General features: G+C 41.2%; 1 protein-coding gene and 1 long non-coding RNA gene across 6 annotated transcripts; both read left to right on the top strand.

Moving 5' to 3' along the window:
• The first annotated feature begins 92,936 nt into the window (after positions 1-92,936).
• MCTP2 (multiple C2 and transmembrane domain containing 2) lies at positions 92,937-216,737 on the top strand. Of its 5 annotated transcripts, none has more exons than XM_030498007.1 (24): positions 92,937-93,012; positions 110,196-110,299; positions 111,085-111,621; positions 117,554-117,616; positions 118,754-118,862; positions 129,945-130,087; positions 130,888-130,964; positions 132,126-132,237; positions 134,265-134,300; positions 142,658-142,822; positions 144,650-144,780; positions 151,447-151,633; positions 152,464-152,557; positions 156,450-156,552; positions 158,585-158,687; positions 167,805-167,906; positions 168,646-168,720; positions 169,525-169,644; positions 193,082-193,204; positions 195,984-196,025; positions 206,580-206,689; positions 209,329-209,438; positions 211,711-211,808; positions 214,007-216,737. In XM_030498007.1, exons 3-24 carry the CDS (start codon positions 111,148-111,150, stop codon positions 214,073-214,075), a joined length of 2,646 nt encoding a protein of 881 aa, XP_030353867.1. In that variant the 5' UTR covers positions 92,937-93,012; positions 110,196-110,299; positions 111,085-111,147; the 3' UTR covers positions 214,076-216,737. The 5 variants fall into 5 exon arrangements, with proteins under 5 accessions (XP_030353867.1, XP_030353866.1, XP_030353863.1 ...); XM_030498006.1 differs by lacking the exon at positions 92,937-93,012 and adding an exon at positions 93,595-93,657; XM_030498003.1 differs by lacking the exons at positions 92,937-93,012; positions 110,196-110,299 and adding an exon at positions 93,600-93,657.
• Positions 216,738-239,208: 22,471 nt separating this feature from the next.
• LOC115612767 lies at positions 239,209-248,694 on the top strand. The gene is made up of 4 exons (XR_003993147.1): positions 239,209-240,357; positions 240,467-240,548; positions 241,353-241,536; positions 248,357-248,694. It is a non-coding gene; the product is annotated as an uncharacterized LOC115612767 (long non-coding RNA).
• Positions 248,695-288,358: the final 39,664 nt, after the last annotated feature.

Genomic DNA, 288,358 nt, shown 5'->3' with positions numbered 1-288,358 from the left:
TGAAGGCAAATAGATGCTCTTTTTCTTTCTTTCTTTTTTGATTTCCCTTTTGAAGCCAAAGACCATGAATTGATCTGACTTCTGGGTTCTGTCATTAACCCACCATGATACAGTCACATGGTTAGATGCAGCTGGTTGCACACTGATTCTGTCCAAGCTTTGGGTTTGCTTAGTCAAGTAAATCATTATCTGTAACCCATCCTCATGCTAATTTGAATTAGCAAAATAATCTGGTCTCTGGGGCTGGATACCTGCTTTATTCCTGCCCCTAGGCTGGAGTCCTATGGCAGGAAGTACAGTTGTGCTGTGGCACCACAGTTACAAATGCTCTTTCACTTCCCACCTTTAATTTTCTGTGACCTTATCCTTACTGTGGCCCAGCTGCTCGTTATTTAATTGCATGCCCAGGTCTGTGCCTTTGGGTGGTTGGTTGGTGAACCACAGTGGTATGCAGCTCCCCTTTTCCATATTAAGAAGATCATGCCCTCTCCCTCTTTTTGGCTTAATGAATTTGCAAACCAGAGAAAACCAGCATTGCTGAAGTGCATAACAGTGCAAAGGTCAAAGCACTTCAATGCAATGCAGGAAACTGCTGCCTTCTTCTGGCAGCCATAGAAGTAGGAATGGGAAAAACACACCCTGTGCCCGATGGGGAAGAGGGCATCAGGAATTGTGACATGGAGCACATAGCAGTTGCTTGTCCCTTGCAGCCTCTGGATACCAGCTTCTGCTGGGGCAGGGATTGGATTCCTCTTCCACCATGCAGCAGCAAACGGTGCCAGAGACATGAGCATGGCCTGACCGATGAGCTGCTTGCTGGTTTGTGCAAACAGGGGCATGGAGACAATGGGCTGTGTTTGCTATGAAAGCTGGACATCCAGCATGGCAGAAAGCTTTGTCACAGAGAAAGACAGCTTGCAAATTCATCTAGAGTGCTGGAGGAACCTGGCTGCTTAAAGGAAACACAAGCTCAATATATTTCTTAAGGCACCTTGTAAGCACAGTGAGTTATAGCTAAGAGTAGTCACTCCTGAGGCAGCCAGAAGGATGAATGGTGTTGGGAGATTCTCACACTAAACATGCCCTGCACAGACCTCATTGGAAAGGGAGGCCGTGTGGCTGTCACCTCCTGCAGCGGACAGAGTGGAGCCCAAACTCCTTTCCCTTGCAAATTCACAGCTGGAACTGGGGGCTGGATGATGCCACTTACTGGGATTTTCCTGGTGAGATAGAAGCAAACAGTATTAGTGGGAGTTTTTGCTCAACAGGAGCTTCATGACCATGCAAGGGGTGGATTTGGACCTCTGTATCTTGGGGGGAAGGCGGTAGGATGGCTGTGGCATAAAATTTCTGTTCTTTACAGATCCTCTCCTGGGAATCCCTTGACCTTTTAGATGCCTGATTTATATAATCCTCTCAGAGGACAGACTAAAGGGGGGATATTATCAGCCAATTAAAAGGTTCCCTCCTGAGGAGGGTGGAAAATAGCATACAGATGATCTATTTTTTATACAACATCAATTACCACTCTGTTGCCAGATGTTGTACTGAGGAAGATCTGTGCTGTAAAGTGCTCTGCAGAGCTGCCTCTCCCAGACTGAAACTCTGGGAAGAGAAAACCTGTGGTGGATTCCTAAAGCTGGGTATTAATTAAATAAACACTTGATGGTTGTGAAATGTACCTTTTTGACAAAAAGCAACCATCAAATCTGCATTGGCTGTATCCTTATTCACCCTTAGTAGTTCTCTGCCAATTGATCTTTGGGTTTAGAACAAGTAAATAATTTTTAAAGCCAAGGGGCCATTAGTTTAGTGCTGTTTTCTAGGAATCTCTCAGCTAACACCCACACTACACCATCACTATGGTATTTACTCACAGTTTCATCTGATCTGCCTCTTGCTTCCCTACTTCCAGCTGTTCTTTGCATGCAGTATGCTGCCAGTTATCTTCAAAAGAGAATGCGACAGTGTGTACTCATGAAGATATGCAATGCCACAGTATTTACATCAGGGTTTTGGTCACGTGTCGTATGGAAAAGATGATGCTACAAATGAGAAACAGTTGTTGCAGGCTCCAGGGTGTTAAGTAAAATACTCTGGTAAGCATGTTGTGAAGAGGGAAAACTTTTGCCTTTCACAGATAAAACTTTCAGCTTCTGAGGTTTCTGGGTAATTCTAATTCAGAGACATTTTTAAACAGGGTCATTTCTGCCATAGCATATGGAGGTTGTTGATCCATGAATTTAGACCTGGGAGAGAGGACAAGAAGATGAAACAGAGAAGGAGGACTGAGGTAGGGTGAGAGCAAGCCTGAAAATGGTAACTGGGAGCTCAGTCCTATGGCATAGCTGCAGGGAAATGGCTGCCTTAGGCTATGGGAAGGACTTGCCCTTTCAGGCAGACACTAATATGTTAGACGTCTGCTCTTAGTCTTGAGAGGCTATTGGGTTTCCTATGAGTCTCATTTTCCCCTGTGATCCTGGGAATTGTCTCTATCCACTTGTCTCTTCATCTTCCAGAAGAGGATCTAACTATCACAGCTTCCACTCAGCCGTGGTCCTGGTGTCAACATCAACAGATATTTTACTACCATTTGTGGCATGCCCTGATCCTATCCCAGCACGTGTGGTGGGTTTGGGCACCTCCACAGAGGCTGCTGTGCTAGTTTGGCTCCATGGGCAAGGACATTACCTACACTTAGTGGCTTTCGCAAGCCACTGTACAATGTTCTGCATCCCAAACAGACTAGAGGCTTGTGGGTTTGCAAAGTGTGGCCAGACAAGGTCTCCAGTGCAGATGCATCCTGTGGAATGAAAGCTCCCATTATGCTGCCCTTTTAGTATGTGTCTGCCTTAGCCGAATGGTGCTCATTAGTTCATGTCCAGTCATTCCTTGGCTAATCTATCAATGCCAGTCATGATGGATGTGCTTGTGAGGAAGGGCGTTGGTGTCTGGGATTTGCTGAGTGTTCAAAATCCAGGTGGGACAAAAATTCAACCCATCATTCAATGACCTCACTGGTGCCAATTCAGCAGCAATGGTGTCAGGTAGCTTTAGAAAGCAGCACAACTTCAGTCCTGAGTTTATTTCCCAAGCTCAGCACAGTCCAATCCAGATCAATCAGATAGATGAACGCTTCTAAAGGTCCTTCTCTAGTCTGTGATTCTTACTGGACACTGCTCTGGTTTCATTTTAGTTGTTTATGAGGCTATAGGCTATAGTGGTCTTAGGTCAAAGATCATCCTCTGACTGCTGACCCAGGACTTTTTCATTAAGGGCTGTCTGCAATGATGTGCTACAGGTGCTAAATCTAATTTCAAGCAAGTCAGCACACTTGCCACATAGAGATCCCACCTCAGACCCTAAAAGATGTGTAGCTGCGCTAGTACAGTTTTTTGTCTGCATTATCTGTCACTGGTGGCTCTGAGCAGGGTCAGCTTTATGGACCACAGTGTAAAGACTTTTGTGTCATAGTGTGTGAGATAACGTAGCAGTCCCAGACCCTGCACATCACTCACACATTTCCCTCTCAGTTGTGCTTAGACAGGTGGATTCCAAACACCCAGTTTCTCAGCAGACCAATAACTCATCACTCTCTCACACATGGAACAAGACCCAGTGCTGAGGCTGCTGTGTAGCTTGTGCACAGGGGTTGTGCATCCCTCTACTCCTTCACATTGCAGGGATCAAACCAGGCCACAAAATCCATCACTATTTATTCACAGGGACAAAGACTGACTTGCAAGATAAGGTCCCTCTAAGCCTTGGTGATATCATGAGAATGAGATGTTGTGACAGCAGGACAGGCTGCAAGCATCTGTGCGTTAGCAGTTAGCGGCAAACTGCTACATCAAAGCAGCATGGTGCTGACAGTTGTAACCTTTACAAAGAGTAAGCAATCACCACAAATGACCTGAAGGCAGACAAATAAAACTCATTTCGAGTCCCTGGTGTATTCCATCGAGGAATCCATATAGGAAAACCAAATGAGAAATCACAAGTCTTGTCTTATTGCTGCACTGCAGAGGAGAACACAGCGCTGACCCCTGATGAATCGGTTTAGGTTGGTGCAAGAGGAGCAGAGGTGTGTTTGATGATTGGGAAGTGCAATTATAGTGAGGGATACCTGATTTAGGATGCACATTGAGTAAAGTGGGCAGCAGGTGGCAAATTAGAGAATATGCAATATCTTGTTACAAAACTAGAAAAATACATTTAATGCATTTAAACTCTTGAGATGCCATGTTGTCATAAATCTGTAGAATGCATCGTGCTGTGAAGTGGGACATCATGTCTCATTTCTTTAATGTATGCAGCCGTTCTTTCCTTCAACTCCTTCAGAGCCACACTCACACTGCCCATCCTGCTCTTTGATGTTAACTTTCAGGTCATACACTTTTTGGTTAATGTTCCACCACTGAGCTCTTCAGGCCTGTGGTCTGCATCTTAGACACTGACTCACCTTTGGAATACGCTTTGGGTTAGGCAGCAAAGCCGTGGGTTTGACCATTGTGATTGAGATCTACTGGATGGAAGGGGAAGGAGAGCAATTTCATCATCTCAGCCGGCTGAGCACTAGTCATGTAGTTTGTGTTCCCTAAAGACTTGAGGAATGATCGTGCAACAGCAGCCATTTTACGATCAACTCAGATGGTCTTTTCCTTTGGAATTATTACTACAAAGACAAGATTGTAATAGTCAGAATTAATGAAGAATAATTAATACCTTTTTCTCTGCATGCATGCCTATAGCCCATGAACTGAGAACCTGCCAGATCTCTAAGTTCAAGAACGTCAGCATGTTAGGGGAAAATTAATTTTGAGACCAAAGAGAGGAAGGCAGGATGTAAAGGAGGTGGAAGGGAAACCTAAAGTGATGGGAGTTTTCAAGAATTCCAGATGCTCTCAAGCTGAAATCATAAGAAATAATCACTTAATATCTGGGTAATTTGAAAAACAGATGACAAGGATGGTAGAAAACAGCTGTTCCAAGGAGTCTAACCAGGTTATTTCTCAGAGCAGGAGAAAAAAATAGTCCTGTCAATGGAAAGGAAGATTTAACTCCTCGTGTTCTGTGAACCTCTGTTGCACTGCGGTGATACTTGCAGATTCAGAGGCCTCTGTTTTCCAACACAAGGCTCTGTACACTCACTGTAAAGGTTTGGCTTTTTCCAGCCGAACCACATTTTCACACATTTTCAACCCTTTCACTCCATGTTTAAGTAACATCTCACTGTTTTCCCACTTTACTTTCCAAGCCCGGGCTTTAAAGATTCTCACTATGTTGTTGGTAATTTAAGCTTAACTTTGGAACTTGAAGTCTTAATTTTTTTTAATGAACAACAGTTTCTGAAATCAGGAATTATTGTCTCTAGAGCTATTTATATATTTTTAAGTTACAACAATCCTTTATTAAAGGCCCAATTTATTCTTTCTGGCTAGTTTAAAAAAGCTTTTCAGGGCACAAACCTGAATTTACTCAAAAATGGGTTCAACCAGAAGCTAATTCCATAACATTCTTGCTTGTTGACTTCAGTGCCAATAGCGTCTGTGCTCCTAAACTCCTTTACTTTCGTCATATTAGACATGGGGCTGATATTGCAGAAGCTGCAATCACATTGCTCTTGGACTATTAAGATGTGGTTAAAATTGTGTCCACATCAGCATCTGCCCTTCAAGATATGCCTAGTGAATAGATTTTAAAAAGCAATTGCTCTGTTTTGCCTTACATGGACTTTTTCAGACGTGAGGCAGTACATTTGGAGCAGCAGATGTGGCCGAATTCCTGCAAGATTCCCCTCACCCTTTTCCCTTTCCCACCCAAAAAATTTGGATAGTGAATCCCCCTTGGGAGCTAAATACCTTTGGGATGGTTTTGAAGACAAAGGCAGCTGATAAAGCTATTGTCATGAGCAGTCTCCTGACAAGTTTTAGTCCCTCTATTATTCTTCTTGCAAAGGAGAAAGGTGGCAGTATCATCAGGGAAAGCTCTATCTCTGTAGCTTAGCTCAGCTGGCAAAGGCTGGCAGACCAAATATAAGGATATTTCAACATAGTTCTGCAGACAGAACTTCTTTCTTACACTTAGAGAAATTGTTAAAGATTCAATGAAACAATAATAATCCTAAAAGAAATGGTTATAACTGTATTTTAGAACTGTGCTAGGAAGCGAGTGGATTAATTACTGGCTTAACTTTGGTTATTTTCCTGTTTCTCAGGACAAGGTGAATCCTACTTGTTTCCAGTCATCTCCCACCACAGCCAGACACCATTGCCCCTTTTTAATTATCACTGGAGCTCAAGGTAAGTGCAGGTTTCACACTGACAACCCTATCTCTCCATCTCCTTTTCCTTCCTTTTCTCTTAACTGTGCAAGTTCACTTTACTGTATGTGGCTTCTCTTGACAGCAGGTCTGTGCTTCTAAACTTGCTTCATACTGTTCAATCATCAGCTTTCACCCCATAAAACTTTCTGGAGCTGAAGAAATTTGAGGATGCTCTCCCCATTGCTGAACTTTAACATCCTTACTCCTCAGATCTGGAGTTTCGATTCTCTTTTGCTTCATTTGCACTACTACAAATGATAAGCAATCCCAATAAATTCATTGGGAATAACGAGTGAAAATTTGGTACAGGAGAGAACAGAATCACATACTTTTATTGTTTAAAGTATAGCATTCCCTGTGGGTAAATATCCTGTAGTACCTCTGTGGCAGAGCAAACGTATGAAAAAACACTTAGTACCAATAAGGATACTAATGTAGTTAAAACATTAATCTTGCTGCAGCTGTTGTCAAACTTGTCATAGGGCTTAAGGTGGTTCCCTACAGCTCCTCGGGAGAAAACGGCATGTGTGTTTTGTACGATCTTAAGAGGAGGAAACTGGATCCGGGGCATTTTTCATTCAGATATACAGAAAGACATGTGCTTCCTCCCCGGGATTCTTGTAGCCTGCTCTCATCTGCACAGTATCTGTGGGAGCTTGGACAAACCCAGGGCTGGAGGCTAGAAAGAGCAGGTGGTGGGAGCTGCTGGGGATGCTAAGCTGCAGGATTTTGTCAGGATGTTTGCAGAAAATGGGGAAAAAAGTCCCATGAGAAGCAACCACTAGTTCCTTACAGGATGCTTGAATGTTGCTGGGAGCAGCAACAGATGTGTCCCATTGAACTACCTTCAGGCATTTGTGTTTTCCCCAAGATCCAACTTTTGGACTGATCCCCAGCAATCAAAACCTTCCCTACATATACATTTTGCAGCTTTCCCTGCCTGGTTGTTTAGCATCAGTCTAATTCCCATCCCAGCTCCAATTAAGAATAGTTTATAAGGGGAAAAAGAGGGAGGAAAGGCCATTTTCTTGATTTCACAGCATCCAGAAAGAACAAAAATACGCTCCTAAGCAATGCCAGTAATTGAAAGCTCTCAGGATTTTTAGGGAAACCTCAAAATCTTGGGCCTGGCAGTAAGGAGAGGGCAACCCAGCAGGGTGAAGATGGTCGAAATCCCAATCTCTGCATGCTGAGGAGGGAGAGGGACCTGTTATGGTCAAGGGTTTCTCCCGACAGAGGATGCTGTGTGTCTCAAGCAGGGTGTGTGTAGTGCATGGGTACCATAATTGCCTTTATGGAGTGAAATGGAAACCCAAGCTTACCAGCTGCCTGACTACTGGGTGTGCTGGGCTGGTGGTAGGGCTGGGCTATGTCTCCCAGCCATGGTCTGAATATCCCCTGTGCTGCAAGTCGAGCTCGGCACAGGCTAGAGCCCGCTAAGACAGAGTCATGCCATCCCTTGACAGAAGGTCAGATGGCTGGAGGTGGGTGGGGAGCTGAACATGGTGAGGGATCACCAGAAACTCTGCTGGAAGGAGCACAGGGATTTGCAGTGTATTTTATGAAAGTTTCTGCTGTTTGCAGCTGTGCAGAGGTAAACCTTGGTGCGATGTCCTAGCAGCAGTGAGACCCTGCTAGCTGTGGGCACAGTGAGGCAGTGGGATGCCTGGCAGACATCCACATTCTGTTACGTCCGTGCCATCCTCCCAGGTCTCCTGTGAGCTGAGCTAACAGTCTTTAGGGGAACTTCTTCCAGGTTCCCTCTTCTCCAGCTCCAGAACCCCAAATCCCGCCATGGAGGTGCCCAATTACTGACCATGGGGAGCATCTGCAGTGGCTGACAGATGCAAATTACCTGATGTCTCTTTGCAGATGTGGCTTTTCACCAAAGGTATACATGTCTTTTAGCTGGGAACACAAAGCCAGCATTTCAGCATGGGAAAACTAACCAGTATGTTTTCCCTCTGGAGAGAAAACTATTTCACTGGGGATGAAGAGTGAGGCTGTGACATTGCAAGTATTCAGGTCAGTGTGCCCTTAATGGAGACCTTCTTTCAGCTGGAGGTCACTGCTGCGAGCAGGGACATTGCAAAAGAGCGTCATCTGGAATTAAACAGCTGAAGCTTCCAGTTTTACCCAAGAAATGTCAGCTCCTTTGAGGCAGCTGAAATCAGATGTTCAGAGCAATCCCTGTCATCATCTTAATTACAGTCTGAGCCCAGTGTTGGTCACTGATGTAGGGTCGGATGGGCACACCAGACTTCTGCAAGCATGAGCTGAAACACTGCAGTTGATTGTCATCTTGTGGCTGTGCTGGGAGCCCTCACTGTAGCATACTGTATCTTTATTTGCACAAAGTCTTGGCCAGATGCCTGGCACCATGCCGGCAGACTGGTTCTATTTCTATTTGTTGATAGATCTCTCTTATATCTGATACCTTGATTAACGTACATTGATTTCTCCTGTTTCTGCTGGGTGGAAAGGGTGCTCTTAGCAGCAGCCTAGGAACTGGTTTCTCTAGGAGGGGTTACTGCATTACATTTAAAACCCTCAGTGAGTACAGCTATGAACCAGCACTAAGCACAACATATATTTTCTGGACTTGCTTTTCCCTGCCACTTAGTGGCTTTAAATGGCAAAATATTTTTGCAAAGATAAATTGCTTTGCAGGTACTGTGCTGAGCTTCTGGAAAGGCTCCAAATGCTCGGAGGGATTCAAAACAACTCCCTGAATCCCCGTCAACAAGGCAAGATGACCCCAAGTACTTATTTTTCACGTACAAAAATTAGAGGAGTGTGAAATATTGACAACAAATTGCAGCACTGTTTCAAACTCAAGGCAGTCACGGTGCTGAAAGGCTCAGAGGACTAATTCACAACACCTCAGCTCTCTTAGGAGTATGTTTTGTTTTAAATGCAGCAAAATTAAGACCATTTTTCAATATGCATAGGCTGTTTCTGAGTAGAAAACAGCTGAAGTAGGACTGTTCCCCAGCAAATGCAATCTGTGCTCATACAATGAACTTCTGAATAAATCTGCGATGCTGCGTTAACAAGCCATTAGATTATCAAACTGAAGAAGAATATCTTTATATTGCAGAGTGCTTGGAGGCACACCTTTATCTGTCCTTGGCTTCTTTTGTCCAGTTACAATCTCTAGTACCTGCAGTTTGTGAAGGTGCAGGGGGGTGTCTGTAACGGCACCATCTCCCCTTTTTTCCTGGCAGTAAGAAACCTGTACTTGTTCTCCAGTTTCTCATACTGGGACAATGTGGTGACTCTCTGGATGCTGGATATTTCCCATTGGGAAGAACAGCAGAGCTCAGCTCTTTCTGCAGTTCTTTCGTTCCTCCTCTCTTCTCCTACCAGTTACCTGTCTCTAACTTTCCTCAGCTCACAGCAGAGGAGGACTTTAGCTTTGGGGTTTTAACCCTTTTCTCCCCAGCACTGGTAGGCAATCTAATTCCACTGTTTGTGGGTTCAACATGCATGTTATTTATTAGAATCAACAGCTTTGTAAGCTTAGGAAAGAAGTTGCTTTTCAAGGCCCTGGGTGGCTCTAAACATTATTAAACGTGGTCATTAGAACATGCTTTTCCAACCATTGAATGGCTGTGAACATTAAATATTTTGTTTTAATAAGTGCTTGCTTTTTCAGCTGCCGAGTGGCCTTAATCTTTTTTTTTTCCCTCATTAAAAAATGTTGTTTTTCCAGCTCATGAGCCACTGAAAATACTGTTCTGGTTTTGCTTTTTTTCCCCCCTTTTTTCTTTCTTTTTTTTTTTTTTAAGTTCACTGATCAGTTTGTTTTTATTAAAAAAAAGGAGTGAGAATTTTGGAGCCTTTGGCTAAAATAACTTGTTTTCAGCTACTAGGACAAGTATAGGGCAAGGCTTAGGATAACATGAAACCAAACCTTGCTTGTGTGAACAAGTTCCTCTGAGATAAGAACATGCAAACCACCCAAACGTCAGCAGATTGTCTCCTCTGTGTGCTCTGAAAGGACTGATGAATCACACTGCTTCATGCCAGTTTTCCCACCTGCCAATCAAACATGTCCTATTGTGTCACCTGTATAGATTCATGGGGCAAGAGATGAAGCAATCCTAGGGTCAGAGGTGAAGCATGTGTGTTTTGGATTCAGAATGAAGATGAGAAGTTTGATTTAAGTTTCATTTCCCTTTTTTGTTCTATATGAGAGACATGCTACCTAAGAAGAAAGGGGTTTTGCCAAAACATTAGGCTGGAAAGAGCTACTTCTGTTGTGGGCTCATTGTATGGCCAAGAGAAAGTCAATTGTGCCATGACTCTGTTGCCTAACCATAGTCTTCACAAACTACTTGGGATGCTTGCTATGCCCAATCTGACCTCCAACTGTCCTTCCAGGAGGAAAGAAGTCTTCTGTTGGCCCAGCTTTGTATCTGCCGGTGTCATAAGGCCTTAAGTATTACATCTCAAGCAACATTAAGTGTCTCTGTTTATGCAAATGATTGCAATCCTAGTCTTTCTGCCTAGTTTTCCTACAATAATAAACCCCAGGAATCTGCTGGAGGCAGAGGCTGCCCCTTACAATGTGTGCTACCATTCCTGCTCTCAAAGGTCCCTGATTTTCATGATTGCTCTGATGGAGAAGGAGACATTGACAGCACAGAAGGCAGTTGACAAGAAAAGGCCAACATCTTGCTCAGCTGGAGAGCTCTCCTTAGAGAGTCCAAAAGTGGCAGCTTTTCCCTGTGGCTGGGGCATTTGGCTTTCTGTAGCTTCTAAATCACCCACTTGGAATGCGCTGTGCATCAGCCTGGAAGGGAGTCAAACCGTTTTATGAAAGCTGCAATTAGTGGCTTCCCACAAATAGCATCTAGCACTGACAAGTGGCTGCTCTGTAATGCTGTTTATGGGCTTGTTTCAGGTAATGGAATTTCATTGCCTTTCAGGTGCTCTTGTCACAGGAAGCACATATATTTTTTCAGCTCTGTGATTTTTTCCACTAAATTGCACAAATCATTATATTTGGGCAAGTGCATTGGAAACATTTTACTCTGCATTTATTTTGCAGCTCAAGTCCTTCATGAAAGGAAGAAGAAATATGTTCTTCTAGGCAAACAACTGAGATGAGAAAGCAATGAGAGAGCACAGATAGTGGGGAAGCAAATCCTGGTTCTTCACGTATAATAAATCAGTGCATCTGCACTGACGTAGTGTACCTGTGCTGGTTGGTATCGGCTGAGGAGTGGATCCAAAATTTCCCCCTTTTCCATTCCCAGCTGCGGTAGCTTCTAGCAGCCACTACTTGAACCCATGTCTGGATCTCCTGGACATGTGTGTGGCTTCCTTGGGAGACCAGACTATGAAGTGATGTAGAAGAGTTTTCTGACTCTTCTCCTGCATAGTTATAGGAAGTTATATTTGTAGGAATAGAGCAAAATCAAACTGAAAGTTCAAACTAAGTGGATAACAATGTTGTGTTGAATGTGGGAACAGAAGGCAAGAGCAAGTCACATTGATTCTGGCTGGCTCATGTAGTATGACTGGTTATAAGAAAGCTGGAGAGGGACTTTTTACAAGGGCATGTAGTGATAAGGGGGAATGGCTTTAACCTGCCAGAGGGGAGACTGAGATGAGATCTTAGGCAGAAATTCTTCCCTGTGAGGGTGCTGAGGCGCTGGCACAGGGTGACCAGAGAAGCTGTGGCTGCCCCATCCCTGGCAGTGTTCAAGGCAAGGTGGGATGGGGCTTGGAGCAACCTGGTCTAGTGGAAGGTGTCTCTGCCCGTGGCAGAGGCATTGGAACTGAATGAGCTTTAAGGTCCCTTCCATGGCATCCAGCAATCCACAGGACCTCCCCATGTAGTCCCTGCTTAGCAGAGTCCTCCTGGGCTGGTTGCACTGGCATTTGATAGGAAAAAGTGTCCCACATGAATAGCAGTGAAAAGAAAGCCTGTGAGATGTGATCACTTACACTGAGCCTGTTAGGTCACGGTTAGGCATAAAGAGCGTTTGTAAGGAAAGCTGAGCACCACACTGCATAGCATCCTCTTTTGTTCATGAGCCTTGCTGAAATCATAAGCCTCAAAGGGAAAAGAAGGCCGTGAACTCAAGAAACAGGTGAATCAAAGGCAAAGTAGTTGCTCCGAGGGAAGAAAACTTGAAATGAAGGCTGCAGAAAAACAGGGCTCTTAATAGGGTAATGTAGGTAATACTATCACAGAGCATTAAAACAATACACAACTAATTAGCTCAAATATTTGCTGACAATGTGGGTTTTTGTCGAGGGGGGCATGGAACTTCATAAAACTTAATTAACTCATAGAGTAAATCAGTTTCATTCATTGCCACAACAGAGCCAATCAAGATAGGCTTACTGTTTGCTCATTTGGAAAACGATTAGGATTCCCATTTAGACTTAATTACAGTGCAAAGGTTGACAATTATCATCTTTGTGGAAGCACTGGATGCCACAATATCTCAGTTGAACATGTGCCTATAATTATAGACATCATTTTCTTAGCAGAAAATCTAACCCACTTATTACCTGGATTTCATGCCTGTAATTAGAGATAGAAGAAATAAGAAAAATTAAGAAGAGGGCTGGTGCTGAATTACTTTGGATCTTTCCATGTACATTACTTTGTGCAACTGTTCGTCACAAATTAAAACCTTGGTTTGTACTTTATACTCCACATGGAAGGAAATTTGTAGACGTACAAAGGAATCAAACTAGCCACATGGGTCATATTTTGACACAGCTAAGAACACCAGTGCCTCAGACTGGTTTGGTTCATAAACCCTTCCTTATACCTCCCTGAAGTTTCTCGTATTACACAGTCATGTACTTATCACCCGAGTGATTGCAGAAGCAAGCTGTTGAGAGAAACTTGGTCAGTCGCTTTGGAAAATCACTTGATGTGAACCACAACTGAGTAGACTTAGCCTGCTGACCAAAATAAACCACATTCATATTAAAGCTTGCAAGAAGGGCTTGACTACAATCATGTGTAACACTGCGAAACAAATGATAAGCAAGTAGGGATTCCTGCCATTTGCCAGCATAGATTCCTCCAGGAGACTGTTTCCACTACTTGCATCCAGGGGCTGCACCATGGCTGAGATAAGAGAAAAAGAAAGTTCAAAACATTTTACACACATTAATTACAGATAAGGCAGGAGGTAAAATGAGAATGTAAGAAGCACTAGCTTGTATATCTGGATTTGTCACTGTCCCTGGGCCTCTGTTTATCCCAAGGGGCTTGTTAGGAAGCTGTGGGAGAGCGCCCTTTACAGGAAGCAGCAGCTCAGCACAAGTCCGAGCACGAAAGAGTCATCACATTTAACAACAAGTCTGAGTTAGAGCCTTCCCTTCATTTCAATGCATTTATTTCCAAACCAGGGTGTGGAAGATGGAAGAATGCAGGACCCAAACCTTCTTGTACTTGTTTCACACAGGATGTGTCTGATACAGAGTAACATCTGAACCTCCTGGGCGAAATGGTGCACGGGACTTTGGGACCAGGGCATCACATTTCCTTGAGCAGCATTTTGACTGCCTACCAACTGAATTGTTGAATTTGCCTCAGATACAGATGACTTGCAAGGGGTAGAAAGGATAGAGTTTCCACTTCTATATCCCTTTTTTTGCCCATGATCAATGAAGAAATACAGCATTCGATATTTCTTCCTATCTTTGCCTTGCTTCTTTTGAAAAACGCTGTCTGCCTCCTGAAGTGTGCACTGGCCTGTTAGGAGGGTTAAAAACCAGCTTTATCAGGTCAGATAATGCATATGCACTGCAATCAGCAAATAGTGTCATCAGGACTTCAGGGAGTGCGCTTTTGTAGCTGATTCCTGTGGAAAGGCAGCTGGGAGTCTGAAGGCAGAAAAGACTTTTCCTAGGTTCTCCAGAAGTATTAACTTGTGTTTTCATCCAGTTTGTTTCATAAGTACAGATAAAAGGGAGGAAAACCAAGTTTTGAGCATTGGCTGTGCCCTTTTGAAAGTTTACTGCTCAGGTGCTTTTAATATCGCCTGAATGCTGAGCACTTTGCAAGGAGGATAAAAACAGTGATGGAAATAATGAAACATGAAAAATAAGTCCTTACATTGTTTGAAGTGCTTATAATGCTGAAGGTCTTTGCTTTTCTTTATTTTCCTACATCTTATTCACTGCAGCTTTACGTAGTCATGGAGCTTGAATGATATTATTGTGTTGCTTTGGAAAAGCTGAGAGGTTTTTGATGCCTTGGCTCCCCGCTGCAGAGCAGCAAGAAGCCAAGCAGAGAATCCTGCTCATCTCCAGGCTGAAGCACAAGGCAAAGCTCTGCAATGCCACACACTGCTTAGTGTGACAGCAGGAGGACTTCCATGTGTCTGCTCAGATGGGAGCTCAGTGCTGGAGCATCTCGATTGCTCCAGACAAGTCAGAACAGGGCAGCCATGGCCCTGACATAGTTTTCCATGCAGGATGAATGAGCTTTCTTTTGAACTGCTGAACTACAAATTCCCCTCCTGGCCGAGCAACTATAGTGGGTGGACGAGGGGAAGAAGAAAGAGTTGCTCAGTGAATAAGATGCTGGTAGGTGTGTGGGAGCAGTTGACTTGCCAAACCCATTTGGATTCACTCCACCAGGCTGAGTGCAGTTGGGAAATCTGGCAGGGTTTGATTGCATGGTACGTGGAAAAGCTCATTTGGAACGCCTGATATCTCCAACCAACCCACAATTAAGTGATTAGTTGCAATGATCGGAGGTTCAAAGAAATACACAACATTGAGAAATATTCTAACTTGTTTTAAATAGTTAAAAAAAGAGAAAGCCCAAGGAAAGAGGAATCCTCGTAACAGTAGGAAGAAGGAGGAAATGAATGGAGTGGGGATTTGTTAGCAAACACCAGTTCAGACCTATTCACTGATTTTGTGCAGAACTAGTTGTTCCACTTCAGTGTTTATTTATCCTCTACAAGAGTCCCAGGTATGAAAACAGACACAGAAACTTATTGGCATGCAGCTCTCTGTCATCTGGCAGTAGAGACATATGAAATCCCAGGCAGGAGCTGCAGCTATCTATATGGCTCCTGCCTTTGGAGTAAAGGGAATCAAAATCCTGCAGATTGGGTTTTAAGTGTTCAAAACCCAACACTTTAATGTGTGGTTATAGGTCACTGGCCTTGGGAAGATGGGCAAAAAGATTCAGGAACAAACACACACTGAAAACAGCCTCCCGTGAGCCTCATAGAGCTACAATTATATTAAATTACTTCAGCATCAGAAACCTGGGGCCACATTTGCTTTCCTCCCTCACCCACCTTTAAATATAATCTTCAGGTTTTTTCAGAAGATAGTGATAAAATTGTGTATTTCTGTCCCAATCAGAAGCAGTCTGCACATCATTGCTGTTTTAACATTTCTGAATCAGTTTTATAAATGGAAGAAGTTACAGCTAGTCAATGTGAGTTTTGAAAAGCGCATTGATTTTCATATCCTTCTCTGAATTTACCTTCTGTATGTTAAGTGATTACTCTGTTTTTAACTCTTGGAGATGCTGCCAGCCTTATAGTCAATATCCTTGCAGAGGTAAATACCAAGAGAAGTCAAGAAAAGTCAGTTTCTTTTTACAGAGTGTTTCCGTAGTGTTACACAGATATATGAGAAAAAAATTTATTATTGCCATCACTTTGAGTATAAAACTGAGAAAAGAGGGACTTTTTTTCTGCATTTGCTCTTTACAATAAGTTTTTTATACCAGAATTATTAGCTGTGCTATTCAAGAATGAGAGTGACTTCAGTTGTTAAAAACTCTATGATGGAAGCACAGATTTGGTGGCTAATAGAGAAGGCCTTGGTTACACACGTCTTAGCTGCATCAGTTTTTGCATTAAGCAAGGATGAGAAGCAATGGCTGAGCTCTTGCTAAGCTCCTCTGCAGGGTGACTGTAAAAACGTTTTTGAAAGAGCTCCAGGTATAGCTTATGTAAAAAATTAATCCAAGCGCTCAAACCCAAGCAATCTACTTTTGATGCAGAGTGCATCATATTAGTGAGCTGGAAGGACAGAAAATTAAAGATGACGTGGCCCAGGTCACATTGGCTTTGGCGTTTGGGGCTTTTGAGTGCCTTACTTTGAAAAGAAGGCACAGAAATAAGTGCCTTCTGAATACACTATTAACTTGAGGGTATTTGAAGGGGAGAGAAACTTAGTGCATGTGAAAAATATCCTTGGGAACCAGTGCTAGAAGTTACGCAAAGTGAATTTGGCAGAAATGATGGGGAGCAGAACAGAACTGCTAAGCAGGTTTGTTGTGGCTTAACACGTGTCTCCTGCAGGACAAACCTTCAGTGCTGGGTAAATGGGAGCTTGCAGAGGACTGCAGGAAGAGGCAGAGCCAGCTTTGCATAAGAACACCTCATCCAAGGATATGAGCCAAAGAAACATGGTAAGTGGGTCTAGCTCTGCCTCTAGCACAGCTCAGTACTGTGCATTGCATGTGCCCCGAGTATTGTTTGCTGTTGGCTACAGTCAGGCTGTGACCATCAATAATTACTCCCTAAGGCTTTCATATTCTCTCTGCAGGAAACCCTGGAGGTGACCACTCCAAGTCACACCTGGTTTGCAAGCAGATTATCCTCTTGTAAGGGGAAAATGAATGTCTAATTTAGCGAGGAAGTATGTTTTGAATCAGCGTAATCTGACTCTCTGGATCAGGAGAGATAGCGCATGGTTTTTGAGACAGAAATTTATCCTGTTCTTGAAGTGGCTGTGAGAAATCAGCGATCTGTGTGGGAAAGCTGGAGAAATGGCAGGAGGGAAAGGAAAAATTACATGCGTTAGTGGTTTATGCCTTCCAGACATTTACAAACTCTGGGTAAAGCAACTCAGAGGGAATTTTAGTCATTCCAAGGAGACGGCATGATTTAAGAGGGCACAAGGGTTGCAGTTTGCTCTGTGGTTTAACCCACAAATAAAACTTCCATCACCCAGTTGAATATCTGGAAGGAATTTGGGGTTGCATTTTTAGGAGGACAGACATTAATAAAGCATCGCTTTATGGCTTCAGTGACCTGTCACCTCAGTATTGCCTTGGACTTCTGCTGCCTGTGCTAGGGAGAGGTTAATGTGTAAAACATATCACAGCTTCAACAGATTTGGGGAAAACAAAGACAGTCTCACGTCTGTTGCACTTCTGAATGTTTTTTTATGCATGACATTTCTTTTTCTTGCTGTTGCACACTTTAAAGACCACCTGACCCATTCTCCCTCGCTGGCCTACTCTGCCTTCCACAGAGTTAGAAACAAGACAGTGTGCAACTGAAGGTCCAGCGGCCCATGATCAAATTAAATCAAAACTCTGACTGGTACATGTCCCTTTAATAATCTTCTACCTGTCTCATTCAATGATATCTTCCATACCTTTTCCTAAATATCTGCTACTTTAGAATAGGGTTTAGAGCATTCCTTTATTTCACTTGCAGAGGCCACTTTATTTTAATACATAGTGCTACCCAAAGGCTGGGGCTAGTTCTCTTAGCACTTTTAATAATGTGTACTTCATCTAGCATTTTCCCTTTTCTGTTCCATTCCATTCTTTCCTTATATTTTCCATATTTTTCGCATTCCAAAGTATTTTTCTGCTTGGTTTTTTGACATGTAAAGATAAAACATATATCAGTAGCAAAAAAAACCCCTCTCAGCCTGTTTTGTGATGAACAACAGATGAGAATGACAGCAGTGGAAAAAAAACCCACCATCATTTTCCTACTTCTATCTTGCAGGACATTAAAAAATGTAGGAAAAAATATTTGGAACTGGGATGAGAACTTCAGTCTACTGAGGGTTTAATATTTATCCTTATTTTATTAGGAAGGGGAAACAGAGGCAGAAGGACTTGCCCAAATGCGTCAGTCATTCAGCCTAAACAGATGTGCTGGCATGATTCTGGCATCTTTCACAAATACCAAGACTCATTTTGATTGTGAAATACTTGCTGAAGCACATTATCAGAGAGCCTCAAAGGGGTTTCATTTCAGAGCTAGTGGTTTGAGGCTGTCTGATGTGAAAGAAAAGTAGATAATACCTCATATTTCAATCACACCATGAGCAAGGACCCAGAACAATCGAATTTGGCTCCTTTGCCATTCATGACATACCTCACATCTTCATACGGCACTGGGAGAGAGTATGAGCCAATGGAAACTGGAGCAAACTTGCACTCTTGCAGCAATGAGTAGGATTAAGAGTAACTGGACTTAGACTCATGGGCAAATTTCAACAGCTCTTTCTGATCCATCTACTGGGGGAACATAATCAGGGTAATTTCATACCTGTCACTTCAGGTGTAAAGTGATTTTAATGATGATGGAAATCTCCAAATTGATGTTCTCTTGGTTTTCTTCCTTCCTTCTGCTTCTCTCAGGACAGACAGATAGAGTAATTGGCTTGCTGTCTAGGTTATAATTTTGTTCATGATTCAAGTCCTCCCTTTCCCATGTGCTCTCATTGTCCTCAGCACTCATTCCAAAGGGAATCTAACAGAGACAACAGGAGATAATTCCTAACCCTATATTTCCAAGGCAAAACTGTGGAGTTGCAGTGTTAGGTACTGAGTGTAGTGAAGTGGCTGTTCACAGTTCCATTTGCAAGACAGGCACTTCAGAAAGCCAGAACAAAATGTGTTCTGCATGGCATCAAAAAGCAACATAAAACTTCAAAATATATCAGAAACTGCTTAGCCAAGACAGCAGAGAAATCAATATAGGCTGCTAAATTAACTTCAGAAGCAGAGCGAGTGTTGAGTTGATGCCCCATCTGCAGGTGCCTTGTAACTGCTGGAAGGAGAACTAACATCTTTGTGCTGGTTGAGGTGTGCTGCACGATGTTGCGCTCCTTCCAGGGAGCACAGCGTCAAACACACTGCCTTAGGAGTGGTCTGATAAGGCTTTCACACCCTCCTTAGATAAGAGTCAAAGTCTGAATATATTTGATATCCTAACAAGATCACACAGGAGAAAATATGTGCTGTTATGAATAAAAAATGAGGCATGCAGAGGGTAGCCTAAAAGACCCATTTTACTCAGTTGTTCTGATTTTCTTATGGATAAGGTTACCATTGTTATTTGAACAATTTGAAAACCAGCTTTTTTAATAACTTTTTTTTGTAAAAGGAGGTGGAGGAATCTAAATTGCAGGTATTTTCATTGTGACCAGTTTCAGAAAAATGCCTTGCAAATGTATTTCTATAAAGAGCACACAGGGCTTAGGCTGCTTCGACAGTAGCCAAAGCAAGCAGCAAAACATGTGAATGCCTCCAGAATGCTTCCAGGGTTTTGTTCCACTGCCAAAAGCTGAGACGTAGACTCACAGCATGAGGCAGCAAACTTCTCTAGCTTTATGTGCTCACACATGAGGTGGATTTAACATAAGAGACTGTTATGCTTCCCTCGTTTCTCCTCTTCTATTTCTCCCTCAAGATCTTGGTTTAATCACTAAGAGAGTAACATGGGGGTAATTCCTGTCCTAGTGATATTGAAGGCAGATGAAACAACTTTTCCAGTCACAGCACATATTTGTCAAAACATCTGTGCTTGTGAACCCTCTGGAAAGACCAGCTTCAGTGCGTTTCACCAGGTTGCTTCTTTCTTGTGCCTGTGGATGGCTGGGTATTGGGAGATCTCAGATAATGTCTGTGCTTCCTAAGGCTGTTCAGAATATAGGGTCAAGATGCCAGAAGGACATATAGTTTCTGCTCAGGAGTAACTGGATAGGTACAGCTACTTTCCTTCGTTTATCTTTCTGCCACTTAAAGAACTTGGAATAAACTCTGTATCTCACTAGTGGGGCATCATGCCCTAAGAAGCAGATGAATCCCATCATCACGGGGCAACCTTTCTTAACCTTCCTTTCAACTTGTCTGTTCCCTGAGATCCTCCGCAGCTAATGGGAGTTAATTATCTTCAGGATAAGGAAATCCGCTATAATTCCTGGCTGTAAGGGTTTAGTCTTTTAGATATCATCATTGGCATTGGGAGCTTGACAGCAATTAAAGGTTGTTAGCCACTGCTTGGTGAATATAAACGTCTGCAGGCAGTGGTTACAGTTTGCTTCTAGTCTATTACCCTTGGAGGAGATGAACTGCTGGGGATTGCTGCATTTGTACCTTGAGCCCTTTCGCAGCTCTCAGCATAGCTCTGACCTTCATGGACACCTTGAGGGACACTTATCTGAAGCAACTGTGAGGGCTCCTTGTACTAAATCCTGGTTCCCAATTCATGCAATGGCTGGAGAATACAGGCTTGGAGAAGTCTGCCCGATATGTGTGAGGTATGTGTGTCTATCGGCAAACATATTCCAGATCTACATGAATGGAAGTAGATCCTGTCAGAGAGAAACTTTGATCACCTATGTGTCCTTTTGTCATATGCAGAGGCCAACTTTCATAAAGCATATGGGTTCAGTTTCAGAGTAATGCAAAAGTTTTGACCCTGTTTATTTTGTATCACTTGAGAAAGGTTGACTGGATCCTTAAAATATGGTCAGCCCTGATTGAATCAACCTTTAGGAATCATCTGGTGGAACCCTGGCATGAATCTGCAGTCAGAAATCTTATTTTGACTGTCTTCTGCTCCAGTTTTGCTAATAAATTGAAACAGCAGACAGTAATGCTCTGTCATCTGCTGTCCTTCAGTTAATTGGGTCATAAGAGGTATTATTAGATGATAAAGTGATTTCTGAGGGATTATTTGGAGAATGGCTTCTGTGGGTCTTTTGCCTATACAGGAGTGGGAGCAAGTTATGAAAGCAGAGGGGCAGCAAAAGGTTTTTGCTGGCTGGGACCGGGAAGCTTGGATGGGGACATGAGGACTTTGGGAAGTAGAGGGGAAGGTGTGGGTGCTGTCATGGCACCCAGCAGCCAGCCTCGGGGTACGGGCCAGAAGGAGGGGAAAGCAGCATAGAGATGCCGCCTGCTAAAGACAAAGATGTGAGCTGCCTTGTGTGTAGCCTTGGGAGCTGGAGGAAGCTCTGCTTTCTGCTCTCCAGAGCCAGCTAGCTTTGCCAGTAAGTCAGGTGAGATTCCGGTTCTCCGTAAAAGCCAGGCTGAGAGTCCACTTTGAAAACTTTGCAAATGTAGCAACAACCAACTCCTGTAAAACCCAGGTTATCCCCTCCATGTAATTCTCTGCTGCATCAACAAAAGCATCAACAAGCAAGTTACCTGGTTTCTCAGATTTCTCTATGCCTGATATTTTAGCCAGTTCTAGCCTTTGACTGTGAAGTTCGTTGGGCAGAGATTTTCAGGGCAAATAGGCAGAGTTTAGTCACCTTTGTTTTGGAGCTACAGCGATAGGTCCTATACCTCTTACCCAGATCATCTCCAGACTCTCTCTCCTTTTTCTGCTCCTGAACAAAGGGCCACAGATAGAGATCACAATCCAGAGCTAGTAGAAGCTGTCTTCCTACATGTTCATGCACGTAGACTATTTCCCAGAAGCAAATGCATTTTTCTAATCTCAAGAGTTTGCTTTGTGCATTGAGATCAAACCTTGAGCAATAGAAATTCACTGCCAGGCTTCCCCTCTGCTACGCACAAATTCTACATATCAAAGGTATCGGGATTCATCTGTATAAAACTGATTTATTAGAACTTGTGAAACCAGGTTTTATTCACATGGCACTGCAGGTAAGCAGCATGGTTTAACTGTAGGATGGCATCACTGGAGGGCATTTCACTTGCTTAATATCTAAGCAGAGTCAGAAATGGGGAGAAACATCTTGAGTAACCAATGGCATAGTGGGGGTGCAGTGACTTCTGCCAGGTATTTTGGGCATCAAACAACTCCTTGGTTCTGTCTGATCAGTTTTTAAAATTACTATTTAAGATGAAAAATGTTCAAATACGCAAAGCTTATGTTTTTAAAAGATCTATTATAGTTAGCACTGGGAGACATTCCATTCTACCACTATGGAAACAACCCTACTGTTTTCATGTTGCATGTGTATTTCTGTGGTACCCAAAGGATAACTCAGATTCTCTGTCACTGTCTATAGCCGCTCTCACTTGTGTGGGGCTGTTAGACTGACAGCTCCGGCGTGTCTGCTTCTGCCATGAGGGTATCGCCCCACTAAGAGCTGAGCTCTTAGTGGTGCTGAGCACCAACACCCATGTTTTGAACATCCCCAAAGAGCTTTCAAACAGGAGGAAGCTCTTAGATGGGGCAAGGCTTTGCAGGTGACTGCAGCATCAGCTGGGGCAGACCTCTCTGCACTGATGTCAAACCAAGAGCCTGGCTGTCTCTGATCTGCCAAGTTGTCACTGGTAGCTTGAAAAAGCCCCTAGCTCCCCCTTAAACTGATGGAAATCACAAAATTGTACTTTCTTATAGGATGACTTCTTTAATTTCAGACTGTACTGGAACTGCCAAACTGAGGTGAATTATACACAAACATGATAGTCCATCAAATCCCAAAGACTTTTAAATTACCAATATATTTCAGTAGCAAAATCCTTACTGTTCAATCTTCTTTCCTGCTGTGCGGCATAACACTAGGTACCTAATCGCATTCTCTGTTAGTTTTGCTTTTTATTGAAATAGTGTGCTTGCTCTGCTGAGTAAGCTACTCCCAGCACTGGTTCTGATCACAGGATTTCAGGTATGTAACCTTGAAGCAGATAGCAGCCAGTGGAAGTCAACTTCTTTAGAACTGGCATGAGTCAGACCAGCATGAGTAGAGAGCTGAATCACTCTCTTTGTGTTTGCATTCATGTCTGTTAAAAGCAAAGAAAAGGAGCTTTTCAAAAAGAGATGAAGGAGAAATGTCATGTGAGGAAAATGCCGTGATAATATCTGAGCATGTTTCTTATTTGGTTTTTGAAGTGTAAAATATTAAGCTGGTAAATGAGGGAATAGGATAGGCAGAATTATGGATTCTTGGGAGTTTATATTGATCCAGAGGAAAATGAAATCTAGGATGTGGCTATATGGAATGTGGCTTGAATGCTTAAAGTAGCATTAAGAGTCTGTAGGTAACTTTGCACTCAGTCAAAGAAATAGATCAATTGAATGTTCCCCCCTGCACTCAAAAACCCCTTTTTGGTCTATGTGTGTAGATGTATAAACTCGATGTTTCTTATTCACAGAATTGCTCTGAACAACCCGAAGGTTTCAACAGCAATCGGTTATTTACGAAGGTAAGAAATAGCCATGACTCCTATTCAGTGCAGGTATGCTGGTGTCTGGATGAGATGGGGACAGTTTTTAAATCTCATTGACCTGATGGATGTGGAAGGGGAGCCACAGGAGGTGAGTACACCCCACCAGAAAGAAGCTGCTGCCTTCTTGTATCAAGGAAGTCTCTGTGGTGCAGATATGACAGCAATAGCAAAACCTATTTCATGGTCCTGTCCCATGAAGAAGCTGTGAGTATCAGCAACCATACAAAGAGGCAGTGGGGAGCCAGGGAGGTGAAAGTCTTGAGAATAACAAACATTATCTATCTGTCCTGGAGAAGTGTCGTAGTTACTTGTCCATCCCACTGCCTAAAGCCCAACAAAGTAAACGCACAGCACTGCTATATGTTGTTATTCAGGTTTGGTTTTTGTTTTTAATATGATTTCAGCATGTTGGCTTATGGTTCTGAAACCCTGCAATTCTTTAACAGAAAATGTTGGTTTACTTTGTTAATCAGTTGACAATCCAAGTATCCTTCTGACACAAAGGACTGTGTGAGTGGCAGTGATGAAGTACAAGAGGATTATTATAATCTTTGTCACTAGAGGAGCCAGTCTACCACGTGCAGAACAGCTTTCTTGTGGATAGAGGTAATCAGGATCTCTCCTGATATGTTAAAAGTCTAGGGGCTGCTCTGCTTGGGGTGGGATTTTTTTTGTGGGAGAGGTTAATTCAGTTTTTTACCTCATCTCGGGGGGGGGGAACGCACAAACCAGTGGTTAAAAGCAAGGGAATTCTTCATCAATAGAGAAGAGTTGTTCTGGAACAACCTCTGGACACCAACAGTAGTGACAAAAACTGAACTGACTTTAAGATATAGATCAATCGATGAGTGAGATACTAGTGCTAAGGATCTATAGTGACCCTAATTAGGGTTGACAGCTTTACAAGAGATATTGAGCCTGATTAGTGCTGGAGCCAATTGCACTCAATGGATTTTGGATCTTACCTGTGGTGGTGTCTTCTAGTAGAGCAGTAGTGTAACCACAGTGGTGTCACTCCTGATTTGCGCTGCTGGAAAAGGAGAATGGAGCCAGTGTAGTTTCAGGCTATTTTCTGTAATACCTTATTCATGTTTTATAGAACCCTACTGGTTTCCTCCCTCTTAAACACTTTAAGATTTTTTATGTAAAGGCTTGTTTGGAAGGCTAAGAGTATTCAGGAGGAAGGAGGTGGTGAAGCAGTCAAAGGTGTGTGATAAATTAACGTAATTACTCAGCTTTGCACTACTGCTCAGAAAGATCCCCTCTACATGTGCAGCAGATGCATTGTATGCAGCAGTAATGGTGATACAATGTCAGTATAAACAGAGATGGACACAAAACCACCATCTGTGACCCATACTATATCTAGATAAGTTACATTGCTACATCTGGCTCCATGCTAGCAGAATAGGGTTCTTTCATGCTATTTTTACTCCAGACTTTCTTTTCACAGGACTTTTGTTTTACTTCCGACTGCCTCTCGCTCCTCCTCTTTGCCTCTGACTGTACTCAGCATGCTCGTAGGCATGACAGTGAATGTGTATAATCACATCAGCAGGCCAGTCACAGAAGGAGAGAGAATGTAGTCCCTTTGTTTTACAAATCCACAGTTTCTTCTCTGGTTGTTCCTCCTGGCTGAAGGACTTGGTTTGGCCATTTCAATCTGCTGAAATTACTGCTGTTAAAATAACCTTCCAGACTTCTCGTTCTGGCCCTGTCCTGTGGAGTAAACTTCTCAGTCAAAGAAAAATTGTTTTCCTTTAAAGCCTCATATACCTTGGCGTGTTCAATCCCATTCTGTTATCCCAGTCTTACCCACTCAACTCTCATCTACTGCTTTTCTATTGAAGTTCGGTATAACAGCTGCTTGTTTCACTTTGGGCAAGTTACTCAATTGTAAGAGACAATTTAAAGTGAAATAGGCCATTCTGCAGGAGCAGAGGTGTGCTTGCCTCTGCCTTTGCACAAACACTCACTGAGCAAGGACCTCTTTGTGGAGGCAGGTGACTTGTTCACAGATTTTTCTATAATTAAGGCCCATGATTGTTGCCTTCCATCTTCCACATTGGTAATGAAAACTAAAATTGGAGAGGGGTTTTAAGAGCCAGATCTACCAGTTATTTGATCAAGCAATGCTTTGTTATGTTATGGGATTTCTCAGCTGGAAGATACACCCCATAAATAACCACCCAAGAACCCATGAGAATGAACATTTTCCTCCCATAACAGATGGTTATCAGAGAGATCCCAGTGAGATGATTTTCACTATTCTACTGTAGAGTTTTGTTCTACTTTTCAACTGTACAAGTCCTGCACAGTCTGTACTCAGGAGGGGACAAAAAGTTATTCAAAACCATTTTTCCCTTTCCTCCCCTCCTTGAAAACAGCATGAAGATGACATTGCCCTCCTAAGAGCTTCTGAAAAGAGTCTCACCCCTGCCTTAAGACATTTCTAGGGAGAAGTTTCCAGTCAGTATTTATGCAAAACTAATATAAGAAAATTAGTACCGTACTCCTGGAGTGAAAACTGTAGAAACTGTTTCTAACAGATTTTCGTCTTACTGACTGGCTTGCCCTGTGGTGCAGCAATAAGTAGTTATGAGCAATTTACCAATGAAATACTTCACTTTGAGGGAACCTGTGATTCAATACATAAGCACGAGTCCATCTGCAGTGGACTATTCTTAATATTCCTGGATCTGCTTTAATTAAAGCCAAAATGAAGTTTCTGTGCTCATTTTCAGGCCTCTCTTTCTCAAAGCAGCTCTGAGTAAATGCTCTTATGAAATATTATGAGACTGAATGATTTCAGATGAGAATACCAAGCCAAAATTGGAATTTTTTTCTGAAAAATATGCAAAACAAAATGCTGAACCAAATGTTTGATGTTTCTTGCAATTCTCAGTAATGTGAGGAATTTATATAGCAGCTTCTTCACAAATTGTTTTGAGGTAAACCTTCATGGCCAAAAGCGAAGTAATAGGTAAAAATACCAGTGAATAATGGATGTAACATGCTTACACATAGTCTCTCTTGTAACAAAAATGAACACTGCTTTGCTTCATACCTTTGAGGCTTCAATAATCATATTCAGATAGCAAATCTGTCAAAGTTCTACGACATCTGAGTAGCCCCATTTGTCCACTATAGGTGCTGTTTCCTCTCACTTGTGTTTTACGCATTCTAACTAATTGCAAACTTTTCTAACTAATTCTAAAATTACAAATATTTAAGCCTTGGAAATAAATACTTTTTCTTTGGAATTAAAATAAACACCATTCAATCACAACAGCTTTAACTTTTGTTCCCTCTTGTTTTGTCTCTTGCTTAAAACCATAATAATAATAAAAACCATTCTGTCTTGGTTAGGCATTTCCCGAGTCAGTGCTAAACTAAGCACAGAAATTCCTTTCTGTAGGCAGCCAGAGTTATTAGAAACACTGAGGTGTCCTTATAGTAGGTGCAAAATGTACTCAGTTAAATTCATATTTTCTTTAGAGCACTCCCAGACTGACTGGGAGCACATGCACTACATAAGACTATAGAGAGATGTTTATGATCGGTGACAAAACTGCAACTGCACTTCTGCATTGGATTTCCAAATCATGTCAGGTTCATTTAGTGGGGAAATTCAAAGACCATCTAGGCTTTGATGGTTGCACAGTTTACAGGAAGCAAGAGCTGTATTAATATTGTCAACGGATGCTTTTGCTTGGGCCACGTGGTACAGTAACTTCTAAAGCTTCTGCTTGGCTGAGATCTGATCTCATAGCACCCTCACCCTTTTACAAGACTGACCTTGTTCTCCAGTGGATATCTATATTGATTTTTTTACAAGAACCCCATTATTCATGTTTTTATTAATCTTTTGTTCTATTCTTCCTCATCCTGATGTCCTGGTTAGAATTTGCTGGTTGGTGACTATTTGAGATAGATTAATCTCTACTTGGCTGCAAGCATTACAACTAGACCAAATTTTCATAGCAGGCCAAATTGCTATTTTACCACTTTGAGCTAGAACTGTGATGCTGAGGTGCAGTGAGATGCTGTGATGCTCTATGGTTGTCAGAAGGACTAATGTATTCATGGGGTCATCCAAACAGACATATAAATTTTAAGTGAAGCCCAGCAACTGGAAGAGATGTGTTCTCCAACTTCACACGTTTCATCATGTCTCCCTATCGACTGAATGATTGCAAGAGATTTCTTGGTTGACATAGGGTGAGTTGATTGGCATAAATGGAATGTCCATATTAGAAAAAGAAGCAGCATCTTGATGTTATATTGACTTTTGAAGTGCCTTTTCAAAGAAACAGGTATTTCTCTAGAGCAGTTGGTGGAAATCGTATGCAGCTTGGCTGACATGCAAACAATTCTGCACAGCTGTATAGGGGTAAGCAGGAAAATAGAGCTGGAAATTTTTGGCCTTTTTGATAGAGCAGATTTACTGGGCTGCAGTAACAGTACTTTCTAAAATGTTCCATTTGAGAAACCAGTTGCCTGCTTACTGAGAGAAAGGAATCGACAATAAAATATCCACATTATTCTGTACATTTTTGAAGATAGGCAAGTCCTCAGAGAGCATCTTTGATGTTTTAGAAAACATGACCTTTCCCTTGAAGGGACTGGGAGGATTTTGGAGGCATGAGATTGGAGTGGAGAAGTTGGAGGCCAAGATTTCTGTTTGTTCAATACTTTAACTATTTTCTGTCTCTTTCTTTCTCCTTTTATTTTCCCCTCCTCTATTTAGACAACAAGCCCTCCTGAGCGGGAAGCATCTTGCATGTTCCCATGTTTGCTGGAAATTCCAAGGACCACTATAATGCAAATAATGTAAAGCAACATTTGGTCCATGTTACTGCAAGAAGACATTGAAAATGAAAGGGAAGACATCAGGCTGGGGAGAACATCAAGAACCATCAGATGAAGTTATCCAGGCTTGCTGTTAGCTAAGCTGCTGTGAGCCTCATTGGAGTCTGCCTTGTGAAATGCCACTTCCAGCAAAGTCAGAACCTGCCTGTGAACACAGTGGGGCTGGAAATGAGAAAGCCTTTAACCATCAGTGAGATGAACTTTTAAAAGAGCCTCTTACCAGGATCCAGGCTTGATTTCAGGTAAAGCTTGGGGTTTTTTTCATCCTGACTATGGTAAGATGATGTGCTATGTACCTGCAGGATAAAGGGACTGGGCACAGTGTTCAAAGAGGCCCTGTCCTGTCCATAGTTCTAACCACATTCTGCATATTTGAGTAGAAAATCAAAATATTTCTAAACAGTAAAGTTCTAGTTTTAAGTTTCAAATAAAACTTAAGTTCAGCTCCTTTATTCGAATCTATCCCAAACAGAGGGAGCTTAACCATTGCACACTGAACCCACTGGAAGTGTACTAGAGTAATTTGTTTCCTTCATGCTCTTCAGACAGATTCTTAAGCTATAACAAGTGAATAAGGTAATTTCTTTAAAATGCGCTTTCTTCCTTCTCTCTTTATATTGCCTTTGGCAATTTTAAGCCTTCAAAGACAGTTACAGTTTTCCTGACAGTTTGCACTACTGGAGTAAGCCTTTAGTTGAGCACTCTAGCATCCAAATATGATACCCTGTGCAGCTGACTGATTAATTTTTAACTACCCTGGATACCTTGGGAAAAGTATACATACTGGAAATATGCAGGTATTTTTCATTTAGGTCTTTGCATTTCTTTTCCCAATGTGACCTCTCTGTTCTACTGTGATAAATAGGAAGAGGGTAAATGGACATCCTAAATCTAGACAGTGAATTTCATGCTGTTCAAAGCAAGATTTCACTGTTTTCCACAGTTGCAAGGGTTAGAATTAACCCCCAAAAAATTATAGTTAAAAATCTTCTTACTAAAGAAGCCACTTTATCAAAAACTGGCAAAGAATAAGTTTTGCTGATCAGACTGCTTATAGCTCTAAAGGGATTTGTTTAATTTAAAGGAGGATCTTGAAGCTGAATCTTTTGTATCAAATGTGAAGACGTGGAGTCAGACCCTTTTGCAAATTCTCCCAATGTTGCTGTTCCAGTTTGCTGATCTTACCCACCCACCAAGTTCATTACTCTGGCTTGTCTCTCCTTCAAGTTTTCAGGAAGATTGTTGAAAGGTTTCATTTTTGCTCCACTGTGGAATGAAAATCAAATGTCAAAGTCATGATGCCTGAGGCTTTGGGGTTCTCTTTTCCCTTTAATGGAATGAGATTGCTGATGTTTTAGTTTGCCTTCATGTACTGAAATGACTTCTCAATTCGAATTGCCATTACTGAGAGGAAGACCACTGTAGTTTGGGTATCAGTTCTCTGAGACCTGCAACTTGCCTGGCAAGGAAACATTGTCAGGTAGGCTTTGCCTCATTTAAAGGTCATTATTCCAAGGACTTGCTCAATCTATGTACCCTGAAGTGGGAGAGACACCGCAGAGAATGGAAAGATGGATGGCAGGCTTGGATGAATGCCCTGGTTAGATTCTCTATATTAGATTGTCGTGCTTTTCCTGGCCCAGATGCTAACATCTAACACATTTTTAATACTATTGCCTGTTGAGATCCTATTAGAAAATGATTCAGAGTCTGGAAAGTTGGGGGTGGGGAGGAGTTAATTCCCTAGAAATAATACAGTCATTATGTGTACACACAATTCAATATGTAACTTGGGGGTTTTATGGCCTCTCTACCATCCTGCACACCAGCTTTTTAAAATTGCAGTCACATTCATTATAAAGTAAATGCCTAATGCAAGTGATTCTCAAAACAGTTTGTAATTTAAATTCCTATTGGAAATAAAAGTAATGACCCACAATAGCTCATTAGTGGCCTTGCAAATGTTCATTATTTCCTTTCTGTCTTTCTCCTGGTTTTCTCCCCTTGCTAAAGGACAGGGGAGTTTAAAGATTTAGACTACCTTTAGAGCTATCCATCTCTAATGACCCATGAAAATGAACATTCGATTCCTGAATGAGGAAATTATCATTCCTTGGTGTTTTTCAAGGGGATAAGTGTGTTCTTTTAACAATCCATAAGGAAGTTAGATATTCCAGATAATTTTAAAGAATTATTTTGTATTTATGCCCAGGGGATTTTTTAAAATAGTTCTAAAATATCAAATAAAATACTGAAAAGGCCAAGAAGTCCTGGAAATATTGATATGGACACTCGGGATTTTGAACCCAGGTTGTTTCTAATGATACCCTGGATGCTGCTTATTACCAAACGCTTATCTGGCTGCTCATTGCTTGGAGATGCACAAGAAGATAGTGCCTTCCCTCTTGGTGGCCTATGCCAGCTTCCCTTTGCAGCACTACTGAGTGAGCATCAAATGGTGCCTGGCAATTGGTGTTCTTCAACACAGCCCATCTCCACTGGCTTCTCTCTCAGATGAGGACTTAGCATCTGCCATGCAGATGATCCTTGGATTGCTGGGGAAAATGACACAGGAGAGAAGCAACATGGGGTTGCAGTGAGATTTCTGCATTACTTAGTCCCAGGAGCAGGACTTAACAGCGTTTGCTCTGGAATAGTGTTATCCTTAAAAACATGCTCATCCTTAAAAATATGCTGCCTTGCCCACCTGGCTCTGTTAATGCCTTGAAGTCCTCAGCCCCTCAGCACCACTCCCTGTTTCTCTCCTTTATGATGGCTCATGCGGCAGCATTTGGTTTGGAAAAGCAAGTGGTCTCTTCACCAAAGCCCTTATAGCTAAAATTCTGTGGGCTTAAACCTCCTGTATCTCACATGGCTCGAGCATGCTCTGCTGTAGGGTATTCTCAGGGGAAAAATGAGCACAAAAAATTTTATTCATGTTTAGTTTCTCTCTACCCCCGTGATTTTCCTCCTCATTAGTAATCAAGACTTGAAGATTGTCAGTATACTGGTGATTGGTTGTGGGGGAAGGCCTTAATGCAAACCCTCTTTAGAATATAAATTAAAAGATTGCTTGCTTGTAGAAGCCTCTCATAAGTGCTTACCAGAAGTTAAGTTTCACTGACTACTTTCTATATATGAAAAGGGATTATTTTGGCAACATACACATGAAACAAAACCTGGTAACATGCTTAAAAGCATTACCTATTGTTGGAATTTGGGTTATTCAGTACAGTCATTAGATCACACCCAATAATTCTGTAAAACCTGATTTTTTTTCCATCCTAAGGTCAATTCACTTTTATTGAATTGCTTCAAGCAGGTTTCTCCAAAGCACAATGCTCCTCTGTGAACCACCAGCACCACGGCTGCTACCTGGCTTGCTGATGCTTACATTAGGTCATGTAAGAATAAGGTTTGACTGAGTTTGGACAAAACTAGCTGATTTGACCTATGTTGAATTTCTTCTAAAAGAAACTGGTCAGGAATGTTCTTTCTCAGACCTCTAATCTGCTTTCAAGTCTAAACTCTGAGAGCGCTTCTCTCTGGCTAGTGAGACTATACTGGAAGCATCTTCTCTCTGTGCTGGAAGGCAGCTGCTCTCTGCCTGGTGTTATGTCTACCTCTCAATCAAGAGAAACAAAAGCTCAATCCCCAGTTTCTCATAACTTGCATGAATTGTTGTTTTCTTTTTCAACAGTTTTAGCTCCATTCTTATTCTGATCTACTTAACACGCCCATTGGCTTGCTTCCTCGTCTTTTAGTGCTCTGGTGCGTCAGTTGTTCAGCTTTGCCCATCGGGTTCATGTCAGATGTGATGCTAACCACCTATTCTGAATTCCACTTTAAAACAATGTCGTTCTCACTTTGTTCACTATAAACTGACTACACAGTACCACCTGCTGATGGACCAGCATCACAAACCTGGCTTTTATTACCCTTTTTTCAAAGGCAGAGTAGTCTGTGACAGCCATGCTTCTTGGGAAGGGGCCCTGTGTAAGAGGTAGGAATGCTCTCATGTTCGTGCAGTGCTTCAGACTCTGTCATCTGCTACCACTTAGCAGAAGGATAATGTTGTGTCAGAAGGAGATTTGTGCTTTAGGAGAAAGAGTGAATAGTCTCCATTTTTCAGAGCCTAAAAGGGCAGAAAAAAAATTAGAGCATAAGCCAGCAGGCCTAAGGCTATTCTGATTTACATCAGAATCTGTATAGGCCCTGTATGGCTTATAAAGCCTAGTAATCATTTACATCTACTTCTGTCACCCGTCCCAAAGTTCAGGAATGAAGTACCTGAATATTAAGGTCGCTATATTTCATTAGTCTTCATTAACATGAGAGCTGATCTTGGTTTGATCACTTATTTCAAAAGCTTTTATCACTGAGGAACTAAAACCTTTGTCCTCCCCAAAATTCAGAAAGTAAAGCTGTATAAACTCAAGTTAGGAAGCAGGCTTGTGGTTTTACTGTATGAGCAATACAGTGAAATATTGATTATAGTTTTTCAGTTGTTGATTCGGAATCCATCGCTCACCCCAGGAAAGTTCCAGTAACTTTTGGCCTAATAAAAGTGTGCAGAATCTGTCCCTTCCGAGGAAAAAAAAAAAAACAAACAACCCAGTGTAATCACAGCCAGATAACTGTCAAAGTGAAACAGTGCAAAGCCAAGAAAAAGAGACGATAGAGCCAGAACTTGGTATTTTGCAAATCCAGATTCTCGTCTCCTTCAATTATCTATAGGGCAATTAAGAACAGTTTATCCTATGTCCAACATTACTGCTTTCAAGAACTTCCTTTCTCCTCAATTTGCATGTTTTTCTCTCTCTCCTCTTTCTTCTTTTAGGATGTGAAAAACTCTGGTGCATGGGTTTTGGTTTAGGAAGGCCTGCTTTTTTCTTTTCATTTCATCAAGACAGAGTTCCATTTGTTCAGCATCTGCACAGGACAACATCTGGAGCCTCAGGAAATTCAGCTGCTCTGTGTATGACGCTTAAATGAAATTACTTTTTCATGCACTTCAGAAGAGTATCAAGAGCATCTCTCTGACCAAACAGGCCCTTTTGTTCTCCTCCAGCAAGTGTTTCTCATTAAAAATGTCATCTCCCTAACAAATCGCTTCATTGCCTTTGCAGCTGGGGTTATTGTTTTCATGGTTTTGTACTTGTGTGATTCTCTAAGGGAGCAGAAAGCTGGGAAAAGCGGGGATTGGCTTCTTCTCTATTTGGTCTGTGTGTGCTGTGCTTTGATTGCCCACCTTTGGGGTGCAGTTCCATACATTCACCTCTTTACCCTCTGGATTTGCACAGCACTCAGACTGCCCACGGCATGGGGCTGTCCATGCTCCCACTGAACTGCTGAGCTGTTCTCTGACCTCCTGAGCTCAGCTCTCCTGGGGCTGTTGTGCTGGCACAGGGGTGGAGGGTGAGAGCATGGAGAAAGCAAAGTGAAAAATGTCCATTTAAAGCTGGAATATGAATGATGGTTTTTAAATGAGACCAATCTGTTTCTTTTTTTTTTTTTTTTTGGTAAGAAACACAAGATTTGGTGTTTTCTCTTCCTGAGGAGAGTATGAAGGGCAGTTGGGTCTGCAAGAAAACCTAAATTATCCTTAGGGACTTAGGAAGTTTGCTGCAACTTTTCAGGAAAAGTCTGACCAGAAGTAAAACTAGAGGCTAAGAGAAGGAGCTGGCGCAGTTCAAAGGGATGCAGTGTTAGTCTGTACCTACTGCAGCAGACTTCTGTAGTCCAGAGTATGTGCGGTCCCTTAAAATAGTGAGCGACCCTGTAATGAACCTCACCTAGCAGCATAGAACTGAAGGGGCTATACCATTTTAGTGAAGAACTGCTTAGAAACTGTCAAAACCAAAAAAAATTTTTTTCAAGGAGGATATTATTTAAACCCCAAACATAAAACTCCCTTTTGTTTTTCACTTCTCACTTTTCAACTAGGATTGCTTCCTCTGTGCATTTTGAAAAGACACTGCACACACGTACACTTGAAGAGAGATAGATATATGCCAAAATCTTAAAATCACAGAAAATATCAGGTTGGAAGAGATCTCTAGTGGTCATCTACACCAACCCTTGCTCAAAGCCTGGTCAGCTTTGAAGTCTAATTTCAAATGCAAGTTGTAAATAATCTAGAGGCTACATCTCAACTGCATAAGTGAGATGTAACACACCATCTGCTTAACCCTCATATCTCTTTTTTGTAGGTGACTACAAATTACTCCTTAATAATTTCACCAACCACATAAACTTTCTGGGTAATCAATTCATACAAGCTTGTTGCCCGCTTTCACAGTTCTAGGGCTAGTTTCCAGGGCTAGTTAATGCAGATTTTCATATTTTCAGATGGCAGGAGCTAGAGAGGAATGTTGGAAGGCTCATGCCTCGAGAATCATTAATGAGAATGTAAGTAATATCCCTTCAATTTTATAATACTTCTTTGTTATTTAGACATTTTGGTGTTTAGAACTTCAGCTCCAATTTCTCCTATCTTTAAAAAGAGAATAGGAATAGTTGCAAACTGTTTTGGTGAGCGTTTTCTTCATGGGGTGGCTTTCCAGGTTTGTTTCTCTATTTCACCCAGGACACTAGCAGCCATTGAGCTCACAAAGCACAACAGTTATCTTTGGTTGTCTCAGGCACAACTGATTTTACCATGTTACCTCGCCTCATCTTCCCATCCCACTGAAAAACATTTCTCTGTGTTAAATATAGCACCAGTCAACCTTCCTGTGCAGCAGCTCTTTTTCAGGCTGCAGCAGAAACATTGGGCACCACACTGTGGAAAATAAGTACGTAGCAGTTGTAAATATACATGTATATTTATATATATAAAATGGTGCTAGAACCCACAGTCTATAATTTGTGGGTGACCTTTAACTACATGAGTATAAATGGTTACAAATGAGGACCTCTGGTCTTGGTTGTTGTAACCTATATTCTTACTCCTGTTAGTAAATCAAAAACCATGCATATCCATGGGGTTATTTTACTGTAACATTTGGCTTAGATTTAAGCTGGGATAACTGAACAAAGTGGAAAACCAAACAAATAAATATGATTATCCTGCAGTGTTTCGTTTCATGGAATCAAGTTCTGAAGTAAGTAAAGCATGTGGGACACTTAAAGGTCTGTAAGACAGACACGTGCTATTCCCATAATGAAATCTACTCCTTGAATTAGGTCTTTGTGCTATTACGAGCTTTTTCTTCTGTTTATTTTGCTACAAGATTGCATTTTTGCTGGAGTCAAGCTGCATGTTACACTTCTGATTTTCAGAGGCCGTTGTGTGATGAGGCTCTGAATGTGAAGCCCTCTTATTGAAGCACCAGCTATGATCACATGGCAAGCTCAGTCTCCAAGACCCATGTGTTCCAGGGCATTTGGTTTTGAAATGTACCAGTAAGGACTATTTGTGATGGGGATGTGCACATCAATTCAGAAATGGGATTCAGAAACAAATACAGGGTAGATTATTAAATTGCTGTTGGGTAATGGTGACTCCCTGAGGGCAATACATAAAAAAAGCCTGCAAGGAGACGTAGCGCTCACAAGCTTTAAATTGAGTTCCCAGTTCCTATAGCTATTTTTTTTCCTATCCTTTAACGTGCACGTAAGAGCCTTCTCCATTCTGTTTGCTCATAGCAACATAGAGAACAAACAGTTCTTCTAAAACCTTAAGGAGTTAATGTCCCTCTGTGCTCTTTATTTCTCCACCTTAATTTTGGTGGGTTAATTTCTCTGTGGCAGTCTCTGATTGCTACTAAGCTGTGGCCCATCTGCCTTTTGCTTTGAAGCCAAGATATTCTTGTCACAACGGAGAATAAATGGTGGGTGTCATGAATTTGTCAGCTTACTACCCATTTGTTTCAAGGTTTTCTTGAAAAGAGGGAGCAAAATGAAAAACCCCAGCCAAAAGTAAAAGCTCTGTGAGCCCATCTGTATGTGGATTTCCTTTCTTTCATCTCTCTTCCATCCTTTCTTCATCTCCATCTCCACTAAACCTCATTTAAAATCTCTGCTTCATCATCTGGGCTACACTATACACACTCGATCTCAAGGTCAGCTGTTATTTCCCATTTCCTTAGAGTATTTGCCCCAGTCAAATCCCTGCCACATTTTATCTTCCTTTTACCAGTCTGACATTTAGGTCTTTGTGGTTTGCTCACATAAGCTCGGGAATTGCATAGGTCTCCTGACCCTATGTGTATGCAGCTAACAGATTTTGTAGGCTTCTCAATTCCAGGTGCTGCTCAGCGCCTATCCATCTTTTCTGCTTTTACTCTTACAAAGTAAGTTCTTCTTCAGGGTTTCTTCACCAGAGTGATAATCCTGCCCAAAGCTCAGTGGCTGCATAGAACCCTTCAGCTAACTACAGCACCTGGAAGAAGACTGAATGTATCAGCTCGGTTTCCCTATAAAGACAGTAAGGATCAAGAAGGAAGAATAGAAATAACCACATGTCCCATGGTCAAATTAGCCTCACACAGGAGCCCTGGTTTGGTGGTGGATACCCATGAGTCTGGCATGTCTTTTAGTGCCTGAATGACTGGAAACCTTACTTGTTCCTGAGAGGTAACGTCACAGGAGAAAAGAAGAAAATCATTGCTGGCATCTTAGATGAAGAGGTACATAGGGAGGTAGACAGGATTGCTAATGGCAATAGGATTTTAATTAGGTCACAGCTATATAAACAATTGCTAACAGTGCCAAGACAGCCAGTAAAGCTTTTGGGGAAAAAAATACCCAAAAGCTGTGGTGATTTCTGCAATGCCTTGAAAAGTATGCATCTTTTGAACTGGGGAGAATGGGAAGGGAAAAAGCATGGTGAACATGAGTCAGGGTTTTTACTCAAGAAAACAAGCCTAAGGGGTGAGGTTTGACTTCCTTTGAGCTCAGAGGGGAGATATCATGATTGGTAAAAGCCTGGAGTGCAGATCTGAGATCAGGAGCAGACCTCAGACAGGAAAAGGCCATAACAAGGCCCTGTGATAGACTCCAGATCACACTGCATTAGTGCTGCCCTTCCTTAGCACCGATTACTGTTCTGCCTCCCTGTGAATCCTCATGTACTGCCTTAAGCCCATGGGCTTTTTACGTATATCTTTATGATACAGAAATTAATCTTTGCAAATAGTTCCCTTGTCTGTACACTCCCCAGTCTCACTTCATCTCATGTACAGGTTTAAGGAACTGTACAGCTCTACAACCTCCTGAAATATTTCTTGTCAGTATTTTCCATGTTCTTATGATGAGCTTCCTGATGGTTTATCCTGCTGGTTATCATAGCAATATAATATCTGAGCATTTCTCTTGAGGAAAAAGGTCAGTAAAAGCAAGGTTGGGACACCTCTGGTTCTTGTCTTCTTTATGGTTAAAGAGATCTCTTCAGATGTGGAGGGATGGTGAAGTTGTGAATGTCATCCTGCTTAATGATGGAAAAGGGGAATGGTTTTCATTGTTTCCCAAAGGTGCTCTAACTGGATTTGTCTCATTTTCTCTGCAAGTTCATTCCACAGCTGCATCTGCAGCCTGGCTTTTGCACTTTTTGATCTGGACATTGTGATCTGCACTGTCACAAAGAAGATGTAAGTACAACTGTCTATCCAGCGTACAGATGGAGAGGAGGTTTGCAGTGTACCAGGCACTGTGTTAATTAGTCTGAACACTAGCTCGGAAGACCTCAGGTAGGAAGAGAGGCAGACTAAGAACAGGTGGATATCATGAACTGGTTTGTTGTGGGTGAAGTCTGGCAAAGAGTAAGTCACAGGGGAGTCCTTGCTTTTGGTCTGTATTTGCCTTGAGATACGGTGCCTGAGTCATGAACACTGTGTACAACTCCAATACAGACACATCCGGGGATTGCAGGTGCCTTTTCTCTGTTACTGGAGTTGTGTCATTTCTATTATTTTCTTTTTAATACACCTTTCTTGTGCAAGATTCATTACCCTGGCTTCTATACCTAAATCCTGATCCCTGACGAGATTGGAAATTTCGTTTCCAAGAATTTGTGGCTGTCTCAGTAAACTCTTACAAGCTCACCAAGATAAAGGATGACTTTCTGCCCCCATCTCCTCCCTTTCATTCCCTTTTACTAAACCCTGCATTCAGGCAGACGTGGTGCTCATGTTCAGGTGCACCCCTCTGTGACTTCACTGTGGATGTAGTTTTCATCTTCCCCCTTTGTGGCTTCAGCACTCTCTCCTTCTCCCATGAACCAGTTCCTTCTGATTTACATCTGTGTGGGGCCAGCTAGACTGGTTTCAGAGTTGCTTATTAAAAACCACCTCCATTATGCTCCATTTCCTTCTGCTGCCACCCGTTTGCCCATGTTTGAATATGATCACACCTTCCCTGCCCTCCAAGCCCTGGCTCCGGCAGTCCATCCTCATCTGACCTTTTCCCATCTCCATGCTGCCTGGCCCCACCTCATAGCTGGTTGCTTTTACTTGGCAGCACACCTTGTTCTGAGAGGTGTTTAGGTTACTGATGGGTGAGTGACTTGATTCAGTTTGGTTTGGATAAGCTCCCATAAATTGTAATGTTTGACTGTAGGTTATCCAAAATATTTGAGCCTCTTGAGACTCTAAACTAGCCTGGAAGATTCAGGCAGCCTTGTGAAATTTTGGCATTTCCTGATCCCAGAGAAGCTGCAAACAGCATGGCAACAGTCTCTTACACGACAGGTCAGCATTTCTGCTGCTCGTTTCAGCTGGATCCTGCAAAATGAGTGAGCAAGCAAACAAGCCCATTAGACCCAGATACTCAGCCACATGGGAGCATGAGGAGGCTGTAAGAAGCTCTGTGGTTCCTTATGCTTGAGATGAGCATTGCCAGGACCTGTGTGTTGGCATTTGACAGAGAGTCTGGGCAGAGTCTAATGGTACAAAATTGGATTTGGTACCTCAATGCACTAGTCCAGGTGTAAGTCTGGGTCGAGGAGGGATGCTGCACCACAAAAAATGGCCAATGGAGCTGGCTTTGTTCTGAAAAAAACCCCAAATAGATCAAGCTGTGACTGTCATATGAAAATGTGTATTTTTGCTTGTGATACAACCCCTCAGAACTGCGTATGTATGAACATCTGTAGTCTCACAGATAATGCAATATCCTGTCTGTAGGGAGAGTAGGAGATTTGGACATGAGCAGACTGAGCAGTCCCTTGGCAGAGCCTCATGGGTTCCAAGGTGTAGTAGTTCAGGGACTTTCTAGCCAGAAGACTTGTCCAGATCATTGCATTTAACAGCTATCGATGAACTTAACCTCCCAGACTTTGTCTATACAATTTTTAAGCACATTAACACTGGCGATTTAAAATGATTAAGGCAGGAAGATTGATGTAGAGAGAGAGAAAATCCAGTCTTTTATAATCTCTGTAAAGATCCAGCTGCCTAAAAAAAAAAAAGCGGTCAAAGATTTGGGTAGGTTCTGTAGGATAAACCACTTATTCCTATAACTGCAGTTGTGGATGGATTCGCTTGAGAGTTTGGAGATGAGCTAGAGCTTATACCTGCACTGCCAAGTCTGTGAGACAAAGAAAGCGGTTGTCTGACCTGATGATGTCATTTATTTTCACTCACCTTTTTTCTTATCTCAGCACAAAAGTGCTGGATAAACACAATCATTTTGCCAAATGTGAATGTAAAATGGGAAGGGGCAAAGAAAACTACCCCAAAACCTACATTACCATTAAATTATAGCATGTTCTGCAGAGTAATTCTCAGTGTCCTGGTGGTGGTGTTTTACGTACTGCAACCCTCCCCTCTCCAGCTTCATTCTGGTGCACAGTCCTTCCTGCCCACATGGTGTTACGCTTCTTGTGGACGTCATGAAGCTATTGCTAAATCACAGCTGTCTTGCCAAACAACTGGCTCTTCCTCTTGCCAATTTTGTTCAGCTACAGGACTTGTGCTGGGCCTCGTTCAAACTTCAATGATGTGCTCAGTTGCAAACACAAAATAAACCACCGGCCACTAACAAAGCAGTTAGGTTTTGATTAATTCTGCGAAAGGGTTAATGGGATTCTTGGCGGTTTTTAATTTTTTTTTCACCCTCTTACCCTCTAAAGGGTAAAAAAGGACAGAATGCGAGAACCAAGTGGACACAACTAGAACAAAGCCCTGTTTATGATTAGTATGGCTGAAAATATCCATGTTAGGCCAGGTGCAGATGGCTAATTCCCCCAGACTACAAGCCAATTTAAACCATAATTCCTGAGATAGACCACTTTTCCCAACATTAATGGGAACCAGCTGCCTCCTATTAATAATATGGATGATTACAAGAAAAAAAAAAGAGTGGGGGAGGAAGTAGTGGAGTTAGAGAAGATATTATTTTCCAGACTGTTGGCTGTGTCCTGCTGAGGACAATATGGAAAGCTATGGCATATGAGTCTTGAAAAACCTGTCAAGTTAAACACGCACAGTGTGTTTGCTCAGAAGAAGGATTGAGTTATCTGTGTACTTCTGTGTTCTGTTGACAAGGTTATTTAAGGGGTAGTAGTTGTATTTATTTAGTTATTTGCTGGTTTTTGCGTTTTCCTTCCTTCCACTGACACTGGATGGTTTTGATTAGTTTCCTAGGAGGGGAGCCCATTGCCTTTGATACATGGAGCCTGGCTATTCCCACTGAAGCCTGATTTCATGTGAGCTGTTAGAGAACATCAAAGCAGGAGGACAACAAATGATGTGAACTGTTCTCCTGAGAGCCTGACTTGCTGGTTCAAGAAATTTGTTCAAGCTTCCATTATTGTTGTGCCAGTGTGAAATCACATGTGAAGACATGGCAAATCACAGCACGTTATACCAATGTGTCTCAGGAGTGGGTTTTTTCTGTGTTCTTTTTGATTGTTTTCCTTTGGTTGTTTTGGGGAATCTGAGTAGAATTTATCTTCAAAAATAAACTCCACAAAATACTTATTTTACTTTTTTAGAAGGTGAGAGGAAAAGGCCCATGATATCAGTCATCTTGGCTATACTCCTTGTTTCTCATGTAGACATGATTCTTTACACATGGATCATTTCTTTGAGATCAATGAATAAAGGAGACCCTCTACAAATGTCACTCTTGCCCCTGCAGGAAATGAGCATGAGCCAATACCCTTTTCCCAGTTATTCTGCTAGGATTTTGTGAGATTCTTGGAGACATTTAGCTCATGCAGCCTGCATTTCTTCTTAATCCTTTTGATAATGGTCTGGGGAAACATGGAAGAAGCTCATGACTTTGTAATTTCTGCTGGAGGGTTGGCAAGGGACATTTTTGTGTACTTGAAGAGATGCATAGATGGAGAAAGCTGGGATTTCCTTCTACCCAACTTGAGGGTACAAAAGTGCATGATGTCTTCCCAGACCATGTGGACCTTTACGTACCTCCTCCAAAGGGATGAACTGCAAGGGACCATCATTGCCTTTCCTGCTTCTCATTTATTTGTAAGAGGAAGTGGGGGAGAAGCACAGACTAGGATTTTAATTCTTTAATACCCTGATCACTTGCCATTATAACAGGCAACCAGGAACCATGGTTCTTGAGAACAATTTCCCTCACTTAGACTATTTTCTGTCCCTTGCTAGGTTACAGGAAAAGCCCTTTTCTAAGTCAGAAGCAAATAATTTTCTACATCACAAACTCTTAGATGGCAGTTCTGAGGAAAAATAAGTAAAATCTTTGACCTTCTTGCTAAGCCATGAAAACTAAGGATATTCCAGCAATGTATCCCAGTGGCACCACTCTGTTTTCATTCACGTCTTTGTAGCCCAGCCCTTACATGGGTCACCAGAGCACCTCTCTGGAGTATTTACTGTAAAGAAGAAAACCTTTGCTGTCCATATCCAAACTTCAGAGCAGTATTTAAAGCAGACACAGCAGGGATAATGGGAAAGAGATTATTGATTTTATGTATGTAAATAGAGCATAGTTGAGTTGACAATGTCTCTTTAAATAATTGAATAAAATCAGCCTCAGCTGACAGTAGCTTACTAGATAATGAGGCTGGTTGTGGAAGAACGTGAATAATTAGAGAGGGGGGATCCTTGCTGCATGGAATTGACCCTTGGGGGCTCAGAGAAAGCAGGATTTGTGGCTGCTCTGAAATGCCAGTGGTCTGGTCTGGCATTCCTCTTGTCAATACGAACCTTGTGTTTTTATTGGAAACACGTGTCAAAACAAAACAGCGTTTGAGGCTGCTGCTGAGAAAAGGTGGGTAAGTCCAGAGACAGCCAACCTGTTTTTCTGTTTGTTGCCAAGAATACCATGCCGCTGCTGCCCATCATGCTCAAATGGAAGGACAGATGGTAAGCACCTTCATAACGAAGAAATTGTTGCTATATGGGTATGTACAGTTAGAAAACTGTCTTACAGTGCTGATTCTGATACTATTCGCTCCTTAATGATAGAATTCCCACTCAGGAAATTAGAGATTTCAGGGTGAGTATGCCATCCCACTATAACTTGATGAGATTGAGAGTTTATATTCTGGTACTTCCCTGAGGAAAATCTGTTGCAGCACGCCAGTCCTTATCTTTCCTGGATGGGTAGAGAAGCATTCAGTGAAGACCTGCCAGTCATATGTATTATTTTACTCCCTGCCAAAACACTTTGAAAACTTCATGAATTATGAATCCTGGAACCATTACCTGCAATATAGAAAACTCAAAGTAAAGAGCTGAGAATCCCAGTACCTGGTGTTTATGTAAATAAGTCTTTGGGCTTGTTAGTTTTCTTTTTCCTGATTTAAAATTGCTTTGTTGGGCTTATGTTAAGCATGTGCCTCTTTCTTTGCCCTCCTCCCTATCCCACCTTCTAAGATGGTTTTATTTCTTAGGTGAATTAAATGGTTTGGACAGCTAAAGAACCCAATTTGTAATGTGCTTTAGGGGATTTCAGAATGAAAGGCAGGGATTGAAGTAGAGTATTTAGTTATTAGCGTCTCCATATTTCTTTTCCTTGATTTACCTGTCCCATCTTGTTGTCAGATCTTCACGGTTGAGATTTGAGGCAATAATGGTGAAAGCTGGAACATGTGAGCCCTATTTAGGCTCAGCACCATCATATTTCTGGACTGAATCTAAGCCTAATTGAAAAGGCAAGTGGATTTCTCTGGCAAAAGAAAACGTGGTTGTCATAGGCTTTACCAAGTTCAGTTTAACACAGTAGAAAGTGCTCTGGCATCTTTGCTTGGTTTCCATTTTAAATATAAAATTAAAAACATATTTCTTCTGTTGTAGGTCTTAAGAATGATTTACAAACCAAAAAAAGAACTCTACAGTACTCCATGATCTGGCCCTTGTGATGCCAGGAAATAAGTCTCCATTCATCTTAATATCATCTCAGCAGCAGTTTGCACAAGCCTCCTTACCTACCACCTTATGTAGAGTTGTAGGCAGCTTGTAGAATTGCCACTATTCCTCACTGCACCTGTGGTCTCTTCTATGTAATTCCTATTACTCTTGAATAGTCCAGGAAACTCTTTGCATTCAAGTTCCAAAGGATTAGAGCTGAGTTTTTAATTAGAAGCCCATGAAGGTGGGATGAGAGGATTTTCCTTGAGCCCCATTTCTTCACTGCTGCCACAAGCACAAGTAGCTTTGAGACATTCTCTTCAGAAGGTCAAAACGTCCCAAACTTTTGGGCAAAACTCAATCTATTTCTATCTTTTTCAGTCATCGCTGTTATTGAGATGTATTTCTTTTGGTGAATATCTATTTGCGGTTTCGAAATTGCAGAAGACTCTTTTCTATATTCGATATTCCTTTTTGGTAGTTTGAACCACCATGTTTGTGGTTCATTTGTTCAGATTGTTCAGATTGTCATGTGTACTTCAGAATGTAGCTTATGGGAAAGTTTTGCCCTCAGTAACAGTTAATTTCACAAGCTTAATTGATTCTTTAATGGAATGTCAAAATTAGATACCCATTCTAGAAATCTAAATCCACTTGTGGTCTTTGAGCCCTTTGATTTTTTTTGTGTTGGGTGCATTTTAGTGTCCCCATTGCTTACTGAGCAAAGACTCTGTTATTAATCAGGCAAGTTTTGGGAAAGGTTATTACAAAATAAGAAATTCTGGAGATCCTCAAATTGAAGAAAGAAGATCTGATAGCAGGCAGACAGCTCTGGATGGCTCCTTTTGAAGACCTTGTCTATCAACTAGGAATTGGCACAGGCAGCCCTTGGATTACAGTGGAATTATAAGCACACTTTTCTCGCAGCGGTGGCACAATTGTTTTGAAACTAGGCAGATATTCTGTGTTTACTATTTGGCAGGTTCTGTGTTTTTGGCTGGCAGCCACGCTGAAATGTGTTTACTTTTAATTGACAGCCATGGTCAACGCTGTAGATCCCAGGTAGGTACTGCTAATCCTGACAAGGCAAGGCAGAAGCAGACAGCAGGCTGTTATTCCAGCTAGTTGGAGACCGAGTGGACGGGAAAGCAAACGCACTTTGCCTCTAGACAATCCATCCTCAAGAACAAAACCTCTAGTCTCGTACTCCACCTCAGCACCTCTTTATAAGCAGCCCACAGCCGCGCAAGCTGCACGCTGTTGCAAGGAAAATGATTCTGTGATCACCTTTGACGCAACGGGAAGCCAGGAGCTAGTATCCTTGCACGAGAGATCTTAATAGAGTGGAGAGAAATCCCAAGCTGTATTTTCTTGGATTAGAGACTTGAAAGCAAGAGCAGTTATACTGAGACCTGTAGTTTAAAATATAAGAGACGTTCCAAAAGTGCATATGGTTAGATTTATGTAAGCCGCAGTTTGTAATGGTTTAGATTTAACCTCCTAGTCCTTGTGAGAGAGTTTCAGCCTTGCTCTCAAGAGAGTAAAAGAGTGGCACAGAACATTAACAAAAGTGGGGAAAAAAAAGAAAAAGGAATAGCATATGCACAGGCTTATGATGGCTTAGTCATGACATCTAATTAGGGACAGCAATGATTTCTGTGAACCACAAAAACATTAGTTTAAATTGGCATAAAATTCCACAGAATAATACTGGCAACTATCTTTCAGTCTATCTGTCTCTCTGTTTATCAGTTGCACTCGTATGCTTTATTATTAGTGATGCATTCCTTCTCATGCTAACGTCTTCCTTATAAGATAATTCCTCAAGGAATTCTTTAACTTCCACCCCTAAATGCCTTGCATTTCAAGCAGTTGCTTAACAGAGCTCTGTAGTAAAGAGACTTGTATATATGGAGAAAAGGTCGCACCTAGGTATCAGGACAACATTCCTCTTATGAGCATTTAGGTCTCATCCTTATTGACAGTTTATGCCCCTGACAGAGAAAAAGAAAGAGCATCAGGTTAGATATTACCAAAATATGACACTGAAGGTAGAGATTTACCATGCCAAAGAGACCAAATAGAATTCAGCACGTTGCCTGGGAGTAAACAGATGGTTGTTCCATCCATGTGTTGTGGGATGCCCGCAGCTAGAAACTAACCCAGGCCCTGACACAAGGACAGCTACACAACTTCAGTGAATCAAGGTATTCCCCAGGTCCAGATAAAATTACTGGTAGTATCTCTGCAGAGAGACTTCTTTGGAACAGCAGAGCATTTATGAATTTGGATTATTTCTGAGAGCTGTTTTCTTAATCTGGAAGAAGTTGAAGAATATCCCCCAGTTGCTCATTTTTAATGGAGCTGCAAGATTGAGGTGGAGATCTGGCTGTTCCAAACTTTCCAAAAGACAGTTCCAATAGTGGAGTAGCTCTATTTTCTTCTTCAACAGGTCTTTAAACTGTGCAGTACTTGTTCATCAGCCTCAGACTTTGATTTGGCACTGCTATGTTGTGCAGATGTAGCAATCACATTTGTGAGCCTGGAACTAATTAAAAATGGAATATTTTAGATCAGTCATGGTGAGTGTGGCCAGATTTACAGGGAGAATACAAGGGAGCTTTAGGAGCAGAGTGATCTAGCCTTTTAAAAATGTTCTTCCTTCAACACTGGCACATTACCTACAGGCCACTTAGGTCAGTCCTTTACAGCACTGTCTTTATGCACCCTCAGGCTGGTTAAAGTGGAGCTCTGAGGGGACACAGGTATTTCATGGTTTGCTATCTTCCAGAGGCATGCCAAATCGTCTCCAAATTCTGCCTGGCAAGATGTTGCTTTTACTATTCTCTTTTTAAGAGGGCATGGTTGCCAAGCCAACAGGAGACAATGAGTTAAAGGCAGCGAGGAATAGAAAAAACAGGGGATAAGAGCAAAAACAGGAGAGGAGATAAATGTGGGTCTAGCCCTGTAGCAACTTTATGTCTGATAGCTCCACAGAATGGGGTAGGGCTGTCAAAAGCAATACTGTTACCTAAAACTTGCAGGCTGCATTGATTTCCACAAACCTCTCCAATCCTATGAACTCGGTTCGTGAGTAACTGAAGAGAGAGCTGCAGGGTCTTCAGAGAGGAAAGATTATCCACAGAGCAACTACATGGTGGGCCACCATCATTTTCTCCTTGCTCGGCATTTTCTAAGCTTTGCTGCTTCTGGCTGCCAGCTCTGCACCTGCTCCATGCTGAGTCAAGCTTAGAAACAAAGAAAAACCCCTATGATCTCTCCCATGGTGTAGTCAGGGCTCATTACGGATCATTTCTTTTCCCCTTTGCACCTCATCAACAGCTTGCTGTAGCTGTGACTGGCAACCAGTGTGCCACAAGACCAGTTACACACAAATTGCACCACTCAACACAATCTGGTGGGGACATCGAGGTTCATGTCACCACTGCTTTGTGTTGCCTGGTTGTCTCCTGGGCAGCACCTGGCTGCAAGTGCCTTGAGTCAGGATCTCTTCATGGTGTGCAGACTCTCTAATGGGTGATTTGATTAGATCCTTGGGAGACTGCTTCTAAGGAAACAAATAAATGACCCGGATGCCCTAAATGTTGCTGCTACTGGAGAATAGAAAGCTTATGTGTAGGTTGGTCATTGAGTTTGATATTCCTTGTATGATGCTCAGATGACAAAGCCTGTTTATATACAGGAAGGTGACTTTTCAGCCCAGGTCCCTCACAAAAGTTTGTGATTTTCAAATGTCAAGCTAAACAGATAATTTTGTATCATATGGTGTGGGTTTTTTTTCTCGTAATCCCCAAAGACCTTTAAATTATTTTATAGACAAACTACTGAAGTGCTAAATGTAGGTGAAGGCATTATGGTGAGGAGGTAGTTGGAGCAGTGCCTCTAGCCATTTGCACTCAGCTTTTCACTCCAAAGGATGCACTGTCACCAAAAGGCCCCATGTGGTTCTCCTGAGGGTATCCAGCAAATGTCTCAGTTTATCATCCCACCTTAAAGAAAAATAAATAACAAATCAACTTTTCTTAAACATGGCATGGCTCACAGTCTCTGCAAGGGGCTCTTTGCAGCATGGCTTATATTACCATTAAAATGATTTAACTGGAACCTCTGCTCAGCAGCATTGTAGGTGACACGTTCCCTAGCTGCGGTGTATCCAAACAGATTGTTGCAAGGCCTTGAATAAACATTTTGTAAATCTAGCTCTGAAGCAATTTACATCAAGCAGCATTTATTTCATGGGTGCCAACAAGTTGTTGAGTATTCCTGACAGAGCAGGCAATGTTTTCTATCAAATCTGGTGGCTGTAAGCAGAATACCTATTAATAATGTGGCAGGAACCTAACTGAATGCGGTATTTATGGCTCACGCATATGAAAGTCTCATAGATAGTTTGCTTATAAAGAGCACATAAATTCTGTGGTTAATGTTTGAAATAAGTAAGAGAAAAAGCATAACTGTAAATATTTTTCTCACAGCCATGCCTACCTGTACACTTTCATTCCTCTTGTAATATGAAGGATTGATGCTTTTCTCAGAATAGGTTGAATGCAGAGCTCATCAAAGCTGGTCCATCCATTGATTTCAAGAGGTTTAGCTCTACGATCAATACAATGTAGTAAAGAATTGGACTAAAGCATTCAAAATCTAGCAAAAGGAGCAAATTTCCAGGGCTCTTAAATTTTTCTTGTATGTTACTATGGTGAAATTTCAAGTTCATCTATTGATTTCAGTGATGAGTTTAAATTGTGCTGAGCTGGAGCAGAAGCAGGTCTTGGCCAGCGCAGCAGTCGTTAGGTGGTGAGTTGTGTGTTAAGCACCTTAAAATTGAATCTTGTCCAAACCCCAAGTCTGCAGAGTGGAGATGGAAATTTTGTGAAGCGAGGCTTCAGTTTGAGTATTCTTGATCCTTTTTGCTTTCATACAAATTAGCAGAGTTCTAAAAACAGCCTCTAATGCTCATTTCTACTGGCACAGCTGCTATTGATCGTGTCCAGAAAGAGGAATGGAAAGACATGATAGAATTGGCAATGATCCCGAGCCATGGAGTTTGGATCTAAAGCCTGATCCAAACTTTGCTAAAGAACAAGAGGGATTTTTTTGTATCTGGAGGTTTGATTTAATCTCTTGTACATGCATGGAAAATCGATACTGCTGGAGTATGGCATTTTCTCAGTGGATAGGATCTATTGGATCTGATGCTCTGGGGTGACCGAGTTGGTGAGGAAACATTTAACCTGGCAGGGAGAATGGCCTAAGCAGCATCAGCAGCACCTGCAAGGCAGAAGGGTCTCCAGCCATGGGAACCAGGAAGGCAAATAATATTCCTAGAATTCCCAAACACGTCCCAGCTTGAATGTCTCATTTAGCTTTTTTCCAGAACAGTCCTTTTCTATGTTTTTGTAGTCAGCTGGAGCAGGTATAGTAGTTAAAACCTGATTCACAAATTGCCTCACGAATAGGCTGGGAAGTTTAGTCAATGTGAAGTTTTCGGTCACATTATGATTAATAATTGCCCAATTTCTGCAGTATATTTTTAAAGAGTTGCAACTTGTTAATCTCATTAAAGTCATTCTTTTCAACCAGATGTTTTCACCTGGAAGTTCATTTATTATCATTTACTGTTTCTTGGTTTTCAGTTTTAAGCTCTTCTGTCTCTCCCGTTAAGAAACAGAAATATTAGCATGAAATCAAGCCAACCAGTATAATTGTTGTTATTAAAATCAACTAACAAAATATCATACTGAACAACTTACAGAAAGACAACAGCTTGCCAATTACTTGTCCAAACTGTATGGTAAATATGTTGCATTCATGAGTGGCTTAGCAGAAAACAGGAGAGAAAAGACCACAAATAAAATCAATATTATTACAAATATTATTTGCCACAAGTAATTAGAAAGCCTTGTTTTCATCCAAAACATTTGTTTTAAATTAGATGTTGACACATTCTGGAACTAACTATGATAGACTATTTTTAAATTAGTAGTACACAAAGGAGATTCTTCTCTATGTTCTTTTTCACATCAACAGTTTCTGGTTTCTGACACACTAAAATAGATTTGGATAAGGATTTATTTACATGTGTGTGTATGTATGTATGCATGTAGCCACTGTTATTTATTTATTTTCTGGTTTGGACTATGGAATTTCGTGCTTTGGGAAGCAGGTGGTTTCCAACATTTGACGAGATCTGCATGTTAAACGAGTTATGTTTTATATTGCAGGGAAGTATTGCTACATGTATTTTCATGACATTCCTTTCAGGCATCTTTCTGGGTTGATTTCCAAAATGTTATGAAAAAGCGATTTGCTTTCAGAAAGGAATTCCTTGTCTAAAAATAATAAATACGTTATAGCTAATGTGGAAACTAAATATGTCAGAGGTGATGTGGAAAACACTGGAGCAGACTGAGCTGAAAGATAAATGATCCCAAGAAGGAATCAGATGAAGCTGTTGTAAAAAAGTCCAACTTTTAGTGGAGTCAGGTCAGGTTGGAAACCACGGATGGAAGACCCCCTGCTTCCTGTGGAGGGTTCGGGAGAACCAAGAGACTTTCCTGTTGGCTTGAGTGAACAAGTCGATTGCTGCCTGGCCAATGTATCGTTACATTGCCCCTTTCTGGGCAAAGGATCCAAATGTTGGTAGTGGCCCAAGCCCAGCGCCCCATTATGGGATGGCCAAGTGTCCCATGGAGGCTTGTGCAATCTGGGAATGCTATGTACTTATAGTTTCAGTGGCAAACACATACCCATGTCCAGGCTGAGCATTTTGTGTGATCTTCTCTACAGGCCTTAGCAGTACTGAAGATCTCTGTTGGGACTGAAGTTTCTTTATTGTCATTCCATTGATGGAAATGCAAATCAAGAGTTGCACTTTCAGCATTTCCCTGTATAACTGGCTGACAGTCCTGGGGGATGCTTGCCCTGTCCCCATCAACATACAGTATCTATACTGCAGGGGGTCCCTCATGACTAGATGCAGTCGTATGTGTATGTTCTTTTTGTGCTTTTACCACCAAATATCACATTGGCTAAACATTGAGAGACAGCTATGATGGGTGTCATCTCTGCTTTTAAGAGCATTCAACTTACCAGTTCTCTCAGCTCAATTCTCCAGTTTGGCTACTGAAATGAAAATTAAACATCCTACCCACCAGGAAAACTAATTTGAAAATACATTTTTAACCCTAGAGCAATCTTTTACCTGCAAACTTAATTGTGTTCCTTTAAGAAGATGTAATTAAGTATCCTCATGGCAGACTATTGGTTTTTACAGAGCATCTCTAGAGCAGATAGACATCATTACTAATACAATTCTTGGAGGTGCAGGCAGGAAAATAAATTGGTTGTCATTGGGCCATCATCAATATAATGAACATCTGACATGTAGACTGTTTGTTTCAGATGAAGAGGACACAGATGAGAGGGGAAAAATTGTTAATAAGAACAGCAGACAGGACATTGCAGACTGTATCTGTCTCATGAAATGTTATTTGCTGCCAACACATCACAGTAAAGAAAATCTGGTCTACCTGGGAATAGATGAGAAAAATAAAGTGAAGAGACGCTTTCAGGTATGTCCTGAAAGCTCTGCTGTATAATGCAGTTTGAATCTTTGACTTTTTTTATTGCATCTCAGTAGCTACTTTCATTTCAGGCAGGAAATTGATAGTTTGCCTGTCTTTTATTTCCATTTACCACTACAGTAAAATCGAACCTTTGATTTTTGGAAATATACTGTCTCCAAGAGAAATCAGTAGCTAACATTGTCATTCAGACAAACACAAAGCAGAGCTAGCTCAAGTTTTGCAAAGCCTATGGGGAAATTTTAACATGTAGAAATGAATACCCAAATGCCCTCAGCTGCCTCCGGGATTTCCGGCAGCATCTGCAGGATGTGGGGGAAATATTCCAGGGTTGAAAACAGCTGAAAATGTTCCATGACAGTGTCCCAGCTCAGCAGTCTTTACTCTCACTTGTCTTCTTACATGGATTTCAGCATGTGTTTATTGTCAAGGGTAGATGCTGAATCCAACAGGAATGCACTGCTTTTCCAAGCAGGACCATAGCTTCTTTTCTGACTTGTGAATTATTTGGGAAAGGAACCTTCTTTCAAGTCTTCCAATATCAATTAACAAGTTTGGACAATGCACACTCTTTGGTTCAACTGTTTCCTATTCAATTTATGTGATGGGTGGAGCTAAACCACACAATATAATTCCTTCCCCAGTGTTAGGTGACTGAAACACACTGAAGGAGAAAATTTTCACTTTGTTTACTTGGAAGAGTTTTGAATGAATGGTTGCTCATATCATGGGGATTAGCAAAGGGATTTATCAACATACTCACACAGATCCCCACTTGTCAGGGTATGTGTGAGCTAAAACCCCACATGTTGGAGCAAACTACAAGAATCAATGCCATGACAGAGTATCCTTATGCAACTAGAGCAGCTCAAAGCACCATGTACACCCTGAGCTGATCAGGGTACAAATAACCCTCCTTGTGAAACACATTTGGCTAAAGAAGGCATGATAGACAATCTCAAAGTTTACATGAAACCCGAAAGAGACAACCAAACCTCAACCAAACTTGAATCAAAAATTCAGATAAACATCCTAACTTTAGATACTAACGTGAATCCTCTCCAAACCTATCCAGGCCGTTTGGGCCCAGGTTATTAACCTAGCAGTGTCATGAGAGATGGTTTTCTCACAAGGCTTCTGATGCTTCCTGTTGTTTAACAAGCAGGAAACACCAGCAGAAGAGCCTTTCTTGCTGGAGTTCATAATTTTTGGTACAAGAAGGAATCAGGAAGTGCAGAGGCAGCGCAAAAATGAAAAGTGGTGCGTTGGGGTTGGGATGGTGGGCAGAAGAGATATCAAGAAGGAAAGTTAATCAAGTTTTTCTCGTGCCACAGAAAGAGGCTGGTTTTGAGAGGGATCAGCACACGTGGGAGTGGGCTGCTGTGGTGGGTGGTAGTGGGATGTGCTTCTGGAGGAACAACTTGCCCCACTTGTTGGTCCAGGCCAGGTAATACCATTTCCCTCTGATTGGGAAATGCAGATGAGAAACATTGTTGAAGTGAGAAGCTACAGATGCAGCTCTATAAAGGATTTTCTATCTAAGGATCCCAAATCAGTAACATCAGTCTTGATGCTGTTGTCACTTTGCATGTGTCTGTCAGCCTGAAAAGACTCATAATCCATTGGGGTTTTAATATTATCTATTTTTCATTTTGCAGGGCTCTAATTAAACACTGGGCTACCTGCTAGTTTGCCTGGCATCACCTCATGGCTCCAGGGTGACAGGACAGCACCAATCGCCCCTGATGACGGGTTCAGCAGTGTGAGGTTGTGCTGTTTTGCTGCAGCATTAGAAAATGCAGGATTCTTTGTGTGCAAGTCTGAGACTGTGTACACATGTGCGTGAACTCTCCAAAAGCAAACAACTAGCCTTTATAAAGCCAAATTCCAGGCAGGCAATGAGCTCAGCAGCTGTGAAAGGTATCTCTGTTTCATTGTTGAAAAAAGTACAACCCACAGTGACTCAAACCTCAGGATGTGGTGTGAAGACAAGAAGAAAAGAAAGATAGAGAGTGGGAGAGAAAGGGGGAAAAAAAACCCTTCTCAGGATAAGGAGTTCAGACACGCCAGATTTCGTTGCGGCAGACGTTGCTGTCATGAGCCTTGCAGACTTTTCACGTTTGCTTCTCCGCTTTCTTTTCACTTGGCACTGAGCATGAAGGCTTTGAAAACAGTATCACAAAGTGATTTAAATTGCAAAGCTGACCAGTGAGTGCCATAAGCTGCATCTCCCTCATATGCTACAGGTTGGCAGTGCAGGCAGGAACCTGACGTGTGAGGGCTGCCACCAATCTGTCATTTACCTGCATCTGCTGGTAACATAAACATTGATCATTTTCCTCCATTCCAGGCCCTTTCTTGAACTCTCCTGGGAAAGCAGAAAGCAGCAGCCTGAAGGACAGGGACTTGGCATGGAAAAAGGAAAAGGGCACATCTAGTCTGGAAGCTGAATACTAAAATCAGGCATTGATTTCCTATCAGCACTGAAGTGTTCAAATTCGCTATGCTGCTTTGGCTTGAAAGGCATTTACCCAGTTATCAGGACTAACCTGATGTTCATCATCTGTGTTCAGATGAGATAATGCTTCAGGATTCATCCTGAGGCCCCAAATTTCGCTCCACCAGCTCCAGCCATCTGGCTTAGATGCAGCTTCTTGTTGAAGCAGCAGTAGTGACTTGAAGCTTGGTGGCCTCAGTGTTTCTCCTCTGATGCTGTTGTCAGATATTTATGCTATAGAAGCACTCGCTCAGGCATGAGGAGGGAACAAAACTATCCTGTAACAGATAGTACCTAACTAGCAGAACAGGTCTTTTTTCTGCTGAACTTGTGTTTCCTTCACTTGCAGTGAGAGGAGTGCAGCTTCAGTATGAGTGGAGAGCAGAGTGATGTAAAGGATGAAGAACATAAGAAATGGAGCAAACTGTATGAAAGCTGTATGGGCTTGTCTCTAGCATTTACTGATAGGAATAATACAGGATCTCCTGTTAGGTTTAATCAGACTCGTTGAGTTGACAGATGCTGATTCAGCATGGAGACACAGTGCCTGCTCTCCAGAGGATTTACAAAGAAAGGTGAACCTGAGCCTTCGCAGCAGTGATTTGCACATTGCTGGTGCTGGGAATCCAGAAGCCGCTCAGACAAGGCACATGGAAGTTAACTAAGAAAATGTCTGTTATTTATAGATTTACATTGCTACACCTCCTCCATCAGGAAAGAAGAATTGGATGGAGAAGAAGAACTTGACTTGGGAGGGAACTCTTCAGAAAGTGCCATGAGATCTTCAAGAAGACATCAGAGTTCTCATTGCTTGTGAATTGCCTGAACTGCATGAGTGAGCTTTAAGGAGAACAGTAATGAAAGAATAAAACAGCTTACAAGGTACATCATCCCTGGAAAATAGACACATTTTAAAAATGGTTTCATCTTCATTGACTGGTGATACCCAGCAGTGATATACAATTACTTCTTCCTGTAGTTGTTTTGTTGTATCTGAAACACAAAGCCTTCACTTTAAACCTGATTAAAGAGTAAACGAAGAGAATGCAGCAATTTCTAACTCACCCATTAGCTCAGCAGCAGGGTTTTCTCAAGCTGCTTTGAGAGAAGGAGAAAGAAAAGTTTGAAAAAAAAGTGGTTGTTTAAACTTTTGCCTCAGGGGCTGGAAACCTATTTTAAGCTGTTTAACTTTTGTCATTCTCGGTGCATCTGTTCAAATTAGCTTCAGACAGTGAAACAAATAGGAATTATTGCCCAAGGGTCCTTGGTTTTGTCAGAAGGGAATTTGGAAAAAGTGGAGGAAAAGAAGGAACCCTGATTCATGAAGGCCTGCTGAGCCTGACATAAAATCAAAACTGACTGAGGTTAAGTTCATTCAATTATCACTAACACCTCAGTGTACAAGAAAACCCAGAATGTGATGGTACTGGATTAAAAGTTCAAGACAAGATGTGGCGTGAACTTCCCCAAGTTTGAATTCAAAGTTTCAGCAAAGGAAAAAGTAAATCTGGGAAACAGGATTTCCCAGTAAATCTGGGTGCAGAGAAGAGGGAAAGAAAATATTATTTGCTCACAGTACAGAATGGTAAAGCAGCCGAAGTGTTTGCTGCGACACGGGTTAACTGTGTCCTATAGGCCATACATTAAAATCTTCATGTCTCTTTATGTTACTGTTGATTTTAGAGAGCCAAATGAAGGGAGAGCTTGGGCACGCACATGTCTTAACCACAGCTCAATAAAGCGCCTCTTCTCAGAAAGCACTTTAAGCAATTCTGCCCTAACAAACCCTGTTTGTGACAAAATCCTGGATGCTTGGTTCCTCTTCTCTCAGTGTACTACCAGATCACGGAAACATCCTTGTCAACAGTCTTGCCTTTCTGGATGTAAGTCAATGACTGCCTGGTAGGGTAAGGGACCCATCTGTGGCACAGATTAACACATGCAATGAACAATTTACTAATATAATAAGGCGGTTAAGGAGAATAATTTCTGATACCAGCCCTTTACAAGCAACACATTGACATGACTCCCTACTCCCAGTCTTTTTCTATTTCTAATCATAGTAGTTTACTTCTTTCCCTCAGTCACATCCTTTCCTAAATGGTCTTTAGTACTTGATATTTAATTCACATGTTGCTCTCCTGTATCCTCTGTATGCATGAATTAGACTGCTATCAACAAGAGGAGCTTATCTCTTCTCCTTTATTGAATCTGGAGCTTGCTAATACATCCATTACCCTTATATCACAGAAAACAATTAACAGATGTGTTTGCTCATTTAAGAGTCAGTTTATCTTGGTTAAATGTTTGTATCTCACAACACAAAGCCTTGAACTGCACACCTTTGGTCCAGAGTCCTTCTGGATCACCTAGAACATCCTTTAGATCAATCAGGAAAGGCATTGCTGTAAGTAGCTTCATTTAAAAAATATTCTTATGTCAAAACCATATCTTGCTATCACTGATGATTTTTCTCTAACACTTACATTCAAAACTGGTTAAAATCAGCATGGAAATACACAGACAAAAGAATTATATTTTTGCCTAATTTGCACTTCTAGGATATTTTGTAAGAAATAAAATGCACTTCACAGCTCTCTCTGGCAGGCACTATAACTACAATCAAGATTCCTAAATCACATAATAATGACAATGATGATGATGGCCATTGCTTCCCACCTCCTTGTTGTAGGAAAAGAGCTGACTGCAATAGGATGTGCTACAAGTTAGATTTATTCCTCCCCTTTCTCACAGGTAAAAATAGGTCAATATTCTATTATAGCCCAAACCTTATTAACTTACTTTCCCCGTATATTTTTATATTCCAGCAAAAAAGCCCTGCAAAAATCAAAATCGAGCTTCAGAAAAATTACTTCTCTCAGGTGTAATTTTTAAAGTTTTCTCAATCCATATTTCCTATTTTTTTCTCCAGGGTTCCTATGTGTGTGCTTTTTGCTTTCTCAACAGAAAGAAAAGGGAAAACAAAAACTGAGAACTGAAAATGGAAGAAACCAAAGCAGATCCTGGTGCTTGTAGTTATTTTCATTGGGGGTAAAAACCTACAGTTTTTGGTTTCTTAAACCAAAATAAACATTACTGTTATTATTTATTGCAACGCCAGCCCTTTTTGACAAGTGCTGCTCTGGAAAGGTGTGTCTTTCCTGGAGTTGTGTTGGCATTCATGTAACCCAACATCTTATCCCTTTCTTTTGGACAAGAAAACATCAAGCTGCCAGCATGCCAGCATATTTTCTTGGAAAAGCAAACCTCTTCGTAGGCAGCCACATATATTAAAGCAGAACTACTATAAATGTCTTGTCCATTTATTCTGATTACTCTAACAGAGAGCATTTACTGGGTTACACTGCCTTCTCTGACAGAAGAGAAACTGCAGTAAAGGAAAGGAATTCTTCTGTCTGTGTCCAAGGTTAAGGCAATCTGTAGGAAAGAATGAAAACGACACAAAGAAATGAGTATCTCATTTCAGCAAGGTCTGAATCATTATCAGCAACATTTTGGATGAATCAGCATGTTTCCTGCCTTCTTTTTTCCTCATTACCAGGAGTGTTTCTGTGAAAATGAATGTTCAAGTTGCTGAGCTTATTTGTGCCTCTCACTTCTTTCTCTGCTATACCTGAAGCTGTAGGCCTATTTTTCCTCTTGCTGACTCTATGATAAATCAGGTATAGGTGCATTGGAGGTCGAGTACTGGAGAAACACCAGTGTGAAACTGGCCTGAGCAGAGACACATCACTTACTGGGTGTTACATATCTCCAGATCACTGCAGAGACTACAGGCTAGGAATAAGCAGCACATGCTGAAATATCTGTAAGAAACACAGCAACTTTTTAGGTGAAACAGCTGGACATCGGGGTTAATGGCCAGGGCAATGAAAAGAAGGGAAACAAATATAATCACAAACAAGAATCCCTCCAAGGAGCAGCCTTTCTTCTTTCCCCACCTTGTTTATGGAAATCTCTTGTTCTTCATTGGAAAATAAAGCTGTGAATGCATTATTAAAAACTGGATCAATCAATGTCTTCATCTTTTGATTTAAACGTGAGAACAGAGGCTTTAGGATTAAGCATATTCATTGTTCCACTGATACGTGATATTCACTATTGAGGGTCAAATGTTTGAAAGCAATCTCAATTCTTTTTACTCACAATCTACTGCAGGAATAATTAATTATAAGCACAAACTGGAGGCAAGAGGGGAGAGAGAAAAGGAACAGCTGGAGTAGGTAGCAAAGAGAGAGAAGTGGGAGGAAATTAAATGGAAAAATACACATAACCACATTTGTTGTAGAGTTAATAAGGAGAAAAATGTGAACTTGGGTTCTTTGATAATGTTCTTGTTCACAGGAACCTGGAATTTTTATTCACCATCATTTCTTTCTCCGAAATTATCACTTTTTTTTTTTTTTTAAATCTTGATATTTCATATAATTTACATCCTAGGGAACCTTCATTTCCTGCCCTTCCCCAGAAGTGTGGGATGAGAGCTAAAATATCTCGATCTTATAAAAAGGGAATGAAAACTCCAAATCCATAGCAAATATCACTGATAACATCCAAAATGAAAAAATCATGTTTTCATGCTCGTATGAGGTTGGGTTGGGTTTTTTTCATCCTGCCAATCATATCCTGTTTGAGGTACTCTGAGGGAGGGAGAACAGAGACATCAGATAAGTGGCTAGCAGTGGCTAGAAATGGCTAATGCAAAAATGATAGCTCGGACTGCCTTTTAATGCTTTGCCTGTGCTCATCCTTACAGAGTTTATTATTATACTGTGGATGTTGTTTGCTGAGAACTGTTCACAAGAGTCCTCCCAGGCAAAATCACAGTTATGGAGCTAAAATGGCAAACTCATCAAACAGCTGCTTGAAAATGAGCTATGCGGTCAAAGGTATAGGTAAAAAGGCTGAATGGGCTGATGAAAGGTATCCCCCAAATGACGGAAATCCTGTCCAGATGAAGAGGTCACTTCATCTCCAAGCTTCAGGCATTTCAGGGATAATAATCTCTGATTATTATCCCAGTTCAAGAGTTAACAGGAGAATAAAAGACAAATGGGCAAATGCAAAAATCCTTCACCCTGTCTCAACAGGCAGATACTAGAGGGTAATTTCAGGGCAGTTTTCTCTGCTGAGTGTTCACTCCAGGTTTATGGGGGTTTCTGCTTCACCTCTTCAAAATACTCCATCAGGCTGTTCAGAGACCGGCTGGTGCTTTGTACTTAATACTATTCCTTCCGGTGAACAAAACTGTAACAATTACAAGCAGGTTTCTTATGAAGAGATTTCTCTAAGTTAAAAGAAAGACCTACAGTGGTGCTTGTGGACTGCAAAGGAAGCCCATGTAAACGTGTTTCTACTGCCTTGGTACATATCTAGGGATAAAGTGAATGCAAATAGGCTAAAGCTTAATTAGCCAAAATGAAAATTATATCTATGGATTGATTAAAGCATTTTGCTGATATGCAGGAAGGGACACATGATCCTGACTGAGAATAGTTGGACCTGCCCACCTATGGGCAGCAGAGATGAGATGATGACCCTCATGCCACCAGACTGGAAAGGGTTAAAGAGAACCGGTTAATCAGCAATCAAACATCTGAGAGTCATAATTAGCCAGATTGATTAGGCCATAAGGGCTGGGAGAAGAAGTAGTTTCAGTTTGCCTGGAAGGGGGGAAGCCTGGAGGTTTTACCTGGAGGAAGGCTTGGAGGACTTCTGGATTGGGGACTATCAGCTGTCCTGCTTCATCCTATGGGTGGCTGCTCTCAGAAAGGAGCTGAGAATGGTTGTTCTTTTAAAAGTGAGTAATTATGAGGCTTAAATAAAATGTTCATCTTCTATAGCTATGCTAGATCTGCTCTCTAGCCCTTGAGCTGAGGCCTGGCCTGTGTTTATTTGGCTGTTTGAGATTTCCTAGGTTGGCTATTTTGCATGGAGGGGGAAACATCTGCTTTGGCTGGTCCCATCTTATTTTCCTTCCTTGGCAATATTGAGACAAGAGCAACATAGTGTTACCGACTTAAGGTTACAATAGCACCAGCTTTTGAGTTGCCTGGGCTCTTTGTGAGCTTCCATGTGCTGAGGTTGTGCTGTTGGGGTGCTTGGTTGAGGTATCTGAATGTGAATGTCTGAAAGCAGTGGCAGCAGTGGTGGGGGGTGGGTTTAGGGTTCTCAAACACTTTGAGGCTCAGCTGAGGAACCAGCTAGTTCAGCTCTGATCATTAACTGAGAGTTGAGGGTCTGCTTTTCTTCTGGAGCAGTGGTGGCAATGAAGGAGGGCTGGGTACTGATAGAGGCTGTATTTTCTCTTTTTTAGTGTTCACCAGAAAAGTGTTTGAGGGGCCCTACAGAGGAGGGGAATTGAAAAAAAACCCAGAAAACCCAAAACAACAAACTGGTTTCTGTAGTCTATTGCTGAAAAACAAATCAGTGCGTCTGTTCTGTGGTGATAAGGAGAATTAAGCGTACAAATACTCTTTGGTTTCCGGCTTTCCAAAGAATCTAAAGAGGAAGCAAGAAAATAACTGAAAAAAGAAACACACAAGCCCTTATAAAGGTCCAGGCTTGTGGCCTGTGTCGCTGTTTCCCTGCCTCCTGAAGCCCAGCACACCTTCAAACATTCCTGGCTGAGGTAGATATAAAAAACATGTCTAATTTGGATTCACAGAGCCCAGTCCTATCCTAAACAAACAATGCTGCCTGGAATTGCTTGCCAGACAGTTGGCATGGTCTTTCAGATTACCTAACACTAACAATAATGCGTTTCAAGAAGAGGCTGAACTTGGCCTTCAGTCTCCAGCTGGAATATCAGCATGTGCCCATCTGAGCCACACATGGCCCCTAGTATCTGACCTTAGTTGGAGTGGAAGGATTTTCAGATAGCAGATTGCTCAACCTTGACATTGAACCCTGCATGGAGGGAGGCTGCAAACTGAGCTGAGAGAATAATTCCACTACAAATTGCTGCAAGTGTTAAAGCCCCAGGGAGCAGATTTAACAGCTCCCTTCAACTCCTGCATTGGTTTGTCAGACTCAGGTTTATGGGCACAGCTGGATGATGGTGAGAGAAGGCAGGAAGGGGAGGCTAAACTGCACTTTAAATTTGTGGAAAAATTAGTTTGCACTTGTTCATGCTTCCCTTTGTGTCAATTCATTGCTGTAAGTTTAGATGCATTGGGGAGAGGTGCAGGCTAGGAGTGAGGAGCTTTAATCCAGCTTGCCCAGATCAGGAATGTGGGAACCAGCACCAGCCAGGCCTTACACGCTTTATGAACAGTGAAACAAGGTTTCAGCAGCTTGGTCTGGAATTTGGGTGGCCACATGTAAACACCAGCGAGCTAAGCTTTCTGGGCAAAAAAGAAGTTATGACTTCAAGCTTATATTTGCCTCAGATTTCAAACGGGGAAAGGGGGAGGGTGTATAAATGCCAACTCAGCATAATAAACGGTTTCCACAGAAAAACCCATGTCAGGAGTGAAACTTGACTCACTGAGAGCCTCTTGTGTATTAAGTGCATGTGCTGTAGTTACAGAAGAATATCCCTGCTGCCCCCATCGTAATACAACCAAAATGCCACTTATTCAAGTGTTTAGAGATCAAAATGCCAAGAGGAAGGGGATGAAAATACCTCTCTAAAGATGTGAAGAAGTGGAAGCTGGAGTTTTCAAATATCAATTCAGAGAGTGTGCAAGGTAAACAGTAGTGGTGCTTGCTGGAAGCACTGCCTGGCACATGTGCTGTGTACCTGCAGGGTACAGAGCAGCACTACGGAGCCAGGAGGTGCTGGCATCTCCTCTTGGGAACGGCCATCTGGGGTGTATGTTGCCATCCCAAATGGATCTGCGGGGAGAAACAGGGAAGGAAGTACCTTAAAATCGTCCGCTTATCTCACCTGGCAGGCTTTGCCAAGCCTTGCTTAGGAAATATAAACACTTTCTTGAGGTTCCCAGTATTTGTTTCCATTCTCTCACCCATTCTCATCCCCAATGGCAGGATTGCTCTCTAGATGTCAAAGCTGGTGAGCAAGGGCTGCCAGTGCTCTTGCCAGTATTCACTCCTCTTACTGCCAGCCCAGAGCTTATGTGTTTGTTCTCTTTCACTGAGTAAAAAAACCACAGTGTAGTCCTGTAATGCCCACAGGAAAAGCCTGTGATGCTGGAGAAGGCTCTGCCCCTCACTTAGCAAGGGTAAAACTTCATTCTTTGGCTTTTGAGCAATGCAGCTTCTCCAGGTCCAAATCTTTTTATTGCTCAGCTGTTGTTTACCATTAAAACTGGTCAGAAACTGGAAAACTCCAGGCAAGGGGGAAAATCAGGGACATGCTTGAAAAAAGCCACCCCAAGCAAACCACCCAAACTGTAAACAGCTGCACCAAACAGAGATAAAAGTTGGTCAGAAGGCAGAAATACTCTGTGCTTATCTAATACCTCCTCAGACCGTTTCTAGGCACCCATGGCTGTGCTCAAAAGCACAGCTCACCTCTCTTGCTTGCTCAGAAGCTTGGCCAGATTTCTCACTTGCCAGCCCTTGCTCCTGTGCTGGGGTTCAGTGCCCATTCCCAAGCCAGTGGTGCTGAGCATGTGGAAGTGGGGCAAACCCACGTAGCCAGATGTGATTGCAGGTGATTAAAGGGTGACAGAAAGTAAAGAGAGCATGTTATGTGTGACTGTCACAGACAAACTGACATCTGCAGAGTGGGAGAGCTCATGTGTCTTGTAGCTGACTTTGTCCATCCTTAAGGGTGCGGAGGGCTTGAGGCATCAGGGTTTTACTCTTGCAGGGCTGTCATGCACAGCAGTGAGCACAAAGTGCCTTTCCGTCTCCTGGCAAAGGGCTCCCTCCTGCCCAGGCTCCAGTGCTGGGAGACAGAGCCCTCCAAAAGAGGCCCTCTGCATGGGGACTGAGGTTTGGGAAGCTCTGCAAGGAGAACTTGCCTGTTACAGTCTGACATTGCTGGAAAAAACTTAAACAGCGGAAATTTAGGTTAGATACAAGGAAGAAAATCTTCGCTATGAGCGTGGTGAGGTGCTGGCACAGGTTGTCCAGAGAAGCTGTGGCTGCCCCACTCCTGGCAGTGTTCAAGGCCAGGCTGGATGGGGCTTTCAGCAACCTGTTCTAGTGTAAGGTATCCCTGCCCGTGGCAGAGTTTGGAGCTAGATGATCCTAAGATCCGTTCCATCCCAAACCATTCTATGAAATAATCTTGGGGAAATCTGGAACCTGCCTGAAAGCATTTACTAACTAAAACTGCAAAGAATTGGAGACCTTTTCCAGAGTCTTCTGTGCGCTAATATGCTTTGTCACTGCAGGTGAGGCAGTTGACCCCCAGGGGGCTGGCAATCAAAGTGGAGCGAGGTGTCATCCTGGGGAGAGATCCTGTCAAAAAGAAAGGGATCTTCTCTCTATGCAGCAGAGGAGGAGGCATCTCCATGGTCAAGTGTGCGTGGGGTCTGAGATCCTTTCTGGTGTTCAGAGCAGCTTCTGGTCCGTGGTCTTTCTCCAGGTGGCTATTCTAGGTGGGAAGACACCTGTACAAGGACTGTTCAGAGCTATGTTAGTAACGCTTACCTAAGATGCCCTTATTTTGCACAGTCTGATTTTGCAGTTTCAACTGTTTTGTTGTTGAACACCCTCCTTAGGTAAATGGAGCAAATCAAAGTGAGCATTCCTGACAAATTAATGAGCAAACACATTAGCAGCTCTGAAAATGAAATGCCTACACATCACACGAATTCATTTCACAGTGTTTATGTATTTATGGAAATGCCTTTGAATTACACTCCCAGCTCTAGCAGAGATGATTTCTTCCATTATAAACCAGGTTATGTGGTGATAACTTCTAGGCCCCTATAAGCTACTGGAGCATGTAATTATCTTGTGGCACTTATTAATGATGAAAGGTCTATGCAAGTCCCAGAGTAGCGATATGTACTATGCTCAGTAGCTTAAAGAGGCTGTATAAATTTAATTTAGTTTAAAATTTAGTTGCTGACTGTAAGTAATCTTCAAATATGGAATATAAATGTTTGGGGGCATTTAAAACTTTTCAAAATTATAAATGAATATGTGGTACTGCAAATCTAAACTAAACACTGTGATGCTAACATGAAACTGAGAAAGTGGGCTGTAAGCAAAAGAAGTTGAGCAGGCTCTACTCTGAAATGCCTCTTGCAAACAAACATCAAGCTAATACAAATTAGGACTCAGGCTTTTAATTTTGAAGTAATATTATTACTGGTAATGGAAGATATGTTAAAAAATGAGTTTCATCTTGACATCCTTGGAAGGTGGCCAATTTATACACTTCTGGGCTAGAGATCTGCAAACCTCTATTCCCCAACCTTCCTAAAATGGCATCGCTCGTTTTATGATGTATCCCAGCTATAATCCTGCTTCTCCAGTCTGCCATAATAATGCTAATTAGTTCTGTATGTAAATAAACTATTGTTGACAGGACACTTTCAGCAATTCACATATGACTCATGGAGAGAGAAAGAGATGGGTTTTAAAAATGATTTATCCATAAACAGAGATTCCATATGTCCTAGTCTGGCATGGATTTCTCTCCTTCTCTTTATAGCAAGGAATGTGTGCGCGCCTGTATAGCAGGGCTATAATATGACAATTTGTCTCAAAGTGAAACCGGGATTTATGGTACTTACTGGAGACCGCAGAGGTAAAATGAACAGCAGGCAGCATTTAATCATCTGAATTTTCAAATATTTCTTTTGCTGGGGTAAATGTGGCTATGTTCCCTTTTGGAAACATGTTCAGCCTCAGGACTGGTTCCTGTAAAGCTGTCTGAAAATAATGCAGGCATACTTTTAGTGAAGTGCATGCAAGGGATGGGAGAGGAATCATGGATGGGGGACACTTGTGCAGGAACAGGTTTGGGCCCACAAGTTTCCAGCTGAGTGTATTTCTGGCAAGGCTACCGCTATTAACGCACCCTGGAAGAAAATGCACTTTTTAGGTGCCTAGTGCACATTTCTGGAGATCAGGGCATATTGCACTAATGCCAGATAGATGCCATAGGAAATCCAGGCAGAGGAGAAGGAGGAATTATGAACATTTAAATGCTGTTCATTTGTCCCGTAGGGTCTGATCCTGTGGGCTTTAGTGATGTGATACTATTCCAGCTTTGAGAAGAGTTGAGCTGATACGAGTGCACTTGTAACGGGCAAACGTACCCTTTGCAGGACTTGGAAACTTCCCTGGGAATGAAGCTTAGGTTGAACCATAGAATGGTTTGGGCTGGAAAGGACCTTAAGAGATTATCTAGTTCCAACCCCCTTGCCATGGAAGTACCTTCTATCTGGGCTTTTTATTTTTCCTTTATAGTCTGGGCTGCAGTATATATCCTTCTGGTGATGCCACTTCTTCTTCTACCTCTTCCTTTTGCCTCTTACTTTCTCTTTAATTATTTGTTATTTTAGCACGGTGTCACTCATGTTATTACGAATAATTTCTGTGACTTGCCAATTCTACTTTTCTTTTAAATCAAACCTTGGTTTCTCATAACCACAAGATTTCAAGATATGGAGCTTCGGGTAAAACAACCAGAAATCATGGAGTTCTTGATGCCTAGAAAATGGCAGCATGGGTTACCAGAACACACAGAAAAGGCAGATTAAAACCTCACAAACCAATGGCAGGTGGTGTTTGTGCCTTCATAATTTGAACAAGACAATGCTGCATATGTAAGCCATAAAATGGAATGAAACAAAGTGCTGCTGGCAGTGAGTTGTGATGACAGAACCAAGGCAAAAAGAAAAAGCTGGGTTTTGTGTATGTGGGGGCAAAGCTGGCACTGGAGGGAAAAAAAGGCTGGCAAAGAAAAAAATCATGGAAAAGATGCCAGCTTTCCTGCCAATGGAATTGGAGCCCATTTTCCCCCTTCAGAAAAAGAAAGCTCTTGAGGGGTGACTAGTTTAGTCGGGATGGCTTGTTACAGCCTTTGGGCTGTGAGTTCTGGTGAGGCTGCCAATGAAGTGCCAGCGCAGAGGAGATTTGTCTGTGAAAGCTCATGTCTGCTGAGAATTGGACCAGGTGCTGGTACATTGGCACAGCTGTTTGTGGGAAAGGCAAAGCCAGAAATGCTTTCCCTCCTTTGTTGAATTTGCAATGACTTTCCCCCTTCAGGCTGTGTAGGGAGAAGAAACAAAGGCGCTGAGCTGGCTCACTGAAAGGAAGGGATCCCTGGTCTGGGTTTTCTTCCTTTCATCAGATTTTGGTTTTGGTTTATGGCTTGGCTCTAAATTTCTGAGCTTGACAGTTGTCATTCTCTGGTAACACTGGCCAGGGTTTATTAGTGAACCTTGCTGGAAGCGCTGCTTTTTAGCTGGTCCAAAGGAGCTCCCTTACAGCTGCTGCTCCTTCATCTGGTGTAGGAGGCTGAGAGCATCCTTTGGTATCAATGCCAACATTCAAGGCAAGTGACTACTAATGTATGCCCGCAATAATAGTTAAAAAGAAGGGATTTTCTAAAGTTGTTGTTTCTCATGTCCTGAATACAAAGGTTGTAGTTCTCATCTGGAAGACTTTTGGCCTCCTCTACTGTTGACTTCATCGCATTTGCTATGAAAAAACAAGGTGGCCAGAGCGTGTTTTATCTTATTTTGTAAGGAACTACGATAGAACCTTTAAAATGAACCTGAGTCTGAACACAAGGATAGGAAAAATGATTACCCAAAAAGGACCTGATGAATTGGATATGTGCTTTGATCAGTTTCTGATCTTGGCCAGCTTCTGGAAAAATCTTCATTCAGGCCCAGGTATGTAGGTTTCACAAATCCAGCAGTACTGGGTGCAATTCTGGATCTGAACACAGAATAGGTTCTAGTAAACTATCAAAGGCTAGCTAGAAACTGGGGATTGATTCAGGTTTGATAGTTTTGTGGCCCATTCCTATTGCTAAAATACATTACTGCCTTCAATCTTTGTATTTCACCTAGGTATTTCTAGTCAAAACGTGTTAATGGTAAAAGTGATATTAAAGCATATTTTGGGGAGGCACAGCAGAAATTTGGGTGTGAAGTAGGGGCTGTGTTTCCCAGCTCTGTTAAACTTTCGTTTTTCCCCTCATAAACGTGATGATTTATAGAAGGACCATTAGATTACGTTTTTCATGCTGCTCTCATTAATTACACTTTGAGAGTTGAAATGAAAAGCTGGGTTGCTTGATTGCTGTGAGGTGAGTAATGTGTGTTTACTGAGTGGTGATCCGCTGCCTGGCAGCACACCTTGGCTACCTGTACTTACTGGTTTTAGCCACAGAAAGAGCTTGGGGTTACGTTTCGTTTAATCCATTTAAAAACAAAAGAAAGGGAGATTCTTTCCCATCTCTTTAAACAAATTCCTTAATGAGCAATATCCCCAAACTAGGCTGAGCAAGAAGGTAGCTACCTATTTTGGTCAAACAGAGTAATTCCAACCCAGAAGCCAAGTCATTCTCATGGAGCTGGGATTGCTGGAGAGCACAATTTTGAATGTGAAAGGGGAGCTTGGAGATATGGCTAATTTTTCCAGAGAATTTTGAATATTTCTGAAAAGCCAGGTGCCCAAGAAGCCTAGTACTCCCATGAAATTGTAGCTGCTGTATGAGCTTGTACATGAACACTCATACAGAAATGTTAAGGATTCTCTATGTACTAGAAGAGCTTCAATTGAGAGAGAATTTTTAGACCCCAGCAGTTCTAACCAAGTCAAAGCAAGAAAAAAAGCACAGAAAATCTTCTACTCAAGCTTAGGCTTATATTTTTACTTGCTTTGAGGCAGTGAATGCGGACGTATTTGAAAGTGTAAATACAGGACAGGGCCACAGAGGATTCATCTCCTACTCCCAACCCTCTGACGAGTTCTTCTGTTGTTAAAAATATTGAGAGAAAGGCTGGTCATGTGAAAATCTTGTGCTATACCTCCTGGGAATCTTTTGTCCTAGGGGCCAAAATGTGAAATTGAAATCTCTTGTGTGCATAAACTCTGAGCAGAAATGTCATGATTATGGCCTGATAGATTAATTGGTTACAGAACTCTTGCAGAAACACTCTGCAAGAATCCTCCCAAAATTTCTGGGTTTTATCTCAAAATGTGGGTCACAGGGAAAATGCAAAGTTTGGTTCACAGATGCAGATGGCAGTCCAGCTCCCAGCATATTTTCTATATACATATATGTATATAGATACATTTAAGAAATACCTGTATTTCTTAGCAGATGGTTGTGGTTGCTGCTTATCTTTCCATCCATTGGAGCAAATTAATTGTTCAAGGCTAATTCTTGCAGTGATGGTTATGGATTCTCCTGGCAGAGTCAGAAGTGTGTAGGCATAGAAGTGCGGACTGATTTATGTGAACTTGAGTTACTTATTGAAAGTCCCTATTGAAAGGGACTTCCCGTTCAGGCTTTACGTTGCCGTTTCTTTATCTGATATGAAGTTGCTAGTGATATGAAGCTTTCTTTTTCCTGTGATAATGCTCCATTTTAAGTTTGATAAGTCTTTTAATGGGGCATCTACCTAAGCTTGAAAACACACAGTAGCTGTACTAGTTATCTTATTAAAGAGTGTGTGAATTGCCAGAGCCTAAAGCTGTTGCGGTGTCCTTTATGAGAAAAATCAACTTGTTGAAAAGCAGTCATGACAGTGAATGTTCACATGGGAATATTCAGGGTAGACTGCGACAGGCAGGTAGCTCAGATAGCTGAGTAATTATGTTTGAGGTGAAATAGCTGTTTGTTGATATCCTATTGCCTCCAACGGGGCAGTGAGGCTATATGGTAGCCTAGGACACCGATTTCCTGTGCATCTGTAAAGAAACATTCACAAAAATGTGGCAGTTCAAGGACTGTGTTGGTATTTCTTGGTACTACTAGCATTTTGCATTAGCATGCAGTGCAAAAGTCAGCTATCACTGCAGTTCATGTTAGGAAGTCGTCTGGGTACCTTCTAAGCAATGCATCTTGCTCTGGTTCCTATGATCCCTTCCAATGCCAGGAGGACGGAATTAGGTCTAGAGTTGCCAGAGGAATTGGGCAGGCAAAAATGAAGTGTATCCATAATGGCTTGTGTTCAACAGAAACGTAAGAATTAAATCCAAGAAAGCAGATACTGGTATTGTTTTTCCTTATATGTTCTTTCAGAGCCAAACAATCACTGCTTTTAAGAGCTATGAACTCATGATGTAAGTGTATGGGCTCTTGCCTGTCCTCTGCTACCATGATACTTCAAAACTATAGACCTGTCTTTGATATTCAGGTACTGTCTGCCTAGAGGGAACCTTGTAACTACCCTAAGGACTGTGGTCTTCTCAGTCTGTACAGACTTATAAGTGATCGCTGCCAAGCAGCTGCTGCTTTTGACTTGCATCCCTGACAGCATCCTCCCTTGGCTAAGGGAAAGGGGAATAGGGTGGAAAGTTTTCTCATGTTTCAAGGTTGCAATTTTGATGGAAGGATCACCAGGTGTTTAACAAGGAAATAGCTTGCTTGATGAGAAGGGCGCCCAGGGAAGAGGTTTTATTGATGCTCAGTATCAATAATTCAAAGATAGAGAGCAAAAGAGGTTCTCAGGATTTATATGTGAGAGTTTGAGAATATACTTGCAGCTAGGCTGCTCTTGTTTAGTGAAGTAGTGGGGCCACCTACGAGAATCTAGTTCACCATGGAACAGGCACTGTGTATTTGGCTTTGCAATACTTAGAGAAATGGAGCTGGGGGAAAATGGATACCAAATTGGTCTGCAAAATGGAATTGCATTGAAACAGGTGTGGATAGGTGAAGCAATCCAGAAACTCTCTCTTTGGGTTTATTTTGAGGCTTCTGAAGAGCTTGTCTGAATGCAAACATCAAAGTGGATCAGAAGGTGAGCCTGGCATGAGCTAAACATACAGATATTACTTGAGATCTGTGTTTTGTTCCAGGCCCTGCTACTGGCCTGGAAGGAAGAAGGTATTTGGAGAAGATATTTCATCTGTCTTTGATTTTCTGTAATATCAAAGCAGTGATATCTGCTACCATGAAAACACGTGGAGATAAGCTGATGGAAAATTATTAATTATACTAGTAAAATTACTTCCATGCTTGTCTGTGGCAAGTTTCCAAAACAAGACTCTCAAATTAACTTTTTCAGTAAATAGAATTCCCTTGTTTATGCCTCTTTCCCTCTCATGTCCAGAATACAAGAGGGACCTCAACTTTCTGTTGCTTCTACTTAATTGGATTAGTCATCTACCTCCAAAGGCATGTGCCTCAGGTCCAGTTCTTGCTGACAACCAAACCAATGGGCCATTACATGAGGTAGATGGAATCCAACATCAAAGGAGAAAGCAGTTTAGGTTGGACAGATGCCAGAAGCTTTTTGTGCTTATCCAAATACCTGTATGCACTGAGATTTTTCTCGTTGCTGCTAGTGCTCCCTTATTGCATGTTGGAAAGAGTAAAACCTTTACTCTTGAGTAAGTTTGTACTACCATTATCTGCAGTGCCCAGATAAAAATGGTGGTGTGGGGCTGCTCATGACATTGGAAATCACTCCTCGTTTTCAAATGCTGGTGGCTCTAGGGAATGAACGCAAGTGGTGCATAAAGCTATTTACACATAGGATTTTTAGCAGTGCCTCAATATGATGCTATAATGTGGCAGGAAGGGGCTGCGAGGAGATGAGAATGCAAAGTTCCTGCTGAGTTCTCCTAATGAAGCTGTTGCTGCAATATAGTTTCCAAAACATCTGTGAAGGTCCCTGGCGAGCCTGCCCAAGATGTGACCTTGCAACACTTTGTGTTGCCCTGGTATAGACCAAAACAGCATGCTCTATGCTCTTGGCTATGGTACCCCACAGCCAGTGTCCCTGAGGAAGGACCACCTGCAATCTGAGAGCAATTCCTAAATGGACAGTGGGAAAGCTGGAACTGAGCCCGCAGTCCATTGAAGTGCAGGAAGAATTCAGATAAATATCCACTGCACATGTGTGAGAAATTAATCCCCGAGACCTCTATGGAGCTGAGTGCAGCTGGTTTGCAAATTACGACTCCTTTGGTTTGTACACCAAGATAGCTCAAGAGAATTGTGTTTACTGTGTTATTTCTAATATCTTCCTGGGAAAACAACTGTGTGTTCCTTTTCTGCTGAGGAGTTTGGAAGCAGAGGCAGAAGAAAGGTAGCTGGGCTTTGCTCCTTCTGAAAGATACAGTAGGGTCAAGCAAATACTCAGCTATTATAATCTGGAGAGATCTGCTCCAGTCAAACTGTCAGCCATGCTGCTGGAAACAGCCCATCCCCTTTTCTGTGCCTTAGTTTTCATGTTAGAAAAGTGGGATGAAGCTGCTGGTCTCTGAATTACTTTGTCTGGGAGAGGAAGGTACTGTTTGAGCATTGCTTAGGTGGTGGGACTTACATGCTGTGGTTTCTCCCTCCTTATCACTAATGCACAGAACTGAAAGCTTTGCTGCAGCAGTGGGCTAACATATGAAGAGCTATGAAATCATATGAGTTTGCAAAAAAGTTCAGGGCCACCTTTACAAATGCAGCTTTTCATAGAACATCTGCTAAAGCTGTGAGGGACCTGTGCTAACTTACTGGAAACAAGGGTGTTGGGGCTGGAGCACTCTTAATGGCTCACAATACATTTACAGCTACTTCCCCACCAAGTTGAGTGCTCAGTTTTCTTTTATCAATCCCTAGCTGCTTCTAGTCCTCCTGCTTTTACTGCACTGAGAGTCAGCTTTCTCACAAGCCACGGGGTAACTTGCCCATACAGATCAGGCAGGTACAAAGACTGCTCTTGAAAGTCTTGTCCTGGGGGTCTGCATCTGTAAAATCTGGCTCTATAACACTAGCATTTGGGTATGGTTGTTCCCAGCACAGGATAATGTACGAAGTCAGGAATTCCAGCACTAGCACTGGGCGTGGATTTGCCACTCTGACTTTTATTTTCAAGGAGAAGATATTCTTGCTTTATTTCCAGAGGCAAGCCTTTCCAAAGTTGTGAACACAAGAGCTTGCCAAATATTAGCTTTCAAGGTTTTAAGTCACACAATGTTTACTCGAACTACCTCTTCTTGAAGTCTTGTATAGAGAGTCATGTTTGCTCAGGCATACTCCTAAAAGCCCCAAGACATGGCTCTGGAAGGAGGTATGCAGCAGCAAAGGTAAATATTGCTGTCCTTAAAACTGGAAGCTCTCTGGGTAATCTACAGAAGGAAATATTACTGTGGGGAAAGACTAGAAGATTTGCAGGCATTTTCATAAGATTTGGAGGAGAAGACTACAGAACAATACCTGGAATGGGTAAAATTCAGAAATTCAGTGAAATTGTAAATACAACTCCTCTTGGCCAAGGCTTAGCCCTGCAATTGCAGCTCCTCTCTTCAGTTCCCCAGTGTTTCCCTTCGCTGTCACTAAGGCAACATTTTCCCATACCCCAGCCTCTGAAGCAATTGCTGGGAACAGTTTTTAGGGACTTTGCTGGCCAAACTACGCTGGCTTCTTGCTGTGGGACAACAGTTGGAAAGAAAATATTTGTCATGCTTAGCAAAAAGTGATTCCCTCCCACCTTTTGTCAGTAACTGGTGTCATTTTCCTGAGAAGGTTGTGGAAATGTGAGCTGAATCTCAGGTGCTCTGTGAGATGATAAACGCGGGAGGAATTTTCATGAAGGAGTGCCTAAATACAGTGCAAATAAAGAAAAATAATTGGATTAAAATTCAACCACAATATTTACAAGCCTCTCCACCTGCTCATATACGCAGGTATGCTGAGGCCAAATTCACATCGTGGGTTTCCTGCAGCTGAGACAAGTGAGCAGAGTGCTGAGTTGGCTGAGGAGAATAATACCTGCCCTTGCCATGCCACATTTTCTATGTATCAACAGGCAGCCCATCAAATTTCCACTTACTTTCTTCCCTCTCTGTAGATAGCAATTATCAGCCTTCCCACAGCAGGGGCAGGATGTAAATAAATGGAGCTGAAAACCTGCACACGAGTTAATGCAGAATAATTATACTTATCAGTGTATTGCATCTAATGCTGTGCTGTCTAGCTGAGTGAAGGATTGCTGCAGAGCTGGAGGCAGCAGGACCAGCTGTGATCCTGCATCCTGCCGATGGATTTATGGTTTCCCGGTGCCATCTGCTGGCATCGGTCTTGCTTGTGCACTGAGCAGCGAAGCCCTCCAGCTTCTCCCTGTCTTTGCAGGTGGTATAACCCCAAACCACCTTTTCTTAATGATTTCTTGAGCTTTGCAAAGCAAATGCTCCCTGCAGCCAAGCACCTGTAAAACCGCTTTGCTCATGCTCCCCATCCTGGAGCTGTTCTTCAGCTGGATGCCCTGTAGGCTTTCCAAACCTCCCTTTTTGCCTACTGTGTGCTCCATGGGAGCAGCCCCAGATCCAAGGGAACCTGCAGCTGGATCTTTTGGTTGGTAACTTATCAAGCTAAACAACCAAATCTATGTGGTTTGGAGGGAGCGGCTTGTCTTTGGTGTGGTAGTGGCACCAGTAATACTGCAGGAGGGGAAGGTTGCAAAGGTACTGCTAGAAAGGTTTGGGAGCATGTTCATCTTTGTTTAAGTCCATGAAATGGCCTGAAAAAAACAAAATGAATGTTCAGGTAGTAGAGGATGGAGGGAAGTTTTTCCTTTCTCTTCTTGCAGTCTTGCAAACAGGCCCTGTGGCAAGCAGAGTTGCATTGTAATAACATTAGCTGATGACATTTTTTTTTGGTTTTGGTGTTGTTAGCACTCTGCATACCTGGTAGAGCCTTTTTAGGCTTTAAGCTAACATCAGTGTCTCCAGCACAGCATCTGCTCTGGGATGAGGTGTACTGCAGGGGAGATGATCTTTGCATCTTCCTCTGATTCCAAGCAAGCACAGCTCAGCTGCTTGTAAGTACTTTTCAGCATGTGCCAAAGACCTGGCTGCACCCATGAGCACTGCACGAGCTTAAAGGCAAGACCTGTGTCAAAGGGAAAGGCATGAAATTCACTTTTAAATCTTCCATTTTTAGAGGTAATATTTCATTTTGTGTAAACACAAAAAAATAAGAAAACTTGCTTCATGCACCTCGCTTTGACTTCAATCCAAGTTTGCCCTGGGCTTCCCTTATTTCTGCCTTTGGGGAACTTGCACTAGTTAACCACAAATAAAGTGGAGTTTCTGACACTTGAATTCTACTATGTCAGGAGTGAGTTGCAACAAGACCTAGCTGGAATCTGTATTAGCATGTTTGCAGATATGGATCAAAGGTTTGAAATCCAGATGTCATGAGGATGAATGAAGAGGAGAAATTGCTAATCAAATTCTTGGACTGCAATACAATAATCCAGGGTAACTTGATGGAAAATGTAATCAAGCCTTCTAGTCTGTTTTCCAGCTACATTTAGACTCCAATTTTTCAGTCCTTATGCCTCCATCTTCACATGGGCTGCAACAGGGAGGAGGATATCTGTGGGGATCAATGAAGTAATTTAGTTTGACCAAGCAAGTCTAGTAATTCTGCTGGACAGATTTTCCCGAGGCTTCTTTCTCTTAACTGGAGGAAATACTGTTAAGAAGTTCTCTATCTTCAGACCATTACTGGTATAGATAATGACAAAGCAGAAGCATAATGCTGGAGTAGAAATAGATTCCCCCCCCCATCCATTTATCAATAAGTAGTTAAATTTGAGATGTTTTCTCTATCTTGCACATATATAAGTCGGGTTTTCTGAGTTTCAACACCTGATTTTCTATTGGGGAAAATTGGTGCTTGTATCCATTGCCATGTTTATCAACATGATGCAATTAATTGCAGAATACTTATCAGTAATAAGTGTTCATAGATCATAAATTATAATAAACTGCATGTATTTCTTTTATTGAGATGGTTGAACACAAAAGCTATTACTCTTACATTATGCGATGGGTGGATCCTCTTGCTTACAAACTTTTACTGGATACAGGAACCTCAGATGTTCCGACATCCCTGTAGCATGAAAGGAGCTGAGCAAGTTCATGATGCTGCAAGTGCTTGCTTTCTATAAAGTAACCTAAAATGGTTTTCTCTGAATAATACAGTGTAAAAACAGCAGTAGCTGACATACTGCCTGCATTTTGAATTTGAGCCAATATTTAACCCTGAAAAAAAAGTAATGATCAAGCACTTTGGGTTCTGTAGTATTTCAGGCACATCACTTTCAAGGTTTTAACACTGGCCAGATGGCAGATGATGCACGGAATTGCTGCTTTAAGACTTATAAGGTCTCTGTAAATTAAGCTTTTCATTTTTCCTCCTTTATTCCTAATATCTGCTTGTAGGTTGCATGCAAAACATTGTTTTGACAGGAAGAGCCTGACTGTAACTGTAAGCTTTAGCTTCCAGGGAAAACTATAAACTGCCAGTTACTGCATGTGTGCATTAACGGGACAAGATTGCTTTAAGATAGAACTTTTTTGCTTCTATCTTATCGGCAATTTGTGACTTTAATACCTACAAGGATGTGTGTGTATGTATTTCAGGTCTTGCCATCAGTGATATAGGAGTGTTGTCAATTCTTCTAGGCCATGCAATAAAAAAATAACATGGAGTAAGTACTAGTAGAAGTGATCAGACCTTGCAATGGGCATCATCTTTGGAAGCTGTGTAACAGGCATGAATAAGTGAGGGAGCATCATAGGCATATGAAAGGATTTCAAGACTCAGTTTATTTCCTAAACAAACAGGAGCTGACACCACAGAAGCTAGGGTAAGGAATGGATCTGTAACATTAGCGCATGTGCTCAGATATTGTGTTTCCATAGAGGTCTGCCTCACCAGAGTGGCAATCCATGGCTCCTGGAGCTTACTCTGGGTTGGTCTGTCAGGTACAGGCAGTGTAATTTAAAGCACATTTCAGACTGCTCCAAATCATGGGAAGGAAGGGGGGAAAGTTCTGTTGACCCTAAACTTGGGGGATTTGAAATGGCGTCTTACATCCTCTTTTGTTGCACTACAGCTAATGAGCTGGGGGGGGGAGCTCGACAAAGCTGGAGAGATGTTCTGGTTGCTTACAGCCCTACAAAATGCACAGGTTTGATTTGTTATTAGAAGCAAAAGCTCAGAAGTCAAACCAAAGCAGCTGCCCTTAGAAACTCTCACATCATCCATTCTTATGGCCTCTAATTTTCCACAATTCTGTTCACCCTACATAGACCCCCAGGATCTGGGAGTTAGACAGCTTTGAGATACTGCCATTTGCTTCACGCTGTCCCTCTGTAGTCAGCAGTTATCTGTGAATTGGTGAGTGACTGCATCTCAGATGCTTCATGGAGGTTTGGTTACACTGAGCCTTTGAGTTCACAGGGGGATAAGCCTCAAAGCCAGAGCCAGCATGGGATCTGGAAGAAACTTTTATGTGTTTCCTTCCATCTATGCTAATATTCACTGGGAAGAGACATGAGAGTTTTTGCTTTTCATGTTTTCATTTTGCCTCTGCACTGATTTGTGCTCAACTGATTTGGTTTTTGGGCTTGTTCAAAATTTCCATGTGGCTTACCCGAGAGATGGGTACACTTGGTGGTGGGAGAGGGTTTACCTGTATTTGAATCACAAAAATGCTGTGCTATTTGGTAGATACAAGATAGGAAATGCTACAGGAAGACAGTGAGGATGCTTATTTAACAGATACACTGCAGAGGGAAGACATTATTTATTTGTTGGTGCTTACTTTGAGTCTTTCGGGCACCACTTTCACCTGTGGAGCTGAGGGCTGCAGAAACTGTGTTCATGGGGATGCTGAGAGCTTCCATCAATGTCAGACTTTATTCTTACTAGGATACTCATGCTCAGGCCCTATTTCTCAGTTTTCCTCTAAAAAAATGTCTATTTCTTTGATAATGTCTCTTTTTGCCTACATGAATGTAATGAAAACACAGGGTCTGGAGCCTGACCACAGCTGTGGAGTTGTGTGTTACAGTACTTTGCTTTAAGATATTTGCTCTCAATGGCCACACGGTGGCAGCAAAAACCAAATAGGCTTCCCCATTCTAAGTCAGCGAGGTGGAAGCAGGAATGAGTCTAGCAGTACTTGTGTCCTTTTGTGCTCTGCTCCTAGAGGAATCAGGCCCGCTGGGAGAGACACAAACTTTTCTAGACGCTTTTAATAAGTTTTGGTCGAATTGTGTGGGTTTTCAAGTAAATAAATATGGGCTTAGCATCTCTCTGGGGTTGAATTAAAGGCATAGTGGAAATCAGCCTGATTGGGGAGCATATGTTCTTTAGTCATATTGCCTTTTACTGCTTCAGGGTCCTGTTAGGCTATGTACTCTACAAACCCAGATGAAACTTTCCCCTAGTTAATCCTTGAAGTCTAAATAAAAAGCAATAAGGAAAGGACACTTTAATTACAGATAAGATAGCAAAGCATGGAGACGAAGGATTGCTTCCTTTTTGTGGCTAAGAATTTATCTGGAGCTGAATCTCTTTTTAAAGAGCCTAATTCCCTTGGGATGAAGTTTTCAAGCACTTGAATGCTTCTTGCCTAAAACTACGCTGGAAATACCCCAGGCAGAATTGGAAAGCAAGTTTTTATCACAGCCCTCTGGTACCACATCAGCCCTAGTCCAGACCCTGAGCCATAACCAACACATGAAGACAAGGTTGAAAGGCAACTAATAACTTCTTATAAAAGAAAAATAGTGTGACCTAAAATGGATTTTTGCCTCCTGACCCATAAATCTTCAAGTTTTCTCTCCTTGTGTAGAAGGATGGGGATTTCTTTGCAACCAGAAAAAGATGCTGGCAGTGTATGTAGTGTGCCCAGCTCAGCAGAAGGAAAAAGGCGGTGTGTTATGTGCAGAAATAACTAGTTTAGGACGCTAGTTAAAGGAGGAGCTGTTTGCTAAGCAATCACCAAGTGAGACCTGAGACTCTGGAAGCAGTGAGGAGCAGCATGGGCAGAGCACTTGCACTGAGGAATGTGGTCATACAGGAAAGCACGGCAAAACAGCACCAGGTGTGTGAACTCTGAAGCAATATTTTTTGCCTTCCTTGTAAGTGGATTAAAGGAGACAATCTGAATATCTTCCTTAATTATCACCATTTCCTATATATGGAGTAATTTACTAGTTTAAATAGGAAATAGTATAATGCAATTCATTTAAATGACTCATCAAGTAAAGTAAGAGTGATTCAGCCCACTGGTTTATGCCTGTCCTGTAGGAAGCTGTAGGTGTCTGAAGCTATCGTCATACAGATGCGCTGTGTCCCTATAGTACAGGCTATAACTTTTGGCTGTAGCTCTTGCACATTGCCACAGGCCTGTTTAATACTTTTGTTCTCTTGCCTTCACAAGTTCATCAGAAATGTTGTATTACAGGCCTGTCAGTCTGGCCTCAGTGTCATGGAAGGTTATGGAGCAGATCATCTTGAGCACCACCATGCGGTGCATAAAGGACAATCAGGTGATGAGGCCCAGTCAGAATGGGTTTGTGAAAGGCAAGTCCTACTTGATTAACCTGATCTCCTCCTATGACAATGTGACCCACTTAGTGGATGAGGAAAAGACTGTGGATGTTGTCTTTACCTAGACTTTAGTAAAGCTTTGATACCATTTCCCTCATCATTCTCCTGCAGAAACTGGCTGCTTGTGGCAGAAGTGGTGTTCCCAGGGCTCAGTATTGTGGTCAGGTCTGTTTAATATCTTTATCAATGAGCTGGGCAAGGGGATTGAGTGCACCCTGAGTCAGTTTGCAGATGGCACCAAGTTGTGCGGGAGTGTTGAGCTGCTTGAGGGTAGGACGGCTCTGTAGAGGGATCTGTACAGGCTGGAACGAAGGGCTGAGGTCAGTTGTATGAGATTCAACAAGGCAAAGTGCCCCATCCTGCACTTGGGTCACAACCCCGTGTGATACTACAGGTTTAGGGAAGAGCGGCTGGAAAGCTGCCTGGTAGAAAAGGACACGAGGGTGTTGGTGACAACCAGCTGACTGTGAGCCAGCTTGTGCCCAGGTGGCCAAGGCGGCCAGCAGCATCCTGGCTTGTATCAGATATAGTGTGGCCAGCAGGACCAGGGCAGTGATTTTGTCCCATACATGCATTTTTCAGACATCTTTGTTCTCTTTTTATCCAGCCGCTTGCATGAGATACCTTCTTTCTGGAGAAAGGAATTAGAGATAAACCTTACAACCCTATTCCTAAGCAAGCCTGATAAATGCTTTGACTAGCCTCTTGCTGTTCTTGGTTTGTACCTTTGGGAAGGTACAAATGCTTGGTCAGAGCATGAAGGGTTCGGGTGAGCTGTCAATGCACTTTGCTTTCTCCAGGGTCCTGTTCAGTCAGCTCAGTAAGTCTGCGGTTGGGCTTTTCCCCTGAATGTGCCCAGATCCTGTTATTTGGTGTCATTCCTGCTTGCACATGTTCTCTGAACTCTTGCTGGCTGTTTGCATAACCAGGAGCGTATTTCCTGGCTGGCGTACGGCCCTGGGATCTGTTTATTAACTGTAGTCTTGGATGGGGGTGAGTTGGTATTCAGAGCTGTACGCTCGTGCTTCACGTGCTCTGCAGAGTCTCCAGGGGTTTAAGTCATAGTCTCGCTTAAAGTCAGCTTCTAACTCGATCTAATGCCTGTCCCGTCCCCCACCTCAAATATCAGTGTACTTGGAGCTTAGGCAGATGTGAGGTTCCAAGATTTGATCCCAGTGATCTGAGGAAAGTGACTGGTACCACATTGCCTAGTTCAGGGCCCTCCAGAAGTGTCTAAATGTTATTCACCTCCTCACCATGCGACTATAAACTAAGAGTGTCTTGAAGGCCAAGTTTCCAGGACATTGGACCATTTACAGAATCTGAACACTAATTTACACATCTGAACACTAATAATGCCTTAGCTCTACTTTTGAGCTCAAGCTTTTGATGTTTCTGTATATCCATTTGTTAGCAGTTTTCCTCCCTATCTGATTTTCAGATTCAGTATGGATTTCTTGCAGACTACAATACTTCCTCTCAAGCCATCTATCATATTAAGTGTCAACTGATCATCTTTAGTGCCTCAGGCAAGTAAGAAGACAGTATTTCTTTGCTTTTCCCTCCTGTGCTTGCTATTTCTTTGGTTGATACTCGCTGGCTACTCAGTACCACAGCTGCACAACTATGTTTTCCTCATCTACTGTTCCTTTTGTCTCGTCTATCATTAGACCTGCTCTCCCAGGTTTTTGGACCTTCCAGCCCGTTTGAGGCTAACACCTGCAACTGAGCCACAAGGGAGGAGTGTTTGCTTGATGCTGAGACAAGAACAGCCTAAGTCCATTTGCTTGATGCACACTGCAGAAATGGCCTTTTTCCATCACGAAGAGCAAATCACTGGCACAAATCCGCCAAAAAAGTAGAGGTACCCAGAAAACTCATGCCAATAGCTTTAGAGCCTCATGCTGGAATATGCTCCAGATGTGTTCCTATTAACCCTCATGTAAGAGTGGCACTACTTCCCTGACTACCATGGGCATGAAACTTAGTGGTATAGAAGGTGAAAGTAGTCAGGTGATGCTAATCAGTATAGGCTAACAAACTTTTCTGATCTTATTTAGTCAGATATAAAGCAATCCCTATTAAAGACAAACAGGGAAGAATTTGAGCTTTCTTTTCAAGAACAACAGCTATTTTTCTGCAGAGTTCAGATGCTCTGATTATCATCTGTTAATAGTGGAGATGTGTATTTGACAACAGCCACTTGCCGCTTATACGTGCAGTAGAATCCATGGTCTTCTATAACCAGAAGGAATTAATATGCTGTAACAAGAGACTATGATGTGGTGTTTTCCTGTCAGTGAGAAGCAAAGGAAGGGAGGGAAAATATTCTTTTCAGGGGGAGGAGAAGGAGAGAATTCCATCAAGTCTGCCTTGTATTGCCAACACTGGAGGGAAATATTTCATGCTTTTTTATAACTTTACTAAATCGTATGGGAACATCAGACTTTGAATAAAGAATAGCATGGAGGAAAAGAGTGACTCAAAAGACAATCTGTCTTACTGAAAACACACTTAAACTGTGTGCGCGTACTATTCCTGAAACTGTTTTCCCTGGTCTTAAGGTTTATCCTTGAAGTCCCTGACTTACTACAGCTATAGGAGGAAATGAATGTTGTAGTCTGCACAGGATGTTTGTAGTGGTTCTAGTGGTATAAAAATAACTTTCCCAGTTTCAATTAAATTGAGTCCTCATAAAGATAATTTTGGGTTTGTGTAATGAAATTTGGCAAATTCCTAAGGATACTGTCTATTTAACTACCTGTGTTACAAACAAGATTCTCAACATACGCTGCTACTAGATGAGCTTAGAAGTGATAGACTTGTAAAGAAGCAGCATTTTCCTTTATGTCTAGTTTTGTATTTGTGAAATTAATGTAGTCAGCTTCACTTTTAGATTAGACTTTGTTCCTTGTTCATGATTTTCCCTAGTTTTTGAGGTTCCAGACTTCTAACAGAAGGTTATTTACTTTTGGAAATGTGATATTTTGATACTTAAAAAAAAAAAAAAGTATAAAAAAATACATATAGTCTGAGATTTCATTTCTCTGTAAAAACTGTAGTACTAAATTTAACACCCATGTAAATTTTTACCTTTTCTTTTAAAAGCACAAAAGGTGGTGGTGGGGAAAAAGTTGCTCTTTAGATAGGCCACAAATAAGTCAGTTTTACAAACATTAGGAATGTTTATGCTGTATCAAACTCTCTCAGCATTCCCACTCCTTCACACAACCAAGATTTAAAATACAGCGGTGTGAAATATTCATAAAGGCAAATGAAGCAATACTCCACACTTGTGTGGTTTTGTTTCCCTTGCACTATGTATCAAAAAAAGGGAAATACTTTAATCTTTTTTTTTTTTTCCAGACAGACAAATCCAAGTATTAGTAAATAATCTTTAGAAAGGACACTTGTTTCAGGAGGGAAGTGACTTGCTTTGTAAGATTCCATGTCTGATCTAGTTAATCCACTCTGTCTTTGGGAACCAGGACAAGAACAATAATTCTAGTGAGAAGGTGTGATTTGAAGAAACCATAATGAACCCTATGGTGTGATCAGTGGGGTCCTCTGCATATAGCTAAGATGCTGGAAAATATTACTCTTCCCCAGGTTATCCACATCAGGTCTCACTGCTGGAGGTGGTTACCTCATTAGAGTTTATGGCAGAGTGATCTGCTCCCCAGGTGGAGTGAGTTGGGTGAGTAGGAACATCTGCAGGGGGCTGGGGAGTAGGCAAAGTCCCCTTGTGCTGACACCAGTCTTTAAAAGGCTGTTGAAGCTCAGTTTCTCTTTCATAGCTACAGGGGAAATAGGTTCAGCCAAACCTGATTCTCAACTTGCATCAGTCAAAATAGCCGCTCAGATTTATGCAACCAGTTCAGGTTTTTCCAAGTGCAGAATAAAGAGTGGAATTCAAACACCAGTCTACTTGGAAGAGTTTTGTATGAATGATGGGAGAAGTAAAGGCCCTGGAATAGGTTTTTGGGGTGGGTTGTTTTTTATCTCCCCAGATGTAATTGTTTAGCAAAGTTACTGCCAAGTGCAGTGAAGCAAGGAGGAAGATACATGTTGGGGGCTTGAGTACAGGGTTAGAGGGGATGGGAGGATAACATGAAGGCACCCTTTAATTAAGCTTAGTTGCATCAGCATGAAAAGGAACTGGAACATCTTGCGGTAACTCACCTTGTGCTGTCCCAGAGCAGTGTGCAACAGAGCTGTCTGCTCCTGTGTGTCTCCATGGCCCTGTGCCCCGGACCAGGGCATTGGACGGTAGGAGCTGTGTTCTCTTCGGGGTGGAGCAGGTAAGTGTTGGGATCATGAATCCCCTGCTCATTTCAGTTTTGCTGCTTAGTGTATCTTTTCTTTTTCCATCAGGATTATATCAATCTTGCTTTTTTTCCTCCCCGTCTAGTTCTGGAACATCCTGGAGCAGTGGCCACAGGCAGAGCAAGGGTGTAAGATGAGCCAGGCTGGGCATGGAAAATAATTCAGGTACTGACTGGAGAATATTGCTTGTCTTGGGGGGTTACTAGGTTTAATGCCAATATTAGCATGGACCTTTAGGGTCTTTTCTTTATTCTAATGTGGCACAAGGTCTGCTTTCAGGGATTATCTGCTGGTTTTACAAAGCTACTATCTTCCCTTTAAAGGAATCTAGTAGAAGAGAAAATATTTTTGATGCTTTTATCTGATATTTTCCTGAGGAATCCCCTTTCCTACAGCTTGTGGTCTCCTATGAAATAGATCTATAGTGATCCTAAGGTACAGTGAGGTTGTTTTGTGGCATCTGGAATAGCAAATAAAAGATGTGGACATCCTCTGGCATAAACTCTGGCAGGGTTGCCTATGACTGCAAAGCTGCATCATCATGATCTACCTTCTTTCCCAAACTAAATCTTAAGGTGTTTACTGGTGGTGGGGAGAAGAACTTGTACTTTTCCTTTACCAAATCCATATCCTCTTTCTTCCCACAGTCCCCTATCTAAAATCCCAGGTTACTAGTATGTTTTCAAGGTCAGAGTCTGGAAGGATTCCCAGTTTACTTCACTTAGACACCATTGTAATTATAATTTCACAGTTGGCCTTCAGCAGAATTGAGTGCCTCATCTCTTGGAAAGGAATATGCATAGCAAAATAAATAAAAGCACTTACCAGCTGGTGCCTAGTGAATTATACTGTTTGAAGTTCAAGGATATTGAGTATAGTACTTGCTTGATTGGCATTTATGTGGATGTTTGACTGGCACCATTTGACTCTTTCTAGCACTACGTTCAGGAATATATATGCTAGTGTGGTTTCTTTCTTGCCATTTGAAAAAGATACTTCAGCTCTCATGAACTTCCTTTGTTCCTTCTAGATATTTGAGCTCTTCTCTTCTTGCCAGCAAATGGTCTACATTCACTTCCCTCTTTCTTGATTCCACAGAATTGCTTTCTTTGGTCCCCTTCTCATAAAACATAGGTGGAGACAGTCTGTAGCAGCAGCTGGTTGCCAGAAATGCCTTGATTGCAGTGCAATTCCAGCAAGGAGGAGATGTGGTGTGATGTGCCTGCCTGCTGTCAGCTCTTAACCTCTTGTGTTACTGCTGGACAACTCTCTCCCTTTCTGTTTCTCCCCTTTGTCCTTCTCCTCTCCTATCACCCTGGCAAGGCGCTTTAAAAATTGCATGTGAGGGTTAAAATGTAAGTGAGAATGCTTTGGTCTCATCCTCCTCGTGTAAGAGGTGTCATGTCTTCCCTCACAGCTGCTACATCACAGCTTGCAACCTGGAAATGCTGTCCATGTAGAAAGAACGTTTTAAAAGTTAACATGGGGAAATACTTTTCCCTTAGAACTGTGGGAGATTTGGGGTCTGATTTCTACTCCACTGGAAAAAATAATGCAATAATCTTCAGTCATCTTCAGGATTTAGTAAAAATAAGACACTTCAGTGCTAAGGCTGCACTGTGATAGTCTCCATTGCAGGGAGTTAACGTGCTTTAGAAAACAAATGGTACAACCCCATGTACAACAGTGTTGAAACTTCGGTAACTGTTCTTTAAATGGTCATAGAGTGAGTTGAGAATCTGTATTTGCCTAAGCAGCAGCTTTTGTGAAGGGATTACTGGCAAATTTATCTTACTAAATTGGAAAAAAGTTTAACTACCTATAAATGTTCAGAGTGATTAAGGAGCAAGCATTTTTCTGTGGTGGTAAACCCCTTGTTTTCTGCGAGACCAGATCTCTTCTAATTTGGCTGTCTGATCTTTCTCAGATAGTAAATTATTTGCATCAATTTGAGATTCATAAAGAACATGAACAACAAGATGCTTAAATGATGCATAATGTTGGAACATCCTGCCATGTGATTTATAGAAATGCCATAAAAGTGCATGTATTATGCTAAGCATTAAAAAGCCCTTTAAAACACCCACACTCAACAGGTTGTTTTTCTATTCTTGTTTTCTTTTGCTGTATCTTAACTCTAGATATTGAGGATGGTAAATATACAGACATAAGAACCTGTTCTGGTGGTAATTCTGTACCATAACCTTTATTGACATCCCTATGCAAAACAGAAGATGCTTTTATTCCTAACTTATTGATGCTTACATATCTCTTATTGGCAGTGCTGAAGCTGAATGTATAAAGCACCTGGCTGTCATTTCTGGCTGTCACCTGGAAACATCACTCTCAACTTTTAGTGCTCTTTCTCCCCTTTGACTGCCCTTAGCCCTTAGGTAAATTGTTTATATTAAAAACCTTAACAGTAACCTGTTGGGTTTATCGGGGGGAACAAAAAGCAAGCTTGAGATACTTCTGTGTGTACATACTCATTTTATATCAGTCTCAAACTGCTGAGACAAGGAGTAGGCATTCTTTTTAAAGGGCTGCAGTACCATAAATCTCTAGACTGGCACTTGTAGTTTATAGGGGCTGAGTGGCTGTGGTGATCCTCCATAAACAACTCAGACATGTGGAAGATGAATCTTAATGAGTACTCTCAAAGTCAAGTCTCTTTCTTCTACACCTCAAATTGACCCATTTTTTAAATCTTTATGTTATATCAGATGCTGCTTTGTCCTTTTTGCCTAATTACCTACACTCAAGCTGGATCCTGTCAAACCCAGAGGAAAGGGAATATAGCTGTGTACACAGAGGTGGGGTTTTCACCTGGCCTCACTTAAGTTTATGCTCTCAATTAAAACACCTGGGGTTTTAAAGAGGAGGGATTAAGCAACTTGTGCTCTGGGATTTTTTCATTTACTTTTGCCAGTGCAAAAGGCTTTTGTTTCATGTCCTGTCTGCAAAATGTTCAACCTTGTTCTAGGAAAGGCTCCAAAGTAAATTAGAGCAGCCTTGGGGGCTGTTTTAAATCATAGCAGCTGAGGCCTTACCCCAACAGTTCATGCTCCACCCTGTGCCTCTTCCACCAACACACTCTACAATAACCACAGATCTTCACCTTTCCACTGAGAAAACTCATTTCTTTGCATGGCTGGTAGGTTTTCCTAGGTTGGGAAACGATCAGATCTGTTTTACAATATGAGCCCACTAGCTTTGCTGGGAAACAGGCAGTTCACCAGTTGCTGTAATTCAGCGTTGCTCTTTATATTCTGAAGCACATTGACTGATGGAGTAGGAAAAACACAGCTAGAGTAATTGCTCCTGGGTATCGTGCTTTCAGATGCAAACTAAACCATTCCTGAAGCTGCTGAGGACAATTTCCCTTAACTTCCAGCATTGTGCAATCGACCATATGCCTTCTCTGGGGTTTCCACTTTTCGCAGCTCTGACAAATACCGGTCTCTGGTGAAGGCAGGGCACGGAAATTGATGGATCAGTGGAATGATCCAGTACCAACAGATCCATAGTTACAAAAATAGGCAGTTATTCTTATCATTTCCTTGTTCTGACACAATTTCCTGCCCTCCTGTTAGGCTGTTCTGAAGATCGCCTGGATGACAGATCTGCTTTGAAGACTGTCAAACCCCTCTGCAAAGTATCTCTCCTGTTAGGAATAGCTGTCTGGAAGAACAATGGCTGGGAGCAGGGTCAGAAGCCATGTGATGTTAACAGCCTTTGATCACTTTTGGCATGTATCCAGTCGGTGCCTGCTGTGGGCACTGCTTGTTTTTAACATTTCTGATCATATCGCGCTCAAGCATAAGAACCGCGCTTTGCTTGATGAGTTTTATTGTACCTCCTAGAGATTTAGTGATCATCAGCCTTCTTGGAGCAGCTCAGAACAGGAGAGGGATGTGGGGACCATGGAGGTGCTCCTATATCAGCTAGTTAGGACATGACTGGAGCAGGCAAGGGAGGAAGGTGAACTAGTTTAATTAATAGGGTTCTGCTAGTGCAGGTTTATTTTGACAGAAGAGGACTAATGAAATCTCACAGCTGCAGCTCTGCTGGCAGATCTGTGTGTAATAATGTCTGGCATAGGGTGGTAGTGAGCAGATGGAATTGGTAACCTCTTTGGCAAGTACAGCTGTCCTTGGCATAGGAAGCCTGGTAGCCTTTAACATCCCCATCAAGACCCTTAGGGGGATCTATGTACTGACGGCTCTAAGGGTCTTTGTGACAGATGGCCTGGCTTTGTGGACTGGTCACCTTTAACTTGCCATCATCAAACCTTGATAAGCTTAGTTATGGTAGTTCTCAGCTCACCTTTCGTTATTTTGGGTCTTAAAAACTAATTGAAATGAAAAAACTAAAGAGTCCATAGGCCAGGGTTTCTTTTAGAAGTCTTTCTAACTTGCCTATGAGATAACACTTGGAGAGCATCACTAACTGAGGCTCAAAGCAGATTTGCAGCCATGTCTATATATAAAGACTTGTTCTGGTCAGGACCCTTAACACTGCATAATTCATTCAACATCTAGAAGTATGTGCAAGACTAATATCCTTCAGAGTCAACAGTTCTAGTTAGTCTGATTAAACAATGTACTGGAAATATGTATTATTAACATGTATGGAGTCTGCTGTGCTCCCAGTTTTAGACTCTGGATTTTGGTTTAATGAGATTTCTCTACTGTAATAAAGTGTCCTGCAGTAGGAAAAAATACAGTAGCAGAAATGAAAGCAAGTAGCTATTTTTCCTCATTCAAGTCAATTATGAGGAATGTAAAGCTTGCTTCTTAACTATTAATTATTAATAAACACAGTTAAACTCTCTTGTGTTAAAACTTCCTGTGTAACTTTTCCTTCAGCTATCCCAGATTACAATTTACGAGCAAACCAGTCCCAACAGACATCGTTCAAGGTAGGAAAATACACTCTTGAATGTGCACTTCTCTGAAAATAAGCATAAGGGAAGAATAGCTTACTTGGTAAAGTCTGGAACAGGGTACAACTCTTATATTCAGGTCCCTATTCTCTAGAGCCAGGACTTGCCTAGAGCATGCTGTATTATTTTTCTAGTTCGTGTTTGCATGTTCTTCCCATGAGGATCAATTTGTGAGAAAGTGGGAATAATATACACCAATGATCTGTTTTTAATATATAGTTAATACTGTGTCAGTGTATGTTTTAATCTGTATTACCTTTTGGCTTAGTGCTTAAAGCTGACAAAGAGGAACGGGGAATATGTGTGAAGCAGTTTAGCTGGAGTCAAAGCACAAGTGGGTTAAATATGGGAGATGTAAACTTCTGGCTCTGGGCTCCTCCTGTGTTTGGAGCTCTGCAGGAGCTGGGGCCTCCTTCCTTTTCCCATGGCAAGATCTCAACATTGCCTGATGCACCTACCAAGCAGAAAAAAGGGACAGGGAAGCAGCAAGGATGCCAGCCTTGCCTATTTCAAGAACTTAATGCCTCTCTGCAGCTCTGGTAAGAGCGCAGGGCTGGAAGCTGAAAACTCCAAGGAATTAGTTCTCCCTTTTCAAGAAGTACAAGCAAAAACCCCAAACCAAAATAAGTCACTCATCTCTTCCTTTCCAACCAAACACTTTGGTGTTACTGGAAAGATCAAAATTTCATATTCTATTCCTGACTGTCACTGGTTTCCTATCTAACCTTGAGCCAACCATGAAACAAAACCTTAGATCATATTAGTCACTTTTATGGCAACGCTTCTGAGATGTATGAGGATTAATTGATTAATGCTGGTAAATTCCTCGCTGGTAGATTCTTGGATATAATTCCTTATTCAACTCCCTGAGAACATTTTTGTTCTAGTTGTCAGCTGCTTTCAGGGGCACACAGATCCATCGCACTACTGTTGGGATGAATCAGAAGCTGAATCTTCAAATGTTCTTAAAGTTCATTGTTTGCACATTAAACAGTCCTCTGTATTGCTGCTCAATGAATTGTGTCAGGAAAATGACTACATAAACGCTAAATTATAAGATCTGTCACAAAATGCAGCCTGATTAAATAGGTTTTTTGTTTTTTGTTTAAAGCTATTAGTAAATCTTGAGTGGTTGAAACAATTATCAACTTCATTCTCACCAGGTATAGTGGACAGAATGTAGCCAGCACTGAATGGCTTGAAATGGTTAAGCTGCACACAAGCACCAGCATGTGATTGAAAAAGAGAGAAGAGGAAACTTGAGGTTGTGATGGTTTCATTTCTTTGAAGTTTAAGCTCAGTTTTCACCATGTGGCATTTCCACTGTTCATACAAAAAGTGGTAAGTGACATTTTGGAGTAAAGAATACAGCTCTAAAAAATATGTAACAAATTTAACCTATAAGGTGAATCATTATGACATCAAGTGGGATAAAAATATATAGTTTTTCAGGGTAAACTGCACGAGTTGAAAGTGAGTAGTCAAACTATAACTAATCATTCATGTCTTAAACCCAGACTACTGACATGCTCAAGTCTCTTGAGGTCTTGAGTACATTTATTTGCAAAGAATGACTTAAATCTTACAGCTAGCTTAGTTTGCGTTCTGGGAATGGCTTAATGCTCACAGACCTGGGGAGCAAGCACACCCTTGATCCTGCTCCAAATTCTGCCTGTAAACCAGGTGCTCAGCTGCAAGGAAAATGAGCTGTCTCTTAGACTTGTAATTCTCTGTGCTGGGGTCGTCAGGACTCTTGGGACCCAATTGTCCAATTTTGGAATAAGAGAAATAAAGCACATCATTTAACTCTCACAAGATTTCACCTTAGGTTTTGGAAAAGCCTTTATCAGTTGCTTACTTGAGGGTTTTTGCCCTAGGCTAACAAACGTCAAAAGCAATCTATTAAGCAAACTTCTGTAAACAAGTCAGTAAAGTTGGTGGTGAATAGGTGGGTGCAAACAGCATTGCTTAGAGGCACAATGAAGAGATCTTCAAAGCTCCTGGTGGTGGGATAGGAGCTGTGAGGAGGAATCACTGAAATGATTTTTATTGAGCTCCAAAGGCTTGTTTCACTACATACACTGCCCACGGGGTCAGGAGAAAGGGTTTTATTAACATACATGGAAGGACTGTTTTCTTCTGTGATTTGATCTCCTTGTGCCACTGTACCCTCAAGTCTTTTCTTCATAACTCTGAAGATGAGCTGCTTGAAACAGACTGTGCAGAGAGGTGGGCTGGATATTAATGCTTCACTTGCTGCATCTCTGAAGGCTTGCAGCTGAACCTGTGATTAGCAGCGGAGCTAAAAGCAATGTCTTAAGCAACCTCACATTAATCCATGTTGGCCAGGTTTTGATAAAGCCTGATTAAGTCATTTTTTCTTTCAGCAGTCAGACTATGGGGGGAAAATGAGGGTAAAAGACAAAAGTCGCATTTTTTCTTTGCTGAGAAGAGATCTTTTCTTTCCCCTATGAGAAAACAAGACTTTCACACAAAAGCTATGTAGGATTTGATAATGCCAACTGTAGTTCTCAAGTATATATTTCTCTCTTCCCTCAAAGGAATTGATAATGCCATCCTTAATAAAATCTAGAAGAAAAATGTTTCTGTGCATGAAGGGAAGGTGTACAGTGACTCCATGTAAGTATTCCTGGAAAGGTAATAAGGAATCTTGTTAAGATATATGTGCTTGAATTTCTCCTGTTAAAATGTCTTTGCTATGATTTTAGCTGTGCATTTGGTTTTTGATGGTGTGTTTTACAGTGGGATTTAATTAGTATTTATCCTTAAGTTCTGTACTTAGTAAGTTAATGTCAGTATGATATCTTGGCTCTTGATGGCTTCAGAGTGCAGTGGATACATTCCTAAAATATCCTCACATTGGCTCCCCTCATGCTTTACATTGATATTTTGCTGCCTTCAGTAGGGTTTTGGTGATACTTTCCGAAGTGTCACGTCCCTTCCTCTCTCCCCCTCAACCTGCCACTGATGCCAAGTTATTCCCCACAGGATCTGCCCAGTATTGTCCTCCTTTTCCTTTCTTGGTAAGCAATGAAGTAGCAAACAGCTTTGATATTCAGGATGCTGTAGCCTCCAATAGCATCCCACCACTGTCCTCACAGTGGCTCTCACCAAATTTGGGCTGATTTCTCCCGTCGTTTCCCTTATATGCCTGCAGTGAGGATTTTCTTTGCAATTTGACTTTAGAAAGTGTGAGGGATGCTCACTTCTGAAAAAAGGCCAGCACACAGCAGGGAATGTTTAGTTAGCTGACAAATATCTCCAATAAGCCATTAGTTTTGAGGTCTGACCATAGTACATTCTGGAGATACATAGTACATAATGGTCTGATCATAGTACATAATTGAGATATCTCTCCATTTTATAGTATTATGGCAGCTTTTTTTCAGATGTACTATACCCATATACTGCAGTAAACTGTCCACAGAAACTGTTAAAGGCTCTTATAATAAGTAAAATAAGTACTAGCATTTGTTAAAAATATGAAGATTAAACACAAATACCAGTCAATAGTTGTATTGTTTCAAATATAAATACAGGACAAGGTCTCAATAGTTCTGTTTTCTTGTTTATTTGCTATAGTTGGGTATTCTGGGAAAAAAGTTTTAGCTTACTATGAATGTATCAAATAGAGGAAAGAGGACCTTGAATAGAGCAAACAAGGAAAGCGTCTACAGGGGCTGAATAGTACTGAGTCACCACATCCACCAGGCTTCACAGGAACGAGAACCCTGGCGTGACTTCTCTCCCTGAGTATTTCTGCGGTGGCATGTCCTCTGTGAACAAGCAGAACCAAAAGTGTTATAGAACAAGGTTTTTTCTTCTCTGTCAGCACCTTCTCAATAATATTTTTACTCTAGTCCCATCGTTCTAGTATGTTCCCACAATGAATGTGTGCTGGTCTCCCACCTTTTCTAAATGAGCTGTTGAAGGACAAATATAAGCAGTGACCTGGTCCTGATGGGACAAAGACAAGGGCCACATGTAGTCCCCATAACTGGCATGTTCCAAGGCAGCTGCAGCAGTTATCACCAAAGACACCTTCATATTTAGTCAGAATTTAATACAGTTACATGATGATTTCCAAGAGAAGAAAATTTCTCAGGCTAATCTTTTCAAGACCCCATGTTTGGGCAGTCACGTAACGGTTAACTGATTTATCTTTCTATTGCCACTAACTCACAGCAAGCTCTTCTCATTTAGCTGCATATTGGGTACAAGAATTTAATTTTTGTCTCTCTGTCTTCTTCCTGTTGCATCCAAGGAGCACTGTTACATTTCATTTTGGCAGACACACACACAAGCTGCTTTTCTTGCTACTCCAAAACCTATCAGCCTTCTTTATTAGATTGCCCTTGGGCATGTTTACAGTTTTTTTCCTCTCTTGGCGGTAGTCTTTGACAAGACATGCACAAAATTATTTTTGATACACATTTTGTGGGATCACAGAACTAACAGAAAAGTATTTTAAAGACTATGTTGTTCTCGTTTCAAACTTTACCTAATTATCTGAATCTGATACCTTTCTTGGTTTAGATGAAAGGATGGCAACAATACTAGCAGCACTAGTTTTTTCTTCTCTGCTTTCACTTTAGGTGGGTGATTAGTTTCCTGTTCTCCACCAACTTCCCCTTAATTTCTTCATTGCAAGAGCTAACTAAAACCGCTAAGTAAAACAGCATTTAGCAAAGCTTTGGGAAGTTATATGCACTTTAGGCGTTGCTGCATACTTCTTGATGTAATATGGACCACAGTAACTGATGATGTTGTTGAGGCTGTGCTGGAACATTAGGATCTGACCATTCAAATGTGATATTTAAGTCAGGAGGCAAAATAAAGCTCTGCTATTTTTTTAACTTGATCCTGTAAAATTGCTCATGTGCCCAAAGCAATAATCTTACTGCTCTGTAGCTCCTTGCTCCTGATCTTGTGGATCCTTGTGAGGATCTGCATGTATATGAATTCTCTCTCTCCAAATTTGGTTGAAAAAAAATGGAGTAATGGTTTTTATAATGCTTTCCCCACGTTCTTATTCAATGGTTGATTCTTTGCACTGTGACAAACCCTTCCCACATGTGCATGACAACTTTTGTTTTGCAATGGCATAACACTATTGCATCACCAAGTTTCAGTAGATGACAGGAGGTAATTGCCACTACGTCAGCTAGGCTCTTGGACAACATGCAATTTCTGTTGATCAGGATGATAGGTATGGAAAGAAATTCCATCACTAAGCTCTTTATTTCTTCTTCTCTCATTGCTCTGCACCTCATGCAGTGATACCACACTCAACCGAGGTTGAACATCACAGGCAGGAGCAGTGACGTGCACCAAGAAGGTGTGTGGTGGAGCATGAGAGCCAGAGTTCTCCAGAAACAAGCTGGGGTTGCAGGAGCTGCTGGCCAGCATTTGCCCTTCACGTGTGGGACCTTGTTTCAGCTGCAGATGTGCCAGGTAAGCAAATCATCTTGCCTGGTCCTGCCTCAGTTTCCCTGCCTGGGACGCACAGCTGTGATTCTTGGCCCCCTTCTTAGGCACCTGGACACGCAGCCAAGGAAAAGCCTTTACGTGGCAGACCTGCTGCTCACTTTATCTCCCTTTGCCCGCAGTCATTATGTACTTTCCAGCTCCACCCTCACCCAGGAGAGCCCTGCCAGCCCCCCTGCCCTCCGCCACCACCTTCCCTATGGCTTTGAGACAAAACTCTCGGGCTTTTGCATTTGGCCGGGGAAATACTGGAGGGAGAGGCGGGGAAGGGTGAAGGCTGGAGCGGGGATGCTTCCGGGGTCTGGTGGGGGTGCTCCGAGGGAAGTGGTCCTCGGAGGTGTCATAGGGTGGTCCAAGGGGGATGAGCGGTGTCCTAAGGGGGGAAATGCACTGGGATGCTCGTGGGGGGTGGGCGGGATGCGGTAAGTCCAGGAGGTTCCGGGGCGGGAAGCGCGCAGGGAGGTGCTGGCAGCGGGACCGCCCCGGGGGTGGCGGCGGTGACAGCGACACCAGCACGTGCCCGCCCCGGGACCGCGTTCATAGGGGCGCGTAGAGCCGAGCCGAGCGGAGATGGGCGGCTGCGGGATGCCCGCCGGTCTGCCCGGCACACAGGTAACCCCGCTGCCCCGGGGGTGGGTGAGCGACCCCATCGGGCTGGAGGAGGGGGGAGGCTGCCGCGGTGCTCGCTGCTGCCTGGCACCGGCTACGGGCGGCTCTGGTGCTTGGCGCGTCCTGCTTTGGGTACTGCGTGCATCCACACTCGGAAGAAAGACCCCACAGCTAGATGTAGGAGTGGGGGGTTATTTATTTGTTTATCTACGTTAATGTTTTCTACGGTTTTTCTTTTTTATTTATTTTTGGGGTGGTGGTGGTGAGTTTTTTCGTAGATTCATAGAATCAAGTAGGTTGAAAAAGACCTTTAAAATCATCAAGTCCAACCTAACCCCAGCACTGCCAAGTCCACGAGTAAACCATGTCACTGAGGGCCTCATCTGCACGGCTTTTGAACACTTCCAGGGATGGTGACCCCACCACTTCCCTGGGCAGCCTGTTCCAATGCCCAACCACCCTTTCAGTGAAGAAATTTTTCCTAATATCCAATCTAAACCTAATATCCCTGGCACAGCATGAGGCTGTTACCTCTTGTACTATCACTTATTACTTGGAGAAAGTTTGTGTTTGGGCTTTTTCCTATTTTTTTTTTCTTTTTTCTGGAGGCGTAGCGGATTTTGCCCATTTCGTGCCAGCTAACTTGCTGTCCTTGTTCATACTTCCCCAGCTATCCAAGAGAACTAACTTCATAGTGGGAAGCTCGCAGTTAATTTGCGCTTTGCTCCACTGTGTATCGCTTTAGTGATGCTGCATGGGATGCTTGGACCTTGTGTGAATATTTCTGTTGTTGTTTATGTGAGAAAATTATCCTCTCCTTTCCCAGCCAGCTTTCACTGAACTGATTCATCCCTGAGTGTACTTGCTTACTGAAATTGATTTGGTTGGTTGTCGGCGTTAGTTAAAGAAATAAGCTACTTAATAAAACGATTCCTAAAATGAAAACAAACAACAAAGAAGAAACATTCACACAAGCGCAACAATGCAGCAAAGTTGCTTTAAGAGGACCTTTGAGGGAAATTGAAGATGTAAAGTATAATTCCTTAAAAAAAGATCTGTTCATGTGCTTGTAATGAGAAAAAGTGTAATTTTTCAGTGATGTTCTCATAGCACAGCTATGCAACTGTCAGAAAACCGGTTGGTGCTCCCAGTTTTATGACAGACAGTTGTTCAAAGCACACTTAAAGGTGAATTACTACAACGTGGCATTAAGAAAATAGAAATTATCACCTGGATATTTTTGTATTAATTTTCCATGGTTAACCTGTAGAACTTGTCATGTATTTTGCAGTGATTTTCGATTCATTCTAAGCTGATGATACTGTTCAGTGGGTATATCTATCTGTCAGGATGAACGGATGTATTTGAGTAATAATCTTGTTTGCTATCTTGCGGCTGTTCAATACCATCACAAAATAGCATATCGTAAAGCAAATAGACTTTAATATGATGAAGTCTGAAGATGATTCAGTAGGTGTAGTTTCATTTTGCAGTCGATGTGCGAAGAACAAGAAAAAGGTGCAGAGAGGAAATGAATTAGTTTTATGTAATATGTTTGGCACTTCATTTTTTTTTTTTTTCCCCCCCGTAAGGCTGATAAATTTTGTGTTGTTAAGAAGTTTTTAACTTTGATTATATTGGAGAAGCTACAGAATAGTTTGTAGTTGTGTGTATTCAAGGTGTTGGTTAAGAAACAAGGGCAGGAAGAGTGGTACAGCTGTCATTGACAGTCAGTGCAAGGCCAGTGCACAAGACAGTAAAAGAGGACTGGAAGTGTTGCTTATCATGTCCTTGGGGTAATTCTACCATAACTGGCTCAACTTCACTGCAAGTTGGTTTTTTCCAGTGGCTTTTGCATTTAATAATATAAGCAGCAGCTTTCCAACTAACTGCACTGATGAAATTCCTCTTACTTGAACTGATAATTATTCGAAAATATACCTGCTCAGGCAAGAAATGCTCCTGAGGAGAATAGTAGTTGTGCTTTGAATGCTGAAGTTCACTGGGATTTGGGGCTGCCTGTCAGGACACTGGTATTGGGCTGCGTGTGCGGCTAGGGTAGGTTTGGCATGAAGTTCACCATTGTGCTGGTTTGCCCTTCCCATCTCTAAAACTGATTTCTTATTGATAGCTGAAGGTTGCCATGAGGCCTTCACCACTGACTGTGAACTTCATGCGGGACATCGGCAACAGCTTGTGCTGTCACTTTATTAGGAGAACCTCAGATTTTATCTGTTTTGATCACTTCTATACCATGAACTAATTTAAGGACTGGGCTTTGAACTTCAGTCCTTCAAGGTACAGAGGGATGGGGTCTCTCATCATCTCCATGATGGTTGTGGTTCCTCTGCCTGGGCAGCAGCCTGCTGGCATGGGAGAGAGGGAAGCTTTACCTTAGCAGGGGAGAGCAAAGCATGCTAAATATGCTCTGCATTTCCTCCACGCCTTTTCCATCCTTGACTGGAAAATTGCTCCCGATTTCCTCAGATTTGAAGGATTTACGTTGGCACCCATCCCACATTCCCATTTTACTTCCAGTTGTATTTATTAGATAACACACTTGCATAGAAGCTTGTTTATAAGCAAAAGGAACATTTTTCCTCAAACCGTTCCTACCAGAGTTAAGCAGTGAGATGTTCCCTCGGTCCCAGGGGGCTGTTTCTGAAGACTAAATTGGTCCTTGCAGGATTGTGAGGATGTCAGAAGCCTGAGTGCCTTGAACTTTGATTTCAAATTGAGTATTGGCATAACAGCTGTACCTGAGTGCACCTCTATTTTTAAGCTGTCGATTCTATAAAATCAAATCATAGAAGCAGAGTGAATATTCATATGTAGGTGTTTTGTGTCTCAAGGCTTTCTTTCTGTATTCCGTTGATAAGGATTAACTCCCCATTGCCTTCCGTGTGAGGGTCCTAATGAAGACTGGGAATGATAAGAGAAACTGGAATGAGTGTCCTGTGTTTGATCAAATGATTGATCACCTTATCATATGCTTGGCAATTTCTTGCTTGAAATTATTTTGGGTGCAACTACAGGTTCACCAGTATTGCCACAGAGTGGGTTGATTGCTGTGTGGGCAGGAGGTTTTGGTCCAATTTAGGGATTGGTAATAAGGAAGCCTTGTTAATGGAGACTTTCTGTTAGATGTCCTCCATCTTCCCTGGATCTTGGGTATCTTGGAAATAGTAAGGCACTATGGATGTATTCAGACAATTTAATTATCTCAGACACCCCCCCCAAAAAAAAAAAAAAAAAAAAAAAAAAAATCTTGTATGCCTGCTTTGTGTGACAGGTAAGTTGTTTGGATGGTATAACGTTAACCAGGGTCCTTGAATGATCTGTGATTCTCAATTAAGAGGGATCATTAGAGAGGATAAGGCAGAAATGGGTAAAATCTGAGTGATACAGACTAAACACAGAACCATTATTCATAATTTCAAATAACTCCAAATTTTAAAGAGGTGAGAATGAATGAGCAAAAGTAAAAGATTTTTTTATGAGGTACTTATCAGTAAAAGGAGGTACTATTTCACAGAAGCATAATTTATCTATGGAACTCACTACTGTAGTATCTTTCTGTTGCTTAAGATACAAATGAATTTTAAAAGTTGTTAGGCAAATTAATACAGAAAAGGTATGCTAGGACTGTTAATCATGAAGATGCAGGTACAGTTTCTAGTGAAGTGGTCCATAAATCACAGATTCCTGGAAACTAGGAGATTATTTTGCAAGCAGAATCATGGTAATTTCCCAACTTTATATTCTTTTCTTCTAGCATCTGCTTTTGGTCAGAGTTAGAGGCAGCTTAATGGCCTAAATCGCTATTTGGAGTGATGTAGTCCAATCACATGCTATATGTGATGAAAATTTGGATGAGTTTTTCTGAGATGACTACTACTTTGTCCAGAATGGTTCCAAGCAGGCCAATGTTAGACATAACTTCAATTTTCACACTTAAGGGAAAACCTGCAGTAAATAATGTGCTCAGTGCTGTGTTTCCTTAAGTTTTGATTAACTGCCTATTTGTAACCATCTGTTAAGAACACAGATTGAGCTGACATTTTGCAAGGCTACACAGCTGCTGCAGAGCTTTTATCACTGGTGAAATAATTGGATTATTGTGTGAAAATCTGGAGGATGTTAAGATTTTGGGTTTGATTTCTATTTTCTTAAATGTATACTGGTTTTTTTTTAAGGAGGTTTGTGGGTTTTTGTTAGCTTCACATAAGCAATCTGCGGACCTCTAGGCATTGCTTTAACCTTTGTTTTTGATGCTTACACCACCTCCTGTCAAACCTGCATGAGGTCTGATGGTGACGAATCGTGTGTATCTGTGCTTTCCCATTGACTTCAGCTGCTGCTTGTGTAAGGAAAACAGACCCTTGAGCTGGGAGTCTTCAGAGCTGCTTGTGCGATTGGAGCTGGAACGTTTCCACTTTGGTTGTGTAGGTGTCCAGCCCTCCATTCCACCAAAGAGGACCCTCATGTGGGTATGTAGGACACATGAGATGCACATGAGAGCCTCTGGGTAACATTTACTGGTGGTCCTTAGCTAAAACTAGTTAGCTTGGTTGCTTGCCTCTGGTTTCTGGTTAGTGTATGTTGAGAGTTGGAGCTAAGTGATCCACAGGGTGACTTTTCTGCCTGCCGTGGTGGATGCCTGTTTCTTACGTATTTACACAGATGCTCCTTCGCTAGCTTGTTTTCACTTTCCCACAAAAACAACTTGCTAAAATACAAGCAGTGTGGGTTTTGAGATCTTTGTTTTGTTTGCCTTTTGGGATGGGGGAAAAAAGAAAGGGATATCTTATTCATATCCTTCCTTTCTGGAAAGTACTTGTACCCTTGACACTTCTTCCTGTTGCCTACTCCTAGGAACTACATTTGCAAAAGTAAATTTTGCTTTACTGGAAACTTTAGGTTTGGTCAGACTTCATTGTTTCCAAAATTCTTGGAATTGTATGGCTTTGCTCTCTTTAAGATGAGTGATAAGAGCTAATTTGGAACTGAAAGATTTCCAGCTTCATGTGATGCCATAAATTAAAATGCAGAAGCAGCTCTGTCTTTTCAGGATTTGTGTGTGTGTGCTTTCTTTGTTACTAAATAGATAAGACCTGCTTTAGAAGTAAGTTCTAGCCAGGACAGAGTGTATATAATCTACATTTTTTGATAATCTCTTAATGTAGATGGCTGCAAATGAGATGGCCATACTAATATATTTGTCTTTGTTGCCATTGATGTGGAGGTGGCAATGATCTGGAGCTGTCAGCAAGGATGGGGTAGACTCTCTTAGATCATATTATCATGGCTGTGAATTATTTTTAAAGCATTTGGGTTTAAGTGAGAAGGGATTATGGAGCTCAGTTCTTTGAAATTTTGTTGGATACAAGTTCCCCTTAAAGTAAAATCCTATTAAACCTGATGTTTTTGACAATTTAGAACAAAAATATCCAAATGAATGCAGTAACATAACTCAGCTCCTTGTCGCTGCTTCCCTGCGTTTCAAGTGGAATGTTTTTTGCTGTCTTCCCTCATGGGAAACATCTGCAGAACCAAATGGCAAATAATTAATGCTCATTCAATAGCAGGCTTTGTTCCCAGTTTCTTGTACTTGGAAACAATTAACTGTAGAGTTTTGTTTTGTCTTGTTTTTCTGTTTGAATGCAAACATCTAATTCCAGTTACATATTCTAGTGGCTTCTGTAGAAGTTCTGATATTTGGGATTGCTTGTAGTTAATTCAGAATATGTGTTCCCCACTCAAATTCAGATAGTGGTAATGGTGATAGTAGCTTTTTTTAATGTAGAAGTGACTGAATTTTGTTCCAGTTTGTAAAACTATAATTAAGGACACAAATCTCATTACAAGCTAGGGAAAGACATTTGTGTTTTGAAATGCAGCCTGTTTCCTCCAGTTCAGGAAGTTTTCTGGTTCTAAAATCAATTACAGAACCCTGGTTACCTCATAGATTTTTTGCTAAATAATACTGTCGAACCTTTAATACTGAGCAAATAAAAGCTGAAGAAGGTCAAGCATTCATCTACTTAGGCATAAAAGTTGTTCAGATCAGAAAACCTCCAAACCTATTTAGCTGGCTGCAAGCAATTTGTATCAGGACACTTGTCAAATTAGTGACTTTTGCCCATATCTGCTAGATGCAGGTAGCTGGAATGCAGGTGTCTCTTCAATCCGTTAAAAATCATTACTAAACATTACTGCATCTTTAAAGGCTTTTAGTGACGTCTGTTGCAAAAGTTTTGGTTTGAGTTCTGTGATTTTAATCTATGAACCGAACCAAACCAGGAGATTGTGTAATTATAGAATCAAAGAATAGTTAGGGTTGGAAAGGACCTTGAGATCATCTAGTTCCAACCTCCCTGCCATTGGTAGGGACACCAAACACTAAACCATGTCACCCAAGACTCCGTCCAGTCTGGCCTTGAGCTATGCCAGGGATGGAGCATTCACAACTTCCTTGGGCAACGATGATAGCTGAATTAAAATGCCTTTTAGTTAGTATTCACCAGAACTAAACATCCATGATTAATAAACTCTGCCTTTTGTTTGTTAATTATGGGCTAAGTTGTCATAATTTAGGCATTAACATTTGAGAATATGTGAATGGGGCATGATAATGACAAGTGTAGTGGTCAGTTTGAGCTGTTCTAAACTGTCTTGCCTGGAGCTTTGTGTGCATGAAAGGAGAATTAAAAAAACCCCAACAAACCATTGTGGGGGACAGTGCACAAATGAGCAGCCACTGTGTTTGAGCAGCATGAGTAGGAAGATGTAGATATGCTTAACGGAATGTATTTAAAGTTTACCAAACTTTACCCCACCCTACCTATGGCAGATTTACCCTGGATGAACCAGGGCTACAGTGGTTTTTGAGGACTCTGTAATGTGTGTGCAGTTTTCCCCAATAAACGAGTTTGATTTAGATTTGGACAGATGTCAACATCTTGGGTCCACCACCTGGGTGTAGCATGAGACTGCCACTAGCTCTGTTTGGACCTAGGGTGTGTGTTCTTCGGTTTGATGCAACTGAGGTTGAATAAAATCCAGTAAACTCAGGCTCTAAATGGAGAGTCTCTTGAATTCTATTTTGAATACTTATCTGTTGGCATGAGATGCCCAAACCTCAACACAAAAGGTAAACACCCCATCATTTGATGGTGTACAGTGGGAACGAATAATGCTCCTAAGGATGCATGCCAGGCATCACTGGTCCATAACAGTGTTCCTCAAAGCGTGAGGTGTTTCCTTCTTCCCTCTTCTCCCAAAATGCATTAAGGGGGGTTTGAATGAGTGATGTGTTGTGCTGCAGGTGATGAAGTGAGGCAGGCATTGGGATCAAGCACTGCTGAGTGATAACTCCCCTTAGCCCTGACTCTGGGGCAACAGCTCCAGCAACTGTTTTATGCAATGTGATAATGCTCATACTGGATGAAATCAAAGGTCCATGTCTGTAGGACCTGATCACTGACAGGGCATGCAGTCAGAACAATATTATATCGAAGAAGCCCTTACTGGGGCCAAGAGAGCACAGAATATTTTGGAAAATTCTGAGTTAGAAGCAGAATACACTGGAGAAAATTTTCCATGAGATAAGTGACTAGAATACCAGTGTAATGCCAGTGAGCATGATTCCTGCATAAAAGCTGCCTGTAACTACAGTGAGGACAAAGGTGTGCAAAATGAAAGCAACAGAGCAGGTTTGTCGTATAAATAAAATATCTTAGAAGAAATGAAAGTGAATTTTAGATGACTTGATCAAGCACAAGTAAGAGGCATCGAACTAACTCAGCCGTGCCAGTAGTTCTGGTTTGGGGAGCTTTTCTGATTAGATCACTTCCAGGAATGCACCAGAATTATCAAAACCAGGCTTTAGTAGAGTTGAGGTTCTCTGAACTTCTGCAGGTAAAATCCTGAACAGGTCACTTAATATTCATCTCTGCATCAGATTATAGCAAATTCTTGTATTTTAATTTTTGAACATTTAATTCAAATTAGTTACTGGAATCATAGTTTGTGGCTTTCTTTAAATGATGTCAGTATTTAGAGGCTTCAGCTTTAGCAAACCAAACCCCCAGTGTTAAAACTTAGGAAGTGCCAAAGTGTAATTGCCAGTGAGCATGAGTTCAGTTTACCAGCTTTATCTGCTCTTCTCAATGGGAAATTAATGCTCTAACAGAACCCAGAGACAAGGTATTTCTAGTGCCAGGAGGATGAAAATTCAAATGGTGTATGAAAAGATGAACCTCAAAGCTGGTTCTTTACTGTGAGAAATGACTGGCATTTAGAGGTGTGTGCTGGCGTAAATTTCAGTCTTTCCAATTGGGGGGAAAAAAGAAGCTTAAAGGAGTCTTTAGGTTTATGCTGCCATTTTTGTGTGGAACATTTTACTGTCATGACTTCAGGGCAGCAGTGTGACTGGTTTTAGTTGCACGCATTGGCTTCTTCATATTTAAAGTTACTAAGTTACTGTCCAGGATTAAATTTATTCACCAGAATCACAGCTATGAATAAGGAGGATGAAGCTCCTTTAGTGCAGGAGAAAGGTGTATTGGTGCGTTTGGTTGCTTTTCTGTGTGGACAATCTTGCTAATGGAAGTTTTGGGATATTTTTTTTACCCAGAAGACTTAAGCAAGAGATGCTGTCTTGGTATTAGTGACTAGTTTGTATGTATCTTTTCGACGTTGTTTATTATTGAACTAGGTGTTTTGCTGCTTAACTTTATGAAGTTAGCCATATAACTTATGGCTTGGTCTTATTATCTAAACTACTGTCATCTGTAAAAGATTAGCTTATTAGTGATGGTTAAAATTTCTTCTAAAATTGCCTTCCTCCCTCCCCCACACCTCCTTTTGTAGTACATATACCATACCGTTATTGCCTTTTAGCCAGTACGAAAACATGGCTTTTAAAGATCTTTATTTTCAGGAGTTGTTCCCTAGTAACTATCTGTGCCTGCTTCAGTATTTTTCTGAGTGTCTTATCTCAGGATCCTTTGTAACTGGATTTAGAGTAGCTGAGGATCCATGAAACCCACTAAAATGTTCATGTATTTTGAAAAAGAATTACATGGGGAAGCTTTGTCCTTAAGTTATTGTGCTTGTAACATGGGTATAACATGGGTATAAGTATGCAATAGTTCTGCATATAGTCCATTTCTTGGAGATTTAAGAAATACTGTGTGTCTTCCAGCAATACATCCCTAGGCAAGGCAATATATCCCTACAGACCAGTGACAAGGAGGGGTTTTTGTCTCCCCACAAATAAACACTTGTTTACCACTTATAGCCTGGAGGTCAGACACAGATTCATTGTGGCTATGAATAAGTGTCTTCTGAGGCTGAGGATCTGATGACTGCTTTGAATGCTAAATATTTGTTTTATTCTTCAATTAAACTCCCCCGTGCTTCTCACAGGCTTTCCATTTCACTTGTGGTTGTGGTCTCTGTGCTGTTAACTGGGTGCAAGTTACTTGTGCTGATGATTGTGTGATAATGCAGGAGATGGCACTGAAACCCTCAAACATTTGGCTACACCAAGAGCTTCCAAAGGGCTTTATTCGTATGTGGATTTTCCAGTTTCCCTTTCAGCTTTCTCAGTGGCAATGCACAATCCCAGATATCCAGGTGCAGTGATTTTCTGTAAGGTAACTTGTTGTTCTTGCAGAAAATGAGGATTATTACTGGTGCAATTCCCTCATTCAGTGATAGGCTACAACACACCAAACCTCTATTTTCTTTAAGGGCAGTTATCTTCAGCCTCCTGCCTTTATGAATCAGGAGACTGTAAAAGCATCGGGTCATTTTATCTACAGATATACCCAAACTGTGTGGAGATGTGAAATGTGAAAGGACATTTAATCACACAGGTCAATACAGATTCAGAGTAATCTCAACTCTCCTGTGTATCCAACTTTAAATGTGATCTCTGGCCCTGGCACGTGCCATGTTGCTGTTGGGAAGAGGAGCACGCTGTAGTAAGGAAGGAGAGAGGGCAAACTACATCAGCCTGCTTGGCACAGGCTTTTGTCCTGTTCAAGTTAGCATCAGGCCATATCTGCGGGTCAAAAGTGTTCTGTTTAGGCCGCTTTGGTAAATTGTTGTTAAATAAAGAACCATGCAGAGCTTTTAATAGATCTTTCCTATATAGCCACTGAGTTTTGATAAGTAGTGTGATAGTAATAGTAGTTATTTAGGGAACATTGCTGTCACACACTCAAGTAATTTGCATATAAACATTAACTTCTTTTATTTAAATATGTGACTTAAGTGCTAGTAAAAGGCACTGGCTGATTTGGCCTCCAGTGGAAATGAGTCTCCAATTTCCTTCCTAGGTTTGTTTTCCCTGAGAGTTATGAAAAGGGATGGTCTATTTCTGTGCACCTCTTGTTATAAAAATATACCTTTTGTTATAAAAGAGATGAACACAGGCTAGAAGGAGAGAGTGAGGAGGAAGGAGGTTGCAGGGCTGGATTCCCACTGGAGCTTCTCCGGATGAGCACCAGCTCCTTCAACACATTGGTCCCCATTTCTCCCAATCTTGTGTTGCTTCTCATGTGAGCCCTGATAAATCTTACATTTCTCTATTTATTTTAGAGCTTTCCTTACCTCACTCTTACTCTGCTTGTACCTACAATTCTCCTTCCCCTTTCTGTTCATCAGCTTTCCCTCTTCCCTTGCTCCTGGAGGTTTCTGCTCTAGGTACCACCTTTCCCAGGGATCACCTGAAGTGACTGGGAACACTAAGGCAAGTTTTAAAACAAATATAGCCAATGGTGAAGAAATATCCCTACTGCTGGCATGATCTCAGCATGTGACACACTGCCTTCCAGGGGCATGATCTGTCGCTTCAGGATCTTTGTTAGAGTTCAGTTTGACGTGCACATCATCTCCTGTGGTACAGGGCTACAGGAAGCAGATCTTTGTGCAGATCTGGGTGTCCCCAGAGAGGTCTGTTGTTCAGCAGATGTGTGAAGATCGTATTTGATTGTACCAGCTTGGTACAATCCCATGAATTAGATTGAAAAGATTGAAGGGGCTTTCTGGCTTGCAGAGGTATGATTACAAGCTACAGTATTTTGAAAGAAGCTGAAAGAGTGGAAGAAACTTGTGAAATATTTTTGTAAATACATACCCAAACACTTCCTCCTTCATTTCCCCCATACTCATCATTTTTCTTTTGTTTTAGAATGGACAGAAACAAAACAAAAGCAACACTTTTATAAGCTGGAGGCAGGTGCAGGGTTTTTTTTCAGTAACTTTTGCTATCAAATCCTATTTTAAGATGCTTGTAGCAGCTGATCGTTCTGTTACTTCTCACAGTTACTGTCTGCTCATAAACCTTGAGATAAAAGCTCTCCAGATTGTGCAAAAGAGTCTCTAAGGAGTTCGATCATCTCTGTTCCTCTCTTGTGTAATAAATGAAGATGTGCTCATTTCGTGTGTTTGTGAAAGATGGGGCTCATCACATCTGAGTCAAAAAGCCAAGCACAGGATCTAAAAGTCTGAAGGGTAATAACCAAAGGATCTGTTAACCACCTCCCTGCCCCAAAACTACAAACCCAAAACCCAAAAAACTCCAACAAAACAACAGTCTTTCTTAAGGTGCCTGTATCATCTACATGTAAGAAGTATGCTTTTCTTAAGCTTTGTATTTATTCTAGATAGTATTAATAATCTTCTGCAAGGGCTGTAGATTTCTTTCAGCTTACATCAAGGAAGTCAGGCTAGTTTATTTTGGCCATCTTATTTCAATTGAAGCATATAAAATTGTCTGTTATGAAGCAGTTGTACTAATTTGGCTGACAGCAACAGGTCAGGTTTTTACTTTAAGTTTAGCATCCTACTACAGTTTGCAAATGAGTCTGTAACAATAGGGCAGCATAAGAGCAGGATCTGTATCAACTTACTGGCATCATTTGAAGCCCTGTAGGGAAGCTTAAGCTCACACAATGGCAAGATGTGGAAGCTGGCCAAGACATGACCCTGCTTTTGCAGCAAGTTACCAATGCAATGAAGACGTTAGCTACACTTCAGCAGTGTGCTCCCTTTGATGCTTGTTAGTACTAAAAATAATTGTAACGCTGATTTCCCCAGGGTAATTAGCTTATGCGGCATCAGATTGAAATTAGACTTTTTCTGGTGCCTTATCAAATTCAAGTTCAGGTATTTACCATATGCTGTAAGACTCTCAGCTGCAGGAAGAAAAGGCTCTCTCAGTTTCTCAATATTGTGATGTATGTATCTAATTCAGTGTCCTTGTTAGCTTCTGTGATCAGACCTAGAGAGGAGTGGCTTCAGGCCCACCTAGGTCAGCCTTTCGTTTTGAACTTTCTTCTGCAACACATGAAGGTGCTGATAATCCAAGGGACATCCTGCCCCTGGTAAAGTATTCTCTTTTCTTCTAAATGCTTTAAATATCATATATGAGTGTTGTTGTGCTGGGTTTGGAATCCTCCAGGATAAACCAGTAACTCTGAACAAAGGGTTACTTTATTTGGGTGATATTGTCTTATCTCTATGGCTGTTGATGCTTATCATAAAGGTACTGTATTTCCAGATATCATAAGCCATTGCAAATAAGGAAGTGTATGTTTCCTTTTCTAAAGTAATTATACTCATTAGTAATGTATTTGACTGTGTTCTATACACAGTGATGAGAAAAACCTGTGGAGTTTAGTTACAGAAATAACCACCCAGCACATACAGTTGTTAATCAGCTGAGAGCTATTATCCTGATATGAGGAATGATTTGATTTATGGCTCCTAGAGCCAGACGATGGAATTTATAGCCAAAAGTCGAAAGAAGGGTGCAAAAAGAGGATCCCACTCCTTTCTCCCCACTCCCTTATCTCCTTGATGTCAGTGTTCTTCAGCACACTGAATTCAGAAATTTTAAATCAAAAGGCTTATACTCTTTATTAGAATTTTCAATAACCAAATACTGTGATGCATAGCAGAAGTGTAATTAGCCTTGCTCATGGCTTGTATAATATTTCATGTGTTAGGTTTTCAGCTTAAGTGAATCTGTGCCAGGCGAGCAGAGATTGGGGTGAATATCCTATGCCAGAGCAGCCAGAATCAACAGAGGTTTTGCAATGGAGGAGTTTCATTAGTTCCTTCCAGTTTGAACCTGTGCTGATGCATGCAAGTGAGGAGCATTTTCCTAACAGCCTCTAATGCCTGTTAGTGTTTTCAGCCACAATGGGTTTAAATGTTGGCTACTCTTTAGTTGCAGCTGAAAACATACTGACTGAATCAGGCATTACAAAGATGGGTGGCATGTGAACTGACCCAATGTTTTCACCTTAATTAGATAAGCAAATTGAGTAACAACAGTTACAAGACTTATGAAAATTGTAGTAGAGGTGGTGTTATTCTCAGTTGCATTTTTATCTTCTCACTGGTTTTGAGGATGCTTCTTAAAAACAAGGAGAGTTTCAAGGTGCATCAGTGAGCATCGTGCACTGCTGGGTGTGCAGGGAATGGTTACTTAGGGAAGAAAGCATATTCCATAATTTCCAGTATGTAAATCAATTTAGTTTTGTTTGCTAGTTTAGTTACACTGGGTACTTTCATAATGTTTTCAGAGTGTCTTGTAGTATTTCTCACTTGTGGCTTTTCTGGCTTCCTGACAAGACAGTAAGTGGAGTAGCATTGCAGAATGATTTCTCTAGGCTTTCAGTGGTGTTTGAAATATCTCTCATAGCCACCTGTTATAACATCTAAAAAAAAAATCATTTAGCTCTTAATATTATAACAGCTTAAGGGAGCGCGTAGAGACTTACAGTGACAGAAACCAAAGCACATTAAAAAAATCCCAAGGGCCATAATTAGAATATCCTTAAAGGAGGATAAAATGCTAGAAATACTTGTTGTGTCAGTCAGATGTGAGCTGTGACCACCTTTTCTGTCACTAATGCTTTCCTTCTTGCCTTTATTGCCCCCAAAAGAGGAGGAAACAGCAAAAGAAAAACATATAATAAAAATGACAGGTGCAATCAGAGGTGGTCTCACTGAAAGAAGATATTAAACTATATGGATTCTTCTGAGCGTTTGAGATGTAGCAGCATATTAAAGAGAAGGCTGAAGAAGATAGGCTGGAAAGAACTTTTCCTTTCCTTACATAAGAACAAGAAGTCGTTCAATTAAATTTAAAACAACAAAGTTAAGATTAATAACAGGAAATGTTTCTCTTTGATTACTGCTTGCAGATTTTTGGTACAATGTGCCATTGATGCAGGGAAAGAATAGAGAGGCCAAACTTAGACCAAGAATTTGGCAAAGTATGCTTTCCCCTCTGGTTGCTTAGAGAATATTTGGTGATATGGTTGGCACCAAACTTCTGAGACTGTGGAAGGAAGAGGGAAAACTTGTGGCCCATGGAGGATAAGGAGTATGTGAACAACATGTGGATACAGAGAACACACTTTTCACAAGCTACGGGGAATTTCTTTAAAATTATGTGTTTCTATTGATGATGCGCAGAGTGGAAAAAGTAGAGGAAAAATTGATGTAGGAAGAAAGAACAGTTGTGTGTGTGAATACGTTATGGTTGGCACGGGCGTACCCATGAAGCCTGCAGTGGGGAGGGAGGGTAGTCCCAGCCCTGATCTTCCAGAGACCTGTCTGAGGAACACATCTCTGGTCACGGTGATGATGTTGTTTTTCTGCTTGAACTGGGGAAGTGCAAAAAGTGCCACTCTATGTATGGCTGATGTCAGAATGCACTTGCCCTGCAGACCGTGTTCACGTTTTGATTAGAACAGATTGTGTATTATTGTTGTTTGTGTACTATAACCATCATTTGAATTAATTTGTTTCTAAATACAGTATTTACTCCTGCATCAGGAGTGTGGGTATTAAGGTGGAGTGTGGCCAAACCCCTTGGCAGTTCAGGGATGAGCTTGCTTTTTCTGTGGCCTCAGTTCAGGCAACCCGCTGCTCCCTATGCAGTAAATATCACCTCTATGTTCCTCCAGCGTGGGAGCTGCTAGGTAGCTGGAGTCATCCTCTGCTATTCTGGGTTCAATGCAAGTGGTCTCAGATACACAATATCGTGCCCTGCACCATCCTTGCTGAATAGTTGTTTCTATTTAGCAGCCGAGGGAATGCAACTGGAAGAAACATTCAACTTGGGGAAAGTAACTGGAAGAACCTACAGGAATAAGTCCACTGCTAGGAAACAAAATCTCAAAGTAACCAAAATAAAAACAGCAGTGGGTTGTCAAAATGAGACAGGTAGAGAATAACAGGAAGGGAATAGGAAGCAGTAAGAGCCTTGGGAAGGGGATGCTGAGCTCTGCCCTGCCTTTATTTACAATGCGTTCACTTCAGCGTGTTTCTATGCATGTAGGCGAGCAAAGCAGAGAGCACTGGCAGGAGATGAGTTGTTTAAATGAGTCCCACCAGTGTGTTTCATAATGTTTTGTGCAAATGTGTTTAGCCTCATAATTTCAGTTATTGCCATGTGTTGCAATGCTTCCAAGGAAGCCTGCGGCTGCCTTGTCAAGTTTTTGTTTAAAGAGGAAAAAGCCTAAGTGAAAGCCATGAGAGCAAATTCAGCTATGTTTCTGCTGAACTTGTGCAGGGTATCGAGTGCTTCTCCAACACAGGCATCTCTGCATCTCCTCCAGTCAAATGTAGTAGGGATGGCATTTATCTCTTTTCTCCCTCTCTGTAAATCTGATTGTCTCTTACTTCACTCCGTAAAGCAGATTAATCTTGTACTTTCACAGCAAGAAGGCCTGACCATGCCTTTGTTTCTCTCTCTGTGAGGTTCAGAAAATTGCTTTTGCTTCTCAGTGATGCTGTGAGGGGGGAAAAAATAATTTCAGTTTGTCCATGTGCACATGTCAGCACAGATACTGGGGCTGACTTCTGGAGACAGTGTTAAGCTGACATATCTATTCTAGCACCCCTTTCTATTTGGGCAAAATTTGTCACTGCCTTGTGAATGCACGTAATGCCATTAAAGCGTAATACTTTTATATGGAATATAATGATGCTGTTATTAATCATATATCAGTATAAATGGGGGGAGGATCGTGCAGCTTTAATTATGTAGTAATACAGTTTAAGCATTTTTTTGTAGATGCCTGAACACTGTGTAAGTAAGGTGGGGTTAGTCATAAAATTATTTAAGTAAGTATCTGGCTATACAACCTCATTCAAATTAATTAATGTAAGAGATTTCTTTGAAAGCAGACAATGATTTCTCTGGATTAATCTGAGAGTTGTATTTCTGTTGCCTGTTCTGATATTTTCTCTAGTGATCAGGAAAACAGTTGAATAAGCCATTTTTGATCAACGATGCAAATTTAGAATGTAAATACACTGAGTTTTGGAAGCAGCAGTCATGTAGTTAAGGGGTACGTATTTCTAAGGACATGGGTATATTGTCGTATGCTTGTCTTTGGGGCTCTAAAGGAGTAAATCTGCAGGTTTTAAAGGAGTTAATCTGCAGGTTCCATCAGTGTTTTTTCTTAATGAATTTTGATCATGATTTGACTATCTCTGCTTCACAGAATAAGGATGGTTGTTCAGTTGTTAACTGCGAAAGACGCTGTCTCTGAGGATATTCCTGTGCACAGAGGTGTCCATTCGACTGCTCCCTTACAATGCAGATACAGTAGGTGATTTTGTTTTGGCTCCTCTTGTCTCTCCCTACTGTAAAAACGCTCAATATGAACCAACTCAAAGACGAGTCCACCAGGAGGTTTCAAAATCCGTGACCCATCCATTTTTTCTCCTAATTTTGTCTCATTTGCCTTATTTATGAGGAAAATTAATTCCGCTGTGGTGACTTTCACTGGCAGTGGGTTAACATAAGGGAGTGTTTTGGGATCTCAGCTGGGATTTCTCATGTCCTATGTGTCCTCTTCAGCCTCAGCCACCTAGTTTGTGGAGCTGTTTTTGTCATGCTAACACATCATATAAGAATCCATGTAGCCTAGGAAATAGCCCCCAAACCCCTACACAGGCTGGAAAAACATCAGCAGAAATTACAGTGCCAGCTCTGACAGCATTTTCCATGTGCTAGCATTATCGTGATTTAACTCCCACTGGTTAGTTTTGTACAGAAACAGTTTCAAACTGGATAAATCTCAACATTTTCTCAAACTGGGACTTGGCAGAAGAAGAAATATACCATCTCCTATTAGCAATCATAAAACAGTGGGCAGACGTTGCATTTTAGTGTAGGATTAAATGCTTGTTCCGGCTGTTTTCCACCTAGATAATCAAACCTACCCACCAGATTGAGATTGTATTTGGAAGCACTTGCTAATGCGGTATGCTTTGTTGTAGCTGTTTAGATAAATGACTGAAAGTTTCAAGATGAGACAACATGAATCATAATCCTTAGCGGCTGTTCACTTTTATGATTGACTTGCCTTCTTCCTACGTTCCTTTTAGCCACCCTGGGAATCGTTGAAGCTGGTCCGTGCAGGAGGCATTGCTGAGCTTCCCCTTGCAGCAATGGACTTGGATAAACTGTCTGTCTGGGGATCCTTGAAACAGAAAACTAGACCATTCCTGCAAAACCTAAGTGTAAGGAAGACGAAGAAGAGGTCTAGCAAAATGGTGGAGAGGAAAGTCCGCTCCTTGGACCGGCGCCTCAGTGTGTCAGTGCCTGATATGCTGGAGGTGGAGACTGTTACAGAAGAAGAAACGACTTATGTGAGTACTCAGGTGTTCTCGAGCTGCTCCCCCAAGAGCTTCTCCAGGTCTGTGATGTCCATGAAAAGCAGGAACGCTTCAGTGAGGCCGTTGAGAGAGGACTGGTCATGGGCATCACAGGAGGCGTCACGCACAGAGGTGACAGTCGCCCACTCGGACACACAAGTTGCAGGCAGCCCTGTGTCCGAGGGAAAGAGGAAATCCAGCACCGACCTCTTTGAGCTGCTGCAGAGTACCCACCTGAGCACTGCTCTGAAGGATGAGGGGGCAGAGGTAGGTGGCTTGGGTGTCAGCCAGGCTCTGGGGCTGCGTTGGGGTCGTGCTTCTCCTTAACTGACAGGATTTTAAAGGAATGGAGGAAGGAGCCCTATTCAAGGAATGACTGGGGGATAAAAATAGGCATAAACCATACATGATATACAGGTTATTGGAGACTAATTCAGATATCCTTTCAGTCGTAGACTCCTAGAATGGTTAGAGTTGGAAGGGAATTTAAAGCTCATCCAGTTCCAGTCCCTTGCCACGGGCAGGGACACCTTCCACTAGGCCAGGTTGCTCCAAGTTCCATCTAAACTGGCCTTGAACACTGCCAGGGATGGGGCAGCCACAGCTTCTCTGGGCACCCTGTGCCAGTGCCTCACCACCCTCATAGTAAAGAATTTCTTCCTCATGTCTAACCTAAGTTAACCCTCTTTCAGTTTGAAACCGTTCCCCCTTGTCCTGTCACTACATGCCCTTGTAAGAAGTCCTCTCCAGATTTCTTGTAGGTACCCTTTAGGGAAGACTGTTACAAGGTCTCCCCAGAACTTTCTCTTCTCCAGGCTGAACAAGCCCTACTCTCTTAGCCTGTCTCCACAGCAGAGCTGCTCCAGCCCTCCGAACATTTTTGTGGCCTGCTCTGGACTCACTCCAACAGCTCCATGTCCCTCTTGTGTTGTTGCTCCGGAGCTGGATGCAGGATTGCAGGGGGAGGGTCTCATGAGAGCAGAATAGAGGGGGAGAATCACCTCCCTCAACCTGCTGGACATGCTCCTTTTGATGCAGCCCAGGATATGGTTAGGTTTCTGGGCAGTCTGGAGCTATAAAATAACCCTGCTCCAGTTTGTTTTTTCTTTATTCTGGCGAGGTTATGATACTTCAGATTTGTTGGAATTGCTTGCTTAAGTCAAAAGTTGTTGCAGCCCTCTGGGCTCTGAAGAGTGATGCTGATACACTTGCCATATTTACCCTTTTTGGTTAATATAGCTTATTAGGATCGGTATATAGCAAAATCACTTTATCCTCTGCCCACTCAAGACCCAGCTGAAGGCAAGAGGTGAACGATGATGGGTGAGGTGAATCATCGTACTCTGCCTGTACTCTGCCTGTACCTGGAATTAACCAAGAAAAGCACATGATGGAGAATGGTGAACATGTAGCAGCGTGCTCAGGGTTGTTCTTTGGGTTTGCATTGTGATTATTCAGAGGACATGCAAAAGCAAAAGGTTTCTTCTGCATTCCCCGTCTTGTCCCCCTTTTTCCCTTTGCTCCGCCTCTGCGGTCAGTACTTCTGTGGCTGAACATAATGTCCCAGGAACAGGAGGATTAAAGACCAATGTGCTTCAAATCTGGCAAAACCCAGTAATTCCTGCCTGGCCTGGCCAAAGTGGGGAATCCTGTGGAGTTGCACAATCGCTTTATAATATAAGACAGCAGATGAATGCATGAAATATTTTAGGTAAAATTTTTTATTTATGCTTTATGGAAGTGTATCTCCTGTTGAGTTTTCACTGGGAAGATTAGACTTTGAACTTTTTGAAGCCTTTTTCCCATTCCCTAGTTGTTACAGCTATGGTAACTGCTTTCCCTAGTCATCTGAGATGCAAAAATGGGAAACACGTTTTTGTTTAAGGCCTTCCTTTGAGAGTGATGATTTCACAGGTTAATTGACATTTTTTAACTGCATGTTCACAGAGATGTTAGTGCTGCCATGGGGGAAAATGGTCCTTTCTCATATAAAACTGCTTGTTCTGCATCTCAAAGGTCTGTGTGCGCTTATCAAAGCAGTGTTAGTTCTTAGTCTGTTGTGATGCAAAGTGTCAGACTGGTAGTTACTGACCGTCACGGCCAGTTTAGTGTTGCTAAGTTGTTAGCAAATTTGCATCAGTTTACTGGGCTGTACCATAATGGCCTTGAGTTGCACCAGGAGAGGGTTAGATTGGACATAAAGAAAAACTTCTTCACTGAAAGGTTTGTCAGGCATTGGAACAGGCTGCCAAAGGAAGTGGTGGAGTCTCCATCCCTGGAGATATTTGAAAGACATGTAGACATGCCTAGGGACATGGTTTAATGGTGGACTTGGCAGTGCTGGGGTAACAGTTCGACTTGATGGTCCTAAAGGTCTTTTCCAACCTGAATGATTCTATGATTCTGTTATTATTTGGAGGTCTACATAAGAAAAATAGCTGAAATAGTATATCACTTTGTTTCTGTGCTTAAACTTTACTCAAAAGTTGTAGCAACTGAATATATGGTAGGTTGAACATCATGAGCATGTTATTATTTTAGGAGTTTTTCCAGATTATTTTAATGATAGCAACAGTTCTTTCCTCCTGTTGTAGATGAGAAAATCTCACCTAGAATTTACCGCAGCAGCACCAAAATTAATCCTAATTAGGATTTATTAGGGCAAACTAAGTCATTTAGGAGAAGGAGGTACTTGTATAGTGATGGAATAGCTTAACTTGAAGGCAAGTTTCCTCCAGATGCATAGTCTGAGTCTGACTGATTCTCTGCAGCTTTTATATCTTTCCCAAAATGCATATTTGTATATGTGCTTGTATGTGTAAATCATTTAGTATTTACTTCTATGGCAAATCATCTTGCTGTGAGAATATCCTGCCTTCCTTCCTGTAATCTGCCTCCATTTGCAACTTTTAAACGCAGAAAGATTTTTTTTTTTTTCCTAAAGAATATATAAGAGAGAGTGAAGCAAGGGAAAGTAGAAATAGATAAGGAATATTGAACAAAGTTATGTTTTAAATTGAAGTGGGTGAAAAAACTCAATATTCAGCTTTTCTATACTTCACTGACCACTACAAAATTTGTACTCTGTGTGCCTTGGATGAGAACAGTTTACTGTGGAGGTTCTTGGTCTCCTAATAGTGGATGGGGTTGATGTGAGAAGCACGACAGTAATTCACATCTTTCTTTTGGGAGCATCATTCACTGATCAGAGAGGTAAATCAGAAGGAGGAAAGCAGATCCCTGGAACAAAACAAACTATAGAAAGCAAAAATGTAGGTTGAGCTTTCTTTTCCCCTGAATTGCTTGTCATATGGCACCTACTCATTTCCTGGTTATCTTTGGTCACCCAATACCATGAGATACTTGCCAAGCATCATGCATGAGCTTAATGTGGGCTTGTGGTTTTTACACTCATCTAAACTCTCAGTACAGAGCTGCAAGTGCTCAGAGCGTGCCATCTTCCATAAAGGCTCTTGCCACAGTGTACTGTATTTCCATTTACTAAGAGATGTACTATATCTGTTCTGTATGGCAGCCCAGCTAGGCAAGCTGGAGGGTGAGGAAGCAACTGAAATTGCATTGAACCCCTCCCTAGAATCACTGCCACTTTTTGCAGCTGGGTTTTGTTTTTGGTCATGTGCCTGCTGAAATACTGTAACAGCACTTCTTCATTTTCTTACTAACACCTTGCAGTGTGTCACTGGCAACCGAAAGCCTCATCCCGTTGCTGATGCATTCAGTGCCCTTTCTGCCATTCTTCTGCAGATAATAAGAGGAGATAGAAGTTATAAGTCTTGTCAAGAGGAACATTTGATTTTTTTTATATATATATATATATACACACACACACACACATACACACACTCTTGTTTGATTTGTTTTTACACAAATATATTTAGAACTATGACCTGCTCAGTGGATGTGGCCACATTTGTTTATACTTTAAAGCTGAGAAACATCACTTGTAGTTAGATAAAAATCAAGATTTCAAGACCATATTTTCAGCGAGGCATTTGTCTATATTCAGGGAGCTCACTCAGTTGGGTACCTAGACTAATAGCAATTTACGTTACATGGAGCTAAAATGAAAAATCAAACTTTTTTAATTTAAAAATTATAATCTTTGTTCAAAACCTGATGTAATGCAAGTAAACAAAAAGCAGAATAAATACAAAATCATAACTTTTGAGAGTAATATTTTTATTATAAATGTTATCAAGCTAGCAGAGAGGATACTTATCATTATAATTCAATGCAGTTTTGTGATTCTATGTTTATGCCATGTAAAACAAGCTGTAAAGAGAAATCATTATCAGTGCCAATGATGGTGGCTGAAGGAGATCCCTGTGAAGCCAGAGACTACAAGAAATACTAGGTTTAATGCACACAAGTGAGATTTTATGCATACTAGTCAGGAAATTCACAGTTAGGGTTCCCCTAGCAGCCGTAACTCAGCTCTGTTGTGCGAGAAACTTCTGCTGCTGCTCTTTATGATGATGATTTTTCTACTTTTAATGTGTTTTTGCAAGGTGGCCACGTTACGATTGCTGTGGGAACCATAATGTTAAATTTTGTCTGCCATGCAAGTGAAATTTTCTTTGCAATGCTGGCTTACTGTACTTCCTGATATGTTATATATGTATTTGGGGGGAGGAGGAGAATTACTACACAAAAGCATATTTATATTTATTTCAGCATATCAGTATCTTTAAGATTTATGATCTTTGGTGGTTCCTTTTTTTTTGTTGTTTGTATAGTGCTTCACACAATGCAGCTCTCATCTGAGAAATTGGGATGTTACCACATTGCACATAATGACATTTTCACATGAGGATCAGATTCCACCTTGTGTGCGTTTCTGTGGACTGAGGTTATTCTTAGCATAAACCTTTGTATTAGAATGGGCTGAGATTGCCCTGCGTTAGACCAAAAGAGTTGCCCAGGCACGTAGGTCCTCTTCAGCTAAAGTGATGATCATAGACTCAAAATAGCATCAGAGGTGTATTGACTGATGAATCCCTTCTGTGTGTCCAGACAGTCTAGACGCCATGCCACCATAGCCTCAAGTTGTCAGATGAGTCAGTAACTTGGGAAGAAATGTTTGACTTCCTCTCCAGTGCTGGGCACTAGATAAAAATCCTTTGGTTCTTCCAGTTAGTGCAGAAAGTACATGTCCTGCATCTGTTTTCCTCTTTTGTCGTGGTTTAACCCAGCAAGCAGCCAAACACCACACAGCCCTTCGCTCAACTTCCCCCTGCAGTGGGAGCCATCATCTTCCGTAGCAGAGAAGCTTTCACTGCTTGGCTTGCTTGATTGTAGTGCATGTTTCTTTCAAGGATAACCTATGTGTTAGTGTCCATGGTCAAGTCCACGCCATGATCACAATGCCTTTCGCTTTCTGGTAGTCCATTATACAGTGGAGCCTCTCCAGCACGTACCACCTCCTATTATGTCGGTATTCGACTGCCTGCTGTGGCCAGTCCAGTGCCCCCTTCCCTAAAAAGTGGTCCCATCTGCTTGGCTTCCCCATCACTCTAATTCCAGGCAACTGGCCCTGTTATCCCAGCATTGGAGCAGCCAGGTGACAATGTGCTTGCCTGGATGGCAGCTAAAATATTTTTTTCATGTCTCATGGCTCACTAGGGGATAGGGATCAGGTGGTTGGCACCTCATTTATGAGTTCTGCCTCTTGTCCTCCTGTTCTTATGATGGTCCTGCTTCCGTGTAGTCTGCCTTTTGAAGGTACTGAATAGTATTGAGCAGGGCTCTGTAGGCATGGGGCAGGCCCTAGAATGTCATTTGTGTCTAGAGACACAAATCATGTTGCAGTGATTTGTGTCTCTAGAATTGCCAGAGTACAGGATACTTTTTCCAAGTATTTTACTAGTTTTTCAGGATTCTGCACTTGTTCAGAGATGAAGTTCCAAAACATTGGAGGTGCCTACTGGCCTAGGTACTTGCCTGTACTATCCCGCCGCTCATAAATATCCAGCCTCAGGATAGATCTCTGGGTAGTATTCTTAAATAGTTGCTTAAGTTTAAACAAGACCTGAAATGCATTCAGGAGTAGGAGACATATCAACAGGAACATGCCAGTTTGAACATCCCAAGGCTATTCAGAATTCTCAAGGGCTAATTTAACTAGCCTGGATCCTTAAATTATTGTTATCTAATTAATTGCATTTTTTTTGTTGTATAGTACCCATGTGGAGAAATGGATTTAGACTCTTCCACATCATCTCAAATTTTTGATGATCACATGGTAAGGCCTTTCATTTTAATGCATTTTGAAATTTCATCAGAAGCACAACTTTAGGTTTAGGTTCTTTGCTTCTTACAAATTTAAAAACCCAGCAGGTGAAGAAGCCTTCTATAGATTTCCACAGTGTGGTGTTTGTTGGGTTTTTTGTTTAATGGTGGTTTTGTGTTTTTGTTGGTGTGTTTTTGTTTTGTCTTTTTTTTTAGTATGGCAAAACAGTTGCTAATGTTTTAAATAGACCCAAATGTTCTGGATCTTCTGATGTATTCTATAATTTCTATGTTGTATTGATAACTGATAAAAACGTCAGGATAAATACTTAACTATCAGCCCAGGAACAAAATGGATTAAAATATAGACAGCAAACACCTGAACACGGCTGTAGGGTTTGACAGACAACAAGAACAGTTTTAGGGCAGTGTGAAAAGGCATTGACAGTTTTGACACACGTTACGCATGTAAAGCATATTTACCTGGTCCAGATGAACTTCTCTACCTTTGCCCTCTGATAACCTGCTGTCCAGAGGCTGTTTTCACTGGATGTTATGTCTGAATGATGAGGTGTGCAACCCTGACAGCATCTCTCATGAACAAGAAACCTCCTGAGTTTTCTACTGCAAAACTTTACAGCCAACATTGCCCACTGCTATGTTTCTCTCCTTTAAACTGTGTAAAGAAATGCTGTCCTCCCAGTAGCTCTATGAAACGTGTACTTCCTCGTGAGGTCATCAGTGAGTATGAATGAACTTGATGATCCTTATGAGTCCCTTCCAACTTGAGATAGTCTATGAATGCACAAGAAATACCTAGGAAAAAAAATAGTAGTGCAGAAATTTGGTAGGATTTGGAAGACCTGTGCATAGAATCATAGAATGGTTAGCATGCATTTATGATTGTTAATATTACTACTCACTTTCAGGTATAACCCCTGTTGGGTTACCCCTTGCTTTGTTGAACATACCTGATGCTCATAAATAGCTATTTGCTAAACAAAGTCTGGGAAAGAAATAGCTCTTTTTTCCTCCTTTCTGTAAAAATTGCCGTAACGAAAGACAAGAACTTTGTCTCTGCAAAACCTGCTTCATTCATGGTCCAATTCAGAAGGTGCACATCAGTGACCAATTTCTTTGTTCTCCTTAGGCTCTAGAGGAAGTAAATGATTGCTTGAGTGACCTGCCCAACCCCTTTGCCTACCTGTTGACCATCCACCTGAAGGAAGGCCGGAACCTGGTTATCAGAGATCGCTGTGGTGAGCCCCACCTTTCAGCTCATTTCCTCTAAAATTCACACGGCTCTCTTTTTGCTGACTTCAGCTTGGCAGCAATTGACTTCTTATGTCTGATGCAACAAGTCATTGATTTATATCCCTTGTCCAGGTCAGAGCACTCAGTAATTGGGTTTATCCACCTTGGGTACACAGGGGAGGCAGCTGCTCCTCCTGCCTGCTGTGCAGCTGCAAAGCACCTTCTTGGCTGGATTTGGTATCTGCACCTATTCAGGAACTGCAGAGTCATTAACCTTGAGAAAGTCTATCTGAGCTTAAAAAAACCCCCAAAACCAAACAAAAAAAAGCCAAAGAGTATGTTGAAATCTGTTAAATGATGGAGCTGCTCTAAGAGTGCTTTTGCGAAGAGTTATCTGCAAAGATTTTACTAAAAGGGAAAAAACAGGAGCAGGGCTGTAATACAACAATCCCCTCTAATCTGGGATGCAATTTAAGAATGACAACATGCCAAAAAACCCAACCCCAATCCCAAAACCCACCCCCAAATGACATAGCAAATAAATTGGAAAATATTTGGGGAATTCCTGGATAAACTGTGGGAAAGTGCCTGATGCTGTTTAACCTGGCTCTTCTTCAGGCTGTTGCAACAGGGAGTAAAAGTGCTTATGAGCAGCCAGTTGGTAGTTTCTCCGCTTATTGTGGAGGGAAGAGCTGTCCTGCCAGAGGCTCTGTGGCTGCTTCAGAATCTTCAATCTGAACCTGTCAGAACTCTTCCATATGTCCAGTCTCTCTGCATTTTACATTTATTCCTTATTTCATATTTTTTCTGCATGTGGAAACAGTTCTGTTGCGTTTGCATTGCAAAATGTATGAGCAGTTTGTTTCTTTTGAGATGAAGAAATAGGGTTTATTCATACAGTTTTAAAGCAAATAAGCTTGCACAGCCTAAAGGCATGTGGAGGTTTGCATCTGGAAGGATCCATCTGGATTTCGAAAACTTCTCACATGTGGTGCTTGTTGTTGGGATTTCTATTATCTGTTATCTCGGTTAACTTTTTCCATGCTGGCTCTTCATGTTTTCATGAAACAGTAACTCTTGGCCAAGCGTATGCTTGTTTTTCCTCCCAGCTTTTGGAAGGAGTGAATGAGTACTGTCCTGGTTTCTTCAGGAATAGCTGATTTTTTTCCTAGTAGCTGGTACAGTGCTGTGGTTGGATTTAGTACGAGAATACAGTTGATGACACTGATGTTTTTGTTGTCGCTCAGTACTGCTTACCCTAAATCAAGGACTTTGCAGATTTTCGTGCTCTGCCAGTGAGGAGGTACACAAAAAGATGGGAGGGAGCAGGGCCAGGGCAGCTGACCCCAACTAGCCAAAGGGGTAATCCATACCACAGAACATCATGCTCAGTGTATAAACTGGGGGGAGTTGGTCCAGAATGGCTGATTGCTGCTCAGGGAGCATCGGTCAATGAGTGGTGAGCAATTTTGTGCATCACTTGGTTTTGTTTTTTCCCTTGAGTTTTATTCCTCTGTCTTTCCCTTTTTCGTCATCACCATTATTACTATTATTATTATCAAATTATTAAGCTATTCTTATCTGTACCCATGAGTTTTACCTTTATTCCAATTTCTCCCCATCCCAATGTGGGCAGGAGAGTGAGCAAGCTGTTGCATGGTGCTGGGTTTAAACCATGACAAGTACTTAGATTAAGATCTTTACTCGTTAAACAGAAGCATATATTTCCTAACAGTGTAGCAGTTCATCAAATTTACTAGGAAGGCAGCACAAGCCAGGACATAGCTAGCTGTTTCTATGGAAAAGATGCTAGAAGTGAGCAATTCCAGCAGAGTAATATTTCTAAAGGAGACAAATCATAGTTTGCTCTGGGCTGTGTTTTGTTTTGTAAGAAAGCAATTGCTTGTCTAGGTGAAGCATTGGACAACACAGCGAAACAACGTAAGCAAGGAGAAAAAAAACATTTTGATGTTGCTCTGTGCTTTGTGGCAAATGACTACTCATTTAGCAAACAGTATGTGAGGTGATGCATCATTCAGTAAAATTCCTGCTTTTTTCCCCCCACAGGCACTGGGAGGGCGAAAATACTGATTTAATGATTATTCTTCAATTGGCATCATGTTGCAGTGGTGGCTCCTTAAAGCATGCTGCTGATGCACATCTTTATAGGTCTCTGCTGTCATACTGGTTACTTAGGATCTTTGTGTGATGCTCAGGCTTGCAACCACTGCGCATTTTGCAGTGCACTTTTAAAACTGGGAAGTTGTCAGCTTTGCTCATCTCTCCTGTGTGAGAAAACCTCAGAGTAAATTTGTGGGCTGGGAGAATGCGACTTCCCTCTTCTCCCCCCACCACAATGCTCGATACAGCCACTGCACTGGGGTGTACCAGCCTACTCTAAATAGTCTGAATATAGGAACACGTCCTGCAGGTCAGACTGTGGCTTGGGCTGAAGGCCAAGTCATCCTCATTCACATTTTGGGAACAGCAAACCCCTAGAGCTAACCAAGCAGTGCTGCCTGACGCAGCTGGGAGAGGGTTTCAGTCCCTCTTCCCATGGTTTTCTGTGTGCAAAGAGGCATGGGAGCTCTCTGGTGGGTAATGCTGCATGGCTGGTCCTGTGTTTTATGTGTGTATTGGAGTTTGAAGCCTTGTGCGTGCAAGTGCAAAAATTACCTGGTTAGGCAGGAGTGGTGGCGAAGTGTTGGAGTTCATAAGTAGGAGTAGCAATGACCTGCTTTTAGTCATATGTAGTGGTAACTGCTTGGCTGGAAACTAACTCCAGGTACCGTGTGGAGTATGCTGTATGTTAAATAACAAAATCTTCACATGAAAACTACAGACTGAGTGCAGAGTGCATGCCAGCATCCTTAGCTGGATGCTGACCTAATCCTTAGGTTAATCAGGGTTAACCTAAGTTTTGTAAATGTCCTAAACTTTAATATTCAGTTATTATGCTATCAGCAATTGCTGTGTGGGGAAAAAGTCTCAAAGCAGTCATCAATCAGCTTAGGTCTCTTTTTGGGGGAAGTTATGTATCTACTTAAATATAAAGGAAATGGCACCTAAGTGCGGTGTCGTGTCCTTTTCTACTGCGTTTAATTTCAAGGTACCGCTTCTTGCATCGCTCAAGCCCAGCACGGGTGGCTGATGCCCTCTCGTGGCGGTTCCCCGCCGAGCCCGCAGCGCGGCTCGGTGAGCTTCGGTCCCCGGTCCCCCTCCGCTGCCGGCCTCGTCCGCTGCCCTTAGCGGCACAGCTTCAGAGCTGGGCGCGAATGCAGCAGCTTTAGTTGAGTTTAGTTGCTTACCAGGTTGGACGGGGCTTGGACCAACCTGATCTAGTGGAAGGTATCCCTGCCCGTGGCAGAGGGTTGGAACTGGATGAGTTTTAAGGTCCCTTCCAACCCTAACCAGTCTATGATATGATGCTATAATATGGTAAGTACTTGAAATTCGAGCAGAGTAAAGTCTCTTGGTCTGGTGTCCAGTCTTTGTCTCTGCATCTGTTTTGTCGCAGTGTAAGAAGTGTACACCCATGTATGTAATAAGTATATAAAAATAAACCTAAGGTGTGTGACAAAGGAGAAATATTTCTGCCATTGGAAACAGCCATTTCTGGAAAACTCCTGGCTCTGCTCTGCAAATTCCCAGGGCTCTCCCTGAATTCACTCATTATATGCTTAACAGTTGTTAAGTAGGAATTAATTACACTTGGCTGAGCAAAGGTAGCCAGTAGTTCTGCTGATTACTGCAGGCTATAAGACCAACATGTGACTTTACTTTTTCCCAACTTTCCAGGTATTTTTCCAGACTTTTTGATTCACTTTGTGCTGCTCTTTCCAGCATATGTTCCCTTTGGTGTGATTTAAATTCCTCCTTCACTTTACCAGATTTTTGCTACTCTTTTTCCCCATTCATAATATTATCCCTGTTAACATCTGCTCTTTCCTATTTTTCTTTTCACTGAAGGTTATGGATCTGTGTGTTTATATACAAAATAGCGAAAGTTTGGGGTTTGTGCACTTATGGTATTACTGATACTAGATCACTTGATGTATCTGGGTGATGGTGAGGAGTTTGTGATCTGCGTACTTTTAATACCGTAAGTAGTTCTGCAGAAAAGAGAGACGATTATTTTATTTGGCTTAAAAATAATGAAGTGTTCTTAATCACCAGTGCTTTAAGTTGTAATTTTGTTGTTTAGTGGTTTTATGGCCTGATTGAGGCTTCTTTTTGGGTGAAGCTCCCATTTCCAGCTCCACATGCTTTGAACCAGGAGAGGCTGGAGCCCATTGCTACTTGCTGGTTCACTTTCACAGGGCAGGGCAATGCCTCATGTTTGTTTTGAGTCAGTCTAATGAAACCTGAAATGTCGTGCTCCCTTACGGCTCTGAGATGCTCTGACTGTGCCTGCACAAGTCACCTTTACAGAATGGTGATGCTGTGACACCAAGCAGCACATGATGCTGCAGCCGTAAGGAAGTGTTACTTTCCTTGCGCTGACAAACCGGGCTGTGAGAAAAAACAGAAACTGGGTTTTGAGTACTTGGAAGAGTGAAAAGCCACCCCGGTTTCCAAATCCTGTGCTTTCAAAGTCTGAGTATGTTTTTTCATCTGTTAAATGGTGTGGTTTCAAGAAATATGTTTCTCGGATGTGATGTCAGCTGGTGAGTGGCTGCGGTTGCTGTCTTTCCCCCCCCCCCCCAGCTGCATTACTCCAGCCTGAATTTTTCTTGTGTCTCTTTTCCACATGGTTTTGTGTTTTCTAGCGTTTTACAGGACCTTTGTGCCTCATCTCTATTTCTTTCTTTCAGGTTTCCCTTGCTATTTCCTGTTGCTGCGTTTTGGTTTTGCCCTCATTTCTTTCCTCTCGTCATACAGGCAGCAACACGTGAAGGGAGCAGGGTGGGTTGGTTGCAGTAGTATAGAACGTGTCATTGTCTCACTGTGTGCATCCCACCTCCCCATCCAGAGCACATCATCTGCTCTCACATCTAACACCCCACACTGCCAGAGGGTTCCGGTGGGCTCCTGGAGTTGGCTCTGCTGCATGGGCAGCTCCTAATATTAGCGCAAGCTGTGCCAAAACTCAATCTCTCAAGGACAAAATAACATGTACTTTCAACTTCAAGGAGTAATGAACCCGCAGTAGCCCACCACTTCTGGCTTTGGGCTATCCACTGCCCGGGTCCACGCTGATACCAGAGTGCTGGAGAATGGGATGTGTTTGTGCTGGGCTGGGTGTTTATCAGTTTAGAGCAAGCCCATTGTTTGGAAAGCAAATGCTCAGAGCAATTAGGCTGAATCACTCCCTGCAAACGGGCTGATTAATTTAGGCTTCCTCTGTTTTGAGGGTATCTGCAATTAGATCATTAGTCCTTCAAATTTATTAATTATTGAGATGTATTAGGCAACTTTTCACACTTCCTTTTGAAAGGCGTAATCATGGCTAATTTATAACCGCTAAGAATTTGAATGGTGCTGGGTACTTATTTTGATGTTTTCTGGATCTCGTGTAGCTCTGCTTGAGCTGCAAGCGTTTGTCTGTGCCAAGTCCAGTTTCTGGAATTGCAACGTGTATGGCTGAAACTTTGCCCTAATACACAGTGATCTCTGTGAGTGTCTCTCCTGGACTGGCCATGAGGAATGAATGCACAAAGACAGGAACCTCAGGAAAATAGATTGAGTCAAACAAGAGCAATTAATCCATTATATGTATAGCCACATTTGGTAAATTAATGTTAAGAGATGTAAGGATAGCAGCACGGGAAGAGGACATGTAGGGCCCAAAGAATACCCTATGCCTCTTCTTTTGTATATAATTGTAATTTAGAGAATAGATTTCTTAAACTGTCTATCTCTGCTTTAATAGCTTTCACTGCATCTTTCTGGGACCTCTCTAAGGAGATTTTCTTAGGCCAAAGACTGAGAATACAAGAAGATGCAACTATATTACACCGAATATCCTCACTGCTGCCTAGTAATAGAAATGTGCCCTGTCCTTGTGCCCTTCTGTGCCTTCATACCTGAACCCTGACTGGGAATACAGTGTTCAGTGAGACTAATTTTGCCATCATCTGTTCTTTGTGTCATTCTGTCCCTAATGTGCATCACACGGTGTTTTGGTAGCGTCTGGTGGTTTTTCTTAGCTCCTTTAGTACTTTTAAAATGCTATTTCTGACGTATCCTGCATAGAACATCCTATATCTGCTTCTTTCATTCTATTAAAGTTTGGTTCAGGATTTTTTCCCCATCTTTTTAACCCATCAACTGTGGGTTTACATACATTCCTCACACGTCTCTGGTCTTTTTGGTTTATTGGTTTTTGTTGTGGTGGGGTTTTTTCTTGGTTTGTGTTTCTTATTTTCTTGTTAGTTGGTTTATTTTCCCTTGGAACCTATTGGCGATGCTTGTTTCCAAGCAATGTTTCACTTCCATCTGGCCATGTAAAACTGGGCACAAAACTTACCAAAATTACCTGAATTTCCTGCCAGCAGAATACCTTTTTTGTCCGATTTCCCTGTTAAGCCTTGATCTCAGTTATTTCATTACAAGAATATAGTGGTTTTCCACTTAAAAAGAAAAATGCGTGTTCCATTTTAAAATGTCTTTTACTCCTTGTTGTAAATAACTCCAGTAATTCTATTTCTAGGAAGACTTGAAGAAATGTATTCTTTATGTGCATATAAAAGAAATCCTTCATTTCCTTCTTCAGATTAAAATTTAGGTTTTAACCAAAACTTAGGATGGCTTAGGTTATATTTCACACTCTTCTTTGATATTTTTTTCCCTAGGATTTTAAGGCAACTTGGTGGTATTTTTTTATTATTTATTTATGTAACGAGACTTGTTTCATATGCTACATTTCCAGTAAGTTTTCTCCTATAAAATAGTGTGTGGCTTGAAATGATATCTGGTCTTCTGGTTTTGGTTTGGTTTGGTTTTGTTCTAATTAAGTCTGTAGTAGTATTATAGTTGATGTGATACATCTCTCGGTAGCTGCTAGAGGGCAGCAGTATCCATTTAAAAACACCGTTAACAGTTTCTTAGGCTGCTGAACCCTCTCCTGCTGCTGTGTCCCAGCAACTTCTGCTCACTGAAGCTACCTCAGTTTTTAGGTGATGGTTGGTCCACCTGCACTGCTTGCTTTTTAGTGTCAGAAAATAGAAGTGAAATAGATATTACACAAATGAATTCAAGGGAGCATCCCTGTTGATATGCGTGTTCTTTAATAGGAAAACAGATGATGTGATGATGGTTTTTAGAGGTCATCCTTTCTTTTTACTCTTACTGGGCTTTTTTTTGGACTAAGGAGTAAATAATCTTCTTTGGTTTCTATATCTTGTCCATACATTTTACTGTGTAAGAACCCTCTTGTCCTTGCATAACATTTAAATTAACCTCAAAGCATCACACTTTGCCTTTCCCACTAGAGAAGTATTTTTCTCAGGCCAAATTATCAACTGACTTCAAGAATAATTGGTTTCCTTGCTTTACCCCCTTGACATTGCTACAGCTGATGCGACAGAGATGAACAGGTTCAGACCTTGCATTGCACAAGACCCTGAGTGCATGTGCTTAGAAGTTGTTGACTCGTTTGCCTTCAGTAGGAAATGGCTGCTAAAAAGCTTTTTTAATGGTCTGGTACCTTTAGAAATTTATCAACTTACGTTTAAAGGGAAATTATAAAAATTCTTCTTTAGATTGGCTCATGACTAAAATCACTAGGCTTTTCTGGCTAGGTTATAGATTGTCTCTAATAAATAGTTTCTTAATAGATCCAGGCATCTTTCTGATCTTGAATCCAGAAGTCTTCAAGCCTTGCACTCAAATGCAGTTAATTTTCAGGCTGTGCTGTTCATCGCATCACGTGAGGCTTGACACCTGCATTATTTCTCATTCCCTGTCTCCTTTTTAACCTATTTTGATTACCTGCATATTATAAAGAAAACCAGGAATGGACACAGTGACGTAGGGAGGTACAGGAGTTTCATGAACATCCCAGCAACAACTTGGGGAAACCTTTGTACCATCACCCCCACAACTTCCCTCCTGGCCATCAGGTCTACCCCAGCTGCTGCCACCGAGCCCCAGTGCATGCCAGCTCCTGCTACAGAGGTGAAGGTCCATCTGTTGGCTGGCACGGAGGTGTGAGCCCATCATTTGTATGATCTGGGAGCTGCACTCCTGCACTGCCGACCCCTTTCCCCTTGCCTGCCTAGTTGAGATGTTACCCTTGTGACAGTCCGACAGGCGAGCGCCGCCGAAGCCCGCTCCCCACCACAATTATTTTCCCTAACAATTAACACCGGTGCTAACTTGACACCTTTCCCTTGTTTGGCTTTTGTAAACCATCATCCCTTTTTCTATTAATTCCTGGCATTAATATTTTCTTTCGCCCAAGTGCTGCTGCTCACCCGTGAAACAGTTTGAACATTATGTAGCTGTCAAGATAGCGAGGGATTACCCAGTGTGCCTTGCCAGAGTAAGTGACACCACTGAGGCCCCGCTTTGAGATGTTTATTTTGAGAGTAAGCTGACAAGCATGAAGGCCTGATCCCAGAGTGGCAATCTTATTTAATTAAAGGCCTCTTTTTATTATAGCTCTTTTTTCCCCCCTGTTTTTTATATATTTTAACAGAAATATATATTTATATAAATATGTATTCCTTTTATATACTTACGTTTTTATGCAACAATATGGTTTTATAGAAATATATAAAAATATAAATATATGTAAATAGAAAGGAAGACATTCTTGTAAATACAAAGGAAGGCATTCTTTATATATATGTGTGTGTGTGTGTGTATGTAGAAAAGAATGATTGCTAAAGCCTGGCTCATGTGAGCAGTTCTGGGCAGCCCTTCCCCCTCTCTTTATTTTCCTTTACTGTATAACAACCTGGAAGGCTTTCAGAGCAATAAGGCAGTTGGGATGCTTGGAGTTTTATACTTGCAGCTATGGAACTTGCTGGCTGTTTGCTTTCTCTACGTCCTATTTTTCTCTCTCTGTTCAGGTTTTGCCCTTGTTCATGGGTTTTCTGTGCCAAAAGCAGATGAGTTATGGTCATAGACCACCTGCCTCCATCACCCTCTTTGTGCTTTCATTTCATCAGTTGTTTTCCTTGTCTTGGCCAGTTGCTATTTCATGCACAGAGTAGGTGTGGACATTATTACTATTATTCCTAATAGTGCAGCTCGCTCCTGATTATCCTGTAAATAAACCCCAAACAGTTCTTTCAGTTTCTTTTTTTTTTTTTTTTTCCTCCTCCTTTTTAAAGGAGCTGGAAGAAATTAACACCAAAGAGCCCAATTTTTTAACTTCTGCATCCTCAGAGGGCTACTGCCCACATTGTGGGGCCACAGTTTACCTGTGTGTTCCCACGCATGGAAAGTGTTCTGGTTTTAAGCTGTATACTTTATGTAAGAGTATAATCATAATTCTGAGAAGTGTTCTAGGGAAAGGTCTAGTCCTAAGCCATTGAAATGCAAGGAGAAGCTGCCCTCTGACTTTGAATCAGGCCCTTACTATTATCCTCTCCTACAGGAGAAGGAAAATAAATTCTTTTTAAGTTTGCAGCATTTTTTCCCCAAAAGGAGTTGAATTCAACAATCACTATATAGGAAAAGGATCAGCTGCAGGTAGTATTTGAAAACTCAACTGATATTTTCCTTCTGTGCCTCAAACACCCTTTATGTGCAGAATTGGCCAGGGCTCTACAACTCTTCCCTTTTGAAATGAATACACAAGAAAAACTTTCTGCAAGTCCTAAAAAATAAGTCTGTATATTGCAGGAGTACAGTTCTTTACTATGTAATTCCAGGTAGATGCAAATACATAGCTATTTTTCTTTTGATTCTAAATCTGTCTTCATATAACACCGATCAAAGCTTTGGATGTTTAAATATGAATTTTTCGCATTCTCACTGTTTCACTAAACTACTTAAAAGACTTAGTATTGGTCTTATGCTGGGTTATCCTGCACTGCCATGCGTTTGTCAGCCAGTATCTTGGTCAGAAGCAGGGAGGACAAGTTCAGGTTAATTCTGGATTGGAAGTCTGGTGTAGGAGCTGGTCTTTCCCTGCCAGCAGCCCACCCTGCAGGCTGGGGGGCAGCCAGGATCCTTGCGTTAGCTGTTATTCTTCTAATGAAATGGAGCTGTTAGGAGGGACGTTTAATACCAAGTATAAGGTAAAATACAGACAATATTGAACATGAGAGAACAACGGCACTTGGCATCATGAATTGTATATGCTGCTACACCTCAGTTTGGTTGGTGTTAGTGCAGATGCCACTGGTTTAATATCAATAATAAAAAGTTGATTCCCTCTTCTATTTTCCTTTAACACCTGCAAGTCTTTCTATTGCTGCCGAGTGGCATGAGCCTCATGCTCTGTCCATGGACATCTGCTCCATAAAAATATGGGACATTATTGTCGTGGCAAATTGTGCCACTTGGATTAAAAAATGTGTTACCTGAATATTCTTTATGGTGTCTATTCTGTGTGTGTGTTTTTATGCTGAGCTGGTGAATAACATCAGTGGTTTTTTCACTGAAACTTCAAATTTAGTTTTAAGTAAATTGGCAAGTGACAGCAGAGATGAAATCTTGTCGGGTACTTCAGCTATTGTTACTGGTTTCCTTGGAGCTCCTATCCAAGTTATGATGCTTTTGAGTTTTGGTCTTTTTATATATTCATAGTCACAGGATCACATTTTCTCTCTTCCACTGTCTGTAGTGTTAGTTGGCTTGTAAAAGTCCTTCATCCCTGCTTCTGTTTGCTCTTTTCCCGAATTAAAATGTCAACTAAGTTACTAAAGAATAATTAATGTTCTTTAAGAATAACACAGCAGACATCAAGCAAACTATGAAGAATTTTTGTTGCCCGCTTTCAAGCAACTTTCTGGTTCTGTTCTATAGATTTCCTACATGAACTAGGAATTTTTATATAGGTAATTAAGTATATGCATGTTTATATAAAACGAGTCAGTACCATTTATTATTTTTATATATTGTTCTATGAAAATATAAGGTGGTGGTGTTACGTGGGGACATGCTAATCTATTTTCTATTAATTATCACAGGTACAAGTGACCCATATGTGAAGTTTAAACTGAATGGGAAAACTCTATATAAAAGTAAGGTAGTCTACAAGAACCTCAACCCAGTTTGGGATGAAACTGTTGTGCTGCCTGTACAGAGCCTCGATCAGAAACTCTGGATCAAGGTAAGCTTTAAGTTCTGGCTTTTAGATTTTTGAGAGATCAATATTTTTTTAAGCAATGATTTTCAGCTTGAGAAACGTATCGATTTTTATTCACTGCAGCAGCGTAACATAAACCACAATCCGCTTTAAGAGTTTCAGCAATTTCAAATTAAAACGCACATATGTCTTTTCCAGATTTTACTCGCATGTTTTGCTTTCCATCTGCAAAAACCCACATTGAAATAAAACTCCTTGACTGGATACATTTTAAAGCAATGGGAGCTAAATTCTGCTCGCTGTTACCGTGCTTGTGCAAACTCAGTGAAACCAACAGCGGTTTCATAAGCACGTTGTAAGAGTGTAATTTGGCTGGGTTGAACAGAATTATTACCTGGGATGCAGCCGTGACAAGTAGCAAAGCCTTTTCTCATTATGAGTAACGTTACAGTTACCAGAACCGCAAGCTACCAGTTGTGAGCACTAATTGCTAAAACATCTGTAGCCAGAAGTACCTGATTCCTGTGCAGCGTTTCATTATGCAGTCGAGCAGAGCATAAAGGAACAGGCACCTTCCGTAGCAGCACACATGTCTCTGTTTACATAATATTAAGGAGATACTTTCAAAATGCTCTTTAAATATTTAGTTAAAAATACAAATTAAAGCAGGGAGTTGGAAAATTATCCCTGAATAATAGCTAAGCTTTGATCTTTCAAATATGAAATTGAACTGGAAGAGTTTAAAATATCTGTTCTTTTATCGACTGGGATAAAACTGGCTTATGATGTGAAAATCAGATATATTTATTTTATTTTGCTACCAGGTGTACGATCGAGATTTAACCTCTTCAGACTTCATGGGTTCGGCATTTGTAGCACTCACTGAACTTGAGCTCAATAGGTAATAAGTTTATTTAACTAAAGCTTATTAATGCAGCTTATTTGAGAAACAGAAAAATAATTCAGTGCTTTTGCTCTAGCTTGGAATTTGTCTGCTCATGAAAATTTATTTTGATGGGAGGGTGGGGAGCACATTTTAATAGAAATCGCTTGAGATAAAAAGGTGTGTGTGCAGGATTTATCCAGCGTTACGTACCAGATTCAAATCCAACTTGGATGGAGCCTGGGTCAGCAGAAGGTTCTCTTTCCTTGTGATGTCTAGGAATAAGAGTTTCTACATGCAGCATTGTTTAGGGAGGGCTACACCAGAATAATTTACGGGGGAAGAATAAAGGGGGGAGAAGGTTGAGACCCCTTCCTAGCCCCATGTAGCGTGGGGTGCCTTTTTCTGTGTGTAGCTGGGTTGGGGAGCGGTTTGCCTGTCTATGAGCGCCCCGTCTCCAGCCTCCCCTGCAGCCATCCATCCCCGTGGCAGCTGCATCTGGCCCTGATTTAGTGCAGAGGCAAGCCCTGTGCCTTTTGTCTGCTGCTGCTTGGTCTCAATGTGGAGCTGGAAGCCAGGAATTCAAGTTTTAGTTCTCTCTTTTATACTCCCTTGCTGTGCAACTGTGTTTTTAGGGGAGAAAATGAGTTCTCCCTGTGTGGGTCTATTGCAGCTCCCATGGTTATCCGAATTTCTAGAAACATTAAGGAATTTGTCTGTGAGATAAAGCCACCAGGTGAAAACCAGCATTCCCATTTTCAGAGAGGGAACTGAGTCGTGGAGGGAGATTAAGCACAAACAGAGATAAGGCAAGAATAAATATCTCCAGAGTCAAATCCCAGCTGTTAATGTTAGAAAATTCGCTTGGATAAGTTTCCCTCTCGCTCTTCTTCCTTGTGAAGTTGGGATAGTAGTAACTTAATTTGGTGTGTATCTGTGTATGGAGATTTATGAGTGTTAGCAATGCTATGTGAACACTATGCTGAGTTATTGAAAGGGGGTTGTATTTTGTCAGAACTATGAAGGAACCCTCCAGATTTCCCATTTTAACATTTAAACTCAATATTAGGAATTTCAGACAAGAAGCTGAAATTTGCACAGCTCAGCATGACCTTTAATAATCAACTTGAGTTAACTGGAGTCAATAAATGCACTTTTTCACCCCTTTTTTTCTTATAGAACTACTGAGCAGGTTTTAAAACTGGAAGATCCCAACAGTTTAGAAGATGACATGGGAGTGATTGTATTAAACTTGAGTCTAGCAGTCAAGCAAGGAGACTTCAAGAGAAATGTAAGTGGCTTAGGAAATCAAATTTATAGCTGGAATGTGGTTGGGAGGGAAGAGCTGGCATAATCTGATTTAGTGGGAAATGCCACCTTTATTTTCATGCTCCGAAAGTCAATATTGAGATCAAGATAGATCATAAGTTAAAAAAGCCTTATATTTAGCTAGGTAAAAGTTGTGTAGACATCTGTGGCTGGATGCTTCATCTTGTAGCTGCGATGTGCATCGTGGCAGTGCTCTCTGGGTACCGGGCATATGGTATCCACCACTGCAGTGTGCAGGTTGCTGAAGTGAATGTATGAACCGTACCTGCTGTGATTGCTATTCCAGAGCATACTGTTTTCTGATTTACACCTAGGAGTTTAACACTAAAAAAACCCCAAACCAACAAACAAACAAAAACCAACCCAACCAAACTAAACTTATTTGGGTTTTTTTTTCTTTTTTCTTGTTTTTATGATAATATAAATATCCATGTGAAACCTAAAAGCAGAGATTTGACATTAAGACTTAAACCAATCTTGCGGAGGAGCACGCTGGCTGAGAGGAAGATATTGCTTGTAAACTCCCTGATTTTTCCGCTGATGGTTTCTTTGCCCGAGTTCAATTGAACTTGGCTTCTGGTGCTTAAATATGGTGCATTTAGTGCTGCTAGAAACCCAGAACAGCTTGGGCAGAGATTGGGAACACCACAGCTGAAGCTCATGGTTTTTAAATTTCAGGTCCTGCACATGGGAGGTTGTTTTTGCTTTTATGTTTAGCTTTTAAGACTCCTACTAGTATCTTACACAGAGTGTAAAGCATGCCTGCGTTGGTGAACTCATCCTGTTCCTGGCCAGCAAAGATGGAGAAAAGCCGAGATCAGGATTTACTTGGACTGGCTTGAAAATCAGAGCTAACTTTAACTACGTGTAATACATATGTAAAGAGAAAATATTCCTGCAAGTCTCCTGTATAGTCTAGTATGAAAGTTGCTGTTTACAGCACATTATTGAATTATAGGTATGGAATTCCAGTCTGAGTGAGATTATTTATAGAAGCATAAATGTTTCAAGGGGTTGGAAAGCAAAATAAGAAAAGCTAATGTGGGATGTCTGTCATTCATTATTTATTTTTCAAATAGTTGCCTTTTTGAGCATTGTAAAATCTCAATATTAAAATAATTGTAGTTATTTGTAACTCAATATGTGATTATTTAAAAGCTTAATGACAACATTCAAAACGCTATTGTGGTGTTTATATATCTATATTATGAGATAGCTTTGATCTGGGACGTAAATTCTCCCTCTAACTTGTACAAGAGAGTGTTGGCACACATGTCACTGGTTTGCAGGAAGGGGTAAAAAGACATAAAGTTACTTTAGCAAAAAAAGCAGTTTAGTGGAAAGAACCTCAGGAGTTCTTCTGAGATTTTTAGGAAGGCGTGGGCTAATATGGACCTAGACAGTGAGGCAGCAAATACATTGGTTTAAAGTAGCAGCTTTTGGTACTCTTGGGTGCTTAGTTAACATTCAGAATGCAGATGATAGAAGAGTTGGTGCACACTGTAATTTTTTTAAAAGACAGTGTTTTAAGCCCTCATATTTCAAATGCAAGTTGCTCAGCCATTTCCAGCGGAATCTGAATAGTAAAATGGCTCTGTCCACATTAGCACTTAGCAGCAAGATTACTTTTTTCCCCTTTCTAAATTAGCTTACTGTAGAACCAGATGGCACCAAAAGTATAAGCTGTGTTTCTTACTAATGGCTCTAGGTCCTTTCACTTTTTATTCTTGATCACTTCTTTTAATTTCCTCTTTTTTTTTTTTGTGCAATGCAGGTATTTTGAGTTTGTCGATTGTCATATGCCATGAGGGAAGGGAGGTAGATGAATGCAGTCATAGTTCTAGCCCCCTAATCAGTAATAAGCTTTTCTAACGCATATGACAAGCTGCTGTTTGAATTATTTTACTAAACTCTTTCTCCATTTTACTCCTCCTCTGTTTCCTTTCTCTGGCTTCTCTTTGGTACAATGGTGTGGGGACTCACAAATAGAGATGGTCAAGTCGGAAGAAGCGAACTTCATCCAAGGTAATCCATATTTTTTTTTTCTCTTAAAAAAAAAGTCCTCTCTCAAAATCTGTGCCCTCTCTGAAACAGAACAGGTAAACATAGGAAAATTCTGAAGTATGGTTACAACCTGTCTTAATGTGGTGTGATAACCTTTGCTTTTTTGAGCTTTTTTTTTTTTCCCAATGTAAAGAGAAATTGCTGCTGTTTCCTTATTGTGGGTGCTATGGTAGCACCTGGCAGCAAGTGAGAGTAAGACCCCATTCGGTAAAGAGCTGTAGAAACAGAGAAAAACTGTCTGTACTGAGGAAATGGGTGTAAATTCAACCAAAAAAAAGGAGCTGTAGAGAATTTGAGTTGTTTAAGGGTACCCAAAAGGTGGCTGGTAGTTGGTACTGGGGTGGAACATGGGTCTCCTGGATCCCAGTCTAATTGTTTGGGTTGCCTCTCGCAGTGGGAGGAATTTTGTGAGGCAGTATTTCTTCTGTTGGCTTTGTGGATTTTGAAATTCCTTTTGTTCTTGGGATGGAGACCAAGCAGGGGATTTTCATTACCAGCAATGTAACAGGATTTCCAAGATTTGTGTGTTGCTACATGTCTACACAACTTGCTTCCCTCGATCTTACGTAGTATCCCTGCAGGCTTCTGTTACTTTTATATTCCTGTACTGTCCCCTTTTTGCATTACATTTTAACTTGTTTGGGAAGCAGACTAGCTTTCTATTTGTTGTGTAAAGCTTTAATTTGCTATTGAGTAAATAACAATGATCTAGAGGCTGCAGGCCCCAGTACACAGCTCAAGAGCTCTACAGTCTAACTATCTGAAAAACAGAATTTGGCTCTTACAAGAACACATGCATCTTGATATTTTCCCTATATAACTGTTGCTTTGTGCCTAAATAAATTGAATAATTAACCTCCTCCTGTTTGATTCAATACAACTGTGGTGTGCTATGTAGAGGAGCCAATCCTCTCAGGTATTGTGCCAGCAGGTATATGTTTGTCAACAGAAGAAGTGCAAAGTACAGCCCTTGGAGCTGGATAGCATCTTGGTGAGCCCTGGTCTCAGGGATGTCACAGCCCCTCCTGTGGCGCTCGGCACAGAGAGCCGCCAGGCATCCCTGAATGCTGTATGACAGAAAGTGATGGAATAATTGAGGAGCTCAGCACTTTAGTTCTTTACTAAAGCTCAGGAAATTACTGTGCCCTCACTTAAGCAGTGTAGCTTGGTCCCCCTCGTTCTCATGCATGCACACACAGCTGCTCTTGACACTGGTTGGCTTTAGGTCTCAGGAAAGGGAGCTAGGTTTTTAAACTCTGGTCTTTTTTGTTCAGAATAGCCAAACTTCTGTCTTGGCTGCTGTCATTGGAATGTTTTGTTGTTGTTGTATGTTATATCTCATTGCATTATTAATAATTTTCTTATGCATGGGTTTTTGGACCTTTACCTGTGAGCCCTACTGGCAGGTTGCTTAGTTCCCAACTGACTTGTGCCTTAACATCTTTTAGAGTAAAATTAAGAGATCGTGAAGCATGGTACTGGTTTAGGATACATGAAAGTATTGTTTCAAAGAGGAGGGGAAAAAAAGCTGCAACCCTGTGCTCTATTCTCTTCCAGTCACTAGAGGGTAGGAGAGCTTCAGTTCTTCCTAGAGAAGACACAGTTCACGCTCCAGTGTGATCTCTAAAGAAAAGCTCTGTGACCATCCAAAGGCAGTAAAAAGTGTTTCCCAGCATGCGCTGGAAAAATCTGACAAAGCAGTATTTCCTAGTTTATTGATTCTGCTACTGCACTAAAACACTAGTACTGTACATCAATAACCATCTTTAGTTAGGAAACTCTGGTCTGTGGAAGCAGTACTAGCATTTTGTGGCAGAACATAAAGGCTAGAAAGAAAAATTGTGTGTATGGGGAATATAGGTGTCTAGGGAAGGCACAAGAGGTTATGGAAGAATAGCCAGAGAGTGTGATGGGGTAGAAAACAATGTTGCTGGACAAGATAAAGATACAGGAATAAGGGGGCAGGGGAAATGGTGTGAGCTCTCTAACGGATACACAAACTCGTCTCTTTTTTGGCTACTGAGCTGAATCTGGTTGTTGCAGGAGAAAAAAGGCCATATACTTTCTGTTTGAGCTGGTGAACTGAGGCAGATCTACATTTTACCTCTGTAGGTTTAGGCAAATAAAACTATTTGAAATAGTTTTCCTGGGTGTTTTGTGCTGAACTATAGCTGACCTCTATTGTAATATTCAGCTTTTCCTCTACAAATACAGCCAAAATGAGTAATGTTAAGGATGGACAAAATGAATATAACTTCCATAGCTGTTTCTTAATCTGTATTGCCTGTATGAAAGAAATCTGCTTATACTTGAATTTGACCATTTTATGTTATCTTAGTGCAGATTTGGCACATTGGTGTCCTAAATAAGTCTTTTCACATCAATCATGGGATTCTTGCTGGCTTCCCAAATTCACCCCAGATGTTTAGTATGTTGTTGGCATTAATACTTGTTGCAACTCCATGTCACTGGTGAAGGGGTTCACATGGGCTGTTGTAGGTGCCATATACTCTTCATGTGTGTACTCTAAGCTCCCTCACTTTTTGAGGGTAAAGCTACATTTTCAGACCACACTGAAAGCAGCAGCACAAGATCTCCAGTCTAGCTCTGGTTGCCTCACAGTCATTACAGATAGTATGCAGGAAGGATTTCAGAATGTCTTTTAAATCATTTTGGCGCAAGAGCTGCTGAACTGGATGATTCAGCTATCTGTTGATTACACATTATATATTTTTTCACTGCTGCTAGAAGGGAATCATTACACATTTGTGTGGACTCCCAAGACATGGGCAGCACATCCAGATCCCTCATTTTTCATCAGAGCTGAGAACAGCATTGTCCTCGCTGGGAGCTGTCTCCAAGAGTGCAGCTTTCTTTTTCTCATGGAGGAAGAGGATACTATTAGGCAGTATTAATATTCGCAAGCATACATGTGTATTGGCAAACTCTCCCCTCTTTCCTGTTTCTCCTTCTGTGACGCAGAGGGAGTTGGTAGTTATCTCTGCAGGAGCCACGCGTGCCAATGCTCAGTAGCCTTGTTTGTCCTGGGTGGCTTGAGTTTCACCCAGAGTGCCCCACACATTATTTCCAGCATTTGTACAGCTGAATAACCTTTAAATGCTTGAACATCTATGAAGCAAATAAGCAGGTTTGCTTGGGGTGGATTGACCCGCAGCAGTTCAGTCCTGAAACAAAAGCGACGCAATTGCCACCTTGATAGCCTAAGCTGATTGAATAAATTGGCTGAAAGGCTGACCGGACTGAAGTGCTCCTCAGCATCTCATTGCAGGGGAAAATCCCTCACTCGCCTTTTTTTTCCCTGTGTGTGGGCTGTTAGGTTTCATTTTTGTCTGCCTCATTGTATTTGGCTTTCTCTCACAATACCCCATGGGCAGCGACGCTTCCATGGAGCGGAGGGACTCGGTTGCCACAGGGTCACGCATCGCGGCAGCAATCTCGTGTTGGTTCACTTGCCTTTCTCGCTGTCCTCTCCTCTTTCCCAAGGGGGGACTGCCTCTGCAAAATGGTTTCTCTGTCTAATGAGGAGAGGTCCAAAAAGTCTTCCTATTTGTGTGTTGTTGTTTTCTCAAATGGCCCAGTTTCAGTGCTGACCTCTTCACAGGGTTTGCAGCAGGCTTTCTGTTGTCCTGTCTCATCCTTTTAAATGAAAGATGTGAGAGATGGGCTCGCTTCACACTTGGCCACCTCGCCGTGTCATTTAAATGTTCAATTTTTCCACATCTCTTTATGGCTTCAAAAACAAGTTTGAACTTGGGGCATGTATGTGTGTGTCAGGAAAGGAGACAGATTTGAAAGCAGCCCTGATGCACCAGAGGGGATTCGCTGGGTGCCTAGAAAGGGAGATTATATACAAATGGTGTTATCAGTGAGACTGGAGCTCCTAAAGGTTTTTTGTAAAGCTAGGTCAATGAGCTGGTTCTTTCCCCTCCAAAGCTCCGTCATTCTCACTCATCTCCTGTATTTGGCACTTTGAAGGCAGAATATGACCCACCTGCTCATTCTTGTCCAGCTTTCTTCTTTAAACCAGAACCAGAAAGTAGTAAAACAATTGAAAATTGGTGTGAGAAGCTTTTATATTAATTTTGAAACCAGGAACTAGATTCTGAAAATGGTATTGTGAGCACTGACTTCTAATTTTCCTGTTCAGAGACGTGGGATAGTTGCCGGGCAAATGTTCTTTCTAAGCAATAGGGAGATGAACCATCATCTGTTCCTCATGTGTCAGGGTCCTGTTCTATGACCAGGCCATACTTTTGCTTCAGAGACGATTACTCATTACTTACCTAATGTTACACAGTCTGTAAGTCTGCAGCAAACATGGGCTCTTAGACTTTAAAACCATCTATTTTGGTTTTTAGAGTACAGCTTTCTGGGTATCCTTATTGTTTTCTTTCTGGCTGGCTTGTTTGAGGGATGTTTTCTTTTCAGTTTTTTATCCATTTTACAGCAGTGACCTTTATGGTATCACTGGTTATTTGCACAGAGAACCCAGCCAAAATCAGAGCTCTATCTGGAGACAACCCCTCAAATTCTGGTCTCAAGGCTATCTTGATTTCAGAAGTGATGGAGGGGGGGGGGGCAGGAAGGAATAAGCAAACTTGTCTAATGTTTTGTGCTTGGGGTATGTCCAACTTCCATCATAAAGCGTGTGTTTCCTAATTTCCAGCCCTATAGCCTGATCCTAGCTTCAGACATCTTTTCTGTACCTCTGCACGGCACCTTTACTTTGGTCTGGGATGTAGCCAGAGTGTGAGCTGGCTGACTACAAAGAGTTTATAGGAAAATATAGCAGGAGAGGCCTGAAGGACCTGGCATCCACTCTGGGAGCACAGCTGGAAAGAGCTTGGGTTCAGCAGCAGGAGGAGCTGAAGTACCCAAATTCTGAGGCATCTGTAGCCTGGGAGGTAACAGGGAAAGGGAAGAGCTGAATAGATAAAGACATGTTAAAATTGCCACTGATTAAGATTTTGTGTCCTTTTCTGGCTGATACAGACAAGGGCTTTAACTTTTCTGAGCTCATTGTGAAGGCAGGTTAGCATAGTGATGGCTGGAGGGAGGGAAAGTGTTTGGCATGTCTTTTTCAGTGCTCGTTTTGCCTCTGAGTAACTTTGTTGGCCTACTCTGCACTTCCTTGCACTCTGCTCTGTAATAGTTTTGCCAACTCAGAGGGAGGCTGTGAAGTTTAATCAATTAACTCTGTGTAAATCAGTTTGAAACGAGTATGTGCAGAGTATCAGAGAGGAGGTAAGACTTTTAAAACAAATAATGCAATATCATTTTCTTGTCACCTGGGAGGCATTTTCCATAGTGCAAACTTCCCCAGGCAACACTAAAGTTTGACTCATTGATGGTCCAGGTCCGTGGGTCTACCACACATCTGGGTTTCCCCAGACGTGCTTCCTTCCAGAAACTGTGGGTGGAATCTGAGACACTGCCTGTTTCGCTGGGATTTCCACCGGGGTGGTCAAAGGAATAGCCTGCCAAATACCTGGGGAGGCTGGAGAGGTGGCCACAGAGCATGCACAGAGCGGTTCTTTGCTGCATGTGTAGATAATACAAGGCATAGAAGACATGCCAGACCTGCTGAGCACACGCTTTGGGAATGACCTGGGCATGTCAAAGCATTCCTAATGTGATGGGCTGTCTTACAGGGGCAGGAGGCAAGCAGCCTTCCTGTGCTGCTCCATTTGGAGAGAGGCTTTTGACAGTGGCAGAGCTGGGTTAGAGGAGATAAGAAGCAAACTGCAGTCATCCAGCCTGTGTCGAGGTGCTGCAGATTAGCACTATGCCATAAACCAACTGCAAACATCTTGGCTTCTTTAACCAGTGTGATGCTCTGAAGTGATGCTAGATATTATCCAGAAGGTCCTGTTAGCTGGAGACTAACATGCCCCTCTTCCGAGATGAGGACAGAATGCTTTTGCAGCTGCAGAGCCATCCGGAAAGGGGGTGCATGAGGCTGTTTGCTAGGGGCCACCTGTTTTGGAAGGTCAGAGGTGATGCATTGCAGTATGCTTTAGCGATGTTGAGCTGCAGGTGCTGATTTTTTCCCAGGACTGTGTGGAATCTGGGCTGGTTTGGGTACCTCCTAGCAGTCCTTTGAACTGTCAGGTCAGTGGATAAAAGGATGGGGTTATTATGTGTGTTACAGAACTTGAGTAGGAAGGCCCCCAACACTGAGTGACTCCCTAAAATACTGGCCTGGTTAGAAAATGAAAAGAACCCAAATTTAATTTGAGAGCTGAGCGATAACAACTATCTTCAGTGTTCAGCCTGGAAGCTTTGAAGAGAACTGGATGCTTTGTTTTTAAAAGAAATTGTAATGTGGATAATAAACTTTGCCTGTTTTTTTTATTGTTGAACTAACATCAAATATCTCTTCCTCCTCTGAGGAAGGAGCTTAGGGGGAGGGAAAATCCTTAGTCCTAAAGCAGCAAGTACATCACATCAAACATGACTATGTTAAATACTAAAATGTTCAAAGTACAACCGAGATAGATAAAGGCTTTGATGGGAAGTGGATATTTCCCAGGGACATTACAAGCAATAATCCAGATGTTATGGTGTAATGCAATGAGTGTCCATGGATAGATGGGGAGCTCAAGCCAAGCAGTGCCTGCTGTAGGCCTTAGCCCTCCACTCCCATGCTGTTACGCCATATGGAAGCAATCTCCAGGCCCCCTTAATAGCCAGCTTTGGATTCCATTTTCACAGGGCTCATAGAGCTAAGTGGAGCTGTTTTATGGACAAGTTAGATAGAAGCCTTTCCAAGATAAACATCCAATTTGAAATTAGGACATACCAAGCTGCAAAATTATTTTAGGGCATATTTCATGGAAGCACTGCCATTTTTCTAAGGAGATTGCCAGACTGTAGAATGCCCTTTGATCCCTTGTGGACATTACTCCCTTCTTTATAAAAAGGATTTTGAAATAGTTGCAGTGTTTAGGGAGGAATATATCTGCTGGGACTTTGAAGTATGTCCATGGGAACAGTCATGCTTTAGCTTTTTGGCCTAAAAGACGAACTTTAAAAAAAAAATTATATAAAAAAGAAATTACATTGCAGCTGGATTTATGAATCAAAATCTCGTTTTCTTTTTAAAGGTAGGAATTTTTAACAAGCTTGCCAGGAAAGCCAAACGGGATGTTTAAATAGAAGTATATTAATATGCTTGTGGGATTCAGAGTTGGGTATTTTAACCAGTAAAAAGCAAGTAAAAAAATTTGTGAGTTCACCACCCATGATTTAAGAATTTTGTTGCTGGGTAATTGATCCATAAAAAGTAATCTTCAGACATCAGGTGCTTTTGCAATCGTTTTATTTAGCAACAACATTTCTTACTTGCTTTTAAAGCTAACACGTCCTGTTTTAAAGTGACTTGTGAAATCTTCTCCTCCGTCTTGCTCCCACCTGTATATGACATGATTGAAGCTCCCAAGTGTGGCGAGTTAAAAGTTGCTTCACAAGAATAAAATATGGCAGGGTTTTTACTGCGAGAAGAAAAGCGTAGCCTTGAGTTTTAATGCTTCCAGCTCACTCCCCCCAAATAAAGGCCTATTTAATCATCTTTTCTCCAATAAAATACTGCCAGTTAGCAAACTGTTAGCACAGCCATGCTATGTACGATGAAGCTGCGAAGGTAACAAATGTGGCTACCAGGTAACCATAACTCCAGATAAAGAGCCTGGTGTTTTTTTCAGCAGGCATCAGTGTGTTTGATTCGTGAGCTTTGTTTCTGGAAGCAGGCGCTGCAAAGCAGGCGAAGAGCTAATGGGGATGACAGTGGTTGAGTGATTGAGGAGGTGGAAGATGCATGTTCAGCCTTTCACCTGGCCATAGGCTTTACAACTGCGGGCTGTCTCCTCGGAAAGAACAGACTTGTGTTTTATGGATGTAGACGGAGACATTTAAGAGTTTACTTTAGTTTCTCCCCTCTTCTACCTCTCCTCCCCATCGCTCTCCTGTGTCTTTCCCTGAGCCAAGCTAACAGATTGCTCTCAACGCTTGAGGTCTGCTTTCGCCAAAGCTCAGCCGGGTTAGCTGAAGTTGACTTCTCTGGAGGTTTAAGCTAACCCTGCTGATTTTACTCTAATGCTTAGTACTGTCCCTTCAAGGGGCCAGCCATAGTGCAGTACAGGCATCTATAGCATCCTATTGCTCTCTGTTCTCCATATTCTTAGGGGTACCTAGGAGTACCTCTCTCACTTCTGGTACTTATGTATCACAGTTTGAGCATAAAAACATGGGGTTTGTTTGGGTATATGAATGTTTCATGTTGCTGACTTGCTTTTCAGTCGAGTTTCATGCGGAGCGTGCGACTCTCTGACTCTTTGTGCAAGAACCAGTTGTGGAATGGACTGGTCACCATCACGCTTTTGGAGGGGAAGAACATCCCCGGAGGGGGCTTGGCAGAGATTTTTATTCTCCTCAAACTGGGAGATCAAAGATACAAGAGTAAGGTAGGTATTAAGGATTTCCTTTTGTTTGCTGAAGGCAATAAGGTGTTGCTTTTACCAGTGTGGCTACCTCAGATGGAACTATTCTTGAATCTCTTTTATATAAGTGAGATCAAAACCAGGAGACCAGATCAGGGACATTAACATTTTTCTAATATGTTTTACATGCCAGTATTGAAATAAGAAGGTAGGAATATTTTGTGTATCTGGTTTTGTGCATTTAACACATTCAGCATATTGATGGATGCTTGCCATTAATATGAAATGAAATAAATCTGTGTGCATCACGCATGTTTTGTTCTCTGCCAATACAGAAGTTAGGTTTGCAATGTTAGGGATGCTGGAAAAGCAGACCTGAAATGATTCCCAGTGCAGGGCAATTATTACTATTATTACTATTATTATTTTCATTTTAAGGCACCTTTCTTGAACAATGTTATGTATAGCAGAACCCACACCCTTCCCTCAAACACACAGAATATTACATGGTTTTGGTTTTCATTTTTATTCTTCTAGGCTATGTTTACTTGTATCCAGTACCATTTCATAGCAATCTAAGAAATGAATGGGGTTCCCAAAGATATACATTGCATCTCCCAAGTCTAATAAAGAGAGAGGCTATAATTAAAATAATACTCTGTTGAGAAAGCATGAGCTCTGCATGTCATGAACTGGAAGCGTGGAGGGAGGAGGCGGAGGAGGAAACTAAACCCCCTCCTGTACAAAATGTACAGAACAAGTTCACAGAACATAACCTTCCGATGTAGGCTCATCTGAAACCTGCACTCTGTCCCCCACATCGGACCTCAAACCAAGGTCATGATAGAATGTTTTTATTTAGAAAAGCAGCTTTGAGAAATAGCAAATGGGTTATTTTAGAATAAATATACGTTATTCCATTTAAGATCCCTTTTTATGCTTCTCTTTAATGGTCCATAGCCTGTGCCATGAATCTGCAAGACTGCACTGTTTGCAGTCACAGAAAATTAAGAAGCCCGGTCAAGTACGATGTTGCCTTCAGTGAGTTAATTGCTTAGTATTTCTGTCTGGGGTCCAGCAAAAGTTGGGGACCGCTGCGTTTACACCCTAATAACTCTTCAGATTGGCAGTACTTCACATCCTTTCCTGGAGTTTATTCAACTTATGAATTACAATCTCTCGTGGTCCAGAAAAGCAGACAAGATGGGAGAAATCTCAGTCATGGTCCCGCTATTCCTATCTCCTGTTCTCTCAGTGGTCATGCTGATATTGATGGTGGGTAGTGTAGTGTGGTATGAATTGCAAGTGATTTAAGTCCTAATCCAGTGAATGAATACTCAGTGTAACCTGAACATATGAACAATCTCACTGAACTCAGAGGGACAATTTACAGATCTCACATTAACTGGGTGGTAATAATTTTAAGGCTGCTTCTTCTTTGCCTATATCTTAATGTTGAAGGGTAAAAATACTGGTTTAGGTTCCTTAATTCATGCAAACCTGTTTTCAGGTGATTGTCCTCAAAAGGTTTATTCTTGATTTCTTCCAGCGTGTGATGTTGAATAACCCCCACAGTCCACTGAAAGTGAAGCTGGTGGATCCACCTTGCATTTCAGCATTTCTCCAGCCATTGATTCATGTCACATTTGCATATTTATCATTACTGGGAGAAGAAAGAGAGTTTTTAAGGAAGATGAGGCTGTGCGTGATGGGCTGGGGAGCTTTGGTTGGAATGACTTTAGTACTTGATGCTCTAATATCCAGCCTTGATCTTGTGGAATTGATATGTGCTTTACTGTGGAAATAAGTACCGTTTAAGAAAAGTAAATATTATAACTGCATGTTTTCTAGACACTGTGTAAGAGTGCAAATCCTCAGTGGAGGGAACAGTTTGATTTTCACTACTTCTCTGACAGGAAGGATATGTTGGACATTGAGGTCTGGAGAAAGGATAACAAAAAGCATGAGGAGCTTTTGGGAAGGTAAGTTGTTTGGTGGGGTTTTTTTTTTTGTGTTTTTATGTTTTTGTTTTGTTTTAATTTTTTAAGGGGGAATAAGTTCAAAAGATAACATGGGTTTTATTATCATCATTAAAATAAATTGATCAATTAAAAAAAAATAGCATCATACTTTATGTTTCTCTGCTTATTTCAGTCACATCCAGATGCCTCTGCAAGGGTATGTTTATTAAAATGTATTAATGGGTAATTGATAAGCCACAACCTGAATGCAGAGACACCCAAGCTGACTCTGCACATGCTGGCTGTAAAATCCCAAATCCCATGGGAGCTCCGTGGCAGCCGTTACAAGGAGAGCCGGCAGCAGTGCGGAGACAGTATCTGTGTTGCAGGGTGATACTGCTCCAGATCCCATTGTGGTCTGCTGGGCTGATTTGAGGCTTCAGGCTCTCAGCAGCTCAGGGATCTTTGTGCTCCTTTTGAGAGTGGCACTGGTGTACCTTTCTTCTGTTTGCACTTGGGTGATGTGTTCTTGTAGCCTTGTTTACATATGGGTCCTGTTACCTGGTCTTGCTTCATTCAGTTAATCTCTTTCCTATTGCCACAGAGGACTGATCTCTGTCGTTTTGGTGCCCGACATTGTTGACAAGCTCATGTTTCAGACATTGTTTTTGGGAGCAGCCTCAGGTGATTTGCCCATCTCCTGACTGATTTAGTACTACTGTATTATTCGACTATAGCTTCAAATTGTCAAGTAATGATCTTACGCCACGTTAGCAAATGAGGCTTTTTTGTGGGATAGTAGTCAACCTTTTATTTTTAAATTTTAATTGAATACAGTATGATTCCTACACTTAAGTCCTGCTCTTTCCCTTCTACTCTAACTCCGTCTTACTTTGTACAGTATTAGTACAGTCTTGGTTTCCTAATAGTGACTATATTCTTTCCGCTTGCAGCATTGTCATCTAGAACAATCTCCCCAAACTGCATCTGCACAGTTGGCTACATGCAACAGCTCCAAGAACTATTTAATTTACTGGAGCCCCTCTTGGGTCTGCCTGTGCTTATGTGCTTGCAGGATCAGTGCTACAGCCTCTAAATTCTTAGGGGCAGGGATCCTGTTTGAAGTTGTTTGCTGTTCTCACCTGGCGAGGGTTTCACAACTTGCAGACTAAATAACAGTAACAAATAAGAACATTCTTTTACTTTGAGCATTCAAATAGTTTGAAACTATTCACTGAAAAGAACAATGCCCTTTGGCTCTACAAATGTTTGTGGTTTTGCAAAGCAGGAAATGCTTTCTGGCTGAATGCTGCTGCTCATCACATGGAGAAGAGGCTGAAGATGAATCTGTTCCTTCCATTCTCACAGTTACTTTTATTACTTCTGATATTCTTTTCAGAGTTAAGAAATATAGCAGTATTTGTGGCTTGCCTCTGTTCAGCCTCCCTGATGCTGGAACAATTCTTCCTTAGTCTTTTTTCCGTCTTTTTATTTTTCCTACTGATTTCTGGCAGGTGGTGTTCAGTGTGGCAAAAAATTATCAGCAAAGTGCTTATTCTATTATTAAAGATTTCAACACTGGGAAAGTGTGTGTTAGATTTACCTTAAAGTTATTTTTGCTGTCTCTGTGGAGAGAAAAATATTGCTGCTGTTGCATTAAGTGCAGAAAAGTGTAGCATCGAAACAGGAAAAAATTATACTACATTTTAAAGAATAGGTAAACACCAAATGCATAACAACAAGTCTTGTTTTTACAGCATAGAAGCTTTTGACTCCCCATAAATAATATTTTATGAAGGGTTCAAATCTGGAAAAGAATTCTGGAGGAAAACCTGCATTATGAGGTGCATGTTTATTGTCTCCATGACTTCCAAGTTGAGTTTTGAGATTTCTGGAATTCACAACATCATTGTAAAAAAGACTCTTCAGTAAAATATTTGTGGGTTATATTCAGTCATTACACATAGCAGTACGCCCCAACTGCCCTCAAATAATTTGCATGGTTTTAAGGACAAGGCATAGTTTGCCAGATCTTAATAATTCTGTGGTCAATTTGTGGATACAATTAGAATTCATTATGCTCCTCTGAAGGCTGTATTGGTTAAACTGCATTGGTTAGACTTTTAAATATATATTTTCAATATTTAAATGAAGTTGAGATGTGCGAGGTGGAGTTATGTCTGATAATCCAGACTGCTGAACTTCTGTGGAATAAAGATTTCTCTGAATTCCTTTAGACCCAGGGTTTCATGTAGGATGGATGCCTTAAGCCATTCAGAACATGGCTCTTTTCCCAGGCATAATTTGGTTTCAAGGTAAAATATTGTTCTTGAAATAGGACCTGAAGTGTCTGTGGAGACCAGGGAACATGTAGAATAAGAAAAGTGTTGGACCTCTGCTACTAAACACTAACACCTGGGGCATTTGCTTCTGAATTAGTGAGGAAACATTCAGTGGGATTTCATGTCACCCTTCTCCTATCACAAAATGAACTCTCGCTGTCAGTGCACATCACAAGCTGAATTATTACTTTCAGCCTACCTGCATTCTCCTTAGATTTTCCAGCTGCATCCAACTTCTTTTCCTTGCTTAAAATACTGCAGCCTTGAGTGGTTCAGCTGCCGGGGTCTGACACTGAGGGGTGGCTGGTTTGGTGCTGGGTGAAATAGTCCCTCTATTTAATCTGCGCAGAACTGTTGGTAATGTTTATTGAGTGCTTTTTGTGTCCTTTGGGATAAGAGGTATGCTATAAACAGGAGATGATCTTAATTTCTATTAAGAAACAAAGGTGTTAACTGTGCAGAATTTGTCCAGGCAGAGTTAAATCTTTTATGCCAGGTTGTTAGAGAGGGTTTCTGCATTAAGGGATATGGTTTGAAAAAGAGATGTTGCAGAATGTTAGAGGTTTTTTCTTCACATGTTTACCTCAAGAAAGAGGTTTTACAAAAATTCCTGACTTAGGACTATGAGATTGGAGTGCATCCAATATCTTTATGATGAATGCCTCCAGGAAACAGTGTCTTTGCGGCAAGAAACAATCCTTATTTTAAAGGCTGTGTTGTTGGGATGGAGCAGTAAAATCTGCTATGGCTGTGTCCAAACCTTTCCTTTAATTTTTACCAAGCCAGAGGAGGAATAAAATAACCAAAATTTATCTGTAGAATAAGTCAGAATAACACCTTATTAATTGTCTCCCTGGCACCTGTGGCATTTGAAAGTCCTTTTCAAATATTCATCTAGATGCATCTTACTGTATATTGTGATAATGATTCTGACCTCTTTTGTGAAGGGCTTTCAAGAACTCTGCAGAGAAAAAAATGGCAATGTTTTGTGCAGATGCTTTCGTAGGTCTTAGATATATTTAAGGATACTTATTGTAATTTGGTGAACTATAGATTGGGTAACAAAATAGAACTCTGTGGCTACTGGTAAGAGGCTAAGCTCTGTACCTTTGAGTGAAATTTTAACACCCTGATAAAGTTGAACAAATAATTTAACCACAAATTTACAGAGTAGTGTTCTCAAATAATATTTTTCTGCAAAATTAATACAAAAGGGGGGGGGGGAAGGTTTGGCAGCTTAAGATGAGGGCTACAAGTCCAAAGAACAGTCTTAAATGAAAACTAAAGCTGTGGTGCTATCCTCTACAGAACTAGAGGTTAACATAGAGGTGTAGACCTCAATATTGATCAGGAGGAGGGAGGAAAGCATTTAATTAATTGTGGTTAAAAATAGTGATACATTTGTGTGCACAATGCACTTTTAACTTACAGAACTGTATATCCCCTATAGGTCATGCATATACCTATGGGTGTAAAAGATTATATCTGAATATAATATGTAATGTGGCAAAAGATGAAATACCAGCCTGTATTCTGAAATGGGATTACTGTGCTGAGAATTTAACTCAGGACATCATTTGCATCATCTAAAATACAAATAATCTGAGACTTTTGCCCTTTGCATTCAGATCAGACAACTTTTGAGCAAAAAGTGGGTTGCCTCCATTAGTTTTATACTGTGCCCATCACGATACTCTCTTCCCACTTTCCTGTTTTATAATTATCTGTAATAAGGTCTTGCCAGCTAGAAAGCTGAGAAAGAGGGAAGGGAAGAGTTTCTGTTTCAGGAAGATGGGGAAGTAGTTTGAAAATCATTAGACTCGTTTTAATAGTGCAGAAGCATTTGTGTGGAAACCACTGAATTTATATAGTAAATTAAATGTCTAATTGTTTTACCAAGCTGCATTCTTTGCGGCCTGATCAATTATTTTGTATAACCTAAATGAAACAGATTGTCCTTTTTTTTTTTTTTTCTTAAGCCTTTTGCCATTTGCAAGTGCAAATGTGGATTTTTCTTTACAGTTCCTCAAAAGAAAACACAGAGGCATACCATCAGCTTGAGTGAACACAGATGTTTTAAGGAAGTCCATTTGCACGGAAATCAGACATGATTTGGGGAAGAAATGCTTATATTCCACCTCCTGCTGTTTTCCCCTCCACATGTGCATCCCTCCTACCCCCGCACCCTTACACTCAATCTTTTCTTTGACCTTTGGCTAATAAAATTCTTTTAATAACAGAAACAATTCCAATTTGCCCAAACAAGCTAGAATTATATTTAACTTTGCCTTTGAGATATGTGAGATTTCCGAGGTTATCTGTTGGTGGGAGATGCACCGTTGTCTGAACAAGTTGTCTTTTCTCTCTTACCCCATTGAAAGTTCTTAGCATAAGAAAGCAAATGCAGCTTTTCCCAGTTGTGGACTGTGTTGAGTGGGTGGTGGATGAAATGCTGATGTGGGAGATGTGGCTTCTATTGCCAGCTGAATCACAGACCAGCTGGGTGACCCTGAGTTTTCCCCTCTCCCTCCTTCAGTTTCTTCATCTGTAAAAGAAATAAAAATAAACCCGCAGATAAACCATACGTCCCGCTTTTGCACTGATACCTAAAGTATTAGTAAAACTGCTGTGGTCTGAGAAGCAACTGTGTTAATGCAGCCAAGGTGGTGATGACCTCCAGAGTGGAAGTGATAAGGTCTCTTTCTCAAATACTTGCCTTTTTTGTTGCTGCTTTGTTTTCCTTTTTGCTGTAACTTCTCTTGTCATGTCTTTCTGAAGAGTCTAGGCATAGCAGCAAGCTTTAAACGCAACCTCTTACGCTTGGAAATTGTGTTGAGAGTCAGCCTACACACCAGCCAGTGTTAGTACTCTTCCTGGTTTATTTTCTTTCTCTTTCAAAGCACTTGAAAGCAGTTAATAAGAATAAACTTGCAACCTGTTGTACGTTCAGTGCGGCGAATAGCAAAGAGCACACTTAAGGCAAAGCCATCCGCATTGATTCCAGTCAGAAGAAGCTTACACAAAGGGCTGTGTTTTAATACATGAAGCTTCTGGATGACTTAAAGACTCGTCACATCAATGACTTTTACTTCATAACATAGCTTCTTGGGTTTTCAGGCTAAAATGTTTTGGGTTTGTTGTTTTTCTTTTTTCCCACCCCCTTTAGCATTCACAGAAAATAGGCTGTTAAGAAGCGGAAAGCATGCAATTTATAGCAGATGGGTATAAACTGCTCCAGCTCTACTACTGGAATGGGATCAATCAGGAACACTACATGCACCATTTACCCAGAAGAAACCCACCTGGGGGAACCCTGTGGAATTTTAGCCTATTAAGACAACACCTTAACAAGTTTAGTTTAAATAAAAACTTGTCGGCAGGCATTAAGCGGAGCAAAAGCTCTCATTCTCCATCATCCACTCACCATCCCTTTGAGAAACATAACTCCCCTTGCACCAGGGCAGCAAAGCTTCTCCTTCCTTATTTTTGGTTTTATTCCTTTCTCATCTGTAACTTTTGTTCAGCCTGTTCTTAAAAGCCAAACCCCACGGAGGTTCAGAAAAGTTCCACTCCATTTACTGGACTTCTAAATAGAAGGCATTTAGCTGAGCCAAGTGATTAGGCTTTCTGTTGCATTTAACCGCTCCCTTCGTGTATAGCTGGCTGTCTAGTAATCTCTCTCTGCCTTAGCCCATACTCATCTTTTATTATTGTCTCTTTATGAATGTTTCTCTTTTTTTTTTCTCTCCGTATTTTTATTTTTAGGGGAAGTATCAGGTTAATGATACATATTATGTGTAGGGAGTTTGGGGGGACTTTTAAGACAGTCCTTCCCTTTGGGAAATATAACAGTACACTGAAAATGGAGCTCTAGTAAGGCTTGTAAAAGAGATTGGGGCATACAGTATAATGTAGCATAAAATGGAGTATGTGACTTTAAAGAAACTAATCCATTTTAGGCTAATGTTTTAAATTTTGCATTTGCCCCTTTTCTTTTCCCCCAGGTGAAATCAAATTGTGTTTCAAATCCATTGCAAAACGCTTGGGGATTTTAGAGGGGAAGTGAGGCAGGCCGGAGTGAAGTTTTCCTACTGTACTTGCAGCCCAAACCTTTTACCTCGGCTTACCAGTAGGTGAACCAGAAAGCAAAACTTGACAGTATGTGCAATAGAAACTGGATAATAGGTTTCTCAAGTTTAATTTTGAGATGCTTATTTTTTGCATTCTTTCCATCCTGAACAAGCAGTGAGTTTTGGTGCCTGCTTGCTTCTGAAATCAATGCAAATATTGCTTTCCCTCCCCCCCAGCAACTTTTTCTTATTAACCCTTGGTGATGTTGTTCTAGATGCCAGGTTGACATTTCTGCCCTGCCGATGAAGCAGACCAATTGTTTAGAGCTGCCTCTGGAAAAACATCCGGGGTCCCTGCTGATGTTGATTGCTGTTGCCCCGTGTACAGGAGTGTCTATCTCTGATCTGTGTGTCTGCCCTTTGGGAGACCCCAGTGAACGGCAACAGATTTCACAGCGCTATGTGAGTTTGCCTTTTTTTCTTTCCTCCTTTAGTTTTGAAAGTAGTCAAAATTGCAGGAAGAAGAAAAATTTGTCCAATCATAATAACATGTTTCCTAGCAGAGAAAACTATTACATGGAATAGTTACTCTGTTCAGAATGACAGGGAGATTGGTGGGGCAGATAGACCCAGCAATTTGGCTGCTTGTATTTGAGTTTTAAACTAATACTTTTCTTTGCAAACTTGAATTGTATTAAGAGATTATCATGGGAGTGGGACACACTGGATAATATGGAGAGATGATAGCATACTTGGCTTTCTTTCCATCTTTGGGGAGGATATGTTCTGGACTTTCAGCTCTTGGAAGACAAAGCTGTATGATGGCTTCCATGCCTCAAAGCGCGGCAAGAAAGAATAAGTGTATCTCTCTGAAATGGGGTGCAAGATTGAGGCGTGATGACTTTGAACCACGTAAGTTAAAAATTTAGAGGAAGATTCCTCATTTCTGATGGAGGGTGCTGCCTTCCTGACCCATGCTGCTTCTCTAGATCTACCTATGTCCCATTTTGTGGTTTAATTGGCCTATGATACTTGCATAAACATGCAGGACTCCTTCATATCTCCACCATAAGCTTAGCATGGAGCAGGTAGTGTGTGATGTCGTGAACCTTGGAGTCATGATGCAGTGAGACTAGAATAATGGGCATGTGTTTATGGGCATATCAGCTGCTAGACTGAAACACTACAGAAACAGCAATGGATATTAAAATGTAAGTCATCTAGTATTTTAACAATCTCTGTTTCTTACTGACTTAGAAATGAAACGTATCTTTATGCTTTCCTCCTTGCAGTGTATAAAGAATTCCTTTTGGAACATAAAGGACATTGGCTTCTTACAAGTCAAAGTTTTAAAGGCAGTGGACCTGTTGGCAGCAGATTTTGCAGGTATTTTTATTTTGCATCATATGTTGCTAAAGTATATTGTGAGTGCTACTTAGAATGTGCAGTACTGTCAATTGATCAAAGAAGAGTCTTCCCATCATTTCTTCAGTGGTGAAACCTGCCTCGGGGAACTAAGATAACAAGTGGTTTTCAATCCCAAAAGTATGTGAGAGGGTCCAGTGGATGCAAATCTGATTTCCCCTTTAGATCTGAGTGGTGTGACTGGTAACACTTAGCATGGTATGCTGTTGTATTTTCCAGCAGGAATATGTAAAATAAGAATTGATATAAAGTGATGGTGCCTGCAAAGCAGCTGCCCCATCTTTTATCGGGTTCCTTGTGAGTTTGTGAGCAAGACTGAAAGATTTTGGGGGTGTCTGACACAGCGTTAAGTGTGTGGGTTTGGGTGGTGCTGCAGGCTGTCACCTGAAAAAGAAAGCTTGCCAGTGATGGGGATGTGAGTGAGATTTCTCTTGCAGCTCGTTTGAGGCTTCAGTTTGGGATGATCTTTTGGGAGCTAGCTCTTATTCCAAGAAAAGGATAGATTTTTCAATGAACTGTACCTCAAACTGGTGTTTGGTCCTGACAGCAACTTTAAAAATACAACTTTATATTCTTTTTCCATGGAAGGCCTAGGGAATGGATACTTCTTTGTAGCAACTGCCTGGATATTCTTATTACCATCTTTTCCAGGAGTCTGGAGACCTTTTCATTCTGTATCTTGCAGCAGCTTGTATTTCACAGACAGCATCGTATGTTGTGTATTTGCTGACACAGTAATTTTTAAAGATAACTTGTTGATAAAGGCATGAAAGATCATAGAATCATAGAATGGTTTGGGTTGGAAGAGACCTTAAAGCTCACCTATTTGCAGTCCCCACGCCATGGGCAGGGACACCTGCCACTGGACCACATTGCTCAAAGTCCCGTCCAGCTTGTCCTTGAACACTTCCAGGGATGGGTTATCCACCAAGTCTGTGTTTGTGCTTGGGATTGCCCTAAGGTTATGTTTCCCCTTTTCCGGATGCTAGAGAGAAAACACTCTTGCCACATACCCCAGTCTTCCTGAAGACATAACATAAGAGAACATTACTCGTAAAACAAGGACCAAAGGAGAAAACCCAAGATGAATCATTATATTCATTTTCAATTCACTGCTTAATCCTGCATTGCAAAAAACGATTACTGCAGAAAGCAGTGCTTTAGAGAACTGAAGAACTTAATTTGAAAACAAACACAAAACCCTGCCAATAATGAAAGGTATCTTGTATAGAAATCCATTTCTAAATTGACATAAAGTGTACATTTATATGGAATTAGGAGTGAAACTGCACCTTACTAACAGATTTAATAAGGGTACCATAGCAAAGCAGAACCTTTGGCAAACGGCAAGGCTAGGGCTATCTAGAAGCACATAAGGTTTTAATACAGGCAGTGTCCAGGGAAAGAGCTGAGCCTGGAAGGTTATTTATCCTTTGGAAAACTTCACTGATGCTAGCGCAGTTGCATCAGTGATGGATTTGGCCCCCTTTCCCTCAATACTTAAACAGGAACATGTGGGTGGATAATGAACATTGGAAGAGACACGCAGGTTCTTGATTCTGCAATTCAAAGACTTTTCATACAGAATATGTGACACACATTCCTTGTGCATAGCACAGAATGAATTTCTGCTTAAGTAAAAGGTTACTCAGTCTGTCATTATATTCAAAATAACCCAGGCTTTGAGCCTGATTCATGAAGCAAATGACAAATTGTTTTTCAATGGCAGTGCTGAAAATATCCTAGTATTATGCTGTAATAGACCCACCAAATTGCAAAAGGATGCAGCCATTTTAGGTAAAAATAGCATAATTTCTGATCGTGAAATGAGAGACATAAAGATTAATTATCTGTTCTGAGCCATTCATAAATGATTAGTGCAGCAATTACGGGCTTCCATAATAGAGCCCTCCTAGAGCGGTGCCATATTTCCCGCATTGCCAGGGAGACTGCTCAGATTTATTGTTATTGATAAAAGTAAATTCAAAGTCCAGCTAAAAATCTGATAAAGGGAATATCATAGAGACACTAAGAGCTACAAAGATTTCCAGGAGTTAATAGGGGAGCAGTATGAGCAGGTAGTTTTCTTTCCCTGTCCTGTCCCATAACAGTCATGAGTCTTGTGTGGGTGAACTTCTGCAGACCAGTCATCTGACCACAGGTACAATTCCACCTTATACCTTATTCCCATAGTAAAGATTGGATTTTGGTGTGATTGGGATTTTGGTTGTCATTATAATTTTGTCGGCATTATAGATTTTAATTGCAGAATTTAATTTCAAGCTTTTACTTTAATAATAGCTATCAGAAAATAATATAGTATCTGCTTTGGTTTTGAACAGTATTTTGAAAATCCATATTTTACCATTTAACATAAATTTTAGGCTAGTTTCCACACAGCTATATCAAACACATAGAAGTTCCTCAGCCACAGCTAGCTCAGTTTGAGCCTTCCATACTTTTGTATTCCTAGATAATAGTTTTGTTGACATGAAAATGACTTTTTCTGCTTTGTTGAATGTTTTCTGTGTACGCGTGAGAGTTCTCAAACACTGCATTTGCTCACTGACCAAAAAATAGCATTCAGAGTACCAAATTATACAGTGGGATTGTTCTTGGCATATACTAGTTTGCATTTCAAGCAGTTTCTTTGAAAGGCTATGTGCATTTTCCACACTTAGGGAAAGGCACGTAAGCTGAAAAGGAGAAGACAAATAGATTCCAGTAATACACACGGTCTTTAAACTTTACCAATATTGAGTAGTTAATACCCTGCTGTTTACATACTGAAAAAATTCCTGTTTAGTTGATAAAGTTCTCATAATAACCTTAAGAGCTCTGTATTAATGATGCCAAAAATAAGGGTTAAGAAAAAGACTGTTTTTTCTTAAATATCTTGTTTGTCTGCTATCTAAATCCCTGCATTGCTGACATATTTAGTTGACTACGTAAAAGTCAGGCAGGAGTGTCTGTGACTGAGTTATACATGAACACTGAAGATGAGATTAAGCCAGATGTTGACTCAGACATGCTGATAAAGGATACTCTTCTCAAGATGGAAACTGCTGAGCTGCAACAAGTTGTGAAAACGACAAATTCATGTGATGTGAGTTATCAAAAATAAAACATTAGTAAATGTCTTTGCCATAATAGATTCCATGACAACATCTTTATTTCGAGAGGAAGTTGGATTCTTTTTTGTTTTTGGGGTTTGCTTTAAGCACAATACCTGATTCACACATGGATTCTCCAGTTGATGCTAGGTTTTGTTTGAGCTGTGGCACTATGTAGGGTCTTCATAGCTACAAGGACTTGCTCTCATGGAACTCATTGAAGAAACTTTGCTGATAGAGACGATGTTGTGCTTTTCTTCTTGTGGTGTGGGTACTTCCTGTAATCAACTGAAGATGACCACAGACTCTAGGCAGAGGATAACATAGAGAGCTGTAACTGCAGCACTGGTACTTACGTGGCTCAGGATGATGGTACTGCTTTTGTAATATCATCTGAGTAATTGTCAATGTGAGTAGATTTTTCTTACTATAAAGACTTAGAGGTGATTGACTGTAAGTCTCAGATTTCAGGTATTCAAGCGAAGCCACCTGAATGAGTTATAAGGTAAGTGTTAAGAGTTTCCAGAACTGAGGATGCATCGGCGGTACTGTTTGTTTAGCAAGTTATTCCAACAGAACAAGGCAATTTACAGTTGTCCTAATAGATCTAATTTTATTTGATCAATTACTTCCTCAGCCTTCCTGCAAAGAAAGAGTGTGAATACTAGACACAATAACTGGTCCACTTAATTTTCTTTTCCCTTTTTAGTTTTTTTTTTAATCTATCTGATCTTTCCTAGGTAAAAGTGATCCTTTCTGTGTATTAGAGCTGGGAAATGACATGCTTCAAACACACACCGTTTACAAGAACCTCAATCCAGAGTGGAACAAAGTTTTCACATTGTAAGTGGATTGCTTTTGAACACAAGCTGCAACGCCACACAGCAGCTTAACTATAAAAGCTTAACTATTGACTTAGGGAAAATACAAAGGTCAAGTTTAAGATATGTCATTATTTCATAGAGAGGATGTTGTAGAAATGTCAACTATAACTCAATTAAAGCCTTCTGCCTTTTACTAGTTCTTGCATGGAGTTTATTAATAGAAGTCATTAAAAGAAAAATTACTGTGATATTTATAGGAAGAATCATGACTAGACATAATGGAGTCATAGCTGGATCCAAGAGATAATATAACAGAAAATAGAGACCAGATACGCCTACATTTTCCATAGTTTAAAGTAAAATGTGTTTCATTGAACCATAGTAGAATCATTTCTTAGTTTGTAAGCAAGCAGAAAATTAGAGCTCATGTTGTTCATGGTGTATCTTCTGATTTTAAGCTGGTCAAACAAATTAGAAGCTTAAATTTTTATGGAAATTAAAGTATTCCCTTTTTTTCTTGTTACTCTAACAAAAAAGTGATAATTTAGGTATTGTTTTTTGGCAGCATATTTTTTTAAATCTCGTTTTATGCTGACAAAGATCTTTGTGAATAACTGAGAGAAATGTCTCTAAGGCTGTAGTAGTCTGTGGCAGTGAAGACAACTGTGGGGGCTAGCAAAGGAGCATTTATGATATTTGTACCTGTCCACTGGAAGAACAGTTTGAGAATGATGGGCTTCTTGCAAAAGCAACATTCATAAATTCTCGGCTGGATAAGAACACAATAAAAAGTATTTGATCTCTTCAATAGAAGTACCTTGCTGGATTTCTGTTGAATTCGTGGGTGCAGCTGAATGCAAGCCTCTCAGAGACCTTTCTGTTACTTTGCTGTTCTCAAGAAGCTTCCACTCATCACTATTTATTCTGAGACTGTGCCAGCAGATGAGTCTTGTTGGATGTTCAGCCAAGAAAATAAATCTAATAAGAATCCAAAATTATTTTAAAAGAACGTTTGTGTCTCTACTTCCTGTGGGTCTCAGAAATGTCAGCTCCAGGTTATTCTCTAACTTTCCTATTGCTGTTGCGTGGTTAGTCCAAGCACTGAATCTGCAGAGTCAGTCAGGCTCTCGCATCTCTACTTAGATTTTTGGCCAGTTAAACAGTTTTCAATTAAGCACCTTAAAAGCTATTGATGATGTAGATTTATTTTGGAGCAGAGTGGATTGGTTTGACTGGATGAATCCATTTCAGCTGGAGCATTCAGTACCACCAGAGAGCCCTTTGAATCATATGCAGATTTTCTGCAACACACTTGTCTAAATGTGTGTCACTGTTGGGTTTTAATATTTGATACCACTGGTAGCTATATCATATGGAAAATGATAATGTCTTGGAGAGCAATGTGGAAGTACGATGGCAGAAGTGGCAGGTTTCAATGTATTTTAAAGCCATAATGTCTTGGAAACAGTGCATCTCATGGTGGTTTGGCTGATGCCAGGTCACATCACGGAAGATGCTACAGCTGCTAGCTGGAGGGACAACCAGGTAGCTTTTAGGTTCAGACTCTGCTCTGTGAGGAGCAACTCCACCATATTGCAGCATGGGTTCTGGGAGCAGGGCTGCTCTGAAACAACCTTCTTTTGGGGCAGAACGGCTGCACTAGGTCGAATGAAGTTACATAAGTTTTGTTTTCTGTATTATTTCTTTAATATCCTAAAGCCTGGTTTTGAATTCAGCCCTTGACATCTCCCAGTCACCAGCTTTCTCTGTTGGAGAGGTGAGTTTTACACTGTTAGCATCACCAGTGCACAAAAAATGTCACCATTTGGTAGGTATTTTCTTCACCTGGTTATGGGACTGAAACATGAGGGGAAAGCTTGGGGAATACCCATCAATTGATTCATTTTGGGGGGAATTTAATTAAATGCTAGTTTTATACTCCAAGGTAATACAAAATTAATTAGTAAAACAGTCTTCTCGATCTTTGTGAGGAGATTGTGTGCATGTGTATGGAATGTTATTTTCTTATGTGTCTGCACTTTTTGTTCCAGCCCTATTAAAGATATTCATGATGTTCTGGAAGTGACAGTGTTTGATGAAGATGGAGATAAACCCCCTGATTTTCTTGGAAAAGTTGCCATCCCTTTGCTGTCTGTAAGTTACCTTTGCCGTGTGTATCATTCAAACATTGATGGTTTTGCTGGGAGCGAGTTGCATTTCTTTTCTCCGTAGCACAAAGCAACACAGATTTAGAGATAAACAGGTTTTGTGATCTATATACGCCTTAGTTGGCAGTGTTTATAGTTCTCCTTAGTGTAACGAGCGTTGCCAACCCATTTTAGTACAAATTTGGTTGATTGGAAAGAAAATTGCGGAAGTGTCTGTACTTCATCAGTACTATATGCCATGTAGGTCTGAAAACATAATTGAGTTGTTCTGTATGTTTCCACATCATCTTCTGAAGGTAACATTTTAAGCATGTCTTTGTTCTGTCTTGCTTCTTTTTACTCCAAGAAAGTAATTGCACATCACAGTAGAATTGACTAGAGATAGCTGTTGTTATTGGCACAGCTGAATAAAATTACCTAAAAGGGGTGTTTTCTACTCCACAGTGCTTTTAAAGACTGGTGGCTTTTGTTCTGTAAACAAATATGTGAAGAGTGAGCACTACCATGGGAGTATAAAATCAAAACTGGAAACAAAGCGAGCTCAGGGGAAAGTCATTGCTCTGGAGATTGAGAGTTGAAGCTTTTACAGTAATAGCCAAAAAAGGCCAAGCTAAAGAGAAGGGAGCATAAAAGGGTCATCAAAAGACATTAATAGAGAAATGGGGGAAAAATAGCTTTATGTTTGGTAAGACTGATTTAATTTTGGAATAAGGATGTTAGTAATAGAGTGAGTAAACCAGATCAAGAGGAGATAAACAACTACATGTGTATGTGCAGTATCACAGAAGATCCTTGTAACTTTTTCAGTAGTGTTTGGGAGGAACTTTCTAGGCTGTGACTTTTATTAAATCAATTAGTAGATGAGGCTTGAAACATCATGGGACTCCTGTGCTCATATCAGTCAAGCTGTGTAAACACGTTTAACTGTGAGCATGGGGTTTCCTTGAGTTTTGAGGCACTGATGCAGTAGGTTTTGCAGTAGGTTCCCTACGCAGAGGAGAGGATGTGACAGGTATTTATGCAGTGAATGCTGCCTTGAGCCCTGTACAAACATTCATGCTTGCAATATATAACATGATTCAAGTGATACATGCAGTAGTGAGATGATTTCGGTAATGCACAGTGTGATGCTCTGGGTAATAGCACACTCAAGTAGGCAGACAGTGAATCCTGATTGAAATTACAGAGTACAAAATTGCAGTATTGTTTTGAAACATCCCTGTGAAAGCATATTCACCTCTGCGGAAAGGCTGGCACACATCTTTCATGGTTAAGGCGGGAGTTTGTCTTTGAGTTGCAGAGGTGGGCTGCTGCAGGAAAGGCAGTGTTGCAATAACGGATTAGTGGGGCTGTATCCTAACAGAGATGGGAGGAACAGGATGTTTCTAGAGGGAAAGCAGAGCTCCCATCTTCTCAAAGCAGGCCATATAAGCCCCACAGAGTCACCATAATTTAGGTAAGGGACCAGTGAAGATCAGAGAGGGGAACTGCAAATATTTGATGTTTCCAGATAAATAATGAACTGCCCAGGAAAATTCTTGAACTTGAAGGTATGATCCCAACCTAAGGAACGCTTTATAGTGGTAAAGAAATAGGCCAGTATGCTCCAGTTTTGTTATTATTTTGTCTAAATAAATACATTTCTTGTGTATGCGAATTAAAAGCAATGCAGCTTCTCAATCTCTTCACAAAAGTGTTTGTTTTCATCCACCATGTACTCTTTCCAAGTTATATGGAGTTCAGAACAGGGGAACCCCTGCAATTTGGGAGTGTAAAGAGCCTAAGCTTATAGAGGCTGAGGAGTAAATACTGAGCTCTTGGTGCCTACACACGGTTGCGTGCTTTGCAGTCTGTCCGCGGCTCAGGCCACAAGTTCTTGTTGAGGCTGGGGTTATTTTAGATTGTTTGCCTTTTTTAGTAGCTTGAGCTGTCAATATCTCCAGTTTTAGAGCAATATTAGAGTCAGTTGGGCATGGAGGATGATTCGATGTTTACAGGGAAGAAAAAACCTCTTAACATCTTTTATTCCATTTTTGATCACTTGGTTAATTTTTCCCCAAGTCCTCGTATCTCTGATGTTACTGGAAGAGAGTGGCTGGAGCAGCTGCTCTCCCGCAGATCCAGCGCTTGCCAAATGGTCTGCATGATCGGCAGCAGGCTGTGTGGGCTCACAGTGAGAAGATGTTAGATTTGGATTTTCTGTTGATTTTATAGGCATTTGTCAAGTATCCCTTAGGAAGCATGTAACAAGGCAGAGGAGGGGAGTGCATGTGTGTGGTAATGTCCAAACTATTCAGGGTAGGATTTTTGTCCAAGGTTGGAGACAAAAAAATAAAATAGAAATTGTTTATGCTTTCCCTTGCCAATTGATCTTCTTCCTTCCTGCCCAAACTTCTCTGCCTCCTATTTCAGTCAAATCTAGTGTAAATATATTCATCTCTGCTTCTGATTAAATAACATTTTGCACCTATTAACTTAGTCTGCTCAGAGAACTGCAATTTTCTATGCTCTTTTTCTTGAAATGGGAATTTTGATGCATGTTGTCAATTTGACTATAAATCTGAATGTATCCTTTGAACCATTTAGATAAATATACTGGAAAAGAACAATAGTTAAAGACTCGAGGAAGCCTCGCAAATCATATAGGTTTAATTTCTCTAGGTAATCAGGCCTAATATTTGCCTCGCATTAAATTCTCTTTTGAAAATAGAAGTGCATTTGCCATTTTTTCCCCCCTGTTAAAAATGCACAAGTTTGACTTGTGAGCTGTCAGCACATGAAGTAAGTTTACTTGGAATTGTTCATGGATGACTAGATTCTTTTCTTAATGAAAAATTGCCTTGAACAAAGTGTATGTTGGAGGGATTTGAAATGTTTAATTAATTTGACAACAAACTTGGTTTAAATGTGTTCAGGGGTCTTATACTGACATTTTGTAAACATGCGTACACCTTCATTGCGTTGACATTAACACACAAATAACCTTACTGCACAAAAATTCAGAGATAGTGAAATTACTTATGCTTTCCATTCATCTTTGACTGTGAATTAGGCTTATTGCAGGCACCAAATAAGAAACATAAACAATTGGGCAGCATAAGGAAAGTTTTAAGTTGTCAAAGGATGAATAAAGCTGCAAACTTCATGTTCTTCTGATAGACGTGATGAAGCAATATTGGAAGAATACACATTTTGCTTTGTTTCTCATACAGCTTTATTAATAATACACTGTAGAGAGATTGATTTTGGTACCAGTACACCGAATTTGGGGGATAGAGGGAGAGAAGTTACTTGCTTGCATTTTACCTTTAGCTTTCCCATGGTGATCAGTCTATTGTACTTTTGTCTCATCCCACCCTTCTTTTTGTCGAAGTACTGTCCTCCTCTAAAGCACATGTAAGAGAACTCAGCTCAAATACAGCTCTGGTCAGCCACATTCACAGAAGCAGAATTTAAACTGGAAAAGACACAGATTAATGCTACTAGGATATTCAGCAAAATGGATCCCTCTCTTGCCAGAGGTGACCTATAGAGTCTGTCAGTCCCTCTCTTTGGGCTGAGAGGGAGAGCCTGGGCAATGAAAGAGAAGACCATTTCCACCACTGGACAGAGTAGGCTTTTGTGCTAGAAACTGAAGATCCTGGGGAAAGGAGAAGTAGGACAATGACTTCGTTGCTTCAAGAACTTTGATAGAAGTTTCGTAGGTCTGGGGGGACTTGAACTAGTAATCAAAGAAGTCCTTTCCATCTCTGTGCTCCTCTGTGCCCTAGATCTTAGTAAAAGCAACTGTGTTTTCTCTTTGTGAGGCTCTGCCTGTTTTGTTTTGCTTCAAGAGACTCTTATCTCCTAGAAGGCTGCAAGTTATTAGAGACATGGGAGCATATAGTGTGCGTCAATGAATTTGAAAGCAGAGTATATCAAATATCCTCATGTAGAAAGACCTTTGAGTGAAGAGTTGTATCGCAGAAAGGAATTTTTTTTATCTGCTGGATTATCAGCTTAGAGTAGTCTTCAGCTGCACTTTTTTTTTTTTTCAGCAAACAGGAACAGGTCTATGAAATATTTCCAAGTGCCAAACAAGGTCGGTAGACAACGATCCACTGAAAACAAGTAGTATGCCTTTCGCAAGCCTAATTATCTAAAACATGGCCTGGATTCAGAGAGCAGACACCTGACAATTGCAGTTGCTTAGCACTTGACTGTAAGTGCACAGCCTTTTCCAGGAGAAAGCTTTAGAGTTTGGGAAAACTGAAAATGCTGGTTTTATGTGATAGGGGCAGCTGTTAAGTGTATCGTTTGTTCTGAGTTTCATCCCTACCATGAAGCAGAAATTTTGGAATGGGGGGAGCCCCCCCCCATATCTTCCAGAAAAAAATGGCACTTTGTTTCTGAAGTTAAATTCTCTCCCAACCATGCACTACTCGCCGAAATAGTATCAACAGGAATGTTTTTCTTGAGTACTACCTAGGACCCTTGTACTCCCAAGGTTTTTATCTCCTCCTCAGACTGCCTGAAAGCACTCCTGTGGCTGCCCTGCTTTCTTTTAGTCCATCAGCTCCATTTCTGTTTGGTCTTTGGATATCAATCCTTACCAAGAACCTTAATCTCCATTCTAATTTGGATCCCACAGAAGACTGTTAAAAGTAAAAATGTTTGGGACAATAGTTTTGGGATGAATGAATGGGCATTTTGTACAAAACGGAATCAGTGTGTATTGTGAGATTAGGGAGAAACAAAACCCTCTTCATTCATGTCCAGGTGGATCAAATATGTGGCTGGCTTTCCTCTTTTCCAGGGGAAATATGTCCTTTGATAAGGGTAGGTGTGTTTCTATTACAAGACAGTTTTATGTTGTTCAGGGCAGATGGTATGACATTGTGCATTAGCAATGAGCTCAAGCAGGAATATCAGAGGTCCCAAATGCTTCAGATGAATTACCCTTGGAGAGTAGCCATTACCCTTTCCACACGTCATGGGTGTTGATGTACAGAGGTTGAACCCAGTGTTCTTCTGTCAGGTCATCAATATATGACATTGAATCTGCATCAAAGCTGGATACAGAGTGAAGTTTTCTTAAAATCAATGTAAAAAAAAAAAAGCCACTAAACCATATTTCTTTGAGACAAGAGCAATGAAAAAACACGCTTTGCTGCGTAAGGGTCCTGTCTTCTCCGTGTTTTGTGTCATATCAATCTTGGCTTTTGCTATTTCATTAAAATTCCCAAGCGGTCAGAAGGTTGTTGCTTAATAGATTTAGCATTGGCTGGCTACATCAATACTGTGTTTAGTCACATTTGTTTTACTGGGGACATCTGTGGGAAGTGTTTAGCAAATATATTCGTTCATTTGAAGGGAACCCGGTGCACTTTGGGCCTTGACTGTATGGTAGTCTCATGGTACCTGAACATTTCCTTCAGTTAGAGGCAACTTCTGGCAGCGCTTTGTCTGAAGTGTCTCTGTAGGTTGAAATACTTAATCCACAAAGAATTTTAGCTTTTCTTCTAACTGATAATTTCCTTTGTGTGGTCCTGTATGGAGAGGGACTGTGATATAGACTATACAATTTGTTCTGTGAAAATATAGATACTGATATTTTGTCGTTCTGGGTTGATTCACAACAAGGAAATGCCCCAAATGTCAGAAATTCCCATGGGATGAAAATCCTGACCTTTTTTCTGGTGGTGACCTTGTAAAATGAAGCATGTCAGTGGGGTGGGCACTACTGTCCTCATGTTAATCACATGGTTATGAGCAGTCTGGGTTGGTGATTGAGCCCTGCTATGTTGTGTTCTATTAAGAAGCTTTCAGAGAGTGCAGGCGATAGTATTCAGTGAGGATATAAAACTTCATCAATAAAGGAATAATATTGATTATGTCTCTTTAAGGACCTTACCTGCAGATATTTTCTCATTTAATTTGAATATTCCTTTCCTTCCCTTCCCTTTTCCCTATAAGTAGATGTAAATGATCATAAGAAAGATAGCCTGTTTTGGGCACAATTCTAAGGAATATTTGTTGAGCAAAATCCGTGTGAGATCATCAGGTATAGAAGAAATCTGATCTATCTGACATGGAGGTTCATCCTAGGACCTCAGCCCTGACTGCTCAGCTTTTTCACAGCCAGAGAGGGCATTTAAGCAGTCTTTGCAAACAACAGAGACCAGGGAAAAGTACCCAGAGAGGAGAAAGAATTAGATCTAAAATGAAATTAATATGACTGGCTGTCTCTCAAGATTGAGGGAGATGTTGAACAGAATCTGAACTCTGGCCCAAGAACAGCATGCAGTGAAAATATAGAGCATTAAAAGCTCTTTTGCATGTTTTCTTCTGGGCACGGTTGAGGCATGCCACCAGTCTAATCTCCATGCAGTCACGGGTGTTAGAATTACCTTATACCTTTTGTTGAACCGCGCTGGCCTAGCACGTTGCCAAAATTGTAAGAGAGGCTTTTGTTTGACCTTTTTTTCAGGGTGGTTGGTTTTTTTTTTATCCAAATGAAAACGCAATGGAGACATGCCATTTCATAGCCAGCTGTTCTCTCTTCTGGTTTTTTTCCTTCTGAAGAAGGTCAAAAGCTAGGATATCTGCATGAATGTTTAGTCTTACAGTGAGTTATAATTGCACATCTTTTACCAGTCAAGTCAAACACATGGAATTAAAGAAGCCAAATGAAGCTGACTGTAAAACTGTATTTGCCCTGCATTACTTTCTGCCCTGTTCAGTTTTAGAATAGCAGCAACAACAATAATGACACCATTTAAAAGAGTTTCCGAAGCAACAAACAGCCCCTATTTCCAAATCCAGAGAGAAATGGAAGTTATTTGTTGCTGATGTGAAACTGCCTGTGTGAACACACCTGCAAACACACCCAAAATGTTTGATTCAGCTCCAGCTCTTAAAAAGAAGAGACTTTTCCCCAAAGTCAGAAGCATGTTTTGAGTTCGGAATACCATGATGCCAGACCAGGACATCCTCAGTAGTGACAGCAGTTATTTTCCTTTTCCTACCAATTTAGCAGAATATGACATTTTTTTTTTCCTTGTTGGTTATGCTCTTGAACGGTATAAAAAAGAAGCATATTCCATACCAATCAGTAAAAAGAGAACGTCTCAGTAGTTGTTGCTCCTAGGTTAGTAGCATGAAATGTTATGAGAAATATGTGTAAGAAATACATGGAAATTCAGTCCCAAAATTAATAACTGTGGAGAATCCAGAGTTATGATATTGTGATATATATCAGTCAGCTAGATCTCTGCAGACATACTGGGAACAATGTATATTCTATCCTGTTGCAGGAGAGTTCATGAATCAAAGCTCTGTCTTAAAACTGCTACTGATGGCATCCGCTTGGACCAAGGGGTAACAACCCCAAACCAAGTCCTTCAGGCCCTGAATCTCTGCCATCAGTAAATCCATTGTTCAGTTAATTGGGGAAATTGAAGAAGATCTTTACTTTCCAGATAATATTTGTTTTGTTTTCATTCAGTAGCTTTTACAAGTATTTTTTGCCATTGCTTAAGGGGGAAAAGAAGCTGGCGAAATAGCAGCATTCTTTGTGACGGCCTGACAATAATGTATATGGCAGTTGTCCTGAGGACCTTCTGATGTTGGGCTGTTTGGCCCTAGAAGAGGGGCCACTTCAGCAACTCTTGGCTTGGGACTGCAGGTTATCTGAGCCTGCTGGTCTGCATAATGGTTTTTTGCCTGCCCCTTTCTTGGGAGCTGCAGCATCCTTTGCTGCCAGCTCCAACCCTGTGTGTACTCTCTTGCAGTGAAAGCAGAGGTGCTTTGTGATCAGTTTAGTGCAGTGCCTATTATTGTCGTTATTTATTGTTATTAAATAAATTCCATATATGCCTGCATAATTGCCAGCATTCTGTTAAGTACAGCTTTGGATAAGAACATAGTTGAAAGATGGAGTTCCTGGTTGGACGCCATCGAGGATGAGAAGTTGGTCCTCATGAGATCTCTCTTCCGATTATCAGCCAGAAAACCCATCTACCCTTTGAGCTATTTGATACAGAAAGGGTGGAGCAACATTGGGAGGGAAAGTGACCTTTCCCTTGTCTCATGAAATCACTTGGTTCCCATTATGCTGGTTTTTTTTTCCCTACTCATTTCTACCATGGTTTATATGAGTGCCTCTTCTAAATGCCAGGGCAACAATAGCCGTTTTAAATATGGTTGCAATTTCATGCTCCCAAATTTCCTCCGTTATCTTTAATCTTTGATCATTACAGTCCCTGAATGTAGCTTTTTGGTAAGCTGCAGTTTTTATGTTACTGCTGTTTGGAATTAACTGGTCTGCTTCCTAAAAAGCCAAATGTTTAATCAATACATATCCTACTGTGTATAATAAATACATTTCTGCCATCACTTTTTGAAGAGAGAATGCTTTTCATTTGAGCCAAATAGTTTAGAAAATGGTGAGGGAGGTTTTTTTTGTTGGTTATTTATTTTTTTTAAAAGATGTATAATGAGATGGATTAGAGCATAGAAATGGTATTGAAATTCAGGGGTGGGGTGGGGAGAGAAGTCTTCTACACAAAGTAGTTAATTTTGAGCATTTGTTACATTAGCATTTGCTCCACTTAAGCTGATTAATTTCTTTGGATTGCATTTGTTTCCTGGGTATTAATTTGACAACCTTGTAATAAACTAAGCATTAAGAAGAGGATTTGTGTACTGGAGTGTGCAATAGGCAGGTAAGTTGTTGTTTGTGGCTCTTTTCCTGAACTTGGGAAGGAAAAAATCCCATTTTAAACCTGTAATAACGGAGGCTGATTACTTCCCATCAACTCACTGGCTTCCAGGGCAGAATTTTCCGACTGGTTATTGCATACACTGCTCTACTATAAAGTACAAGGTCTGTAAATTAAAGTTGGACCATAAGAGATTTAATCTGCAATTTTATAGGTCTCTAATCCAACGGTTGTTTTGTACTTCAGGCTCCGAGTATATTTTCAGGGTTTGGGGAGGGGTTTTTTTGGTGTGCTTGGGAGTTTATTTGTTTATTTGCTTGTAGTGTCTTTAAATTATATTGTGAATTACAGCTGGGAAAATATTGGTGCTTTTTCCTCTCCCCCCCTTTCCCCAAATATAGATTAGAAACGGTAAACAAAGTTGTTACACACTGAAGAATAAAGACTTGGAACGTGCTTCAAAAGGAGTAATTTACTTGGAGCTGGATGTCCTATTTAATCCTGTAAGTTGAAATATTTTCCCTTTGCTTATGGCTGGTGTAAGACATGAGTCAATCAGCAAGGACGAGGGTGGGGGATGATGCTTCAAACACGGGGAGCCAAGCAGGAAAAGTCCTGACATGGTTGTATCTGGTGGTGGGGAGGGATGTTTCATGTTGTGGCTGAAGAACTTTTGGGACATCAGAGGTCTGGGATGGCCCCTCCAGGTGGATGGGACAACATGGGCTATTGTTGGGCTGAGAAGTGGTCATGAAGGAGGTGCTGATTACTGTACACCACAGCTTCATTTGCAAGAGCCAAAAAAGGTCTTAATCTTTAGCATATTATACATTACTTTTAACACCTACTTCCTCCACCAAAAAGCTGACCCATGATGCTCTCTTCCCAGGGTGTTGACAGGAAAATTAATGAGGCATGGACTCCTTGTGCTTAGTTTTTAGGTGGCTGAGTCGCTCTCAATTGTTCATGCCCTACAGCCTTTTACTGAGTTAAATCCTATTTATTAAGGCCATCGTGGGCTGCACCACAGCTCTGCTCATGCTGAAGACTCCAGCTTTGCCCAATTTAACTCATCCGTATTTTTCCTACCAGCTCCTCCGAAGTTGCATGGAGGCTGAAAAGAGTGAAAGATTCTGAAATTCCTAAACCAACACAGGTGATACAAAGCTGAAATAACGCACTTAAAACTATGTTAAATATATTTTTTAATAGTAATTATTATTTTAATAATTTATTTTTTAGATAAAAGCAAGTATTAGAACATTCAAGCCCCGAGAAAAGCGCTTTACTGAGGAGAACCGCAAATTCTCTAAAAAGGTGACAATTGTGTCTGGGCTAAGCTCTCGCATCGGTTTCGAAAACATTTGAATTGCTGTAGCAAGGTTGCAAGAACAAAACCTATTTATGCATAAAATGCCGAACATGTGTAAATTCTGCGTATTTCTGTATGTATTAAAAGGTTGGTTTGTGTTAACATGAAATTGCTTTCTGATCTAGTTTGCATCAGTCATTCTGCCTTGTGCTTCAGAGTGGGGAAAATGATCGATGTGGATGTTGCACAGTTGGCAGCACCTAAAGTTCAATGAGACCCTTATTCCCTCCTTTGGGAAGGAAGAAACCAGGTCTAAATTAGTTATTTTAAAAGTCCATGTGATTTTAGAGCAATGGCTATTATCCTTTTGTTAAATAAAGGTGCCTTATAAACAGGCTAAAATTCCCTATTTTTAATACGGACTAATTCAAAACATGTAGAGAGGAGGTTTGGTGTTTTGATTACATTCTCTCGGGCCCTTTTCCTGAGCCATTGCTATATTTTGAGAATGGAAGGAGAATGAAGGTAGGTTTGTGTTAGTGTTTTATTTAGTTTTGGCATCAAGATGTGCTTTTTCTCTTTCTTTTTTTTTTTTTTTCCTGAGGGATGAGGAAAACCTGGAAGGTTTGGGTGTAATCAAAAAGCAGACAGGAGCTGGAGTGTCTCTGAAATAGAGGCTTTTTTTGTAATATGTGCTCTGGCATGCATTTGTAGCTTAAATTACCCCTGTTTCTGAAGCAATAGTAGGATATTAGAGTGTTTGATTAAACTCTTCTCCTCCTCCCCTCCTCCCACTCAATATTTATCAGATCTTATCAAGAAATGTTGATCGCGTGAAAAAAATCACCATGGCAATATGGAATACAATACAATTCCTTTGGAGCTGCTTTCTCTGGGAGTCCACAGTAAAGAGCGTGATAGCATTTGTGGTAAGTGGATTTCTTCTTTTATTGCATGAGGTGAAGTGGTGTAAGATCTCCGAGTGTTGCCATGCCTTCCTCTCCACCAGCGTAAAGCCCTTGATCGTTTGCTGTTATTGGTATTTTGTAGCTATGTGGCTTACAGGGCTGAGGGTTTCAAGGCAGCCTGGGCCACACTGGGCCTGATGGACATGGAAATTAGATTTTCAGGAACAGCCTTTCTTGGCGCAGAGGTGTTCACCAAGATTTACACCAAGGATGCCCAGGTGATGCCACCTTCTAAAGGTTGTGACCATGTGGTGACTCTGGAATTGGTTTATTTTTAAACATAGGAACTGGGTGGTAAGAAAGGAGGGAGGTGGTGGCCAAGAGGGTGATGCAGGGAGATGCCTTTGATTTGGATGATGCAGTGAGCTGATGGGTCTTGTCCCTTCCATCTTCCACTGCAATGAAGCAGCACTTTGCTAAAGGTTATCAATGCCTGCTATGCCTGTGTCCCTGTGGCAAATCTGTTCATTTGATGGTAATAATACATTGCTTCAAAACAAAAAAAGGAAAAAGCTGGTCCGCGAGTTCTGCTGTGCTCTGCAAACAAAAAGCCAAGTTCTCCACCTGCCTGTCCCACTTTTCAGTTCTCTCCTTTTTCCTCTCAGTAGTAAACACCCCATTCGCAGTTTTCTCATAATCCACTCAAGCACAAAAAGGTTTTGCCTGCTTTTTATTCTGCAGTGTGACATTTTCTTCATGCTTGAAATGTTTGGCATGCCATTAAAGGTTGTGAAATCGTTTTGTGGCGGTACAGCATGCAGAAAGAAAGTTTTTTTAGTTGAGTGTTTATTAAGCAATATAACAGTCACATCTCCAAGATTTTCTCCCCCTTTTACTGTCTGTGAATTATAAGTTGCTTAAAGGTTTTGAGGAAAACACTTCAGTGCATTTGCTGCAGATGAGTAAAGCAGACCATCCCTGACTGAAAGATGGTCCAGAGCAAAGGCAGAGGAGCTGTCTTTCACCTTGTAGGTTAGAGGGATGACTGGCACATGAGAGTAGTTAGGATGAGAGGGTCTTTTCATTGAATTTTTTTTTTTTGTTCCTGTTGCTCAAAACTGATTTAGATCATATCTAAAGTTAATTTTCAAGAGCTGATGGAGAGCAGAGTAGCTGGTACCTTGCTGAAGCAGGTATGACTGTGCAAGGGAGCTCTACGGTTGTGCGCAAGGGAATGGGATGGTCATCCACACCGGGGCTGGAAAGGATGTGTGTAAAATCCCAGTGTCGATCTCCTACCATCACTGTACAGCAAGAATCTCAGCACATGTTTAAGAGATCTCCTTTTAAGAGATTTTGCACCTAAATACTTGTGAAGTTACAGCTGTGAAGTTCAGTTTTCTAGACAGGAAAAATTTGGAAGTGGTGGAAAGGCAATAAAATAAGAAGGTGGGAAAGTGGGTCTACAGAAAAAGGAATCGATTCCTGGTGGAAAGAGGATGAGCAGGTTACATGTTCCAGATTATTAACATCTTTACTGGATACCATAATACTCCTGGTTTCCTGAAAGAAAGTGGGTAATGGGAAAGAGATAAAAATACATGACTCTAAGAATAATTGCCGCAGGTTTCTTTTACAAACCAAAATGTCTGTCTGATTTTTTCCACATGGAAATAATTCAGCTCTGGCACTTAAAATGAAGTGCTAATTATGTATCTCTCTCTCACTATTTCCAGCATGCGTGTTTGTAGTACTGAAAATACGCACTCAGCGTGGTAGGTGCAGCATCCCTCCCTGCCCCAGTCTGTATGTAACACCCACACTTAGCAGGTTAAATAGAAGGTGTACCAAATATTGCATTTTTAAAATCATCATTCCTCAGCAAGTAACATCTATATACCTTCAGTACCTGGCTTTGTATCATTTTAGCCTGTACCAAATTTGTCCTTATTGGTGATCCACTTGTGGCTGATACTGAACACTAGAGGCAAGGAGGATGCATAAAGCTTCTCACCAGTTTTTCAGCTGGATTCGTGAAACCATGGCTGGTAGATTAAGTGGCAGCCCTAAAAACCATAAAATGCCCATTTTTTTTTTCCTTCTTACATTGTCCCTTGGGCCATAACCCAATAACCGTTGTGACCATATTCTACATATTCCACATATCTTCACTATGATAATCCCAGAGTTTGGGTGGTTCTTAGGACCTCCCTTGCCTGTTGTATTGCCCTTGGTTTCCCTATAGAGGTAGCCCATGACCGTTCCTCCAAGGGGGAATAAAGAGAGGGAGAAGGAGGAAGACAAGCAGACAGTATAATCATGTGAACCTTGTTTTCTTAAGCAATCAGACAAAACCCACTGCTGGACAGAAGAAAATGTTTGTGAGCTCATCAGAGCATGACAATAGGCAAGGACGCTGTATCTTACACCTTCCTATTTTAGTCTTCATTACAGTGCACCTCCCTCCCCATTAATGCTGACAGCTGTGTGTGTGACAAGGACATTAGCTGCTACTTCTGGGTGCACAAGAGAGAAAGAGGGACAGATAAAGAGGGAGGAAACAGAGGACAGCACAGGCAGGACACAAGTGAATGAGAAAAACACTATCACCATGTTTTCTCATTTATAAGATACCTCATCTCAAACTAAATTTCTTTATTAGTTTGTAATTGTGAAAGGAGACAATCCAAGAACATGTGAGTAGGTACAGGGTTTTTTGTGCTATAAAAATGGAATAATATTTTTCATCAGCTTTCTGCGATTTTAATCTGATGATTTTTAAATCTGAGTTAATTGTATAGGCACAGAGGAAGGTGATTGGGCCTGCTCAGGCACAAATAAGATCAGCAATTTTTCAGGTTTAGAGGTTTTAGAAAGAGGGGTAAAAGGGAGGTGAAGTGAAAAACGAAGTTTCACTTTTGGTGATGTTTGCACTGTGCACACGGTGCTTGGGGCAAATTGGTACACAAATTCTAGGTAAAACATCCTGGGGTGGAAGAAAGAGTCATACTTAAGTTTTTGGGATTCTCTCTAGTCTACATTTCATCATTGGTCTGGTGTGGGAGATTGGCACACGTTTTTGTGCATGCATGGGAACATCAAGAATAATCTGACGTGTGGAAAGTGTTGCCTGTAGAGTTAGTGTTCATATCCCAGGAAAGATCGTAAAAAACTGTGTTCATGTGTTCTCCTCCATCAGTTCAGGATTTGGTGGGATTTGTAGATTTTTAAGACCAAAAAGATCTTCAAGCATCCTACTTTGTTTTATTTTGAGACAATTATCTATGTATTCAACCTGATATGTTGTGTTTTGACTGCAGAATGTCTCTCAAAGATCTTTATTTTGAAGACACCCAGAGACATGGTCTAATACATCCCTGTATGTTTCTGCTCGTGTGCCTTATACTCTTCATATCATACCCTGGACGATTTGGTTCCAGTTTCCAGGGTGAAATGTTGTGTTTTTAGCCTCATCCTCACCACTCCTTCCTCTTGTCACACCTTTCTCCATTGAAACATCACTTTCACGCTGTGTTACTAGTGTCCAGAAAGCTGGAGCTGCATGGTGAAATGTGCCTAGAGGAATGTCTGCTCCAAGTCATCTTGTACATCTATGTGATTATAAGCTGTTTGTTTTTTTCCACTTGTGCATGTGAAAACTCATGTTCTTACCTTTCTCATGCATTTTTAAACCAAATTTTTGATCCTTCTTTCCACGTGCAAACACTCCCTTCCTGCTCCGCTTTCCCTCCTTTGCTGGTCATGGAAGTTAAGTTCATAATAACCAAAACATTCTTGCTGCACAATATGTATTTAAAAAATATTATAAAAGTTAATTTTAGTCACAGAATGATTTTCCTGAGGAATTATGCATCATTGCACATTGTGCTTGTGATTTTATACAACATAATTACACCTTCTATTGACAGTTTTCTCTGCATTAATGGTAATTATGCCATTTAATGAAATTACAGTAATTGCATTAAAAAAAATATAATCTGGTGCAAATTAAAAGGATATATTGACTGCAATTTTTACTATTATATATATATTTTTTTTAAAGTTTGCATTATAGTTGCAAGAGACATTGACAGGAGCAGGGGAATGACAGGAAACCAGCCACCTCAGCACCTCCGGTGTGAGTGGCAGTGCTCGCTGCTGATATGCTTCAGGGTCCCTGCACGCTCACCCATGCCAGCATACTTCATTTTTACTGGCAGCATTTCCCACTATATCAGGTTTAGGTTTCTTGCTAATCGAGGCTGCTGCCAGGGTTGGGTACAGGTGGGAGCTGTTTTTCAGGCTCATTCCTAGCTGGCAGCTCAGGCCAGCCAGACAAGGAACGCAGCACGCACAGGCAGTGCTTACTTATTTTGCAGTGCCATTGCAGTGTGTCTGATAATTGGTTTTTGATGGATTAGTACTGGGAGGAAAGGAAGGGATATGCGGTGATGCAACATAATGTGTTGGAAATACGGAGTATCTGGTCAAACCAACTGCAGTTGTTTAATGGTGGGCAGCTGGGAAAATTAAAGGCATAGGATCACTTTGGAGCAGTTTGGGTTTCCCAAAAAGCCAGCTAAAGCAAGAGTAGGGAAGCCCTGTGGGTTGTGGGTGCTCAGCAGAGCTGGTGGGGGTTCTGGATGCAGCAGGAAACTCAAACTTAAGCTTTTGAGCTCCTTGCTGCAGAAGTGAGATTTTGGCACCTTCTCCATTAAGATCTCCAGAACTTTTAAAATCCAGACAAATGTAGAAGATGCTCCATTTTTGGGGTCTGGCCTGTGGGAACTGGAAGCCTGACGAGTCACGGGCCAAGCTGGGTGAGGCTGCGTGTGTGTGCATTACTATGCCAGTTTGCTTCAGTCCTAATCCAGGATATCAGCAGAGAGATGGGTTAGAATCTGTAGCCCATGAACTTCTGGGCATCTCTGAGTGTGCCATTTAACACGCTGCCGCTTAAGCTTGCAGTGTGGGAGCTGGGTCCTGTTCAACTCAACTTGCAGAGGAGACACCAACCATCTTATTAGACATGAACAATTTTTAATCCCTGTTGAGCTGGGCTGTATTTATACTGATGATTTAAAGGCAAAAAGCCATTAGCTTGTTGCCAGTGTCCTCTAGAATTTTTAATAGTGTATATCAGCAAGAGGATAATGTGCTTTTTCCTCAGGAAATATGTTTGTTAACTCAAAATCTAAGCCTTCTGGGTTTATTTGGGGTAAACCTTTCATTCTGCATGTGACAGTTAGACTTTTCCAAGAAAGACACACAATGTTCTAGTCCTGTTTGTACTAAGCATAATTCAACCTTGGACATAACAACAATGTATGGGTAAAGTACCCAGTTTAACTCCTGTATTGTTTTGCAAAACAGTGATTTTTATTTGTTTGTTTGTTTGTTTCCTTGAGGGGAGGGGAATTACAGATCAATAAATGGAAATTCTTGGGACAAAAGTTGAAGAGGGCATATGAGGAAATCAATGGGGAAGAAGGGAGACCAGTAACAGCTATGAAATCCAAACAACTTAGTATAGAGGCCAAATCACCAAGCATCTCTTGGAACTCTGGCCAACCAAGCAGAGGATAGACGTTAATTTTAACTGAGACTTTGCTTGTGATTTACCAGTAGATGCTAATAATTCACTTTTCTATAGTGTGGGGATGGAAGATGCACTCTCACACAAGTTTCCCTAAAATCTTTCTTATTTTCCCCATGAATTGTCTGCTAATTTTTAACAAATAGTTCCCTAATACAAAGTGCAAACCAGCCTGCCATGAGTACATGTGTAACTGATGACAAGGGTACAGTCTTTTTTTTCTCTCTCTCCCCTTCCCCCCCTTTTTTTTTTAATCCTCATAGCTGAAGACAAAATATAAATCATTGTTCCCAGACTATTTGGGAACAGCATTAAAGTAATGGTAGATTAAAATGTCTCCACATTAAAAAGCTAAATAAAATGAATCCTAAAGAGAGAAGAATGAGTATTCTTCAAACACTGAATAGAAACTTGAAAAAAGAAAAAGCTTTAAAAAGAAGAAAAAAGTATTAATGCAAAAGAGATGGTCTTTACTTCCACTTTACTGTAGAGCTTTTGCTAAGGGCTTTACTCAGCCTGTTTGCAGCTTGTGTTTTGCTACAGTTTTAAAGAAGCAGTCAGCAAAAGGACGAAATGCAGCTCCTATTTAAATAGGGAGCTGTAAAATAACACTCTGCTACGAAAATTTGTTCATATTTAAGCCCAGAACTGGTGCTGGAGGAGCAGCAAGAGGCAGTGTTTCAGGATTTTGACCTAGTAAGTATTTCTTCAGAGCCCCTAACATTTCCTCCTCTCTGTAAATCCCTGGCAAAGGCACATCCTTAAAATTATTGTCTCAGACTGCAGTGAAAAGGCTGGATCAGAGGGATGTTTTTATTTCGAGCTATTAGATCCCCGTAAAAGCATTTTTTCTAGTGATGGAGGGAACGTTTACATCCTGCTTCCTCCACGCTGCTCATAGCAGTGCCTGTGAGAACACACCATTTGTGCATGCAGAGCGTTAGGAGCACGTTACCTGACACATGCAAGTAACTGCTCCGATGAGAAACAGGCTTCTCTTAGACAATTAAGGGAGCTGGTTTTACCCTTCTCCCAGCAATTTTTATATTTCCAGTATTATTCTTCTGTGGTTGAGGGGAATACGATTTAAGCTTGAGATCCCAGACTCTGCTTTGCTGCAGCAGTTAAAATTCCTGGAATAGCAACAGTGATATTGATGATGCTGAGAGACACACAGCAAAGTAAACACATGTTATTTCCAGCTCTTTCAAAAATGCAAGAACAAACAAGGACAAAGTTAATAGGGAAATAACCACTTAGAAGCTTGACAACACTATAAACAAGATTTAAAAAGCAAAGTTTGAAGCTTTGGAGTCAGGGTGAGGTTTAGCAGAGCAGAGACCAGTACAAATATCCCTTTTAACTTTGAAAAGGATAAATGGTTGTGTGTTTCCAGCTCAGGGGTTTTAGGGTTTTGCTTTTTTACCAGTGAAATGTTTCAAAGTAAAAATAAAAACAAAACTATGTTTTGAATCTGAGGACTAATACTCATTTGCTATGGGCCTGCTTAACAAGGCACTTGGTCTGTATAGAGAGGCCCTTGCTTTTGGGGCTGTGGAGCTTCCTTTTAGATTAAGCCTATGCCGTGCTCGTATTTTTGAGCAATAGTAGTGCTTTCTGTGCTGCGTACTTGCATGCATCACATAGGAATGATTCCCTCAGCCCTGGTAATGAAACAGACCTAAATCATTGTCTCTCACTCCTCAACTGCATTGTGCTGTTTTTAGTTGATGATAAAGACTTTTAATACCTTGGTTGTGTGTATTAAACTCTATAGTCAAAATACTAAGGTAAAAGCCCAGTCCTGCTGGAGGATAAGCCTGAGTATAACTGTTTAGAAGGAATGTGTATGCAGGCATCCAGTAAAGAATTAAGGCAATGAGAAGGAAATTCAGCTTTGTTGCAGTATATAGATGTATCCCAAGAAGGTGCCTCTATTGAAATACATCTATCTAGCTATCTGTCTCCAGAACTGGATTATAAATATATAGTTTTCATCTGTTTGGCTATTGAATGACAGCCCACAAAGCCAAGCCCAAATGTGCAAACATTTAATCTAATTAAAAAATAATGTAAAAGGCTTCTTTATAGTAAAACTTGAACTGAAAGCATCCTCAAACACTTCTGCCTGGCTTTGTGCTCAAGTTGTGACCTGTTGGAGAACTCTGCTAGGCACTTGCATTTCCAGCTAATTTGATATTGCCTTTTTTTTCCTTCCCTGGTTGAAGCTTTGTCATTTGTTTCGAAGCTGTCATTTGTATTAGTCTCCCTGGCTGATCTTTTTGGGCTCTCGTCAGGTGGTGTGTGTTCTCCATTGTCTGCCTGGTCTTGGCAAGCTGTAGGTCCTTTTATTGCCATATGACGTGGGCGTGCTTGCAGCAGTAGCCTGTAATTATACCCACCACAGGTGACAGTTACAAGAGAGCTTTGGTAATAATTTTAGCTGCCTGATCCGATGTTTATGAAGAGCGAACCCCCTTTGTGGTCTGGCTGGAGTTTCCTATATTGTTTTGTACTTCAGCTGTTTGATTTCTGAAGCCGTTTTTTGTTAACCCCTAACATATAACGTCGTGTATCTTTTGAAGTTCTGAAGTTTTGTGGTAGCTTATTGTTGCCCGTATGCTGTTTTGTGTATTTTCCCATTTATTTTTGCATATCTTGTATTTATCTTGCTTTGTCTGGCAGGGTAAAAGCCTGTTGCTGGTTTTATTTGTATATTTAACATTGCTGAACTCCTGTTTCTAACCACTCGTTAGCAGATATGCTGTGTTCTCCTTGCTATGAAACTAATAACAGATTAACAATTATATATATATTTTAATCTTTAGCTATTATTTGTTTTATAAAATATCAAATTCGCTACCCATGAAGGCAGCGCTGGTTCCTTTACTCTCAATACAGCTGCAAGATTTGCGTAAGCCAAAGGTGAATTTAGCTCATGATTCTTACTGTTATCTTACAAACCTACATCCTGATGTTAGGAATTTGCTACAAAAATTGTGGGAAGGACTTAAGTGCACAGTACCTGTGAGCTGGCTTTTCTGTTGTGATGTTTTTCTTTTTGCAGCTTAGATTTTTTAGAGGAACTTTTTATTAAATGTGTTGCACACCTTCTGAATTTGTGAGAAAGCAGTAATTTGTAATTCTTATCAATTGACTGGTAGGCTGGAAAACAAGAAGAATTTATTTGTAACCATTTGCTAGATTATGTGGTCCTAAAGAGACCATATTCCATATCAGGATCCAGTTATTTTTATTTTCCCAGTTTTCCTGTTGCCTTTCCGGAAAGTTCACTTTATTTCTAGATTAGAAATTGCATAAACAAAGATGAAATTAGTATTCTAAGTTTAATGATGCTGCATCTGTGTGAGACTCAAAACAGGAGCATGAGAGAGAAGCTATTTACCCACCACTATTAGAAATACCAGAATTTGAGAAGCTTATGTGTTAAATTCCCAAAGTTTGGCATGGAATTGCACTGTGCAAGCTGTATGAAAAAAGGCCTACAGCTCAGCCCAACTAAAAAAATAATGAAGGTAGGAAACCCATGGTATCTATTATGAAAAAAGTATGCATTAGGAAGTGAAATTGTCATTAAAAGTAAGAATTCTTTTACTTGGTGTGCTCTTTTTCCCCAGAACCCTGAGTGTATTGATTTTCTTTCAGTCAGGATCTGCTTGGTTTTGTCTCATTATTCACATTCCTTTGACCTGGCACCTCTTGGAAAGTGCTTTAAAGCACTTAGTTTTACAGGAAGGTTGTAGGCATTGACTGTTATCTCTCTTGTCATTGGTGGAACAACCCTATCAGTATTTTGTGTTTCTTTTCTTCCCTTTCTTTTTTTTTTTTTTTTTTTTAAAAAGGCAAGTCCTTTATTTTTAACACAGATACAAGCTTAAAACAGTGCATTCCTTTGAAACATAAAGGAAGGTTTTATCTTTATTATTTTAGTATGTATATTTTTATTTATTATAAGGGAATAAGTAGAGATGTATCTGTAGGTGGTTTAAATCACCGCAACTCCATTAACTTTCAGCAAACCGATGTTATTTAACATGACTTAAAAATCTCCATACTCCTTTTGGGGCAAATCCTGTGTGAATTGGAGCAGCAGGTTTTCTGAAGAGGAGGAAAATCCTGTAGGTGGCGATGGACCCTCACGAATGAGCCAGCTCTGGCTTTTTCAGGCTTTTGTCAGCTTTTTCTGGCAGGTTTTCTTTCTCTTGCTTAAACTCTTTTATTTTTAATTTAATTCACCCGTTCTCCCAGCGCTTAATCTAACACTAGTTGCAGAAATCGTGACAACTGGAAGAAATTTCCTATTTGAAGGTAATGCAACATTTTGGTTTTATGATGGAGAGAGATGCACCTTGAGGGGTTTCTCTTAAGGCATTCTTCTTCTGGGGCTTTTTTTATTTTAAATAAGAGAGTTGAAGCCTTTACAAGATCTGAAATAAAAGGGGATTAGAATAGAAGCTACAGAGCAAATCCATTTTTTAAAAGCCTGTTCTCTTTTAGTTTTACTTTCCTTCACTAGCAACTAAGATGTGCTTTGACTTAGAGGTTAGTCTTAAGCAACCAGGAAGTTCTCAGGTTGTTTAAGGATAGCAATAATAACAAAAAAACCCCAAATCAGGATATGTCCCTTCCATTACTTTTTTTTAGCATTCATTAGGAAATAAAGCTGGAACAACGGGATGATTGAAAAATCCCAGAAATCTAATTAAAAAGATCTGTACTGTTAAGTATTAATAAATTTGACTACTGCCACAGTAAAGGATTACACCGGTTCCAATAGTATCAATAGTTTTGCTTGCTTTCGCCACCACTTCATGAAAATTAAATCTATTATTCTTGTGACATCCACACTGTAGTCAAGCTCAGCTTGGTTTGAGGTTGGGATTTTTTTGTTTTCAAGGCAGTGCTGTGATTTTGAGAAGTGTTGATAAGTATGTAAAGCATGTAGTGATTTGTACAAGTCTAATACGTGATTTATTTTAGTCTTAATATTACCCATGTAAAGTCAGCATGTTTACTGAAAAATGAGTGTCATATGTTAGCAAAAGTCTTCACTAGAACAACCTTTATTTACTAGCTCAGGTTCAGAACTTTCTACTCACTTTTTGGAAGAAGTCGCTGTCTTCTGTATGTCCCTTCAGCTTTCATCTTTTAATGGAACAGAGGAGCTGCACAGCTCTGTATCAAAGCCAATTGTCAACTTTCATTAGATGTATTCTATTGTTTGTTCGGATTAGAAATAGCTGCATTACACTTTGACTTTGAAGGCTTGTTTGTTTTTAAATATACTACGTATATATGACCTTTTTGTCGTTTGTGATGCACTTGGCTTGGCAAATCTGAGATACCCATTTAAACAGCAGCAAAAACTATTTGTAATGCAGGTTCTTTACAAAAGACACTTTTTGGAGGTCTAGAAAAGTAAAACAAAATTCTGCAGCTAATGCAAAGCATTGATAGGTTCATATAAAGTACTGTTAGCTAGCACTGTCCCTCAAATACACTGCATGGGGGAAAGAAAACCCACTGCTTAGTGAGACTGCAGCACCCGTTATTTAGCAGTGGGTGGGAATCCAGTTAGCTGGACTTAAAACACCATTATGCATTGTCCATATGAGAAGAGTTCAGATGTGGCCTCTGTCAGAAGATGATGGCAAGGAAGTCTAATTCCATTTAAAAAAAATCACTAACCAAATTTTCTTAGAATGTTTAGAATGTTAAATGGGGAAATGCATAACTGATACCTCTTTTTTTTTAACCAAACATGCCCATCATGAATTAGATGATGACTTCTAGCAGTTAAGAAAACTTCCCCAGATACTTCCATGTACACGTTTGGGAAAATTATTTGCAATGATATATTTCAATTTCCTTAAGAAACTAGACCCATCTTCCTAATTCCCTTTTCCTCAAGTCCCTCCGCAGGAGTTAAGAAATGAAGTATTTTGAAATTATTATCAGATAACTGTTTCTATGAATAAAAAGCTAATCTCTGCTTTTTTAAAAATAGATTTAGGTTCCAAAGCTGGGAAATAAACAGTGGTGGCAGAAAGGAAATATGAGATTAATAAAAATGAGGACATTTTGCAGAGCTACTCTGGATTGTTTTACTCTCTCCCTCCCCCCCCACCCCCACCCCCCCTTTTTTTCTGGGAAGTGGTACTTCTGTAACAGCATGCATTGCAGTGGCTCTTCTGCTTTCTGTTTTAAAAGTTGTATGAATACTAGCAGAGATTGTGGTTCTTTAGTGCCCAATGAATACCGCCTCACACACTGATACCTATAGTAACACATACAGAGTGACTATGAGATCAAATGCTCTGGTTAAAAAGCCTTAGGGAAGCATTATGTGTCTGAGGTCTGATCTATTGTCTGGGAGGTCGGAGAGTGTTAATGCACTCTGCAAAGATTAGACTCCCTCTCTAATTGCTCCAACACTTCCTTAAAGGATTTAAACAGGCAGGAAAGGTGATGCTCCTTGTCAATTTTTGTCTTCTGACAGCTGTTGAAGTTTATCTGTCTTTCCGTGGAGACCACTAGATCACGTAAACCAGGCAATGTCAAAAGCACAAAACCTGAATTAGGACTGAGAGCAATGAATGCCATTATTTACAACTTCATTATTTGAGCTTTTAAACACTGCAAGGTTGGGGACAGGATGCTTTCACATGCTGTGCTGGTGATGGGAGCTCCCAAAGTCCCACAAAAAGTTTAACTCATTGAGTTTGATGAAAAGTCACCCTTTTAATAATTCTGAGTGGATCACATTATTGCCTGCATCCCTTAGAGCACATCTGGTGCTTCCCCACTGCATCTCTGTGGTACCACATCAGTGCATGTAACAGCCACGACCATTGTATGTATTACTGCTTATTTATCAAGGTGCAGTGCTAAATCTGAGCTACCGTGAGGCACTGTTTGCTATTTACTCCAAATTTTTTCTTTCCCTCATGAAGTCTGATAAGAATTTGATTTCCCTTGGTTCATAGAGCCTAACTCCTACATAAAAGCTGACTCAGAAGCTCATGCAGGAAAGTTTTTATACTGCTTAACCACCATGTCCACGCTGACAAGTACCTGACCCTCATCACTGGCTTTATGAAGCAAAATAGAAATTTGTCCAATTAAAAGAACCAGCTTATTATTTTGAAGTGTAGCTATTTGACAATCAGCACCAAGTAGTTTTGCTGCTGATTTAGAGGGCTAGCCTATTCTATAGGCTTATGTTTGCAAAGGATGCTGCTTTTGCTTGGGAAAGAGCTTTAAGAGCAGGGGATGAAAAAAGGTGAATTAACTGAGAAAGAAGCGCGGCTCAACACCAGGAGAAATTGGAAGATTTAATATTTGTGCAACAAGGCCACGGCATCCTCATGTTCACAGTGGGGTAATGTTAGTGCAACAAGAGTGGGATTTGACCCATCTTTTTAGAAACGTCCATTCCTATTTCCCAGACAGATGTGAGTGTGTCCTGTTTCACTGCAGCTCCCATAATGTGACAGGTCCTGCTGAACAGAGAAGCCACCCTGTAGTTATTTTTTTTTCCTGGTGGATCAGAAGCATTTTAATTTGATAGTGTCTGTGTTTTTGCTAGTCTTGCAGCATCTAAATGTGTTGGTGTATATAATCATTTTCACACATCCAAATGTATAAATTTGACCTATATAAATATACATCTATTCAATGCCTCTTTTCTAGGCTCTGAGCAGATGACTAATACAGCTGTTCAAAGGAGAAAAGGATTTTTTTTTTTCTTTTTTTTTTTCTTTTTTTTTAAGAAAAAGCCCTCTTGGCTCTGAATCGGAAATTGAGGAGCAGAAATCATCAAGTGTATTCTGATCGTTCTCACATGGGTAGTTCCTCCTTCCCTTCCTGCATAGCATGTTCCTTTGCACTGTTGCTATATTACATGAAATGTTTCATCTGTATATAAAAATTAAAAATTCAAACAAAAATCTGGCCCATATGAAGAACAGGCCCTTTGGGCATATGGTTCATTATGCATATTCGTTTAATTACTAAAACACTTGGGATGTCTCTACTGCCCTTGCTTTCAACTTGTAAAGTTGGATCTGTTCTGCAGCACAGAATATGTTGAACAGGCATGTGTCATAAAGGACTTCAGTTTTCTTCTACTTAAAACTCTATATAATGTTCTTGGCTGGATTGTTAGATTTTACTGAATATTAGTTCAATCCTCTGCATCAAAACAGCAGTTCAGGGTCTCTTTTCCCTTAACACCTTCTCTAACCCAAAAAGGCAAGTTTTACAGTGGTTAGTTCAGAGTTGTGTTTAGTACCAAAGTAACGTGAGACTGAGGATTTAGATTTCAGGCACATTCCCACAAAGCACCTAAAATTGCACATTGAAGCTGTATAACTTTTATTAGCTAAGAAGGGATTGCTGTGATAGTGTGACTTTAATTGATTTTCAGAGCAAACAGGTGGTGATGGTTTAGGCATCTCCTAGTCTCCTGCCATTCCTAATTTGGAGCTGCACATATAATAGCTTTATTAAAACAAACAGTCTTCTGGCTTTAGTTTTACCTGAACAGCTGCCTGAAATTGCAAGAGTCTTGCAAGTTGGGTTTTTTTCAGATTGTTCTGTGTTTTGGAAAGCAAGATGCTATAGGTCTGCTAGTGGAAAATCTCTGTTACATAGTCGTGCTGTCAATGCTTGGGATTTTTTTGTGTCACTGCTGTTGTTGCTAGCTTACAATAGTAATGTATTTAGGGTATAATTACAGTGAGTCTCCCAGTCATCTTCATGCATTTGTTCTGTAGTGCAGCAATTTTGTCACACTGCAGATTATGAACCTGCTGAAATGATGTAATCACTGTCACTGTTCTTGTTGTGCATCAGGCGTAGGGAGGACTGGGGTTCAACTACCATTTTTGCTCTCCTCTTGAGTGTGGGAAATGGATCTCGGGTAGATGAAGAGACCTGGGCTCTAGCATTGGGCTTTCATGTACATGGACATGGGATTTGGGGAATCCCATGTGTAGCATTAGGAAAGAGGATAGTCTGAAATCCTTTACTTGAAAGGGTATCATCTTACTGCTTTGAATGTGCTTTAATAGGTGTTTTTAGATTTCTGGTTCTGTGATCTGGGTTTACTGTTTGGTAGTGGTGGTTATTATTATTGATTTTCATATAATTTATTTTTTTCTGCTTAGTTTCAGTCTGGAAACATTTCTTTGGGACTGGAAGTTTTTGAAAAGGGGGGTATGGGACGGTTTTGCGGCCTGAGTGTATACAAGCATCTATTCCTCATTTATGTGGGTTTATTGCAACCTGATTATTATTTCTTTATATATATTTTTTAATTCCATAGCTGGAGACTGCCAGGGAAATAACCTTATGTGTAATCTTCCTGCCACTGAACACTGAATTAAGCCTAATTGAACATACTTGCTTTATTAAAAAGCCTGTTTTCTTTTACTCATTCAGATCTAATATACACTATGAAAGCAAAGGAGGAAGTCATTAAAGTAGTTTAAACATATTGTTTAAGCCTCCCATTTGCTACCAGTTGGAACCCAGTGTTGAGAGCCCAAAGTTAAAGAATGCTTCCACAAAATCCTCTTTCCACCCCTCTACAATTACATCACCATGTGACCCTCACTGCTAATGTTTCTCATAGTGTTAACAAATATGCCTCCAAAGTAAGTGGACATTTATCAGCTCAGCTAATGATAAATTTTTTCATGACCCTTTTAAGGTGTTCACCTTATCCAGAATAAATAAAATTAACCTACGTTTTTTCTTCCTTTTAAATAGCACAGATATTTTTTTTCTGACACTTTGGGGAAGAATTATTTACTATAAGATCAGGCTTTTAACTTGCATAATGCCTGCCTTCCCTGCAGATAGATCATAACTTTCTTCATGAGAGTAATACCGAAACTATGACTCTGCTGATAAACAAACCAAAACATTAGGGATAAAAATGACCATTTAATTTAGCTACAATATAAAACAAGTTTGTTGGTTTGGTTTTTTTGCATGCCAACCCCCCTTTGTTTTAGGATTTTCTCCGTCGCCTTTGTCTGTGGTAGAAATAACATGCAGATTTATTCCCCTAACCCACTCCCAGCGGATTACCCCAAAAGATAGAAAACTGTTGTAATATTTTTTCCTTGGGTTTTTTTCAATTTTAAGCTTTATTGCTGGAGGGTCTTAACTGTATTTTACTTGGCACAGGAAATGTAAAATATGTTAGATAAAAGCATGAGGGAAAAATTTGACCAGTCAGCATGCTGGCAAACAGCTATTTCTTCAGTGTCTGCAGCCTAAAAGGATTTGAAATCTTTTACTCTAAAACTGTTGTACATACATAAATATAGAACCCAAACCTTGTGGTGTTGTAGTTGTTTTGTTTTTTTTTTCTTTTTATTAAGCTCTTTTGGGGTTAGGAATAAAGAGTAAGTATCAGCCACAAGAAAACTGGGTAGAACCACCCGGTTAGACTTGTGATGGGCTGTTAGGCTTTGGGCTTTAAATGTGGGTGTCTTAAAGGACAAAGATGACACCTCCAGTCACATGCTGTTTTGTTTTGAAAATTATCATCCACACTGACCAATTTGACAGATAATCTTTAAATAGCTGGAATGTAATATATAAATCTTAATGACATAAACTTAACAGGTGTTAAGTTTATCTAAGTTCAGTTCAGTGAAATAGGCTTGAACCAAGCGGCTCTTTCCTGATCTCTCATGAAAAAGAGATCTTGAAGGATCTTGGTTTTAATTTTCTAGGCTGGCTAATCTCATTAATATAATCAAAATGATCAAAGTAAAGGAAAACTCTCACTTTTTAATTAGTTTGGTTTTATTTTATTGTTGTTTCTCTCTTTCGGATTCCAGGCATTGTTATGAATAAAGAATTAATTCATTAAACATGTTAATGACAAAAAGTAATTCAGGATCAGAGTGTGAGCATTTTGTGTTTGCAGTGTTCAGCATAGCATCCCACCCTTCCCTGATGAAGTTACCGGCAGCAGCGTCCCAGGAGGCTGGTGGAGAACAGATTGTAGTATTGTCAACTCTTCTGATTTCACTGTTACTTTTGCAGAATAACATGATTTTTTCTTAAAGCTCCATTTCTTAGAGTCTTGTGATTGCACATGAATCACAGCTTTCATTTAAAACACAAATGAGTTTCTACTTCCTGGCAGCAGCAAAGAAAATGAGATCCCCCTGAAGAGTCTAAACCAGACAGTGATAAAAAAGGCCCTAACACATATTGACTTAAAGTGTATGAGATTTTTGTGTGTTCTTTCAGGGTATTTTTTTCTTGATTATTTCATGTCTTATTTTGTTGGGAGAGGGGGACATTGGTTTTTTTCTTTCCCTTTTGAGCATTCAAACTGGTGTTAAAATTGTGACCCTTATGACCAAAGTTCCTATCCTCCAAAGTTTTTATTCTGTCATTCCTTTTCCTTGTTGCATCCTCACATGAAATGTAAATTGTCAAGCACAAGTTAGGTGTCTTGGGTTTGTTTCCTCCCCATTAACTTCATCCTGGACCACTTTCTCAGCAGCCTGCAGCTGGTACAAGCAGAGATGGGACATGTGGGTATGGCAGCAGGACATGACTTTATAACTCTGTCATTTAGCCTATGTAGACAACAGAGGTGGGCAAATGTGGCCACATTGTTTGTTACCCAAAGCATCTTTTAAAAAAATATCAGGTAGATTTAGATGGTAGCAAATTGTACAAACGTACCCTTTATTCCTACTTCTCAGTTCTGTGCAGGCAGGCATGTAATACAGACTGAGTTATTTTGGGGCACAATTTGATGTTTTGGGTTAACTTCGGGGTATTTAGGTGGATTTTTTATGTGTCTTTGTGTTTAGATTCCAGTTGTGTTTGCATTTGCAACAGAGAGCTTGTGTAAAGAGCTAAGCTTTTTGCCTGTGATACAACCTTAACAATTAGTAAATTGTATACTGGTGTGTGGAGCAATGCAGGCATAATTTGTAATGTGGCATAAATATTTAAAGACCTCTATTCCTTCTGGTCATTTCTGATTTTGGTCATTGCTGTTCAGTACGGAGCATGTTTCATGCTGCCGTTGAGATGCTCTGCATTCTTTTGCTGGGGACACAAAAAGTAAATTGAATCTAAAATAAATAGGTTTCTTCTGACAGTGCTGGTTTATTTAAGTATAATTTCTCTTCCTGCCACGTTCTTCGTTATTGCACTGCAATGAAGGAGTCATTCTGCTCATAACTGACCCCTCCTTCAGTTCCAGCTTGGTGGCTGTGAAGTGGCACCAGAGTGCTCTCAGCTGGCCATGGCACAATGAGAGAGCAGCATATGGATGTGGGAAGGAGAGTATTAGTAAAAGCAATTCTGGAATGCATCTTTGGAAGATGTTGTGTTCTTAAAGAAAAAAATACATCTTTTGGAGAGTACCTTTAGTAGGAAATACATAAAACGTGGCTGCCTCAACCTTTATTTGGAATGCCCTGATATGGGGCTGTATTAGTCTAATTTCCATAATTCTTATAGGTTTCTTTTTGTAATATTCTTGCTAGCCAAGCACATAAACCAGCCCAAGAGCACAAGTACAAACACACTGCTCTATGTGAGTGTGTTCTTTCTCTCCTCTACTCTTCTACTCTCCCTTTCTAAGGGCAGGAATAAGTAGCTGTCAGAAATAATTTGTTGTCGACAGGCTTATTGCCTCCAAGGGATTTGAATGCCCTTTTGGGGAGCCAGTATCTTATGTTATTGGGTAATATCCTGCATTTTGTTTGGGGCAGAGGGACTGAAAGCTTAGGATAAAATGCTGGAGAGTTTGTCCCTGAATATTGAGCTGCAGAAATTTCTCCTTTTTAATAGAGTCCATTTGTGCGAACATGGCAACTTGACACTACAGAACCCAGAGATAAGTTAAAAATATGTAATTCCTCTACCCTGTAAATAAAGGGGAGCATGTCTTTGTGTCTCAAATCCAAGTCAGTGTTTCAGTTTAGTGCAAGACATAAATTGGCCATTCAAAGCAGTATCAGCTCAAGTTTTTCTCTGGGCTGCGTGAATTGCACTGACTGTGTTTATAAATCGCAAGGAAACTTTTGAGGAAGCTGTTAGTAGTTTAGAGTTAGGATAAATTGTGTGTGGTTTTGAAACTTGGAGTTTCAAATCATATTTTTCACAGCTCTGCTGATGAGGCATTTCATTAGCGTTGGAGCCTACACGGGCTGAGAAAATAACCTTTTACTACAGGTTCCTTGCATGCATTTAATCTCCTTTCACTTTTATTTTTTCCATCTGATGGAATGTATCCCTCTCTTTCTCCCATCTCTGTTGTTTTCCAAGAATTATTCTGTCACACAGCACAACATCTTTTACTTCTCCACAAAGTCTTACCAGGTCAAAACCAGCTTGTTTTTTAGACTTAAAAAATTATATAATTACTGCTTAGAAAAATTACACAGAAAATCTTATCTAATGTCAGGTTTCTAAACCTCTTAAAAGTGTTCTATCCTATGACTGTGGGTTTGCTGGTGACAAATGTTTTATGGGCATACTTTAGTAGACACCCGTCTAAAATCTGTTCTTAATAGTCAGATCCTAAATTGGAACCAGAGAGGCAGAAAAACCAGATTTGAAACGTGTTTCTAAGGGTTTGTTTTTACTTTCAGTTGAGAGTGCCTTCTCTCATCTTTTGTACTGCTGTCAAAAGGGCCACTCTTATGGTTGTTCAAACTCCATGCTTTTTGACAGGAACAGTTGGACCCCTCTTCAATGATTTTCAGATGAAACAGCTTCCAAACCTCCAGAGCTTTAACTTGTAGTTATTAGGCCCTTTGAAATAGCAACACATTAATCAGCTGAAATCAAGTGGTCCTTTCTCCAAGGCTGTGATATTGCTGTTCTCTTCTAGGTAGAACTCTAGTCTAAATATTAGTTTCGAGAGCTCTTCTCCCTGCACCCCCTTCCCTCCCTCCCCCCGATATGTTTATTCCATTGCTGTTTCTATTCTGATCATTGTTTTATAATGTTGTGAATTAAAATGCTCAGTTCTGTAATAGGCTTTTATGCTCTCAAATTGCATGAAAAGAAGTAACGCAGAAAACTAGATTCCACTTGTTTTATTTTAGAAATTGGCTTCCGTCCTTTAAAATTCTCTCATGCACAGTATGAAGCCTAGCAGAAAAGGTATTGATGGTGTAATGGATTATGTGTGACAGAACTTGGTCTAACAATGATGTGAAACAGAAAAAAGTATGGTTTGTTAAAACTGGATCATTTGAAACAGGGGCTTGGTTTCTGTCCCTGACATTTGTGATATTGAACATGTGATCTGAACCTGTTACTGCCTTCCCTTACCAGTCTATTAGGTAAAAGGCAGAGAGGATTAGGAGAAATCAAGAAGATACTGTTCCTTGCAGTAGCCGTTATAGATAGATATGTATAGATTTATTTGGGTTCAAACTTAAACGGAGATTTAGGTTGGATATAAGGAATAAATTCTTTACTGTGAGTGTGGTGAGACACTGACACCGGTTGCCCAGAGAAGCTGTGGCTGCCCCATCTCTGGCAGTGTTCAAGGCCAGGTTGGACGGGGCTTGGAGCAACCTGGTCTAGTGGAAGGTGCCTAAGCCCATGGCAGGGGGTTGGAACTGGATGATCTTAAAGTCCTTTCTGACCCAAACCATTCTATGATTCTGTTATTCTATATGTCAGCAGCTGAACCATTCTCGAGTTTTGTCAAAAAAGTAATGCTAAGAAAATAATTCAGGGAGGGTGCTGTGGAGCTTCTCCAAGGCATAAGGTGTCACTGGGGAGAGAATAAAAACATGCACAATTGTAATTTGAGGAGTGGGTGTCCATATCACAGGGCTGCTGATGCTGTAGTCAGTGTCAGGGAGCTATGTGAGAGCTGATAAAATAGGACATGGGCCTCTTTGGGAACTGCTTTGAAAACCAATGTTACAGAACTACTCAAAAGGCTGTTAGAATGCAGAAATATTTCTATTCGCTTTATAAACACCCTCTGAACTTTTATTATGTACTCTATGTTCATAGCAATCATTTCCCATACCTCCGAGGCTAAATAATTTCTGAATAGCTAAATCAATTTGTCTTGTGTCTGTGTTGTGTCACAGTAATGAAAGTTCCCTTTACTGCGGCGGTAGCAGTAAAGCAACTCTTCTTAAGGAGATGTGGGAGCTCTATCAGAGCATCACAGCCTGAGATAGAACTCAGCAACCGATTAACCAGTCAGCATTAGAAAGGAAGTGACAGTATGCCTCAGCTATCAATTTGAGACTACAGTGAGATTTTGTAATTAAGTTTTAGGGTCTGAAACTTAATAATACACAGAATGTACTGTTGGATCTAAAATCACCAAGGTCTTGATTTTGTATCTTGCCTAAATGACCCGTGATTGCAAGGTTGTATTATACTTGCAACCGAGCAGGGTGATGTTCATATAGGATGGTGACAGATGCACTAAAATTGGTTCAAGTCCTGCAATTGAATGAATGAAGAGAGGTTCTTCAAGAGCTTCATTGACTCCTGTAGGACTTTGCCTAGCTGACTGCTGGTGGAGTCTTTTTGCTGCGTTAAGAGAAGACTGAGTTTGTAATACCCCACGGAGACGATGTAAATGCAACCTCCTCCAACAGGCTGAAGCAAATGTTTTGAATTAATACCTGGCAGTATGAATTTCCATGAAGTAGTTTACATAAGGATCAGATGTATTTGTATGTGTGTGTCTGTTTTTATCTCTCTATGTATACCTGAGATGGATATCTGTATAGATATGTACACTAACAGGTCTTTGTTCTTTAGAATGACATTTGAGGTAGGACAGGAGCTGGTATCAGCTTCACTTTGTCTTACAAAGCAAGGGAGTTGGAATAGCTTCAGAGGAACTTGTTCCGGTTAGAACTTTCCATTTAGGGAGGACGTTTTAGGTTGGAATATAACAGTTTTTGAAGTCTTTATTAACTAAAGCCATGCAAGATGTCTGTAAGACAGATCAAGTACCATGCCTTATTGGCCAGGATTCTTGTGCTTCTGTTGCCTTGTTTACATATAAAATGTGGCTGTTGGAATCATTATCACTCCTAATTTTTTAGCATGTTGAAAATCAGGATCAGAAAGAAAAAAACAAAACAAATCCTCTTCTACGTTCCTGTGCTGTAAATCAATGGTATGGGGATATATTGTCTGCATGTCAGCCTGTTTTATAAATGAATATATCTCAGAGATTGTTTTACTGGCCTACAAATGCCAAGAACAGGGTGACAGTCTAATTCTTTGCATAGCAGCAGCTAACATAAAATCAGGTTCACTCTAGAAAATGCAACTGCTGTTTGGGCAAGGTTACAGATACAGTCATTTATGTTTGGCCCATGGTAGATATTAGCTGACCATTTGCCTGATGTCAGACAAGTCTTTCTGTTTTAAAATTACAAAAACTGCTGTTTTGTAGGGGTATAAATTCTTACTGTGCTGAATGCAGTGGGAAGTGCTTCTTTGGTGCAGTGTGGTTGGACTTTCAGATCCATAACACAAAAATACATGGCCATAAATATCCCATTCTGCAAGTGCCAGTGTTGCTTTTATATATGTAATATGTAATGGGCCAAAGATGAAGGGAGGTAGAGATTTAGCTATCTGATCACCCATAGAGTTTCCCTTTTGTTGTAGTTTGGGATACTTTAACTGGATCTGACTAATTTTCACCTACCTGTATTAATCCAAAAATGTGATTTTTGTTTCTGATCAAACCAGGTTCCTTTGGAGGAAGAAAAAACAGTTAAATGTGTTTGTGCTTTGTCTTTAGAGTGGATTGTTTAAAATAGCTTCAGGTTACTACCAGCATTAGGCAGTTCTTCTGGAAACACTATGTGTGAGTAGAAAAGGAAATGGGATCACAACATGCATTTTATGGCAGCTCTGGATTTAGTTTATTAAGTTTGCATTGCCAACCACTCCAAGTTTGCCGTCTGTTCAGGTATTGTTGGTACTGCAAGATAGGCTTGAAGCTTGGCTTGGTATCATTTTTTTTTTTAGATCCTAAGTGATTTTTAAGTCTCCATCATGTTAGTTATGTGCTTTGCTGATCCCGTTTGCTGAATAGAACTTCAAAACTTGTTTTCTGGTTTTGCTATTAGTGGATTTTGTCAGATACCACTCCAAATGCACAAACTCATGCTGTTTCTGGGTAGAGACTCTCCAAGCAACCAGTGAAATCAGAATATGCTGAAAAACGGCAAGGGTATGAGAATGGAGACTAGGCTTACTGGATCCCTTTCCAAAAGTACGTGCAACCCAGATCCTTGCCTCCTGGAAGGAAATGATGCTGCTGTACCAAGAACATAGGTGGATTAATGGTGAAGATGCATTTGCTGATTATCTGCTGTAGAGTGATAAGGGAGCTGGATGGTTCCTGTTACACAAGAGGCAGAAACTCTCCTCTAGCCTGTGAAAGACCCCCTCGCAATTAGGGTTTGATCAAGTGGAGCAGGTTTACCTCTATAAGTGGGTCTTTATTTACTAGCACTGAGGACAAAAGGCTTTCAGGCTTGAGGGGGTCCAAGGAAGAAGTGAATAAAGCCTTCAGACTACCCTTATGTTCATGGCCTTGTACTTCACCAGATACAGGGGAGGAGAAGCTATGAAACAGCAGCCTAATGGGCTCAAACAGAATAGAAGGAGAGCACGCTTTGCGAGCAGTTTTTCTTTGCCGAAATAATAGTATGAATGAGGTTAACAGAGATTCAAGGATGAATGTACATAGGGATAATGACTGAAAGACTTGCTTATATGCCTTTCTCTTTAAACGCTTGTATGTATTCCCTTCTGCTGCTTTATTTCTCCCAGGTATTCGTGGTCACCGTCTGGACCGTGGAACTGTACATGGTGCCCCTGGCTCTGCTGGTGCTCTTTGCATACAACTTCTCCCTCGTCACAACAGGGAAGGTCAACAACACCCAAGATGCCCAGGCAAGTAAAGTGGCAGTAATATTTCTGGCATCCCCAGCTTGAATTTACTCATGAGCAAAATGTTATGTATTTTAATGGTATTAAGCAAATTGTGTCACTAAACAGCATTTTTATTTCAAATTTACTGAAAAGAAACATCAACCCTCTCAATTTTCATAATTCAGTTCAAGCAATAATCTATTCAGAGTAGTAGGAGAAGACGACAAGAGTGTGTAGGAGGGGGATTCTACTTACTAAATAACTACAAATGTTTTTAAGTTGAAATGAGAAAGACTTACAAAGTGACAAGTTCCTAAAACCCATGCCCCTATTGCTCTTACACTTTGCGTCACACTAATGATTCATGATTCACAGAAGAGGAAAGTCGATAGAAGCCAAAGAAGTTATTTTTAAACCTTTTCCTGTGATTGAGACTTTAGGAAGCCCTTATTCCTCCTTCCTACCCCCCTTTAAATAACAAATGCTTCCCCTCCCCCCCCCCCCCAAAATTTAGCCTTCAGGGTTTTTTAACTTGATCTGGGAGAAAAAAAGATTTAGATATAAAAATAATTACAACATGTGTGGCAAAGTGCTACTGTTGAGGTGTGAAATGCTGTTTGATGCTGGACTCTGTCTTTACTTACAGAACAATGGTAATTACAGTTAGAAGTGAAAATAAATTCATGGATGTCCGTAATATTCTGGTTTTAAATGTGTAATAAGTACAGTAATGAAATACAGGTTGAATTATAGATTCTTTCTAACTTCTTATAAAAAGATGATAAACATTTGTACCCATGAAGTATACCTTCACTCAAATGAATCAAGTGGATTTTATACAAAGAAATAATATCCTACAATTAAAAAGGCCAATAGCTGGTTTATTAGTTTTAGTGAGAAAAGTTGCTCCTAGTTCAGTTTCCATCTGTTTCCAAGTGGAAAGATTGTTAGAAAATATGGAAAGTTGTATTGTCCAGACTAGGATATAGACTTGATGTGAAAACATGGTGAAAGAAATATTTTTCTCCAATTTCAACTAAGTCCGGAATAACATAGAAAGATATTGTGTGTCTTCAGTGACTACTTCATCTCATCTAAAAAATAAGAATTTCCTATGTGGGAAAATCCCAGGCAAACAGGTGGTTTTGTTTTTAATACAAAAGGTGATAAAAAATAATGACTTACCCAGAAAAAAATACACAGAGAATACCTTCCAGTACCCATCACTCATCTTGTGGTGAGCTTGTTGCATGTTTAAGTGAGGAGAGTTTCGTGTAAGTCAGCAAAATTGAGCAGTACATCATTTAAGTGGATACTACAAAAGGCTGTACCTGAAAATACAGGTTAATTGCAGCAATACTGAAGAAAGGTCCATCAGGAAGTTGGTCCTTTCCCTGCCACACATCCTGTGAGCAGTGCAATGCCGTGAAATTCAGGGGTGCATTCTGCATAAGCAAAGTTACACATCTGCCTAAGTGCTTTGCAGGATTGGGATCATATGGAACAAGTAGTCAAAGTGCCTTTAATATTACCTGATTTCTTTTTTATGTGTGTCTGTGATTCTAACCATCTGTAGGTCAGAAATAGACAATCAGGTGCTACCCCATGTCACATCTGTCCCACAGATGAGAAAAGGTTTTCTTCAAAATACCAATGCTTTTTACACAGTCATTTATTTATTTTTTGCTTCTTTAGACCTTGGCTGCATATGCACTGCCTTTGGTTTTTGTGTGCCAGCATGCATGTTTCCTGTATATAGAGGAATGCGAGTAACACTGTGCAAAAGTGGACCTCAAATTCTCTCTGATTTCTGTGCTATAAAATGGAAATAACAGTATTAACCTTGTACGCATCATGCAGTTGCCAGGAGGCTAAATTCATGAATATTGGTAAAATGGTTTATGATTTACAGATGGGAAGTTTCTGTAGAAATGTAAACCATGCTTGGTGTTAATTCAGCTGTTTGGGGCATTCCAGAGAGCCAAAGAGTAAATCTGGGTATCTGAGCGTACTAAATGCAACTGCTTTAAAACACAAATGCAAACCATCTTTTTATTGTGATTCTTCACATTCTTTGCATGTTTGCTGTATTTAAACATGTAATGCAGCAAATCAAATGTACCTAGTAAATAACCAAGAAGAACTTGGAGAACCCTGTTAAAGGCTCAGATTATTAAATACCTGAATTGAAAGCCAAGTGCTCCTAATTTCAAGCCTTAGCCAAGTCTTTCGTTTTCTCCTGTATCTGTCAGCATAAAAGTTAAAGGGAGAAAATAATGCTGCATAGAAATCTGACCGTGATTTGTGAGATTGATTATGTTCATCCGAATGTATTTTCTAAAGTCTAATGTTTCAGTAATGGCCCTAAAGAGAGGGAACAGTCATCATAGCAGCAAGGATGGAACAAGTTGAGTACAGAGTCCTCAGCCTTGACATACCAGCTGGTTCATTTGTCAGACTAAGAACAAAGCTGTTTACAGACAGTATAAGTTGTCAATGAATTTGAAAGCCTGTTGCCTTCAAACTACTGGGTACAGCCACTAATGCTTTATTTAGACTTAAAATTTGTATAGGGTATTGCAGGCTTTGTTCAGGATACCAAAAAAAAAACCCCAAAAGTCCTTGAATACAAAGTGTTATTTCTGAAAGGTGAAAGCAGTGGGGTTTTTTGATGACTTGCAGTAGAAGTGGGAGAAAACTGTGTAATGAAATGCTGTGGGAGTATCAGAAGCCTTACAAATGTTGCCTGTCACTGAAAAATAAGTGTAGCATTTTGAAACATGGACATCTGCTTTTGCAGGAGCTTATGGGCTTGGATGAAGATGAGGATGAAGATGATAAGGTAAGCATATCTCATAATTGTGTTAGCTAGAATCAGAAGGAACGTGGGAGAGCACACACCCACCATCCTATTTCCATGAGATCTTCATGTATTATGTGTATTAACTGGAAAAACAATTGTTACTAGTTTGCTCATTGGCAAATTTGAAAATATGAAAAGGTTGGTTTATATAACATTCCATAGTGGTGGTATCTATGAGAGACCTCTGAACATTAACTGGGTCTGAGCAGTCCCCGGTTTGTGCTTGAAATCACAACAGGCACATGTTCATGTATGTGTACTGATAGGCATGTGTATGGGTGGACAAGGTGCAAAGACATGCATGTGTATGTAAAACCCTCCCCTTCAGTTTCCAGCATTGGATCACATTCTGTGCTAATGGCTTTCCCCAAAAGACTTGGCATTTTCATTTCTGCAGAATTGGTGTGATTTGTGGAGAACCAGTTAGAATTTTCTCAACTTTTCTTTAAGAGCCTGGGTTTTAGTGCATTGGCTGAAATGTAGAAAGAATTGGAATTGACAAGGCCTGTTTTGTATTTTATTGGAGCGTACTTACTCATTCTTCTCACTATGAAAAATTCATTGGATTTTTTTTCCAAGTTCATCAAACCACAGTGACAAATGATAAAAGGATTAGAGGGCATGACATCTGAAGAAAGATTAAGAGAACTTAATGTATACAGCTTTAAAAAACATAAGTAAGTGAAGGAGGATCTGATAATCTATAAATACTTTAAAGCTAAAAGGTGAGGAATTATTTAACGAGCAACAGCATGCAGAGGAACATTAGCTGTTAGGAAGAAAATGTTCACAAGGCAATGTGAAACTTTCAAATTGCATACTAAGTTAATAAGACTCTTGAATATTCTATGTTTTAAAAGTGTTGCAATGAAATTGTTGATAATTGAGAAGAAAATCAATATCACAGTTAGCAAGTGCACCTTAACTCTTCTCAGCCTCAAACGCTAGAATTGGAGCTCGGCACACTAATTGATGGGAATAGTTATTTAAACTTAACCTGCTCTTCTGTGGTGGTTATATTTTAATGAGAAACCAGAAATCTGTCAAAGTTACAAAGTTGAATTACAGGTTTTGTGTTTAAACATTCCTGTTTATAATTTACTCTTTGCATTGTATAATTGGTCAACTAAATGGACCAATATCTGGGACTCACCAGAAGTTGTTTAAATGAAAGTTGCATCTTTTCCAAAGGAATACTGTGTATCTCTAAAAGTCAATAATTTATATTCTGTGGGTACCCAAAGTTAGACACCTGTAAATATTGAGCCTACATCTTATTTGTGTGATGCCTAAAGGTGTAGCTTATTTGCTGGAACTAATCCCATTTACTGTCTTCCTTTTCTCATATGCCTCTTTCTCATTTGCAAGTGCTGAGGTGAAAAAAAACCAAGTTAAAATGTATTAAACAGGTATTTAATCCTCTGTTTCCTGTGCTGTGAAAGAGATTTATTGCTGCAAAGCCAAAACATTCTAGGTTACATTTACCCTAGATTTATGTCCAGTGACTTTTTTTCTCTCTGTAAATACAACTGGGCCACTTAAATAGGGATCTGATTGCTTTGCATTTTTGCCACAATACCCCCCCAGCCTCCCTCCCAAAGCAATTCCATTGTCATCCTCTTTCTTGGTTTCTTTTAACTAAGTATGCAGGTGTGGGAAAACTTCTGAGAGTCAACGTTGAGCTGCCCTACCGTTTTGTAATCAGCATTGCCTCCATCTCCATTTCATGCATGCACTCTTTGAAATGGAAAGCTGGTAGCACTGGCTAAAGCAGTAGACACCTCCAGCAGGCTTTCTCATCAAGATAACACTTTATAGCCCAACATCACTGCAATAATAATTCTTAACTTGTATTAATTGATATACTAGTGTTATGGGTCTGTGGAATCCTGACAGAATTCCCAGGAGAGAGAATTGTCAGTCACTGCATGTTTCCCATGTCAAGTGCTGCGTAACATTGCCTTGATGTCTTTGTCCTGTCCTGGGTATACTCCTCCTTTGCATCAGCGATGGACCATGTTTACAGTCTGATGACTTGCATGTTTAAGTACATTAGGTTATTCCAAGTGACTTTTCCAAGTCTGAGGGTGGTCAATGCTCTCCAGGGAGTGAAAGAAAAATGTAATTTTATGACATTATCTCATAGCAATGTCAACATTTAAACAGACAACTATACTTTAAAAAGAAGTCTGTGTATTTTTTTTTTTCCTCCCTAATACAAGAGCTCCTAAAGTTGGAATCTGCTAGTGGGGTTGTGGTATACGAGGTCACTGTTTCTGTTTCCTATCATCGTGCTGTATCAAAATACTCACACACACAGCCTTTCTGGTTCTGCTGCATGTTAGACATAACAGACCATGCTTCTGGGAATTGTAACACACCCTCTAAGAGATGAACTGTTTACAAATTAGAAATACACAGACACTTAGTTCAAAAACCCAAGAGCAGATTAACTCCCTCCACCTAAACTATCTGTCTTAAATGACAGGACTTAATTGCCAACTCCCACTTTCTTTCCCCCTCTGCCCTCCCCACATACCAGCATGGAGGACTGTAAAAGATAAGAGAGCTCTGTCCCTTTGGCACAAGCTCTTCTGTGGATGAATGCTTTCTCGGATTTGTGCCATCTTGGACATGGAGTTCAAGCTGCATCGTGTCAGCTCTGGGGTCTGTCAAGCTGTCTGAATAAGGATTGTTTTAAAATTACATCACCAAGACATCTTTTGCCTGCCAGTAGGAAGGTATAGACAAGTTACATGCAGCTCAGTGCAAGTTGTTTGATTGTTGACCGTGTCTATTTATTTTACTACTTTTTTTTCCTTTTCTGACAATGACTGTATAGCTTCAAGAGCAGACAGTTGCCCTGGTTAATGAGTGTGTCATAGCACCCGACTGTAAAGAGTCTTCTCCTGATCTTAAGTGGTATGGATAAAAGTTTGCTTCTCTTCCAAAACAGACAAAACTTAAATAAATGACCACTAATTCCATGTCTAGTAACTGAATCAAAAGCGAATCAGAGAAAGAAACTAAATCAACAACAATTCCTGTTGTGTTTTGAGGGGTATTTTTTGTGTGTTTTGTTGTTGGTGGTGGTGGTTTTGTTTGTTTGTTTTGGGGGTTTTTTTGGATGGTTTCAATCCAGTGGTGAGCCAACATAGTGCTGCTTGGCTAGTGGGATGTAATAGGGAAGTATCAGACGACACTGTGGCTTTAAGCCAAGTTATTTGGCAACTTCCAAGAAATGTTTAATATCTCATGTATTGGAAAAAAGAACAGTGGGAAAAATCCCCCCCGAAATCCGATGTTTCTAATGTAGGAAGTTCTCTGTCAAAAAAAGGTACAAGAAAATATACAAAGTTTTATGAACACAATTCAGAAAGACTCCAGCTGAACAAATTAAAGTCAAATTCATCCAGTAGCAAACAGCTGACATTTTCCATTTGAGTTAGATTCAGCATGTGGAAACCTTCCGTATGGATCTTATTTGTACGGGTGGATTACGATGAAAATTGCATTAATTTTCTCCACTGTAAAGGTCAGTAATTGAAACATGAACCAAGAGTCTATTGTGTAAGATGCTATATCCCCATACTTAGGAAAGGTCATCAAGACAATATCATCTCATTGTTTTCTTCCCTGGAAGTAGAAATAATTTCATTAGTTTTTTCTTTTTCTCTTCAATACAACAATTGCAATATAGCATTTCAACATCTCCCATTAAGACTGCTGAAGAGAGATGATGATAAAGACTTGAAAATACCCCATGGTGCACACTGTATGTTCAGACTAGCAAGGGCTCTCCACAAAAAAAGGCACAAGGTGTGTGTTTGTGTACGTGTGGACTCCCTTAAACTGCTGTCTGTCTTCAGTTGGCTCTTTGTGTCTTCTCTCTCCTTGCATCCTAATGAGTCTCTATACAGAACATGAACATGTTAGCGGTGGAGAAGCCTAAGGGGCAGATTCTGCTATTTGCCTGAGCTAGGCTCAGTGCAGAGCTGCAGGATGGGACACTTCTAAGCACACATAATCATGTGGTCTTGCAACCATCTTGACTGAAGTGTAATATAAGTTTCCAGGTATTACTTAAGACACAATTACAGCTTCCCTAAGTTTCCTCTAAGCTTCTCATTAGCCCAATCAGGCTTCTGGTTAATACAGAGTGCAGGGGTTTCTCTGGTTGTGCTTTGCTCTTTGCTTGGGAGCCTCCTGCGTCAAGAAATTGGATGATAAATGGTCTGTTATTAATTCTTGTTTACACTGCAACATTGTGTAGGACTGCATTTATCCATAGACACCACATACATTGTCACAATCCTTGTCTCAGCATCATAACCTACCAATTCACAGGTTTAGGAGTGATGAGAGAGAGGTGCTGAAAGGAGGGACTTGCAGAGGACTTTTAGATATCCTGAGGCCTGTGGTACGGATCTTCTTATATAGAAACCTTAGCAGCCCTATGGCAGCCTAAAATTCTCCCTCTTGCCCTGGAAGTAGATAGACCAACACCATAACTTCTCTAAATCTCTGGAGAAATATTAAGTAGCACTAGGCAGGTCACCGGACCAAGCACATAAACCTAAGGGAATTCTTGTCTCTTAAAAATTCCAACTATTTAAAATGTTGTTAAAATTTATTTTGAATTGTCCAGAAGTATGAATAGGTCTATCTTTCTCTTGTACCTCAAATTGCTAAAGATCATTACCTAGATTATAGATGACGATCCAGTAGTTTAAGTCTAATCACCATGTGATTGTCCTTAGGTCTCGTGTATTTCCAGGCGAAAGCACTTATTTTGACCATTTTTTTTTTCACCTTTCATTTTTTAAAATGAAAGGTTGACTGATGACTTTTTATTTCCATTCAGGCTTCTTTTTTGTTGCTTCTTACACATGTTCCTTACCTAAATGGAGTTTTATTCTGTTGTGACTACCAGTATTGCTTTAAAATTTGTAGCAATGCCACTAGACTTTGCGTTACTTTAGATGTCTGCGAAAACATGAGCAAGTACAGAAAATGCCTCTTAACCCCCTGCATTTCATGCCTGTGTAGAGAGAAAGCAACAGAGTCATGACCTAAACCTCTCCATATAAGCTTGGTTTTGGGCTGGGCTTAGTTTTGCTGGTCCCTTGTACACAGTTGAGATTTGACTCATGTAAGCAAAGAAAGTGTAAGCATTGCTGAACAAGGCGTGAAGTGGTCATCTGCCTTTTAGCCAGTGTTACCCCAGCCTTAGCTGCAGGATGATGTGCCATTGCTTTTAAAATGTGTCCTTCTAAGGCCTATGGTGTTCTCCTTCATCACATCAATCTGAAGTGATTCTATTGGCTCTGGTGGAATTATTCCAGATTTCACACCTTTTTAACTGAGAGCATAAATTGACCTGTATGTGTTGCATTTCCTCTATTTGGTAATTATTTCAAGTGTGCTCAGATTCACTAAATTTCCACAGCCAGGCAGGCACATTTGCAGCATGGTGTTAATAAACAAAAAGATTCTGTGATGCACAGTTTCAGGGCTGCAGGAGGCAATTGCTGAGAGTTTGGCAGCCATCCTCTCCGGGTACCCATCCTCCTGGAAGCACCAAGAAGGTCTCCTTGCCACGCAACAGACATTGCAGCACAGGGCAAGACAGTGACTCAGCAAGGCAGATCGCTGAGTTCTTTCCAGCTGCCTTTGGCTCCCATCGGAGGCAGGATCCAGTTCAAGGTTGCTGTGGTGACTGTTTTCAAAGCTCTGCCTGGAATTCATTTTAGCTACCAAGAGACTGTCTGTCACTACATGGCTGCCACCTCCCACAAGAGCTTCATTCTGCTGCTAGACTGAAGCTGTTAGCGAAGGGTTCCCTGCAGACAATAGAAGCCAGTGGTCTGCTGTTGATAGCCAATAAAATCTTTTTGGTTTCAGGAGTTCTCGATCTACGAGTATTTTGGCCTTAAGATGTTTTGGCACAGGTTTTGCTGGACACTGGTAAGGTCAGAGTTTTGTAGTCCTAGCACAGGGCAAGTTGCACGTTAAATCTAACTTCAGCTAAGTCTGCCTGTCGCTAAATCACAGCATGTTTGTTTTGTTTTAAAAATCAAAACCCAACAGAATAATAGTGGAGCAGAGACATGCATGCCTGATCTTTTTTCCTTTCTTTACCCTTTCCATCAATCTTGTTTGTTGCTGATACGCTGGGGAATTCATATCTGGTATGTGGGACAAATCCTGGTAAAACATTGCCCTAATGTGCTTGCAACAGCAGTGGGATAATGACTACTGTAAAGGAACCAACCTAATCCCTAAAGTTAGGCCAGCCTAGAGCTGGGCAGACTAACTCTTTGAATTCCTGAAGATTCAGGATGTTAATTCCTTAGTCGTCTGTATCCTGTTTTCTTCCTCCTTTCGCATTAATTGCTCTTTATTTCTTCTCCTCCCCTTTTCCTCATCCTTGCCCCCAAGTGTTGCTCAGCTTTGTATATTGAATCTTCCTTGGCATGCCAGAAATCTGCTGATGAATACCGCTTGTCTGAAAGTCACATAGAAGATTTCTTTTTGCGCAAGTGTTTTATGTGAAACCCAAGTGAGAAAGTATTTAGAACTTGCTCATGGCTTCAAGCCTCAGTTTTTAGTTGTGTGCAGATGATATTTGAAGCATACATCAGAAATACACTTAGAGAACAACATTAAAAATCGTCTATGCGTTTGGAGTGTTGCTTACTGGTTTGGATGTATCCGGAGGAAAAATATCTGAAGGACAGATTGGAAAAATAGGGAACAGCTTTTTGTAAGGATGATGGCTATTAATCACTGAAACAAATGATTACAAGAAGTTAGAAAATCTTCACCATCCAAGTTTTCAGTTTGGTAATGGATGCTTTGTTAGAGCAGAAGCAGTAACTGGCATTATTTGGCCTTTGAATAGCAGATGGTTGATAATTTTTTGCCTTCAGTCTCTCCTTCCATAGATGTTGCAAACCCAGTTCTAACAATGATTGCACACCAGTCATGAATTGCCACGTTAATGCTCGAGACATCCTCTCTTGGCCTGCCTCATATTTCATAGAATCGTAGAATAGTTGGGGTTGGAAAGGACCTTGAGATCATCTAGTTTCAACCCCCCTGCCACTTTTAAAGTCTTTGGCATAGGAAGTACCTCAATTTTGTGGTAGCAAAGCAGTTTCTTTTGCAACTGCCCTGAACGTCCGGGAGCAGCATAACACAGAGCTGTAGTAATCCTTTGAGTGCATTTACATGTCCTGTTTATTAGCTCTTACATAGAAAAATCTAGAAGCACATTTTGTTCAGTACAGCAGAGATTCAGTGTCTTCATTTCCAAGTTTAAGTTGATGTACATTAGCTGGGCACAAAAGACTTAATTTCTGAATTTGCTGGGTGGTGGTTGTTTTTTGTCTCTTCTCTGACATGCTTAATCTTTTGTAAGTCCCCTTTTGTGGCTTTGTTCAGGCAATTAATGTAGAAATGAAGGTTTCTAAATCAGGATATGCAAGGAAGATTTGAAGTAACACACTGATTATATAATTAATTCTCAGTTGTAAATTCATTTTGATGAAGCTAATTCTTTCCCAGAGGCTGAAGACTAGTTTTGGTCCACCCACAGTGCTGTAATCACCTAAGAAATAAAGAAGAAAAAGACCTTGAAGGAATGGAAGTTTCACGACTGGTTTTAGGAAAAAAATACCAGAAACTGGCAGGATATTTTATTTTTAATTCAAGCAAAAGCTTCTGAGTTGTGATTTTGAACCACGGGTATCCAAATCCTGTTTTCAAGCAGCGTAATATATTGAGTCTGAAAGAAATCAGAAAGGAATGATACCTGAGGAGGATGGAGAAAAATTATCTGGGTGGTGGGACCTAAACACAGATGGGAAACCGTGTTTAGTAGAAGATGTATTTAGGATTATTTATTACATCTTCCACAAATACGGCAATGTTCAAATATCATTTTCTGTATGACAGTTACCCATTTGCTAATAAATACAGACCAGTGACTGTCATCTTGATGGACTATTAACTCTCTTACTGCTTTCAACGTGTTTTGTGAGGTGCCAGCTTCAGAAAGCATAAAAAGCCCTCCAAAACCTAAATAATTTGGAAAATCCCATTTGCTGTACTTCATGTGTCCGCTTCTCTCTTGCTTAACCAGCGACCTAATCATCCTGTAGATGTGTTTAGACTGCAGGTTGCCAGAACAAAACAAATAACAAAAAAGCAAATAACAAAATACCGCAAACAAATAACAAAGAAAAGATGTTGACAAATTTCCAGGATTTTCAAATAATTCAGCAAACATACTGCAAGGGCAGTTACTAGCCTGTTCTACTCTAATAACTGATTTCGTTTACAAGGCTTTCTAATCCCAGTCTGCCTCTGCCTTTTCCTTGGTTGGGCATATTTTGTATTATAAATTGAAAACACCTTTGTCTAGGGGTGATTTTAGCATGCATGCTAGGGAAGAATGTGCATGCAATTGTCATTATATCCTAGGAACTGGTAGTTTCTGTTCTATTTTCTTAGTCTGCTTGGTGGCTGCAGCAGAAGTTATGTTGTCTTGGTTAAATTGCATTATCACCACATTTCGAAGCTCAATCGAAGACGTGTAAATGAAGTCAGCATGATGCAGATAGAGCTGACAGATGATCTTTCTTGCAGCTCTGGGTAGCAAGAGTAGGCTTGCCCTGGAATATCACTTTATCTAAAGTGGTTTCTTTACCCCTCTGTCTGAATCTGAACAGAATGAATTCCCACTGACTGGTTCTCCATGAACTGCTCCCCAGCTTCTACTTCCAAGTTTGGTGCAAAAAAGCCAGCTCTGGCTGAGGGACCGTTGTACCATTCTAGCGAGTGAATAGTTAAATATAATCTTAATGTGTCATTTAAATTTGAGCCTAACAAGGTTATAACTGGAGTTGTGTGAAAATGACTTTTTGGTGCTATTTTCACATAAACTGACTATTTATTTATTTATTTTGTTCTGGGGTTATTTCACACCCCAAGGGTTTCATTTTTGTTGGTTGTTTTATTAATGTAAAAATACTCATTTTCACACCCAAATGTGTGATTATTTAAAATGCTGCTTCTATTCATTGTGCACTCACTTGCAACCTAAAGGCAAATATTCAAATGTCTGGAGCTTGATAACTCTGTGGTGCTTTTGGCTGGCTTGTTCAGCTCCAAAATTACTGTGAAGAGAAATGGGCAGTAAGCAATTCAAAGGGTTACAAGTGCTGTACTGCCATGTCTGCCTCTCAGCATCCAAGGATGGTTCCTACGTTATTCCAGCACTCATGATGAGTGCAGTGCCCTGTCTCGGATGCACACAAACCTTCTCACAGCGTGGTAGTGCCAGAAGGCTGTAAGAATGAGCCTTGATCTCTCTGGTCCAGTGTGACTTTAAGGAGCTGCAGACCCTCTTCCCTGCATGGAGAAATAACGTGGGTTCACAGCAGAGAAGCAGAATTGCAGTAATGTTGATCCAAGTGTTTCTGCCCCTTACTCCTACCCATCCTTTCCCCTGCACCAGCCAGTGAGGACCACAGAGAACATGGCTCCAATGTGCATTTTACCAGCATCTCCTCTCTCTGGGCACTGACTGGTTAAAACACAGCTTAAAATGTCCTTTTTTTTTTTTCCTAAATTGAGCTGATTTTTGAGTGTCTAAATGTGATGTAAAATCAGTGTCCAGGGCTCTGCATTTTGTAATAAGTGAATGTTTTGCTGATTTCTAGCTAGAATATCTGCAACCATACCAATTTGCATGCCTGTATGTGTGTTAGATTGCTGGCAAAGAAATGCTGAATGCTGATAATTGTATACTGATTTCCAAGGCTGATTTAAGTAATTTTGATTTTTAATTCATTCTGTGCTTCCTTTTTATTTCTGCACATGTGTAGTAATGTCCTGTAGTGTTGTTGCCTAAAATAAGCAGTAAGAAATGAAGTTGTGAGATGGCTGCTGTAAAAGGAAAATGACATTTTTTCCTTTGATTTTTTTTTTTTTCCCTCCCCAGTAAAAGAATAGGTCTCTGTATACAGAATGTTCAAAAAACATTGCATTCACTATGTTGCTGCTAATCTATATACAGAAACCAGCATGGCTGATGGGAGCTTACGAAGCACAGAAAAGTGATATTTAAAAGTTCTGCACAAGAATATTCTTGTTCTTGAGAAGCCCTGAGCACCCAACACTCCCTTACAGGTCAGATGGAGTCAGGGGTGCTCAGCATCAATCCTGGTTTGACACGAAACTGGGTTATTCACTGAAAGTCTGGTTTGAGATCCTGCAGTCGATTTGTGTTAGGTGATGAAGAAACCTCTTCCCATGTGCTAAGGAAAAGAAAGAAAATATAGGGATCTGCATGTCTTCATGTTGATTGTATGTGATAAATCCAGAGTGTGTTTTCTCTCCTTCCTTCAGTGATACACTGGAGTTCATGGATGCATCAGTGGTATTGGGAATCTGACTTTTTTACATATTTGTGAACGTTACCAAATATTGAATGTATTGAAAGTTTTGTTTTTCTTTTTTTGTTAGGAATCTGAGAAAAAGGGGTTAATTGAGAGAATCCACATGGTCCAAGAGATCATCATAGCTGTTCAAAGCATCCTAGAAGAGATAGCATCATTTGGAGAGAGGATTAAAAAGTAAGTGATAATTTTCTTTTTGCTTAGCTATGATTTGCACAGCCAGGAGCATTAAGGTGGAATGGACGTCCTGCTTCAAAAATGACTGCAAGGTGCAGTAGGAGAATGTGGCCAGTCCCTTCACTGCTTCTTTGTTTGAAGTCTTTTATTCCAGAAACCTTTCCGAAGCATAGAGGGTCATAGAATTGTAGAATGGTTTGGGTTGGAAAGGACCTTAAGATCATCCAGTTCCAACCCCCTGCCACGGGCAGGAGCACCTTCTACTAGAGCAGGTTGCTCCAAGCTCCAACCAACCTGGCCTTGAACATTGCCAGGGATGGGGCAAGCCACAGCTTCTCTGGGCAACCTATGCCAGCACCTCAGCACCCTCACAGTAAAGAATTGCCTCTTAATATCTAATCTAAATCTCTCTTTCAGTTTGAAGCCATTTCTCCTTGTAAAAAGTCCCTCTCCAGATTCCTTGTAGGCCCTCTTTAGGTATTATCTCCTTTGAAGAGGAGAAGCACGTGTTCTACTGATTACCATTCACATTTGCCTAGATTTCTAGTCTTGTCTGTGATGAGATGTGGAGTCATGAACGCCACACAAGGGAAAAATATTGCTTGACGATGTGGGCACAGAAGTGTCGGGCATTTCTTTTCATTCCCTTCATAGAAAGTAGGTAGGAATTGATGGTTGGTGTTGCCTTTCCCACGCCCTCTCCGTGGTTGCAGGAGGTTACCACTCACTTATTTCACTACCCAACACACTGATGTTATTCTCTCTTTACCATTTTGAGCTGTCTCCTTCCTGCTGGTGCCACGAGGAAGCCCACAGGGTTGCATGGGGAGGCACATAGGGTATTCCTGACCTTTCAAAGGAGGGAGGTGAAAAGGCTGAAAAAAAAGAAAATCCCACACACAAATGGACACAAACTTTTATAGCTCAGTCTTAATTGACCCACATTGTTTTCTGTTTTGAACACAAAGTGATGGTTTGTGATCGAGCCACACTTTAATGAGGAGCTGGGTTCAAGCTAAAAATACAGCAAACGCATGTGCTGTGGTTCCATGCCGGACACCCCAGCTGGGTGGAAGTGGCCCAAAGATGTATTCCAGTCTATGAACAGGGCACTGTTCTGCCCAGCTGCATGGCAGGAAGACTCACAGAGCTTAAGCACTGTTAATTCTTGTATTCATTTTGGTAACAATGGTCTTAAAGAACACATTGAGTATTAATGCAGATGCCCAATGTAATTTCAGAAGAATTCCGTTGTAACTCAACGGTAATGTACCGTTAACAAATTGCTACCAAAGTTTTTTTTGTCAGTGACAGACTGAATTGTGCTGCAGTTTCCGTCTGTCACTCCAGTTATACAATCACAGGGAGTTTTAATAGTTTAACTGAATTGAGCTGTTTTGCTATTTTTTTACTTTAACTTAAGCTACGTTGATTGATAACAGTGGGTCCTCTCCCACTTATCTTTAGTTAATATTTAGTACATCTATTGAAGCTTAAAAGTAATTCTTTTAGCATCCTATTAATTCTATCTGTCAAGGGAAGTTTGTCTTATTTTAGAGCCTGATAAGTGGGTCCACATTCATTCTCTCTTCTTCCTACTCCCCGTCATTGTGATGTGATGAAGTTAGCAGGCAGATTGTATGAAACAGAGATGCCCAGATCTATAAACCCTCCTATGGACTAACTGGCATTCATGTAGTCCAGGTATATCAATATTTAGTGCATGTTGTAGAGAGATGTCTTATGAGGGAAGAGGGGGATAAAGTAACTTCAAAGATGTGTTAGCAATAGCTGCTCAGCTTAAATCCATCGTGATCTTAGAAATAAAAGGTCTGAATGACAGAAAGTCCTGCTTTGTGCTGCAGTGCTGCAAAAGTCTGAAAGACTGTACTAACTAAGCCTCTTGAGTGTTCCTCTTAGGAAAAATCTAATGCAGGTTGGTTGTGTGCAGAAGCTTGGACTGCTGCTAACGTACCATAGCTTACCCAAGACAGCCTCCTATGAACAATGTAAGAAGGAATTGCTGAAAACGCAAGGAAACAGAAGCAAATATATATATCTGTTGATAGGTTTATATGGAATATTAATCTTTAATATTATACAGAGAAATTGCTCTTTTAAGGTTTAACATCTATCATAATCCATTCCAAGTTGTTGGTGAGGTTGAGTCTGGCTGCCTGCCACGTTTGAGTTGTGCACTGACACACATCCCATGTCATCTCCACTGTGGCCCAGTGGAGCCAGCTCAGATGGCTGTGTCATGGTTTAAGCACCATGGCCTTGTCTCCAGATCAGATAATCCATCCATGAATAATGGAGAGCTGACCAGTGAGCATAAATGTGTAACAAGTGCAACATATATAAAGAAGAAATAAAAATGACTTGCGACATGCCTTACAACTCCACTGAGTTCCCCAGAGACTTATCATGATATCAGCCTCTTAGATATCCCCCTTGATCTGTTACAGCCTCCAGATGCAGAAATCTGCATATCTACCTTCCAATGGTCTGCAATGTAAGTGATCTGAATGCACTGAGCACTGCAAAGAGGTCATTAAGTTATTTCTGGGTAGCAGAATATGAGCAATGTCCAAGAGCAGAAATATTGAGAAGGATTTTTCCTTTTCTTTTCTTTACAGCACATTCAACTGGACAGTGCCTTTCCTCTCTGTCCTGGCCTGCTTGGTCCTGGCAGCAGCCACAGTTATTTTGTACTTCATACCACTGAGGTACATTGTTTTAATCTGGGGTAAGTGCTCCGCTGTGTCTCATTTGCGTGCGATAAATGCAATATAAATCTACAGACTTAAATCAAACAAGTTTTAAATGACCTGTTAGACAATCAAGTGCTATTGCTTAGAGGTAAATAAATATGCTATGAACTTCTTAAAATTGCCATTTCCCCCCCCCAGGTGATCCGATGATTTGCTTTTCTTAGGGTTCTTTATAAGTTTCCAACAGCACACAAGAAGAGCATTAGCCTAGATAAGCTACTTCCAGTGTTGTTGTTCTGCAGGAGAGTAATTGGCTTCCTGGTGCTGGAGCCCCACTTGGGAAATGGTAGGGAGTGGACAAGGTGTATTTTGCAGAGCTGGATCCTGAAAGCCTCTTGGGTCTTAACTCCCCTGCAGTCAGGAGAGGCCCATGGTCCAACAGGAGGCATGGAGCATATCTTTGTGTCAGAAAGGATTTGTGTGAAAGTGTATCATGAGGTAAAAGAGGAACTTGTAGAAATGAAAACTTTCCTGGTGGTGTTACAAAGGAAGAGTAAGACAGTCTTTCACAAGAGGAGATGGCTTTCTAGCTGCTGAAAAGTCTCTTCATTTCAAAGCGGCCTTCTGTCTTGTTTAGTGTGTTAACTTTTATCTCAGCCTTGAGGTAAAATGGTTGAGAATATAGTGCATATAATGCTCACCGAACCCCTGAAGCTCAGCCCTGGTGGAGGTCTGGGCTGTAGGGTCCCCCCATCACCAGGGCTGAGCCATCTGCTCCTGCCTTGGCTCTCAGGGATGCAGAAAAGGAAGGCAGTGAGAAGGTAGAAGTACAAACAGCCACTCTTGGGCAAAAAAATAAATGAAATAAAGGATTAAAACAAAGAAAGGGCAAAAGGGAAGGAGAGAAATTGCTAAGAGTAAAAAGTTCAGTAACAAAATATTGCTGTGCTCGTGTGCAAGACATGGTGAGTACATAAAAACTATACATCCATTCAACATCATCTAGAGTGACAGGGCCTTCAAATATGATACATGTTAAACAACTACCCTGTGGCAAGGCCTCAAAAGACCTTATGGTATTTTCTGTTTTTTAAAAATCAGGTACACAGAAAATTGTGTTGGCATTTTGCTACAAGTATATGGCTTAAAAGCTGAATCTTGGATGTGAAGCAGGTACATTTCAGAGAGAGGAGGAAGCTGGAGCAAGCATCACATTTGAAATCACTTTCAGGGAAACTCGACATGGGCATGATGGAGTTGAATGCTGTATTATGATCCTCAGAGGCAACCAACATTTGGGGTTTTTTTTGCTATTCTTTAAAATGGGTTAGCTGATTTCACCTAATGCTCCTTTGCTCTTCTACCACCACACCTTTAGGTAACCACACTGCTAGTTGCTATTTCCCAGTGGGAAATGGTGGCGGTAGGGTGTTAAGTGGCTGCATTGGCACAAATTGAGAGCTGGGAAGGATGCTCAGGTCCCTCACTTGATCATCCCGGCCCATGCAATAGAGATGGTGCTGGGTGAGGGCTGCTTGTCACTCCCTTTCCTTAAGGGAAAGAGAAGAGGAGACCTCATGAACACCACAATAATATGAACACTATGCTCCTGTGAATCTTCTATCCAGACAAGGGACCACCTCTTGACAGCTGAAGCATAGCTAAGTCTATGGAGACAGGGAGCGCTGTTGCTGCAGTTAATAAGCCAAATTATTCACCCTAAAATCAAAATAAAGTAAATCTTGCAGTAAGTTTTTACAGTTTCACACAGCATCATAATATGGCCAACTTGTCAAATCTGGTTCTGCAAAGAGAGGATAAGCTAGGAGACATGATGGGGATAGGAAGCTTTCATTTTCAGAAGAAATTGAAGGAAAAAAAGTCGTTATCCTGCCCAATTATTTTCAGAGCCCTCCAGTTCCCTGGGCAAGAGGAGAGGGAATGTCTTTGGTCATGTAGGATAGAAGATTTAGCAGCAGTCTCAGCTGTTAATTTGTGTATTCTCCCCACAATATCCCCCAGAATAAATGCATGCTGCAATCTCTTTTTGCCACGTTGTTGACAACAGTCGATCCCCAAAGCAGAGAAATACCTTTATAAAGAACGTCCTCTACTTTCTCCAGGAGGCATTTGTGAATGATTCCCCATGACAGGGAACATGTGTGTGGCTTTAAGTCCAAGGCACTGTTTTCACACTAATTTTTACTTGTGAATTCGTCTTCCCTTTTTCACCTTGCCTGAATGATTTAGGAGAGAGGGAATAGAAAAGGGTTATATTATTTTGTTTGCCTTTTTTTTTTTTCCTAGGCATAAATAAATTTACTAAGAGGCTTAGAAATCCCTACGCCATCGACAATAATGAGCTACTAGATTTCCTCTCCAGGGTACCATCTGATGTTCAAAAGGTAGGTAATGAATGGCCACCGCCAACAGAGGCAACAAGCGGCAGTGAGAGTGGCTGATGCTCTGCTTGGGGACCACGATGCCAGTGCACTTTTGAATAACGGAGATAAGGAATTGGGGAAAATCCACAAAGGTGGAAGGAGGGAGGGTGTCAGAAGAGAAGGAAGCCAAAATCCTTTATCAGAAGGATAAAATGATTGCAGAAGAATTATCCTGAAAAGACCTACTTAAAAATGATCTGGAAAATCACCCAGCGTGGTTACTGAACTATGGTTTCTGTCACCTTTCTGCTCCGGTATTTGTACGGAGGGAAGGGAAAAATAGTCTCTTTGATAGAGATAACCATCCAAAAGGATTTGCCAAATTCTCCTTTTTCTCAAAAAATGGGGGAGGGCATTATTTCTGTGACTTTGTGCTTGAGCTCCAGGCCTCCCTTGGACAATGCTCTGCTCATCTTTTCCTTTAAAGAAAGCCTTGAGATGTGTATTAAAAACTCTGCAGTTGATCAGATCAATCTTCTACCACTACGGAATTATAACTTTTAATCTAACCAGAATCTATCCTCCCTCAATTTCAGTTCAGTCTCTTATATTTCTTTGAAACAACAACAGCGTCTTAACAATCTTGCCTGTCTTCCTGGGAATTATTTGAACAATAAGTCCTTTAGAATGTCAAGATCTGTTTATTTCTCTTGGAGGAAGGAAAATAGTCTTGCTGGGTAACAAAGCCACAAAATATAAAGGTTTCTTCCGTTTGTTTTAATCAGCTGGAATCTGTGTCCTCAGGCCCTGATCCTGATGCCCTGGATCCCACTGATGCTGTACCTTCCTCTGTGAATCGTGGTACACAGTGGTGCTGCTCACTGTGAATAAGGGGATCACAATCTCATCTATAGTGATTTTACTCTGTTGGAGACAGAAAAATAATTGCTGACATGCAGTGTTGAGGCATCTGGTAGAAACAAGGTTAGAAAGGCTTCAGGTGACATTTACCTCAATAGGCCACCAGATTGGTTGGTGGCAGTACTAATATCTTGAGTGAAATCTCGCCATAGACTGGTGGGAGGGAAAAAAGCTAAACAAAAGTGATCATAGAGACATTAAGCTTCAGTGTGTTCTTTATTTTTGTCATTGCTCTTGTAGAGCACGCTGGATTTGCAGTGATGGTTTGCATATGCCCTTTTAGTGTTTATGCTTAAAGATAAGCTGCTTTTCTGTTTATGCTTTATTTAACATTTACATTTGTAACATTGCCTTGAGTGGTTTCCATCATTTGGGGACCCTTTGAGCTTTCCAAGGAAAATGATAACCATTTTCTATGGGAGGAATGATAAAAGTTCCTAGGATGGGACAAACCTTCTCAGAGTTTTCCACTAGTCCTAAAAATAGTGAGCTTATGTGACAGCCATACACTTATGCATGGCAGGTCCAAAGTCTCTCTGTCTGCTTTGTTTTACATGCTATCAATGCATCATCATTTCACTGTGGTACTGTGATGAGTTAGAAATTACCTCTGTCTATACTACAGCCATTTACAACCCACATGTGTTGGACAAAAGACAGAGGAGTGAAGAAGATGCCATGTTCAGCAAAAGTTGCCCCGTGATTTCGATGTGAATACTTTTCTATAGAACAGACAATTTGGAGATTACACCATCCTTGTCAGTTTATCACATATGTTTTAACCATTATATCGTGTATGAAATTGGTTTGAAAGGTGGAGGCAGCTTTGTCCAGGTTCTGTTTGGGAAAATACTTGCCTTTTTTGAAATGGTTATGTCAGCATCCTGAGGTCTGTGGACGGTTTTGACAACTGTCATCTTACTGTGTATTGGGATCCACTTGAATTGAAACTCCTGAGAGAAGTTCATTAAACTTACAGGTTAATGCCAGAAAGATAAGAAAAACAACTCCCAGACCAAAACAAACCCAAAAGATCTAGCCTACATTGCTGAAATCAGGTAGAACCCCATGTATCTCATTAGAGAAATCTGCTTTTAATATTTTCGTTTCAAGAAATGATGCATGACTTCTCAAATCCTTCCTGCAATTAATCCCCCATGTTCCTGTGTTTAGAAAATGATTCATTACTTTTGAACCTTCCTTAGTTTCCCTTGGTTTGTCCTCGGGGAGCCATTAACACACACTGTAGTGAGCTAGAGTTACCTAACTGCAAACGTCATGTCTATTTGTTTTTACAGGTGCAGCATGCTGAATTGAAACCATACAGCAGCTCCAGTCCCATTAGGAAGAAGCGGACCACACTATAGGATGCAGCACGATTTCGGAATGCAGCATCTCCCTCTGTACCCCCTACGCATGAACATGAGCTTCCCTCCTCCCCTTCTTGCTTCAGAACAACACTATGATCGCTGCCACAGACTCACAGACTTTGTTTTTTGGGTTTGTTTTTCATTTGAAGACGTGGTTTTTTATAAACACCTATCTTGGGTTGTCCTTTTTGGGTTGCCTTTTGAGCATGGAGTCGCAGCCCAAAAAAGAGCAAGGTGGAATATATGAACTAGTTTTTGGGGTGGGGAGGAGAATGGGAGAGGATGGTGCAACTGCACTACTTTATTTTTTCCCCTTCGATAGCAGAGGCAAGGCTGGATGTGGCAGCTCTCCCTGTTTTATGTAGGAAGAGATAATTCCGCTTAGTGTAGCAGATCAGCTGAGCTGATTTGAGGAGATGCTCTGAACCAGTTTTTAACATATCCAACAGATTTACATTAAGATATGAAAGCTATTCTTTTCAGAGTTAAATCACTGTGCCTAGGAAGGTTTAAGCTCTGAATTAACGAGTCTTTGATACCCATCTTCTGTTCAAGCAGTGTACATTTTAAGAAGTTTTTTATCATAATTAGCAGAAAGAGCGAGGAGCTCCAGCAGTATCTCAATATTTCATCCAGCACTTGTGGGGTTTTTTTTCCCTTTTTTTTTTTTTTCCCCTTCTTATTTTAAAGCCTACCTTATGGTTAACTCTTTGGATACTGGAATCATCAGAGATCCATTGCTGGCAATGGATGCATGAGAACCTTCTGCTGTAAAAGGATTAAGAGACTGTAGAAAAGCCTAACTCACTGACCTGAAAAGACTCTGTTGACTTGCCCTTTATAATTCCATCTCATCAGATGTTTTCAGCGTAGCTGTTGTTTTCCTGTCTAAATCCAGAGGGGTCAACACTACGGATCCAGGAGAAAAAACACATCATAGCCTTAAAGAGACGAGCGCTTGTGCAAAAGGCAGCACAATGCCTGAAGATGTGGTTGTGCAATAGTGTACAGGCTTTGGTCCACCACTGATGTTTTGGACTCTTTCCTGGTAGCTCACAAGGAGAGGATCAGAAAATGAAGTCATATGGAAACTGAGCAATGAAGAGACAGAAGAAAGGACCCCATTTTCTATTCTGACGAGAATGTGATTTCTTGCTTGCTTACCAATCTTTTGGCTACTGTGCTTTTGCTTTATATAATTCAGATATCCAGCATTATTCATGTTGTTTGACTGGGGAAACTGAAACACAGAATCCTATGTAAACCAGCTTAATTTTGGTGAGAGTGTAGCCCTCAGTCCTTTAGGTGCTGGAGGACATCGTGGGAGCAATTTGTCACCACAGGTCATTGGTAGCAGGAGAGCTGGAGTTGCTGCTTGTGGTTCCCAGGCAGGGGTTACCACCAGCATCCCCTGGGGTAGTTCACAGTACAAAGAAGTAGAGAATCCTGAGAGGCAGGTTTAGTTTTACCAAAAGATTATTTTGGAATTCATCTAATTAAAGGTAAAATGGGTAAAACCTTGCTTATAGATCAGTGATCCAAATGGAGTCGTGCTGTGTGGTTCAGTAACTCAGTCTTGTGGGCCTGTTGCGTGAGTTTGAGGAAGGCAAATTAACACCAGAGTATCTTCCACTGGATTATTACCCAGATTCACTGATTTTTCAAGAAGTTTATTTTTCAAAGTAATGAGCCCCACTGTGCCTTTGAATGAAAGAGGCACACTTTCATAGACTTGATTGGAGAAGGAATGTGTTTTGCTCATGCAAAGATATGTGTAGCTGCGAATGGAAAGGATAGAAAAAACATTATCTTGGTCTAAAAGCCACAAAAACGCCTCTTTGTGTGCACGTGTGCTTGTGTACCCATGCATATACAAAGTTGTGTATAAAGAAGAGTACATGTATAATGTATTTATAGGCGAGTGTGTGTGGGAAAATGGGTGAATATACAGATTTAAAAACCTTGAAGATGTTTATGAAAAATGCCAAAGATTCTGAAGCTTATCATCTTGCGTCTGTTCTTCTTCATTTTGTATCTTTCCCGGCATGTCTCTCTGGCTGAGCCAGATCTCTGCATGATTTGATTTACTTCAAGTTAATGAAGCTGGTTGGAAAGAGCCTTGTAGAAATTACAAAATCTCCAGTAAATCTCCTTCTTGTACATACAATAGATGTCCACGGACCCCTTTTGTTAAACCAGTTTCTCAATCTTCTCTGTAAACAATGCCTCATTGTCTCGCTTTAAACTATCATCTGGTTTATCATACTGAGGTCTTGTCATTTTGTAAGGACCAAAGTCAGACATATTTAAGCAGGCATGTGAGATCTGATCGTTTATTTGAGTGAAAACATTCCACTGCAGGAAAATTGTTTATTTATTCAGAAGTTGAGACTGATAATTTAATATTTTTTTTTCCCTATAGATTTTTCCACGTGGATCTGATTTCTCGTCAAGAGACAGGGTGATGTCTTTTCTTTTTAGTGTAGATATGTTGTATTTCAAAATGATTCGTGTTAGATTCTTATGCTGGAGACATACCAAATGAAAGGGTTTGGATGGTCCAGTACCTATATATGTTGTAATGAGTTCTTTGTTTTGAAAAATGCTGTTTGAAATGCAATAAACATTTGAGGTTAAGTTGATGCTTTTAATTTATCCAGATTAGGAGATATGTTTCTCATTCTTTGCAAACTGCTTACTGTGCTATAATATTTGGTATGTGACAAGGTGAGGAAGTACTTTGCAGTGTAACAACTGATGCTAGAGGCTACTAGAAATGGGGACTGTGCTGTAGCAGGAGATGAGGTAAAGTCTTGTCCCACCTGCTTACAAATATTTAGTGAGATTTCCTAGGCCGTACCTGAAGGAAAGGGGGGTATGTGCCTTTACTGCAGACTCCAGTCAATATAACACTTTATTCAGATTTTTCACTTGATTCTTAAAGCTAGATTATTAATTGATACATATCTCTTTTGCCCATGCAGATTATTGGTTTTTAAATTGTTAATCCATTCACTGTACAGCATGGGAACAATAAACTGATTTTTTTAATTTAAGGTAGTTATTTCAGTGCAACAATATGTACTTTTGAAGACTAAAGTCTCCAAGACCAGGAGGCATTTAAATCTAACTGTGGGTTTTTCGGATGACTGTGAGAATGGTGAGGCCTTGGCACAGGTTGCTCAGAGAAGCTGTGGCTGTCCCATCCCTGGCAGTGTTCAAGGCCAGGTTGGATGGGGCTTTGAGCAACCTAGTTTAGTGGAAGGTTCATGGCAGGGGTTGGAACTGGATGATCTTAAGGTCTCTTCCAACCCAAACTGTACTGTGATTCTACAGAACCTTGGAGATACTGGAATATGACTAAAAAGGTAAGTGTGTAAATAACTGCATTTGACATATGTGCAAATGCAATACGTACTCAGGTTTGCCCAAACAAAAGCTGCTGCTGAAGGCTGATTTCTTGAATAATCATAAATAAGACTGAGGACTCAGCTCACCTATGGATCACTGTCAGTAAAGCTCAGTCACTGAAATGCACCTTGTGGAAAGCAAGTGAACAACTGAATAAAGCAGAGTCAGTGGAAATGCCATGCACCTTTTATTTCCCCTGCTTACAAAGCTCTGGTTTTAACCTTCAGGCCGTAGCTGTTCCTCCCTCTGCTTCCCCCCCAGTCCTCTCCTGAGCCACCCACAAAGTGGTGGAGAGCTCAGGCTCTGCCATGCTGACCCTGGGCTCCCACCGGAGAGCGCTGCCCAGCAGACCTGCAACCCCAAACCTGTTTGCCTGGGAAAGAGAAAGCTTTCTTTCCCTAGAAATTAGACTGGCTGCTGCTAATTCACTGCCTGGGGTAAGAGTCTTAACTCCTGATTTGGGCTGTCCCACTAGAAAACAGAGACTCGCCTTTTAATTTCCTGTACTCTACATGGGGCTATGTTTTATTTTACTTTTTTAATTTGGGGGGCCTAATCCTGCAGGCATTCCCACAAATAGAATTGGGGTTATTTTACCATCAGACCGGTAGGTTCACACCAGGAAGGAATTTGACATGTCTTATGTGTTAAGAAGAAAAATCAACAAAATACATTCTAATCAAACCTTAGCCTTTAGATTTCCTGTCCTTTAAAGTAAGCTGATAGACTGTTTGAGAAATGTTAGCTTTGACTTCAGAGGCTGTGGCATGTATTAGAAGTGAATCCTGTTCTGACTTAATATTGTACATGTATTTTATCTGTAAAGCTACATGTGTCAGGACTCTGGTGCATTTACCCCTTCAAATCACACAGGCACATGATAAGAATATCTGCTCTTCAGCATCCTTAAAGTTAGCAACTCTGAAGGAAGCTGCGGTATTATAAATGATTGTTAATCTGCTGTATTGCAGATGGAGTGTTTTAATTGTTCTCAAATTGGAGTAAATTAAGCCAGGTGAAATTCCATCATTTTGGGACAATCTGCCTGAGAGTTTATCAGTGGGGAAGACCCTCAGCAGCAGCAGTGATTATGTACTTCAAAGAACATGTGAGCAAAAGATACGTTTATGATGAATGTAAATATTCACAAGCATTTAGAAATTAGGTTGGAGTGAAAAAACAGCCTCTTGAGATTGTAGCATTTTTAATCTACTTTGTGATGCTCTGATTTAGTGCAGCATTTTGAGAGAATTCAGAAGGTCATTTTGTTTTGAATAAAAGACATGCTATTCTGACATGAATCATGAAACTGAGCACGGGGAAGCAGGAGGCGGCATGCAGGTCTCAGTGCCTGCCACAGCAGCAGCACCTGGGTGGGCATGAGTTCAAGTTCTCAGCATGGCTTTAACCTGAGGGCTGGTGATTCTTGTTAAATTTTACGTGAAGAAACATTGCCAATTGGTTTCTGTGTGTTGGATTGAACACCTGCAATTTCCCTCTTGGCTGAACAAGATGATATGCCTCTTACAGGGGAAGAAAGTAAGAGCTGGAAGACATGTAAACTTTGTTTGTGCTGGTGTCCTAGTGTAACCAGCCTTCTAACCTCTTGAGGACTTCCTTGCAGTAGGAAGGTAGGACAGGCTCATAGACTGGGTACATACATCTGGTTCTGGGGATTCCAGGGCCAACAGTGGTCAGATTTAGATGGTCAAGAAATTGTGCCTCACACCAGTGACCGTTGGCTGCTAGAATGGCTTAGCAAACACATTTGAATAGCGGCCTTCAGTCCATGAAGGGAGGATAAGGCACTGGGCTTCAGTGATTTGAGGCGTGGGTGAATGGGTGTGAGCAGGGAGCATGGGCTGGGGACTGCTTTCCCAGGGAACCTAGGGATTGCTTAGCTAGGGATTTATCCTCTGTACCTGGTTTGTTGTGATCAAATTTCTAGCAGATGACTGAAGAATTTTTCTGCTCGTGATCTCTGCATTTTTGCTAAGTTACTTTTATGGTGGGAAGAATATTAAATGTTTAACAGTCATCTACCAAGTGGAGATGATAAAACCTGAAGACTTGGGCCTTGCACTTCCAAATGCATAGTCAGCCTAGATTCTCCTTCAGTACCAAAGGGGTGTGGGGATAAAATGGTGCTGGATCCAAACTCCTTCAGGGAAGTGCAAGATCTGCTCGCCAGTATTGCTATAGTGACTTCAAAGATGCTGGCAAATACATCTGTTGCACCCTCAATAACGTTAAGTAAATAAAAGGGGTTTATCATAGTGACACTACCCTTTATTCCTACTGTGGGTATTTTTTTTTAAGGAGATAGAAACAAAACAAAATGGATTATTTTTATTTCTTGAGCAAACGCTGCTGTATGTGGAAGATAGGATTTGACTGATCTTTGATCTCTCACTATCATGTAGGGCAACTGCTTCTAAGTTCCTGAGACCGTGTACAGCAAAACCATGTATTATTCACTTGCTCAGTACTGCCACCTTCCAAAGTAGAGAAAAAAATCTCATCTTCAAGAGGAGATGCACAGTGGAAAGAGCATATGTTCCTACAGACAAAAAAAGACTGTTAGTTTCAGGGACTTGTGTGCTAAATCATGGCTGTCTGATTTCTTCCTCCACCTTCTGTCTGCCTGTGGTTGGCTCACTCCACAGAGTGAGTATCTGGAGCCGCACAGCAGCTACAACCTTAGAAGAAGGGGTGGGAAGGGGGGGTGAAGCCTCCCTCCATCTCTGGCAATAGACGACTTTACTGAAAGTCAATGCCATTGCCTTGCATTTATCACTGCCACTCTTGCTCTGCATATTTTTGGTATTCGCCATGCATTGTTAGCAGTGATTGTCATGTAATTAAATCACTGCTCATCACAAGAGCCTATTTTTATGCTGAGATAAGCATCAGAAGTCTGCTGCAGCGTCCCCCAGATCAATAAAGATGTTCCCTGTAGGATTACAAATAGTCTGAGGTTGTACAGGGCACTAGAATTAATTAGGAATGATTTCTCTTTTTCTTTCTTCTTTCAATACATTTTTAATTGTTTATCCATTTTCGATGGGCTTGTTTTTAACTCTACCGTGATGGCCCAGATGCTTCTGTTCAGATCTTTTGAGTATGATATGATATCAATTTGGGCGATACCATTTACTGTAAGCAGTCACTATTATTTTCATCTTTCCATAGTCATGGACTAGTCTATTGCTTCAAAATAAGTTTCTGAATGAGATATTTGCATCTCAGGCTTTGCCCTTGAGATTACAGTTAAATAGGTTTATTAAGTGGTTGAACTTGGAGATCCAAATACAATGTGTAACCTTCAGGTGCTACTCTAAAGATTTTGGCATTTTGATCAGAAGACCAGAGGGCAAGTGAAGAAACTTGAGCCATTTACTGAGGAAGCATTTGTCCAAGGTCACAGAGCAAGTCTGCTGCAGAAAAAGGATTAGCACCCTGGATTATCTTGGTTTAGACTTTCCTAGTCTCAGCTGTCCACTTTCCTTTGCCTCGTCTTTACATTTTCTTTTACTTAAGCACCAGATTGGTTTTATCACCCTCCATGGGGCATTGATCCAACATCAGGATCTGCTGCTCCTCCTTGCCTGCTGACCTGTCCTATCCACAGGGAAGTCCAGGATTAACAACAGCCTTGTGTCAGAGTCCTGCTGAGAGAAGTGTGTGCTGACTCCAGGAAAGCCTCTCTAGTCGTGTTGTTTGCTGTAGAGGTAAGAGCTGGTAAAAGTTGCAATAGGTCATAAAGGACAGGATTATACAAAAGAGCTCTTACCATAGAGGCTAACCAGAACAAAGTCAATTAAGGTGTCTTTTTGGCAGCAGGGTAAACTAGAAACACAGTGTTGAAATTATATGGGATTGACTGGGTATATCAATAGAAGCTGTGGACCATCTGTGTAGGACACTGTATGGTGAGACAGAAGTTTCTGTAATGTTTCTAAAAACAGAGTAGTGATGTCCATGAATGGATGAGGCATAAGGAAGGTGAAGGTCTTAATTTTCACTGCTGTTTAGTCAAATGGCTGAGTGCCATGTCCTTCTGATCTACTATCATCAGAAATGGAAATGGCTTCTTTAGCTGTGCTGGGGAGGGAGTGTTCACTCTCTCAAAGGCTCAGGGAAAAGGTAAATTCCTTTCAGGGAATAGAAGCGGTGTTAGGATTCCTGTAGGGGAAACAGAGCCACCTCTCTACATGAAAAAGAAATCAACAGTTGAGTGTTTCGCACTTGCATTGCTATACTGAAGTGGTGTTCTTCTTGATCTGCACCTGAAGTGCACTGAAATCAAATGCCTGCTGAGTTCAAAGGCTTTGGATCAGTCTGGGGATAAATAGTGGCCAAATTTGCTGATGATTAACGAGGTGCACCTAATGCAGGGAGGATGGTGATGCCCTGAAAGAGCATTCATAAATGTAACATGCCTTGGAAATTATTCTTGTAACTGGGACATGGCCACTACCAAGTGAGGGAACAGCAGCAAACATTGCTCTAAGCAGATTGTGCATGCTCTGTGTATGCACCAGCTTGAAGGAGAGGCCTGTAGGTCACGCTCTGCTCTCAGTCAGTCTGTCCATCTTCTTGCTTCATGATGGTGAGTAACTGGCCAGCCCTACTGACATTGTGCCAGGGTATTCTCATTTTCTGAAGAGTAGAAAAATCTTTGTCTTGATTCAGTCACAAAGAATTGGGCAGCATCTGTGTTTCAAAAAGCATAAGGGTCTTTGAGAGCTCCAAGCTGGTGCAAAGATGGTACTTCAGGTGTAGCTTCACCCAAAGCCAGTGTAGGACAGCCCATACGCAGATCTGCTACAGCCAAGATGAAATACTTTAATTTGGACCCATCAAGATCCAAGGCTACATGAACTTACTGCGTGCTTTCTGCTTGCATTGCAAAACAGCAGAACATAATGTCTCTGTAGGTGGTGGGTTTTGGGGGCACAAACCTCTTCCCTCACGATCAGCTGGGAGGGAGCTCCTGCACAGCTCACATTCTGCAGAAGTGGCATGTTTTCCTCCTCCACTTCAGTGTTGTGCACTATTAGTAGAAAGGATGGCATCTTTCCTGCTCATGCTAGCAGAGCCTTGGTGATTTCAGCGCTTGGTCCTTGCCTACCCCTGTACAACAGAAAGTTCAAGCCTGCTGCTTTTCCAGCTGTCAATCCCCTCTTTCCTGGGAAGGGGGTCTGTAGGATTTAATTCATGCCTTGAAGTTCTGCAGAGCTGCTGCTTACCAAAGGCAGCACCCAGGGGTGCAAGGTACGATCATTCTGAGAAAGCAAGAAGTCTGAGGACATGCGTGAGGTTTCTGCAACTTTTCTACTGCACTTTTCTATTGCACATGCTTAGCATTAGGCTTCTTTACAGGGAATTTCTTTCCAAATAGTTATTTTCTGTTTTCTCATGTGTTCAGACTTTTCCATTATCACAGTGTGACTTGGATTAAGGTAATTCAGAACAGGAGGCTCCCATAAAGCATATGCTTGCCCCAGAAAATTTTACAAGAAATAATTCTTCCCACTGCCAGGTCTTAAGGTCAGTTTGCTTGCCATCAGCCTTCCCATTTTTCTAGTACTATTATTGTTATTAGAGTTTAAGTGTGTATGAGATAAATTTAACCTTGTTATACATTTGGGTTGACTGCAGGTTATGGGGAATGGTTGGCATTCATGCTGCATCAAAATACGTGATGTTATGGAAAACTGGACTGCTTAACCAAAGTGGGTAGTTGCCTTACATTCAGTGAGTAGCATCCCAGTCCTGCTGAAGTCAATGCAACTCTCCCATTGTTCTGAAATTGGCCCCAGATAGCATTGCTGGGTAGTCACCCCTTTAGCAGTTGCATGGTTGCCTCATGGATAATTTGCAAATTGCCCATGAACCATGTGTACAAACGTGTCTGGTATGGTGTTAATTTACTGGCAAGGTCTGGCTACCCAGATCCAACACTCAGCTTCAGCCATGCCCAGCAGCCAGTTTAGAGGTTTGATTTCTGTGCAGCGTGTCAGGGATATCTGACGGATGAGCTCAGCCTGCCTTTCATGTGTGCTTAGAGGTCTCCAGCCAGGCCAAGATTTGCCAGATGACCATGGTGAGGAAAGCATCAGAAACATTTCCATAAAAATAACCCCTCCATACCCCCAAAAATTTATCTAGTTCATGCATGGGTGTTACAAAACCCTTGTTCACGGCTACAGGACATGGCTGGACATTATCTGTCCGGTGTTCAGGCTGGGTTTATTTTGGGGCAGTCAGAAAGGAAGTCCCAGTGTAGAGCTGGGTGGAACATTTTTGTTGAACCGATGTGAAAAAGAAAAATACCTGGCCATTTGGAGGGGTTTGAACTCTTAGCATAAGGCTATGGGAGATGGATGAATGGTCGGAGGGGAGGTGACAGGGGGTTCAAAGGTCCTACAGCATAACTCATCACTGAGAAGTCCCTATCTCACAGTGAAAGTATAAGAACTGGCTGGCAGCAGCGTGACCCCTAGCAGTCAATTCATTACAAGGATTTCCTGTCTGAATATGCAGATGCTTGCACAATTATTTTACCTATCTTCGCAAACACAGTCCATGTCCCTGCACACTTAAATAAATCTTGGCACTGTCCCTTTCAAAAGACATTTCAGGTTCAGCCTGGTTGCCTGCATCCTGCATAGTTTTGTTCAGCAGAGTCCTTGCAAACACCCTGTCTCCTCTTCCCTTTCCGCTTCCCCTTCCTCCTCCTCCCATCCCACCGCAATCACTGCTGCCCAGACCTATCCTTCACTTGCACAAAACTGATTTCTGTTTATGGAGCAGCTGGCAGCAGCAACTCTCGAGCACTGAGCGATGACTAAGAAACAAGCCCACTTTTCCCTTAGCTGTCAGGAGCTTTTAGAAATAACACCCTCCTCTGAGGAAGTCAGAATAGCAACAGGAAAATAAGTAAAACCTATTACAAAACAGTTGTCCAAGAACTTAGGCACGGCGCAGGGTAGAGATCAATATGCTGTGAAGGTTAAATCTATTTTCACACTGTGTTCTATTTCACAGTTTAATGGTGTTTTAATGCGTCTGTCACTGAGCCCCCTTCATGTTATGCAGGTAGAGCCTTTACAAAGGAGAAATAACGTTGGTTTTACAAGCTTCACAGTAACATCTTATTTACCAGCTGAGATCTGACGCTTTCCTCTGTGGAGATATGCCAGGGTTTGACTATTTTACTTTATTTTATTTTTCAGAAGACATAATATGGTGTTGCATTTACAATAATTTTTAGATGGCTTTTGGGGAATGCCTGTAGGGATGAGAGCAGCAGGAGCATGTGTGTGCCTGTGTAGAAGGGACAGAAGTATCTGCTCCTGTTTGTACAAGCCGAATACATGGAGGATATACAGAATTCCCAAGCTTGATTTTGCATCCAATCCGAAGTGGTATATTTGAATGCTTTAGCTTGAGCCCAGCTGGTGCTGAGATGTTGCATTGGGCTTAGTGAGACCATGGAGGACAAAGCCAGTGGACAAAGAGTGACTATAACCCAATGAAGAGATGCTGAGAGAGGGTGGGGTAGAAGGAAAGCTGATTTCACCCTGAGCCAGTGGAAAGGGTGAGAGGGGAGGGAGGGAGAGCAGGAGAGGGAGCAAAAGTGAAGGAAGAAGTGTGGTATGAAATCCAGGCGATGTGCTGTGCTAAAGCACACACACAGGCCTCTCCTTGGTGTTTGGGATGAAGCAATTTGTATCTCCACAGCTTAGAAGATGAAGGAAAAACCCTCTTCTGCTTTGTCTCACTTGAGCTTCAGCTAGGGAAGGGAGAGGCTGGGATACCCTGCAGTCGAAGGGTACTGCTGGTTTAGTGCTTCAGATATGTAACCGGGTGTGCAAATGCCACATGTCGGTGCTGGCCTGCTTAGTGAGGATGCCTTGATCAACCTCTCACTGCCTGTGGCTGAGGAACACCTCTACACAGCCTCTGGCTATTCGCATCTCCTGCAGTGAGTAGGGCTATGCACAGTGTATTTTCTCACACTGACAAGGCTGGACAAGCCGCAATCAAGTAGCTTGTCTGGTTTTGCCACAAGCGAACCTGAGTGCCCGTGTTATCGGAGGGATTTGCTCCATACATCCTCGCATTGTAATTCATGTGTGGAGTTAGGGGAGGACAACCTTCTTTGCCAGTGGCTTCTCTTGTGTGATGTCCCCCTCCCATCTTTGCCCTCAGCAGCTCCCTTGCATAGCTGGGAGAGCGCTCCCCTTTGCAGCTGCATTGCCTTCCCACCGCTCTCATCTTTTGCCCCCTCAGTTGCTCTTTATCCTCCTCTTCCTTTGTCTCGCGGCCAAATGACTTAACTCTGCACAACTGCCTCCTCGGGATAGGCTGTAGGAAGGGAATGCATCAGAGAAGAAGATATAATGTTAAGTCTCAGGAGTAGCTTGTTAAAACCCTCAAGCTTCCCATCTATTCGTTGCCTTGCCAGAGTAATATGCCTTTGCTCTGTCAGGGTCTGCTGAGGGCTGGTACTTGCCAGAGCGTGAGTTTTTAGACTTGCGGAGTGTTAACTTGGCTTAACCTGTGTATCCCACTGTAGCAGAAACGTCTGCAATGTGTGTTTTGGCTTTGGTGTGCTGCGTGCTCTGAGTTCATCTCTTCCCCCCTTCCGTTTTCCATTGTTGGAACAACAATCTTCTGCTGGATGCAGAGCGCAACCAGCCCTGTATTGTGGGGCCAAAACAAACTCTCTGCTAGTGTATTTTCCATCCACCACAAAGGTAAAATACCAGTGCTGAGTGCAGCTGACCCCCTGGTGGGAATCTGTTGTCTGGAAATCCAATGACTGACTTCATGGGGCAAAGCTTTGTCTTAAGCAATACTGATGAGAAATGAATTTGTGTCCTTTGGAGCTGGGGGATCAAAAGGTTTGGACCCATAAGTAGGGATGACGTACAGAGGGCTGCAACAGTTCCCTCCGCAGCCACCACTGCCACCAGAATGCGGTCTGATGCATTAAAACATCACCACTGTTCTGAACTGCAAACCACAGCGTTGCAGCCCTTGCTTTAACTGTACTTTCCAAATATTTGGAAACCTTTGAGATGGTCAGAGCTGGGGACAGAAAACCTTAGGGAGCCAGAGTCCCAAGGAGTTGCCAAAAGTAGAATCAGCCCATTTTTCTGCCCTAATTTTGCAAGTCCAAGATAGACAAGGAAGGCTGTCACCCCATACTCCTCACTCAAAATCCACGACATATTCGTACCTGGCCTTGTGTGAAATACTTAGAAAATTATTTTCTGCTCTGTAGCAGAGCCTGGAGCCTGAATCTTGTGTCTTTGGGTTTTGTTTTGGTTTAGTTGTTTTCAGTTGCCTTTACTTTTTAAGAGCTATTTCTCCTGCTCCAATGCTAGACCAAGTCCATGAATATTTGAATTACAAGCTTGGACATATGCTTTGATGAACACGCACCCAAGTGAGGCCACCTTTCCGAAAACAGAACTGGATACCTCTTATGATTCTAACATTTAAGAACCAAATTTATGCAAGTTTGCCACCTTTATCATAGAGTTTTAGATTAAATTGGAAATTTGAGAAAGCTGCCTGATCAAATGGCTTTGAAGTTTAATGCCAGTTTTTAGAAGTAAAACTTTAATGCCTTTAGCAACCTGTGGCCAGATGCCTTATATCAGGTATTGGGGTTTTGGAAAAGTGACAAAAGCACCACTTAAGCAGAAATGTTTCCTTATTATAAACTCACTTTCTTTCCTGCTTTATAGAGGAGGTTTGGGGGGAAAAATGTTTGTTTGTTTTTTGTCTTGCTCAGAAGAAACATTTACTGAGGTCATCAATGCAAGCATGTAGCTTGCTTAAAGCTTCAGATTCACTGTGAGTTTCCTCGTGAAATGTTAAAACACTGAAATCACAGATTAGAAGAAAATAAAAGGATAGAGACAGGAAGACGTCCAAAATGATGTGACTTTTAAAGAAATGGTTAAGACGTAGGGATACGGTAGTTTCTTACTCATAGAAGGTAATGGGTTATTTTCTAGTGCAAGAGAACTAGTGTTTCTAGGAGCTGAGAGATGGAAGGGTTTTGTATCTCTTGCAGTGAGAAATCCAGCAGTCCCTTGGGATTACAGAGTTCCTCCGCAGCTGGGTGTTGTCTGCCTTCCTTAGTCGTACACTTGAGTGCTTGATGGGGCTCATTTGCAAGGTCGCACTGGGAGCAGAGGATGGTGACAGAGTTAGACTTCAGAAACCTGAAGAGCTCCTTGAAAAGAAATAGGCCTGGATGCTCACAGGAAGATTACTGATCATCAACCAGGGCAGAGGTTGTGTTACTGTCTAGAGAGAATGATGCAGGTTTGCTGGCACGGTCCATAGAAATGAACAGTTCTTTGAATATAATTTAGATTTTTCTTCTACATATTCTGTTCATAATTATAGGAAAATATTGTTTCAAACTTTGTCAAATGAACATTTTAGGATGCTGAATGATGTCACATGGAGATCTTGTCCTAGGGGATTGTCGCTAACAACCTGAGAGGGAGGTCATGGTCCTGGCCTAGGAGGTAATGAAGTTCTTCAGAAGTTCATAGCCAGTTCCAATGCATTTCATGTAATTTCCAGTAGACTCTTACCTGTGGACATTTTTGGCTTATTGATCATATTTTTGAAATGGTTTCTGATGCTGATGTTCACTTATGGCTGCTTGTATTTTCCAAGTATCTTAAATTTCCTTACTTCATATGAAATTCTTTCTCTGTAAAATTGACCCTATGAAACACCAAAGAAGCATCAGCACTACTGAAACAATTCAGGTGAATTCATATACCTGAAAAACATTGTTGTCCTGGGTTCAGCTATAGCTGAATTTAACAGATAATAAAGGTTTTCAAGAAATTTCACTACTCAATAAGTAGTTTCTCTTAAGAAGCTCCTAGTAATGCACGAGCATTACTAGGTACATACAGGTACATGCTGGTAGAAGTTATCTCTGTGTCTATAGTTACAGGGTTCAACTTTATATCGCATAGTTCGTCAGTAATGCCTCCTGTTTTTTTCTCTTTTAGTGCTAGATTTGTAGATGTCCAGTCAGTAACGATGAGGAGCAAATCAGTTCATAACCTGATAGTAAGTAATGTGATACAAATACGAATTTATACATTGCTCTGAAATGCCAAGATCTTTTTGCCATTTCCAAAGTGGAAAGTGGCAAACTTAGTTAAAGCTTCTGAGCTCTTTTCGTTTGTTTTATTTAAATCTCCAGCTATGTTTCATTACAGGACTTTGGAAAATATTTTATAACAGTGCAATAGTTCTGATAATAAGTCAACAGAAGATATCATAGAAAAAAAATAAATCTCAACAATTATCCTTCCCACCCAAATCTTTTCTTAAAGGCAGTATTAGACATTTTTAGTGGCATTTTACTCCAACTGTCACCAAAGAGAGTTTTATCATTGGCTTGAAGGGAAGCAATGTTTAACCCCTTAAAATTTACATTAGCAGAGAGGAGTAGTTCAGTGAATCTTGGACTGAAATGTCATTGTTATAAATAAGCACAGTTCCATTCAACCAGAGTTGAGTAGCTCCTAGTTCACCAGAACACAGGTTCTCATCCGCTGCTTGCCTGCTTGCCACATTCAACCCCCCACCCCCAAAATCTCTGCTCAGGTGCCACCATGATGCAATGAAAAAGAAATCCACTGATTATAAAGTAATTGCTACACTCTGCTGCAGGCAATGCACAGGCTGAAATGTGATAGTCATGGCCCTGGCACAACGCCGACGGGAAGCCAGGAGCTGTCAGAAAGGTCAGCATTTCAATAACGTGTCTGTGCATTTCTAGTCCTCATTGCATTCCCTTCTCCTGGTCTGTTCTTTCCTTTCCATACCCCTCTGGAGCAATTGCATCCTCTCGACAGACCTTCCTGGGCAACAAAATGTAGTAAGTAAATAAATGAGGAAAGTTTTAATGTCAGAAATCTCCTTCAAAACCTTATGGAAGGAGATATATTTTGAAGCATGAAGACCACTCTGGACTGTTAAGCTTTCTCAAGCATCTTTCTTTCCTGCTCTGGAAGGTTTGTACCTTTCCTTTTTCTGAAATGGTTTGCTAGTGCCCTTCTAGTCCTCTTTGTACCTGCCAGTTGTTCCACAGATGCTACTTAAAATGAAGCATTTACAAGGTGTGATTGGTCAGGTTTAGGTCTGAAATTTAGTCCACTGCATTTAAAAAACTGGAGAGTTGTGCACTGATTTGTGCCTGCAAACTTATATCAACTTGAGTGCAAATTAGATAAACTCAGGACTCCAGTTCTCATCTGACTTTCAGCCTTACCTGAAAGCATCAGATTGTTATGTACACTTGTTCTGTGGGAGCTCACTGTAGTCTGTGATATCTGTCTTGAGGAGCTGGATATGTAGCAGGGTTAACCCCCCCTGAACCCAGTCAGACCAACTTGCCTGTGGTCATGCAAGAGGTCTGTGACATGTCTAGAGATCGAGTTGTGGCCTCCTGACAGTCAGTCCAGTGCTGCAACCACGATACCATAATTTTGAGCAAATTGCTGACCTTTTCTCCACTTATGGACCCATAAAACATTACTAGTGGAAATGAGGATTCCTGTATATATGTGGACCTGTGAGAATGAGTTTGATCTGCACAATAACCTTTGCAGACTATTTGGATGTGCGTCCGTAGCTCCTTCCAGCTTGAAATGTTCAATGGTTTATTTGAAACCAGTTGCATTATTTTTCTCTTTATCTTTAAGGAAATGTTTAACTTGCTTCAGTGAATACAACAAAGTCATAACAATTACTAAACACTCAACAAAAGCAAAAATATCCCCTAAATCTGCATCCATAGCCTGTCATTCCAAACAACCTTTTCTTTTAGACAAATCATTTCTGCAGCTTCTTTGTTAGGGCTCTTTTCCCAAGTTCAGTCTTCAGATAGGACTCCACTGTGATGTGGTCCCACCTTGCAGCTCTGCCACATGATGCATGGGAGTGCAATAGCAAACAGCTTCTGCCTTGAAGTATGTGGACCTCACCTTGACTGGAGCAGTTTTATTCTGCAGGTGAGTGCTCTGCACCATGATGTATGTATTGTGGAGTGAAACATCTTCTTTTCATCCCTTTTATCCAGTTTTGCTTGGTTCAGAACTTAATGATGATTGCAACGCAGCAGCTGGGGAAACAGGCCCATCTCTTGAGTAATATAAGGTGGATTTTAAGCATTGCGAAAGTCTGAAGAAACTATGGACCAATCTCAGAGAACTCCCCTTACAAAACCTCAAATGGCCATTAGGAATTAAAATGGCCATTTCTTCCAACAACTTGCAGCCCTGCTTGTGTATAGTAGTGCTTACACGTATCATCATGCTCAGAGGGAAAAGTCCCACTCATAGAAGGAGTGTTAGTAAACCAAGTAAGCCAAGGGGTGTGGAGAAAACTAATATCTTTTATTAGTAAACTAATCTCAGTTGTGGGTGGGGAGACAAGCTTTCAGGTATTCAAGCCTGTTGTTAGCTCTGAGGCAGCACACTGGTTTTCTGGTTGCAGCTCTCCAATTCAGCTTTGATCATGTCTGATCCTACCTCAGGGGATAAAACCACTACCAGAAGCTTAATGTCTCTCTTAGTGGGCCTTTCTACTGGAAACACAGTTTTTTTCTTCCATTAAATTCTGTAAGAATGAGGAATTACTCACAGCTGCTGGATTTATGAACTGGGCACAGCAACTGCACGCACTGTATAGCCTAAAAATGAAGCTAACTTTGACTTTCAGTTTGCTTCTTAGCAAACTGGCCATGTGTATTCCCAGCAGGATTACTGGAGAGAAAGTGTCCACTGTATTCTGGCCCAGTGTAATCTGCATTTCTAATTAAGGCTGTTTGCAAGTCCACTGATCTGACATGTGCAAAGAGCAAATAATAAAGCAATGAGAAAAGAGCAATCTGCAATGAAACCTTTGTTTTAATACTCTTTCTTTTATCTCTCTCTCATATAAATGCTGAGTGCAGATAGCACAAAGGATGCCTTGACAATGGTACTCGCTGCTGCAGAGGGTTGTGGCACTTTGGTTGTTCTGATATGCTTTCCATCTCCAGACTCTATCTCTAGGGAGTTATCCATTTGGACACTGAGTGTTTGATCAGAAATGGCTCTGTGTGCTTCTAGATCCTATTGATTTGGGGTAGTTTAGCACCTTGCAGGGCTCTGCTGCTGCAACTTGGCTTTCATTCAGCTTAATGATCCTTTTCCTCCATGGTTGGCTCAGGGGCTGAGCTGAAGTACAACCATGCTCAAAACAAGATCTTCCTAAATTGCTCACTTGTGAGGTTTCCAGTCTTTAGTATCTCTTATATGTTTTGGAAGGAGAAATGGATTTTGAAATTTCTAAACCATCTTGTACTTCTAATCTTTCTTCTAATCACTTGACACATTGTGCAAAGACCTTCTGCTTTCACCCAGCTTGAACTGAACTTCTTTCACCCATCTTTCCACCTTTCATGCTTGATACCTCATCAGTTGTCTCTGGCGCTGGTGTTCACTGACAAGGTACCACACTCATTGTGAAGCCCCAGGCTTGGTGATAGTCATCCAGCCTGCCCCACTGATTGGGCTGGTTACCTCTGATTTGGGAACTGCTCAGAATATGGGAGAAAAGGGGGTGGAAACCACATCTCCAAAGGTATGAATTAACAAGGGAAAAGCTAAACCAACCTCCCTGGGGTGTGGGTTGCTGATAATTCCTCTGAGAGTTTATCAAAAGGAGCTGCTCTGGGCCAAAATTTAATTTAATTGGAAAATAGTCTCCAGCAGCACTTTGATCATCTTTTCAATTTTTAATAGAGGAAAACATTTTAACGGGTTTAAATACCACATTTCATCAAGTTGCCTAGGGAAACTGAGGTTGTCTTTTCATTTTTTTCTATAAAAATATAAACTGGAGGTTTATTTTATTGTTTCTTTTCAGATTTACATTCCCGGTGCTGAGAGAATACAAGGTGCATTAGCAGAGGAGTACTCTGAGAAACCACAACCTCCCTGTACATCCAGCTGTTGGATTTAGAGGAGAGTTCATTTTGGGATTTGGTTTAGCTCCTGAGACTTCTGCTGTTGCTGTCAATAAAGGCACAACTTGCAATATTAGGTCATGGTTTCACTCCACAGAGCTTTTGTCCGATGACAATTCTTACTAAGACCCCACTACTCAGTCCTTCTCAAGGATGTAATCTAACATGGCCTAACCCCAGTGTTCAGGTTGGGACAGGTTTGTCTTAAATCATGGATTCCTTTAAAAAAGCAAAAGAATTTAAAGCTCTGTGGGGCTTTTTTCAGGCTCCCTCTCACTGCTGAACCTTTAGCAGTCCCTTCGTTCTATTTTTCACTATTTCTCCACTGTTCTCATACGAAGATGTTCATACTGTCTTTTGCTTTTTAGAAGCCAGTGCTAAGAAAAAAAATATCGTAAGTCTTGTGATATGTAAGCACAAGACTTGGCAATACTTCCTTTTTCCTTCAAATTTAGAGTCCTCTTTTCATACACAGGTTTTCTCAGATTTCTTTTGCTTGAGGAAGCAGCCTGGAGCTTTGATTTTGCTGGGTATAATATAGTAAAAAAGAAGAAAGGAATAGTTGGCCATTGGTCCAATTGGGAAATCTAATTTTTCTCTCATCCCATTAGTGAGCCGATGTTGGCTGGATGGAGGATCTTGCTCTTGTGACCAGGTGGAGGAAAGCTGGAACTGGGATGTGTAATCTGAGAGCTCTTTTCCGTGAAGAGACAGGAGGCATTAACTGGAGGGAAATGTTCAGAAAAGAGGTAAATAATCTGTGAAGTGGTTAATCTTTGTCCTGTTTGGGCTGTTTTGTCTATTTGTCATTGTACTGCTTTGCCCATCCTTTTTTTGTCTGATCCAGGGTGTACCATGCACATCGCCCTTTATACCTTTCACAGTTTCTACTGTCTCTGGCCTTTTGCACTACAATTCCAGAACCTCTTGGGGAACAGGGTGAGAGGTAGATCCATTTCAGTAATTTCTCACTTTCTGCTTCTTTCCATGGGCTAAAATTCAGCAGGATCTCGTCCCTGGTATGATTCATAGCCTGGAAGACAAGAACGCAGCTGGGGGCTGCAGTATGCAACAGGTATGAGAAGGAAGAGAAATACTTTGTACTGCTGTTGTCACCAAAAATAGATCTGTAAGACTGATGATAGAAACCCTCAAAATTAAATACAAATAAGAAAGAGCAGAGGTGAACCCTACTCTTTCACTAGCTGCATAGGAATAAGTGTTAGGGACATACATGCGCTTCACAGGTAATCCCAGCCTGTGATATCCGGCTTTTATTTTTGATATAATCTTTAAATAACAACATGTAAAATGGGAATTTCCTGCTTCTCCCAGTCATTGTAGAGGTCCAAACCGAGACATCCCACCTGTGACCCTCGGGCTAGGAAGATCAGACCTGAACGAGTGTCACCTACTGTGTGAGGGCAGTGACAACCCACCTCCCTTGCTCATCGTAGGCTGTGAAAATGAATGCACGGGGGTAAAGCGCTTTGAGATCCTCAGATTGGGAAAGGTCAGGAGAGCGTCGCCGTCTCTTTCAGGAGCTCCAACACCAAGGGGAAAAATAAATCACACAAAGCTTAAATAGGAAACCGCAGCTGCTGTCAGATTAAATCTGTTACAAGTGCATTCCACTGCCTCGCTGAACAGTGTTTTATTTCACACCTCAAAATGTGAGGCCCCGTGCCATGGACTTGCTTCTTTTTCCCTATTCCCCCTAGATGACTTAACAAGCTGAAAGTGCAGCTGGAAATTAATGCTTCCTGTCTTTTTAAATAATGTGACATTGAAATCCTGGTATTTAATGCGTTGGCATTTAACATGCCACAATATTTCAGTTACTTTGCACTGGTTGGGGTGCAGAAGTGTTATTACAGCTGTTCTGAAATTCTGACAAAGAGGTGCATTTCTCTGTTGGGCTTTTTTTTCCTTTTTTTTTTTTTCTCCACTATGTCCCAGCATAATTGCTTTTTGCTGCATCTCTGAACCGTAACCATGGCGATTCGCCACATTCATCAGAGGACCCTCTTGTTGTTTTGCTTGTGTGAATGTAAGAAGTGGGAAAAATAAAATAAAGTAGAAAAAAAAAAAAGAGGGGGTATAAAATAGCTGCAGAACTTTCAAAAAAAACCCCAGATTTTTCTTTTTTTATTTATTTTCTTTTCTTTTTTCCTTTTCCCAAGGACAAAAGCTGTACTGGGGCAATGGCCTGATCAAAACACCAAGGACTTGTTCGTAGCCCAAAAAAGAGACGAGTCTAGTTTTGGAGGTGTTGTTTTTTGTGGAAAGCAGACTTCAATAACTGGAGCTTTCAAGCCTTTTCCCCCTGAAAGGAGGAATTATCTGCAGAAGGGGCAGAAAAGGTTGACCCTTTTCCATTTCTGTCTGATGACAAATTGGTCCTTTTTTGGAGAACAAGTTAATGCAGAACATCATGACCATATTAAAGTCATGCCATTTCTGACTGGGGGTGGAGAAACTGCCTGGCTTTGGACAAAGATTTGGAGCTGCCTCTGTCTGGGTTCTCTGGGAACATGGTCTGCTACTCATTGCATCGTTAGTGAGGAAGGAGAGATGTTGAAACTGTTGGCTGTGGTGGGACAGGCAAAAGATGAAGTGGAAAGGGAATATTCTTGCTCTGAGATGATTGTCAATATCTGCCACCTCAATATACTTCTCTTTCAGTGCTTCAAAAAGCTTTGAAAATCAGCCTGGAGACTGTCATGTTGAGGGACTTGGGCAGTTCATCTTTGCTCAGAGCCTGCTTATGTCCTGGAGTTGCTTGGAAGGGATGGGAAAGCTGCCTGATGTCCAAAGTATCCTTTGTTCAGCTTTGCCCACCTGGTGTAGCAATTCCAGTTCACCAGTCACTGTTGGTGGATTTTCCAGGACACAAAGAAAAGCCAGCAATGGTTGTTAGAGGGTCTGTCTAGGATCTCCTAGTGTGGAGCACAGACATGGTATGATTTCCCCTATCCAGTCTATCAGGTGAGATGTCTGGGGATGAGGTTTGGTGCCCTGTAAAACCTGGCTACTCTTTCCTGAGGAACCTTAAGAGTCACCCACATGTATTTATGCAGTGTGATTTAGCTGTGGTAGAGAATTGTCCCCCTGTAGAGGTAATACAGCTTATTTCCATGGAGTAGAAACAACTACCTGATATTATTCTACTATCCTTCAACATGACAGCCAGGAGCAGAGCGATGAAACAACTGTGCTCTGGATCCTGTAGCAGCACTCACCAGGTGATCTTGAGAGACTTCCTCAATGTCCTTGCTGTGGCAATCATCTGCAGCAGTACTCAATTGTCTTGTAAAGCAGTAGCTCTTGATATGAAGCCTCATCTGAATGAATAATTACGTGTCCCAAGGCTCTAAGTTGTTACAATCAGGGAGTAGGCTTTGTTTTGTCTTTTTGGCACAGGGGCTCTGGTGTCTGGGACTTCAGTGCAACAACAGGCTAATACAATTCACCCTGAAGTCCAGCTTGAAACTCCTTCACTGAGAGTCCTCTTGTGTTCCTGCTCTGCAATGGCTGGTAGCACACATCAGCAATGATTGAGGAGCTGCGGCAATTAGGGGAGTGCTTGTGCTCTTCCTCATTTGCTCTTCCTCAGCCAGCTACACATCTGCCCTCATTACCTTCCTCACTAGTGGTTCTGGTGAATCAAAGCGTCTGCCAGCACTCCAGTTCACAGGCTGGGTTCTCAGCTCCTACCCTGTGTCAGTGGTTTCAGCCAGCCCATGCATGGTGCTGGCCGAGGCAGGGGCACGCATCTCCTCCTGCCATCAGCACAGAAACCCTAAAGGAGGAAGGCTCCTCAGGCAAAGCTGCTCATTGATGTGCCTCAACATGGGCATTTGCTGGCAAGGCAGAGCCACCAGAGCATTGCTCAGTGACCTGAGAGGTATGTGGTTGGAAAATGTCTGGTTCTGTTCTCGTCTAGGAGCCATTTGATCCGTCCCCCAAAGATGCAGCACAGCAAACGCCTTGGGGCCCTCCCATGGGTGACAATGGATGTACTGGGGTCTGTAGAGCAAACTGGGTTGTCTACAAGTCAAAAAGTCTTAGAGACCCATTTCTAGGTGGGATTGTCAATATAGAATAACAAAGCAAAAAACACTCCAGGCTAAATGTTACCAGTGATCATTTTTAACTTTATTTTTACTCTTTCTGATGTGTTCTTCAAACTGTCTTGTTGATGTTTATTTTTCCATTTGTGATAAGGGTCATATGTCATGCCTCCCTTGCATCAGGTGCTATACAACCATGTACTGTCCTTCCCCGAAACAGTTCACAGAGTCTTTCTCTGTGGATGAGTTCTCACTGGCACTGTGGTCACTGAGTTGTTCATGCCCTTTAACAGGAGTTTCTTCAGAGGGGGTAGGACTCCTTATTTCTGTTCCCAAAAGCATTGAAGGGGTAGAAACCTCCTCATTGGAAATAAAACAGGACATAAAAAGCCCAGTAAAGTTTCAAAACAATTTCAAAACATTTTCCATAATCAAAATTCTCAATCAAAATAACAACACCTCAAAATTCAGTGATTTGGATATTTAGCATAGTGAAGCTTATTTGTCCTTGGGTTGTTTTCTTGCTTTCTGCTCTGTTTTCCCACATAAGGAAAATGTACTTCCTCCACATTCCCTAAATGGTAATCTCAAAATATTTTTTTCAGATATTTAATAACCATAATGTACAACTTCCAAATTACTCCAAATTGTCTGCTAAATTCAGAAGTGTCTGGCTATGGAAGAATGTTGTGTATGCTGTTTGCAGTGTGCAGAGGAGAAAGGTAGAGTCTGTTTTATGACTAGGACCTGCACTCAAGCCTGTTCCAACTGTGTTTGACAAGGGATTCACTGAGTGCGGTTGCAGATGTAGAAAACTATTAGTGAAAATTTTGTATAAAGCTAAAGCTACTCATATGAGTGAAATGATGTAAATTAAGTGGTGACTAATCAAAAGTGAAACAGCATCTTTTCAATGGGGATTGGTCTTAACCTTTTTTGTAAGGAAAATAGCACAATGAAGGAACTATGTAAGGACCATGTGAGGTGCAGCCTGTGAGGCCGAGGAGCTCTGGGAATGCAGCACCTCATCTCAAGGGAACAGGGACACACTATCACCTGGGGTCTGGGGCTAGTTGTCGAACACTGTATGCTACAACCCTGAGGTGCCAATTTAAACTTATTTTTCCCCCCCCCTAGATTTGAGCAATGCCCAGAGTTTTCAGTCTCTTGCGGAGGAAGAAACAATAAACAGGTTCTCCAGGGATGCGTCTTGGTGGGGCTAAAAAGGTACACTTTCCATATGGCTAATCTCTGAGTGAATTGTTCTAATACAAGGTAGGTCCTGAGCCACTAACATGGTTTGTTTTTTCTTTAGCTCTCTGTTTTGGTTGTAATGGCTGAACACAAAACAGGGCTTAACAGGGCCATTTGATGGAGCTGCCATAGGCGGAAGAAGTTGCTTGAGGTTTCCTTGGAGCAGCATTGCAGCGGTCTGTGTGATGAACACCACAAATAGTAATTTGCCAGGTAGAGCAAATGGAACTGAGAGCTGAAAATTAAATATTTTTAATTAAAATCCACATCTGCAAGCTGCTCTCTGGGAGCCAGGGTTTGGCTGCTAAATTATGCTGGCACACTGGGATCACCAGTGTCAGAGAAGGTAATCCCAGAGAGGCAGCCAGCAGATCTGGTTAATATTTAAAAAGCCGCTGGCGCCTGATGGAAACTGTTTTGTGAAATACTCTATCCAGGCTGATTGTTTCTGCTTGTGATTAGTGCCTTACGTGGGTAGCTTAGCTGTCACTTCTGTCTCTGGGGCAAGCGTGGCCTTGATGCAGGTTCCAAGATGTCTTTGAGCTCTTTTGATGGCCATTGAATTTGGTACTATGCCAGCAATGTACCATAAACTTAAATTAGGCCACCTCCAGACATCTAGATTGCTCTGAATGCTTTTTCAATGGAGCGTCTCTTGACCACTGTCTTCTCTCTCAAACGTTTTTAGGTTGAGGTGAGATGGCCAACGTCCTGCTAGGGTTACCAAGATGGGGGTATGTGCTGCATACCACATGCATCCCACTCTACTGCTGGCTTGTGCCCCTTCAATTCCCCAGCTGATCCATTGGCCACCTTGCAGCCACAAGCATCCCCCTGAATTGGGATTTGTGTCTCTTTGTGGTCTGAAGAGACACAGTGGGGCTGGAAACACATGCCAGCAGACATTTCATTTACCCATGATTTTTTTTCTGTTAACAGAATAACTCTGAATCAGTCTCACACAATCCTTCCTAGAGCAGCTACAGAGGCAGGGAAGAGCTGAGGTGGAGTTAATTACATTTCTCTGCACCACTCTGTGTACGTTATAGGCCGTGAGAGAAAGGGTTTGAAGCCTTTTAGCAGTGATTTCAAAGCCAGAGAGTAGAGCAGCACATTTATTCCTGGTTAATATGCCTCAGCTCTCATCAGCATTTAGCAACCCCCTACCCTGTCTTTACTGCTGTGTTGGTTTTCTATGCAAATGGATCTAATAGTATGTTTTTCATTAAAAACAAACAACAACAAAAGTTATATCCTAGCATCTTTTAGCAGGAAAGGAATAATGTCAAGTGGCAGATTAAGAAAGAAGTGCCAGAAATGTTTTAGAAAGGCTTTTGGGAAGACAAAAGTTTGAGTTTTCTGTTCAGCTCCTAAATTTCAGATTTGGTGAAGTTGTGTCTCCTTAAAGGTAGAAACAGGGGTGGTAAGAGAAAGCTGAGAATTTAAAGATTTAAACATGAAGATCTCTACAAGGCAAAAGCTTGTCACCCCCATATGTTTTCCCAATCAGTTGGGAAACCAGACTTTATCAGTTGAGACGGTCTGAGCAAATAGGGTTGTCTTTTAGCTTTCTCTAAAAGTGGCCAGATTAATACTAAATTCTGTAGAATGAGAAGTGAAGTTTGGAGAAGGCAGCCTGCCTCAGAGAAGGGCTGCTGTCAGCACCACAGAGGACAAGATGAAATGCGAATGGTCAGGTTCACTTTTGTTTAAAATCAATTTCATTAGCTGCAACGCAACCTGGTTGTGTTTGTATTTTCAGTAATGGCTGGGAATAATTAATTCTCCTTCATTTACAGATCCCTCGCGCTCTCATCACTCAAAAGAAAACCCCAAATTGTATTAAAAAAAAATTACTTTGACAACAAATTAACTCAAGATTTTAAACCAGTTGTCAGTGTCCCTTCAAGTCAAATCCTCTTTCCACTTATAGCACAGACGTATGAAAGAGGAGGCTGCTGTTCCTCAGTGAGCACAGAGGAAGATTGAGTTGTGTGTGGGAGGACAGAACAGGAGAACACTCCAGTTACTTGGACCACTCCTCCGGCAAAATTAATAAGTATTGTTAGAAAGTACTTTGCAGAGAGAAAAAGAAAAGTTAATCTCCTCAGTGTAGTCGAGTGATGGGGCTGAGCTGGCAATAACAGTAATTAAGCGGGGGGGTGGGGGGAACTTTATTGAAAAAAGTTGTCTAATTTTCTCCACCATTCAGACTTGTTCTGGGGAAACAGGAATTTTCGTCGCTGTTTCCACACTGGATAAATCACTCAATCTACAAGCAGTAACAAATCCTTCTTCTGTTCCAGCTCTCTCTGAAGTTCTTTTTCCTCCAGAGAGGGAGAATTGCAGCTCCAAACTTCATTCAAAAGGGTCCAGGATATTCAAGCCTTCAAAGGTCATTCAGACACAAACTAAGACAGACCATCTAGCAAGCATGTGGGGATTGAGTTCAAAATCAAATCTAGGTAGTACAAATACCCAGAAGAATTTTCTTTCCATTTTCTTTTTTACCCATCACTCATATGTTGTACTATTGAGTTATCTAAAGAAATAAAGCATGTTTATGTTATCTAGGTATATTCAGCAAACTTTATTCATCTCCCAGGAGTTCATCCATCAGTTTGAGCCTTCATCTAAGCTGGGGACATGTGGATCTGTAAGTATATCACCGCATCTTTCCACACCCTGTTCCTCATGATGGCCAATTGGCAATACTTCAAAGAAAGGCCAAAACTGAACCCAGGCAAACACCCATATGCCTCTCAGAAGACAAAAAGGGTGAGGAGGGGATAAATCCTTCTTGCTCTCCAGAAGTAACCACAGAACCTGATGCATAAGATAGATACAATGCAAATAAAAAGTAATCCAGTCCCTTTTCAAACCTTTGGGGATGTGCTGGCACACAGGATTCATGTCTCCTTGGCAATACAATCCCTTTCAAAGTCTTATCAAATTCCAGTTCAGATTCCTTATTATAACTGCTTAATTTTAGAAAGACGTAACAGGGTTTCAATACTCAAATAATCAATACTGGCACTTCAGTTTTCATGTTAAGTTTATTTATAATTATTTGTATTTGTATTTATCTATAATTAACTGATCTTGTTCCAATAGTGTCCTTCAATTTAAATAATTTCTTTCTTTACTGTTCCTCTGGCCTCACAAAGTCCCTTAACCTCTTCATGCGGGAGCCATTCCATTCCTATCACATATTTATATCCTTCGCTGCACTTGTCCCAGTAAGGTTTCTGTTCTTAAATATGGCACCAAAACTAGATGAAATATTTCCACAATTTTTTTATCAGTGCTTTGAATATTCATACCATTTTTTTTGTTTTTACCAAAACTACCTCTCCTAGTGCAGTCTAGTTATTCCTTGGCTGACCAATAAACCAGATTCTTTCTTCTGTGGCATTTAATGAATTACATTATCCCAAGACTTTGACACTCCTTTTTCCAGGACTTGATGGCTCTTTGAAAGAGTACAGCTGCAGCAATTCCACTTTGAGGAAGCCAGAGTACCACTGACTTTTGCTGGTTGATAAAGTCTTACTACTCCATTTGTTCTTGGCGCCTCTTCGGCCATTTTCAGCGCGTCTTGGCTTGAGCAGAGCAGGGGTTGTTTCTGTGCCTGGATGGAACTGGTAAGATGAAGAGAAGTGGCAATTTAATAATAATAATAATAATACCACCACCAGTACAATGATAGTCTAGGTGATCCCCTCTTAGTTTTGTTCCCAATGTGGCTCCAAATCAGCAGCTGAAAAGGGATTTTCAAACACAGTGAGTGTAGGTTATGCGCTGGCATCTTTTGCTACTGAGTTTTGCAAACTTACAAGCCAGTTCTTGTTGCCTATCAGGTTTCCTAAGAGCCACAAAATCAGTTGAAGCGAATTATGGGGACTGTGTGGATTGCTCAGATGGTGCTTCAGCAGCTCCATGGTGATTTCATGTGTGTCACCAGTTTAGAACATTAGAGACTGTCCCAAGTTATCATTCACTTTTGAATCTAAGATCATGTTTTTATTTGAAGGATGCAATTATGAATAGTTTATAAAGTGTTAGTAAATTATTAATAGAGAAGAATACTCAAGTCATGAATAACATGTTATAGATTATTTAAAGCTCATCAGTTCTGGTAGCATAGATGAATATAAACCTGGCTAATAAGCACAGTATTGAACAGTCCATAACAATTGATTTACTCATTATTAATATGTCTATTACTACCTTATTAACCTGTTGTTCACTGTTTATGTGATTACCCTGACAGTAAATGAATCTAAAGTGATTTCTTTTGAAACAATCATTTGAAAAGTCATTCTCCTAGATTCTGGATTTTGAATTTATTGAAGAAAACATGTAAGCATTTTTTTGTCCCTGTAGTAAATTAAAAGCATGTGATTAATTGTTTTTCATGGCTTCCCAAAAGGTTGTATTCCCTCTGCCACCACTATCAAAACTCTTTTCCATAAGCTAATCAAGTTAATGTGCAGGGAAGGGAGTAAATGAAAATCATTATTTTTATCTAGGGCTTTGAAAGGAAAAAAGTTTAACAACTCAACAAATGGAAGGACTGGTGGAAGTGTGGTCCAAATGTGGTCCATTGTTGAGATGGATGGGATGTACAGCTCTGGTTGTACATAACATTAACTAAGTGCAGCTCCTGGCATGACATTGAGGAAGGAGGAGGTAGGGTCAATATCAGGAAACATTTCCTGGCAGTGAGGTCTGTTGGTCGGTGGAATGATCTCCCTGGAGAAATGGAGGAAGTCCTGTCGCTAGAGTCAATTAAAGGGTTGTCTAGACAAAACCCCCATTAGGATATTCTCCAAAGGACCAGCCTTGGAGATGGGGAGGGAAATGACATGAGGAATGGGAAAATGACCTCATCGATCTCTGTCATCTTTAAAATGCAGAGGGTATGCTGGTGTTGGCTATCCCTCCACAGAGGATGCCAGTAAAGATGTTAATTGTAGAGACAGTTTTGTGATATGAGTGGGAAGGAGTCAGTAAATATCACTGACTCATAAGAATTGGCAAAAAAGTCCTTATGATGTGTCTTCTGGTCACTATTTTTTCATGAGATCTCTATAACAATTAACTAAGCACGTGGGAAAAACTCTCTGGTCCATTAATAGTTGCAATCAGTTAGTGTTTGGATTTCATCATCTTAAAAGATAACAAAAGAAAAGAGGTTAAATTGCAGTACACCTGGAAACATCGGAGAGCCCTATGCTGGAGACAGTCATCTTGGCTCCATCCATGGCTGCATTACTTTGGAATTAATGCTGTAGCGCAATCGATTAAACAAGCTCAACTGTACCAGGGTAATTGCACATGGCTTTATTTTATCTCTGTTGACAGACCTTGGCCCTGTGGTCTGGAGGAGCAGTGGCTGCTTGGCAGCCCTGGCTGATGCAAAGAGGCCATTCTGATGGGAGGGTGGTTACCTGGGGCACCCACCGGCAGAGAATCACTGGCAATGATGAAGGCCTCTACTGACATCTCTGCTTACTCCATCCTGGTATTGGATGGGCATATAGGACCTAATCAAGGACCCTGTCTGCTTGCCTGGCTGTGAGGTATTGGAGAGCTACATGCTGGATTTGCAGGCAACATAAATGTGATCAGATTTAAGGCTGCTCCAATTTATACAGCATTGGCACCTCCAAGACAGCTGGAAACCAAGAGTGGTTTTAAAACATCTCAGGGATGTGCTAAATAAGTACTTAGCTCAAAAACTAGCCCTACACCTCATGCAGACTGACGAGGGTCTGTCAAACCCTACCTGTGCTGAAGAACAGGGAGGAGATAATGATGGTTTTTACCTTTAGTAAGGTAGGAATTATTTTCACCCTGTGTGATAAAAGTTTAATAGTGCACATCCAAGGCACAACAGTACAATTCATCTCATAGTCAGAATGTTATCCTGAAAATTACACTTTAGTTAACAAAAGCACACAGCAATCCTCTCCTTGTCCAACAGCTAGAAGTCCTGAAAAATCAGGTAGGGAAGGCTAAAAGTAATTTTCTTTCTCTCACACAATGTAAATTGCTTTTGACTGTTTGTTTTTGTGCAGGTATTTATTTATTTTTTTTCCTTTAAAGTGAGTTTCCAAGGTCATTAAAAATGAATGTGGGCCTTTAAATTTCTAAATACCAGAGGAGCTCCCATTAGCTCTCATCCTGCTGTCAGTGTCTTTTCGGGAATATCGAAGTCACAGATGCGGAGGAAATGCGCCCAGTCGGTAGATAACGCCTGACTGCCCTCTGACCCTCAGGTTAAACTGCTGTCTGGGCTGTGCAAACCAGTATCCCCCTTCCCAGGGCTGGAAAGCTGCCAGCCAGCTGTCAGCATGCCAGGGCATTGCATTCAGCACAGGGACACCACGATACGATATCTTTTTAATGTCCTTTGCTTTCATGCACCTCTGTGTTAGCAAGGATTGTGCGAGCCGGCGCTGAGCCTCCCATTGGTTGTGTTTTCATAGCTGCCAACTAAATCTGATTAGTTTGTCTGCATTCCCGGGAAAGTAAATATGTTGTTTATCACTGGGTCCATCGAATTCTGAGTATTTCAACTGATGCTTGTTAAGGCGTATTATTATTTATTCTCCTTATTGTGCAATAGCCACAAGGATTTTTACAGTCTGTTGAGTTATAGGTAAGTGGGTGGTTTATCAAGCTAATACAATGAGACTGGTAAGCCAGAGCCAGCCTTTCTGAGCCTCTGGTGCAGTAAGGGAAGGGACAGAAAGACAGAAATTCATGTGGCTTTGATCTGGTCCTGATGGCACTAAGGAGAGAAGAGTGACTGTTGTTGTCAGAGCTGGGCAAGCCACTAAAGTGGTTTGCTTGTGGACCGACCCTCATGTAGAGATGGGTCCCCTCTGACTGCCCTGCTCGCAGAGGTCCCCCCATGCCTGCCTGAAATATTTAACTGAAAAGTGCCTTTCCAAAGCCTGGATATTCTATAGCTTTGTTAATATCATCTTGAGCTCATTTGCATTGCGTACCAGGGAATGGGGGACATTTTCCTCCCAATCCATTATAAATGGTAGTGTTTGCTGCTGCTCTGGTCTCACTGCTTCTTTCAGGTTCCTCCCTGCCCTGGCAGTATTTGCACTTGCAATAATACTGTGAGTTGGGAAATTGAGTTTAAGTGACTTGCCCCAAGCCATACACAAAGTCTGTGCAGAGCAAGGTGCTGAACTGGGAAAACTCAAGTCCTGAGCTAACCCCCTGCTCATCCCCACACCATTTTCCTTCTTCCACTCTGAGGTGGAAAAGAGGTTACAACTAGGCACGCTTTAAAGCACAGAATATAAGGACGAGTAGGCACGGGACTGAACAGCTTCCAAACAGGATCTTCTTATCTCAAATACATCCCGCAGTTCAGCTGCAGAAAAAACTCTTCACTTCCCTTAGGTGCTGCCTACCCCAGATCTGCTTGCATTTTTGTGATGGGTGAAATGTTTCCTAGGAGGACAAAATCTAGATGGTTTTTGTTAGAGCCAGTATTCCTGCACTTGGATCTTCCCAAGCTTTGGCTCAGTACTGGTTATCAGTGGAATGCAACGTGGTCTTCAGGGAATATACGTGAACCTGGTGCTCACCAGTTGCATGAACAGTATCTTCTACTCTCAACATTCTAATTTTTGTATTTATCTTTTAAAATTATTGTTATGTATTTAGAAAGTGGATTTCAAAATATATATATTTTCCCTTTGTTGCCATGAATGAATTCTTAGGAAAAAAACCCCCACAGAAGTAATTTTCAATCTGGGAGTAAAGCAGTGAGTAAAGCTAAGCAGCCTCATAAAGGATCTTTTCCTCAGGTTGTAAAGGCCTACAGTTAGTCTCAGTTTGAGTCTTGCCTTGTTATGCTTGCACAGAAATTGGAAAATCAGAAACAAAATACTGCAAGTCCAGCAGGTTTGTCTAGCAGAGTCTCTGTTAAGAAAGTGGAGAACAGCACAAGTACAAATTATTCTGATTTGGGTATAAACCATTGCCTTTGGCTTAAACTCAGCATTGCTTAAGCTTCCTCCATACCTCCCTTCCACACCAAAACCCCTCACACATAAAGCACATCTAGACTTGAGGGAGCATATCTGCTGGCAGCAACAGCAGCTGTACAAAAGCATCCTCTGCTTGCTTTCATCTCCTTCCTAATGGAAAGGAAAATGGAGCATAAAGAGATTCTGCAGAAGGTTAAGTGCTCCCATCTAAATGTGGTGGGTTTGGAGGAGTCAATGAAGCAAAGCCAGGGGGAGGGGGTGGGAAGCGAGTGGGGGGGTCTGGAGGAGATGCACTGGTTTCTGTTGTTTGGCTGCAGATGTGTTATTCCAATTAACTTGAAAGCAGGAATGCCAGGGGTGAGCGGGAGGGAAGGTGAGGAAGCGTTTTTATGGCAGGAGGTGAAGTCTACGCTATAGACAGTGATGAAGATGGCCCTCCTGGTCTCTCTAAGGTCATCTGGTTTTATGTGAGGCAAGAGGTGTAAAACCAGTACATGAAACCCAAACAGGAAGGGCCTGAATGGCACATGTGGAAGAGCTTAACAGGCACATGCTTGACCCAGGGCTTGGATTGCTACTCATCACCGAGTGGCACCTGCAATTACAGGCTTTGCTGGACATGTCACTGTAGTAAGTTACAGGACAACCCTTTTTCCTTAATTTGCTGATAAGCACTGTGGTTTGACTATGTGTGTATATCAAGCTCTGTGGGCTTGTTGGGTGAATGGCTAGCATTAGGATATAGATAGAAGATCTTTAAAACATCCCAGCTGGACTGCAATGCTGAAAGTACCTATAATTGCACTGTGGTGAGAGTCTGGTGTGTTAAACAGCATTTCAGGCTGGAAAAGAGGAGGAAAGGAAGTGTGTGTGTGGGGAGGGCATGGTAATACTGAGAATAAAAGTTAATTAAAAAATAAAATCAAGAGAAATGTGTCTCTAAGGCCACTTCTTTCGCAGAGACCACCTGTCAAACGCTTCCCTGTCTATAAACCCAAGATTGGCTTCCAATCTACTCTGCAGTTCTTTAATTTTTAATGCCTCTCCCCTGGTCTCACAGGTGGCTATTATAGACAAAAGCTGTCGCCTGTATAGATACAGATGTGTGTAATGCACACGCTGAGCATGAGTGCTCAGGATTCAGGAACTGACACCAGCCGGGAGCAGGATTTGCCAAAGGAGGTTGTTAAACTGCAGAGCGCAAGGTGGCGAGGTATTGTTAGGGATTGCCACATCTTTTCTTCCTTCTCTTTTTTTCTCCTGACTCTCCAAAATGTCATCTTAGTGAATATGCATTGACAACAGCGCTAGATGGTGAACTGGAGGCAGACAATTCAAAGTGCGGGTTGTGTATGGGATTTCGAGGCAAGAAAAGCTGGTTTTAATCCAGCTTCCTCTGTGCTACAATACTTAGCTTCCCCATGGCCACGATTCCAGGTGAAAAATAAGGGAGTTGTAATTCTTTCTTTACCTGACTCACAGGGCTGTTGTGAGGCTCAGTTAGTTAATTATAGTAAAGCTTCTGAATAATAATCATAATAACACTTAGCAAATGAAAAGCGGGTATTATTATCGTTAAAGTAATGACAAGGCACCCTGCTGAAAGAAGCAAATATAATGCTGATTATTAAAATCATTTGTATTTAGTGGCAAATGTTGCTGCTGCTTTATAAAGTTAGAGATGTAATCTTGTTCCCAAGCCGTAACAATAAGTAATTCTGAGTGCTTTGTTGTGAGGTTTCTCAGGATATAGGAACAAACAGGTACCTTCAGTCAAAGGGCTTATATTTTAAAAATTAAGAGAACAATGGGAAAAAAGAGAAGAAAAGCAACATCTTGCTGAAATGAGGCCAAAGGTGTGTGTCTTATCTGAGCATAAGCTGTCTGCTCTGCCCACTCCTTCCAGCGCAGCGTGCCCCAGGAGCAAGGGGTGAATTTGGGAAGAGTTGCAAGGGGTGAAAGAAGGAGGGGGAGAAGTTTGATTATTGAGGATATCTGAAGGTAAAATTTTGGTACAAATAGCACACATTAATTAATTATTTCTACCAAGCCCAATGGTAAGCTCTCAGATTTGCTACTGTAAGATATAGCTTGTGTATCTTAGCTTTTATATCCACCGCATCCTTTGAGTTCCCAGTGTCACAGCCCAGCCACTCTAGATTCTCTTTTTTTCTCATGTACATGGTTGAAGCTTTCTCCTAGAAAACTTCCCTGCCTTGCCCAGGGCACAGCAGGAACAAGCCCTAAACCTGCGAGGATCCAAACACAGCAGTGCTGTGAGGCTGTCCTGCCAAGGGGAGCACCTGGGATGAGGAAAAAGAGGGAGCGTTTGGGTTAAACCTATTTGAAGGGAGAAGTTAACTTGAGATTTTGAGGTAAATATCCATCTTTTTGGTTAATAATATATTTTTTTCTTCTTTTTTTCCCCTTTTAACTACAGATTAAGATTTGAACAACTGGAAGGGGCCTATCAAAAAGTCGTTGCTGTCAAATGCCTCATGGAAAAAATGCCTGCTCCCCACAGGAATATCCCCACTTCAACCAGTCATAGCTGGTTGACATCGTAGGCGTTGTTTCAGAAAAGGGTAAAAATATTGAATGTGTCTCTGGAGAATTCTGTCACTCTCCAGACGTGCTCACTTTGAATCCTGCTTTAAAACAAACAGTAGAGAGGGAAAAAATCTGCGGAGTCACTGTTTGTATTGTATATTCTGTGCTGATGGATGGGTTCAGTTACTGCAGCTATTAACCCAGCAATTTTTAGGAACATAAAATTAATTTTTGGAGGAAATAAACTACATAAATAAAATGAGTATAATTGAATATCGCTCTGGTTCTGTGGATTCTAGGGCTGTAAATTGCACTTGACATTCATGGTGTCAGGCTCCGAGGTCTTTAATTCTGTTGCTTAAGGATGACTTATGCAGTGAGGGGCTAATGTTTGCTTCAGCAAGTTTGACTATCTCAAGGGGATCCCAAAATTGCCATAAAAGAAAAGGACTCACTTGTTAATACAACCTTTTTGCTTTTGGGCTGCAATATTTCACCTTAAGCTTGACTTTTGATCCCTGGAATGGTTATTATTCACATAAATCTAAGGAATGTGAATGTGGCATAAATATTTAGGTTGACATTCAGGTATTTGTATTTTACTCATGGTTTTATTGTGGTTCAGGTTGTATTGTACTTTTGGTCCTGTAACTGTACTTATATATTTCCAAGGTCTTTTGTGGCCAGTTTTGGAGGGTTGAATTGTAGCTCATTTCACATCCTGGGGTGAGAATTCAAATGTTTCAGCTTTTGAGCTTTCAAGCCCCCAAAAATGCAAACACAAGGGCAGAATAAGCTTTATGGTACCTCAGACAACTCTTCTCTCATCTTAGGAACTTGCCAGTTAGTTTTGATCCATTTCTGGAAGGGCAACTTTTGAGACCCAGTTTTGAATTTCCTATTGACCCCCAAGGAGAAATTCATTGCTATAACTGTAGCATCCTTAGACAGCACCGTGAGCTGCCAAGAATAGAAGACACATTAGATACATGAATTTCCTTTACCTTTTATAAGGTCTTGTCTTGAAGCTGGCATCTCCCTGGATGATCAGGTGTAAGAAACAGTATCCATGGCGGTGTCTTTTCTGGTCCAGTCTGGCAGAGGCAATTAGGAACTCTTCACTCCTTCACTTCCTTTGTTTAATTTATTATACTGTCATGCATAAGCATCTTCAGGAAAATATTAATCAGAGTGTGTATTCCTTGACAACGAACTCTAAATGGATTAAACGTGCTTTACTCTATGAAGCAAAGAGGTGTTGATTAAGAGAAATTGAATTGTATCCCTGAGATAATTTTCTGTCTCTGTGTCTGGAGACTATGGGCAAACCAATGCTTGTAGAGAAGCTGAGCCACCACACTCCAAGTATCTCAAAAAAATAATATTCAGGACAGACATATTAATTGATTTAATGTAAAAATGCTTGATACAAACTTGTGCTGAGACTTTAAATTGAGGTCCTGACCATTCTCTGTGGTCACTAGAGGATCCCACAAGAATGGGAACGACCTGGCAATTTCCAGTTTGGATAATTATGTTCTGCCTCCTTACCGTTTCCCATGCCCTTTCAATTAGTATGATAATCATCTTCACTTTGCGACCTATACTGAAATATAAGTGATGGAACATGCTGTTAAATAGCTGCCATGCTCCACCCCAGCATCAGCCACTTTTCGGCAGTGATGCCACAATGGAGAGCTTTGTCTTAAATGTGTAGAGGAGCTCACTTTAAGCTAAAAAGGGACAAATAAAGGAGCTGCGTCATTGTAAATCCAGTCAAATAATAGTAGGTGAGGAGACCTCCGCTGGAGCTCAAGGGTGAATTTTTAGTACGACTAGTGCAGTCCATCAAGCAGCTGCGGAGAAATGAAGAGGTGCTGCAGCTCCTGTATCCCTGACAGTGTGATTTAAAGCACTGTTCTTTGCTGGCCTGGCCTTGTGTCTTTCAGTTGCCTTGAAGGGGAGGGAGAAGCGAGTCTTTGCTCCCTCATTGGCATTTGTCTTAAAAATAATAAATAAATAAAGAGAAGAAAGAAAAACCAGGGAATGGGCAGTTGAGTGGTGGAGGGAGCATTTTCCACACTGAATCCCCTTGTCAGCTCTTGAGTAACAAGACAACGGGAATACTTCATTGTGCTTCACATGATTTGTTTACATTCACCTAAATGGTGAGGAGTTTTTTACGCCTTGTAACAGACACAGTTTGCTCCAAGACAGTGGTCCCAGCTGCCTCTTGGATAGCAGTTTCCTTGCAAGAGATATGTTGCTGTTTTGTATGTTTTTTGATATGCAGCCTAAATGAAGTCTCTGAAGGAGGATCTGTCTTTTGCTAACAGCCATCATTTTTATATAAAGTCGAAGGTATTCATATTATGTCTTCATCTTCTATATCTCAACTAGTAACAATATCACAACTACTCCCTCCTGACAACTATATTCATTTCTCATTAAAGATATTTCATGTTTTATTCAGGAATTTAAATGAAGCTATCAGAGCCTGTAATAGCAACAGTTTGGGATAATTGTATCTCATTGATGGCAGCCTCAAGAGTTCTAATTAATATATATTTAGCTCCCTGGCTGTCTTTAGACCAAATGCCTCGGTATGAAAGACAGGGAGAGGCAATAAGGGGAGGGGGAAGGGAACAGACTCCAAAATAACAGCCCCTTTTTGAAATCTGGATAGGAAAATCTGTGTTGCAAGAAGGAACTGCGTGCTTAGGGATTCTTTCTTTCTTTTTTCAACCCCATTCGATCCAAAATAACTTTTGAGATACAGAGCCCTTCTCAAGAAAAGAAAATACAAGAATATAGATTTACTGCCCACTTGTTTGGGAAGGGGGGAAGGAAAGGATGACAAATATGTATTTTCCTCCTCCAATGATACACCTGATATCGGAGTTCAGCTTATCAGTGGTCTCTGCTTTTATTACCTCTTTCCCTGCCTCCTTCAGCCGGAGTGCTCCATTCAAAATTGCTCAGTTTCACAGATATGATCTGCAATGCAAACAGGCTCTCATTACACTTTTTCATACTAAGGGAAAAAAGCTTACTTTGGTGTATGCCTGATTAGCCCTCACCATACAGCTCTCCATTTTCTTATCCCCTTTGGGCTTTTTTATTCCCCCCTCCCTTTGATTCAACACTACCTTTTTCTCTGTCATACGAAATGAGGCTAGGAAAAGATTTGGGGAGGGGGTATTATTCTGTCATTGGAATTCATAGCACTTGTATTCACTTACAAGCCTGAACTATTTTCTCAAATCACTTCAGTCTCTGTGACTTTCTCAGACTGTAGTTTATAAATCACTTTTGTGGTACACTATCTAGAGGGGATCAAGACCCCTGGAAGCTTGAGTCATATTGAATTGCATTGTGTAACGGAGAGTCATTAGGAGTTTACAGTCGGGGGAAAAAAGAAGTCTTATAAATAGGCTAATTCAACTGGCACTTATATGTTTTAAAGACATTATTGAGGAAGGAGGATGGTAGTATTATTTGCTCCCAATTTTGCTCTCATCAGCAGCAGCTAAGGGTGGCTCTTGAATAGGACAGGAATAGAGATTTTATAGACCTCCAGCTTTAAAACCTCTGGGACTTTTTTCCCCTCTTTATTATTTAAGCAAGTACTAAGGGCTGTTTAGAGTTTTATTTCATTGACTTTCAAGCTGGACGCTAATCCAGCCTATACGGGCTCAAATTGCCTCAGTTTCTCCTGAATAAAAGTTGCTTTTCTCTGACTTCTACTGATCTTTTTAAAGGCATTCATTTGAATGAAGTGTCTTGTGCAGAGCAGAACAGGGGCTTTCTGAGAGCGAAAGGATTTTTGGTAGGAGCTTTACATGGCAGCTGCAGTTTTTCAGTCTAAGCCTGACAGTCAGGAATAAGGTTATTGCTGTAAAGTGTCTATGGTTTTTAGCTTTTTTCCTCCCTTTTTAAAGACAAAAAATGATGTAATGAGAAGGTATTTATTTCGTTTGGGTGTGTTTCACATGCAGATTCATGACACAAAAGTGTCAGCCCCTGTATGTTGCCTTGGTGCAGACTGGATCTTCTTGGCTGAAGTTGGAGGGTATCGAATACCTGGATATCCTCATGCTTACAGGTGTGGTAGAAGGAGAACAATGACCAGAAGCAGGTGCCTGGCCCTCAGGAACTCTGACTCACTGCCAACCAACAAGCTCACTCCTAACCGAAATTGCTGTTTTTTCAACAAGAATGGTGACAATTTTCAGTGTTGTCTGCAGATCTCGGTCCCGTGTCATCCACTTCCATGCCATCTGCGGGGTCGCCGTGCTCAGGGCAGACAGGATTTTCTCAGCAAAACAAAGTGAACCCAAAGCAAACCCTGTGTTAAAAACAAGAGTGGAGTCAGGAGTTCAAAGGGTGGAGAGTTGAGCGGGCTCGTGCGGCCGGCAGCCAGTCCGTGTGAAGTGTCTCCTTGGGATTCAGTTGATGGGTTGCTCTGCAACTCTGCCCCAGCGCTTCCATAACCTGGCTTGGAATCCAGCCCAGCCCTGAGAAATGGAGGGTCAGTCCGGTTTGATAGTGTAAGGTCAGAAATGGAATGAGGCTGGGATATCTCAATTGAGATTCGAGCGTATAAAAGTATAAATCAAAAAAGCAAAATCCTTGAAGGGACACCTTGCAGCTGTCTCGGGAAACGAAAGGCTTTAAAATAAGAAGGCTTGAGAACGGGAGAATCCTGCAGCCTGCAACTAATAACACTGGTTTTGACTCAGAGAATAGCAAAGTCCTCTCTGCTGACTGGAAAAGCAGAGGGTGTACTGTCAAACCTGGGGAGAGATGCTGCTCCTTAACCTAGTAAGCTGCCAACATCCTGGGGAGGTTATACATGCACGTAAATACAAATCACATAATTTATACTGCTACTTGCTGACCAAATACATTGAAAAAGTTGTTCTAAAAAGGCTTTGCCAACTGTAGGGACCCTTCTTCTGTGTCCTTGAATATTCTCAACAGGCTCAAAATTCACCACCAAAGTCACGGAAGGGGAAAAGAATGGGCTTTTTCATCCACATTGCTCTTGAATGCTGCTGTCTCATTTTGCTGCAGGATACTCATAATTTTATGCTTATTTAAACAGACACATATCTAGTTTATGGGCATATTCCAGGAAAAAAAAAGAAAAAAAGGCATGTAGCTTAGAGTGCAGTTCTCATGGGCAAACACCTGATCCCCTTTAATAAGAGATAAAAGGGAAACTATTCCCTTGCCAAGCTGCTACATTACAGGGCTTAGCTTGCAGTAGCTGCACATCTGAGTAGTGCATGGCACTGCAAAGGCTCAGCTTGCAGGTTCCGTGATTATTAGCAGCTTGTGCCAGTGTCACTTATACCCACTGTAGCAGAACTTGGATGTAGCACTGAGTGCTACACACACATAGGATACAAGAGAGGTTTAGGAGTTCAGGATGTGCACATCTCTCAGTCAAACACAGGTCAAAGGCGGACCTAACTGATGTTTCAAGCTGCATCAGCCTGATCCTTACTGTTTTAAGGATTTACATGGTTTTTTTTTTCCTTCGGTAATTCCCAGTGGCTTGATATTTTTATTGCTATTAGTATTTCCTTAAGGAAAGCAAGTTGAGTGCTCAGCTCTCATGTGCTAGCGTATTTCCGCCCCCCCCCCCCCCCCCCAAGGATATTTATAAGTTGACATTTCTGGGTTTTCTTTAAAACGGTCCATGCTGGTGCACTTTTATTCTCTGTAGTGTCTGTCATTAGTTAGTTGCAAGCTTTGGATTACTTTGTCTTCCTCACAGAGATGGTCAAAGCAGTTTAAAAACCCTGATGGCTCAGCTGTGTAAAGTGGTAAAAGTTGTGCAGGCTAAAATGCTGGACCTGTATCTATAGGGCCATAGGATGTCTTTTCACACAACTTTGAAGCTGGTGCTTCTGTGGCATTGTCTTTAACCAGTAACATAATGAAACATGCTAAAGGCAGGTATCTGACACCTAGCTATTGATTGGGGTCCTTGCGGACCCAAACCAGAAAAAGGTAGGCCAATCCCTGTAAGCATAAGCCCACACACACCACCACCACCTGTGTTATAAAGAAAAGTGCTATGAAGACTTTTTTAAGGAGATGGAACATACAGGGCTTGGTACTTATTATAACTCAAATGAGGAAGGCTATACGCTTGTTTTTCTAGTTTGAATTTGTAAATCCAATCTCCCTTTTGGTCCCTGTTGGATGAAATTGTGCTTTTATTAGCTACTAAGTTGTGCTTTTAATAACAGGATATTAAAGGACTCATCTGTAAGCAAAGCATCACTCGGGATCTCAGATTTCAAGAAAAGCCACTACAGGTGAGTTAAATGTTCCTGGCATATCAAAGTCCAACGAGTCCTCACAGTAATTTTAAAGCAGAAAGTAAACACTGGAGATGTTGACTGAGTAACTTTTCAGGCAAACTTGTACCTTCACTGAACCAGAAGGTATCTCTTATTCACACCAATATGGACACACCAGGAACCCTGTAAGAAACTACATTTAGGAGAAGGTTCCATTGAGCAAACCCAATGTGCACTTAGTTCAGATAAACCCTGGAGAGTCAACCAGTGAGACTTCAAAGTCCAGTGTAATTTGCAGTCTGATGTATCCTAGTCAAACTTCACTGCTCTCTTTCTACAAATCAAATGGAAAAAATCAGGCAAAATGGTCAGGCGCTCATCTGTGGCTCCAGAATAAGTGCATAGTCTGCTCCATGGTCTCTGGGTCTTGTCTAATTTCTGCTCATATGCCACTGAAGAAGTCAGTGCAGGTTTTAATTTGACATTTAGCCTGTGCAGAAGCATTTACATGCTTAAAAAGAAGGTAGATATTATTCAGATGTATTTAATTTTTAACAATGTGGTAAACAAGTCATTTTCAAAATCCTTTAAAAGCTCTGTTTGGATAATTGCCCTAATGAACAGCAGAGTTAAATGGCTAACCTGCTTCCTTCCCCAGGTGGCTGGCAAAATACTTCTTGCGTCTAAAGCTTTATATGGTGCCTGTTACAGAGGTAGTGCATGAAGAGGAAGGAAAATGTTTGGGAGGTGCAGCTCAAAATTTCTTCTGATTTTTCTGGCAGCCATTAAACACAGATGGTTCCTTTGTGGGGAATGTGTTCTCCTGGGTAGGAAAAGAGGATCCTTGCAAGTTAAAATGAATAGATAAAATAGTCCAAAGGCTGGCAGCAAATGGGAACTTGGCCTGAGAGAGGATGCAGTTTGCAGGTGTCCTCTCTTTGCTGATTGTGGTCTTCCTTAACCTCACCATCTTCTTTTAGGATTTGATCAATGCTGTTGTAGCACTTCAAAATTCTCTGGATTGAACCCATTAAAGTTTTTGTGGTGTCTGACAGCTTTTCCCTTTCTAAACAAGAAAAGAAAACTGCACATACTCAAACTAACGATACTGAAAATCTGCTGAAAGCAGGGTGAGAAAGGAGAAGAGAGGATTAAGGAAAACCCCTTCTTTGAATCCATCCTTTTGTTTTATGGCCAATGGAGCCTCTTATTGACATACCAACAAGGAGCAAAGAACTGAAATAAACTAAAAGGGTTGGAGATTAGAAGGGAATTGTCTGTAGCATTTCAACAAAGCCACCGACAGCTTGTGCCAGAATTGGCTGCTCTCCCCCACCTCTCCCTCTCCGTCCCCCCTCGTTACACGATACTACTTGGGAACATGTTATCAAGGACTGAGAATCAGGCCAGTGGCTGCTGATGTTGAAAGGACATGACATGTGCACAAGGCAGGGCATAGGGGCTGGCTGCACATATTAAAGGCACACACATCACAATCCAATTAGTAGAAATGGAGTGTGTGTGCTGGCTCTGGGAATTATTTTTTTTTAAAGTAATACTTCTGTGCCTTTTCTATTGATTGATTCATTTTTGAAAGGAGTAATTCCCTTCCAGCTTTTCTCTCTCCTCTCCTCCCTCCTTCTCCCCACCTTCAATTCCTTCATCCCTGCATTTTCACCTCACCGGAGCTCCTGAGGAACAGGAGTTCAAAGGCTATTGGAGTAGAAAAAAACCAGAATAATAAAAAATATTGCAAATGCAAGGAGCTCTCTAATCTCTTTTTGACCTGTCCTCTACAACAGGCTATTTCTGCAAATCTAACACAAACTTGTGAATCTTCAGTACTGGGAGACCGGGAGGGATAAAAGCAACACATGATGTTTCATTAGAATATAAGCTGACTGGCTAAATGTGTATATATAAATTTTTGCTAGCTATGTTTTTAAAGTTGTGTGTCTCATATTCTTTAATATGTTCCTTAGCCACCAGAGTATCTATTGTTTTACTATAATGCATCTCCTGTAGCTTGCTTTCATTATTTCAGTAGGAATGAAGGGAAAGAGATTCTTACAGGAACGACAGATTTTAGGAGTCTGATACTTGGAAAAAATACAATTGTCATTAGATTCAGCACACTTTATTGAATGCAGAATAAAGAACACAGTCTGTATTCAATATCTATAATGATGCATTCAGGTTCTAATATAATGGGCAATGCTATGCTATTGGACTGCAACCTTCCTGTTTGTTTAGCTCCCAGTCTAACTGAATAATTAAACACGTGTAAATTTAAGTTTTCATATAGTCCCATTGAGAATACGGGAATTTCTTGTCTGCCTAAAGTTAGACTCAGTGTAAGTACTTTGTTGGTTAAGGCCCAAAGTTTCATCTCAAATCATTATGCTCAAAGGTACCCTTGCTCAGCAAATCACTTAAAAGCCTGCTCCGTTTTAAACACGTGCCCAAATCCCACTGCTTAGAATTCATTTTGGTAAGGTGTGTGGTCATGAGGTTAGTCTAAGGGAAAGGTCAATCAGCAGAGAAATCAGACAGGCTTTTCTTTACACTCAGGATGGTAAATACATAGAATTTAGTTAGAGGAAAACAAAACCATGGGGAAAAGGAGAAGTTCAAATGAGGTAGGTGGACCTACATGGGCATTCTTGCTTCCTTCCTTCCCACAGCTTCCTCTGTTCCTATAATCTCAGCACAGATGTTTCCTTTTTAATCCCTGGCTCCAGCTGGCAGTGCATCTCTGCTCTACCGTACTTAGTCGCAATTACTGCAGACATTAACTCTGCACATGCTTCGGAAATTGTCTGCTTTTTCTTCCTTGGAAATGTTGCTCATCATCAGGTTTTTAACAGCCAGAAATAAAGGCCATTTGTATACTGATGAATCCTATTCCCTTCAAGATTTGTAAGAGAGATAAAAGAAGCAGGCTTAAAACAATTGCTGGCATGGTGGAAAATTTGGGTATTTAATTTATAATACCTTCCTTTACTAGTACAGAGAGTCTCCATCATGTGATAGTGAAGGAATGGGAAAAATGTCAAGCATATGCCATATTCACCTGCCTGCTGTTTGCCTTTCCAGACTAACTACAAGTGCTTTATTTGTTTATTTTGATTAGCAAAGCAGAGGTTTGGTGTAGGAAGCTGATTTCAGGGCATGTTTTGTTGTAGCTGAACTTTCATTTACTAATATTGCAGGGGTTGATCAAAGTGTCTGGAGTCAAAACCACAGAATCTGTACCTGATGGCCAGATACACTTTTATCTTGCACCCAGCTATAAGACTGTGTCACCTCATGTTCACCCATTTGTGGTGTGATGCTGCTGAAGTGGCATTAGAGCCTGGTGTGACTCAGGCCACATTCTTGCTGAGAAAAATATAACTGTGCCCCAGGCTTGGCAGCAATGCAGAGTCCTCCAGTTGCTGGATTCAGGGGTCCCAGTTTACCCTGATTGTCCTGATAGTGTATATTTTTCCATATCCGTATTGAGCAACTTTCTATTTGATGTACAAGAAATCTGAGGCAGCCACGCTACCATGGTAGATGAGACTGATGAACAAAGGAACAGTGAAGAATCTGGGGACCCTACATATCAGGTATGACAGTTGATTTGCTTTGATGAAAACTCATAAATAATTTAAATAGACTATGTGAAATATCTTTAAAATAATGAGGAAATCTTCAGTTGAGCTGGACTCTGCATTTTTCTGCATGATACTTACGATTTTCTGGTCTTGACTCTTGAGAGCAAACTGGTTTTGTGCACTAAAATCTATTAATGAAGTTACTGTGTGTTGCTCACTTTGTTCTCCTCATTCCCCATAGCACTTGCTGGAAGCACTGAATACATTCCCACTGCTTTCACCCTGTTCCTGTGGAGGAGGCGAATGGATAGCACGTCCAGAATTTCAAGTGGCTGCTAATATGACATGTACAACTTCAGACACTTATGCGAGTGCCCAGAATAAGAAGATAAAGCTGGCAACAACCTGAGGTCATCTTGCCTATAAACTGCCCAACCACTGCCCTCTAGGTAAGAAACTGGAAACCTGTACTTATCTCTACCAGTTAGTTAAGTGAGCAGACCATTGCAGATTAGATAGATGTGCTGTTACAGACTGAAAAACCTTTTAAAGCCCCTGGAGAGCTTTCAGTATGGATTCGTACTACCTCTCAGTCAATAAGAAACACAGGAATGGTTTGACAATGACAGTTCTAGGACTAAAATGAGAAAGTTCTGCCAAACGGCAACAACTCTGTATGCACCTGTGGAAAACTTGCACAGACGTGGGTACAGTTTTCCCAGAAATGACCTATAAAATCTAGATTATTATATAAAAGGGGAGTTTTATTTACACTATTGCCTAATATTGTATGCAGCCTTCAATATCATTACATTCCACTGAAAGGGCACAATGATTGAGTATTTTGGCTTCCTACTGCTATTGTATCCATCCACTGATGGGGAACGAGAAAAGAGAATGAGAAGAAGAAAACAAAACTGAAAGTGCTTGAGGACAATTTAATGTTGAAATTGTCTTCGTTAAATAAAGGAAAAGTGCAAAATGAGCCCTCTTTGAAACTTGCTCAATAAAAGCTGTTATAAAGCTTTCAATAATTTTCGTCCAGCTTTGGCTCTAATTGTGCTCTTCTAGTCAAGATGAAATGTGTATATAGACATCACTGAGATCAACTACTGATAAATTAAAGAAAACAGTAAGTGCAGCTTGGCTACTGCAGAAAAACTAACTGTGGAAAATCCTACTCCTAAGTAAAGCAGGAAGAAAACAGAAAATTAATGATTTTTTTAGCTGTGGGACTTGCCTTTTCTCTTTTTTCATGTAGCATGCCCAAGAATGCCAGAAATAGTTTGATACCTATCAGAAAAACAAAACAATATATGGGGACTTTTTGCATTGGGGGAATGCTTTGCAGAGAGAACTATGAACTTGTTTAAAGGTTCACACACGCTCCAAATCCCCCCAAAAAGATGAAAAAACTCAATCCAAAACAAAGTCCTGAAGACCTATCAAACCCACTAAGAACTAAAATGGAGCTGCAGGGAGGCCATATGTAGTAAGACTTCTACGTTGCAATATTTAACATTTCCAACCAGTTCCAGGTGACTTACAAAATAGATGGCCTTCTGAGAATGAGCATTATTAAAAAAAAATCATAGGATCATAGAAATATAGCAGTAGTAACATTCCTTGGAGGATAACGGAACTTCAAGGCAACCTCTCCTGATCCCCCCAATTCTGCTTTAAGCCATAGCAGTGACCATTAAAGTTATTTTTCCTCTGTCAGAGAAGTTTTGCCACTTTGTCATCTTTAGCTTTGATTAATTGAGCTGGTGTAGCTGGTAGTTAAAAATGTTTAGAAGAATTGATCTGTACTTACTTTTTTTTTATTAAATCCACTGCATTTTCTATAATGTATTTCTTGCATATAAAGTCAGCAAGGAAAAGGGACTCAGCTTCTTTGTGCAGCCAGCTAGATTCATAAAAGTGTTCTCCAACTTTTTTTGAACTGATTTCCAGAAGCCATCAGGCCTGTTGAGTCTTTCACTACCTGAGCATGTTGACTGGTGCCATGTAAAATTTGGCGTAGAGATCAAGTGTATGCTCTTGATGTGCCCTCTCTTTAATAAGAGTTGGCTACTGTGGCAGAGTTGAATGAGAATTAAATTGTGATGGAAGTTAATAAGATTTTTTTTTATCACTGAGATGCTGGGAAGCGAATGAACCTTTGAGTTCACTTTGGCTCCCAAGCTATGTCAACTTGTCCTCGATGGTCTTACTGCCTTTCCCAGTCTTTCCCTAGACCTTTTTGCCTGCAACATGACTGAATCAATAAGTAGTGAAACACTTTCAGAGCTAGGAGGGCAGTAGTTGGTGCTGTGGGCCTGATTTCTAGGCTGTGGATATCTGGGGGAGGATTTACTTTTGACTTTCTCTACTATGGTCCCATAAAATGAATTTCCTTTAACAGTTTGGGTGCAAGGTTTGTTATTTTTATCTGACCGTGTGTAACATGCACCACAGTGCAGACTGTGGGGGTGATTGGGAGATAAAAGTGCATTTCTAATCCAAACACACACACAAATATAGACACAGCCTACATTTCCCTCTTCCCAGCTGCCTTATGAGGAAGAGGAGCTGGCTCAGAGAAGTGATCCTCTCTAAATCAGAAAGACTGGTGTAAGTAACAGGGGTAAAAGGAGAATGGAGGCTTTTCCCCCGTTTTGTTTTGAGACTTTTATGAGGAGGTAAAATGTTCTTTGCATCACATAATTTCTGTAGGTGGTTCTGGATGTTGCCTATCTGGTTTAATTTGGATCGAGAGGTCACGTGGCTTGTTATTGTTCCCTGACTAAATGGACTTGATGTTTAGATTCATATTTCTTGAACTGATATTCTTGCTATGAATCTAAGCCGGCTTCCCACAAACACTCCTAACTAATTGATACAAGTTGGCTATTTCCCTGGGAAAACGTATGTCTTTTAAAATATTTGCTAACCCTAAGTTTGTATTAAGATTTAAATTTGAATTGACATTTCCCTGCACAATGTTTGTCCATCTCCATTGTGTTTATAGGCAGAGGTTATGTTTTTGGCAAGTTGACATTTCATATTTTTTCTCTAGTTCACCCTCCCAAAAGAACATAAATTGGCTCAGATTGCAAATTCAAACGGAGTTTTTCCAAGTGTCTATACTACAAGTTCCCATTCACCATCTGAAAACTGAGCTATGGTCCTTATACTATCGCTCAGCACTCATGATAGCAAAGCTAGTAAACATTTTTTGTGGAGTTAAACTCGTCAATCCCATGTTATTACTAAATGGAGTTCAGAAGCAGGTATAAGGAGAGCCAAGAGACACCTTACAATGTATTTGTCCCAAAGGAATGGGGAAAATGTACCAATGTCTCTTCTAGTCCTCTGAGAGAATGTTAGAAGAAAATCACTTTTTAGACTAAACCAGAGGACAAATCTACAGAAAGAAAATAGTGAGTCTAAAATAAGGCAGTATAGAAGCCAGCAGACTAGCTTCAGAACCATTTAAAATCAGATTTCCCCTTGGCACAAAGTAATCCTACCCTGCCACACTCCTTTACTTCAAACTGTAGGGAGGGAAAAGAAAATAAAGGGGGGGGGGTGGGGGGGTGGGGTAAGGTGGATAAAAAGACAAGGAAAAGCCTTTTAGGTCAGCTAGTCCATCCCTTGCTGATCCAGGCATGCTGCTGACAGTATTTTCACATCCATGAGTGCTTTGTCCAGGCTACTTTAATTCCATCACTAGGGCTTCCGTCCGCTCTCAAGAGAGATCATTCCATTTATTTGTTATGAGTTGGCTGTATGGATTTTTTTTTTAAGTTTTATTTGTATTTTCATTGACAAACCAAGCAATAAGGATTGGGTTGCCAGACCCAAACTTCTCCAGAGTACAGGTTGGGTTTTTTTCAACTGAGAATGGGAAAAAGCTTTCAACGTAGAATCACCTCCCCCTTCCTGCTCACCATCATGAAACCCTGACTATAGAAGCATCTCATTCATCCACTGAACTGTAATCCCTTGAGAACTCAGAAATAATCTGTAACCTGAAAACACTTTTTGTTTTGAAGGATAAGAAATAATGGACTGCTTTCACAGTAGGCAAAATGCACGATTTTGTCTTGAATTAGTGTCAGCTTTTACTAGGACATGGGGTTTTATATGTATTTCTGAGCTAGACATGTGTTATGATCTTGCATGTGTTCGCTGCTGCATTGTCTCTATTACTAAGCAGAGTCTGACTGTCTAGGGGTCCACTTTCCAGTATCAGACAGTTCTGAGCCTGATTCTGATTTGCTTTACACCATTGCTCTAAATCAGACAGTTGCTATCAGCAAGATGATTGATGCCAACTTGAAGCAAAGGTGGGTGAGTCTGACCTCGTGCGCTTTGCATTTCAAGGAGGAATCAAATTTTGCTTTCTAACTTTCACCTTTGGTTATAGGTGAGCAGTATCTAGCTTTGCAAAGGGAAACAGTTGGAGGAAGACTATATGGAGGGCAAAATGCAGTTAGATTGTGTTTTGCCTGTGAATTTGCAGGCTGCTGTGCTAGGCATCCAGCTCTTTGTACTAACAGGAGTGCTAATATGATGTATTAAATGTCACACCAGCATCACTGGGTATGCATATCTCTCCTGTTGTACTGCCTGTTTATGCTTATTCAGCTCTTTGAATAATTTAACACATTTCATACTCCAAATTACCCACAACAGTTTGACGGGGCTGCTGGCAGTTTACTTGAAACACTCAGTGTTAGGTCAAAGTAGGGCCCAAGCATCTGCTAAATAGAAGGACATTTCATACTTAGCAAAACATAATTAGATGTATTCCTGCATGCTTTTCTTTTAAAAAATAGGTAAATCCATGCTAATCCCAGTGATACCGTAGAATTAAAGGGCTGTACTTGACGCTGCTGTGTATAGCGCTACATCAGGAATGGTTTGGGCTGAAGAAGAATTGTGGAGGCTAATAGTTGCTGAGGACAGGTAAAACTAAGCAAGATAACACACCTGTATCAGCATGTCATTCATGCAGTTGGAGAGCAGAGGTACGGATTGCCTTGGTACAGTTAGGCTGGAATTACGGATTTGGGAAACTTCACTGACAGAAGTACAGTATTCTTCTGGTTGACTTGGAAGCTAAAGCTAAAGGTCCTTAAATTGCCAGATGACTTTTAGAAGGGAAGAAAACCTTCATGCTGCCCTCTCTGTTCTAGAGGGGATGTTAACATTTTGAGGCAGCAACTTTAACTTCACCAAGCGGAAGGCAAGACCCAGTCTATGTGTCTACCTGAACACCAAGCTGGCCACATGCAGCCAAACCTGATGCTGCATTGGGCCAGCACCTACCTCCTGACTTGACTGGAAATGGGTTGCAGCTGGTGGATGTCTCACTGAGCATACGGACTGAGCACATAGTGGTCTACACTCATCCATCCCCTGCACTGCTGGAACCAGAGTCATGGGGAGCGCCTATCTCAGACTTACACTGTAAATTCTCAGGCTTCACCCTACCATTAATTAGCTCAGGCCCTTGCCCTGAGAGCATTTGTTCTTGGGCAGGTGAGTGTAGAAGAGAAGTAGAAATGAAGAAAATGAGGCATGGTCCTTGGCTGGACAGCTGGGTCTGGACATCCTGTTCAAGATTAATGCACGTGCTGGTCCATAAAGTGCTGCTGTTGTTTGGATTAGGTTAGGAAGGAGACACGGAGATAGGACAAAGTACCTGATGTTTTGTATATGTGCCCAGCTGGCATGGGGGCTGTTTATCCCCTAGGACTGTCATTTCTTTGTTTTTTTATTGTAAGCAAGATGCAAAATGAGCATTACTTTCACAATGGTACCTCTTTGCCTCCCACCTCAGTGGGGCGAGGCTTTGTGATAGCCCACACTGGACCATTCAAACTTGAGATACAAGCAGCCAGCAATAAATCAGTGGACTTGGCATGGTGCTGCTCAAAACAATTTTGGGATGTAGCTGGCAAGAGGTTTGAAACTGCTGACTGCAGGATGGATGCGGCTCCCAACCACTCGTGATGCAGCGGGCTGGGGCTGGGAGGAGGACTGATCTTCCCCAGGTCCACCCAACCCTCCATCAACACCTCTCCACACTCCTCCACTCAGGCAGAAACCAGAGAAGGGGCAGGGCAGCAAAAAGGTGAGTGTTTTCAATTAAGACTTAGAAATCTCAGCCCTCACAGTGCATCAGGTGGGAGGAATCTCTCCCCAGTCCTGCTGCTTGCCCAGGGCCTCGCAAAGTGATGATGCAGGGTACAGTCAGCAGAGATAGTTGCACAGTGACAGCAGGGCTCTGATTGAGTGAACCTCCCAGGTCCAAAGCACCATGCTGCTCTGGAGGATATGCTGAAAATCTTTCTCGGGGATTTGCACGTCCTTACAACAACTGGGGGTCTGTAATGAAATGTTTGCTTATCATCCATTTAACCCGCTTCGAAGCTGTCTGAGCCTGCATTGTAACCTCAGGTCAAAACTATTTTGGATAGCTGAAACTCATGATAAACACATGCTTTTGAAGGTTAGAAAGCCATCGGAGGGAGACATCAGATTCGCATCTTTATTATTAGAAGGGGAGAAAATCCAGGAGTGTTCAGAGCAGCAAGTTTTGTATAAAACATGAAAAGCAGATGGGGGGAGGTGGCAGAAGGAAGGAGGAATCTTTTTTGATGGCAAACAACATTGCTTCTGCAGCAAATCCTTTTTCCTTGTAATTTAAGATTGTGCTTGAAATAAGGAGCCAGCTGCACCCGGGGGGAGCAGAGGGCAGCCTGTCCTTTTGGGTGCTTGATTGGCTCTTTCGTGTATACCTGATAATTACTAGGGAGCTGGTAGGAATCCAGTTGTGCTACTTGAACGTGCACTGAGCAGCATCATATTCACAGCAGCCCTGTTCTCTCTGAGATCTCTGAGAGAGGGAAAGAAGATTGTCACAGAGCACAAGTCTTTACGAATAGTAAGTTATGGCCTTACCTAAACTTCACTATAACTGGACCTTTTAAAGAGTTATGTTTGCCTTGTGGTTTTCAGCTTATTAAGCAAGCTAGATTAAGGCATTTCACTTAGAAAATATGCCTTTATTTCTCAGCTCCATATGAAAATCCTGCTACTCCCTCTGTGATATGGGAGGACTCAAAGAGCGTTACCTTGAGTGCAGTCTCATGGACATGGCTTTTAACAACATCATCAGTCTGGGGCTGATGTGAGATGAGGGGAAATGGGGAAGATGGGGAATCTCTTCACACGTGCCTGCTGTGAGCTACAGCTCAGAGCTACAGACGCCTCCTTGAGTATTGCATAGGGAAAACAGAAACACTTTCGTTACTGTTTAATACAAATCTTGATAGATGTGTGCGTGTGTGTCTGTACAGATACACACACACGCAAGAGTAAAAGTCTCATCCCTTAAAACTGCAATCCTCTACATTTAAGTCACCTGTCCCTGAACAGTTTTCTGTATAAAGAGCAGAGCTCTATGCTGAAACTTTCCCCTTTGTCCCCAGTGTCAGCCGTATTATGCCCAACCCAACAAAATTTGCACCTTTGCAGAATTTCTGCCTCAGTCTAATAATCCTGTTGTACAAGGTTTTCTGCCACAGCAGCCAGCTACAGGTGTGATCAGCAAAGCGACAGCAAAGGATTCCTTCACTGGGAGGACTCCACTTTTCCTCTCTTCCCAGGACCTCCACGCTAAATGGGCTCAGTTTCCAAGTGAAAAGATGCTGGGTTTTTGTCTTTTCCCCTAATGGTCAGAGATGGCAAACTCCCTCTGGGATCTGTGCATTCAGCTTTGTTCTTTCTCCCTCCCCTGCTGTCGCCAGTAATTAAAACTGAGCGAAGAAACTGAACATGCTATTTTTTGAATAGATATTTGAAATTTAAAGTGGAAAAAAAAAAGTTGTGAAACTTGTCAGATCAATGATTTGACACATATTATTTAGCTGGCTCTAAATATTCTGGAGTGAGAACTTAGTTAACAACTTGTTAACAAAGCATAATTCGGAATAAAACCCAGCTCTCTCTTTGCTAGCTGCATGTGCAATATGGGATTGGTTCTAATAACTCTATGTCTTATGTACTGATGTGGTCCTTTCTGCTGCAGTTTCTAAGAGTTTTTGCCACTGTAGTGCACAGAACTAGGGTGGAAACAAAACACAGAGGCAATGTCCCCCAAAGCTTGGTGCTCAGGATACTGCTGAACACCGTGATGTAACTTGTTGAGTCATATGCAGGACGTTGGTGTTCAGGAATTCTGGCTTGAGTTCCCTAAACGGGTTCATCCCATGACAAATGAAGAGAAATTTCTTTGAGGAATCAAAAAAAAAAAAAAAAAAAAAAAAGAAAAAGAAAAAAATTGGTCATTGTCATTTATTATTCTCATACCGGCACTGTAGTCTCCTATCTCTGGCCAGATTAATGCATCTCACTCTGTCTTTGGGCTTCTTCTAAAGACTATTTTTTAATGAAGGGTCAATGTGCCCTGCATTAAAAGTGCATCCCTCACACCCTCACACCTGCAAAGAGTGGATTTTTGCACATGAAAGGGAAGGGCAAGCACATCCTGATACCAATTTTGACTCTGTAGAGTGATGTAGCATATAATCTCTATTCTTTTTCCTGTGATTTGTTAGTGACTGTTGCTAGGTAATGCCTTTTCCACTAAGCATCAGTGAGCTAATGTGAGGGCTTCAAGAACGTTGCATTATATAATTAAGCCCTTGGTGGTGCTGACTTCTGCTTTACAAAAGTCTCATATCTTTTTCATGTAAGCAAAAAAGTTGTTACGGCATTACACATGGGGGCATGAAAAACACCTTTGAAGCCAATGTAATTTCTTGTTAACATTACTGTGTTTTGCTTTCTTTTATTATTACACACAGCTATCAGCCACCCGTCACAGTGGCATCTAGCTAGACTCTGTTGTTTAGATAGATAACATGACAAATACATGGAATATATGGCCCACTGGAAGTATCACTGGATCCCGGATATCTCTCTAGAATCCATACTCCATTAAACAAATGTGGTCCCTTTGTTCTGACATTTGGACACTTAGTCTAACTGTGACCTTTGCTTCCCAGGGGCGGCACTGAGATACAGAAGAGCTACTTTAAGAGGATGTGACTGGCTAGACTGAAGGTGAGAATGGAGGTTTTCTCCATGATCATCAGACACATAAGCCTCAAGGTACTGTTAGTTTTGTTTCAAGGGTAAGATGAAGAAAAGGATGGAAGACATGTAAGTGAGAAGTCGTAAACACAAAATAAAATCAAACCAAAGTATAATGTTAAGAGTTTGTATTTTGTCAGGTTTCACACTAAGTTTCAAGATTGGTAACTTATATTGGAGGGGGAATACTTGGACATCACAGTATGCAGGACTGTGATGCATAAAGTAACCCTGATGTAAATTTGCTTAGCATCGAGGATGCCCAGCAAATAACAAGAAAAAAAACCTTTACAAGGCAGCTTTGATTGGCCTTGGCGTTGTGTGTGAAAGTCTAGCTTAGTTCTAAGACTCTCAGGGTAAGTGAAAGAAGAGCCTTTGTAATTTTTGTCTTACAATTATGTCACTCAGTCCCGTAGCCTTCATTCTCCCTGTGCAATTTGTAAGAGACGACAAGTCATTCAAAGTACCTCTGTTTACAGAGAATCTCAGTAATAGAACACCACGGTTGGGCAGATTCCATGAACTGCAGACCCTGTGTCGACAGATGGGGTTTGTGACTGATTGTTTGATGGGCGCTGTGGGTGAGGCTATAGGGGAATAGCAGAAGAAGAACAGGGCACTGGGGTTTTTGAGCTCCGAGGTCATGTCGATTACCAGTGAGAACAGCTTCCAGTGATTTCTCTGTTGCATTATTATCTCAGAACTGGTGATGAAGTTTTAATTGGGGAAGGGCAAGGAGGAATCTGCTCTCATCCTACACAGCTACACAGATGCCACTGCTACAGCACCTTGGGGCAGGATTTCAGGAGCTGCTCACTTTCCACTGGGCACGAGCCAGCAGAAAAGGAAGATGAATGAGGCAGGGATTGCTGCATTTGTGAGGAATATCTCCTGTAGATAACGCTGATCTGGTGAGAAGAGCTAAAATGATATGTCTGAAAATACAAATGCCGTGCTCAGAATGGATGTGGCATAGAAGATAGTACAAGTCCCCCTATGCACAGTTAATACTGTTTAATCCAATTCAGATGATTTCTATGGCTTGGTGAGTTTTAGGACTCTCTACTGGAGCCATATAGTATGAAGTTGGTGATCAAATGCAATGCATTTCCATTCTGTAATAAAAACAACAACAAAACCAACAACAGCAAAAACCCCAACCCGTGACAAAACAAAGCAGAACTTCTATGCTCTATTGCATGAAAGCCACTCTAGCAATTAGATAATATCAGTTATCTCCTTGCTATGCAGGCTTCCCGATACTGCAAAGCATAGTTTGGGTATTGGAATGCTAACAATTATTTATTAGGTGCCTAGTTATTTAGATCCTCAAAGCATTCAAGATCCCAGTTATAGGATCCCTTGTGTTTGAGGGCTGTAAAAACAAAGAACAAAAGAAGAGTCCCCAACTTACACGCTCACAAAGTAACTACAAGGCAATTGGCAACAGATGAATACCGACAGAGGCAGAGTAGTATGCTGGGAATGATTATAGCAGAACTGTCGGCATGAAAGGCAGTGTTCATGAAATACCTTTAATCTAGCCACCGGTGATTATTCTTTTTCTGGGCAATCAACTCTATCCCCTCCTAGTATCTTACAGGATGTAGCAAGCATGCATTCAAAGGTGCTGTGCTCTTGCAGGAGACCAGCCTCCCTTCTTGTCTCCATCAGGTGAGAGACAGAGATTTTCAAATCTGTTGAAAGTCAGACGGAAGCAAGGGAAAGATCCCCAGGATCCTGGCCCTGGGTTTCTCACCCTGAAGCAGAAGGCAACGCTGTCATTCAAAACAGCAAGTTCCCATTCACAGTTATTTGTCATGTTAATTACTAAAGACAAAATTCTCCTTCATCTTAATCCTGTGGGTCAAAGCAGAGAAGTTTAGCACTTCAGAACATCAAACTTTGCTTTCATCTGTATGCAGGACATCATTCTGAAATTCCTTTTGATCAATTAGAAAAAAAGGGAAGGAAGACAATTTGAAAGTTTGCTAGTGGCTGGGGTTGTCATCTCTTTGTTAAAATCAAGGGAAAAGGAGTCTCTCTAGTCATTAGCCATTGGCTGGGTGTGTCCATAACATCCCCACCAGAGCAGGTAAAGCTGAGTAAGAGCCATGAACAAATATTGACAACCGCTTCCCTCTGTAGTCATGCAGGATCCTCGTCACATCATTCTCACTTCATTAATTTAAATCCAAGTTGTTAGCTCGATTAGATCCCCATGTACTGTGCTATAGGAAATACCCCTGGCTCAAACCCCTACATTTTTCACAGAAAGTGGATGCATATCATGACTGTAATTTACTGCACAGTGTACCTACGCGCTCCCACATTAGCTGTAATCTCTGTCGTGCTCACGCCAACATTCCAGCAGTATTTGGCATTTCACGAACGCAGTATTTATCACGGAAGTTCATACAAAGTTGCAAACCCTAACAAGGTTTATCAGCTTTTACAAACCATCTCTGTCCACCGGAGTGTGACATGCTGAGTATAATTCCAGTCACTGTGCACTCATCAGATGTGAAGGGGGAAAAAGGGGGCTTCAAAGCAGCATTTCGTATCTCTTTAAGTGAATTGTGAAATCAAATGTCCAGATAGCCACTGAGTTCCTGCAGGTGAGACATAGCCTGCAAGCTGGGCACTTCGAGCAGTTCCTTAGTCAAATAAAATCTTCTCATCATTACTGATGTGGTAATTATGCCCTGAAAAACAGCAGTGCATTGGCTGTGCAAGGAGAGAGGGACTCAGAGCTCAGTCCCAGCAGTCGCGCTGAGCGCAGACCAGGTCAGTCAGCCTCAGTTTACCTAATGTCAAGAGAGAAATCACCAGTTACTGGATTTATTTCAGAGACATATCAGAAAGTATAATTAAATATGCAAGTGTATAAATGTTTGCCTCTGAAGTTTTAAAATATTGTGGTATTTGTACGAAGAACTTGGTAACCTGATTTTCTGCTGATCCAACCCTTTATCTAGGGCAAGAGCAGAGTCAAGAAAGCTTGCAAAGGGGCTTGCAGTACCTGTGTTTTTGTGTGTCTACATGCCTCTGGGTATATAACACCCCATCACCACCCCTTTCCTGCTTGTCAGGCACAAGTGTGACACACTGATGTGGGTGGAATTTGATTGAGAAATGAGCTACTGTTTGTATTGTCATCACAGAGCTCTCTAAAAGCATGAAGTCAGTCTGAAAAGAAATCAGGATGTTAAAAATGAATGCTATTTCTTTTCCCATTTCTGCTCGGTTTTTTGGTTCACGTCACTTGTGTAAGGTGGTGTTGAGATTTTTTTATATGAGTAGAAGTCAGAAATACCTATTCGATAACAGGATCTCACAAATGCTTATTCTCTCTCTCGTTTAATTCCATGATGTCAGGAGTCAGGCTGATAAGTTTAATGTCTTGAGGTAATTCCTTAATTATTGTGTAGGCTTTCATAGTTCCATTGACTTCAGCTGAGATGTTACAACAACTGAAGGTATGTGCCCTAATATTTGCGATTTAAAAGAATAAGACCAGCTAAAGTTTGTGTACAGAGCGCAGCAATATATCCCCTACCAGGGAAATATTTGTAATGGCTGAAGAATAGGGTGGGAGATCTTAGTTATGAAATGAAAAATGATCTATTAATTGCATTTAAAAATCCAGTGTTTAGGTAGGTGTGTGTATGCAGATGCATAGCTGCAAATGCATTCCCTTGCTAGCAAGAGCTTCAGAGGTGTTGGTGTGTCCACTTAATTGCCACCACCACATTTCCCTGCTAGGGAAGGGAAGGCACCTGTGTCACCAAGAAGGCACAGCCCCAAGCTGGCTCCTTCAGCTGGCTATGGGAGTCCCACTCATCAATTAAAGCAGATACAGTCACACCTACAGGCATCATTTTCTTTGCCTGTTTTTCATCATCCACTATACTGTTTGCACTCATAGACCATGGTAAAATTTTCCATGGCAGCAGTTTGAGCTGCTTGAGTAAATGTTGATCATGAAAAGGGAACACTTGTTGCTCCTTTTCACCCTCCCCAGGATCCTTTTTGGCGAGGTTTTTTGCAGCTAGTGAAATCCAAGGCACAGACGTTGTGACCTGGAGCACAGGAGCAAGTTCCCTGCCTGCCTTTGTGAACTGACTCATGCTCTAACCCTGGTCGGGTCACTTGGGTGATGGTGGTGTTCTCTGTATCTTGCAATTTAAAATGCATATTTTATTCTCCTCACAATTCTGACATTGTAAACATCTTTCTGGCTCTAGCGACAATCTGTATCGTTTTAAATATACATTATCCTGTACAAAAATACCCACCCACACCCCATACTCTGAAAAAATCACAGTAGCCGAAACTCCAAATTTAGATTGAAATATGTAGAGCTGTGTAGACAAGAGGACATCTCTCCAAATGTGAGTCGATAGCCTTTTTCTCTCAAAACAGTTTGGCTTATCAGAAATTCTTAGTCTTCAAGTTTACAACTCAGTCTCCTACTGGGAGCTGCTGGACCACCCAGCAGCCAGAGCTGGGACACATATTTCAGCATATTTTGCTTTGCCAAGGGAGAAGAGGATGGTTTCATTGCAGATGTCAGCTGCAGGCTGATGCCTCATCCCTCTCAATCCTGCCCCATCCCTTACATCCTCCCTGCCCTCTCCCCATAGCTGGTTTTTGCATTACTTCTGTTACTGTCTCCTTGCTGCCTCACCTCCAGCAGCTGAGGGAGAAAAGGAAGCAAGAACAGAGAAAACATTCTTCCTACTGCATTTTAGCCTGGCTATGCAAACATCTGTAGCAGCTAAAAACAGCAGATTCCTGCTTTAGCCCTGTAATCCTGGACTGGAAAGAGTCCTGAGCTACCCATGCCCCTGATCTACTTGTCATCAGATTCTCTGCTCCTCTGCCAACAGGTTGGTGGTGGCATCGAAGGGCACCTGATGTTTCTTAGGACTTGGACCTTCATGGCTCACTGTGAGGAACAGATTACGGAGTTGAAGTTCTTCACTGAGAAGGCCCTAATTCCGGATCCATAAATAAGTCCCCCTCTAACCAACTTGTGTACATCTGTGCTGTCCCAAGCACAGCCAGAGAGAGGCTGTCATCCTGGGCACTCCAGCAGCCCTTTGACTCTCACAGAGAGGCACAGAAGGAAAAGTAGTCTCTAAGATAGGGAAGGACACATATCAAGCCTTTACTCTCTACAGCAATCTCGGTATTTTGTATGTACTTATTGCTCTGAGTTTGTATCCCTTTCCCACCTGTGCTTACACTGTCTTTTTTCTGTGGCTTGTTATTATTTCTATTGAGCAATCTTCAGCCGAACTGGGAGATCTTGCAGTGACTCACTTACTTGAACATTATTGCCTAGTTCTTTACACAAGACAGATTGGATATGAATGAGATCTCTTGTCCTCATGATTTCCTCTTATTTCACAAGACATTTTCTTCAGAACTCTCCCTGCAATAAATTATGTGGTATATTTATTTTTTCTTTTACCATGCTATAGCTCTGCGCTGCTTTTTTTTTTTTTTGTCATTTCTCATTTTTTAGACACTTCTTCTTCTATGATCTGCTGCTGTTGTTTTCTGGTTTTTTCCTCTCACAATCTCTTAGCTATATCCTTGGGATTTTTTCCCTTGTGCATTTTTTAGCACAGTGCATGTATTTGATGTAGTCAAAATGAGAGCTTGAGATAAGTATTTAAAGTAACAAAATGATTTCCCTCTTTTATCTTTCAGATGTTGTATAATGACTGGGAAAAAAGAAAGGAAAAAATAAAAGCAGGTGAAATGTTTTAAATGAGGTATAGAACTGTAAGAAATACATTCTTATGTTTCATTTTCTGATCTTCATAATGTCAGCTGAGCAAAAGAGTTTGGAGGTGCTTTACTTCTAAAGACTCACTTGCCTGGATTTCAGCAAGTGCCTTTGGGAAAAACCTGCAAAACCCCTGTGTAATCAAAGGGAAGGTGAGTGTACTTGGGGTGGATGATACTGAAATGGGACTTAAAGATAGCACATGTTCATGATATTTATAGGAGTCCCATCTTAGCACTGTATGTCATTGCCAATTCATCCATCAAAACATCACTACATTCTCTTGCTTCCCAACTCTCCTGCCCTGTTATCCCCTCTAAACCTTTTTACTCCCACACTGCTTGGTGGAGGTTTGCTAGAAGTCTGGATATAGCCCAGTTGTGGCCTTTCTGTGGAGAAGTGCTGGAGGCAAAGATGGTTTGAACTGAAGCTGAAATCCAGTGGATGGTTTTGAAATACAGGTACAAACTGGCATTTGAATATTACTCCTTAGACCCATTTCTGTTCTCCCAACAACTTGACTATTCAAGCAGAAAACCCTGGTTAGTCATGACTTAGAGCAGATAGCTGGTTCTACAGCAGGTCTAACCCATTTTACCCCAGCTCTGCCTGCTGTTTTTAACTTACATAGCATCTCTAGTTGGCAAAATGGACAAGTTAGGAGGGGATTTGTTTCATATATGTCATATAACATGGAAGTTGTCTTTCAAATACAATAATTTGGTTTTATATATCTTCAAGTAGAAATTCAATTGGCAAAGCACTGCTCACAAAGGAAGCCTTTGAGGATGTATACATTAAAATGCACTGAAGATTAGTCTGTGGAGCAATGTCAGTCCTGGCTCATATTTAATGTCCAACACGTATCATTAAATAATAATATAGCAAGATATGAAAGACCTGCCAGACCATTCCCCTAACTCTGCTGCTGTACATATTTAGCTATTAAGGATGGCTGTTTCCCTTCAAGACTACTTTCGTGTCTTATATTTAAAACTAGAATTAAACTTCTTCACCTGGATTGCAATGCAACATTAGGACATGTCATTCAGGGAAGCGGTGGGATTTCTTTCCTTGATAACTTTCAAGGATCGTCTACACAAAACCATCCCCAGTCTGATCTGGTGTTGATGTTAATGCAACTTCAAGAAGCAGGAGGTTGGCCTAGAAACCTCCGGAGGTCCTTTTCAAATGTTTTTTTCTATGATCTTACAGTTCTGGTAAGTGTGTTACAGTAAAATAACCAGATGGATTTTTTGGAAGTATAGAACAGATACCCTGAGGGCAGAAAACAGTATGTGGAGAAGACGACATGGGTGGGGGGAAAGACACTCACTGATTTCCATTTGTGAGTTATAGAACCAGGACTCCTACAAGGAGTTGAGAAATTTCTCTTGATTTGAGATGAGAAAAACACTTCTGGGTAGCTTTTCACAGTAAGGCTGCCTGGCTTGTGATCCTCATCCTGTCTTGAGAAGGGTAGACAGTGTTTCAAATGTTAGGGTCAGGCTGGTTCCTGCTATATCTAATCAGTTTGGTGTACTTATCTTTGCAGTAGGGATTAAATAAGTCTTGTCTCCTGTGGTTTTATTAAAGGGCAGAGAGGAGGCAAGAAGCCTTTTACTTCTGACAGTGTTTCGTCTGGTTGCCTGAGGTATCTACTGCTGGGGGAAAGGAGGAAAGAACAGCTAAATCTCATTGTTGTACCCAAGGCTAATGCTGGAGAACTTTGTGGTGGGGCTGGGTCAATACTTGAAGCTTGCTTCCTCCATGCACAGGGCCAAATCAGCAGGAGAGGGGTGCAGGAATAGTGTTGGAAAGGGGGAGATTCATAATATGCTCAACACCCACCAGAATTACCTTCAAAGGCAAGAGTTCTTGCACGCCTGGAGCGGTTTTGCAGCCAGGGTTGCTCAGCTAAGGACACCCTACCCTGGGATGGGTTGTGTAGAAGCTTAATTTTACCCTTGAGCCAAGTCAGTGTCTTTTTCTCCCTTTTCCATATACATTCCTCTTACTAGATCAGCCCAAACCTTCTGCTGTCACTGAAGCCAATGGGGTTTTTTTGTGCAAAGCCAGACTTGCACGTAGCAAGGGGAAGGGCCAGCTCCAGCTGTTCTGCCAGTAGATGTCCCTGCATGCATGGCTGTGGTGGATGTGCGGCGTCCTCCCTGGGAAAACTGACTTCCAACACATTGAACTTCACATCATTCCTGATGGGAATTGTTCATATGGATTATTTATTTTTTCTCTTCCTATTTGGGCTTCTGGTGTCAAGTTTAATCAAGCCTCACAAATTGCAAAAGCTGAAATTAAAAAGAAAGTTCATTCTTTCATTGCAAAGCACTCTTTCCACTATCAATAAGTAGTTTTGTGTTTATTTATAAATGACAGGGCAACCACAGTACTGACACTAGACAAAAACCCTGAACTGCTTTACCCTGTTCTGCCCTTTATTCCTGTTCTGCATCATGCATTCAAATAAATTCCACATTTTCTCCCTTCAACTGCAGCATTTTCTTGAAGAAGACGTTGCTTTGGTGCACTGAATTGAACAAAAACAAGACTAAATGAAGCCAAACAGCACTGAACACTGGGTCCTCACTGCTTGGCAGAAGTCACTTGGCAATTTTGCAGATGCCGAAAGTCTCAACCTTCAGCCCATAAGATGTTTTCTGTAATAGGAGGATTTATCAGCTGGTTTTCATAGCTGTGTAGGTGAGTTTTTAGTCTTTTCTGAAATGCTGTGTGTTCTGTGTTATACTCCTGCAATTAAGTATTTGCATGCCTACTCAATTAGCACCAGGAAGTTATCTTCAAAAGTGCAAAGACTGTCACTGCTACTCTTCCTGGGAATATGGGAATGATAATTGTTAAGGAGGAAAATTACTTTTACACAGTGTTGACTTTTTGCCCCAGTGCCTGTCATTACTTGGTAGGTTTTTCCCAGTGCAGGACAATGAGCAGCCTGCTCCATGCAGATCTTGGCTGGCTGGGAAGGGACAGGCAGCAGGCAGGGCTCTCGGCAGCACCAGCCCCTCTACTCATGGCAGGGCATGAGTGACCCACTCTTAGCAGCCTTTCATTCCAGCTTTGAAGCAAAGAGTAGCAATAGGCTTAAAAAAGATGAGAGCTCCAGCCATGAGTGGGGGAATGGCTCACTAAATGATTGGTGGAATTGAAGCATTTATTGATTTAAGAGCATTCTTTTCTTTTGCCTTGCTTTTGTCTTCTAAGGCAACTTTCTTCTGAATTTATGTCCCACATTGTCACATCAGGAGGAAAATACATGAGAAATGTTTTGTTATTTCAAATTTATCGCATATTACGTCAGCTGGCATTGTGGACTTACAATATGTAATGCTCCATAAATTATGAAAAATAAATGTTTTATGGGCTTACTACGCACTCTGTTTGAAAACCGTTGAGCTGGGGAGACTCACTGACCCCCGTACAAATTAATGTGCACATGATTTTCATTACTACAGCTCAGATGGGAAGTTTGAACATCTTTATATATTTATTTACAGGAAAATGAGGACAGAAGTTGCTTGAATACAGTTAGTCTTTCTGGCAAGAAGCAGGTATCATTTCACCCAGCTCATAACCTATTGCTTCCCTCACAGTCATTGTTATTCCAGGCCAAAGCTTAAACTCAGAATGGGAACTGCAAGGATTTAGCACAAGCTTCCAGAGGTCAAATCCTGCAGTCTTTAGCCAGGCAAACTAAACCTCCAAGTTGGTAGGGTTTTGTCTATGCAAGGACTGCAGCATTAGCAGAAAACTAGGAAAGCAGAAGTCAGGCTCCCGCAGCACAGAAGGCAATGAAAGGTATTTCTACCCAACTTCCCAGCCCTGCTTTCCCTGAGTGTGATGGAGAACGACAATCAAACGAGAGCCGCACATCTCAGCTGTCAAGGGCCTCACCAGAAGCGAAAAGCTAAATCTCAAGGCACTGGAGAGCTTAAACCTTATCGAACACGGCAGCCTTCAGCTCTGAGCCGCAGGAGTCAGAGGGAAACCTTCTCACCCGCCTGCATGGGAAAGTGTGTCATCCCATTTTCTGAGGAGCAAAAGTTCACTTCAACATGTGTTGCATGGGAGGCATGCGTCTTTGTGGGGGGAAAGGGCACGGTGACGTCAGGTATGAGGAACGGTGAAGTGCTCTCGGCTTCTTTGGTTTTGCACCCAAAAATTTCTGTTGCTTGCAAACAAAGGTCAGGTGCTGCAGCTCTTCCCCTGGATGGTTTTTATATCGCAGAGATCCACCACTGCATTTCTAATAAAGCCATCAAGAGCATAACCAGGAGCTCCCTGCATGGGCTTAAGCAATATAAGTCACTGCTTCAGAGGATGCTCTTAACTTGGGGCTGGCTGGATGGAAAAATCTTCCAAGTTATTCACTCCTAATTCAAGTCAGCTGAGGCATCAAAATGTCGGGCAGATGGACAAGATCTTTGGCTGGAGCCAGCCTGTTTGCTGCTGCTGCTAGCGCTATTGCAGTCAACACTTTGAGACTTCTTAAAATCATTTTTTCTTAAATCACCGAGCTTTTGAGAAATGAGCCTTTGTATAAGCACATTAAAGGAGATTCCTGTGTGCTTTCTAGTGTAAAAACCCATACTCCAATGATCCTAACTGTATTAAATCATGGTACTTGTCCCAAAACATAGTTTTCCTTTCTCTCTTCATTTCTTTTCATATCGCTATTAAAAATTACTGGATTTAAAGACTGTGGCTAAAGGATAGTCATTATTAAGGTCACTTGGCCAAGACGCAGTGAAACTTACGTTCTTGGCAGTTGTATTTTCTCAGAGCCATTAACTCCAATCCTCTAACCTCGGGGAAGTCTCTGTTGGGGAGATGCAAGAAAAGAGTTAATAAACAAAATAATACACCCCAAGTTCCTACTTTCTTTTATTTTGCCGTGATTTTTATAGTGGAAAAGAAATCCTGCCTTTGCCTCTCGAATCCAGTGGAGGGCAGTTAAGCACCACGATACAGAACGAAGCTCACTTGCACCGCGGTATAACACTCTCCAGGAGGCAACCGATGATTGAAATTAGCTGTTCTTTGCCTATGTGAAACATCACTTATAAATACCTGAAGAATTAAGGAAAAAAAAGGAAGAAATGGAAAGCTTTTCAATTTAAACAACTGCTTTGTAAGTGGAGCAGGAGCAGATCTAAAAGTTTGCCTCAGCAGCAAAGGGAAAAAAAGAATCTTGCATCCATATACGCAAGTTTCAAGTGTTTCCTTTTCATATGTTAATCAGAATATCCAGTATATGGATGCTAATGAAAAAAGTTCCTGATTTTTCTTTTGCTTCCTGACCTCAGCAGTCTTTAGGTTTGAGTACTATACTCCTAGTTCCAGTTTGGAGAATAATTTTGAAAGGCAAATTTTCCTTTCTTGATGTCTCAGCTGTAGCAGAAAAATAAGACAATTCTCAGGAACTGGGATTACAATGTAAATATAATCATCACTGAAACTGTGACTAGTTTGGAAACGTTCCCTTAGAAGAAAAGTTTAAAACAAACACTCCAATCAGAAACAGAAACCTAACCATGTTCCTCTTAAAAACGGGTCTCCTCCAACTCCTTCAGTTTATAGCACATACCCTTGGGCTATTAGAGTCTAGAAAAATCTGAAATAAAAACCACACTCTTTTCTGGGTCTGATCATGTATCACTCGGCCAAAAAAAGAAGTTTAGGCTTCCCAAGAAATATAAGGTTTAGGCCTTCCTGACACATGTTGCTTCTTGTTAAAAAAAACAGTTTAGTGCATCTTTATTGTAAATACATCATCTCAGTTTCATTTGCTTTAAAAGGAATCACAGGTGGACAGAAACAGAAAGCTTCAAAAATATTTGCAATTGCAGTTGCATATAAATATTGTTGTGGTCAGGCTCCTAGTTATTCTACACATTAGTAGGGTTATTTACTTCTCAAATTTTATTTGCTTCCATTCTGCTGTAGTGTAAGATCAGACACAAATAACTGCTTACACTGAAAATTAAGTTTCTGTAAGCAACTATTTTGAAATGGTTGCTTTTATGTTTACTGCTGAAGGATCTCGAGTACTCCTGCCAGAAAGGAAAGTATTTATTATCTCTCTTTTACAGATGAGGAAACTGAGACACTGTGAAATTAAAAGCTTGGGGAAATTAGTACACAGTAAATTACGGTGTGAATTTACTGTGTACTAACCATCCTGCACGAACTCATCATGTGGACTGGCAAAGAAAAAGGATTAAACTCCCTTAAATTATCTCACGTTTGCCATGGACAGACAGTTTCCATGGATCAGCTGACATGCAGCAACTTCTTAACCCGCAGCGAGTTGTTCTCACGGCGAATCCCCTCGGAGGAGAGGAGCAGACTCACAGGGCTCTGTGCTGTGTGGCTAATTCCCTGCAACTTTAGGCAAGAGTTTATTAGCCACTGATTTCCCTAGTTGGACAGATCCTAAGTGGTTTACCTAAAAATCTCTGAAGGAAATCTCTGGCAGGACTCAAGATCCGAATTGAGTCTCCTCGCAGCCTTGAAAGCAGGAGCTGGGAGTTAAAAGCAAAATATCAGGAGGAAATAAACTTTGTCCTTTTTGAAGGATGGAATCGGAAGGTGAGCCCTCGCATTTGAGAACCACCCTCATGTCTCGGGGTTTTTGGTGTTAAAGCTCTTTCCAGCGCCTTACAGCCCAGTCTAGCAAGCCCACAGGAGTTTGCTCTGCAAAGCCACATGACATCCAAATCCATCCTGGGAATCACATCAGACACCTCCTCCAGCCCCATGGCTGGGTCAGGTCCATGTGTGTGCGTGTGCAGGGCACCCTGCCAGCCCAGTAACCTGCTTGCCAATTTTCCTTCCATCCTCATCATCCATTTCTGGAGAGCAGAGCCACCGGACACGACCACCGCAGCCCTGGTTGCTGTTCCTTGGGCCTGACAGTGACCTCTGGGCTCCGGAGGCCACCGGCAAGGCTCCAGGAGTGACCTCCTCGCCTTGCGGCACGCTGAATAACTGATGTTGAAATGACTTTGGCAGCAGCACTCCCCATTGTGTCTGACCCAAGCTGGAGAGATGAGCATGTAGGGAGCTGGGACAAGGGTTGGCTGGTGGGAAGATAATTACTGACAAGTTCATTCTGCTAATAAACAAAGACATAAATGATGATGCTATAAAGAAGAAGCAGGATTCTCTGGAGAAAGCCCTACAGAGACCAAGTAAGGAGGAGATACATTTAGACGACAGTTTTACATTACACCTCTTTGTAAAATATGTTCTATTTTAGCTCCAAGCTTGAGTCCAGTTAGAGCTGCATTAGGGCTTAGAAAACAGCATGTATTTTAATGCCCTGTGAACAGGAATAGCTGATAACTAGTACATTTAAATGTGAAAAGCTGAACTTTTCTCTGGGGGATGTATTATTTTTTTTTTTTATGGATTTAGTCTTCATAGTTTACATTGCAGCTGTAGCATTCCACTGGCAGTCATTTATCTAATGACTTACATCTTTCAGGTTATGGAAAATGCAGGATAACAGAAAGAGAGAGAGAAAGTGGTGGTGGTGGGGAAGTTCTTTTTAATTTACATTTCAGGGCTGAACATAGGATCATAAATATACAGAAGTTAGCACCTATCTAACATCACTCCGCTATCTTATTTCCAGAGCATTACAATATGAAAACAATGGGATTAGGGCTCTATATACTTCAATCCCTCTCACCCCCGATCCCCAAAGTAAGTCTAAATAGAGCTGGATTCGCTTCTGGTATAGCTGAAATTAAGACAAAGGGGTATATCTGAGATACTTCCCCCTCCCTCCCCGCCCCGTAAAGCTTAATCTCAGAAAATGCCTGTCTGTGCTAGAGAAATGGCTTGCATTGTTATAAGACAACCAGCTTTTATAGAGGCAAACCAGACTCACTGGGCTCTAATGTTGTAAAGGGAAAAGCTTTACAGGTATAATTAACCTGTGGAATGCCCTTCCACAAGATACTCTCAAAGTACTGGCACTAATACCATCTGTCTTCATAACTCAGGGCATCAGTGGCCTACTAGCTGAGATCAAGAAGCAATCTACTGTGTCCCTTCATGACGTGACTCCGCTGAATGAATGAAGAGGTCATAGTGACTTTTGCAGTGATGGTCACTGCTGGTGTTGGAGGAGGTTTTGGCATCGAAGGGAAGATCTGCAGTTATTTCCAGAAATGGGCAAGAGGGTGCAGCATGAGACCTGTGACGAGGACATCCTGGGCTTCTACAGTGTGTGATGAAGAGAGGAAGGTCTGCAGGCACCAGGGAGGCTGGCGAAGGAGAAAGGTAGGTCATAGCAGGGGTTTGCCCATATTCTTTATCTCTCAGAAAAACTGAAGTTGCTAATTGGGATGGTGGACAAGTAGGGGCATGTAGTGCCTCAGTGAGCACTGCTGATTTGCAAAGGAGCAAAAGTGGAGGTCTGGAAGGTCATTGTGGTCCCATGGCTGGGACCGGGAGATAATCTTGGGCCCAAAGCAAATCAGTGTTCAGCACAATTCCGCACAGTCATGCTTCTGAAGCACGTGGAAGGCAGCAGTGCCTTCATTCTGCTGAAACAGCTCAGGGGTTCACGCATGAAACTTCTGACGGAGATGGCTCAGACACCAGAGTGTGTCTGGGGGTTGCTGAGTGCACACAGGGTGGGGAGAAAGGACCACCAGCCCCCATCTGTTGGATCTGTTTCACTAAAGATTCATCTGTAAGGAGAGAAAAGTAGAAGCAAGGATATGTGAATGAAAGGTCTCCAGAGATATGATCTCTGGTCTGAGGGCGACAGTGTTTGGAGATAGCTGAGTTCCTGTTGTCTGGTGCTGCGAGGACCTTCTACAGTGGCACATGGGTCCAGAAACACTGCTTCTCAGAAACTTTAATACCGAAATCATGGGAAGTATTTGAACTTTAGATGACTCCAGACTTCAGTTGCAGTTTAGTAGGATTTTAAGGCTGGCACTTTGTATATACAAGGCATATATAAATACACATACACATACAATATATATATATATATACGAGTGTGTGTGTATTTATATGTAGGCCTATATATAGGGGATTTTTGATTCTGTCAAATAAGTTCAGTAGCTCTCTCTTAAGCTAGAAGTGGGGGAGAATCTTGGAGGAAAAGGTTTGATGGAGCCGTCTGAAGCATTGGGGAATTTGCATCAGAGGTTCTTCAAATGTTTCATTCAAGGCCAGCTTGCCGTTAACCTGAATATTTGATTTGAAGTCATGCTGGTTTCACATGTCAAGCTACCCTGGCACTGTGTGAAAGTGGTGGGAGGAGAGACTGGAGGGGGGGAATGAGCAAGTAGGGAAGGATTTGGTTATCAAAGCAGAGGACTTAGATTCGAAAATAATCAACAGAAGGAGATTACTTTGGCTCATAGTCCAGACAAGGGCTCTATCCCAATAAATTAGGCCACCCCCTCGTACAAACACAAGCACCTCCCTGTGTGTTACCAGCTTCAAGGAGATAATGCTTTCTCTTTGCTCCCAACCTGGCCAAACAGCAGATTTGCTAAAGCCCAACTCTCAAGAATATTAATAAAAATAAACGGTTTTACCCTTTCTGGTCCTGCTTATAGCAGGCTGCTAATAATGCCTGATGAGGCTGCTACACAGTTCAATCAATAGTTTGATTTTTCTGCCCTAGAGCTGCCACAAACACAAACCCCATGTTAAACCAGCTGAGCAAGGAGCTGGCTGCAGAGACAGGCGGAGACATCCAAGGGGAAATGTGGGATGTGGTGCCTTGTGACTTCTAGGAAACTTGGGCATGGACTGCTCCTGCCAAACCCCATCTGCCACAACCACTGCCACATCCCGCTGAACCCCCAGATGCTCCTTGATGCCTGGTGCTGGTTATGTATTTATTTCCATGTCGCCTATGGAGACATTCAGGTTTGACAAAGGGAAAAAGCGATTCGGCGTCCTTTGACTGAGGGAGGTTGATTTTCATTCGAGACAGAATGGCTCATTTTTACCTTTTTAGCTCCTGGAAGAGTAAAAAGTGAGAGGTCAAACCTGCATCACCATGACAACCCCTGCAGCGAGGGTTTTTGAGCAGATGAAGGGAAGTGATAATGGAGCTGAAGTTTCTGCCCGTTGTTGTAGTCGCTGGGCTTTTTTGTTTTGTTTTCCCTTGTTTCTTTTCTTTCGGCCCTGTAAGGTGTGGCCCCATGCATTTTTCAGGGTCTGAAGGGTGAAATCAGACATTTTAAAACACTGCCATACTCTTGTTTGAGATCAGTCCTTGACTAGCACTGCCTAGACACAGGTAGGCTGTATATAAACCTCATATAAAAAAGTGGATCGTGAGAGCTAGTCATGGAATACCAAATATCTCCTCAGATGCATCCCCTACACTATGTAGGTATAGTATGCCAGCAAGTGCAGTCATGTTATCAGGTTTGCATCAAAGGGAACTGTCATCTCTGTCTTCCTTGACAGCGCTTTTGGGGTCCAAAAATAAGCTCAGTAAAACATCCTATCTCTGAGGAGAGGAGGCATTGTACTAATGGAGAAATTAAAAATGGGGTAAGGGTCTAAGGAGATACACGCAGGAGGGGGTGCAGGTGAAACTGGAAGCTTATTTGAGATGCTAAGCTCATGCCCTAGTTTCCCAGACCTGCACAAGAAGGAATATGTAAGAACAGATTGCAGATAGCTGAGGTTACAGCTATGGAGCAAAACCAAGTCAAGTTGAAGTTGCACAAAAAATCCCCCAAATTCTCTTCTACCTAGAAACTGAGCCTAGTCCAGGGAAAAACAAGCAAAGGAGCAGATTACTCATTTTTTGAATGTCTATTCTAGGTACTTACTAAATCTAGTATTTTCCTAAGATGGGAAGCTTTCTCAGATTGCAATATGCCTCCTTCAGCATGCAAATGTAGCACCTAGGATAGGTTGCCCTCAAACCCCATCTAGAGCTTCCAGATGTTGCCCTTTGAACATTATGCCTCTTCAGAAGTTTTGCAGCATCCTATTTAACCTTGTTATGGTAGCAACAAAAATGAAACAGAACAAGAAATGCTAAATAAGGCATTAGAATGTCAGAAAAGTTAACTTTGCTGGAAGATTGTGCCAGAGTCAGACTTTAGTGAGATCTATGCAGTCATCAGATAGTTATGCAGAGAAGAGGAATAGTTAACACTAGAAAAGTTTTGAATGGCTATAAAATCTTGAGTTGAAACTGTTCTCTGTGCCCAAAGGATTAGGTTAAAGCTTTTGCAGTGGGGATGAGTTATTCCATTTTTGCCTAGTGAGGGGCTTCTCGTATCTTCTTCCAAAGTGGTGGATGTGTCCCTTATGTCAGTACGGAGCTACACAGCCCATCATCCAGGAAGACAGACTGCAAAGAAAGAGCACAGCTATGGTCTGTCTACCACCAGATTTGAAACAATAGCTGCATCAACACATCCACCCATCAAGAAAGGAGAGCTGGGCTATTGGGATCAGCCAGCAGATAAATCAAAGTGATAGTGATATGATGTTGCAATAATAATTCCCTCCTCATGCTGATTTAGAAGAGGAAGCCAATTCAGAGTTTCACAAACACAAGGGCCAGCACAAAGCCCTGTGGGACAGTATGAAAGAGAATAATCAGTTCCTATGAAAAGAAAGTGTAGGTTATCAATTGCATAAAATACAGAGCTGGCAAAAACCAGACAAGATAATTTCTGGAAAGGCCTTGGATTATAATCTGTGCTTCAGACAAGTGATTTATGAACTGTTGGACTTCTGTGTTTTAATCAGTCAATCAAAAAAAAAAACACTTAAATATGAAGCCTCTATATGTGAGAGGGTTGCAGCAACATGAATTTAAACAGGATGTTGGAGTATGATAGAAAATTCAATTCCATCTTTACAGCAATGGGCCAGAAACCTCAACTTTCCTATTCCTGTGGTATGATTGGGCTCTCTTGAGTCAGACTTGAACTTTAGATATGGTCTCAGAGAGGGGCAGATTGCCTGCCGGCTGGTGCAGCTCAGGACAAACGTTTTTGGGGAGCTCATTCTTCAAGGACAAAATAATAAATGCCAATCACATCGGCATCAGACCATTTGGAGGCTTTAATTACATTTATTTGACTTTTATTCCTCACTGCAACTCTACTCAGCCATTTCCAGGCACTGTGGAGTCAATGAAATCTGATGTTGTTTTCAATTTACTAACATCTCTTGGAAAAAAAGACCCATCTCACTGTGGAAATGCTCTGAAAAGCAAATAGAAGCCATTTCTTCTTCCCCAAAAGAAAAATCAAGTGCCAGAGCTTTATTTTATGCTTTGCTTGCATAGTATTTTAACATATATTATACCTGGCAATTGTGCTTTCATTGAAATTTTACCTTTACCATTGCAGGTGGTTTGGCTGGAGCTCATAAACTTTTAATTTGAAGATCTCTATGGCAATAAAGTGCTCAGTCTCAGGACAAAACCCAGCCTAGGAAAGGTGTATGGACCGGCACAGAAATTGTGAAATGCTACCTGAGCTCTGCAAGATCTCAATACAGTATCACCTAAAGCTTGGGAGAAGAAAACCACAAGCAAGACATATTTCACTTTCCAGAGCTGTTCCAGCATACCTTTCATCCATGAAAGATGCTGGCATGGTGAACAAACATTGCTGTCCATGGGTTAAAGTTCAAATGCATCACTTGAATAGATGAGGAGTTCAACCAGGGCAGAATGACTAGCCATTTCCTTCAGGGAGTGGTGACTGTGGGGTGGGGAGAGATGTGGGTGTGTGGAGTAGGATGCAGACAGCCACAGCCCTTGTACAGCAATTACCATAAAGATTAAATAAATACAATAGCCTAATTTCACATGGAAGTACACTTTAATTAAGTCTCTGCAGAACAATGAGCTGCTTCCATAAGAGCTGTGAAAATCATCACTAGGGACTGTCCGGAGGAAGAGAGAAACAAACAAGAGAAGGTTTCTTTGTATAGAAAATATGTACAGGAAGTATTTTGAAAAGCTGTTCTCAGTTAATTTACCTAGGAAGAATTAATACCCAACTCCAGGCTTTTGCTCTGTGTTTGTATAAGCTCTCTATCCCAGAGTCTCACAGTGCTTGCCAGACCAAAGGAGACAATTCATCTACAGACTAATGCAAGAGCATCACAGCTTATTGTGTGTGATGTACACCGGTGGCTTTAGCTAGGCTGAATTGCAGTTGCTTCTGGGATGCAAACGTGTGTAAAATAAGCTCCAAGTGTATAACGGAATATCTGTTCTTCCAACAAAGTTAATGATGCACTCCCTGTGTTAATGTGGTCAGGTACAGAGTTGAGTAAGAGTGGCTAGGAGACCATCACCTGTAAAAATGCACTCAAAATGCATTTCCCATCATTTTCTTTATCTCCCTGTCTGGTCAGAGTTCCTAATGAACAAGAAGTATTGCAAGAAAATTAACCAATTTGCCATTAAAATTTCTGCAAACTTGGCTAAGTTCATCACTATTCTGTTCCTGAGAGTGGGATGTCCAACAGGGGCCAGTTCAGCTGCTGGCATCCTGTCAGCCACCTTATGACTTGTGTTGAATTTGAGCTCAATACCATCTACAGAACATGTACGTTCATTCCAAGGACAGAGTTGAGATGTTCCTTAAACCCCAGTCAGATACAAATATTCAAAGATAACAGAGCAGTTTAATGAGCAGCTTGATGTTTCTGAAGAATGATTTTTCCTTGAAGCCTGCAAGGGTGGTGAGTATAAATTAGCAATGGTCTCGGGTTTTACCTCATGAGATATTATAGAATTATTATTATTATTACTGTTGTTATTTTCATACTTTTTTTTTTTGTTTGTTTAGAGACTGCCAACTGACAGCTTTCAGCTATGCAAAGCTCAGGCAGGTTAGACCTAGGGAAGCACAAAATCACTTGATGTTCATCTTATATGGAGGTTGTAGAAGCTTTTGGTCAGGCACTCCCTTTGTTTGCTCTCTTTGTTTTTATGCAGCTAGGTAACATAGCTGGGCCCAGCTCCACGGCTGTTGTCTTGGGCATGACTGCATTGCAACCAGAAAATCATTACAGCCAGACAATCAGCTCTCAGTGCATGCAAGTTTCTGCCGTCTGTTTGAGAGTTGAAGCACTTGTGGAGGTTTAATCGAAATCGGAATACAAGTGACTGAAATTGGCTCTCTGTGGTTATTTATACAAGTAAATCTCTGCTTCTCACAAGCTCCCAGAAACCAAATGCCAGCTTTATATGATCATTTTTTAAAGGAGTAAATATTTGCTGAAAATTTTTAGCTGTATTAATTTTACTCTGCCTTCTGTCAGGCAGCCACGATAGGGAAGGAGAGACTCCTGGTGTGCATCAATCAACCTAGGGAAGAGAGACCACAATATCTGATTACTTGGTCCATAACGTGTTACCTTCAGACTGAAACCCAAACTTTTCAGGAAGCCAGGCACAGCTCCTAAAACAGCTCATTTTCCCCATACATCTGCATACCCAGCTAAAAGCTTACAGGAAATGATCCTTATTTCAACACTATGTACATCAGGTACAGGTATTTTAAGCAGGAGCTAGTTTAAGCACAGAGCTGCACATTTCCATGTTTTCCTAACCCCCACTTGAAAGCACATCTGCCAGTAAGTGGTTTATATCTTGACAGCCAGTCACCTCTATTTTTTAAATGTTGTATAATGTTGTCAGTTTCTGTTGCTGACCTGTTTTTCTTTTACTTTCTCTTCCTTTTTTAACTTTTTCCCTTTTTTTTTGTGGTAACCCTTTTACCTTCTTTTTCCCTGCTCAGACCCATTAGCAGGATGTTGTGCAATATGGTGCTTGTCATCTGTTTCAAAGACACAGTGATGAGATACAGGTATGCCAGATGGATAAACCTAGTGTGACTAATTATTGTGTATTTGCCTTTAATTATTATCATTTATTACTAGAGAAAAGACAATAGAGGTTCCCAGACTCGAAAGGGAATGTCGGAATGTCGACAGAAGGGGAATTTTTGTCT

Source organism: Strigops habroptila, chromosome 9 (assembly GCF_004027225.2).
Source record: "Strigops habroptila isolate Jane chromosome 9, bStrHab1.2.pri, whole genome shotgun sequence".
NCBI lineage: Eukaryota > Metazoa > Chordata > Aves > Psittaciformes > Psittacidae > Strigops > Strigops habroptila.
This window is presented reverse-complemented; position numbering and strand designations above follow the sequence as displayed.

Bases quoted from the DNA above. Each gene is read 5' to 3' on its own strand.
- MCTP2 (XM_030498003.1), top strand. From the start codon at position 93,616: ATGGGCGGCTGCGGGATGCCCGCCGGTCTGCCCGGCACACAG. The intron at 167,907-168,645 runs GTAAGTTGAAAT...TTTATTTTTTAG, and splicing joins TGGATGTCCTATTTAATCCT to ATAAAAGCAAGTATTAGAAC. The intron at 193,205-195,983 runs GCAAGTAAAGTG...CTGCTTTTGCAG, and splicing joins ACAACACCCAAGATGCCCAG to GAGCTTATGGGCTTGGATGA.